Source organism: Ranitomeya imitator, chromosome 5, assembly GCF_032444005.1.
Source record: "Ranitomeya imitator isolate aRanImi1 chromosome 5, aRanImi1.pri, whole genome shotgun sequence".
In the NCBI taxonomy this organism is placed as follows: Eukaryota; Metazoa; Chordata; class Amphibia; order Anura; family Dendrobatidae; genus Ranitomeya; species Ranitomeya imitator.
In genome coordinates this window covers 563,480,566-563,768,923 of record NC_091286.1, presented here as the reverse complement: position 1 = coordinate 563,768,923, position 288,358 = coordinate 563,480,566, and the positions used below count along the sequence as shown (strand labels likewise).

The following is a 288,358-nucleotide window of genomic DNA, read 5'->3' as shown; positions in this document are numbered from 1 at the left end:
TCTGACCCATTTTGCCAAATGAAAGGAAGTTGCCTAATAATTAAGCACACCTTATATAGGGTTTTGATGTCATTAGACAACACCCTTCCTCATTAGAGATGCACATCACCTGATTTACTTAATTGGTAGTTGGCTCTCAAGCCTAAACAGCTTGGCGTAGGACAACATTTATAAAAAGTATCGTGATCAAAATACAACTTGCCTAATAATTCTGCGCACAGTGTAGTGTCCAGAGTCTGGATGTGCTACCATGAGACAGGCCAGTACACCAGGAGACATGGAGGGGGCTATAGGAGGGCAACAACCCAGCAGCAGGACCGCTACCTCAGCCTTTGTGCAAGGAGGAACAGGAGGAGCACTGCCAGAGCCCTGCAAAATGACCTCCAGCAAGCCACAAATGTGCATGTGTCTGCACAAACGGTTAGAAACCGACTCCATAAGGCTAGGTTCACACTGCGTTAACAGCAGCCCGTTCAACACATACGCTAACCGGCTGCTGTTAACGCAAGTGCCGACTTGTCACATCGCTAGCGCAGATAGAGCATCTGCAAGCTCTATCTGCGCTAGCAGTGACAGACAAGGAAACGCTGCAGCCCGCGTCTCAAGGTCCGTCACTCAATGACGGCACATGGCTAGCGCACGCCCATTGCTAGTGATGCCTCCGACATTGGAGTCAATGGCGACGTTAACAGACTACGTTACACCGCGTTATGCCGCGGTGTAACGTAGTCCATCTAACGGACAGGTTCAACGCAATGTGAACCCAGCCTAAGGATGGTCTGAGTGCCCAGCGTTCACAGATGGGGGTTATGGTTACAGCCCAACACCGTGCATGATGCTTGGCATTTGCCACAGAACACCAGGTTCGATAAATTCGCCACTGTCGGCCTGTGCTCTTCACAGATGAAAGCAGGTTCACACTGAGCATATGTGAAAGATGTCTGGAGACGCCATTGTCACGGATCCCTTCTCCGTGGTGTCACTTATTCGTCACGTGCCTGCTCTCACACGTGACTTGGGGTTGTGCCTGCAAGGGTTAATCTCCCCACTCTCAGTCCAGCATTCAACCTCTGTCCTATGCTGTAATGGGAGCATAAATCACACACCGACCCAGGCCACACACCCGTTCATACGCGCTGTCACAACTCATCGAATACACGGGCGATGAGTCCCGGACTAATAATATTAATAAAAATATGTCTATCACTCATAAGGCTCACACACCTTTAGGCTATGGATTTTTTGGAACATTTAAGGTTCAACTTGTTAAAGTTTTATACTTTAATAGCAAAAAGTTCAATGCTTACAATAAGAAAAAGGTATAAAAATATAATAAAAAGACATACAACTTATACAAAACTGTCAAAATAAACAGGACAAAACTTACAGAAAATCATCTAACTGGTAGTTGCTTCTACTCACTGGGGTAGGACGAATGTAGATTGGAACACATCAGCTTCTCAGGCTGCCCCCATCATGTGAACCAATTCTCTGCAGCCTAAATTTATAACTTTGGTCTGAGGTCAGGTTTCTAGACCAGCCCCTCAGGCCAATATCATAACTGCTGCCTGTTTGATTGGGCCACGGCCGCGCCCCCAATGAATATATTCTCTTGTGTTTAGCATCTCCCCTCCGCGACCTCAGAGGTGTCAAGTGTTCCTTTGCTCTTGGCCTTAGCCAGACCTGGTAAGATCTGGAGACAGAATTTCTGCTAGTTCCAAGGAAGTACCTATTAACACCTAGGTGCGACTTGCCTTCAGGACAGATGTTACACTATCACTAGTCACACATATAACCCTAGACATATGCCCCTACACACACACACACATATATATATATATACACATAGTTCACCACACCTCCCTCCTTATGAACGTTCATGGGGGTTGACTTACAGGTCAGCTCCCGAGCACGTATCTGGTTCTGCCCCATCTTGGCGAGACAGGCCATCGGCATTGCCATGATCAACTACCTTCTTGTGCTGAATTGTGAAATCATATTGCTGAAGTATCAAACTCCATCTAAGCAATTTCCCATTGTCACCAACTACTTGGTTGAGCCAACTCAGTGGGTTATGATCTGTGATCACGGTGAAGTTGCGCCCATAGAGGTATGGTTGCGGCTTCTGCAGAGCCCACACAATTGCCAAACATTCTTTTTCAATGGTGGCATAAGCCACTTCTGTGGGCAGGAGTTTCCTGCTTAGGTACAGAATTGGGTGCTCCTCTCCTTGTTGGTTCACCTGGCTGAGAACTGCACCTAGCCCATAGGTGCTGGCATCTGTCTGCACTACAAACCGACGAGTGAAATCTGGGGCCTGCAGGACAGGTGAACTAACCAATGCCGACTTTAGGGCAGAAAATGATTCCTCACACTGAGGACTCCAGGAGACAATTTTAGGAAGTCTCTTCCTGGTCAGATCAGTTAACGGTTTGGCCAGAGCACTGTAGTTTGGTACAAACCTCCTATAGTAGCCAGCTGTACCCAGGAAGGACAGTACCTGCTTCTTGGTTCGTGGGGTGGCCCAGGCTGTAATGGCTTCTACCTTCCCTGGCTCAGGTTTTAGCAGTCCTCCCCCCCACCCGGTGTCCTAAGTATTGTACTTCCCACATGGCTACCTGACACTTCCCTGGCTTAACGGTAAGACCTGCGGTTTTAAGCTTTTGCAACACCTGAGACAGATGTACGAGGTGTTCCTCCCAAGAATCACTAAAGATGGCTATATCATCAAGATAAGCGACGGCAAAACCATTACATCCTTCCAATAAGTGATTGACCAACCTCTGGAAGGTCGCAGAGGCATTCTTCATACCAAAGGGCATCACCAGAAACTCAAAACAGCCCGAATGGCGTTATAAAGGCAGACCTCTCCTGAGCTTCTCTGGTCAGGGGTATCTGCCAGTATCCCCTACTCAGGTCCATGATGGTAAGGTACGATGCTTTAGCTAGCTGCTCTAACAGCTCATCTATCCTCGGCATGGGGTAGACCTCACATGTAGTCAGTACATTTAATTTCCTGTAGTCTACACAGAACCGGGTAGTACGGCCCTTTTTTGGGACAAGAACCACAGGCGAGGCCCAGGCACTCTGGGATTTTTGTATCACCTTGAGTTTTAGCATCTCCTCTACCTGTTCCCTCATGTGTGCCTTCACCTCTGCTGACACACGATATGCAGACCGCCGTACTGGGGGATTAGTACCAGTGTCCACATGGTGAACTGCTAAGTGTGTCCTTCCAGGCTCCCCTGTGAAGACTTCGGTGAACTCGCTGAGCGCCCCCATCAGCTCAGACCTCTGACTGTGGGATAGCTCAGGGTTAAACTCTGCTGACTCCAGGGACTCCACGTACTGCGTCCCGGCCACCACATCCAGTAACAGATCAGCCTCCCCCTCTTCAGGCAGGCTACAGACAGGTAAGACACAGGCCTCCCTGGCATGATGTGCCTTCAACATATTTACATGAAACACTTTCTGATGCTTTGCATGCTCATCTAGTGTCACCACATAATTAACATCATTCAGCCGCTTATATACAGTATATGGTCCCTCCCATGCGGCCTGCAATTTATTCTGTAACATAGGGACCAACACCCAAACCTTCTGTCCCTCCTCATAGGCCATCAGTCTGGCATTACGGTCGTACCAGACCTTCTGGTTGATTTGGGCCTGGGTTACGTTCTCATGGGCCAGGTTGCTCAGTTTTTGCATTCTCTCTCTGAGCCGCAGTACATATTCGACCACTGAGACTCCAGTAGTTCTGGGGTCGTCCTCCCAACAGTCCTTAATCAAATCAAGTGGCCCCCTGACCCTCCTCCCATAAACAAGGTCAAAGGGGAGAATCCAGTAGACGCCTGGGGTACCTCTCTGTAGGCAAACAACAGATGGGGGAGGTACCGCTCCCAGTCTCTCCCTTCAGTCTCCACCAGCATTTTGAGCATTTGCTTTAATGTTCCATTAAAACGCTCGCAGAGTCCGTTGGTTTGGGGATGATAGGCGCTGGCCACAAAATGCTGTACTTGTATTCTTTCACAGAGGCTTTCCATCAGATCAGACATGAACTGGGTTCCCTGATCGGTCAACATTTCCCTGGGGAAACCCACACGAGAGAACACAGTCAGTAAAGCATCCGCCACTTTGTCTGCTCGGATGGAGGACAGTGCCACAGCTTCCAGGTATTGTGTAGCATGGTCCACCACTGTGAGAATGGACTTTTTGCCAGAGCTGCTAGGGATTGCAAGTGGCCCTATGATATCCACAGCCACCCGCTGGAAAGGTTCATCGATCACAGGCAGTGGTATCAATAGAGCTTTCTGTATATTCCCAGAGTTTCCAACTCTCTGACAAACTACGCACGATCGACAGTAATTGGCAATATCTGTCCCCATCTTGGGCCAATAGAGGTTATGTGTCAGGCGAGCTTTAGTCTTTTGTATTCCAAGGTGTCCAGCCAAAGGAATTTCATTGGCAATTCTCAATAATTGTTCCCTAAATGGATAAAGGACGATCAGCCGCCGTTCATAGTCCCAAGATTCTGTAGTATCCGTGGGGATAGTCTGTGTATACAGTCTGCCCTGGTCCCAGTATACTCTCTCTTTGCCAGAAGCAGCAGGGGGTTGGTCTGCAAGACATCTGAGCTCCTCCAGACTGACATCTGTCAGCAGGGCCTCCTAGAAGCTCTGACAGTCAGCCTGCAGGCCCTGGCCTAGTGTGACTGCCAGGCCCTGGTCTGAAGCTGAGTTTTCAGTGTCTGTTATAAGGAACCTTGGTGGGTCTGCCATGTATGGAGGCTCCGGGACCACAGTATGGGCCTCCTGTCCTGGCAGTTCTGTCTGAGACTCATCCTCTAATCTCTAGGCCTGAGTCTGAGCTGCAGCCTGACTCCAGGTCACAGCTGCCACATATGTACAGTCCTATGCATTGGGACATTTTCCCTCCTCGCATGGGATCTCCGGTGGGTCTCTTTCTTCCACCTTCTCTGCATCATTTACTTGCAAGGGAGGAACATAGTGGGACACCATCCTCCCCAGGTTTGTGCCTAGCAACACATTGGTGGGAATAGCCTCTGATACTCCCACTTCTCTCAGTCCTTTCCCTGCTCCCAGTCCAGGTACACACGGGCCATGGGCACGGCAGGGCTGACCCCTCCAATCCTGGTTATAGACATAGTCTTTCCTGGTATGATATCGGCAGGGGTTATCATGGCTGGATGCACCAGGGTCACCTCTGCCCCAGTGTCTCTGAGACCAATGGTGACTTTATTGCCAACAGTGACAGATTGAAAGTTCTCATATGCCCTCGCATCAGAGCCGGCTACAAAGAGGACAGATGGTGGGGGCACAGACAGCTTTGTGGTGGTAGTTGGGCGTTTCTCCCTATCAGGGCAGACAGCGCTAACACATCCCACTTTGTTGCAGGAGAAGCACCGGCGTGCATCACCTAGAGAATGTCTATTTCCCGGGGCCCCATAGAAGGTGGGCTTGGACAGCACCGGTAATCGGCCGGCAGAGGGAGAAGGGTCCCCGTTTGGCTTACCTCCCCTCCAGCTGAATCCCGATGGCTTCTGCACCTCAGGCATCCTGTTAGCGACATAGCAGTCCGCAATTCTTGCAGCCTGATCCGCAGTTTGTGGCTCCCGATCACACACAAATTGTCGTACATCCGTGTGGCACATGTGAAGAAATTGATCCTTGACCATAAGATCTGTTAAGTCCTCAAAACTGTTAGCAGAAAGTCCCTTAATCCATTGGTGGAACGTGGTCCTCAAGGTGCTCACAACATCCTCATAGCTGTCAGTTGATCCACGTTGTAGGTTCCGGAACTTTCTACGATACACTTCTAGTGTCAGGTTGTATTTCCAGATCAGGGCCTCTTTTATGGCCTCATAGTTCGCATCTAGCTCTGGTGGGAGGCCAGCAAAAACTTCCAGGGCTTTGCCTCTCAACCCTGGGGTTAGATACTGCGCCCACTGCTCACGTGGCAGATGGTACTGCCTGCAGGTTTTTTCAAATCCCTGCAGGAAAGTATCTAAGTCCGTATCCTTCTCCATCACAGGGAAGTTTTCAAGACGTGGCCTCCTTGGATTTATGTCCTGGGAGGGGGTTATCTGAGGAATGATACCCCGCTCTAGTTGAGCCATCTGAAGCTGGAAAGCTCTCTCCTCCTGGCGTTCTGCAGCCTTTCTCTCAGCCTGTCGGTACTGTAGAATCAGCTGCATGCGCAGATTGGGATCACTTGTTCCCAGCCGTTGTAAGTTCATTTGCAAAGTACAGTCCATAGGCTCCTCAGCACTGGCATTGCTAACATTTCCATCAGGCATCTCCGGTGCAAGAGCTGGCATTGCTGGGTCACTCTGAGGTGGGTTCTCTCCTTGCCCAGATGTTCCAGCACTTTGCTCTATGTCCTGCTCGACCAGGGCGCGTATCAGCAGCTCCCTGGATCTGTCGGCTGTCTCTATTCCTCTCTGCTCACAGAGGTCGGTCAGGGCTTCTTTGCTCTGCTTCTTGTACTGGACTGCCATATCGATGAACAGCCTTTGCCAAATAAAAGATAGAAAAGAAAAACGGGGAGGGGAAATTGTTTGCAAGTATGTCTAAGTAAGGACTGAGTTGAACCTTGAAGAACTGGTGCACTCCTCGCAAGCATACCAATTCTTTAGTACAGGGAATAATTGCTTAAACCATGCACTAATGCTCTAATAGAAATAATTCTATCCCACCGCTCGCCACCAATTGTCACGGATCCCTTCTCCGTGGTGTCACTTATTTGTCACGTGCCTGCTCTCACACGTGACTTGGGGTTGTGCCTGCAAGGGCTAATCTATCTCCCCACTCTCAGTCCAGCATTCAGACTCTGTCCTATGCTGTAATGGGAGCATAAATCACACACCGACCCAGGCCACACACCCGCTCATACGCGCTGCCACCACTCATCAAATACACGGGCGATTAGTCCCGGACTAATAATAATATTAATAAAAATATGTCTATCACTCATAAGGCTCACACACCTTTAGGCTATGGATTCTTTAGAACATTCAAGGTTCAACTTGTTAAAGTTTTATACTTTATGAATATATTATTCTCTTGTGTTTAGCATCTCCCCTCTGAGACCTCAGAGGTGTCAAGTGTTCCTTTGTACTTGGCTTTAGCCAGACCTCCTGGTAAGTTCCAAGGAAGTACCTATTAACACCTAGGTGCGACTTGCCTTCAGGACAGATGTTACATTATCACTAGTCACACATATAACCCTAGACATATGCCCCTACACACACACACATATATATATATATATATATATACACATATTTCACCACAGCCATGGAGAGTGATCTGCTGCCTGCAACATCCTTTAGCATGACCAGTTTGGCAGTGGGTCAGTAATGGTGTTGGGTGGCATTTCTTTGGAGGACTGCACAGCCCTCCATGTTCTCGCCAGAGGTAGCCTGACTGCCATTAGGTACCGAGATGAGATCCTCAGACCCCTTGTGAGACCATATGCTGGTGCCGTTGGCCCTGGGTTCCTCCTAATGCAGGACAATGCTGGAGTGTGTCAGCAGTTCCTGCAAGATGAAGGCATTGAAGCTATGGACTGTCCGCCCGTTTCCCAGACCTGAATCTGATTGAACACATCTGGGACATCATGTCTTGCACCATCCACCAACGTCACGTTGCACCACAGACTGTAAAGTAGTTGGCGGTTGCTTTATTCAAGGTCTGGGAGGAGATCCTGCAGGAGACCATCTGCCGCCTCATCAGGAGCATGCCCAGGTGTTATAGGGAGGTCATATAGGCACGTGGAGGCCACACACACTACTGAGAATCTTTTCCTTGTCTTGAGGCATTTCCACTGAAGTTGGATCAGCCTGTAACTTAATTTTCCACTTTGACTTTGAGCATCATTCCAACTCCAGACCTCCGTGGGATATTAGTTGTGATTTAAGTTGATCATTTTTAGGTTTTAATATTCTCAACACATTCTACTATGTAATGAATAAAGATTTACAACTGGAATATTTCATTCAGTGTTATCTAGGATGTGGGATTTTAGTGTTCCCTTTATTATTTAGAGCAGTGTATATATATATATATAAAGGAGACTGTAATATATACGTGTATGTGGCGCTATATATATATATATATATATATAATATATATATATATATATATATATATACATACATACATACATAAAAGGAGGGGGGTCCCAGACACATTTCTTGCACAGGACCACAAGCTCTCAGCGTCCGCTCCTGAGGAGAGATAACCACTTCTCATCTATTGTACCAGGCTCCTGCCATCACCAATCTTCAAGATACGATTTGATACACTTTATTAATCCTGAGGGAAATTATGGTATTACAGCAGCGTTACAAACACCATTACAACATTACAAACAGCATTACATAAAGTAATTCCTAAACACATGATAATTCCTAAAGATGAAGTTCACTTAACAATAGCACAGATTGTGTCGTCCATGTTCTGTCCCTAGATGTAAAGGAACGTCTCATTAGACAACTGACTGATTCTATTATTTTCTTAGTGCCTCATGCCAATTAACTGTGAAGCTCAGAAGAAATATCTACCATATCCTTTGGATGAAAAAAAAAACTTGTGTTGACATCAATGACGTCAGAGGAGCTGAAAAAAGTGGAAATGAAGATGTCCAAGTAGGCAATGAAGTATAGGGAGGTAAAAGCTTGAAGAAGATGAGGCAGTAAAGGCCAGTCTAAAGAAATGCGTTTTTAGGTTATTCTTAAAACTGTGGGTATTGGGGATTAATCGAGGTGTCCTGGGTAGTGCATTCCAAAGAATTTGCGCAGCTCGTGAGAAGTCTTGGAGACGGGAGTGGGAGGTTCAGATTATTGAGGATGTTAATCTTAGGTCAACCAGTGCTCCTGTATTAAGAAGCAGTAAAATCCTTGAAGAGCCTTTGCAAGATGTGCCATTAATGAGGAAAGACTGCAATCTGCTGGCGAAATCAAACAAAACCAAATTGTGCTGGAAGATTTGCGGGAGGAGCAACTTCGTGTGCTGGACCTGATCAGGTGACCTACAGGAAGGACTTCCTTGATATAACCCTGGGTGCCAAACCGCAGGCAGATTTGGTGCCAGAGAAGAGAGTGGAGCAGATGCACTCCAGGGATGTCGCTGAGGCGTGTACATGGCTCCCCAGCTGTTTACGCCTGTAGACACCATTGTGCTCTTGTGGCACCACAGAGATTAACACCGTTTCCACTACTTGGTTCCTAAGTTAAAAGCATGTCAGTAGAAGTTAAAGGAGTTGTCTCATGATTGACAATAATGACATATCCTCAGACTATGCCTTAAAGAAGCCCTGCCATTGCGTTTTTTATTAATTAAATCTGTGTACATGTGCATGTTATATAGTGTGAGTGTATTGATTAAGTCACCTACAGCTGATGACTCCAGTGTTCTCCACTTGTCAGTGACGTCACCTCTCTGTAGACCAGTGTTCCCCAACTCCGGTCCTCAAGAGCCACCAACAGGTCATTTTTTCAGTATTTTCTTAGTATTGCACAGGTGATAATTGCATCACCTGCACAGGCAATAATTCATAGAGTGAGCCGGCTAGTCTCCATTGTGATGACGTGACGTCACTGAGAAGAGAAGAACGGCACTGGACACTGGAGAGTGTGGTGGTGAGTATATTAATACACTCACACTACATTATATGCATATATACACACATTAAACAAATAAAAAGCGTAATAGGAGCGCTTATTTAAATGTTTAGTGGATGATTATATCCAACTCTGGGACCTGTCAACTGTCTCTATCTCTGGACTGGGGTTCCCCAGTAATGAGTTTCGATTGTTGCCTCAGCAGCAGTGACAGGAGACACAAGAATGTCTCCCCATTCACTCCTATGAACATTTTCAATGACATGGACCAAAAATAAGTATGCCATGTGTGCCATGTGTAACCGTCGTTTACAACATAATTCAATGTCCAATAAACAATTATATTGTGGTACCACGTTAACAAAAAGGAGATATTTTTATGCCAAAAAAGACTAAATTCTTAAAGGAACGATACCTTTTATTAGCTAACCAGGAAAATGATAATTGCAGCTTTAAGTATGTTTCCACGTTCAGGAAACGCTGCATTTCTGACGCAGCATTGAGCCGCAGCGCCAAAAACGCAGCGTCCAGATGTTACAGCATAGTGGAGGGGATTTCATGAAATCCCGTCTCCACTATGCATTAAAAGATGCATGCGGCATACCCGCGAAAATGCACATGCGGCGCGTCTTTTAAGAACACAGCATGTCCTTACATTGCAGAAACGACGCAGGTGACCTGCCAGTGACCTCAGGTGCAGATTTGGTCAGGATTTTACCTGCATAAAATCCTGACCAAATCCTGATGCAATCCTGAACGTGGACACATACCCTTAGAGCACAGAGGCTCCTTCATCAGGCAGGTTTACAAATGAATGAAGAAGAGCCCAGCATTTAGAAAATGTTTCAAAATGAAATTTGTACAGGGGATGGATGTGTTGATGCCTCCTAAAGATAGGTCAAGTGATAAAATTAAGGTTTTTGTACCAGATGGATAGGTGGTAGGGATGATCACTTAGGAATTTAGTCAGTCTCGTAGAGGTGTGAACTGCGTTCAAGCAGTGAGTCATAAATCCAAGTGTTGGATTGAGTTATTTTGTCAAAGACTGGAACATCGCCATCAGCTTGAATCTCCAGATACTGTGTCCTGGTCCAGAGAAGTGTTTTCCCTAGATGTGTCCAGCTCTTTCCTTTAATGTGTCTGTGTAGATTTGTCTTTGTCAACCACAAACAGCCACTAAGCTAAGTGCCAGAGGCGTAACTATACTAGCCGGGCCCTGAGAGCTAGAGGGGCCCCAAAGATCCCTTTTCCCCCATAGGAAAAGACTTGCTTTTATAGACCAGTGATAGTTGGGGCCCTGTTGGGAATTTTGCATTGGAGCCCACAAGCTTCAAGTTATGCCCCTGCCAAGTGCCTCATGTTTTTAACGTGTACTGAGAAAGTGGTGTTCATGTACTCATTCATTGCAGTGTGCTGACCCATAGTGTGCACTGATCCCATAATATCCGGCTCCTGTGCACACAAGTAATATTTCAGACGGTTTGTGTAACATAGTAACATAGTAACATAGTTAGTAAGGCCGAAAAAAGACATTTGTCCATCCAGTTCAGCCTATATTCCATCATAATAAATCCCCAGATCTACGTCCTTCTACAGAACCTAATTGTATGATACAATATTGTTCTGCTCCAGGAAGACATCCAGGCCTCTCTTGAACCCCTCGACTGAGTTCGCCATCACCACCTCCTCAGGCAAGCAATTCCAGATTCTCACTGCCCTAACAGTAAAGAATCATCTTCTATGTTGGTGGAAAAACCTTCTCTCCTCCAGACGCAAAGAATGCCCTCTTGTGCCCGTCACCTTCCTTGGTATAAACAGATCCTCAGCGAGATATTTGTATTGTCCCCTTATATACTTATACATGGTTATTAGATCGCCCCTCAGTCGTCTTTTTTCTAGACTAAATAATCCTAATTTCGCTAATCTATCTGGGTATTGTAGTTCTCCCATCCCCTTTATTAATTTTGTTGCCCTCCTTTGTACTCTCTCTAGTTCCATTATATCCTTCCTGAGCACCGGTGCCCAAAACTGGACACAGTACTCCATGTGCGGTCTAACTAGGGATTTGTACAGAGGCAGTATAATGCTCTCATCATGTGTATCCAGACCTCTTTTAATGCACCCCATGATCCTGTTTGCCTTGGCAGCTGCTGCCTGGCACTGGCTGCTCCAGGTAAGTTTATCATTAACTAGGATCCCCAAGTCCTTCTCCCTGTCAGATTCACCCAGTGGTTTCCCATTCAGTGTGTAATGGTGATATTGATTCCTTCTTCCCATGTGTATAACCTTACATTTATCATTGTTAAACCTCATCTGCCACCTTTCAGCCCAAGTTTCCAACTTATCCAGATCCATCTGTAGCAGAATACTATCTTCTCTTGTATTAACTGCTTTACATAGTTTTGTATCATCTGCAAATATTGATATTTTACTGTGTAAACCTTCTACCAGATCATTAATGAATATGTTGAAGAGAACAGGTCCCAATACTGACCCCTGCGGTACCCCACTGGTCACAGCGACCCAGTTAGAGACTATACCATTTATAACCACCCTCTGCTTTCTATCACTAAGCCAGTTACTAACCCATTTACACACAATTTCCCCCAGACCAAGCATTCTCATTTTGTGTACCAACCTCTTGTGCGGCACGGTATCAAACGCTTTGGAAAAATCGAGATATACCACGTCCAATGACTCACCGTGGTCCAGCCTATAGCTTACCTCTTCATAAAAACTGATTAGATTGGTTTGACAGGAGCGATTTCTCATAAACCCATGCTGATATGGAGTTAAACAGTTATTCTCATTGAGATAATCCAGAATAACATCCCTCAGAAACCCTTCAAATATTTTACCAACAATAGAGGTTAGACTTACTGGCCTATAATTTCAAGGTTCACTTTTAGAGCCCTTTTTGAATATTGGCACCACATTTGCTATGCGCCAATCCTGCGGAACAGACCCTGTCGCTATAGAGTCCCTAAAAATAAGAAATAATGGTTTATCTATTACATTACTTAGTTCTCTTAGTACTCGTGGGTGTATGCCATCCGGACCCGGAGATTTATCTATTTTAATCTTATTTAGCCGGTTTCGCACCTCTTCTTGGGTTAGATTGGTGACCCTTAATATAGGGTTTTCATTGTTTCTTGGGATTTCACATAGCATTTCATTTTCAACCGTGAAAGAAGAAGGAGAAGAAGGTGTTTAATATGTTAGCTTTTTCCTCGTCATCTACAACCATTCTTTCCTCACTATTTTTTAAGGGGCCTACAGTGTGAACAAGAATTTCAGCCGACACAAGTCACGTTCATTTTACAGAGCAGCCTGGGTAGCTCCTGTCCGCTATGCGAATGGGCATGTTACCCTCATGTCTACAATTTGCAGATGTGCCAGTTTTAGACCCCATGCACACCTTGAGTTTTTTTTTTAAATTTTTACCACAGTATTTGTAAGCCAAAACCAGGAGTGGGACAATCAGAGGAAGAGTATATTAGAAACATATGCACCACTTCTGCATTTATCACCCACTCCTGGTTTTAGCTTACAAATCCTGAGGTAAAAAACTGACCAAATGCTCAACGTGTGCACGTGGCCTCAGTATGGTCATGTTAACCCGTCCTAACGATAGGTCCTCAGCTGTAAAAACTTGAAAAATGCCTTTATGACGTTTTAAAAATGTAGCACATTTCAAAGTGATTTTTTTTGTATGGCAGAGTGCCTTTTTTTCTTGGAATTATAATATAAAAAAATCAAAGTAGACAACAATTTTCTACTTTGCCCTTAACAAAGATGGCCACCTCCGTAATTATCAATGTTATCCATCTTGTCAACAGCAGGGGGAGCAGGATTACATCGCTGACAGGAAGGCGGAGAGAGCCAGCACAGTTAGTGGAGGCAGAGAGCAGGTATATGCTAGGCCTGACTGGCCTCTAATGGTTTCATTGTTTCTGCCTTAGTTATATGGAGCTGTGATCAGCCTCACATGTGCTGTGCAGGACATCATGGAAGTTGAGCTGATAGTAGCAGCACAGAAGGTGGCTGTTACATAGGACTGCTGATCCTCAGAAGCTGTCTGCAGTGTTTTTATCTGGTCTAATGATTAGTGAATGGCTGAGAGTACGCAAACTTTGTCCTGGGTGCGTTCACAAGCAGAGAATCAAAGAAAAAAGTAGTCGCCACATCAGAAGGGAATATGTTATGGATTATGATACAATATTCTGGATTAGAGAATTAAGGTCTATTCACACTTACATTTTTTTGCTGCTGATTTTGCTGTGTTGTGTTACATGCTGATTTAACTCCAAGAATGCCTCTACATACAGGCCATTTTACTGCGAGATTTACCTGAAAAGGCAGATAAAATTTGGTGGTAAAGGTATGGCAGCCCCGAGGCGGTGCAAAGGCGAGTTTATAATACTTCATATGCTGCGAAACAAGGTATAAAACATAAAGCCATGCTAGGATTATTTACAATGCTAGAGATGATAAGCAGAGCAAAATCTACATGTTTATCAGATGGACATGATAATGACGTGTTAAGGTAAATGAGAACATTTCCATTCACTTACATGCACAAGAGATCTTTAAAATTGCGCGGACCTTATGCACAAAGTAAATTAGTTGCACATTTATTTTTTTACAATTTACCTACACTAAAACTGGAAAAGGCGCTTTTAATCTGTGATTCTGTTTTTTTTTTTTTTCTTGTGTTCCAGTACTTATAGTTCCGACGAGATGACCAGTGTGTGTTACCATCTTTATAGATGAGCGGTATTGGATAGTGCTGGTAAGATCATGCACTTTTGCAATTTACTGCTTAATTAAAATTTGCAGCTGCTCTTGATATGTTAATGTTTTTTACTTTTAGGCTATGTGCACACGTTCAGGAATTCATGCAGAAAATTCCTGAGAATTCCGGACATTTTCTGCATGAAATCCGCAAGAAAACCGCATGTGTTTTTGCCGCGGTTTTGACGCATATTTGCCGCGGTTTTGCCGCGTTTTTTCCGCGTTTTTTTCCGGACACTTCCCAATGCATTGAGTGGGAAATCCGCAAAAAACACGCAAAAAGATAGAGCATGTCCGGATTTTGTGCGGTATGCGTTTTTTTTGCGGAAAAAAACGCATCATGTGCACAAAACATCCGGAATTCATTCTAAATGATGGGATGCTTATTGTATGCGTTTTTTTTGCGGTTTTATAGCGTTTTTATCGGGAAAAACCGCGAAAAAAACGCGAAAAAACCCGCAACGTGTGAACACAGCCTTACAGTTCGTTGCCTAAGAGACCGACCACCACCGCTGTCTAGTTTGTAAGAATTAAGCTACAACTGCCAGGGAGTAGGAGGTAACGTGCACTCCTGTAATCTTGGACAGCTTCAAAACAGTGTTCCAAAAGCGCCATAGAAAAGAGCTTGTAAACGCTGTACATATTCTGCTGTTTTTCAGCGGTGGTTGGTCTCCAAGACAACATGCGGTAAAGAAAACAAGTGTTAATATCTCAAGAACGGCTGAAAATTTTAATAAGCAGTAAATTGCAAAATTGCTTGTATTTAGAAGCACTATCCGGCGATACCCATTTTTGTGAAGATGGGAAAACCCCTTTTATGATGGTAATGCAAATATTATGTGCGTGACGTAACAGCTGATGTGCATTTATTACAGGTTAAACATGAGCTATTTCAGCCTCAAGGTGGGTTCAAGAAAATTGTGGCATGCAAGGAGGATCCTGGGTGAGCCACGATGGGGGCAAATCCCCTTAATGTTGATCTATAGATTTATGAGTCAAGCAAAGGACCCACCACTCACAGCGGAAAGGTACAAAGTGTCCCGCCTGCCCTTCACAGAAGTCTCTGTAGCAGATGTCCGGTACTTTCAGGAAATAATTCCTGGTAGAGTTTTCACAGATGAAGGCGACTTGAAAACTCATAACATTGACTGGTTACGAACAGTGAGAGGTAAGGGTTAAATATGGGGCAGCAATTGGGTGAAATATCTAATGTCCACAAGTTGTCTGTAGAACGCCATCCTGCTGCTCAGTAACAAGGTCATCACAGAATTCCCCCAATCATAGCCCTGGCCCAATGATGGACGCTACTCGCTTGGCAAGTATCCAACAAATGTATTAGACCGCACCCAATACTGACACGGTCTCCATGGACATCAGGGCGCTCGTCCACACCAGGGGGTCTGTCCCAGCAAAAGAGTCCACAATCGAAGTATAAAAAGGACAGCGCCACACCAGGAAGTGACAGACAGTAACTTTCTTTATTCTGCCGCCTCCGGCGACGTTTCGGTCCGTAGACCTTTTTCAAGCACAGTACAATCCCAATTCAACCACCATTTTATACCATTAGACACACCCACATGGTTAACCCACAACCAATGGGAGTGCCCTGACATCATAGAAAAAACAACAATATTACAAACATTATACAAAACAATAAAAACAGTATACAATGCGAAACAACCCGTAACCAACCTCCCCATACACAGGAAAATCCCCCTTGATCGCTCTCCATATCATTAAAAACTCCATAGATCACATATAAACACTCCCGGCTACATAGATGTAAACATACCACCCCATCCAATAGAAGACATGCATCGGTTGGTGCCATGGCTCCATAGGTGTGCCCAGGGTAAGCTCTGCTCAATCAGAAAACAGCGCCGGCCACATGTGACCGCACCGTACCTGACATGCAGCGCCCATCCCCGCACAGACTCACGGGCCCCCGCCACCATTGCGCATGTCCTAACGGCAGATCCGCCCACCAACATCCCACTCCAGGGCTTCTGTGTGCATCATCGGAGTCCACTTATAAGCGCTATATTCCCAACGCCCAGTACTGCGCAGGTCCGGGTAACCTCCCCCACTGTTGTGAATTCTGTTGTTAAGCTCCCTCCTGTGGTCATGAATGGTACTTCGCCTGGTTCTGTCCATGGGCTTCCTCTGGTGGTTGTGAGTGGGGCGGCGGCTTCTGAGGTTCCTTCCACAGGTGACGAGGTTAATTCGTTAGCTGGCTGCTCTATTTAACTCCACCTAGATCATTGCTCCATGCCACCTGTCAATGTTCCAGTATTGGTCTAGTTCGCTCCTGGATCGTTCTTGTGACCTGTCTTCCCAGCAGAAGCTAAGTTCCTGCTTGTTTTTCTCTGTTTGCTATTTTTCTGTCCAGCTTGCTATTTTGATTTTTTGTCTTGCTTGCTGGAAGCTCTGGGACGCAGAGGGAGCGCCTCTGCACCGTGACTCGGTGCGGAGGGATTTTTTGGGCCCTCTGCGTGGTCTTTTTGTAGTATTTTGTGCTGACCGCAAAGTTACCTTTCCTATCCTCTGTCTGTTCAGTAAGTCGGGCCTCACTTTGCTAAATCAATTTCATCTCTGTGTTTGTAATTTTCATCTTTTTTTTTTTTAATTTAAATAGATTTTTATTAACAATATAAAAAAAGGAGAACAACAGAATGCCATTTACATTGCATTATATCAGATACACATTTTCTTACTTTAATAAACCCCAACATTACCCCAACTACCCCCCTCCCCCATAAGACAGCTCAGTCTCAATCTCCACCCCACCGAGGCATTATCTGCCTCTTGTAATTTATCCTCTTCCAGGTCTTAGGAAACACGACGCCTATACTCCTCAATCCAAATCAAGCCAAGGAGACCATATTTTATTAAAGAGTTCTATTTTCCCCCTTTTACTGTACACCCCCTTTTCCAATTTTAGACCATGTTGAACATATTGGAGAAATTCCCTTCTCACAGGTGGTTCCGCGTTTATCCAGTTTCGTGCTATTACTTTCCTGGCCATGTAGAGTAGCCTAGCAATTGCAATCTTCCAAGTATTGTCAACTCCAATTTCTTCCACATATCCCAGCACACATACTATCGGGTCTCTAACAACTCTGCACTTATACGCTGCTTCAACTCGGCTCAAAACCACCACCCAAAAGGCAGCCAGTCTCGGACACGTCCACATCATGTGATATATTCCTGCCTTCTCACTCGCACACCTCGGACACCCAGAATTGGCACGCAATCCCGCTTTGTATAACACTTCCGGAGATTTATATACCCTATGCAAAATGTATAGCTGCGAGAGCCTATATGGTTCACTCAAGGATAGTCGCGGAACCCACTCCATCACCGATTCCCAGGTTTCATTTTCCATCGGCCCCACTTCTCTCTCCCACTTAGCTCTCGCCTTTATAGGGAAATCTAGCAGAAATGTGTGCATAAGGTCCTTATACAGAGTGGAAATAACTCCCCTTGTAGTACCCTCACCACACACATACTCCAACACTATATCATCTTGAACCCTGATATCAGCCTTCTTATTCTGAGCTCTAAAGGCATGTCTCATCTGCGCATACTGATATTCCCCTGTGGATCGCAAACCAAATTCTTCCTGCAATTGGGAAAAGGACTTCAGCTCCTGCTGCTGGATTATCTGGTGAACAAAGCAAATTCCCTTATTCTGCCATTCCATCAATCCTCCCAGGGCCTCAAAATCCTTTAAGTTGTGGTTAGACCATATCGGTGTGAATTTAGTCAACCCTGTAACCCCACGAATCTGCCTTAATCTATTCCATAATTTACGAATCAGGAACAGGGTTGGGTATATTTTCCCCAGCGCGCCCAATGAGCCATCCTCCAAACACCTGGCCATCGGTCGTCGGTCCGTCACCTCTTCCAATAGCTGTTGTACTGCACTGGATGACGCCCCTCGCACCCAGCCCTTCAAATGCTGGCTCTGGGCCGCAAGGAAGTATATTTCCGGGTTGGGCAAAGCCAAACCACCATCTTCCTTGGGTCGTTGAAGCGTCTCCAAGCTAATACGTGGATATTGTCTACCCCATATCAAACTTCTAAAGAGGGCATTAATCTGCCTGAACTTCCCCCGAGGGATCCAAATTGGTGCGTTATGCAGAACATAAAGAATTTTGGGCATAAGGACCATTTTAATAAGGTTTACCCTACCGACGACCGATAGATGTAGCTTATTCCAGGCGTCTACCTTTGCCTTGAGTACCCCCATAACAGGAGTCAAATTTCTTTGCAGAAACTCCGCCACCGGCACCGAAATCCATATTCCAAGATATTTAAATTGGGAAACCACCTTCAGCCTCTCATCCCCAACATCCTCACTCACATTCTCTCCTACGTCATCCACTCTAAAAAGAACCGTCTTATCCCAATTAATTGTTAGTCCCGACACAGTACCAAATCTCTCAACAATTTCAACGGCCCCTCTTAGTGAATTGTCTGGATCCTCCAGGAACAGCAAAACATCATCCGCATATAACGCTATTTTTTCCTCTACTTTGCCATACCTAAACCCAGGGACCCCATCCGACTGCCGAATCTTAGCAGCAAGAGGTTCTACAGCCAACGCGAACAGGAGGGGTGAAAGCGGGCATCCCTGCCTAGTACCCCTAGCCAGCCCTATAGGACGAGATAGCTCCCCATTTACTCTAATTCTGGCGGATGGTAATGAGTACAACAGCTGTATCCAGGCCACAAACTGCGGGCCAAACCCCATACATTCCAGCACCTGCCAGAGGTACCCCCATTCGACGCTGTCAAACGCCTTGTGTGCATCTAGCGATACAATCACTCTTCGACCACAGTTATCAGACTCTACCTGCAAATTTACATATAACCTCCGCAAATTGATCGCCGTTGATCTATCCGGCATAAAGCCAGATTGGTCCGGATGCACCAGACTCGCAATAACACTAGAGAGGCGGAGAGCCAACACCTTGGCCAGAAGCTTGACATCAATTGTTAGTAAAGAAATTGGGCGGTACGACTCCGGTTTCCCCAAGTCCTTATCCTCCTTTGGAATGACCACTATTATGGCCTCTCTCATAGAGGCTGGTAAGCGCCCACAAGACCTAGCTTCCTCCAATACCATTTTTAATCTAGGAATCAACACTTCTGCCAACCCTTTATAGATCTCAGCGGGTAACCCATCGACCCCAGGCGCCTTCCCATTGGCCATAGACATCAATGCCCGACTCAATTCCTCCTCAGTGATAGGGGCCTCAAGGCTCTCCCTATCTGCCTCACTCAGTCTCGGCAAATCCAGACCTTCCAAGAAAGTCAGTGCATCCTCGACCGATTCACCAACCCGAGAGGAATACAAATCTGCATAGAAGTCCGCAAAGGCTCTCAAAATTTCAGGTGTTTCCGTTATTTTACCTCCACTAGCAGAATCCAAAGAGTGTATATATGAAGAACCTCTCTGAGCAGCAGCCACTACCGACAGCATATGTCCCACTGTTTCTCCCTCCTGATAGAACAATACCCTTTGGAAATCTCGTTTCCTCTCAGCTTTGCCTAGCAGAATTTTTTCCAAATGATTTTGTGCGTTTTTCATTCTTCTCTCTGCCTCAGGGGTTCCCAGTGTGGCCATCCCATCCTCTGCTTCCTTCAACTCCTCAACTGCCGCTTTTTCTACCTCTCTCGTCCTCCGCTTACACCTACTAATGTCCCTAAACAGTAGTCCCCTCAGGTATGCCTTCATTGCATCCCAAATTGTAAGAGCGTCGGCGCTTCCATCATTTAAGAGAAAGAATTCCGCCACCTCCCGTCCTATACTTTCCAACTCAATACTCTGTAACCAATTAGGATGAATCTTCCATTCTCTCCCACTTAGCGAGCGAGCCCCCTCCAATCTAACCTCTACTTCAATTGGACTATGGTCCGACAAGGCCCTTGGCAGATATCTCACCTCCCCAACCAATGTGTCCAAAATCCTGTTACCCAGAGCCATATCAATCCTAGAGAGTGTGGCATGTGCCGGTGAATAACATGAGTACCCTCTCTCCCCCACATGTCTAACCCTCCACAGATCAATCAAACCTATCTCCTGTATATAGGTGCCAAATGTTGTTATGTGTCCCTCCGACCTATTCTGAGTATTTTTATTTTTATCCCAATATTCATCACAGATGTTATTTAGATCTCCGATAATTATTAACGGTGTCGGTCCCCATTTTTCCACTCGCTCCATTACTTCTCTAATCTTCCTGCTAGAGTAGGGAGGCGGAATATACATCGCGGCAACACACAGCATCACTCCATACAGTATACACCGTAATAGTACATACTGTCCCTCCACGTCCACATATACCTTCACCTCCTCATACTGAACTCCCGCTGGAACCAAGATTGAGACTCCTCTTGCATACGTGGAGAAGGTAGAATGATATCCCCTCTGGATCCATCGTCTATTCAAAACATCCACTTTTTCCCTTACCAAATGCGTCTCCAGCAAGCATATCATTGAGGCCCTTTGGTCTCTTGCATATTGCAAACACGCAGCACGTCTAGATTTCTCCCCTAGGCCTCTCACATTCCAGCACAAAATCTTAAAACGGGTCCCCATCACTTGGCTCATCTTCACTATAAGTATCATCAATTTTGAGCTCAGGCTGTCTAACTACCCTCCCGCCCCCTCCCCCCTCACATCTAACCATTCCACCTCTTTCCAAGAGTGGGGCATCATCGCCCATAGCGAACACTCCGTTTGGCATTACCTTCCCAACCCTCCTCCCACCACTGTACATAACAGGATTTCAGACATTTTGAAAAATAACGTTCTCAAAACATTTTAACTTAGAATTATTTGCACACACAAGAAGCCTGCATAAACTTAAAATATGTCGCAAACCCTTCCTCCCCCTTTCCCAGCAGCCATTACACCATCCCTTTAACTTTAACTGGATATAATCCAGCTCCCTTCTTCCCCCCCCATACCCCTTGGCTTGTCAATCACATGACTCTTTTCCAACTGACAGATAAGTAAACAACTTCAGACTCTTCCCACAGTTTCAGTCTCCTTTTCCTTTAAGCTTTTTAGCATTAATATCGATCCACTGGGTAGCGTCCTCCGGCTTCTGGAAAAAATGAATTTTATCAAACGCCACCACCCTCAGTCTTGCTGGGAACATCATGGAATACTGCACACCCAATTCCCTCAGCCGTCTCTTGATACCCGTGAACATCATCCGTTGTTTCTGCACCAGAGTAGAATAGTCTGGGTATATAGCAATCTTTTGACCTTCAACTGTCAGATCCGTCATGTCTCTGGCCTTCCTCAGGATAATGTCTCTGTCTCTATAGTTTAGAATTTTGGCGAGCATGGTACGGGGATTCGCTCCAGGGACAGGTGGTTTCGGCGGGACCCTATGCGCTCTTTCTACCGCGAACACTTTTGTTAGCGCCATATCTCCAAATGTCTCTAACAGCCATTTTTCAATATATTCCGTTGGATTCCTCCCTTCAGCTTTTTCAGGGATGCCCACTATGCGAATATTATTTCTTCTGGACCTGTTCTCAAGGTCCTCATTTTTCGCAGCCAATTCAGCTATTGCTTGAGTGAACTTTTTCTCTGCTTTTTGCAGCTGCACTATATGGTCTTCTGCAGTGCTCACTCTCTCCTCTACCTCCCCCACACGTTTGTCAATCTTCTGCATGGCTGCGTTTATCTGGGCTGTGTCCCCCTTAACCTCCTGTATCTGTATGGTCAGAGATTGTTTACATGAAGAGACTAGCGCAAAAACGTCTCTTAGGGTAGGCTCAGCTTCTGGCGCCATTTCCTCGGGTCCCCCTTCTGCCACCGCCATTTTACTCTCCTTTCTCCCCTGTTGTACCTCATGTTCTCCTGCTGGGCTCTCCTCCTCCTCCTCCTCCTCTTCGGTATCAGCTCCGGCTCCCTCCTCTGCGGCCTCCGCTCTCGCAAACTGCTGGAGCTTTGCCGCTACCTCCATGCGCTTTCTGCATGCGGCGTTCTCCTTGTCTGCCTTTTCCCTCAAGTCGGCGCCATCTTGGATTGCGCCTGCATCCCCGGCTCCCGCGTCCTTCTGCCGTCTCCTGGTCATGTTCGTCGGTTCCAGCGCTACCGAACAGCACCGCCGGCCTCTTCAAGTCTCCCCGCAGCCAGTAAGCCCCCGCAGGGACCAAACAGCAGCGGCTCTGCAGGATTTTACAATATACAGCGGCGGGAGCTCACAGCCGCACGTCCGCTCACATGGACTCTCAGGCCACGCCCCCCTGTAATTTTCATCTTTACTCACAGTCATTATATGTGGGGGGCTGCCTGTTCCTTTGGGGAATTTCTCTGAGGCAAGGTAGGCTTTATTTTTCTATCTTTAGGGCTAGCTAGTTCCTTAGGCTGTGACGAGGCGCCTAGGGAGCGTCAGGAGCGCTCCACGGCTATTTCTAGTGTGTGATAGGATTAGGGATTGCGGTCAGCAGAGTTCCCACATCTCAGAGCTTGTCCTGTATTATTAGTAACTATCAGGTCATTCCGTGTGCTCTTAACCACCAGGTCCATTATTGTCCTCACCACCAGGTCATAACAGTACAGGTGGCCCAAAGTACTAATGCATCTCAATAGAGGGATAAGAGAAGTTCTGAGACCATTTTTTTTTCTTTGCAGTGTGTTTTGTCTCTCTTTTCCCCCTTTACCTCTGGGTGGTTCAGGATACAGGTGTAGATATGGACATTCAAGGTCTGTTCTCTTGTATGGATAATCTCACTGCAAGGGTACAAAACATTTAAGATTTTGTGGTTCAGAATCCGATGTTAGAGCCTAGGATTCCAATTCCTGATTTGTTTTTTTGGGGATAGATCTAAATTTCTGAATTTCAAAAATAATTGTAAATTGTTTCTTGCTTTGAAACCTCGCTCCTCAGTTGACCCTGTTCAACAAGTGAAAATCATTATTTCTTTGTTACGTGGCGACCCTCAAGACTGGGCATTTTCCCTTGCGCCAGGAGATCCGGCATTGCGTGATGTTGATGCATTTTTTCTGGCGCTTGGATTGCTTTATGATGAACCAAATTCAGTGGATCAGGCAGAGAAAATCTTGCTGGCTCTGTGTCAGGGTCAGGATGAGGTAGAGATATATTGTCAGAAGTTTAGGAAGTGGTCTGTACTCACTCAGTGGAATGAATGTGCGCTGGCAGCAATTTTCAGAAAGGGTCTCTCTGAAGCCCTTAAGGATGTCATGGTGGGATTTCCCATGCCTGCTGGTTTGAATGAGTCTATGTCTTTGGCCATTCAGATCGATCGACGCTTGCGTGAGCGTAAAGTTGTGCACCATTTGGCGGTATTATCTGAGCATAGACCTGAGCCTATGCAATGTGATAGGACTTTGACCAGAGCTGAACGGCAAGAACACAGACGTCGGAATGGGCTGTGTTTTTACTGTGGTGATTCCACTCATGCCATCTCCGATTGTCCTAAGCGCACTAAGCGTTTCGCTAGGTCTGCCACCATTGGTACGGTACAGTCGAAATTTCTTTTGTCCGTTACTCTGATTTGCTCTATGTCATCCTATTCTGTTATGGCATTTGTGGATTCAGGCGCTGCCCTGAATTTGATGGACTTGGAGTTTGCTAGGCGCTGTGGTTTTTTTCTTGGAGCCCTTGCAGTATCCTATTCCATTGAGAGGAATTGATGCTACGCCTTTGGCCAAGAATAAGCCTCAGTAATGGACCCAATTGACCATGTGCATGGCTCCTGCACACCAGGAGGATATTTGCTTTTTGGTGTTGCATAATCTGCATGATGTGGTCGTTTTGGGTTTGCCATGGCTACAGGTCCATAATCCAGTATTGGATTGGAAATCTATGTCTGTGTCCAGCTGGGGTTGTCAGGGGGTACATGGTGATGTTCCATTTTTGTCTATTTCGTCATCCACCCCTTCTGAAGTCCCGGAGTTTTTGTCGGATTACCGGGATGTATTTGATGAGCCCAAATCCAGTGCCCTACCTCCTCATAGGGATTGCGATTGTGCTATCAATTTGATTCCTGGTAGTAAGTTTCCTAAGGGCCGACTGTTCAATTTATCTGTGCCAGAACACGCCGCTATGCGGAGTTATATAAAGGAATCCTTGGAGAAGGGTCATATTCGCCCGTCGTCGTCACCATTGGGAGCAGGGTTCTTTTTTGTGGCCAAGAAGGATGGTTCTTTGAGACCTTGTATTGATTACCGCCTTCTTAATAAGATCACAGTCAAATTTCAGTACCCTTTGCCGCTGCTGTCTGATTTATTTGCTCGGATTAAGGGGGCTAGTTGGTTCACCAAGATAGATCTTCGTGGTGCGTATAATCTTGTGCGTATTAAACAGGGCGATGAATGGAAAACAGCATTTAATACGCCCGAGGGCCATTTTGAGTACCTGGTTATGCCATTCGGGCTTTCCAATGCTCCATCAGTATTTCAGTCCTTTATGCATGACATCTTCCGAGAGTACCTGGATAAATTCCTGATTGTATATTTGGATGATATTTTGGTCTTCTCGGATGATTGGGAGTCTCACGTGAAGCAGGTCAGAATGGTGTTTTAGGTCCTTCGTGCTAATTCTTTGTTTGTGAAGGGGTCTAAGTGTCTCTTTGGAGTTCAGAAAGTTTCATTTTTGGGTTTCATTTTTTCCCCTTCTACTATCGAGATGGACCCTGTTAAAGTCCAGGCCATTCATGATTGGACTCAGCCGACATCTGTGAAGAGTCTGCAAAAGTTCCTGGGCTTTGCTAATTTTTATCGTCGCTTCATCAGTAATTTTTCTAGTGTTGCTAAACCGTTGACTGATTTGACCAAGAAGGGTGCTGATGTGGTCAATTGGTCTCCTGCGGCTGTGGAAGCTTTTCAGGAGTTGGAGCGTCGTTTTTCTTCTGCCCCTGTGTTGTGCCAGCCAGATGTTTCGCTCCCGTTTCAGGTCGAGGTTGATGCTTCTGAGATTGGAGCAGGAGCTGTTTTGTTGCAAAGAAGTTCTGATGGCTCGGTGATGAAACCATGTGCCTTCTTTTCTAGAAAGTTTTCGCCTCCTGAGCGCAATTATGATGTTGGCAATCGAGAGTTGTTGGCCATGAAGTGGGCATTCGAGGAGTGGCGTCATTGGCTTGAAGGAGCCAAGCATCGCGTGGTGGTCTTGACGGATCACAAGAATTTGACTTATCTCGAGTCTGCTAAACGGTTGAATCCTAGACAGGCTCGTTGGTCGCTATTTTTCTCCCGTTTTGATTTTGTGGTTTCGTACCTTCCGGGCTCTAAGAATGTGAAGGCTGATGCCCTGTCAAGGAGTTTTGTGCCCAACTCTCCGGGTGTTCCTGAGCCGGCGGGTATTCTCAAAGAGGGGGTAATTTTGTCTGCCATCTCCCCTGATTTGCGGCGGGTGCTGCAAAAATTTCAGTCTGATAGACCTGACCGTTGCCCAGCGGAGAAACTGTTTGTCCCTGATAAATGGACTAGTAGAGTTATCTCTGAGGTTCATTGTTCGGTGTTGGCTGGTCATCCTGGAATCTTTGGTACCAGAGATTTGGTGGCTAGATCCTTTTGGTGGCCGTCTTTGTCACGGGATGTGCGTTCTTTTGTGCAGTCCTGTGGGACTTGTGCTCGGGCTAAGCCCTGCTGTTCTCGTGCCAGTTGGTTGCTTTTGCCCTTGCCAGTCCCGAAGAGGCCCTGGACGCATATTTCTATGGATTTTGTTTCGGATCTCCCTGTCTCTCAAAAGATGTCGGTCATTTGGGTGGTTTGTGACCGCTTCTCTAAGATGGTCCATTTGGTACCCTTGTCTAAATTGCCTTCCTCCTCTGATTTGGTGCCGTTGTTTTTCCAGCATGTGGTTCGTTTACATGGCATTCCGGAGAACATCGTTTCTGACAGAGGTTCCCAGTTTGTTTCGAGGTTTTGGCGATCCTTTTGTGCTAGGATGGGCATTGATTTGTCTTTTTCCTCGGCTTTCCATCCTCAGACAAATGGCCAAACCGAACGTACTAATCAGACTTTGGAAACATATCTGAAATGCTTTGTTTCTGCTGATCAGGATGATTGGGTGTCCTTTTTGCCTTTGGCTGAGTTCGCCCTTAATAATCGGGCCAGCTCGGCTACTTTGGTTTCGCCGTTTTTCTGCAATTCTGGTTTCCATCCTCGTTTCTCTTCAGGGCAGGTTGAGTCTTCGGACTGTCCTGGTGTAGATACTGTGTTGGATAGGTTGCAGCAGATTTGGACTCATGTGGTGGACAATTTGACATTGTCCCAGGAGAAGGCTCAACGTTTCGCTAACCGCCGGCGCTATGTGGGTCCCCGACTTCGTGTTGGGGATTTGGTTTGGTTGTCGTCTCGTTATGTTCCTATGAAGGTTTCCTCTCCTAAGTTTAAGCCTCGTTTCATTGGTCCGTATAAGATTTCTGAGGTTCTCAATCCTGTGTCATTTCGTTTGGCCCTTCCAGCTTCTTTTGCCATCCATAATGTATTCCATAGGTCGTTGTTGCGGAGATACGTGGCGCCTGTGGTTCCATCCGTTGATCCTCCTGCCCCGGTGTTGGTTGAGGGGGAGTTGGAGTATGTGGTGGAGAAGATTTTGGATTCTCGTATTTCGAGACGGAAACTCCAGTACCTGGTCAAGTGGAAGGGTTATGGTCAGGAAGATAATTCCTGGGTCTTTGCCTCTGTGTTCATGCTGCCGATCTGGTTTGTGCTTTTCATTTGGCTCGTCCTGGTCGGCCTGGGGGCTCTGGTGAGGGTTCGGTGACCCCTCCTCAGGGGGGGGTACTGTTGTGAATTCTGTTGTTAAGCTCCCTCCTGTGGTCATGAATGGTACTTCGCCTGGTTCTGTCCATGGGCTTCCTCTGGTGGCTGTGAGTGGGGCGGCGGCTTCTGAGGTTCCTTCCACAGGTGACGAGGTTAATTCGTTAGCTGGCTGCTTTATTTAACTCCACCTAGATCATTGCTCCATGCCACCTGTCAATGTTCCAGTATTGGTCTAGTTCGCTCTTGGATCGTTCTTGTGACCTGTCTTCCCAGCAGAAGCTAAGTTCATGCTTGTTTTTCTCTGTTTGCTATTTTTCTGTCCAGCTTGCTATTTTGATTTTTGTCTTGCTTGCTGGAAGCTCTGGGACGCAGAGGGAGCGCCTCCGCACCGTGAGTCGGCGCGGAGGGTCTTTTTGCGCCCTCTGCGTGGTCTTTTTGTAGTTTTTTGTGCTGACCACAAAGTTACCTTTCCTATCCTCTGTCTGTTCAGTAAGTCGGGCCTCACTTTGCTAAATCTATTTCATCTCTGTGTTTGTAATTTTCATCTTTACTCACAGTCATTATATGTGGGGGGCTGCCTGTTCCTTTGGGGAATTTCTCTGAGGCAAGGTAGGCTTTATTTTTCTATCTTTAGGGCTAGCTAGTTCCTTAGGCTGTGACGAGGCGCCTAGGGAGCGTCAGGAGCGCTCCACGGCTATTTCTAGTGTGTGTGATAGGATTAGGGATTGCGGTCAGCAGAGTTCCCACATCTCAGAGCTTGTCCTGTGTGCTCTTAACCACCAGGTCCATTATTGTCCTCACCACCAGGTCATAACACCCCTCTGCGCATGACCGTACATGGCAGCCGCACAGCATAGTGTCCAATAGGCACTTCAGTGCGCATGTCCGCAGCGTAACCGCTATAGTCCAGCTGTATATATATATATATATATAAAAAAAAAAAATTCCTCTCCATGTCTCTTCAGGATATAGTAGTGCACATATCATAGCGCGTCCATGTAAGGTCCATAATCCATGTGCAATTGCAGAGGAGTAACGCCACCAGGACCATATGTAAATGCCGACCATAAATGACATTGATATGTGCACTACTATATTCTGAAGAGACATGGAGAGGATTTTTTTTTTTTTTATATATATATACAGCTGGACTATAGCGGTTACGCCGCGGACATGCGCACTGAAGTGCCTATTGGAGACTATGCTGTGCGGCTGCCATGTACGGTCATGCGCAGTGGGGGAGGTTACCCGGACCTGCGCAGTACTGGGCGTTGGGAATATAGCGCTCATAAGTGGACTCCGTTGATGCACACAGAAGCCCTGGAGTGGGATGTTGGTGGGCGGATCTGCCGTTAGGACATGCGCAATGGTGGCGGGGGCCCGTGAGTCTGTGCGGGGATGGGCGCTGCATGTCAGGTACGGTGCGGTCACATGTGGCCGGCGCTGTTTTCTGATTGAGCAGAGCTTACCCTGGGCACACCTATGGAGCCATGGCAACCACCGATGCATGTCTTCTATTGGATGGGGTGGTATGTTTACATCTATGTAGCCGGGAGTGTTTATATGTGATCTATGGAGTGTTTAATGATATGGAGAGCGATCAAAGGGGATTTTGGTTGGGGAGGTTGGTTACAGGTTGTTTCGCATTGTATACTGTTTTTATTGTTTTGTATAATGTTTGTAATATTGTTGTTTCTATGATGTCAGGGCACTCCCATTGGTTGTGGGTTAACCATGTGGGTGTGTCTAATGGTATAAAATGGTGGTTGAATTGGGATTGTACTGTGCTTGAAAAAGGTCTACGGACTGAAACGTCGCCGCAGGAGGCAGAATAAAGAAAGTTACTGTCTGTCACTTCCTGGTGTGGCGCTGTCCTTTTTATACTTCGATTGTGGCTACTTGCTTGGCAGTCGGGTACAGGAGTTCCTTACTATTGGCAGGACTTAGGAACCTTTTAGCATTTGTAAAGATGTAGAAGAACGTCTATACAGCACATACATGTAAGGTTTTTCTATTTTTTTATAATACTGTGCGTGTGCATTTTTCAGGTCATGGCAAAGTACTGGTAAAGCCTCGGACTACAGAAGAGGTTTCTATGATCCTGAAGTAAGTGTTTCTATTTTAGAATTTTAGATATAGATATGTTATAAATGCTCATTTGGCCTATTGTTTTACTCAAGTACAAGAAAAGCGGACTGACTTGAGTGTGGTGGTGGTCAGAGTGTAAAGTTTCTCCACCTTCTCCTTTTTGACAGTCCTTGAACATTTGGAGCCAAAGACTTACACTGCCGATTTTCATCACACCCTTGGATGAAAATTGGATATGCCTCCGCAGACCGAAAAATCGCAGACATGTTAATTGCCCCATAAACTATCTGTGAAAACCACGGATAACACTCATACAGTGATACTGGAGGTCGGAATGCGCTCTAATAATGTATATAGACCCCCCACTAATATTATACCACTGGTGTACTAAATGTGATGTGATGAGACAGGCGTGGGGAACCTCAGGCCCGCTGGCGTTTTACGGCTCTCAATGACCTTTTATCCAGCCTCTGGGCAGATTCCCGGTGACTGCAGTGCTTGGGCAGGCAGCTGTATTTTTCCGGCTGCCGGCCCATTAATTTCTTCTTGCTCTGTTAGCACACGCACGCAGCGTTCGCTTCTGAGCACTGAAGCGCATGCAGTGAAAGATTATGTCCTGACCCCAGAGCAGTTAGCACACAATTTGTACGGCCCCCGAAGGATGGTATAAATATCCACATAGAGCTTGGCAGAAGAAAGATAGTATGGCTATAACTCTGTATGTAACCCCTTTCTCATGTACAGCACCATGGAATTAATGGTGCTATATAAATAAATAATAATAATAATGAATTGGTATAAGATGTCATATACCTGTGTATGTATTGATGGACTGACCTACTCTGGTATGAAGTTCATGGTGATGTTTCAATTTTAGGCTTTACACGTGGAGATAACTGCTACTAAATATTATTGGTTGTAAGTCTTAAAGGAAATGTGTCATGAGATAATGACCTATTGGTAAATGTATTATATTTTCCATAACAAAGTGCTATATCAGTATCAAACTTTTTGAAATTTTGCAAATTTCACACTGATCACAAGGCCTTTAATTAGATTCACATTTCTAGAGTGTAAAGATGACTTTCCAGCAGTCTCATTATCATCACAAACAGGATTACCATGAAAGACAACACTTCTATATACAGTATATAACACAGGATCCCCCATTCATAACAGAGGAAATCGCAGCTCATCTGCCCTCCCTCACTTCACAATGACTTATGCTCAGATTGGAGCATGCTCAGATAATGCTTCTATTTAATGGCTCAGCTTTTAATGTCCTTGTCCACTGAAAAGTACAAGATTAGGACTAGTGGCTAGTGTTATGTGGCAATTGCAATGTTCTCTCTTGGGTTTATATGGAAGAACGCTGGTTCTGGAATAGATTTCATAGTCCTAGAATGTTAGAGTTGGATGGGACCTCCAGGGTCATCGTGTCCAACCCCCTGCTCAATGCAGGAGTCACTAAACCATCCCAGACAGATGTCTGTCCAGCCTCTGTTTGGAGACTTCCATTGAAGAAGTCGCCACCTGACGTGACAGCTTGTTCCACTCATTGATCACCCTCACTGTCAAAGTTTTTTCTAATATCTAATCTGTATGGCTACGTTCACACTAGCGTTGTGCGCCGCTGCGTCGGCGACGCAACGCACCGAAAAACGCGTGCAAACGCACGCAAAAACGCTGCGTTTTTCGACACGTGCGTCGTTTTTTGACGAAAATCGGACGCAAGAAAAATGCAACTTGTTGCGTTTTCTCGGTCCGACACTAGCGTCAAAAAAGGCGCACGTGTCGGAAAACGCAACAAGCAAAAACGCATGCGTCCCCCATGTTAAACATAGGGGCGCATGACGCGTGCGTCGCCGCTGCGTCGCCCGACGCTAGCGCGACGCACACTAGCCGAACGCTAGTGTGAACGTAGCCTATCTTCTCCCTTTCAGTGTCATTCCATTGATTCTCATGTTTCTATGTGCAAATGAGAATAAGGATGATCCCTCTACATTGTGACAGCCCTTCAGACATTTGTAGACAGCTATTAAGTCTCCTCTTAGCCTTCTTTTTTGCTAGCTGAACATTCCCAGATCCTTTAACTGTTCCTCGTAGGACATGCTTTGCGGTCCGCTAACCATCCTTGTCGCTCTTCTCTGAACTTGCTCTAGTTTTTCAATGTCTTTTTTTAAATGTGGTGACCAGAACTAGGCACAGTATTCCAGATAAGGCCTGGCCAAGGAGGAGTAGAGGGCAATAATGACTTCACATGATCTAGACTCTATGCTTCTCTTAATACATCCTAGAAATGTTTATCTTTTTACTCTGTCGCTTCATTGGGGGACACAGGACCATGGGTGTTATGCTGCTGTCCACTAGGAGGCGACACTATGCATAATCTGAAAAAGATTAACCGTGGCTCCTCCTCTGCAGTATACACCCCTGGACGGCATCAGCCTTCTCCAGTTTTTGCTTCGTGTCGCATAGGAGGCACACCTAAAAAAAAAATTTTACTCCATTTTTTCCGACGGGATTACAGATGAAGAAAAGTGGGTCTCTTGCGAGACTCCCGACATGGCTCCTTCCTTGGCCCCCGATTATGGGGTGCCCGGTTGAAGTCGAGATGGCTATTCCCCAGCCCCTCGGGTGCTGGTTCGAAGTCGAGACCCCCCTCCTTCCCCAATTCCTTTTGGTTTCTGGGTTGAGGTCGAGGCGAGGATAAAGCCCCCTGATGGTGACAGCAGCACCCTCCCTAATGGGGGCATTAGGTTGAGATGCCTCAGGTAGGGCCTGTACAGGCAGCACTCTGCAGCTCCCAGCAGCATGGGCCAGCACACTGTGGCTGCATCCAGGAACCCCAGCCCAGCTGCGGGCTCCTATCGGGACCGGGGGGAGAGCAGGCAGGCATGGCACAATAGAGACACAGGGCTCCCTGCACCCCTGTCTCTGCGGCAGCACTAGCTCTATAGTACCTCAGGGGGACCCCTCACAGGGCCCCCTTTCTGCTTATAGCCCCACCGCTATCCTGCCTTTAAATCCGGGGGGGCCAGTTCAGATCCGACCCCACCCGGACTTTCTCGCCGGCCTGGAGCCTTTCTGGGCATCAGGCATCTAATTTAGGCCGTGGCTTCGGCCTAGCTGAAGCCACCGCCTCCTCTCTGCCCCCCAGTTTGCCCCCCCGGATGACAAATATGACACTCTACAGTGTCATAGAGGGGGCGGATCGAGACAGATGGGCGCGTTTTTTCGCAAGCTCTGCCGCCCTTTTTCATCTCTCTGCCCCCTTCTCCCCCTTCCTCTTCTTCTCGGCGGCCATTTCTGCTGCAGGACAAGGATTAACCCTGCAACTCCTGGTCAGCAGGACCAGGACTAGGCCAGCCAGTCTCCTGGGGGCACAGGACTGTGGATCTTCGGTGCTGGACGTAGGGGCAAACTGGTGGGGTAAGATCACAGCTGGGTTTTTTACTCGGCTGTGAATCCATATTCCCTATAAGGCTCCCCTATAGGTTCCTCTGCATAGCTACCCCTGTAGGGTCTTCTGCATAGCCAGCCCTTCTGCACTCTGTGCACTGTGCCAGGCTCAAGGTCCAAGAGAACCAGGCAAGACTGCTATTATGCATTCTGCACAGCCTGCAGGACCGCTCTCCCCAGTGGCAGCACGTACCCGGACTGCCAGGACTGCATCCAGACTACTGTGTCAGAGCCCCAAGAAGCCCCTGCCAATGCTTCGTTGTCTAATGCCACGCCGGAATGGGTCACTCAGATGTCGCAATCTATGACGCAGTCTATAGATAACCTAACCTCCACATTGCTTCAGGCTCTGCAGAGTCATGCCTCGGCTATGACCGCTACCCAGCAAAGGGAGAGCTTGACTCAGGGACAGGACGACCCTGGCACATCCACGTCTAGGTCAGGATGCAAGCGGACCCATAGGTCAAGTCCATCTGCGTCATCCCATAGCACACGGTCATCCCCTTCTAGGGAGAGACACCGTAGTTCCAGGTCATCTAGACCGTCCCCATCCAGGGGCAGACAATGCAAATATCCGCAATCCCCGACCAGAGAAGGCCTCCGCCCCAGCTCACCCAGCAGGGGATGCCTCAGTGATTCACAGGATTCGGAAGGCATCTGTGACTCCGACTCAGACAAGGAAACGGAGGGGTCCCTGATCCCAATCCCCCCTAGCAATACAGCGCTAGTTGAGGACATAATCACTTCCATCCATCGGGTGCTGGACATTTCTGATCCGCCACCAGAGGCCCCAGAACACAAGATTTCCTTTGAAGGAGCTCTGAACCCGCCTAAAGTTTTCTCTAACCACCCAGAGTTTAAGGCAATCCTTAAAAAGCAGCTCTCACAGCCTGAGAAAAAATTCGCTAATCGCAAATATCTGGAGGCAAGGTACCCCTTCCCACAGAAGGACACCAAGGAATGGACAGATCCACCCGAAGTGGACCCCCAGTCTCTAGGCTAGCAGCACAGTCCCTCCTTTCACTGCCAGATAGCTCAACCCTCAGGGACGCAGCAGACCGGCAGGTAGAATGCATGGCTCGTTCAATTTTCGAGGCTGTAGGGGCATCCCTGGCTCCTGCGTTCGCTTCAGTTTGGGCTGCCAAGGCCATTCTGGCCTGGGCCAAAAATGTACAAGCTGGCATCCAAGTATCCACTCCTGAGCTGTCGGACCAAGCGGTTCAAATATCAGTCGTAGCAGATTACATGCTTCATGCAGCTCTGGATTCAGCAAGGGGTGTAGCGGGGATGGCATCAAACGCCATCACAATTCGGCGTATCCTCTGGATGCGGGAATGGAAAGCGGATGCAGCCTCAAAGAAGTCCCTCACGCATCTCCCCTACCTCTCTTCCCCAACTGAAACGCACTTACAAGAAGCGTAACCAAACTCGATTCCGATCCTTTCGGAACTCCTCGGGCTGGTCCATCTCGCGTCCAGCACAAAATCGTAACCGCTCCCCACGCAGGGACAACTCACGTTTGACGCAAAGGTTGGACAACACCTGGCAGTCAAAAGCAGGCCAGTCTAAGCCCACAGGAGGAAAATCTCAGACTTTCTCCTCATCATGACTCACGGACTCCGGAAGACACCACACCCGTAGGCGGCCGACTTTTGCTCTTTCATCAAGTCTGGCTGCCTATTACAGAGGAGTCTGGCTGCCTATTACAGAAGACAGGTGGGTCAGGGAACTAGTGTCTTCCGGATACAAGATAGTTCACCTCCAACCCACTGGACAGATTCTTCTTCTCTGTCCCCCCAAAACCACCAGCCAAGGCTCGTGCCTTCCACCAAGCGGTCTCCTCGCTTTTTTAAGCATGAGTCATAGTACTGGTCCCCACGGTCGAGGGTTCTACTCCAATCTATTCATAGTTCCCAAGAAAGGAGGCAGCATACGGCCCATACTGGACCTAAAACAGCTCAACAAATATGTACGGGTCTGTCACTTGCGTCCATGGAGAAGGAGACTATCTCGCCTCCATAGACATACAAGACGCATACCTGCATATACCTATTGCACCCGCCCATCAGAGATTTCTCAGGTTCGCAATCGACCAGGACCACTACCAATGTTCTTACCTCCCATCTGAGTATGTTTTCCTGGGTCTTCTTTGTTCAAGTCTAATGTTTTTCTTCCCGTCCCCTCTTCTTCTAGTTTAACGCCCTCCTGATGAGTGTAGCGAGTCTTCTGGCGAATGTGTGTTTCCCAGGTTTGTTGAGGTGTAGTCCGTCTCTGGCGAGGAGTCCATCGTACCAGTAATTTACACCGTGGTCCAGGAATCCGAATCCTTGTTGTCTGCACCATCATCTTAGCCAGTTGTTTGCATCAAGGATCCTGTTCCATCTCCTGGTGCCATGCCCGTCTACTGGAAGGATAGAAGAAAAAACTACCTGTGCATCCAGTTCCTTTACTTTCTTCCCCAACTCTTCAAAGTCTTTGCAGATTGTCGGTAGGTCCTTCCTTGCTGTGTCATTGGTGCCAACATGTATCAGAAGAAATGGGTGGACGTCCTTGGAGCTGAAGAGCTTTGGTATCCTATCGGTCACATCCTTGATCATCGCACCTGGAAGGCAGCATACTTCTCTTGCAGTTATGTCCGGTCTGCAGATGGCTGCTTCTGTGCCTCTCAGTAGTGAGTCTCCCACCACCACCACTCTTCGTTGCTTCTTGGCTGTACTTTTTGCTGTCATTTGTTGCTGTGTGCCCTTTTCTTTTTTGCTTGCTGGTATTGCTTCATCCTTTTTCTTTAATTCAAATAAATTTTTATTAAGAATAACAAGGCAATTAACATGTTACATTTACATTTTCAATATAGAGTATTTCCCCCCCACTCCCCCTTCAAACAGCCCCCTTCGATCCCAAAGCCCCCCACCCCCACCCCACAAAGCAGCTCATCTTGTTAATTACTACCATCATTAAAACAATAGAGTATCTAATCCCTCAACCATTCGTATAAGCCACACTTCACATTACTATCCCATAGCAATCCATGGAGACCACATTTTATTGAACATTTCAGTTTTCCCTTTCTTCTTATAAATCCCTTTTTCTAGTGTCAGGCCCTGTTTCACATACTGGAGGAACTCTCCTCTTGACGGCGGCTCTTCCCTAATCCAGTTTCTAGCTATCACCTTCCTAGCCATATACAACAATCTGGCTATAGCTATCTTTAGGTGTTTATCCACTCCAATCTCATCCACGCATCCCAACAAACAGACAACTGGATCCCTTGGCACCGTGCATCCATACGCACCTTCCATACGACTCAAAACTACCACCCAGAAGGCAGCCAACCTCGGACATGTCCACATCATATGGAAAATGTCTGCATCCGTAGACCTACACCTCGGACATTCAGAGTCATTACGCAATCCTGCCTTATATAGCACCATCGGAGACCTATAAACTCTGTGTATGACATAAAGCTGTGACAGTCTATACGGTTCACTCAGCGACAGTCTTGGGATCCATTCCAACACCGACTCCCAAGTCTCGTTATCTATTGGGCCCAAATCCCTTTCCCATTTAGCTCTTGCCATTATTGGAAACCCCAATAGAAAAGTGTGCAACAGATCCCTGTACAGAGTGGATATGACTCCTCCAGTCGTCCCATCATTACACACATACTCCAGTACTATATCCCTTTGAATCCTAATACCTCCGTTCCTACCCTGAGCTCCAAAGGCATGCCTCATCCGCAAATATTGATACTCCCCTGCAGACCCAAGACCAAATTCCACCTGCAATTGGGAAAATGATTTCAGTTCACCTTGTTCAATTATTTGATACACATACTGAATCCCTTTGCCCAACCACTCTATCAGTACCCCCAATGCCTCAAATTCTTTCAGATTGTTATTATGCCATAGCGGCGAGTATCTAGTCAAGTCCGTGATCCCACGTATGTGCCTCAATCTACTCCACAGCTTGCGTATCAACAGCAAAGTCGGATATAGCTTCCCCAAACTCTCCAAGGATCCATCCTCCAAACATTGCACCACTGGCCTTCTTTTTGTCACCACCTCCATCAACCGCTGTACTGCCCCAGATGACCCCTCATGCGCCCAGCCCCTTAAATGCTGACTCTGGGCTGCAAGAAAGTACAACTCAGGGTTAGGCAATGCCAGACCCCCATCATCCTTGGGTCGCTGAAGTGTCTCCAGTTTGATACGTGGATACTGCCTCCCCCAAATCAGATTCCTAAACAGAGAGTTGATCTGTCTAAATTTCCCACGTGGTATCCAAACCGGCGCATTGTGAAGAATATACAGTATTTTCGGCATCAGAATCATTTTGATAAGATTCACCCTGCCTACCACAGACAAATGTAGCTTAAGCCATGCATCCGCTTTTGCCTTGAGGGCACCCAAGATTGGAGTCAGATTCTCACGTATATAGTCAGTGACCGGCATAGATACCCATATTCCCAGGTACTTAAATTTACTCGTCACCTCCAGTCGCCCGTCCTCCAATGGCTCCCCATCCACATCGTCCACCTTAAACAAGATAGACTTACTCCAATTTATCCTAAGTCCCGACACTGATCCGAATCGTTCAATAATCCCAATGGCTCCCTCCAAGGATGCAACCGGGTCAGCCAGAAACAACAAAATATCATCCGCATACAACGCCACCCTTTCTTCAATCACCCCATATTTAAACCCCGTCATCTCATCAGACTGTCGAAGCGTAGCGGCCAGTGGTTCCACCGCCAGAGCAAGCAAAAGGGGGGAAAGCGGACACCCCTGTCTCGTCCCTCTAGCCAATTGTATGGTCCGTGACATCTCCCCGTTTACCCTAACCCTGGCCATCGGCATCGAGTACATTAATTGAATCCATGATATGAACTGCGGTCCAAACCCCATTCTTCGCAACACCTGCCAGAGATACCCCCACTCCACACTATCGAACGCCTTGTGAGCGTCTAAAGATGCAATAACTCTCTGGCCACAGTTATCGGCTTTGAGTTGCAAGTTCATATACAGCCTTCGTAGATTAATCGCAGTTGACCTATCAGGCATAAAGCCAGACTGGTCTGAGTGTATCAGGCCAGAAATAACACTTGTCAACCTCATCGCCAACACCTTAGCCAGGAGTTTAACGTCGATAGTAAGCAAAGAAATTGGCCGATATGAATCCGGCTGTGTCGGGTCTTTCCCCTCCTTTGGAATCACCACTATTGTGGCCTCCCGCATAGATGCCGGTAGCCTTCCACCATTCGTAACCTCTTCCAAGACCGCCTTCAATTTAGGGATCAACACTTCCCCCAAAGCTTTTATAAATTTCGGCAGGAAATCCGTCTACGCCAAGCGCCTTCCCATTAGCCATCGACTGCAATGCCCGTCCCAGTTCCTCCTCCGTAATGGGAGCCTCCAAATCCTCCCTAGCTGTGTCCTTGCTTCATCCTTAGGTGTGCCATCTTCATCCTCTACAAAGATTTGATATCGGTTCTTCAGTTGTGTGGTTGGTGATTTCTCCATGGTCTTCTTGCTTCTTTTGGTCACATGCTTCCACTCATCTGCTTTTGGAGGTTCTCTGACACTTTTTTCACCTTCTGTGACCAGTAGAGATGCTTCTGTTCTGTCTAGAAAGTCTTCATTCTCTTTGATGAGTTTCAAAGTTGCTATTCTTTCTTCCAGACCCCGCACCTTTTCTTCTAAAAGGGCCACTAGTCTACACTTCTGACAGGTGAAATTTGATTCTTCTTCTGGTCGATCTGTGAACATGTAGCACATGCTGCAGCTCACCATGTAGGTTGTCACATCTGCCATGTTGCTCCTAGATCCTGCTGACTTGCTGTGTGTTTTCCTTCTTGTGTAATCTACTCAGCCAAGCTCTCTTGCAATAATATCCTACAGGCAAAAATTGGTGATGCTTTCCAAGCAGCTGGTCCCGGCTGTACCCAACGATCTTCTAGCTTAGGGAGACTTCGCTTTTCACAGAAGGCACCTGGAATATGCAAATTAGCCTCTTCAAGCTTGAATCCCTGGTTTGGTGATGCTTTCCAAGCAGCTGGTCCCGGCTGTACCCAACGATCTTCTAGCTTAGGGAGACTTCGCTTTTCCCAGAAGGCACCTGGAATATGCAAATTAGCCTCTTCAAGCTTGAATCCCTGGTTTGGTGATGCTTTCCAAGCAGCTGGTCCCGGCTGTACCCAACGATCTTCTAGCTTAGGGAGACTTCGCTTTCCCCAGAATAGATCTGCCATCGCCAGATCTGCCATCGCTGGGGGACCCCGGATGTGGACCTAATGGCATCCCACTTCAATGCCAAGGTCTCCAACTTCATGGCCAGAGCACATGATCTGCGGTCGCTCGGAGCAGATGCTCTGGTTCAGGACTGGACTCAGTTCCAGCTTCTGTACATTTTTCCATCTCCCTCCCTGATATCCAGATTGGTGAGGAAGATCAAGCAAGAGGGAGTTCCAACCATTCTAATCGCACCAGTCTGGCCCAGACGTACATGGTACGCCGACATTGTACAACTTACAATAGACTCCCCCTGGCGCCTCCCCGACCGCCCGGATCTTCTATCACAAGGCCCGTTCTACCACCAGAACTCAGGGGCCCTCAATTTGACGGCGTGGCCCTTGAAACCTGGGTTCTAACCCAGGCAGGGCTCTCGCCGGACGTCATTAGGACCATGATCATGGCACAGAAGCTAGCCTCTGCCAAGATTTATTACCGTACCTGGAAAGCTTTCTTTACCAGGTGCGAATCTCGTGGCCAGACCCCATTCCCTTATTCCCACTCCAAACTATTTGGCTTTCTCCAATCGGGTCTGGAGGCCAGGCTGTCCCTGGGCTCGCTTAAGAGCCAGGTGTCAGCCCTCTCAGTGCTTTTTCAAAGGCGCATTGCTACCAAGCCGCAAGTAAGGACATTTCTTCAGGGGGTTTCCCGATTGGTTCCCCCTACAGACGACCACTTGAAACGTGGGACCTCAACCTGGTCCTGACAGCATTGCAGGAACCACCCTTCGAACCCCTTAAGGAGGTCCCGCTCCGTCTTCTATCCCAGAAGGTGGTTTTTCCTGGTGGCAATCACCTCGCTACGCAGGGTGTCTGAACTGACAGCACTCTCCTGCAGACGGCCCTTTCTGGCTTTTCACCAGGACAAGGTAGTCCTCCGTACAGTCCCATCCTTCCTTCCGAAGGTTGTGTCCAACTTCCACCTTAATGAGGAAATTTCTCTGCCTTCCCTTTGTCTGGTCCCGGTTCATAGAGTGGAGAGGGCTCTGCATACGCTTGACCTTGTCAGGGCATTGCGTATATATGTGTCTAGGACTGCGTCCTTCCGGAAGTCTGATTCTCTTTTCCTTCTTCCGGAAGGTGGCCGCAAGGGTCTGCCAGCTTCCAAAGCTACCCTTGCCAGGTGGATCAAATCCACCATACAAGAGACCTACCGCTTTAAGAATTCTCCTCTTCCAGCCGGTATTATGGCACACTCTACACGGGCGATAAGGGCCTCCTGGGCCATTCGGCACCAGGCTTCGGCACAACAAGTGTGTAAGGCGGCCACTTGGACTAGCCTACACACGTTTACTAAACACTACAGAGTTCATTCCCAGTCATCAGCGAACGAGAGCCTGGGTAGATGTGTTCTGCAGGCGGCGGTGCCCCAAGTGTAGGGGCCTGTCTGCACAATATTCGTCCATTGCTTCCAACCCAGGGACTGCTTTGGGACGTCCCATGGTCCTGTGTCCCCCAATGAGGCCACAGAGTAAAAGATTTTTTTGTACTCACCGTAAAATCTTTCTCTTAGCCTCTAATTGGGGGACACAGCTCCCACCGTGTTGCCCTTTTCGGGCCGTTATTACTGTTGAGTTCTCATATTGTTTTCTTGAGCTCGTACATATAGTTGCCTTCTTATAGGCATGGTTATTTTGTTCATGTTACGTTCCTCCTAATGCTTTTTCACAAAACTGGAGAAGGCTGATGCCGTCCAGGGGTGTATACGGCAGAGGAGGAGCCACGGTTAATCTTTTTCAGATTATGCATAGTGTCGCCTCCTAGTGGACAGCAGCATAATACCCATGGTCCTGTGTCCCCCAATTAGAGGCTAAGAGAAAGAGATTTTACGGTGAGTACACAAAAATCTCCTTTTTACTGCTGCATCACACTGGTGACTCATTTTCAGTCTGTGATCTATTAGTATACCCAAATCGTTTTCACACGTGCTGTTGCTTAGCACTATTCCTCCCATTCTGTTGATGTCATTTTCATTTTTCTTGCCCAGATGTAGAATCTTGCATTTCTCCCTGTTAAATACCATTCTATCAGTCGTTGCCCATTGTTAAAGCTTATCTTGATCCTTCTGAATACTTTCTCCATCTTCTCTAGTGTTAGCTATCCCTCCTAGCTTTGCATCGTCTGCAAATTTCATCAGTTTACCTTCAGTTCCCTTATCTAGATTATTTGTAAAATTGTTGAATAACACTGGGGCTAGGTACCCCACTTGAAACACTCTTCAACTTGGATATGCAACCATTTATTTCCACTCTTTGAGTACGATCACTGAGCCATTTATAAATCCACCTTAACCATAGCCTTGTCAATCCCTTACTTGGTCATTTTTTTCAATAAGGATAATATGAGATAATTTATCAAATGCATTGCTGGTCGAGATATACTATATCTACCGCATTTACTTGATCCAGCCAGTCAGTGATTCCATCACAGAAGGAAATTAGATTTAGTCTGGTTGACTTGTTTGCTACAAACCTATGCTGGCTCTGGTTAATTACTGTGTTCTTATCCAAGTACTTACATACGTGCTGTTTAAAAATATGTTCAAACATCTTTTCTTGTATTGAAATAAAGCTCACTGGCCTTTGATTTTCTGGCTCCATCGTCTTTCCTTTTTTGAAAATGGGGACGACATTTGCCCTTCTCCAATTTTCTGGGATTTCTGTTCTTCAGGATTTTTCAAAGTTTCTGGCTATTGGTAATGCAATTTACTCTGCTAACTCAGTATCCTAAGATACAGTACATAAACACGGCACTCAGTCAATAGGTGAGAGGCTGGTGCTCAAGTAGGGTGTCCAACCCACGAATCAATATATAACAAAGACTTGGCACTCAAACAAATTATGTAGTGATCATTTGTTGATTTTTATTGTACGTCCAGACACAGATTCAACAGATGCTGTTAAACGTTTTCGGTCCCAATGGACCTTCCTCAGAACAATTCCATTTTATCTGGTCTTGCAGAGTAAAAAAAGTGGGAGGCTAAAAGCCACTTTACTGGAGTAATGCCGTGGGGCGGTACAATATGCTGGTGCGAGGGCTCCTAGGCAAACTCGGTTTGCTCTGGAAGGCTGTGGCCCAAATTCGGTCTGAAGAGAAGCAGCGGGAACGGCGGTACTCCACCAGAGAGATAGACGCACTGACCATGGCCATCCGTCACAATCCGTCGCTAATACAAGTCTATGGGAAAAACTTTTTGCAGGATCCTGCATTCTCAAAAAACGACGGATTGTGATGGAAGCTGAAAAACGCAAGTGTTAAGAGTAGCCTAACATGGTCATCATACAGTGATTTCCACACAGAACTTTAAGAAAAAATGTGTCTTATGTTTGTCTGTGTTCGATAGTCACAGCCCGAGAACGGACATTAATGTCTGGGTTGCTGGTCTCCTGACCTAAACTCAACAGCTTCATACACATATTTGAAGCTGTAGAGTTTGAGTCTGGACACATGGGCCGGTCCGGATGTTGCAAAGTGTGCTCAGACTGTGAATTTCGGATATGTGAAACCGGCTTTACCCAGCAATCCTTTTTTTTTTTTTTTTTTTTAAATCCAGTTAAAGGAATCCTTATATGTTGAAACTAGTATGTGATCTGCAGCGAGCTGTTGTACAGCAGGAGGAGCTGATCAAATTTACATTCATTTTTATGGGAAAATTTTCAGTAAAACTTGCGTGTTTATTAATTCAAATCCCTGATGTTTGTATGTGTGAGTCCATTGGGCGGTCTTACTAGTGATTGACCGTCTTCCCTGTATGACTGTGTGTGCAGAGATAGCTGTCAATCACTAGTAGGACCGCCCACTGGACTCAAATACGTACAAACACCAGGAATTTCACTGAATAAAATGCAAATTATGCAGAATCTTTTCCAGCAATCCTACATATGCTTCTGCTCAGCTTCTCCTTCCCTATGTCATGCTGTCCTGAATAAAACTGTATGTTATGTAGGTTGGAGCTTTGCATTGATCACATTGAATCAAAGACTTTTCCCAACTTATGTGCTGAGGATAAAGAAATTACGAGTTTAGAAGTGAGAAACAAATCCTGATGTCTACCCATGACCTTCATTATTATTATATATTATCGTTATTCCTTTCCTTGTACCTGCAGGTATTGTAATGAAAGGGGCCTTGCTGTAACTCCTCAGGGAGGAAATACAAGCTTAGTAGGAGGCAGTGTCCCTGTGTTTGATGAGATCCTCATCTCTACTGCTCTCATGGATCAAGTGATCAGCTTCGATGATGTTTCCGGTAAGTGATTCCTCTCTGTACAAGCAGCTTGATCATCCCGAAAATGGTTTCCTAGTTCATCTGTCATAGATTTTGTACCAAGTGGTTGTTACCTGTGTAGTCTAATTGAATTAACCCCTTCACACTGCAAGATATTTATCACGTCAGGGACTTTGGAGCAGCCTCAGAAGCAAGGCCCACTACGCATGGGACAGGTGGTGGCTGTCAGTCAGTGCCGCAGCTGGGATATATCCGCCTCTCTGTGCTGTGAGCGATGACTGACAGCTCGCGGCTCCCGGGAGAAATAAAGTTCACCTTTTGAATGCTATTAACCTGCAGATTAACCCTATACATGCTGGTCAATAGCAGTATCTAACCTGACATGTTCCCTAAAAATATATACAGGGAAATGCCTAGAGAAATGTAAAAAAAAAAATACATATTTGGTATCTCTGTATTCAGAAAAGTCTGATCTGTCAAATTAGAAAATTGAGGCAATTGGTAAAGAAGGAAAAGATGAAAACGGAACAATTGTTTTTTGTTTTTTTTTTCGTCATCACAATAATGCACAAAAAATGCAATCAAAACCTAGTATGCGCCCAAAATTGTATATGTAAAACACCAGCTCGCCACACAAAAACAAGCCTTGATGGTAATCTAAAACCGCTACAAAGTTAAGGTACCGTCACATTAAGCGACGCTGCATCGATATAGACAACGATGCCGATCGCTGCAGCGTCGCTGTTTAGTCGTTGTGTGGTCGCTGGAGAGCTGTCACACAGACAGCTCTCCAGCGACCAACGATGCCGAAGTCCCCGGGTAACCAGGGTAAACATCGGGTTACTAAGCGCAGGGCTGCGCTTAGTAACCCGATGTTTACCCTGGTTACCATAGTAAATGTAAAAAAAAACAAAAAAAAAAAAAAACACTACATACTTACATTCCGGTGTCTGTCGCGTCCCCCGGCGTCAGCTTCCCTGCACTGTGTCAGCGCCGGCCGTAAAGCAGAGCGGTGACGTCACCGCTGTGCTCTGCTTTACAGCCGGACGGCGCTGACACAGTGCAGGGAAGCTGACGCTGGGGGACGCGACAGACACCGGAATGTAAGTATGTAGTGTTTTTTTTTTTTTTTTACATTTACAATGGTAACCAGGGTAAATATCGGGTTACTAAGCACGGCTCTGCGCTTAGTAACCCGATGTTTACCCTGGTTACAAGTGAAGACATCGCTGGATCGGCGTCACACACAGCGATGTCAGTGGGTGATCCAGCGACGAAATAAAGTTCTGGCCTTCTAGCTCCGACCAGCGATGTCACAGCAGGATCCTGATCGCTGCTGCGTGTCAAACGCAACGATATCGCTATCCAGGACTCTGCAACGTCACGGATCGCTATCGTTATCGTTCTAAAGTTGCTCAGTTTGAAGGTACCTTTAGTTTCAGAAAATGGTGATACAAATCATAAAATATATATATAGATAGATAGATATAGATAAAAAAAAGGAAAACAGCACAAAAAATAAAAACGGGTTTTAATGCCTGAACGGCGTGGCAAAATATATATATATTTTTTTAATGAAAAATGCTGAAATTTTTGTAAAACCAATTTCAAGGTAACACCCCTGTCCCGTAAAAAAAACCTTAGTCTTCATTTGTCTGTCAGTATAAAAATAAAATAAAGTTATAATAAGGAGAGGGAGAAACTTTTAAAAGTCAAAAATTTAAATTGGCTGCAGAGGGAAGGGGTTAATCTATGGGGAGAGTAGAGCAATCTGGAGCAGGGGTAGCAGTCACACCCAGATTCTAGTCTCTGAAGGGGCTTTAAGACTCTTTGGTCACTTAGGAAAAGGCAGGAGTGTAAATAAGTTGGTTTTGTTACGGGAAGCTTTATTGTACATTTGTGTTGTGTATTTATATTTTAGGTGCCCTCGTGTGCCAGGCAGGCTGTGTTTTAGAGTCGCTGAACCAATATCTAGGAGAACGGGGTTACACCATGCCGTTAGATCTAGGAGCAAAGGGAAGCTGTCACATAGGGGGCAACTTGGCAACAAATGCTGGTGGTCTCAGACTTCTGCGATATGGATCCTTACGAGGGACAGTCTTGGGACTAGAAGCCGTAAGAGATTTTAAGAGGAGTTTCGTACAGTAGGAACCTTCTTCTTTTCCTTTTTATAGTTTTTCTTTGTCCTTTTTATCAGGTCCTTCCTGATGGCTCTGTCCTGGACTGTCTCAACTCTCTGCGCAAGGATAACACGGGCTATGATCTGAAGCAGCTGTTCATTGGCTCCGAAGGAACATTAGGCATCATAACCGCTTTATCCATTTTGTGCCCACGCAAACCCAGCGCGGTAAACGTGGCCCTGTTAGGTAAGGTGTTTTATTCCGTCACTTTACTTATGCTGTTTTATATATTTTTGATTACTTTGGTTTATGTAAAGTGGAATTGCCGCAAAACACTTATCACTAATCAGCTTATCAGTGATATCGCCATGTCAAAGGAACATGACTCTACATAACAAATCTAGGTAAGAAGCCATATGCAAATCCAACTGAAAGTGTACTGAGGGCGTGTCCATATATGGGAAGAAACCCTCAAAGTGCACTGACACGCCCACGCTGCACTTCCTATCTGATTTGCACTTGACTTCTACGCTAGACTTCTCATAACTGGGACGTCGGATCTCTACAAAAAAGTATCAGCTTTACAGACACTTGACCCCTAATAAAACTATCTCACTATATCCATATGTTAACACATCTTGACCAGGTCCCTTTAAGAAAAGACCAATGTAATGTGGAGCAGTCATATTAAGAGAACTTAAAACAAAAAAAAAAGTTTTGATATTCCTTATTAAGGATTTCTGAACATTAGAGGCTGCCCCTCCTCTAATGAACCTCTATTCTAAACTAAAATTGTACGTTCTCCTTTTAGGACCTCATGTTTATTTGGAATTTTTTGAACGAATCTGCTACAAATTCCTCTTTAATAAAACAAAAAAAAAATGCTTGGGAAAACTAAATGGGATTAGTGAAAATGGACAATGTCGTCTTACCATTTTAGCTAAATCTCACCTCTCGTATCTTTTTTATAAGGGGCCAGGTAGTGTTGGACCCGTGCTTTCTGCCAGGTTCTTATATGGCCTCATTCACACATCAGTTCTTTCCACGTATGAAAAAAATATACATATCATCAGTTTGGTCCAATTTTGTTTTAGAAGTTGAAGTTTCTCCACCCCATCTTACATATCTATCAGTCCCTGAATATTGCACCGCTCTCGGATGGTATTCGAGCGCTGTCTGATTTTTTTTTTTTTTTCCGCGCGTTTTTTTCCACAGCATGTGCACTGCGGATTTCATTTCCCATAGGTTAATATGGTACTGTAAACTCATGGGAAACCGCTACGGATCCGCAGCTGCGGAAACGCTGCGGATCCGCAGCAAAATCTGCAGCGTGTGCACATACCCTAAGACTATTTCTTATAAGTTGACTGAGCAATTAACAAAAGTTTACCACCTTGTTGTATGCTATTTTTTTTTCCATTGGGTTTAAGCCATTATTCGGCTGTTTAACGAATATTGGTTATTACACTTTTCTCCAGGATGCGAACATTTCAGTAAAGTTCTGCAGGTGTTTACACTGTGCAGAGATCAACTTGGAGAGATTCTGTCTGCTTGTGAGTTCATGGATTCCGAGTCTATGAGGATGGTGCAAACTCATCTGAAACTTATTAATCCTTTACCAGGTCGGTAATGGTAACTCATTCACCGGTGGCGATATTGGGTGTAAATGACATTGGATTCATGTGGGTATGTTTTGACTGCAGACAATGCATTCTACGTATTGGTAGAGACTTCTGGATCCTGTGGAAAGCACGATGAAGAGAAACTCAATATATTTCTGGAGAAGGCAATAGACTCCGGATTTGTGACTTCAGGAACAGTAGCAACCAACCAGGGTAAAATAATGGTATGGTCATAATCTGTAGCATTGAAGGCGAATGTATATAATATATATGTCATTGTTTTTTTTATATGCACAAGTCGTGGTTTATCCATGTTTGCCCTTAAATTAGCTCAATTAATATATGAATATAGTAATATGTAGTGTATATAGAAGGTCCCTATATTGCGCTGTATGGACTAGAGTATACAAATTGGCTACAGTCCGTGTCCTTCAGATCTCATTATAAGGACTAAAGTTTAACTTGGTAAAGTTATGAGAAGAATCTTGTCCCACATGTGTGTTTGCTGGAGTATGGGGCTATCAAGCCTGTGTTCTGGGTTCTAGGGTTGTGTCACATTAATATTGTTTGCAACTTATTTTGGAGAAAAGCAGGGTCATGTAGGCAGCTATAGGGATTTTATGTATGACTCTGTAGATGGGGGGCACCAAATGTGCACAAATCATAAAATGAGTCACACGTATGGGGCTGTAAACTTCTAACGATAATGGTAAATTAGCATAATGGTTTCCATGTGAAAAAGCCGGCACCCTAAAGGGGTTGTCCACTACTTTGATATTGATTACCCATCTGTAGTATGGGTCCTCAGTATCCGACTGATGGGGGTCTTACACCTGGCACCCCTGCTGATCAGATGCTATCGGCTCCACTGGCCGGGTGTACATCATGTATGTAGAGCAACAGCAGAGCTCAGCTCAATACGTAGTGGCCATTGCCAAGTGCATGGTGATGTGCTGTTCAGCTCCATTCAGCGCTTACATCCGACCACCTCAGGAACAGACAACAGATAATAGATGCTGGTGTTGGAGCCCCCAACCAATGTTATATTGATGACCCAAGTAATGGACAACACCTTTATCTAAGGCGTCACAGATAAACAGGACTATATGTAATAGACAGGTGAAACATAAAGGTTTATCTTAAAGGAGGTGCGGTCACAAAGTTACATATGTCAGGGTGATATATTCTGATATATGTTGGTGGATTTTGGCTGCCTCCACTGTATGCACACTGCAAAAAAATTGATAGTGCTTATCTAGCATTTATAAAAATGGTGCATCTTCGTACTCTGTTAACCTTGCAGCACTGTGTTCCATTATACCAAGGGCAACATGGCGTTTGTGCGCTCTCCTTGTGTTTGCTTGAGTTTTCTCTGGGTTCTTTGGTTTAAATAAGCAAACATGTTCAAAATTGTTTAATAGGTTTATTCAGTTCTATAAAATTGACTTTAGTCAAGCCACCACCCTTAGCTGCTTTATTACCACAGTCCATAGACCTCTAGCTAAGACCGCAACTCCCCCTCCATATGTAAGGAAAAATACTTTCTGTACTTCTGGTATATGGTGCGGTCCAGTCTGAAGGGTGTCTTTGTCCTTTTCTCGGCACTTCCTCAATCCCTCCACCAACCGTCCCTCCGGCATGATTGATATGGATGACACATCCTATGTTATCCACAGATTGATGCAGATCTTGTACTTGTGGAGATGAAGCACAGGCCGGTGTAGGCATTCAATGCTCTGCACAACCGAGGGCAGAGCAAAGTCCTGTACTGAGCGTGTGTCGGCACCAATTTCACTTCTGGGTTAATGGCTGCTGGTGCATCATATGACTTTATTCTGCCCTTGGTAGGACAAAGCATTGAGCACTAGCGCAGGCCTGAGCTTTGGCTGCGTAGGTACAAGATTCGCGGTGATCTGTGGAAGACATAGGACTAGTCATCAATCAAGCCAGGAAGATAGCAGCTACAAGGATTGAGGAGGCGAGGAGAAAAGGTCAAAGGCGCCCTTTGGACTGACAGCACCCTATGCCAGAAGTATAGAAGATATTTTTTGGCATATGAAGGGGAAGTTGGGGGCTTAGATGGACTGCAGGAATAGAGCAGCTGGGGTGGTGGCTTTAGTTTAAATTGGTAAAACCTGGTGACAGGTTCTATTTAAATTACTTTTTGTTTGTTCTTGGTTTTTTCCTCAGTATTTCACTTTTTTCTCTTCACACAGTCCCTCTGGGCCTTACGGGAACGTATCACGGAGGCTCTAGCCCTTGATGGTTACGTCTTCAAATATGACCTATCGATGCCTGTGGAGAAACTGTATGCACTTGTTGAAGAAACAAGGGCTCGTGTTGGGTCCTCTGCTCTGGGTGTAGTTGGTTATGGACATTTAGGTGAGATAACTCGCTGCAGTAATTTTTGGGGTGACAGATTTTTTACGTGTACTTAAAAATTTGTCTAGTCATTTAATTTGAGACATGAAAGGATCCTCTGTATGGGTAATTATTTTGGACATGGCTACATCACTTCTTATAGAACAGGGAAATATGACATTGATGGCGCGTCGTCCACTACACATGGATCAGCCAGTGGCCATACTGGGTCTTTGTATGTTAGATGATTCACCATCTGTTGTTTTTGGTGGGAACTTTACCTGCCTATTGTAACCATGGGGCCTTGACAAAAAAAACCCTGACTTGCAGTCAGGTCCGGCGTTAGCGACTGGCAGACTAGGCAGCTGCCTAGGGCCCCTGCTCCCCCAGGGGCCTCCAGCCAGTGGCATGTCACTAATGGCAAAATACGAAAATGGTTGCACTCAATTGATAATGTGAAATACATGAAATGGGAATACCAAAATGCCTTTTGAAATTTAGAAAAAAATACACGAGACGTTTAGCACAAACTTCGGCCAAATAGTGTGAGCCCATCAACCATCATCAAGGTAATCTCTTGAATCTGATGGGTCCCTGACCTAACTTCCGAGTGTGAACACTTACATATGGCTAATATTATTATGCCAATACAGTTGAAAGCAATGATGGAGGAGAGCGTGTCAGATAAGCCTCCTTCCCCCATCATTCCCCTCTGCCTCTGATGCTGCGGGTGTGCAATGACGTCATTTCATCGCGCATCCACTGTGTGCCGGGCAGTGCAGCCCCTGAGACCAGAGCCAAGCCGGGAGCAGCGCGGGGAACGAGGAGGAGAGGTGAAGATTGTGTTGCTTTTTTTTTTTGTTTGTTTTTAATTATATATCAGTGAGTGAGTACTGGACTGTGGGGCTGTATTATATTCTGAGGGAGGTTGCATCATACTCTGAGGGGGCTACGTTATATTTTATGGGGAGGTGGACTGTATTATATTCTGTGGGGGCTACATTATATTCTATTGTGGGACTGTATTATATTCTATGAGAGGGGTTGCATGATACTCTGAGGGGGCTACATTGTATTGTATGGGGGCTGCATTATATTCTATTAGGGGGCTACATTATAATTTAAGGGGTGGCTTCATTATACTCTGAGGGGCCTACATTGTATTCTATGGGGGGCTGCATTATACTATATGAGGGGGGGCTGCATTTTATTCTGTTGGGGTCTGGATTATATTCTGTAGGGGTCTGCATCATACTCTGAGGGTGCTACATTATATTATATGGGGGTCTGCATTATACCTTATGAGGGGTCTGCATTATATTCTATGGGGGGGCTGCATTATACTATATGAGGGGGTCTGCATTATATTCTATGGGGGGCTGCATTATATTCTATAGCGGGGCTGCATTATACTCTGATGGGGCTACATTATATTCTGTGGAGTGGCTGCATTATGCTCTATGGGGAGGCTGCATTATACTATATGGGGGCTGCATTATACTGTATCGAGGCCTATGGGGAATATATTATACTATATGAAGAACTATGGGGAGCATTATACTATTTCGAGCACTATGAGGAGTGTATTATACAATATGAAGGACTGAGGAGTGTGTTTTAATATATGGAGGACTGAGGAGTGTATTATACTATATGAAGGACTACAGCGAGTATATAATACTATATGGAGGACTATGAGGAGTGTATTATACTATATGGAGGACTGAGGAGTGTATTGTACTATAAGGAGGACTATGGGGAGTATATTATACTATATGGAGGACTATAGGGAGTGTATTATACTATATGGAGGACTATGGGGCATATTATATGGAGGACTATAGGGTGTGCATTATACAATATGGAGGACTGTGATGCACATTATACTATATGGAGGACTATGGGGTGTATTATACTAGACAAGCAAAATGCTGCATATTCATTGAGTGATTGGATTGTTTATGCTGGAAAAAAAATCAGTTTTCGACAGCACATGGCCTGGTGAAAACTGCAGATGTGCTGCTGATAACATGATACTGTATGGGGACGGATTGATCTATTAGTGATTGTTCTATCCCATTAATTTTTCCTCAACTGGTGGAAAGAGGCTGGGAAACAAGTGTAGAACGACCTCAATATTGTCGATCACACTCGATTAGCTGCCTGAACTCAGCGTACGTTAATACAGCCAAAATATTTCTGTGTGATGTGCAATATGTTAGCATTTGGGGCCCCATTTTAAAATTTTGCCTGGGCCCCACTTTGCCTAAAACCGGCCCTGCTTATAGTATACCTGATGTAATGGAAATTACATCACTTTTCAAGTTATCAGTTTTTAATTTTTAGTATAATTAGCCATCAACAAAGATCTGATAGATTTTTTTTACATATTTGTTCTACAGGTGATGGAAACTTGCATTTAAACATCACAGCAAAGTCGCACACTGACACCTTACTGTCAGCCCTGGAGCCTTTTGTGTATGAATGGACCTCTAAGCACCATGGCAGTATCAGTGCTGAGCATGGACTGGGATTCAAAAAGAGGGACCACATTTATTACAGCAAGTCCAGAGGAGCGGTACACATCATGCAGCAGCTTAAACAAATGCTGGACCCTAAAGGCATTATGAACCCATACAAGACAATCCCCCCAGCTGACTGATCAAACCACCAGCATTTACATTAGCACTGAACGTGTTAGCGGATTCAATGAAATTAGATGACGGTTTCCTGATCTTTCAATATATTTTTATAATGTATACACAGATTTATTGTACATAATGTGTATAGAAAGCTTAAATAACAATTTTTCCAGGGTTAGGTTATTATTGACCATAGACCCTAGACACTGTTATTAACTTAAAGGGATTTTCCCACAAAGTACATTTTAAGTAATACATCATGGAAAATTAATAATTCCCACAATTTGATGTGTTAAAAAATGTTCTTATGCTGAGATAATCTTACAAGTGTGCCCCTGCTGTGTACTGTGTCATGTCTGTGTCTGACCGTACAGGAACATGGTCTGATCATACCACAGCTCCTGGGCAGGGGAGGAAGCAAAAGAGAGAATACAGACAGGACAGCATGGGATCACAGATGATTCTTTTTGTGAGGTTAAACATTTCCCAGCCTGTTTTTAAGCAAGATTTTACCTCACAGATAGAATCCGCTGCGAACCCATGCTATGCTATCTGTATACTCTTTTGTGTACTCTCCTGCCCAGGAGCTGTGGTATGATCAGACCATGTTCCTGCACGGTCAGACACGGCCATAACACAGTACACAGCTGGGGCACATTTATAAGATTATCTCCGCACAGGAACATTTTATTTAACCACATCCAATTGTGGAAATTATTATTATTCAAAGATACTTTGATTAAAATTAACGTTGTTTGTGGAAAAACCCCTTTAAGGGGAATATGGTATGATATTGATGCTGCCTTAACCACATGCAGAATAAAATACCAAAAACTTTGCAAATTACTACAAATTGTGATCACGGTTTTAATTAAAGCTCCGCTTGGGGGTCCTTTGTGCCCTAATAGCCCCCGTCACAAACAAACCAAGTTAGCTTGGTTGACTATCCATTGATTTTTAATAAGATTTTTTTTAAAGACTGCTATTTTATTCAATCAAGCAATAAAAAAAAAATTAGATTCCACTAAACCCTTTGTGCAAATGGATGTACCGGCATGTCCACGGAAGGTTCAGCATGTGTGGAGGAGGCTCGGGAGCTGAGCTTGGTTCACACGGGTGGAGGAGGCTCGGGATCTGGGCTTGGTCCACACGGGTGGAGGAGGCTCGGGATCTGAGCTTGGTTCACAGGGGTGGAAGAGGCTTGGGAGCAGAGCTTGGTCCACACTGGTGGAGGGGGCTTGGGATCTGAGCTTGGTTCACATGGGTGGAGGAGGCTCGGGATCTGAGCTTGGTTCACACGGGTGGAGGAGGCTCGGGATCTGAGCTTGGTTCACACGGGTGGAGGAGGCTCGGGATCTGAGCTTGGTTCACACAGGTGGAGGAGGCTCGGGATCTGAGCTTGGTTCACACGGGTGGAGGAGGCTCGGGAGCTGAGCTTGGTTCATACGGGTGGAGGAGGCTTAGAAGCGGAGCTTGGTCCACATGGGTGGAGGAGGCTCGGGAGCTGAGCGTGGTCCACACGGGTGGAGGAGGCTTAAGAATTGAGCGTGGTCAACACGGGTGGAGGAGGCTCGGGAGCTGAGTGTGATCCACATGGGTGGAGGAGACTCGGGAGCTGAGCGTGGTCCACACGTGTGGAGGAGGCTCAGGAGCTGAGCGTGGTCCACACTGGTGGAGTAGGCTCGGGAGCTCAGCATGGTCCACACAGATGGAGGAGGCTCGGGAGCTGAGTGTGGTCCACATGTAGAAAATTCCAGCTGTATTATAAAGCAGTCATCTGCCTTTAACTGCAGGGATGAAAGCATGCTTTGATCCATGCTGTTTAACCATTTAGATGTCACTGTATATATTTGACTGTGGCATTGAAACCACGTGGTCATTGGAGCATACATGCATGCACATACATCGAGGGGAACTGATGGTTTACCATGGCAGCTGGGCACCTACAGAAGCCACTTGCTGCTGATTTACACTATGTTCTGCAATGCTGTGGGATTGCAGTACATAGAACAAGTGATGAAAGGATCCCAGTTTAAAGTCACCAAAGAGGACTAAAAAGTACATGAAAAAAAAAGTAAAAATATAAAAAGAAATAAAATATATAAAAATTTCAATTACTCCTTTTTACCCTGTACAAATAATGAAAAATGTAAAACACATTGCTGCGCCTCCCATACTATCCAATAAAAAGTGATCAAACGCCATCTGTTCCCAAATTGTTATTAATAAAACCATCCTTGCCACACAAAAAACACAAACTAAAAAATTTAATTACAAACTTTTCCAGATTATTTTTTACAATTCAACGAATGCCATAAAAGACAATGGCAGAATTCCTTTTTTTACCATTTTATCTCTTAGAATTTTTTTTTTCAGTACATTATGTGGTCAAATGAATGTGGTCATACAAAACTACCACTTGTCCACAAAAAAACAAGTCCTCGTATGGCTGTCAAAAGAACATTAATGAAAGTTGCCTTAGATTTTGGGGGAGGGGTGATGGGCATGGGGCCTATATACCTTAACCCCTTAAGCCCCGAGGGTGGTTTGCACGTTAATGACCGGGCCAATTTTTACAATTCTGACCACTGTCCCTTTATGAGGTTATAACTCTGGAACGCTTCAACGGATCTTGGCGATTCTGACATTGTTTTCTTGTGACATATTGTACTTCATTTTAGTAGTAACATTTATTCGATATAACTTGCGTTTATTTGTGAAAAAAACGGAAATTTGGCGAAAATTTTGAAAATTTCGCAATTTTCCAACTTTAAATTTTTATGCCCTTAAATCACAGAGATATGTCACGCAAAATACTTAATAAGTAACATTTCCCACATGTCTCCTTTACATCAGCACAATTTTGGAACCAAAATTTTTTTTTGTTAGGGAGTTATAAGGGTTCAAAGTTGACCAGCAATTTCTCATTTTTACAACACCATTTTTTTTTAGGGACCACATCTCATTTGATGTCATTTTGAGGGGTCTATATGATAGAAAATACCCAAGTGTGACACCATTCTAAAAACTGCACCCCTCAAGGTGCTCAAAACCACATTCAAGAAGTTTATTAACCCTTCAGGGGTTTCACAGGAATTTTTGGAATGTTTAAATAAAAATGAATATTTAACTTTTTTTCACACAAAATTTATTTCAGCTCCAATTTGTTTTATTTTACCAAGGGTAACAGGATAAAATGGATGCCAAACATTGTTGTACAATCTGTACTGAGTACGCTGATACCCCATATGTGGGGGTAAACCACTGTTTGGGCGCATGGCAGAGCTCGGAAGGGAAGGAGCGCCATTTGACTTTTAAATGCAAAATTGACAGGAATTGAGATGGGACACCATGTTGCGTTTGGAGAGCCACTGATGTGCCTAAACATTGAAACCCCCCACAAGTGACACCATTTTGGAAAGTAGACACCCTAAGGAACTTATCTAGATGTGTGGTGACCACTTTGACCCACCAATTGCTTCACAGAAGTTTATAATGCAGAGCCGTAAAAATAAAAAATCATATTTTTTCACAAAAATGATCTTTTCGCCCCCAATTTTTTATTTTCCCAAGAGTAAGAGAAGAAATTGAACCTCAAAAATTGTTGGCCAATTTGTCCTGAGTACGCTGATACCCCGTATATGGGTGTAAACCATTGTTTGGGCGTATGGCAGAGCTCGGAAGGGAAGGAGCGCCATTTTACTTTTCAATGCAAAATTGACTGGAATTGAGATGGGATACCATGTTGCGTTTGGAGAGCCCCTGATGTGCCTAAACATTGAAATCCCCACAAGTGACACCATTTTGGAAAGTAGACCCCTTAAGGAACTTATCTAAAGGTGTGGTGAGCACTTTGACCCAACAAGTGCTTCACAGAAGTTTATAATGCAGAGCCGTAAAAATAAAAAATCATATTTTTTCACAAAAATAATCTTTTCGCCACCAATTTTTTATTTTCCCAAGGGTAAGAGAAGAAATTAGACCACAAAAGTTGTTGTGCAATTTGTCCTGAGTGCGACGATACCCCATATGTGGGGGTAAACCACTGTTTGGGCGCATGGCAGAGCTCGGAAGGAAAGGAGCGCCATTTGACTTTTCAATGCAAAATTGACTGGAATTGAGATGGGACGCCATGTTGCGTTTGGAGAGCCCCTGATGTGCCTAAACATTGGAACCCCTCACAAGTGACACCATTTTGAAAAGTAGACCCCTTAAGGAACTTATCTAGATGTGTGGTGAGCACTTTGACCCAACAAGTGCTTCACAGAAGTTTATAATGCAGAGCCGTGAAAATAAAAATTCTTTTTTTTTTTACAAAAATGATTTTTTAGCCCCCAGCTTTGTATTTTTACAAGGGTAACAGAATAAATTGGACCCCAAAAGTTGTTGTTCAATTTGTCCTGAGTACGCTGATACCCCATATGTGGGGGGGAACCACTGTTTGGGCTCATGGCAGAGCTCGGAAGGGAAGGAGCGCCATTTGGAATGCAGACTTAGATGGATTGGTCTGCAGGCGTCACGTTGCATTTGCAGAGCCCCTGATGTACCCAAACAGTAGAAACCACCCACAAGTGACCCCATATTGGAAACTAGACCTCCCATGGAACTTATCTAGATGTGTTGTGAAAACTTTGAACCCCCAAGTGTTTCACTACAGTTTACAACGCAGAGCCGTGAAAATAAAAATCCTTTTTTTTCCCACAAAAATGATTTTTAGCCCCCCAAATTTTTATTTTCCCAAGGATAACAAGAGAACTTGGACCCAAAAAGTTGTTGTCCAATTTGTCTCGAGTACGCTGATACCCCATATGTTGGGGTAAACCCCTGTTTGGGCGCACGGGAGAGCTCGGAAGTGAAGGAGCACGGTTTTAATTTTTCAATGCAGAATTGGCTGGAATTGAGATCGGACGCCATGTCGCGTTTGGAGAGCCCCTGATGTGTCTAAACAGTGGAAACCCCCCAATTATAAATGAAACCCTAATCCAAACGCACCACTAACCCTAATCCCAACTGTAACCCTAACCACACACCTAACCCAGACACACCCCTAATTCTAATCCCAACCCTAATCCCAACCGTAAATGTAATCCAAACCCTAACCCTAGCCCCAACCCTAGCCCTAACCCTAACCCTAACCCTAACCGGAAAATGGAAATAAATACATTTTTTTTAATTTTATTATTTTTCCCTAAGGCTAGGTTCACATTGCGTTAGGGAAATCCGTTTAGCACTAGCGGATTGCGCTAACACAATGTCTTTTTAGGTGTCGTGTTTAGTGGTCGCGTTAACGTCCCCGCTCTGGAAGATCGGGGATCGGACCTCGGGCGCGCCGCGGATGCTGCAAGCAGCGTCTGAGGCGCGCCACAAAAGAATGGCACCTTGCTAGCGCGAGCCGAAAATGGCACGCTCTAGCGATGCGCTACACCTGAAAATCACATTGCTGTCAATGGTTGTGCTAACGGACCCGTTGCACGGCGTTAATTGTGACATTTTCGCCGTGCAACGCTGTCCGTTAGCGTTAACCCATTAACGCAATGTGAACCTAGCCTAACTAAGGGGGTGATGAAGGGGGGTTTGATTTACTTTTATAGCGAGTTTTTTAGCGGATTTTTATGATTGGCAGCCGTCACACACTAAAAGACGCTTTTTATAGCAAAAAAGTTTTTGCGTCTCCACATTTTGAGACCTATAATTTTTCCATATTTTGGTCCACAGAGTCATGTGAGGTCTTGTTTTTTGCGGGACGAGTTGACGTTTTTATCGGTTACATTTTCGGACACGTGACAGTTTTTGATCGCTTTTTATTCCGATTTTTTTGTGAGGCAGAATGACCAAAAACCAGCTATTCATGAATTTCTTTTGGGGGAGGCGTTTATACCGTTCCGCGTTTGGTAAAATTGATGAAGCAGTTTTATTCTTCGGGTCAGTACGATTACAGCGACACCTCATTTATATCATTTTTTTTATGTTTTGGCGCTTTTATACGATAAAAGCTATTTTATAGAAAAAATAATTATTTTGCCATCGCTTTATTCAGAGGACTATAACTTTTTTATTTTTTTGGTTATGATGCTATATGGCGGCTCGTTTTTTGCGGGACAAGATGACGTTTTCAGAGGTAACATGGTTATTTATATCCGTCTTTTTGATCGCGTGTTATTCCACTCTTTGTTCAGCGTTATGATAATAAAGCGTTGTTTTTTGGCTCGTTTTTTTTTTTTTTTTCTTACGGTGTTCACTGAAGGGGTTAACTAGTGGGCCAGTTTTATAGGTCGGGTCGTTACGGACGCGGCGATACTAAATATGTGTACTTTTATTGTTTTTTTGTTTTTTTTTTATGTAAAGAAATGTATTTATGGGAATAATATTTTTTTTTTCTGCTTTATTTAGGAATTTTTTTTTTATTTTTTTTTTTTACAAGTGTGGAAATTTTTTTTTTTTACTTTTTCACTTTGTCCCAGGGGGGGACATCACAGATCACCGATCTGACAGTGTGCACAGCACTCTATCAGATCGGTGATCTGACATACAGCCGGGCAGGATTAGAGCTGCAGCTGCAGCCTGATCCTGACCCGGAAGTGCTCCCTGCAGGACCCGGATGCAGCCCGGCGGCCATTTTGGATCCGGGGACTGCAGGGAGAAGACGCTCGGTACACGGTGAGCACATCACCGTGTACCGATCGTCTCAGGGAAGCCCGCAGGGAGCCCCCTCCCTGCGCGATGCTTCCCTGCACCGCCGGCACACCGCGATCATCTTTGATCGCGGTGTGCCGGGGGTTAATGTGCCGGGAGCGGTCCGTGACCGCTCCTGGCACATAGTGCCGGATGTCAGCTGCGATAGGCAGCTGACACCCGGCCGCGATCGGCCGCGCTCCCCCCGTGAGCGCGGCCGATCGCATATGACGTACTATCCCGTCCATGGGAATTAAGTCCCAGGTCACCTGGACGGGATAGTACGTCATATGGGATTAAGGGGTTAATTAGGTGTTGTGCATAAGGTTGTATATATTGAGAGTGCGGATATGATTCTTTAGTTGCTGTTAATTCGTTCTATGCAACTACATTATATTAAAGGGAACCTGTCATCTGAATTTGGCGGGACAGGTTTGCGGTCATATGGGCGGGGTTATCGGGTGTTTGATTCACCCTTTCCTTACCCGCTGGCTGCATGCTGGCCGCAATATTGGGTTGAAGTTCATGCTGTGTTCTCCGAAGTACACACCTGCGCAAGGCCTTCTTCAGTATTTAATGGCTACAAAGATTTGGAGGAAGGATTTGGCTCTATTCATCTCCTTTCAGGGCCCTAGGAAAGGAACAAGAGTCTCAAAAGGTACTCTATCAAGGTGGATAAGAGTGGCCAATGGTCTATGTGGGGACAGGCAGAGCAGCTCCTGACAACCTGAAAACCCACTCTGAAAGCCAAACAAACCTGTAAGGCAGAAACTTGGTCATCACCCTCTACCTTTTATATCCACTATAGACTAGATCTATCTGCCTCCTCTGATCTCACGTTTGGGAAAAGGGTTCCACAGGCTGTGGCCCTCTATAATCTTAATATATACTTACCTTGTAATACCTTCACATCCTGTTCCGTCCAGATGTGTCCGGATCCCAGAATTCCAAGCCGCAGAAGTTCACCAACCTCCATATTGGGACACCGAAGAGATGGGAGTCTCAATATGGAAACTGCTGGTGGTACCAGCCTCTTGTGTGGTACCACCAGCAGAACACCGTCGCCACACACATACATACATATATATATACATACACACACACACACACACACACACACACACACACACACACACACACACACAATGGGTACACATGGTATCCGTGAAATAAAAAAAAGAATAGAACACATGCGTAAAAGGCGAATTGGCATATAGGTTGTTAATTACTAGTGATGAGTGAGTGTACTTGTTGCTCGGGTTTTCCCGAGCACGCTCGAGTGACCTCCGAGTATTTATGACTGCTCGGAGATTTCGTTTTCATAGCGGCAGCTGAATGATTTACAGCTACTAGCCAGGCTGAGTACATGTGGGGGTTGCCTGGTTGCTAGGGAATCCCCACATGTAACCAAGCAGGCTAGTAGCTGGAGTGAGCTGTTGCTATCTCTCAATCAGTTTCTGACCTAACCAAGGCGTCACAGTCCTTTGGGCAGGCCTTGGAAAGCTTACCTAACTTATCTGCTGCCACCAGTGCTCCAAATGTTTCTCAGGACGATTTGCAAGCACCTCAACACCACCCTCAGAAGGGCAGATCAAGGACTAGATCCAAGAAGTAAGCGCACTTTAGCTCCTCATCCAGCTCCCCATCTCCGTCTACTTCCTCCAGGATTCCCTCGGTATCCCATGCCTCCTCCCATGAGGTCGCATTGGGGTCCGAACCAGAGTCCCAATCAGACTCTGACCCCGACGCGGATCAGACCTTCAAGCTTCAGCATATGGTCAACAGCCTCATATCGGCCGTTAACCAAACCCTTAATAATGAGGACGAGGATCCCTCAGGACCACTCCATCTCACTGAAAAGGGTAAAATTTCCTTCCCGGTCATTTAACAATCATAAGAAGCTTGAAGGGAATCTTCACTAAACATTGGGATTATGTGGAAAAGCACTTCCTTGCTAGAAAACAATTGGATATCCTATATCCCTTTGTACAGGACCTCATTAATAAGCGGACAGAATCGTCAGTCTCCCGCCTGCCCATCAAAAGGGTTCTGTCTCTGCCGGATGGTCCCTCTCTTAAGGACTCCACTGACGGATAGATAGAGTTAGTAGCCAAATCAGCCTTTGAGGCTGCTGGCTCATTCTTCTGTCTTGCTTTTGCTTCCATGTGGCTAGCCGAGTCTGTTTCCGCATGGGCAAAACTCCTCCGGCAGGACATATTATCAGCTGGCTGACCTTGCGGATCAGATCGCCCATGCAGGAAAATATTTACTAACTGCGTCCCTGGATGCCGCCGATTGTTCAGCCCGTGTCACCAGCTTTATCGTTGTAATACGAAGTATTCTCTGGCTTAAGGTCTGGAATGCAGACCAGGCTTCAGAGAAGTCACTTACTAATCTTTCCTCCCACGGGTCAAGACTCGTTTGGGTCTAAGCTGGATCAGATAATTTCAGACACTACCAACGGTAAGCGCACCTCCCTTCCTCGGCCTAAGCCTACATGCCCTTTCACCAGGAGATTTTCTCTTCAGTTTCATTCCTTTCGTCCCTTCTCCTCCCCTGGGACCTACTTCCAACAGGACCATTTTCCCACTCACAACAGAGAAGTAAGCTGTCATTCAGGCCCACCCCCCACTTGCGCACAAGGGGTTGCTGTTCAAAGCCCTCAGGGTCCAACTCCAATAGATTCTCTTATGCATGACAGGTCACTCCCTCCTGCGAATCTTCCCAGGGTGGGTGGCCATCTTTTACTCTTCCGGGACATGTGGCTATCCGTGGTCAATGACGCCTGGGTCAGAGAGATTGTGACCTCCGGATACAAGATCAAATTTTTTCCCCAAAAGAAGGCGTATTTTCAGGTCCCATCCCCCAAGATTCCCCATTCAGTCCCAGGTGTCATTCAAGTCATCTCGTCTCTTCTACAGACAGGAGTGATAGCATCAGTTCTTTCTCAGGAACACTTTTCAGGTTTTTATTCCTACTGTTTTGTGATACCAAAGAAGGGCAGTTCTCTCTGTCCAATTCTGGACCTCAAATGGCTAAACCATCTGTCTGCCTCTGTCACTTCGAGATGGAATCTCTTCATTCAGTAATCACCTCTATGGAACCCGAGTAGTTCCTCTTCTTGGTGTACATTCAGGATGCCTACCTTCACATTCTGATTTATGTCCCACATCAGAGATTTCTCTGATTCGCGATTCAAGAGGAACACTACCGGTTCACTGCTCTCCCCTACAGCCTAGCCTCTGCTCCCAGGGTGTTTACGAAGGAGATGGCAACTGTTATGGCCATTCTTTGATCCAAGGGGATAGTAATTATCCCATATCTCGTTGACCTCTTGATCAAGGGTCTGTCCTTCTGAGACTGTTGCAAAGTCTTCAGATCACCTTGGACACACTGACAGTTTCTGTTGGATAGTCAACACTGCAAAATCCAACGCCTGGTATTCTTGGGCATGTTTGATACTGCTCGCGCAAATGTCCTTCTAATAGAAAAGATCTCATCTCTCCATCTGGGGATTCGCTCTCTGAGGCGCCCATCTCTGCATCCTCTTCGGCTCTGCATGAGTGTACTGGGAAAGATGATTGCCACCATGGCAGCCATGCCCTTTGCCAAGTTCCATACTTGCCCCCTTCAATCTCCTTTGATGGGGCGTGGACTTCCTTCATCACACAGTCCAGGGTCGCTGGAATTCTCAGGGGGCCTCTCTTCCCATCATTTTGCGCAGGATCTCCTACCAGGTCATCCAATTCGCATTCAATCAGACAACGCCATGGCCGTGGGATACATGAACCACCAGTGCAAAACTTGCAGGAAGTCCGTTATGAAGGTGGTCTCAAGGATTCTGTTTTGGGCCCAGCGCCGTTTGCGCACATTCTAGGAGTGGACAAATGGTCTGCCAGCTATCTAAGTAATCAGGGTCTCACCTCTGGCGAGTGGTTCCTCAATCCTGTCGTGTTTAATCAGATCTGTCAGAGATGGGGCACCCCCATTGTCGACCTAATGTCATCTTGGATGACTCACAAGGTGCCTCGCTTCATGGCCGGGTCTCGCAACCCCCTGGCAATCTGTTTTGATGCCCTGGTCATCCCATGGTCTCATTTTCATCTTCCTTAACTCTTTCCTCCTCTGCCGCTGAACCCGAGAGTTGTCAAGAAAATCAAGGCAGAGAGAGTTACAGTTATCCTGGTGGCTTCAGACTGGCCCAGAAGGGCCCGGTACGTAGAGTTAGTCAATCTGCTTGCAAACGTTCCCTGGAAACTTCGACTGTCCAGACCTACTCTCACAGGGTCCCCTCTTCCACCAGAATTCTTGGTCTCTGAATTTAATGACATGACCGTTGAGGTCGCCGTTTTGAGGGAAGCCGGTTTTTTAACCCAGGTCATACAGACCATGATAAATGCAAGAAAGCCCGCATCCTCACACATTTATCATCAGTCTTGGAAGGCCGTTTTTTGTTGTTGTGAAGAGAATCACTGAGCTCCTAGGTCTTTTTCCCTTCCATCCATCCTGGCTTGCCTCCAGTCAGGCCTTGACTTTTGGCTTTCTCTTAGTACTCTCAAGGGTCAGTTCTCCGTGCTTTCAATTCTTTTTCATTTAAATTTGTCTTATCATCCTCAGGTCAGCCTTAAGGGTCGTCATAAGAGCTTCCAAATCTACTATCAGCCGCTGGATTCACTCGGTATACTAGAGACATATTGTGTTAAAGGGGTTGTCCACTACTTTCAATTAACCCCCCAATGTATCCCCTCGGGGCCCCTAATGAATTGTGCAAATACCTTCCGTTGCCATTTTCGCCTGTGAGTGGCGCTATTCCGACGGCTGAGTCCGGGTCACGTGACCCTCAGGCTGCAGCCGCCGCTTATTTCCGCCGACGTCACGTCAATTTCCAGACTCTGGAAATTGACGTGACGTCAGGAGCAGGCGTGACCCAGCCTCACAGACAGCGGTCACTCATCAAGAGTGACTGGGCTGTGGGCGGGTCTGGGGGCTGCCTGCGGGGCTGTGTGCTGGGGGTGGGCGGGGCTGTGCTGGCTCTGCTGGGATGATTGTGCGGACGCCGGGGGCCTGCGTGCCGGCGCCGGTATGTGCGTGCTGGCGCTGGTATGTGCACTCTGGCGCCGATATGTGTGTGCCGGCGCCGGGTATGTGCGGTCCGGCGCCGGTATGTGCGTGTCGGCGCTGGGGGTCTGCGTGCCGTTGTCATTGGGTGGGTGTGTGTGTGTGTGTGTGTGTGTGTGCAGGCATCATCCGATGGGACTACAAGTCCCATCGGGCTCTGCCTGCTTCACTGACAGTGAGTGACACATTAGCCAGTGATGGGACAGTAGTAGTCCCATCATCCGGCTAATGTGTTGAATGTAAAAAAAAAACAAAACACATACACAGTACATACATAAATACAACACACACACACACGTGACATCATGCAACACATGCGACAACATGCAACACATGTGACGACATGCACCATGCGACGGCATGCACCATGTGACGACATGCACCAATGCGACGACAAGCACCATGCGACACCATGCGACGACATGCAACATGCACCATGTGACGACATGCACCATGTGACGACATGCACCATGCGACGACATGCGGCGGCATGCACCATGCGACGACATGCACCATGCGGCGGCATGCACCATGCGACGACATGCACCATGCGACTACATGCGACATGCATCATGCGACTACATGCGAAATGCACCATGCGGCAACATGCAACATGCACCATGCAACAACATGCGACCTGCACCATGCGACGACATGCATCATGCGACAACATGCACCATGCGACGACATGCACCATGCGATGACTGGCGCGACGGACAAAAAAACTTTCACTTGAACGTTTTTTCGTGCCGACGGTCCGCCAAAACACGACGGATCCGTTGCACAACGGACGCGACGTGTGGCCAGCCGTCGCGATCTGTCGCTAATACAAGTCTATGGGTACAAAACGCATCCTGCGAGCACATTTGCAGGATCCGTTTTTTTTTTCGCCGGATGGTTTTTTTCCACCGGATCCGTTTTTTTCCGCTGGATCCGTTTTTTTCCACCGGATCCTTTTTTTCCCCCCCAGATCTGTTTTTCCTCATAGAGTTGTATTAGCGCCGGATTGCGCCTGATGGCCACACGTTTCATCCGTTTTTTGCAGGATCCGTCAAAAAAAGCTGTTTCCGCCGGACAGAAAACACATAGAGAGGAACGGTTTTTCGGTCCGTCGAAAAAACGCACAGCGACGGATCTAGCAAAAAACGATCCGGTGGAAAAAAACGGATCCAGCTGGGAAAAAAAAAGAGCCGGTGAAAAAAAACGGATCCTGTAAATGTGCTCGCAGGATGCGTTTTGTACCCATAGACTTGTATTAGCGACGGATCGCGACGGATGGCCACACGTCGCGTCCGTCGTGCAACGGATCCGTCGTGTTTTGGCGGACGCGACACACAAAAAAAGTTCAATGTAACTTTTTTGTGCGACGTGTGTCTGCCATTTCCGACTGCGCATGCGTGGCTGGAACTCCGCCCCCTCCTCCACGCTCATCACAATGGGCAGCGGATGCGTTGTAAAACTGCATCCGCTGCCCATGTTGTGATAAATTTAGCATAACGTCCGTCGGTACGTCGGGCCGACGGTTTGCGACGGCCCCGTACCGACGCAAGTGTGAAAGTAGCCTTACATCTGAATTAAGGTACCTTCACACATAACGATATCGTTAACGATATCGTTGCTATTTGTGAGGTAGCAACGATATCGTTAATGAAATCGTTATGTGTGACAGTGACCAACGATCAGGCCCCTGCTGGGAGATCGTTGGTCGCTGAACAAAGTCCAGAACTTTATTTCGTCGCTGGACTCCTGCTGACATCGCTGGATCGGCGTGTGTGACACCGATCCAGCGATGTCTTCACTGGTAACCAGGGTAAACATCGGGTAACTAAGCGCAGGGCCGCGCTTAGTAACCCGATGTTTACCCTGGTTACCATGCTAAAAGTAAAAAAAAACAAACACTACATACTTACCTACCGCTGTCTGTCCTCCAGCGCTGTGCTCTGCTCTCCTCCTGTACTGTCTGTGAGCCGGAAAGGAGAGCGGTGACGTCACCGCTCTGCTTTCCGGCTCCCAGACAGTACAGGAGGAGAGCAGAGAAGCAGAGCGCAGCGCTGGAGGACAGACGGCTGTAGGTAAGTATGTAGTGTTTGTTTTTTTTTACTTTTAGCATGGTAACCAGGGTAAACATCGGGTTACTAAGCGCGGCCCTGCGCTTAGTTACCCGATGTTTACCCTGGTTACCGGCATCGTTGGTCGCTGGAGAGCGGTCTGTGTGACAGCTCTCCAGGGACCAAACAGCGACGCTGCAGCGATCCGGATCGTTGTCGGTATCGCTGCAGCGTCGCTTAATGTGAAGGGGCCTTTAGCTGCAGATTGGATGCTGCGTATTTGTAGTCCCATTGGATGATGCCTTCACACACACCCCAAAAGACCCCACACACACCCGAACAGTCCCGCACACACCCGAAAAGACCGCACACCCCGCCCGCACACACATACACACACAGTCACCACCAAGGCCGGACTGGGACTAAAATTCAACCCTGGCATTTGAAGTTACACAGGCCCACTTGTCACATGGTGACTGTATAATATCTTTGTACACTTGTAGGCAGGGCCGGTTTTAGGCAAAGTGGGGCCCTAGGCAAAGTTTAAAATGGGGCCCCAAATGCTAACATATTGCACATCACACAAAAGCATTTCGGTTGTATTTACAAGCGCTGAGTTCAGGCCGCTAAATGAGTTTGATCAAAAATACTGAAGTTGTTCAACACTTGTTTCCCGGCCTCTTTCCACCAGCTGAGGAATAATGATGGGACAGAACCATCACTAACAGATCACCATGCAGTATCATGTTATCAGCAGCACATCTACAGTTTATGCTGGCGATGTGCTGCTGAAAACAAGTGTTTTTGCCGGAACAAAAATCATCTGAATATGCAGCATTTTACTTGTTTAGTAAAATACACCCCATAGTCCTCCATATATTATAATGTGCACCACAGTCCTCCATATAGTATAATACACTCCCTATAGTCCTCCATATATTAAAATACACTGCTCAGTCCTCCACATAGTATATTACACTCCTCATAGTCCTTCATACAGCATAATACACTCCTCATAGTGCTCCATATAGTATAATGCTCCGCCATAGTCATCCATGTAGTACAATTCACTTCCCATAGTATAATGCACCCCTTTGTTCTTCATATAGTATTACGTATTCCCCATAGTCCTCAATACAGTATAATGCAGCCCATATACAGTATAATGCAGCCACCACCCTACAGAGTATAATGCAGCCACCCCAGAGTATAAAGCAGCCACCACCCCAGAGTATAATGTAACCCCCCAAAATATATAATGCAGCCCCCCATAGAGTATGATGCAATCACCCCTCATAGAATATAAATATAAGACAGCCCCCCCATAGAATATAATGTAGCCCCGAATAGAATAGAATAGAATGCAGCCCACCTCCCCATAGAATATAATGCAGCCCCATCAAAGAGTATGATGCAATCATCCCTCATAAAATCTAATACAGCCCCCCATAGAATATAATGCAGCCCACCTCCCCATAATATATAATGTAGCCCCCCATAGAATATAATGCTGCCCCCATAGTATATAAGACAGCCTCCCCCATAGAATATAATATACCCCCATAGTATATAACACAGCCTCCCCCATGGAATAGAATATACCCCCGCAATAGTATATAACACAGCCACATAGTATACAACACGGCCTCCCCCATAGAATATAATATACCTCCCATAGTATATATCAAAGCCCGCATATAATATAGCACATCTTGCATAGTATATAGCACAGCCTGCATAATATAGCACAGCCCGCGTAGTAGTATACAGCACAGCTCGGGTCGTAGTATATACAGCACAGCCCGCGTAGTAGTATACACAGCACAGCCCACACAGTGGTATATACACAGCACAGCCCACACAGTGGTGTATACACAGCACAGCCCACACAGTGGTGTATACACAGCACAGCCCACACAGTGGTGTATACACAGCACAGCCCACACAGTGGTATATACACAGCACAGCCCACACAGTGGTATATACACAGCACAGCCCACACAGTGGTATATACACAGCACAGCCCACACAGTGTTATATACACAGCACAGCCCACACAGTGGTATATACACAGCACAGCCCACACAGTGGTATATACACAGCACAGCCCACACAGTGGTATATACACAGCACAGCCCACACAGTGGTATATACACAGCACAGCCCACACAGTGGTATATACAGCACAACACACATCTCATCCCCCCGATAATGGCTCCACAGTCCAGTTAAAAAAAACAAAACACTCTCCTCACCATTCCTCTTGCCCGCGCTGCTCCTGTCTCGGTGGCTGCAGTCTGCCCCGGACACAGCAGGTGTGCGATGATATGACGTCATCGCGCACCCGCAGTGTCAGAGGCAGAGCGGGGAATGATGGGAGAGGGAGCGTCAGCGGACGCTCTCTCCTCACCATTGCATTGAACTATACCGGCGTCATAGACGCTGGTGTAGTTGAATGCGGCGGCGGCACTGGCGGGGGGAGGGGGAAAAGAGTGCAGCGGCCCACTACTGGCACCGGCCCTTCTGGCATTTGCCAGAAGTGCCCGATGGCTAGTCCGGCCCTCGTCACTACCCACACACTTCCCTCCTCCTGAACTGCAGCGTTTCTCGGACCCACATCCGCAGCAAAACTGCAGATCTTTTTTACATCTCAATGAAAGTCTAAGGCCGGAGTCACACTACAGCGAGATACGGCCGAGTCTCGCAGGTTAAAACCAAGCTCTGGCACCGGCACTCCGGAGCGGAGCGTGCAGCTCCATGTATTGGTATGCGGCCGCTCGCTCCGCTCCAGAGTGCCGGTGCCAGAGTTTGGTTTTAACCTGCGAGACTCGGCCGTATCTCGCTGTAGTGTGATCCCGGCCTAAGGGTGCAGAAATGCTGCAGTTCGGCACAAAAGAAGTGACATGCTGCGGGAAAAAAAAGGTGCGTTTCAGTGCGGCCTTTTCCGCAGCATGTGCACAACAAGTCTGTGGCTCCCATAGACTTGCATTGGTTGTGCACTACACTGCGGATTTGATGCAATTCCGTACGGCAAAAAACGCTGTGGATCTGCAATCAAATCCGCAACGTGTGCACACAGCCTTAGCATTTAGTGAACCTAGCAAAAAACAAGTGTGGGATTGCACTTTTTTTTGCAATTTCATCGCACTTTGAATTTTTTTCACATTTTCTGTTACACAACATGGTAAAACCAATGGTGTCGTTCAAAAGTAGAACTTGTCCTGCAAAATATAAGCCCCCACATGGCCATATTGACGGAAAAATTATGGCTCTGGCAAGAAGGGGAGTGATAAACGAAAAAAGCTCCGGATATGGACATATCTATGGAAATAGATATATAGATATATCTGTATGTATCTATCTATCCATCCCATATCTATCTATCTATCTATCTATCTATCTATCTATCTATCTATCTATCTATCTATCTATCTATCTATCTTCTATCTATCCCACATCTATCTATCCCACATCTATCTATCTGTGTGTCTATCTATCTAATATCTATCTAATATCTATCTATCTAATATCTATCTATCTAATATCTATCTATCTAATATCTATCTATCTAATATCTATCTATCTAATATCTATCTATCTAATATCTATCTATCTAATATCTATCTATCTAATATCTATCTATCTAATATCTATCTATCTATCTATCTATCTAATATCTCTATCTATCTAATATCTATCTATCTAATATCTATCTATCTAATATCTATCTATCTAATATCTATCTATCTAATATCTATCTATCTAAGATCTATCTACCCAAAATATTAGGACCATCCATAATTTGCATAGTTTTAGGCGCTCGCTCAAAACACATTTGTTCAGAGCGGCCTATCACATTCACTAATCAAAGTCATTTTATGTTTGTGTGTGTGTAGCCCATTCACTATCTCCATCTATCCCCCACCCCCTGAAGATGGCTGGACCATCATTGTAAATACATCATTGTAAATACACACTTGTACTTTGTATCTCCCCCACCTCATTGTAGATTGTAAGCTCTCACGAGCAGGGTTGTCTTATTTTGCTTTAATTATTGTATTGTTAACGTTGTTACTTATGACTTTTGTGTTTGAAACTGTTAAACTGTAAAGCGCTGCGGAATATGTTGGTGCTATATAAATAAAGATTATTATTATTATCTAATATCTATCTAATATCTATCTAATATCTATCTAATATCTATCTATCTAATATCCATCTATCTAATATCCATCTATCTAATATCTATCTGATATCCGTCTATCTGATATCCATCTATCTGATATCCATCTATCTGATATCTATCTATCTATCTAATATCTATCTATCTATCTAATATCTATCTATCTGATATCTATCTGATATCTATCTGATATCTATCTGATATCTATCTGATATCTATCTGATATCTATCTATGTGTAATGGAGTGTAGGTTGGACAAATGTAAAAGAGGAGTTGGACAAAAATGACACCACAAATCTTTTTGAAGCTAGAGGAGGGAGGGGTGTGGGTGTGTTTTTGGAGTGGGTGTGGTAGGTTCGGGCTTAGTGGCAGTGCAAAGCATCATGGAACTTGTAGTATTAGAGCACAATAACTAAGGAGAAAGGAAGTTGTCGATTAACCCCATGAGAGCTGGATCCAGCACTGAAGATGTGCTCCTACAGCATGATAACAGGTAATATTGCTAAAATAAACACAGTAGATGTTTTCAGTGGCACATAATAGCAAGATTTATGAAAAAAAAACAAAAAACCTTTATAGTAGTGGACAACTTTATAAAGATAGACCTCCCCCTCCAGGTGTGAGCGCTCGCTCCACATGGGCATTGGAGAGCTTCCTGGGCCATTCCTCATCAAGCCTCTGCATCTCAGATTTGCAAGGCTGCTACCTGGTGGTTGTCTCTGCAGACATTCGCGATTGCAGCCTGGGACGAAAGGTTCTGCAATCAGCGGTCGCTCACCGTCCGACTTTTTTTGTCCGAGTTATTCTGTTCCCTCCCTGGGGACTGCTTAAGGAGGTCCCATGGTTACATGTGTCCCCCAATGAAGCGATGCACCCAGATCAGATAGAAGAGGAAGAAAACAACTAATAAGCAAAGGCCGAAAATAAGGAGAGGATGAAAAGAAAAGCACGGAGGAGAAGAATAGCTACCAATTCAGCAGTGGTCTCAAATCTGATCCAGCCCATCAAGTTCAGAAGCAAACATTGAGAAGAAACCGGACTAGGCACTTTCCTACAACACATCACGAACACATGAAGCAAAAAGAATATCCTGTGAATGATCCAAAGACCATCCTTAACATAGTAACATAGTTGGCAAGGCCGAAAAAAAGACATTTGTCCATCCAGTTCAGCCTATATTCCATCAGAATAAATCCCCAGATTTGCGTCCTTCTAAAGATCCTAATCACTGTATGTGACAAAATTGTTTCGCTCTTGGAAGACATCGAGGCCTCTCTTGAACCCCTCGACTAAGTTCGCCTCCTCAGGCAAGGAATTCCAGATTCTCACTGCCCTAACAGTAAAGAATCCTCTTCTATGTTGGTGGAAAAACCTTCTCTCCTCCAGACACAGAGAATGCGCCCTTGTGACAGTCACCTTCCTTGGTATATTTGTATTGTCCCTTTATATACTTATACATGGTTATTAGATCGCCCCTCAGTCATTTTTTTTCTAGACTATATAATCCTAATTTTGCTAATCTCTCTGGGTATTGTAGTTCCCCCTTCCCCTTTATTAATTTTGTTGCCCTCCTTTGTACTGGCTCTAGTTCCATTATATCCTTCCAAAGCACTGCTGCCCAAAACTGTACACAGTACTCCATGTGCGGTCTAACCAGGGATTTGTACAGAGGCAGTATAATGCTCTCATCATGTGTATCCAGACCTCTTTTAATGCACCCCATGATCCTGTTTGCCTTGTCAGCCGCTGCCTGGCACTGGCTGCTCCAGGTAAGTTTATCATTAACTAGGATCTCCAAGTCCTTCTCTATGTACTTCTCCATGTCTGATGTACCCAGTGGTTTCCCGTTCACTGTGTTATGGTGATATTAATTCCTTCCTCCCATGTGTATAACCTTACATTTATCATTGTTAAACCGCATCTGCCACCTTTCGGCCCAAGTTTCCAACTTATCCAGATCCATCTGTAGCAGAATACTATCTTCTCTTGTATTAACTGCTTTACATAGTTTTGTATCGTCTGCAAATATTGATATTTTACTGTGTAAACCTTCTACCAGATTGTTAATGAATATGTTGAAGAGAACAGGTCCCAATACCGACCCCTGCGGTACCCCACTGGTCACAGCGACCCAGTTAGAGACTATACCATTTATAACCACCCTCTGCTTTCTATCACTAAGCCAGTTACTAACCCATTTACACACATTTTCCCCCAGACCAAGCATTCTCATTTTGTGTACCAACCTCTTGTGTAGCACGGTATCAAACACTTTTGGAAAAATCGAGATATACCATGTCCAATAACTCACCTTGATCCAGTCTATAGCTTACCTCTTCATAAAAACTGATTAGATTGGTTTGATAGGAGCGATTTCTCATAAACCCATGCTGATATGGAGTTAAACAGTTAGTCAAATTGAGATAATCCAGAATAACATCCCTCAGAAACCCTTCAAATATTTTACCAACAATAGAGGTTAGACTTACTGGCCTATAATTTCCAGGTTCACTTTTAGAGCCCTTTTTTGAATATTGGTACATTTGCTATGCGCCAGTCCTGTGGAACAGATCATGTCGCTATAGAGTCCCTAAACATAAGAAATAATGGTTTATCTATTACTTTACTTAGTTCTCTTAGTACTCGTGGGTGTATGCCATCCGGACCTGGAGATTTATCTATTTTAATCTTATTTAGATGGTTTTGTACCTCTTCTTGGGTTAGATTGGTGACCCTTAACCCCTTCATGACCTTGGGATTTTTCATTTTTCCGTGTTCGTTTTTCACTCCCCTCCTTCCCAGAGCCATAACTTTTTTATTTTTCCGTCAATTTGGCCATGTGAGGGCTTATTTTTTGCGGGACGAGTTGTACTTTTGAACGACATCATTGGTTTTAGCATGTCGTGTACTAGAAAACGGGAAAAAAATTCCAAGTGCGGTGAAATTGCAAAAAAAGTGCAATCCCACACTTGTTTTTTGTTTGGCTTTTTTGCTAGGTTCACTAAATGCTAAAACTGACCTGCCATTATGATTCTCCAGGTCAGTACGAGTTCATAGACACCTAACATGACTAGGTTATTTTTTATCTAAGTGGTGAAAAAAAAATTCCAAACTTTGCTAAAAAAAAATAAAAATGGCGCCATTTTCCGATACCCGTAGCGTCTCCATTTTTCGTGATCTGGGGTCGGTTGAGGGCTTATTTTTTTGTGTGCCGAGATGACGTTTTTAATGATAGCAATTCGGTACAGATACGTTCTTTTGATCGCCCGTTATTGCATTTTAATGCAATGTCGCGGCGACCAAAAAAACGTAATTCTGGCGTTTTGAATTTTTTTCCCGCTACGCTGTTTAGCGATCAGGTTAATGCTTTTTTTTAGTTGATAGATCGGGCGATTCTGAGCGCGGCGATACCAAATATGCATAGATTTTATATTTTTTTTATTGATTTATTTTGATTGGGGCGAAAGGGGGGTGATTTAAACTTTTATATATTTTTTATTTTTTTTACATTTTTTTCAACTTTTTTTTTTAACTTTTGCCATGCTTCAATAGCCTCCATGGGAGGCTAGAAGCAGGCACAGCATGATCGCCTCTGCTACATAGCAGCGATCTGCTGATCGCTGCTATGTAGCAGAAATGGAGGTGTGCTGTGAGCGCCGACCACAGGGTGGCGCTCACAGCCACCGGCGATCAGTAACCATAGAGGTCTCTAGGACCTCTATGGTTACCATACTGACGCATCGCCGACCCCCGATCATGTGACGGGGGTCGGCGATGACGTCATTTCCAGCTGCCCGGCCGGAAGCGGTAGTTAAATGCCGCTGTCTGCGTTTGACAGCGGCATTTAACTAGTTAATAGGTGCGGGCAGATCGCGATTCTGCCCGCGCCTATTACGGGCACATGTCAGCTGTTCAAAACAGCTGACATGTCCCGGCTTTGATGCGGGCTCACCGCCGGAGCCCTGCATCAAAGCAGGGGATCTGACCTCGGACGTACTATCCCATCCGAGGTCAGATAGGGGTTAATATAGGCTTTTCTTTGTCTCCCGGCATTTCACCTAGCATTTCATTTTACACTAAGAAGATGTTTAATATATTAGCTTTATCCTCGTCATCTACAACCATTCTTTCCTCACAATTTTTTAAGGGGCCTACACTTTCCCTTATGATTCTTTTACTATTGATATAGTTGAAGAAATGTTTGGGATTAGTTTTACTCTCCTTAGCAATGTGCTTCTCTGTTTCCTTTTTGGCAGCTTTAATTAGTTTTTTAGATAAAGTATTTTTCTCCCTATAGTTTTTTAGAGCTTCAATGGTGCCATCCTGCTTTAGTAGTTTAAATTCTTTCTTTTTACTGTTAATTGCCCCTCTTACTTCTTAGTTTATCCACATTGTGTTTTTCCTATTTCTTGTCCTTTTATTCCCACATGGTATAAACTGCTTACAGTGCCTATTTAGGATGTTCTTAAACATTTCCCATTTATTATCTGTATTCCTATTTCTGAGGACATTGTCCCAGTCAACCAGATTAAGGGCATCTCTAAACTGGTCAAAATTTGCCTTCCTAAAGTTGTGTTTTTGTGACTCCCTGACAAGTCCTCCTTGCGAAAGACAAGTGAAACTGTACAATATTCCGGTCGCTATTTCCTAGATGCTCGATGACCTGCAGATTTGTTATCCTGTCAGGTCTATTAGATAGTATTAGGTCTAAAACTGCTGCAGCTTCATCTTATCTGCCTTAGTAGTAGACTTTCCATGATTTCTGTTATATTTGGGGGTTTGTAACAGACCCCAATGAGAATTTTGTTACTATTTTTCCCTCCATGTATTTCGACCCATACGGACTCCACATCCTCATTCCCTTCGCTAATATCCTCCCTTAAATTGGACTTTAGACAAGACTTTACATAGAGACAAACCCCTCCTCCTCTCCGATTTTTTACGATCCTTTCTAAACAGACTGTAACCCTGTAAGTTAACTGCCCAGTTATAGCTTTCATCTACGTATGTCTCGGTTATTCACACTAAGTCATAGTTACCTGTAGATATTTCTGCTTCTAGTTCTTCCATCTTGTTTGTCAGGCTTCTGGCATTTGCGAGCATGCAGTTTAGAGGATTTTGTTTTGTTCCAATCTCCTTCCTGTGGATTGTTTTAGAAATTTTCTTACCTCCCTTCCGAGAATGTTGTCTTGGGTCTTCTTTGCCGCACCTCATATCCTTTATCAGTTTATTTTCTGGCTTCATGTTCGTGTCTAACGTTTTTCTTCCCGTCCCATCTTCTTTTAGTTAAACGCCATCCTGATGAGTGAAGCGAGTCTTCTGGCGAATGTGTCTTTCCCAGGTTTGTTGAGGTGTAGTCCATCTATGGCGAGGAGTCCGTCATACAGGTAATTCACACCGTGAAATATTGCTGAATATCGGCAATGATAAAATTCTAAAATAAAATTTTCTAGAAATAGGACTATAGTGTCAAAATAGAAAATAATCTGAATAATAGTAGTAGAGAAAACTATAACAGTTTGGGAATATAGGGAGCCAAGATTAAAAAAGTACAATCAATTGTACTACAAAAACGTATTAACCCCTTTCTGACATCTGACCTACTATCCCGTCGAGGTGGGGTGGGCCCGTAAGACCACCGACGGGATAGTACGTCCTATGCGATCGGCCGTGCTTACGGGGGGAGCGCGGCCGATCGCAGCCGGGTGTCAGCTGACTATCGCAGCCTACATCTGGCACTATGTGCCAGGAGCGGTCATGGACCGCCCCCGGCACATTAACCCTCGGCACAATGCGATCAAACATGATCGCAGTGTTCCGGCGATATAGGGAAGCATTGCGCAGGGAGGGGGCTCCCTGCGTGCTTCCCTGAGACCCCCGGAGCAACGCGATGTGATCAGGGGGTCTCAGGGAAGGAGAGCCAAATGTCACGATTCCCCTGACCGCTGTCACCAATTGGTCAGGATTCACACCGTGACCGTCACCCCTACGTCACGGATTGAGGTGACTTTAGGCCAACAGATGGCTATCACATGTGCAGGGGGGCTTATCTTAGTTATCCCTCCACTCCACGATGTGATGAAAAACCACACACAAGGCTATTGACCTCTTAGCTTACAGCAGGGGCTTATTCTAGGTATTCCACTGCTTTTCTATATACCACGAACTGCAGGGATTTATGTATATCCCACTTACAGTACCACTTAACACTTGCAGCTCTCTGGCGCCCCCTTACTCTCAGGTCAGATTAGGTACTGCACCCTGGGTAATTAGTCGCCAGACAGACTGCCTGCTATGTACTGGCTATTGGGCACGCTGCAGCGACGCGATAACTACTCCCACTCAGGCAGGAACAATAATTATTAACGCCGCAGCTGCTACAACATAACCCAAAAGCCTGCACACTATCGGTATCACTGCCACCAGCTTCGATTAAACGGGTCCGAAGCTAACCCAACACAGTAGCGTATTTCCCTTCAGAAGACAGGGTAAGTTTAGAGCAGGATGAACGAACTAATATTAAATATTATATCCCATAAAAATAATTAGGCAGTGCTTTATCAAAAATATTTTATAAAGAAGTTACAAATGAGACAATTGCAAATATGTACAAGGGTAATTATAACATAAAGGGAATAAAGGAGAAAAGATAACACTTACATGTTCACAGAATGGCAGGCAACCATACGTCCCAGCTCATTTGGACGTGCTGCTGGCTTCAGGAGCAGACAAGAAGTCAGGAAGCAATCCCAGCTGGGGAAGCCTGCCACAAACTCAGCAGGGTCTCCTACCTCCTTCCTCCCTGCAGCAGGCCCAGATCCAAAATGGCCACGGCATCCGGGTCCTGCAGGGAGGTGGCTTCACAGCGCCTGCTCAGAGTAGGCGCCGGGAAGCCTCCATATCACTGATCTGACACAGTGCACAGCAAAGATCTTACACTATAACATGATGCCCCCCTACCTCCCGGGGCAATGTTATAGTGTAAAAAAAATATTCACATGTTTAAAAAAATTTTTTTAATTCCTAAAAAAAAATAAAAATATTGTTCCTATAAATACATTTCTTTATCTAAATAAAAAATCCAAACAATAAAAGTACACATATTTAGTATCGCCGCGTCTGTAACGACCCGGCCTATGAAACTGTCCCACTAGTTAACCCCTTCAATGAACACCGTAAAAAAAAAAAAAAAAAAAAGAGGCAAAAAACAACGCTTTATTATCATACCGCCAAACAAAAAGTGGAATAACACGCGATCAAAAAGACGCATATAAATAACCATGGTACCGCTGAAAACGTCATCTTGTCCCGCAAACAACGAGCTGCCATACAGCATCATCAGCAAAAAAAAAAGATATAGTCCTCAGAATAAAGCGATGCGAAAATAATTATTTTTTCTATAAAATAGTTTTTATCGTATAAAAGCACCAAAACATAAAAAAATGATATAAATGAGGTATCGCTGTAATCGTACTGACCCGAAGAATAAAACTGCTTTATCCATTTTACCAAACGTGGAACGGTATAAACGTCTCCCCCAAAAGAAATTCATGAATAGCTGGTTTTTGGTCATTCTGCCTCACAAAAATCGGAATAAAAAGCGATCAAAAAATGTCACGTGCCCGAAAATGTTACCAATAAAAACGTCAACTCGTCCTGCAAAAAACAAGACCTCACATGACTCTGTGGACCAAAATATGGAAAAATTATAGCTCTTAACATGTGGTAACGCAAAAAATATTTTTTTCAATAAAAAGCGTCTTTCAGTGTGTGACGGCTGCCAATCATAAAAATCCGCTAAAAAGTAAATCAAACCCCCCTTCATCACCCCCTTAGTTAGGGAAAAATTAAAAAAATGTATTTATTTCCATTTTCCCATTAGGGTTGGGGGCTAGGGTTGGGGCCAGGGTTAAGGCTACAGTTATAGTTGGGGCTAAATTTAGGGTTAGGGTTGGGGCTAAAGTTAGGGTTTGGATTACATTTACGGTTGGGAATAGGGTTGGGATTAGGGTTAGGGGTGTGTCAAGTTTAGGGGTGTGGTTAGGGTTACAGTTGGGATTAGGGTTAGGGATGTGTTTGGATTATGGTTTCAGTTATAATTGGGGAGTTTCCACTGTTTAGGCACATCAGGGGCTCTCCAAACGCGGCATGGCGTCCGATCTCAATTCCAGCCAATTCTGCGTTGAAAAAGTAAAACAGTGCTCCTTCCCTTCCGAGCTCTTCGTGCGCCCAAACAGGGGTTTACCCCAACATATGGGGTATCAGCGTACTCGGGACACATTGGACAGCAACTTTTGGGGACCATTTTCTCCGGTTACCCTTGGGAAAATACAAAACTGGGGGCTAAAAAATAATGTTAGTGGAAAAAAAAGATTTTTTATTTTCATGGCTCTGCGTTATAAACTGTAGTGAAACGCTTGAGGGTTCAAAGTTCTCACAACACATCTAGATAAGTTCCTTGGGGGGGTCTAGTTTCCAATATGGGGTCACTTGTGGGGGTTTCTACGGTTTAGGTACATTAGGGGCTCTGCAAACGCAATGTGACGCCTGCAGACCAATCCATCTAAGTCTGCATTCCAAATGACCCTCCTTCCCTTCCGAGCTCTGCCATGCGCTCAAACGGTGGTTCCCCCCATATATGGAGTATCAGCGTACTCAGGACACATTGGACGACAACTTTTGGGGTCCAATTTCTCCTGTTTCCCTTGAGAAAATACATAACTGGGGTTAAAAAATAATTTTTGTGGGAAAAAAAAAAATATTTATTTTCACGGCTGTGTGTTATAAACTGTAGTGAAACACTTGGGGGTTCAAAGCTCTCACAACACAGCTAGATGAGTTCCTTAGGGGGTCTACTTTCCAAAATGGTGTGACTTGTGGGGGGTTTCAATGTTTAGGCACATCAGTGGCTCTCTAAACGCAACATGGCGTCCCATCTCAATTCCAGTCAATTTTGCATTGAAAAGTCAAATGGCGCTCCTTCCCTTCCGAGCTCTCCCATGCAGCCAAACAGTGCTTTACTCCCACATATGGGGTATCAGCATACTCAGGACAAATTGTACAACAACTTTTGGGGTCCAATTTCTTTTCTTACCCTTGGGAAAATAAAAAATTGGGGGCGAAAAGATCATTTTTGTGAAAAAATATGATTTTTTATTTTTACGGCTCTGCATTATAAACGTCTGTGAATCACTTAATGGGTCAAAGTCCTCACCACACATCTAGATAAGTTCCGTAGGGGGTCTACTTTCCAAAATGGTGTCACTTGTGGGGGGTTTCAATGTTTAGGCACATTAGGGGCTCTCCAAACGCAGCATGGCGTCCCATCTCAATTCCAGTCAATTTTGCATTGAAAAGTCAAATGGCACTCCTTCGCTTCCGAGCTCTGCCATGCGCCCAAACAGTGGTTTACCCCCACATATGGGGTATCCGCGTACTCAGGACAAATTGTGCAACAACATTTGGGGTCCATTTTCTCCTGTTACCCTTGGTAAAATAAAACAAATTGGAGCTGAATTAAATTTTTTGTGAGAAAAAGTTAAATGTTCATTTTTATTTAAACATTCTAAAAATTCCTGTGAAACACCTGAAGGGTTAATAAACTTCTTGAATGTGGTTTTGAGCACCTTGAGAGGTGCAGTTTTTAGAATGGTGTCACATTTGGTTATTTTCTCAAAATGACTTCAAATGAGATGTGGTCTCTAAAAAAAAAATGGTGTTGTAAAAATGGGAAATTGCTGGTCAACTTTTAACCCTTCTAACTCCCTAACAAAAAAAAATTTTTGGTTCCAAAATTGTGCTGATGTAAAGTAGACATGTGGGAAATGTTACTTATTAAGTATTTTTTGTGACATATCTCTGTGATTTAATTGCATAAAAATTCAAAGTTGGAAAATTGCGAAATTTTCAAAATTTTTGCCAAATTTCCGTTTTTTTCACAAATAAGCGCAGGTAATATTAAAGATATTTTACCACTATCATGAAGTACAATATGTCAGGAGAAAACATTGTCAGAATCACTGGGATTCATTGAAGCGTTCCAGAGTTATAACCTCATAAATGGACAGTGGTCAGAATTGTAAAAGTTGGCCCGGTCATTAACTTGAGTAATCAGAACAATAGCAAGCACTGCACAAATATGCAAATAATGCTCAGTGTTGGATGATGATCAGAAAGTGCCCATAAAGCATGGCGAGGGGAATTAATGTGTAAATTACCTCTGCAATGGCATGATGCAATGTCTCTGACGTGGGTTTCGGCAGCTGTGACTGGGGGAGTTAGAAGAAGGCACGGCTGCCGAAACGCGCGCTGGGGACCTCTGTGTGGTGAGGTGCCATCTACATGCGGACTCATTTTTTAAACTTGTCTTCGCATGTTTCCAAATGAAATGCAAAATTTACTTTAATCTCAAACACCTTGTAGCACTGAGGAACAGTCTAGTTCTTTTTCTCCTTGGCCAAGGTAAGACGCTTCTGGCATTGTCTATTGGTCATAGCTTAACACAAGGAATAGTAGCCCATGTAGACGTATCCAGGACTTGTGTTATGATCAGGTGGCCTTGGAGCAGCATGAAAAGACCTTCGCTGGAGCAGTGGTAACTTTACTGACCGCAAACACTGATCCTATCACCGCAACTAGAAGCAGCCGTGGAGTGTGCCTAACCAGACCTAGACACCTCGACACAGCCTAAGGACTAAATATCCCCAAAGATGGAAATAGGAAAACTCTCTTGCCTCAGAGTAGATTCCCAAAGGATAGGTAGCCCCCCACAAATAATGACTGTGAGTAGGAGAGGAAAAGACACACGCAGACAGAAAACAGGGATAAGCAAAGGAGGCCACTTCTACCTAGATAGGAAAGGATAGTACAGGATACTATGTTGTCAGCATAAAACACTACAAAATATCCACAGCAGAAAAATACAAAAACTCCACCACCTAACTAAAGATGTGAAGAGTATATCTGCGACTCCAGCGAGTCCAACTAGACTGAGAAAAACATCAGGCACAGTCTAGCAGGAACAAAATAGAAACAAGATAAGCACAGAAAATAAACACACAGCAGTGTGTCTAGAAAATGAAGCAAACACTTATCTTAGCTGAATTGGCAGCAAGCAGGAGAGGCCAGGTAGAGGACCAACACTTCCAAAGGAACATTGACTACTGGCAAGGACTAATGAGTCCTGCACAGCTAAATACCCCAGTCAGAATTGCAATTAGCAGAAACACCTGTCCAAGACTGCTGCTCAGGAATAACTGCATTACCATCAACAACCACCGGAGGGAGCCCAAGAGCAGAATTCACAACAGACTTGTAGCCCATGTCCTGGATACATCTGTGTGTGATGGCTTTTGAAGCAATGACTCCAGCAGCAGTCCGCTCCTTGTGAATCTCCCCCAAATTTTTGAATGGCATTTTCTTAACAATCCTTTCAAGGCTGTGGTTATTCTAGTTGCTTGTGCACCTTTTTCTGCCGCACTTTTTCCTTCCACTCAACTTTCCATTAATATGCTTGGATACAGCAATGTGTGAACAGCCAGCTTCTTTATCAATGATCTTTTGTGGCTTACGCTCTTTGTGGAGTGTGTCAGTGACTGCCTTTTTGACTTCTGTCAAGTCAGCAGTCTTCCCCATGATTGTGGAGTCTACTTAAACAGACTAAGGGACCTTTTTAAATGCTTTAAATGCCAGCATCGGAGGTGAGTATAGGTGTTATTCTTTTACAAGGGGGAACCTAAAGATTTAGAAGGAGTTGTCCGAGTAGTGGACAACCCCTTTAGACCTTAGTTCACAATAACGTATAAAAAAAAGTCATCCATTTTTTTTTTTATCCAGATAAATGATTATTTCTCATTTTGTCATCCATCAATAATTTTTATTTTAAAATGAACTAGGCCAAATACTGTTTCCTATAATAACTGCAATGAATTTGTTATACAGGAAGACATAATATAATAAATAATAAAGACATTTTACAAGGTGTCCTTTTTTTTGCACACCCAATTGTCTGCATGTTACATTCAACTTTTTGGGCTAAATGGTGTATGCGATTTATTGGGGTACTGTGATTGAATCATTTGTTTTGTTTCTCTTGGTCCCGCTTTTTCAAGTATATTTGTGTTTGCTTATGGCCACATGTGTCTCTTCTATTGGAGTTACCATGAAATACAATTTTTTACAAGTTATACTTCTTAAGCTGATGAATAATAATATATTTTTTTTATTTCTATAGCGCTAACATTTTCCATGGATTCAGATCAATAAACATCTCAAATGTAACCTGTCATGTGAAAAAAACCCATTATTAACCTGCAAATTAATAGTGATCTAAAGTTGTGCGGCTCATGCACTGAAAGCCCGGCTATCGGCAGGAAATGAACTCTTAGCAGCTGTAGGAATGATCAAAACTCAAAATCTGTAGTGTGGTGAAGGGGTTAATAGATGAGTAATGGCTTTTCCCCCTCTACGTGTATTCTATTTTCTGATTCTGCAGCTCTCCTGTATAGCTAGCCAGTTGCCAGTGTTCTCCATAGGGGCCACTTGTATTGGTGCTTTGGCTACTTCGCCTACATGCCCCTGTTCTATGAGACCGAGATAAGTGACCTCTGTGTTGGTGCCACTCCACGCATGCGCAGACATTCAGCTTCGAGGACTTTCAATATACATTTGCGGCTATTACCAAGGTGTATACAAAGCGTTCTTTTCAATAAACTTTATTTACAAAGGACAGAGCTGCGGCAGGACATGGAAGATACCCACAGCCGCGCAGAGCATCATGGGAGCGTTGATTCTTTCGCTCTTTCTTGCTTACACCGAGCGGGCCGGCAGGTGTCGCTGTTGCCGAGCTGCAGCTGCCGCCAGATGTCGCTGCTTCCCATAGTGATCCCGGTCCCCTGGAGCTGCTGTCCCTGTGTCCATGTCCCCGGCTTTTGGCAGTGATGGCGGCCTCCCTGGCTGCGACGGCTCCCGAGGTCCCGGCAGAGGATTCATCGGATAGCGAGCCGGAGGCCGAGCCACAGAAACTGCGCAGGAAAGTGTCTACATCGGGCCAGATCAGGAGGAAGGTAAGAGGCGGCGGCGGGGACGAGACAGCAGTGGCTGGCTGCAGAAATCAGAGGGGACACGGGCAGCACAGAGGCCATGGAGAGAGGTGCGGGCGGGGAGGCGGCCACAGGGGCCTCTGCACAGGCACTACTACTCCCAGCATGCTCTGACAGCTGCATCCTAGCCGGGCACACTGGGAGTTGTAGTTGCACAGGTGGCATATGTGTGCTGCCAGTGACAGCTGTGTGCCAGGCTGAGGCTTGTGCCCTGTGTGGTCACACACAGCTGTCAGTAAGGGTTCCTGCACTGATAACCATTTATAGACCTGATCCTCGGACAGCAGTCATTAATATGGTATATTCTACAGCACCGTCGTGTACCATGGCGCAGTACGCTACAATGAAAGAATATGCCCAGTGATGTGTGCGCACATAATAAGGCGACTTCAGGAGAGCTGCGTACTCTGCGGCCGTGCATGCAACGTCACCACCATGACAGCCATATAACTTATTCCTATTATTTCCCTGTGTGTTTGTGGGAAGTAGCTCATCCTGAGCTCCTAGTTCACGGTTACAATAAGTTAATTCAGAAAAAAACAGACAATGTTTCATTGGTATGATGATCTGTATGGCACCTGTATGGTATGTGTATGGCACCTGTATGGTATGTGTATGGCATCTGTATGGTATGCGTATGGCATCTGTATGGTATGCGTATGGCATCTGTATGGTATGCGTATGGCACCTGTATGGTATGCGTATGGCACCTGTATGGTATGCGTATGGCATCTGTATGGTATGTGTATGGCACCTGTATGGTATGTGTATGGGCACCTGTATGGTATGCGTATGGCATCTGTATGGTATGCGTATGGCATCTGTATGGTATGTGTATGGGCACCTGTATGGTATGTGTATGGCATCTGTATGGTATGTGTATGGGCACCTGTATGGTATGTGTATGGCATCTGTATGGTATGTGTATGGCATCTGTATGGTATGCGTATGGGCACCTGTATGGTATGTGTATGGCATCTGTATGGTATGTGTCTCATCTAACTTGTTGTACGACAATCTACAATCTGGTTTCCGCCCCCATCACTCAACTGAGACTGCCCTGACCAAAATCACTAACGACCTACTTACCGCCAAAGCTACTGGACAATACTCTGTACTCCTCCTTCTAGACCTGTCCTCTGCTTTCGACACAGTTGACCACTGCCTCCTACTACAGATCCTCTCCTCCTTTGGCATCAAAGACCTCGCCCTATCCTGGATCGCCTCGTACCTTTCCAACCGCACATTCAGCGTCTCCCACTCCCATACTACCTCCTCACCCCACCCTCTCTCTGTTGGAGTCCCCCAAGGCTCTGTTCTAGGACCCCTACTCTTCTCAATCTATACACTTGGCTTGGGACAACTCATAAAGTCCCATGGATTCCAGTACCACCTCTATGCTGACGACACTCAGATCTACCTCTCTGGCCCAGACGTCACCGCTCTGCTGTCCAGAATCCCAGAGTGCCTATCAGCCATATCCTCTTTCTTCTCCTCTCGCTTCCTCAAACTCAATGTGGACAAATCTGAACTCCTCATCTTTCCTCCATCCCACAAATCTTCCTTACTTGACCTATCTATCGCAGTCAATGACATCATGCTTTCCCCTGTACCCGAAGTCCGCTGCCTCGGAGTAACCTTCGACTCTGCCCTGTCCTTCAAACCACACGTCCAAGCGCTTTCCACCTCCTGTCGCCTCCAGCTCAAAAATATCTCCAGGATCCGTCCTTTCCTCAACCCCCAATCTACTAAAATGCTTGTGCACGCCCTCATCATTTCCCGCCTTGACTACTGCAACATCCTTTTCTGTGGCCTCCCTGCTAACACCCTTGCACCTCTCCAGTCCATCCTTAACTCTGCTGCCCGACTAATCCATCTCTCTCCTCGCTACTCCTCCGCTTCCCCCCTCTGCAAATCTCTTCACTGGCTCCCATTCCCTCAGCGTATCCAGTTCAAATTACTAATACTGACCTACAAAGCCATCCACAACCTGTCTCCTCCATATATCTCTGAACTAATCTCTCGATATCTTCCCTCACGTGACCTCCGGTCCTCCCAAGACCTCCTTCTCTCCTCCACACTTATTCGCTCCTCATCCAATCGCCTCCAAGACTTCTCCCGAATATCCCCCATCCTCTGGAACTCTCTGCCCCAACACGTCCGACTATCAACCACAGTCGGATCCTTCAGACGGAACCTGAAAACTCATCTCTTCAGGAAAGCCTACAGCCTGCACTGACACCGCTGCTGCCTCATCACCAACGAAGCTACCGCCTCACCAACACCGGAGCTACCGCCTCACCAACACCGGAGCTACCGCCTCACCAACACCGGAGCTCCTGCAACCCTCAACCTACTGTCTCCTTCCCCATAATCCTGTAGAATGTAAGCCCGCAAGGGCAGGGTCCTCGCCCCTCTGTATCAGTCCGTCATTGTTAGTTTGTTTACTGTATGTGATATTTGTAACTTGTATGTAACCCCTTCTCATGTACAGCACCATGGAATCAATGGTGCTATATAAATAAATAATAATAATAATAATAATGTGTATGGCACCTGTATGGTATGTGTATGGCATCTGTATGGTATGTGTATGGGCACCTGTATGGTATGTGTATGGCACCTGTATGGTATGTGTATGGCATCTGTATGGTATGTGTATGGCATCTGTATGGTATGCGTATGGGCACCTGTATGGTACGCGTATGGGCACCTGTATGGTACGCGTATGGGCTCCTGTATGGTACGCGTATGGGCTCCTGGCTGTATGGCACCTGTATGGGCTCCTGTATGGTACCTGTATGGTATGCGTATGGCTCCTGTATGGTACGCGTATGGGCACCTGTATGGTATGCGTTTGGGCTCCTGTATGGTATGCGTATGGGCTCCTGGCTGTATGGGCCTCCTGTATGGTACCTGTATGGTATGCGTATGGCTCCTGTATGGTACGCGTATGGGCACCTGTATGGTATGCGTTTGGGCTCCTGTATGGTATGCGTATGGGCTCCTGGCTGTATGGCACCTGTATGGGCTCCTGTATGGTACCTGTATGGTATGCGTATGGCTCCTGTATGGTACGCGTATGGCACCTGTATGGTATGCGTTTGGGCTCCTGTATTGTATGCGTATGGGCTCCTAGCTGTATGGCACCTGTATGGGCCTCCTGTATGGTACCTGTATGGTATGCGTATGGCACCTGTATGGGCTCCTGTATGGTACCTGTATGGTATGCGTATGGCACCTGTATGGTATGCGTATGGCTCCTGTATGGTACGCGTATGGGCACCTGTATGGTACGCGTAAGGGCTCCTGGCTGTATGGCACCTGTATGTATGGTATGTGTATGGTACCTGTATGGCACCTGTATGGTATGCATATGGTACCTGTATGGGCTCCTGTATGGTCTGTGTATGGCACCTGTATGGTACTTGTATGGTACCTGTATGGCACCTGTATGGTATGCGTATGGTACCTGTATGGGCTCCTGTATGGTCTGTGTATGGCACCTGTATGGTACTTGTATGGTATGTGTATGGTACCTGTATGGCACCTGTATGGTATGTGTATGGTACCTGTATGGCACCTGTATGGTATGCGTATGGTACCTGTATGGGCTCCTGTATGGTCTGTGTATGGCACCTGTATGGTACTTGTATGGTACCTGTATGGCACCTGTATGGTATGCGTATGGTACCTGTATGGGCTCCTGTATGGTCTGTGTATGGCACCTGTATGGTACCTGTATGGTATGTGTATGGTACCTGTATGGCACCTGTATGGTATGCGTATGGTACCTGTATGGGCTCCTGTATGGTCTGTGTATGGCACCTGTATGGTATGCGTATGGTACCTGTATGGGCTCCTGTATGGTCTGTGTATGGCACCTGTATGGGCTCCTGTATGGTATGTGTATGGTACCTGTATGGCACCTGTATGGTATGCGTATGGTCTGTGTATGGCACCTGTATGGTATGCGTATGGTACCTGTATGGGCTCCTGTATGGTCTGTGTATGGTACCTGTATGGCACCTGTAAGTGTATGGTATGTGTTTGTTCATCCATATAGTTTGTGTGTACGCAAAAAAAAAAAAAAATCTCCGTGTGCCATCAGTGCTTGACCGACGCACTGGCGACCCACTGACCGGATACTGACCCTTGTGTTGTCATTGTTTCATCAGTGTTTTTCACCTATGAATAAATAAATGACAAAGCGTCTCCTCTCCTTTGCACGGACCTATAGATTTGTAATGGTAGTTTTTATCAATGATGCCGTTAAAAAGGATCTTGTCTCCATTTCTTCTGCACAAACACACAAAAAAACCCGTGGACCTGTGAACGGCCCCGTAAACTATAATGGGTGAAAACCATTATCCATGTATGTCCAGCATGGCCGCCTGAACGAGGCCTTATGCTGTGCCGACACGCGACGTGTTCCACGTGACAGTAAATATCAGACAGGTCGTATGGACAAAAACATTACGTGCGACTTTCTGTCTATTTTAAAGCTGTGATTTTGCTTTAATAATATTGAAGTCTGTAAAGTGCTGTGGAATTCATGGTGCTATATGAGTAAAATAGAGTCAGATTGTAGACATGTTGGGCTTCTTTCACACTTGCGTCGGTACGGGGCCCTCACAATGCGTTGGTGCGACGTACCGACGGACGTTGTGAAAATTCAGCACAACGTGGGCAGCGGACGCAGTATTTCAACGCATCTGCTGCCCATTGTAAAGTCCCGGGGAGGAGGGGGCGGCGTTCCGCCCGGGCATGCGCGGTAGGAAACGCAGGATCCGACGTACGAAAAAACATTCCCTTGAACGTTTTTTCGATACGACGGTCCGCCAAAACACGACGCATCAAGTGCACGACAGACGCGACATATGGCCATACGTCGCGATCCGTCAGCAATACAAGTCTATGGGGAAAAAAACGCATCCTGCGGGCACATTTGCAGGATGCGTTTTTTTCCCAAAACGACGCATTGCGACGGAGGCCACATGACGCAAGTGTGAAAGTAGCCTTACTTGCAGATTGCAGTTGTACACAACTAGCATTGAACCCTATGGTCAGTCGGTTACAACCAGTGGCAGAAAATTGAACACTTTGGGTAAGGGGAGACCTTGAGATTGCATCTAATGATTTCTTCAGTTCAAGTTGCATGTTGGAACCAGTTAGATATTTTTGCTGGTCACAGATGCTCACCTTGTAGGTTACAGTGCAACTCCATTTACTTCCATTATGCTGCAATGTAGCAGTGGCGTAGAGAAATCTTTGGCCAAAGTGACCGTGTAGCCGCAGCCCAGGATGCTCAGTGGTTAGCTAGTGATGAGCAAACGTGCTTCGTTAAGGTGTTATCTGAGCACGCTCTGGTGCTAACCGCGTGTCTACAGCGTGCTCGAACATTATGTTCTGGTCCCCACGGCTGCATGTCTCACTGCTGTTTGACAGCTGCAACACATGCAGGGATTACCTAACAGCCGCAAGACATGCAGCCGCAGGGACTAGAACATGTTATTCGAGCAGCGATGGGGTCCTGGGTTCAAATCCCACCAAGGACAACATCTGCAAGGAGTTTGTATGTTATCCCCGTGTTTGTGTGGGTTTCCTCCAGGTTCTCTGGCTTCCTCCCACATTCCAAAGACATACTGATAGGGAATGTCGATTGTGAGCCCCTATGGGGACAGTGATGATAATGTGTGTAATTTGCTGAGGAATATGATGCCGCTATATACAGTAAGTGAGTAAAATAAATAAGTTGTATTACATGCTGGATGAATGGCTCATTTCAAGCTAAGCCTGCCCCTACTTTATCATGGCTGGTGCATTCGCTCAGGCTACTCTGCCCTTTTAGATCATTCATGTAATGATTCCATATGGTGTTGCATTGTAATCTATCATGACTGGACATACAGTGGGTACAGAAAGTATTCAGTCACCTTTAAATTTTTCACTCTTTGTTTCTTTGCAGCCATTTGGTAAATTCAAAAAGGTTCATTTGTTTTTCTCATTAACCCCTTAATCCCATATGACATACTATCCCGTCGAGGTGACCTGGGACTTAATTGCCAGTGATGGGATAGTACGTCATATGCAATCGGCCGCGCTCACGGGGGGAGCATGGCCGATCGCGGCCGGGTGTCAGCTGACTATCGCAGCTGACATCCGGCACTATGTGCACATTAACTCCCGGAACACTGAAATCAAACATGATCGCAGCGTTCCGGGGGCATAGGGAAGCATCGCGCAGGGAGGGGGCTCCCTGCGGGCTTCCCTGAGTCCCTCGGTACAAGGCGATGTGCTCATCTTGTACCGAGCGTCTCCTCCCTGCAGGCCTCGGTTCCAAAATGGCCGCGGGGCTACTTCCGGGTCCTGCAGGGAGGTGGCTTACAAGCGCCTGCTCAGAGCAGGCGCCTGTAAGCCTGGAGCAGTGCACGTCAGATCAGCGATCTGTCACTATATAGTGATGTCCCCCCCTGGGAAAACGTGATAATGTAAAAAATATATATTTAAATGTGTAAAAAAATAATAATAATAATAAAGAAAAAAAATATTGTTCCCATAAATACATTTCTTTATCTAAATAATATAAAAAAACAATAGAGGTACACATATTTAGTATCGCCACGTCCGTAACGACCCAACCTATAAAGCTGTCTCACTAGTTAACCCCTTCAGTGAACACCATAAAAAAAAACAAAACAAAAAAAAACGAGGCAAAAAAAAGGCTTTATTATCATACCGCCGAACAAAAAGTGAAATAACACGCGATCAAAAAGATGGATATAAATAACCATGGTACCGCTGAAAATGTCATCTTGCCCCGCAAAAAACGAGCCGCCATACAGCAACATCAGCAAAAAAATAAATTTATAGTCCTCAGAATAAAGCGATGCAAATATAATTATTTTTTCTATAAAATAGTTTTTATCGTATAAAAGCGCCAAAACCTAAAAAAGATATAAATGAGGTATCGCTGTAATCGTGCTGACCCGAAGAATAAAACTGCTTTATCATTTTTACCAAACATGGAACGGTATAAACGACCCCACAAAAGAAATTCATGAATAGCTGGTTTTTGGTCATTCTGTCTCACAAAAATCGGAATAAAAAGTGATCAAAAAATGTCACGTGCCCAACAATGTTAACAATAAAAACGTCAACTCGTCCCGCAAAAAACAAGACCTCACATGACTTTGTGGACCAAGATATGGAAAAATTATAGCTCTCAAAATGTGGAGACGCAAAAACTATTTTTTGCAATAAAAAGCGTCTTTTAGTGTGTGACAGTTGCCAAACATAAAAATCCGCTAAAAAACCTGCTATAAAAGTAAATCAAACCCCCCTTCATGACCCCCTTAGTTAGGGAAAAATAATGAAATTAAAAAAATGTATTTATTTCCATTTTCCGGTTAGGGTTGGGGCTAGGATTGGGGCTGGGGTTGGGGCTACAGTTAGGCTGCCGTAACACTAGCAGTATTTGGTCAGTATTTTACATCAGTATTTGTAAGCCAAAACCAGGAGTGGAACAATCAGAGGAAAAGTATAATAGAAACATATGCACCACTTCTGTATTTATCACCCACTCCTGGTTTTGACTTAAAAATACTGATGTAAAATACTGACCAAATACTGATAGTGTGAAGGCAGCCTTAGGGTTGGGGCTAAAGTTAGGGTTAGGGCTGGGGATAAAGTTAGGGTTAGGGTTGGGGCTAAAGTTAGGACTGGGGCTACAGTTAGGGTCAGGGCTACAGTTAGGGTTGGGGCTAAAGTTAGGGTTTGGATTACATTTACGGTTGGGATTAGAGTTAGGGGTGTGTCAGGGTTAGGGGTGTGGTTAGGGTTATGGTTGGGATTAGGGTTAGGGGTGTGTTGGAGTTAGGGGTGTGGTTAGGGTTGAGATTGGGGTTAGGTGTGTATTGTGGTTAGGGGTGTGTTTGGATTAGGGTTTCAGTTACAATTGGGGTTTTGCACTGTTTAGGCACATCCGGGCTCTCCAAACGCGACATGGCGTCCGATCTCAATTCCAGCCAATTTCCAATTCTGCGTTGAAAAAGTAAAACAGTGCTCCTTCCCTTCTGAGCTATCCCGTGCGCCCAAACAGGGGTTTACCCCAGCATATGGGCATCAGCGTACTCAGGACAAATTGGACAACAACTTTTGGGGTCCAATTTCTCTTGTTACCCTTGGGAAAATAAAAATTTGGGGGGCTAAAAAAACATTTTTGTGGGAAAATTTTTTTTTATTTTCACGGCTCTGCGTTATAAACTGTAGTGAAACACTTGGGGGTTCAAAGTTCTCACAACACATCTAGATAAGTTCCTTGGGGGGTCTAGTTTTCAATATGGGGTCACTTGTGGGGGGGTTCTACTGTTTAGGTACATCAGGGGCTCTGCAAATGCAACGTGACACCTGCTGACCAATCCATCTTAAGTCTGCATTCCAAATGGCCCTCCTTCCTCTCTGAGCCCTCCCATGCGCCCAAATGGTGGTTCCCCCCACATATGGGGTATCAGCGTACTCAGGATAAATTGGACAACAACTTTTGTGGTCCAATTTCTCCTGTTGCCCTTGGAAAAATGCAAAACTGGGGGCTAAAGAATAATTTTTGTGGAAAAAAATGATTTTTTATTTTCACGGCTCTGCGTTATAAACTGTAGTGAAACACTTGGGGGTTCAAAGCTCTCACAACACATCTAGATAAGTTCCTTAGGGGGTCTACTTTCCAAAATGGTGTCACTTCTGGGGGGTTTCAATGTTTAGGCACATCAGAGGCTCTCCAAACGCAACATGGTGTACCATCTCAATTCCAGTCAATTTTGCATTGAAAAGTCAAATAGCGCTCCTTCCCTTCCGAGCTCTGCTATGCGCCCAAACAGTGGTTTACCCCCACATATGGGGTATCAGCGTACTCAGGACAAATTGCACAACAACTTTTGGGGTACAATTTCTTCTCTTACCCTTGGGAAAATAAAAAATTGGGGGCGAAAAGATCATTTTTGTGAAAAAATATGATTTTTTATTTTTACGGCTATGCATTATAAACTTCTGTGAAGCACTTGGTGGGTCAAAGTGCTCACCACACATCTAGATAAGTTCCTTAGGGGGTTTACTTTCCAAATGGTGTCACTTGTGGGGGGTTTCAATGTTTAGGCACATCAGGGGCTCTCCAGACGCAACATGGCGTCCCATCTCAATTCCAGTCAATTTTGCATTGAAAAGTCAAATAGCGCTCCTTCCCTTCCGAGCTCTGCCATGCGCCCAAACAGTGGTTTACCCCCACATATTGGGTATCGGCGTACTCAGGACAAATTGTACAACAACTTTTGGAGTCCATTTTCTACTGTTACCCTTGGTAAAATAAACAAATTGGAGCTGAAGTAAATTTTTTGTGAAAAAAAGGTAAATATTAATTTTTTTGTAAACATTCCAAAAATTCCTGTGAAACATCTGAAGGGTTAATACACTTCTTCAATGTGGTTTTGAGCACCTTGAGGGGTGCAGTTTTTAGAATGGTGTCACACTTGGTTATTTTCTATCATATAGACCCCTCAAAATGACTTCATATGTGATGTGGTCCCTAAAAAAAATGGTGTTGTAAAAATGAGAAATTGCTGGTCAACTTTTAACCCTTATAACTCCCTAACAAAAAACATTTGGTTTCAAAATTGCGTTGATGTAAAGTAGACATGTGGGAAATGTTACTTATTAAGTATTTTGTGTGACATATCTCTGTGATTTAAGGGCATAAAAATTAAAAGTTGGAAAATTGCGAAATTTTCACCAAATTTCCATTTTTTTCACAAATTAACGCAGGTAATATCAAAGAAATTTTACCACAATAAAAACACAAGAAAACATTGTCAGAATCACAGAGATCCGTTGAAGCTTTCCAGAGTTATAACCTCATAAAGGGACAGTGGTCAGAATTGTAAAAATTGGCCCGGTTATTACCTTTTAAAACACCCTTGGGGCTTAAGGAGTTAATGTACACTCTGCACCCTATGTTGACTGAAAAAAAAAACAGAAATGTCGAAATTTTTGCAAATTTATTAAAAAAGAAAAATGAAATATCACATGGTCATAAGTATTCAGACCCTTTGCTCAGACCCTCATATTTAAGTCCCACGCTGTCCATTTCCTTGTGATCCTCCTTGAGATGGTTCTACTCCTTCATTGGAGTCCAGCTGTGCTTAATTAAACTGATAGGACTTGATTTGGAAAGGCACACACCTGTCTATATAAGACCTCACAGCTCACAGTGCATGTCAGACCAAATGAGAATCATGAAGTCAAAAGAACTGGCCAAGGAGCTCACCGGCTGATAATACGGTCATCTGCTCAAACCCTCCGGCCTCTTTCACACTTCCGTTTTTTTACAATCGGTCACAATCCGTCAAAATGTTGAAAAGATGGATCCTGTGCAGATTGTAAAAACCTGATAGAGAGATTTTCCCCTGAATGGAAATCCTTCCAGGCATGCTCACTTTCAAAAAACGTAGTCTGTTGCTGGGTTCCGTTTTTTGACGGTCAGCGATGGACCCTGCTGATTTTACGACGTACACAAAAAATGTTTCTATGTGCTTTGTCACCGCCCGACATACACAGAATTTACGACGGATCCGTCGTACGATGGATGAAACTGAAGGCAATCCATCACAATCCGTTGCTAATACTAGTCTATGAGAAAAAAACGGATCCAGCAGCACCATTTGCTGGATCCGTTTTTTTCAGAAAACGAAGGATTTGGACGGAAACAAAAAGACTGAAGTGTGAAAGAGGCCTAAGTTGAATGTATGTATACAGTAACAAAAACTGAAGATGATATTGATTTTTGCTGGCTAACACCTTTAACGTCTTGGTACAAGTACGGCGCTCGTCGTGAGCTGGTTTATAGTACGGTCTCAGGAGATGAGCCCGCCCCATTCCCAGAAGATGATGGCTGCGTTATTCAGCCATCTTCAGCCTCTGAACAGCTGCAGCTGATGTTGAGCTCTGCCCGCTTCTGTTAACCTGGTAATTGTCACTGTCAATCTTCGACAGTGGCATTTAAAGCATACAGACCAGGGGACGCATCATTCTAAGTGTCCATTGCCACTCCGTGCGATGCGAGTGCGAGGAGCTGATGGGCTGCCATAGCTGGCGTTCATAGGAGTCCGTTGTTTTTTCTTCAGTACTGTTGTATTGTAGCATTTTGTATAGTTGACCGAATGATCACAAATTCAAGTCCCCTAGGGAAACTAGAAAATAAAGTTAAAAAAAAAAGTTTAAATAAACATTCAAATCAGCCCCTTTTCAACCATTACAATTAAAGATATCAAATATTTTACTTTTTTTTTTAATATCACCGTGAACAAAGTCTGTTCTATCAAAATATTATATTAATTGACTCATCAGTAAACACCATAAAGACAAAAATCGGTAAGGCCAGAATTGTGCCTTTTTGGTTGCTGCAACATTGCAAAAAAAAATGGAGGCAATCAAAATGTTATATCTTGCCCAAAATTGGATCAATAAAAATATCAGCTTGGAGCGCAAAAACAAGCCCTCACACAGCTCTATTGAGCAAAAAATGAAAGTATTACAGGTCTCCAAACATGGGGACAAAAGCAAACTTTTTTTTATGTTACAGATTTCTTTTTTGCTACTTCAATAAAAAATGCATGTTTGGTGTCTTTAATCTTACTGACCTGAAGAATCATGATGCCAGGTCATTTTTTCCAAACCACGAACGCCGTAAAAACAAACCAAAAAAACAATGTGAGTATTGTTCGGATTTTTTTCATAGTTTTACCTCAATAATTTTGTTCTTGTTTTCAAGTCCCCTGTAGGGTACAATGAATGGTGTATTTCTAATCTACAACTCGTCCTGCAAAAAGCAAGCTCTTATTTGGATATGTCGATTTCCAGTATTCGATTATATACACGGGGTGGACAGCAGTGTGAACAGACTCTTCTTATCTTAGCATTCTTGGTATCGCCAGTATTCGATCATATAGACAGTGTGGACAACAGTGTGAGCAGACTCTTCTTACCTCAGCACCTCTGGTATCTCCAGTATTAGATCAAATAGACAGGGTGGACAGCAGTGAGATCAGCCTCTTACCTCAGTGTTCTTGGTATCTCCAGTATTCGATCATTTAGAAAGTGTGGACAGCAGTGTGAGCAGACTCTTCTTACCTCAGCATTCTTGGTATCTCCAGTATTACATCATATACACTGGGTAGACAACAGTGTGAGCAGCCTCTTCTTACCTCAGCATTCTTGGTATCTCCAGTATTACATCATATAGACCGTGTGGACAGCAGTGTGAGCAGCCTCTTCTTACCTTAGCATTCTTGGTATCTCCAGTATTAGATCAGATAGGCAGGGTAGACAGCAGTGTGAGCAGCCTCTTCTTACCTCAGCATTCTTGGTATCTACAGTATTAGATCAGATAGACAGGGTGGACAGCAGTGTGATCAGCCTCTTCTAACCTCAGCGTTCTTGGTATCTCCAGTATTCGGTCATATAGACAGTGTGGCTCGCAGTGTGAGCAGACTCTTCTTACCTAAGCATTCTTGGTATCTCCAGTATTAGATCAGATAGGCAGGGTAGGTAGCGGTATGAGCAGACTCTTCTTACCTCAGCGTTCTTGGTATCTCCAGTATTAGATCAGATAGACAGGGTAGACAGCAGTGTGAGCAGACTCTTCTTACCTCAGCGTTCTTGGTATCTCCAGTGTGAGCAAACTCTTCTTATCTCAGCAGCTCTGGCATCTCCAATGTTAGATCAGATAGCCTGCAGTGTGGGCAGCCTCTTCTTCACCTCAGCATGCTACTAATTTCCACCAATTCTGCACGCAAAAAAATATGGAATGGCTATATATGAATAAGCCCCATTGAATACTCATGTGAATCTCATCTGCAAGAGAATTTCACTTTTGGTTCCTGTAGTAAATGGACCAGGTTTGCTAAAAGCATGTGTGAAAACCCCGTGGTACTACAGGCATAGCATAGCCGGCTGAATGTTCACCCTGCAGAATCAGCTGCTGCATATTCACATATAATATATTTATCAGGTCAGACCTTTATAGCCAAGTATGGGTAACCTCAGTAATTATTGCAGCGAATACTTGTCTATGTCCCACACAATGCCCACCGTCACTGACCTGTACTAAATGTGAATATTTTAGGTCACCTTCCATGTTTTATAGCTATTAAGTAATTTTGTAGATTAGGTCTTAGGTCTGCGTGCGGTGACACCCCTCATCAGTCACTCCAGATCTACAATACAGGATTAATTAATTTACAGCACAGATTGACGAACCCGTCGTCTGTGTTCTATTCTATTCATAGTCTACACTGCTGAAAGAGAAGGGGGTGTCTTATATAATGTGCAGATATGTAAGGGAACTGCAGATTGTTACATATATAGGATAATATACCCCTTCTGTAAATAATAAGTCACCATATAAAGACACAAGGTCACATCTAATTTTCTTTAATTACTGTGTTCCAACTTCCTTTATAATATATGCTGCAAGAAACTCTGTATAAACAATAAGGAGAAATCTTGATAGATGATCTATAAACATCCTTAAAAAAGAAAAAAAGTTCTGTAGCATCCAAGGTGTGTGCAGTTTGTTTTTTTTGCAGCAGAGATACAGATAGAGCTTAGTAATACTACAGCTGCTGCAGATCCTCTTTAAGAGAGGGTGCACTACACGGGGGTCAGTCAGTAGATAACACAGGAGAGGGAGCCTCCTGCAAAAGCGATAAGCAATAGTCTGATCCTCCGGGAAGAGAAGACGTATGTAACGTTGCACGTCTCTGTATATGGCAGGTTTATGTAAGTATTATTTGCACACCTTCTAATATTTTTACAAGTATGAGAAATGAAGTTATAAAGTGAAAATAAGTTAAAGAGAAATCAAATTCCCCATGAATATTTCTCTCAAAACATTGTCAGATAATTTGATTTCCCAATGCCTGCACTCTCTTACAGGTTTTCCAGGTTATAATGTTGATCATTTATCCATTGTATAGGTCATTAATATAAAATGAGTGGGGTCTGATCCAACGTTTGTTATCACCTCTGGTACGCCTCTCACTGTAGGAGCTGATAAAGGCTGATCGGTGGCCGCACCAGGTGTCAGACCTGATATGGATGACCTATCCACTGGGATGGGTCAGCGATGCCTTAAAGCGGTTGTCCACTGCTTGGACAACACCTTCTCAATGACTGTTTCCCTCTTATAAAATAATAACATGTATATTCGCCTATGGTGCCAGCGCCATTTCAGCTGTGTCGGCAGTGGCTCTCCCAGGGCTCACTTGACATTGGTATGTTACACAATCCCTGCGGCCAATCAGCTGCCATTTCACTGTATCATCCTTAAGATGTAACTGACATCCGGAGGAAGTCTGAGCGATAGCTGCATTCTTATATCACGAGAGACTCGGCAAAGCCAGTTCTGACACCACTGGAATGGTGCCAGCATCGGAGGTGAGTATAAGGGTTATTATTTTATAAGCGGGAACATAGTGACTGAGAAGTGGTTGTCCAAGAGGTAGCCAACCCCATTAAGCCTGGCTAATTCATTAATGCCAGCCATCATTTGCTGATTTTGATTCCTTAAAAATGATTGTTGATCACAGCATCCCTCATGTGAACAGGGATGACGTGAGGAGAATATGTGAGCTATATGTAGATGATTTCCACATGTAAATGGAAGCTTGCGGAGTGCTGATTGACACATGTTTTTGGCAGACTATGCGCTAATGTAAAAGGACTGTTAAGGTTTTTGACACCATGTGTTTGTCATCAGGTTTTCTCATGTGCCTCCCAAAAAACTCACGGAGTCCAAAGAATCCAGGTAAGTGGCACTCACTATCCATAAAAAACCTTTATTAAGAAAAAAAGTAAAAAATACAATGCTGTTGGGCAAGCAGGGTGCGAGCAGATGGCGACTGTTTTGCGCTTTTCAAAGTGCTTCTACAGGAGTCCCCATAGCATTGTATTTTTAACGGTGTTTTGAAATAAAGGTTTGTTATGGATGGTGAGTGCCACTTTCCTGGATTCTTCGGATTTATGCATTTCTCATGTTGAAGTTGAGCACCGCCACATCTATCAGTCGGAGGGCGAGTCCGATCACAGTCCTGTATTTTTTTACAGTGCCAAGCCTCTTTTTCTACTAAGAATTTAAAAAAAAACTGATGGAGGTTTCTCAAGCTTTTACTGACAAGAAGAGGTCCATGAAAATCTGGAATTTGGATTACATCCTTGTTCCCTCTGTCTTTTCCACTGACTCCTTTTCTTGACTGGGGGACTTTAGTCCGCAAATTAGTTTAAAATGGGGGCACGTCTCTCTTTTATAATGTAGACCAGTGTTTCCCAAACTCCAGTCCTCACGGACCCCAAGAGGTCGTGTTTTCAGGATTTCCTTAGTATTGCACAGGTGATGGAAGTATCAGGAGTTCTCTCACTTGTGCAGCACTATGGAAATCCTGAAAACATGACCTGTTGGGGTTTTGAGGACTGGAGTTTGGGAAAAACTAATGTAGACCATCGATAAGTAAATAAAATGCCTGACGTGAATAGCCCCATAGATGATAATGCTAGCCCACCCACCCAAATATATAAGAAAATAAGGTGGGGTCTCATGGCTACATAAACCCGGAATAGCCTTCGTGTTACTCTATGGGTTTTTTACTTTAGCTGTTTTTGTTTCTGAAAGGTCAAACAAAGGTCAGTGAGTCAGCTCTGATTACCTCAGGAGCAGTTCAGACCGGTTCTGACTGGCTATATTGGCGCCTTTTTAACGGTTTGCTATTGGTGGAATATTATTTTGGCGGTCTTTTTTTAAAGTATAAAAAGCCCTGCTTGGTGGTTCTTTCCCCATTCCGCTGGATATGTGAAGAAAAGATGATCCCACCCTCCCTCCCTTTATTTATTATTCCTACTGTCGTGATGGTTTATTTGTGGGAAAATCGCCCATTCTATGGGTGGATTGGTTTGTTGGTGTTTGGACAATTTTATCTTAGTAATTTATTGATTTATTATATTATTGAGTCTTAATGTAACCCAAAATAAACTTCACATCCATTTTATTCCAACAATGTGAATTGTCTTTTTATTATTGGTATGAATGGGTTTTGTGTGGCCATGTGCAAAACACAGCACATGTGTGTGAGAAACTGATGTGTGAATGAGGCTATAGGGGACTGTATGTAAATAATAATGGGAGTCCTTAGAGATACGGTAGTCCAGTATAAAGACGGAAACATAATGGGGCCGATTCATCAAAACTGGCCATGTCTTGCTGGACTAGAAGGCACCAAAGTCATTGAGTTGTCACCATGCACCGAGTCTGAAATGCGCCGGGCAAGAAACTTCTTTCTCATTTCTGGTGTATAAAAGGCCGGCACATTTGATAAATTTGGATGGGCGCGGTCACGTCCCGGCCCAGATCTTCCTTAACTCCATTCATTTTGTCAGAGCTGATTAAAACCGGTGTCAAAGTCACAACATTTTTGCCCCACTGCCTATGCTACTTTTCAGCGCTTCCACCTGATGAAACCAATAGATGATTTATCTGGTTTCCGACACAGTGTTTGTCCAGGCTCAATGTTTGTCCATGCTGACATATTCTGTCCAGTACTTTTCCCTGTGTCTACAGCAGACATGCATTGATATATAAAGGTTATTTAGAATAAGGGTCTTTACATTGTGGATCTGTAGTAACATACTGTCACAATTCTGTTTATTTAAATGAAAAAAGTGGTTTGGTACCATGTTAGCCAGTAGAAAAAAAAGATATAGCGTGCTCTCAGTGGGAGAAACAAAATTCTGTTTATTACATGGAGTTCTTTACTTATTACCATTGTTTTCTTTTTCTTCTTTTGAAGTCAATGGAGATAAAACTGTGATAGATTAAGGCTATGTGCACACGTTCCGGAAAGTGTGCAGAATTTTCCTGAGAAAATCCTGACTACTTTCGCATGCACGTGTATTTTTCGCACAGGTTTTTTGGTGTTTTTTTTTTCCGGAGCTTCCCAATGCAATAAATAGCGGGAAATCCGCAAAAAAATCTGCAAAATTAATGAACATGCTGCGTTTTTTTCCGCGATGCGTTTTTATCGCAGAAAAAGACGCAACATGTGCACAAAAATTTCGGAATGCATTAAAAATGATGAGATGCTTAATGTATGCCTTTTTTTAAGGGTTTTTGTAGCGGAAAACTGCCGAAAAAGCGCGCAAAGAATCCGGAACGTGTGCACATAGCCTAATGGTTGTCAGCCTCTTTGTGCGAGCTGGCTGTCTTGCTCCCTTTTATAGCAGATCTTGCAGTTAGATGCTTCTTTCGTCAAAGCAAAAACATCTTTGGTACATGTGAACGTACGCAGTTTTGATTTTTTCTTTTAAATTGTAATATAAATAGGAATTTACATCCAAGGATCTTGTCTTGGATTTTGCAATAGATAACAACAAAAGTGGTGTAAAAATATGGTGAATCACACATTTTTTTTTTATGCTGTGCTGCTCAAAAAATATAACTTTTGCCATTTTTATGCCACTTTGGATCAAATCTGCCAAAGCAGGAGGACATGATACAGGTCTTCTCTGTTTGACTTACGAAAAGTGGCTATTTTTTATGCCAGAAATGCTACTCCAGTCTCTGGCCGGAGTAGCAGTTTTAGTGCTGCGAATACCACTAATTATGTTGTGAGCCTCTTAATGAATTTGGTGCTTCGTCTACTCCATCAAGTCTAGCGTAGCGTGAGCGTGCTCTTTGCCAGTCTATATGTATCAGCCCAAAAAGAGTTTGCAAATGGGAAAACTAATGAGAAATATAGTATAACTAGATGGTGGCCCAATTCTAACGCATCGGTTATTCTAGAATATGCATGTCCATGTAGTATATTGCCCAGCCACGTAGTATATTGCCCAGCCACGTAGTATATTGAACAGCCCACGTAGTATATTGCCCAGCCACATAGTATATTGCCCAGCCACGTAGTATATTGCCCAACCACGTAGTATATTGCCCAGCCACGTAGTATATTGCCCAGCCACGTAGTATATTGCCCAGCCACGTAGTATATTGCCCAGCCACGTAATATATTGCACAGCCCACGTAGTATATTGCCCAGTCATGTAGTATATTGCCCAGCCACGTAGTATATTGCCCAGCCACGTAGTATATTGCCCAGCACAGAGCTACGTAGTATATTGCCCAGCCACGTAGTATATTGCCCAGCCACGTAATATATTGCACAGCCCACGTAGTATATTGCCCAGTCATGTAGTATATTGCCCAGCCACGTAGTATATTGCCCAGCCACGTAGTATATTGCCCAGCACAGAGCTACGTAGTATATTGCCCAGCCACGTATGTCACAGGTTAAAAAATAAAAAATAAACATATACTCACCTTCCGATCCGAGGGCCCCTTGTAGTTCTGTCGCCTGTGCGCGGTGCACGCGGCAGCTTCCGGTCCCAGGGTGTGATGACGTCGCGGTCACATGACCGTGATGTCATGGCAGGTCCTTCTCGCGCAGGCGCGCAGGACCTGTGATGACGTTGCGGTCACATGACCGTGACGTCATGGCAGGTCCTTCTCGCACAGGCGCGCAGGACCTGTGATGACGTTGCGGTCACATGACCGTGACGTCATGGCAGGTCCTTCTCGCACAGGCGCGCAGGACCTGTGATGACGTCGCGGTTACATGACCGTGACGTCATGGCAGGTCCTTGTCGCGGTCACCGGAGCATCGCGAAAGGTGAGTATATAATGATTTTTTATTTTTTTCATTATTATTAACATTAGATCATTGATACTGCATAGGCAGCATCAATAGTAAAAACTTGGTCACACAGGGTTAATAGCGGCGGTAACGGAGTGAGTTACCCGCGGCATAAAGCGGTCTGTTACCGCTGGCATTAACCCTGTGTGAGCGGTGACTGCGGGGAGTATGGAGCGGGCGCCAGGCACTGACTGCAGGGGAGTAGGGAGGGACTAATCGGACTGTGGCCGTCACTAATTGGTCGCGGCAGCCATGACAGGCAGCTGGCGAGACCAATCAGCGACTTGGATTCCATGACAGACAGAGGCCGAGACCAATGAATATCCGTGACAGACAGAAGGACAGAAAGACTGAAGTGACCCTTAGACAATTATATAGTAGATAATTGGCAGAAGTAGTATTATTCCTTGTGCACAAACACAGTAATCCTGGAAGTGAGTGTGTGAATTTCACAAAGAATATAGTGCTCACTGCAGGATCTTGAAACAGTCAGTATTGTAGAAATCCTGCAGAAAGCACAAGGGTTGTCCTGCTGATGAGTTCCATCTTCAGCTGCTGTCTGACTTATAGGGAACCTGTCATGCTGTCCATCAGTCTGATCTGTGGACGTCACGGTATAGAGAAGGAGAAGATGAGCAGAATCATATATATGTGTATTGTTAGAAAAGTTTCAGCATAACTTGTATGTTATTGATTGAAAACCCCGGTGTTTGTATGTATACGAGTCCAGTGGGCGGTGCTGCTCAGTGATTGACAGATATCTTTGCATGCAGTCATACAGCAAAGACTGTCAATCATGAAGTAGGACCGCCTACTGGACTCATACACATACAAAACTGGGGATTTCAATTAATTAAAGTTTTAGGAAATCATTTCCCACAATAAATGTCTATCAATTTCATTTATCTCTTTCGGCTCTATAATATCCTGCCCTTAGATCAGACCCCATTTTTAACATGACAGGTTCCCTTTAAGCCCTGCCCCCTTAGGCAAGAGGCGGGGCTTATCAATCTTTACATTGAGCAGAGGGGGGAGGCTCCTGCTGCAGCCAGTTGTATTACAGCCACACAGAGACAGTGAGAAGGAGGATGGGGACATGACTGATCTTTTGAAACAAAGACAGAAGATTTCTTTATCTAATTTTAATTGATAAAAGAAAAGGAATCGATGAAGGGAAGAAGTTGTTGGATATTTGTTTTCGCATGTTCTATGTTCAATGTTCCTTTTAATGGTGTTTTTGGCCTTCGTTTTGTATCAGTTGGGTCTGGGAGTGTGCAGTGTGGGGGTTGATGGACTGGAGTAACCCCAGTAACTATGAAACTGGCCATTGTGTCCATACATTGGTGCCGGAGTGTAAAATGCAGAACTCTTATGTGTGAACTCCCAGACTTGTCTAAATAGAGGAAGGAACATCGAGGATAACTCAGGCCGCCATCAATGTCATTTGTTTACTTCATTAGTTTACAATATATCCTGGGAAATGTACCGCGGGATGTGCATTGCTTCTTGTCATATCAAGATGGAATACAGAGGGGGAGGGGAGGACATGACAGGGAACATAGGGGAGCACTTGTAAGACATGTGAGAATAGGGAGGCTTGTGACAGCTCTGTGACAGGCGCTGCTAGTATCAGCCAGGTGGATGGGGACGCTGAGCGTGGCGCGGGGATCGGCAGTGACAGACCGTCAGTGGGTGTTGTCAGGAACAGACCGAGAATGAATTCTTACAGGAAAAGCTATGCAGAAAGGGTTGTCAGGAACAGGCAGTGAGTGGGTGTTGTCAGGCAGAGGATGTTTGCTGTTGGTACATTTGGGACATGATTGTTTTCTGTCATTGTCATCGCGGCGACCATGTTTGTTGTTATAGCCGGACAGATGACAGCGTTTATTGCTGGGGACACACGGGCAGAGCTGCCGCCTTGGATCGCCAAGTGACGAGCCGGCTAATATCCGTCTGTGCTAGATGGCACACATACAAGGATCACGCAGAAAATAAAAAGTTCTCTTCATGTTTTTTTGTCTTAAATAAATGTCAGGAGCAAAATCACATGTAACTCATTTATTGTACTTATATAGCGCCATTAATTCCACAGGACTTCACAGACATTATCGGCACTGTCCACATTGGGGATCACAATCTATATTCCCTATCGGCATGTCTTTGGTTTTTGGGAAGAAACCGGAATATCAGGAGGAAACCCACCCAACACGGCGAGAACATAATAATAAGTCAAGACCTGGTTACAATTGTTCAGTTACTTGAAACCCTCATATAACACATTACTCATTATGTGCTCATTTTCATTTCACCGGGTTTGTGATTAGTCGAATGAGCGTCCATTGATCAAACGTGCAAAAAACGACTGACCGGTCATTCACACATATTGCCAAGCCAGGAAATGGAAGCAAACGAGCACCGATCGAGCGCCTTACTATATGACGGTAACCGACCTTTAAGGGAACCTGACCACACATACATGAGAAAACATACAGTAATTTAATAGCTGCCCGTGACCGATTGGTATGGAAGACAAGTCGCATAGGTGGGTCGGGGTCTCTCTATACATGCATGCTGGGAGAGACCTGTCAATCCTTGTGAGCAGTGCGGGGAGAAGCCATCAGAGACTCGCCGGTCCATCTGGTCCCCGGCAGCTATTAATCTGTTTTTCTCTGAAACACCGCAGTGCTTTAGAATTAAAGATATTTGGCTGAAATCAAATAGCCAGTGCCTGATACATACTGCCCATGGTTATTATTATTTATAAATGTACTTTGTTCATAGGAAAACCCCTTTAAGCCTCTGTTCTTACTGCATTTGGCATGTTTGGACATACATGCCAGGAGAATTTCCCATAGGGTTACATATAGCTGCCATTAACTCCTTGTATTTTTCTGGCATGGCCAAGCATTGAAAGATCAGCACTTGGCAGGTAAGCGTCCTGAAGTCTTATTCTGGACAGAATTGTGCCATACAGACTCTCTTCTACCATTTATCTGACCTGATTATGGACTGTGGACATGTTTTTTGGATATGCAGGATACTCATTGGCATGATGTTGGAGGTAAGCAGCAGAAACTGTGTGAACGGAATCTTGCTGGGACTGAGCCAGCCTATAGTTAACCAGAAGTTGCCATGATCTGCTGAATTCTCTGCTGTCTAATTGATTACGCGCTGGATAAAAGAACTTTTCAAGTGCTAGATTCATGTACGGGAACTGGCTCAAATGTGGAACCTCATGTGAGATTAAAGGGGGCTTATCATCTGCAAAATTTCTGGCATGTCCACAGGAAGTCTAATAGGTGACCTATGTGGAGAGCGGAGGTCACATCTAGGTGACTGCACAAGTGCTACATGCCTAACACTGACGTCTGTGCAGCTGATCTGCTGGGCATCCCACTAGGTGGTCCCCGCACCACCCCTGCAAAATAAAAGCAAGCTTTTATACTTACTAACTGGTTATACAGGTTTATAAGTCTACACTGGATATTGAATTATCGGTAAGAAATTAATACCAGGAATTGTTTCAGTTTTTATTTAATTAATCAATACTATACATGGATATAAGCAAAGTTGTAATTTATCGTATCAGAGAAATCAGCTTTTTTTCTCCGTCAGGACTGATCATTCACTGTGTTCACTGAGCAGATGTTCCCATTACTGACATAGAAGTTGACAGTTGGAGCTTTTAAAATTCTATGGAGGATAAAGGGAGGAGCTGCAGACATTCTGCTGCAAGTTCTCATGAAACTACAGTTCTCCATAGAACTTTATCAGCACCAACTGTTGTCTCCTATCCCCGTAATGGGAAAATCTTTATTAAGTGGGGACAGATTTTGCCTGTAAATAGAGAATTTTGAGAATGATTCCTTAGTCAAGGATGAGAAAGAAGCAGATTGCTCTAATAAGATATACACTGCTCAAAAACATAAAGGGAACACTCAATATAACACATCCTAGATTTGAATGAATGAAATATTCTCATTGAATACTTTGTTTTGTACAAAGTTGAATGTGCTGACAATAAAATCACAGAAAAATTATCAATGGAAATCAAATTTATTAACCAATGGAGGCCTGGATTTGGAACGATACTCAAAATCAAAGTGGAAAATCAAATTACAGGCTAATCTAACTTCAGTGGAAATGCCTCAAAACAAGGAAATAATGCTCAGTAGTGTGTGTGGCCTCCACGTGCCTGTATGACCTTCCTACAATGCCTTGGCATGCTCCTGATTAGGCGACGGATGGACTCCTGAGGGATCTCCTCCCAGACCTGGACTAAAGCATCTGCCAACTTCTGAACAGTCTGTGGTGCAATGTGACGTTGGTGGATTTTGCGAGGCATGATGTCCCATATGTGTTCAATTGGATTCAGGTCTGGGGAACGGGCGGGCCAGTCCATAGCTTCAATGCCTTCATTTTGCAGGAACTGCTGACACACTCCAGCCACATGAGGTCTGGCATTGTTCTGCATTAGGAGGAACCCAGGGCCAACCGCACCAGCATATGGTCTCATAAGGGGTCCAAGGATCTCATCTCGGTACCTAATGGCAGTCAGGCTACCTCTGCCAAGCACATGGAGGGCTGTGCGGTCCTCCAAAGAAATGCCACCCCACACCATTACTGATCCACTGCCAAACCGGTCATGCTGAAGGATGTTGCAGGCAGCAGATCGCTCTCCACAGCGTCTCCAGACTCAGTCACATCTGTCACATGTTCTCAGTGTGAACCTGCTTTCATCTGTGAAGAGCACAGGGCACCAGTGGCAAATTTTCCAACCCTGGTGTTCTATGGCGAATGCTAAGCTTCCTGCATGGTGTTGGGCTATGAGCACAACCCCCATCTGTGGACGTCGGGCACTCAGACCATCCTCATGGAGTCGGTCTCTAACTGTTTGTGCAGACACATGCACATTTGTGGCCTGCTGGAGGTCATTTTGCAGGGCTCTGGCAGTGCTCCTCCTTTTCCTCCTCGCACAAAGGCTGAGGTAGCGGTCCTGCTGCTGGGTTGTTGCCCTCCTACGGCCCCCTCCACGTCTCCTGGTGTACTGGCCTGTCTCCTGGTAGCGCCTCCAGCCTCTGGACACTATGCTGACACAGCAAACCTTCTTGCCACAGCTCGCATAGATGTGCCATCCTGGATGAGCTGCACTACCTGAGCCACTTGTGTGGGTTGCAGAGTCCATCTCATGCTACCACGAGTGTGAAAGCACAACCAACATTCAAAAGTGACCAAAACATCAGTCAGAAAGCATTGATACTGAGATGTGGTCTGTGGTCCCCACCTGCAGAACCACTCCTTTATTGAGGGTGTCTTGATAATTGCCAATAATTTCCATCTGTTATCTATTCCATTTGCACAACAGCATGTGAAATTGATTGTCAAAGAGTGTTGCTTCCTAAGTGGACAGTTTGATTTCACAGAAGTTTGATTTACTTTGAGTTATATTCTGTTGTTTAAGTGTTACCTCTGCTATTAATTTACCAACCGACGGTTACCTTATAATACCAGATACCAGCCGAGAAAATATAAAAAAAAAGATATAGGAGCATATATATCAAACTATAAATGCACCATAATTTGCATAAAAACAGTCTTTTATTACTTGAAAATGGGCATGGTTTGCAAGAATTGGGCGTGACTTTGGGCCAAAAATGTGCCAAAATTTTGGCACAACGTTTTAGCACAAATTAAGCCAACTAATAGTTTGTGTAAACTTAGACTAGACTTAGTCTTAAACACGTCCAATTTATTAAAGGCAACCTGACAGCTGCTACACACTGGCTGATTCACGAGCAGCATGTATGAGACACTGACTGTATGATCTAAGCCAGATATGTTTAACTCTGAAACGCTGCGGTGTATCCCCGAAAAACATGGTGTAATAGCAGGTGTCGACTGAGACGCACAGGAGACCGGACAGACAGGCGGTTCCATGGTGGCTACTCCCCGCCGCAGCGTTTAAGGGTTAAGCATACCTGGCTGAAATCATGCAGCTGCAGTCTGATACATGCTGCCTGTAGGATCGGGAAGCATGTGTCAGCAGTCAGGTTCCCTTTAAACAGATTGGGCCATTATGATAAATCTGGCACATTATAGGACTATCTAGCCTAAAGGTACCGTCACATTTAGCGACGCTGCAGCGATCTAGACAACGATGCCGATCGCTGCAGTGTCGCTGGAGAGCTGTCACACAGACAGCTCTCCAGCGACCAACGATCCCGAAGTCCCCGGGTAACCAGGGTAAACATCGGGTTACTAAGCGCAGGGCCGCGCTTAGTAACCCGATGTTTACCCTGGTTACCATTGTAAATGTAAAAAAACAAACACTACATACTTACATTCCCGGTGTCTTGTCAGGTCCCTCGCCTTCAGCTTTCCGCACTGACTGAGTGCCGGCCGTAAAGCACAGCGGTGACGTCACCGCTGTGCTCTGCTTTACGGTCGGCCGGCGCTCACAGTCAGTGCGGGAAGCTGAAGGCGAGGGACGTGACAAGACACCGGAATGTAAGTATGTAGTGTTTGTTTTTTTACATTTACAATGGTAACCAGGGTAAACATCGGGTTACTAAGCGCGGCCCTGCGCTTAGTAACCCGATATTTACCCTGGTTACCAGTGAAGACATCGCTGAATCGGCGTCACACACGCTGATTTAGCGATGTCAGCTGATGATCCAGCGACTAAATAAAGTCCTGGACTTTCCCCAGCGACCAACGATCTCCCAGCAGGAGCCTGATCGTTGGTCGCTGTCACACATAACGATTTCGGTAACGATATCGTTGCTACGTCACAAAAAGCAACGATATCGTAAACGATATCGTTATGTGTGACGGTACCTTATGTGAGCTCGGCCTAAGAATTAGTCAGCATTGATAAAGCTGCCTCGTTGTTCTTACCATGTCTCCTTGACTTTTATAGGCTATTGTGAAAGAAGGTCACCTACAAAAGCAGACAAGCTCCTTTCAGCGATGGAGAAGGCGCTACTTCAAATTGCGAGGCCGGACCCTATACTATGCCAAGACTGCAAAGGTGAGAAATGGAGAGGGTGTAGGCAGAAAGGCGCAAATACATTGCTGATGTATCGACTTTTGTAGCATGAAAACCATTACAGCCTTAACAGACAGAGCCAATTTGGTACTTAATGATCAGGCCAATTTTTATAATTCTGACCACTGTCACTTTATGAGGTTATAACTCTGGAACGCTTCACCGGATCCCGCTGATTCTGAGACTGTTTTTTCGTGACATATTGTTCTTCATGTTAGTAGTAAAATTTCAATATGACTTGAGTTTATTTATGGAAAAAAATGGAAATTTGGCCAAAATTTTGAAAATTTAGCAATTTTCAAACTTTCAAATTTTGTGCCCTTAATTTAGAGTGTGGTGTCGCACAAAATAGTTAATAGATAACATTTCCCACATGTCTACTTTACATCAGCACAATTTTGGTAACATTTTTTTTTTGTTAGGACGTTATAAGGGTTAAAAGTTAATCAGCGATTCCTCATTTTTCCCAAAAAATTTACAAAACCATTTTTGTTAGGGACCACCTCACATTTGAAGTGAGTTTTGAAGGGTCAATATAACAGAATATACCCACAAGTGACACCATTCTAAAAACTGCACCCCTCAAGATGCGCAAAACCACATTCAAGAAGTTTATTAACCCTTCAGGTGCTTCACGAGAACTAAAGCAATGTGGAATGAAAAAATGAACATTTTTACTTCTTTCACAAAAAGTTTACTTTGGAACCAAATTTTTTTATTTTCACAAGGGTATCAAGAGAAAATGGACCACAAAATTTGTTGTGCAATTTCTCTTGAGTATGCCAATACCCTGTATGTGGGGGAAAGCCACTGTTTGGGCACATGGCAGGGCTCAGAAGGGAGGGAGCACAGTTTGACTTTTTGAATGCAAAATTGGCTGGAATCAATGGTGGAGCCATGTCGCATTTGGAGACCCTCTGATGTACCGAAACAGTGGAAACTCCCCTCCCCAATTCTAACTCCAACACACCCCTAACCCTAATCCCAACCATAGCCCTAACCCTAATCCCAACCCTAACCATGCTAATATGGGTGGAGCATGGAGGACATAGCTAAGCCTACAAATCCATGAGAAAGTGGCTTAACTTGCGCCAGAAATGTACTCGACTCCCTGACTGGAGTAACTTTTCTGCCGAAGTCACCTAAATTAATTAAGTTGTGCGTAGTTCTTATTGACTTAAGGCTCATCTTACTCCAGCAGCCCTGTTCATTAAGACAGGTGAGCACAATAATAATAATAATTTTTATTTATATAGCACCAACATATTCCGCAGCGCTTTACAGTTTAACAGCTTCAAACACAACAGTCATAAGTAACAACGTTAACAATAAAATAATTAATGCAAAATAAGACGACCCTGCTCGTGAGAGCTTACAATCTACAATGAGGTGGGGGAGATACAAAGTACAGGTGTGTATGTACAATGATGTATTTACAATGATGGTCCAGCCATCTTCAGGGGGTGGGGGATAGATGGAGAGAGTGAATGGGCTACACACACACACAAGCATAAAATGACTTTGATTAGTGAACGTGGTAGGCCGCTCTGAACAAATATGTTTTGAGCGAGCGCCTAAAACTATGCAAATTGTGGATTGTCCTAATATCTAGGGGTAGAGCATTCCAGAGGATTGGCGCAGCACGGGAGAAGTCTTGGAGTCGGGAGTAGGAGGTACGGATTAGTGCAGAGGTTAGTCGAAAGTGATTTGCAGAGCGCAGCGGTCTGTTAGACCGATAGAAATGAGGGAGGAGATGTAAGGGAATGCCGCACTGTGGAGAGCTTTGACTCGTCCGAGTAATGATTAGCTACATGGACAACCCTGGCGGCTGCATAAAGGATGGACTGGAGAGGGGAAAGTCGAGTGAGGGGGAGGCCAATTAATAGAGCATTACAGTAGTCCAGGCGGGAGTGCATCAGGGCGAGAGTGAGGGTTGTTTTCATGGTGAGAAAAGGTGGATTCTAGAGATGTTCTTTAGGTGTAAGCGGCACGAGCGGGCAAGAGATTGTATATGTGATGCGAAGGAGAGATCGGAGTCTAACATAACACCCAGACAGCGCGCCTGCTGCCGGGGTGTTATTATGGTTCCACCCACGGAGTGGGAAATGTCAGATTTAGTGAGGTTAGTAGATGGCGGGAGCAGAAGAAGTTCAGTTTTGGAGAGGTTGAGTTTCAGATAGAGATCGTATAGTGATAAACTCTGCACACACCAATTAGTTGCAGTGAGATAAAGGGGGGTTTATTAAATGAGGTTGAGTACATACAGTAGACGTTTCGGTCTAATCAATAGACCTTCATCAATGTACCTCACTCAGTTTGTAAATAGGGTGCCCCAATGCATGTGGTGGACAGACCGCAAAGTGGGAGGAGACCAGTGTCTGCAGACCATGGACGCAGTATCCACCGCTTGTCCAGTGACAAGGTCCGCAGTGAGTGGAGAGGTAACGGGTAAGGCGGGAGTAGACCAGGCGCTCCAAGAGTTTAGAGATGAAGGGGAGATTGGAGACTGGTCTGTAGTTGTTTATGCAGGATGGGTCGAGAGCGAGTTTCTTTAGTAATGGAGTAATGATAGTGTTTGAAGGAGGAGGGGAAAATGCCAGAGGAGAGGGAGAGATTAAAGATTGTAGTTAGGTGAGTAGTGATGACTGGAGAGAGAGAGACTGGAGGAGATGTGAGGGAATGGGGTCGGTGGTGCATGTAGTCGGACGAGAAGAGGAGAGGAGCCTGGAGACTTCTTCTGTGATGTGATCGAATGTGGAGAGTGAGCCAGGGGAAATGCAGCGACGGATTGGAGTCACTGAACTTGGTGATTGGGAGGGGTTTTTCTGATGGATATTGTCTATTTTCTCTATAAAGTGGGAGGCCAGGTCATTAGCACAAATGTCTGTGATAGGGGTTTGTGTTTTTGGCCTGAGGAAGGACTGAAAGGTGTCAAAAAGTTTCTTGGGGTTGTTGGATAGTGAGGAGATCAGGGTGGTGGAGTAGGTCTGTTTGGCGAGGTGAAGGGCAGAGTTATAGGTCCTTAACATAAATTTGAAGTGTAAGAAGCACAATGCCAGTCTTAAAGAATAACCAGGCCTTTATGTGCGGTGTCCATTAAGGCATGTGGTCTCACTGAAAAGTGGCATGGCTTGGCTGAAATGGGCATGACCTCATGGGCTACGTCATGCTCCAAAAATGTGCCAAAATTTTCTGGCGTGACCTTCATACTTGTTTGACTTGAACCCACAATGATCCTTGAAGATTAGTGAACTGGAGGCCATTAGCCATGAGGATTGGGCTTGGACTCCTCAGGAGCCAGGACACTGCCAGAAGCTGGTGTTCAACCATGAGTCATGTTTGCAGCAGGTCATAACAGCCAGAGTTGTACTACTAAGTGCAGAAGACACTTGTTATGAATGCGATAATACTCCTGAGGCTGCAGGTGTCATTAACAGTGACATTTTATGTTTAGTTTGGAGAAACCACTTGTTACATTAGATTGTTACATTAGATTGTTATGAATGCGATAATACTCCTGAGGCTGCAGGTGTCATTAACAGTGACATTTTATGTTTAGTTTGGAGAAACCACTTGTTACATTAGATGTTGAGCTATATAACTTATTCTTGTTGGATCAATTTATTACAAACAGCGGACATTTAGAAACATTTGCTAATAACCGAATTTACAACTAATAATTTTAGTTACTATTGTACAAATATTGGAAAAAACGGTGACAAACTTCTGATTGGGGCTGCAGATGTCTTGTAGTTTATTGCTTTTAACCCGTTCCTGTCTTGCGCTGTAAAAGCCTGCCATGGTTCGCAGGTGACTCTTGTAAAACTTCTATACAAATAATCTCGTGTCAATAAAGACTGCAGCACCTAAGGCGATTAACAGGGGAAGGAAGTTCCCTCTGTCAGCCCATCCGCCCCCCTGCAATGCGGTTGCAGGGTGCTGTTGGTTTACCATGGCAGTCGGAGACCTAACACAGCTTTGTGTATACCCATGGCCTAATAAATGATGTGTATTTATAAGACTAAGGAGACAATAGACCAATTAAAATCTCAGCTCCCAAAAATAAAGAAATTAACCCCTTTATGCATGCTTTAGACACTTGTGATTTTTCAGGCACCCAAGTTGTTGACATCTAGGAAGAATAACGACAGCATAAAATCTGCCCTCATACACATGAACAATCCTGTGCGCCAGTGCATGGGCAGAATTGTAACTGGGTAATAGTTGTCCTAAATAAGGGCAAAACACTGAAAAATTGGCAGCTAAACCCATCAAAGAAGCAAAGTGCATTTCATAGAAAGGTCAACAAGGACATGTGAAGGCTCATCACATCAGAGAGTGAATGATGAAGGCATCGTGTGCAGTAAGTAATCTAATGAGGACGGAGCGCAGAGCTGCAGATGTAGAGTCTGGAGCCACTTTATGTACCCGCTGGTCGGCTGTGTTTTACCTCCATGTGCGTGGGTGTTATGATTTGCAAAGCAACCATTTCTTTGTTCTGCGTGATGGATGGATGAGGGCAGGCTACGTGTTTATTGCTTTACGTATTTTCTGGAAATCCTGCTCCCTGTCTGTGCTGGATACAGGCGCACCCATTACACTATGTTTATATGGAACTGTAGGGACTTTAAGGTCTCTTTTTTTCCCTATTTTGATAGAAAAACTATTATAATTCCATTAAGAAGGACCAAATGGGCACAATCCCATAGTAAGCCTAATTTTTAACAGGTTGATAACCGGGAACAATAGATTGCATTAAACAGTATTACACAACCATACTTTATTGCTTATTCCTATTGAAGATATTGTTTATATAAATGTATGAAGGACCAGTATTGCAGGTAAGTGTCAATCAGTGCATCTTTGCTGCAGCTTGCTTAGATGAGGCTTGACTTATTGCTTCCTCAGGTTCCTGATGCCTCGGGCTCTTTTTACATACATGTACGTGGCAGATTCTCACTAGGCAGTAACTAAGGTCAGAAGACTGTGAAATAATCCCTGATATGGGTAGAAGCTAGTTTTTGTAACACACCGATCACTCCTTTCAGCAAGAAGCCTGTTTTCGAATCTGAGAAGTCAGTTTTTAGAACTTCCATCCATGTCAGTAGGTGAGGACTTCACATATGTGGCCACTTTACTCAGGCTCAGGTCTTACCTGCATGGTCATGGGGAGTCTGACACCTCCAAAAGTCAAATTAAGCCACTTATACTTTTCACTTGTACTGTAGATTTTACTTATTTTGTTTTAAGTTAAACATTTTTTATTATTTAAGTGAGGTCACTTCAGTGCACCCTTGGTGTGGCCAAGAGCTCAGTGCACTGAACCATCTTCCAAACCTCCTATTATGTTGATTGACAGCTCTCTGTAGCACTACCTGAATTAATTTCTCAGCCCTGTACACACTGACACTGTAGGAGCCGAGTGCATACACAGTGCACTCTGCACACAGGACCTTACAGTGCGGGTGGACGATGCTGATGGGAGGGAGATGAGAGCGCACTTGCACTGACCCTGCAAGAAACCCAACAAATACAGGCACATACTGTGTCGGAGCTCGCTCTCAGCCCCCCGGTCTTGTCAGCATCAACCACCTGATATTGTGTGATCCTATGTGCAGTGAGCGGCCGCTGCAAACAGGTGAGCGGCCTGAGAATGCACCTGCACACTGACACTGTGTGTGCTTGCAGCTCCTGCAGTGTTAGTGCGTGCAGGGCTGACAATTCATTTTGGGCAGTGCTGTCAATTAACATAATGGGGAGGTGTGGAAGATTCAATATTTACAGTATTGATCCTTATTTTTCTTGACTTCTGCCCTTCTGCTTGGCAACTGGATATCGGCTTCTGGGCCAAATCCTGACTGATAACAGCCCTTTTTTGCCTAATCAGTGTTTGAAGTTTATCATAAGTTCTATGTTTGTATTTGTCCACGTGCTTTTTTAAGTATTGGCCACAGATTCTCAAGGCGATTGAGATTTTATGGAGTTTCTTAGCCATGGACCCAAAATTTCAATGTTTTGTTCACCGAACCAATTAGTTATCATATTTGCCTTGTGACGTGGTATCTGTCATGCATTGGTCATCATCTAAGGGCTCCTGGATAATTGGAGAAGTTCAAGAGGAGATTAAGATGCCATTCTTCATTCATGGCAATCTTATTTCTAAGGCCTCATTCATATTTCCTTTGTTTTTCATGTACGAAAGAATCGGATCAATTATTCTGTTCAGACTCTGAGTCAGTGTTTGATCAGAGTTCAGTACCAGTGTCATCGGATTTTCTTGTACGTAAGAAATTAAAAATAATTTTTCCACCTTTTACATTCTTAAGTCTTCCAAAATCGGACCAAACTTTGATGGCGTCCAAGTGCTGTCCGATTTTTTTTTTTTTCACAGACAAATTGATTTGCATTGTCGATTTTGATCCAAAGCTCAGATTTAGATCAGACGTGTCTCCAATATTTGCTGCGGACTACTCCAGCTGAGGAAAATATCGGACATGTGAGTGGTCCTATAGAATATCATGAAAAACACGAATAGCACTCGTGCGCAAAAAATCCGACATCTGAATGAGGTCTATTTGTGAGTGAGCCCACTGAGAACCTGTTGCCAGTCTTCAAAAAGTGCGGGTTTCAGACACATCCGACCACAGCTTGTGAACCCAGTCTGAAAATGCAGAATAGAAACCTCTGATTTTATAGATCCGAGCAGCCTCAGTCCTCCACCTCTGACTGGCGTACATAGATGAGAAGTAGGATGCATATTTGTCATGCACTTGACTAGAGAGCTGCTATTGTATGGAGAGACGTTTGCTTGGCCTACCTGTAAGAAAAGTCTGCTATAGAGCGACGTATAAAATAAAGATGGCTGACATTACAGTGTTTAGGAATCAGAAATGACATGACTTCTAATCTTTTTATCTCCTCTATTACAGTCCATCATATTCGAGGAGATTGACATTACAGATGCCAGTGTGGCCGAGTCCAGCACCAAAAACCTCAACAACAGTTTCACAGTAAGTGTCTCCTTCTGTAATACATCACCTTTTTTTTTCCTTCAAATATTTATTTATTTTTAAATTGTAATTTTTATTGAAATCATTTAAATTTTGCAGGACAATAAAAAATAATTGGGCATTTTAGTGAGGAGTTGGACTATAACCCAAAACGGTTTAATCAGTGGACAGTCCCAAAAAATGCGAATTATAGAACCTCTAGACAGGACGCAATACCAGCAAAGGGGGAAGAATAGATGGGTCGATTTCATGTAAAATTTGGGCTTTAACGACATTGATCTGAAAACAGAACATTCCAATTACGTTCAGTAATAATAAAAAAGTTGACGCTTGCTAATAAGTTATCGTTAAACATTAGAGTGTAAGTATAACCAGCTTGGTGAGGTATTAATATAATCTCTTACATAAACAAAATAATTATGTGTGCTAGAGGAACGTAAAGATAAAAGGAGGATGGAAAGAGAAAGAATGGGATGGAAAAAGAGGTGGAGTGGACAAAAAAACCCCAAAACCACAACTTAATTAACCCAGCACTTCAGAGGAGGACACATCTACCACAACTTTTAATTTTAAGTATTATTTTGTAACATCAAGATTGCCAGGTCATTCCCCTCACTGAATAATATCCAACATGTCAATTGGCCATGAAAAACTTTGAGGCAATTGTTATCATGTGCAATCGTGTTTTCCATTTTCATAATACTGTTAACCTCTTCCACCCATTCACCCAAAGTGGGAGTTTTTGTGGATTTCCAGTGGGGTGAGAATAATTGACTTAGCAGCTGTTAGAAAGTGCCTAAGGATCTTTCTTTGCCTTTTAGATTGAATTCAGAGTATTGGGAAGTAGGCCTATTTGGGGTGGGGGGTGACTCTCCTACCAGTGAGGCTATTGTGTTGAGAGAAAATTAAATTCTATAACCCACAAACCAACGGACATTGCCATGATATATGTAACATAGACCCGGCTGCACCACCACACCGCCAGCACAAGTCTGACACAGAGGGGTAGATCCTATGTAGCATAGTGGGACAATGGTACCATCTACATATCATTTTATAGTTTTCTCCTGAGCACGGCAAATAATAGGTAATTTGTGGGAGAGTATGGATGCTTTTTGACAATTCTCCTCTGAAATTTGACTACCCAATTTGTTCTCACAAGCCCCAGTAAAAGTAGAGGGTCATTGCAGGTTTCCGTTTCTGTTCCTTTAATGCATCACTTTTTAGCATAGGGGTAATTGCATCTTGGACCTCACATTTTAGGGTTACATATCTTTTGAATATCCACAACATCTGGGAATCCCTCCAATTCTGATGATGGAGGAAATGCAGTCAGGATTTAGAACATCGACCCCTTCACAGCCTTCCCCATGCGTTGTTCGGCACCTCCCCGAGTCACGTAAATTAGGTCTCTACACCTCGCTGGCCGAGAACTCGGCTGTGCAGTAATAACAGTAAAGAGGCCACAGCACTGGATCAGAACAGCCGCATCTACCGTCACCCAAAGCTTGGACCCCACTCATCAAAAAGTTAAGGCATTTCCTAGTTAATTATTTTGGTAGGAAGGTCACTTATGTTTCTGCTGGTTGGTTTCATGGTGAAATACAAACAAAGCCTCTAAAATTCGACATGCCGTCCGGAGAGGTATAGTCATATATATCCTAAAATAGCACATGAACTGAGAATAACATTATATAACCGGAATGATTGTACTTTTTCTGTATTAGTAGTGGTGAAGGAACTTAAGGGAGCGGCTTTATTGCTATTTTTAACGCTCTTCAGTACACACCTTCAGTATATCACTCGGCGTGTGGTTAGCAGAGCGATGCTCTGGAGGGCAGGATGTGGGTTAATAGGACTGCATAGCAGGGCATTCTTCACAATCCTGCTGCCTATAAATTTTACAGTAATTGCAGAACTTTTTACAAGCTCTGCAGCAATTAAACTTAAATACATTTTATATATTTAACATATATTATCTTTGGAAATGTATCTTGCTGAAGTATTAGGACAATGAGGCCGTGTGTCACATAGTTACATACATTTGAAAAAAAAGACAAATGCCCATTAAGTTCAACTGGGAGATAGGAAAGGATGAAGGGAAGGGGTATATGAAGAACCAGTTCATGATCCAGTTTCCCCAAAAGAGCTAAACTTTCTTTTGTGATCCCAATTGTTCATCCAGTGGACCAAAGATTCGGAAATTTTTTTTTTTTTACATAATTATTTGTTATTTTGCCCATGTCCCCATTAGACGTCTCTTCTTAAATAAGTGTAATTCTTTAAATGAGTTGCCCAGGTTTGGAGCACAAGTCTGCAGGCACTCTGTGACTGTAGGCTTGTGAATCCTCTCTGCATGCACAATGTGCTCTGTCAGGATTCTCAGGCACTAGGAGAAGATGATCACTAGGGGGACTTGTCAGGGAGTCACAAAAACACTGAACTTTAGGAAGGCAAAGTTTGACCAGCTTAGAGATGCCCTTAATCTGGTAGACTGGGACAATATCCTCAGAAATAAGAATACAGATAATAAATGGGAAATGTTTAAGAACATCCTAAATAGGCACTGTAAGCGGTTTATACCTTGTGGGAATAAAAGGACTAGAAATAGGAAAAACCCAATGTGGCTAAACAAAGAAGTAAGACAGGCAATTAACAGTAAAAAGAAAGCATTTGCACTACTAAAGCAGGATGGCACCATTGAAGCTCTAAAAAACTATAGGGAGAAAAATACTTTATCTAAAAAACTAATTAAAGCTGCCAAAAAGGAAACAGAGAAGCACATTTCTAAGGAGAGTAAAACTAATCCCAAATTGTTCTTCAACTATATCAATAGTAAAAGAATAAAAACTGAAAATGTAGGCCCCTTAAAAAATAGTGAGGAAAGAATGGTTGTAGATGACGAGGAAAAAGCGAACATATTAAACACCTTCTTCTCCACGGTATTCACAGTGGAAAATGAAATGCTAGGTGTAATCCCAAGAAACAATGAAAACCCTATATTAAGGGTCACCAATCTAACCCAAGAAGAGGTGCGAAACCGGCTAAATAAGATTAAAATAGATAAATCTCCGGGTCCGGATGGCATACACCCACGAGTACTAAGAGAACTAAGTAATGTAATAGATAAACCATTATTTCTTATTTTTAGCGACTCTATAGCGACAGGGTCTGTTCCGCAGGACTGGCGCATAGCAAATGTGGTGCCAATATTCAAAAAGGGCTCTAAAAGTGAACCTGGGAATTATAGGCCAGTAAGTCTAACCTCTATTGTTGGTAAAATATTTGAAGGGTTTCTGAGGGATGTTATTCTGGATTATCTCAATGAGAATAACTGTTTAACTCAATATCAGCATGGGTTTATGAGAAATCGCTCCTGTCAAACCAATCTAATCAGTTTTTATGAAGAGGTAAGCTATAGGCTGGACCACGGTGAGTCATTGGACGTGGTATATCTCGATTTTTCCAAAGCGTTTGATACCGTGCCGCACAAGAGGTTGGTACACAAAATGAGAATGCTTGGTCTGGGGGAAAATGTGTGTAAATGGGTTAGTAACTGGCTTAGTGATAGAAAGCAGAGGGTGGTTATAAATGGTATAGTCTCTAACTGGGTCGCTGTGACCAGTGGGGTACCGCAGGGGTCGGTATTGGGACCTGTTCTCTTCAACATATTCATTAATGATCTGGTAGAAGGTTTACACAGTAAAATATCGATATTTGCAGATGATACAAAACTATGTAAAGCAGTTAATACAAGAGAAGATAGTATTCTGCTACAGATGGATCTGGATAAGTTGGAAACTTGGGCTGAAAGGTGGCAGATGAGGTTTAACAATGATAAATGTAAGGTTATACACATGGGAAGAAGGAATCAATATCACCATTACACACTGAACGGGAAACCACTGGGTAAATCTGACAGGGAGAAGGACTTGGGGATCCTAGTTAATGATAAACTTATCTGGAGCAGCCAGTGCCAGGCAGCAGCTGCCAAGGCAAACAGGAAGTTTTGGGGTGCATTAAAAGAGGTCTGGATACACATGATGAGAGCATTATACTGCCTCTGTACAAATCCCTAGTTAGACAGCACATGGAGTACTGTGTCCAGTTTTGGGCACCGGTGCTCAGGAAGGATATAATGGAACTAGAGAGAGTACAAAGGAGGGCAACAAAATTAATAAAGGGGATGGGAGAACTACAATACCCAGATAGATTTGCGAAATTAGGATTATTTAGTCTAGAAAAAAGACGACTGAGGGGCGATCTAATAACGATGTATAAGTATATAAGGGGACAATACAAAGATCGCTGAGGATCTGTTTATACCAAGGAAGGTGACGGGCACAAGGGGGCATTCTTTGCGTCTGGAGGAGAGAAGGTTTTTCCACCAACATAGAAGAGGATTCTTTACTGTTAGGGCAGTGAGAATCTGGAATTGCTTGCCTGAGGAGGTGGTGATGGCGAACTCAGTCGAGGGGTTCAAGAGAGGCCTGGATGTCTTCCTGGAGCAGAACAATATTGTATCATACAATTATTAGGTTCTGTAGAAGGACGTAGATCTGGGGATTTATTATGATGGAATATAGGCTGAACTGGATGGACAAATGTCTTTTTTCGGCCTTACTAACTATGTTACTATGTGACCCCAAGTATGAGATTTGCATACCCCCGACTGCATTCCGACTAGACATGTATTGGGCAAGGCTGTGCATGACTAGTCGGCACATGACCACATCTATGCAAATCACATTCTTGTGGTCACACGACAGCAGCTCCCACTGCCACCACTAGAGAATCCTGACAATGCGCACTGTGCTTGTTGTGGAGATTAACAGGTCTGCAGACACAGAGAGACTGCAGATTTGTACTCCAAGCCTGTTCGACCCCTTTAATCTTCCCTTGTAACTGTGCTGTGCTCTGTGTCGCTGTGCTCTGCTTTACGGCCGGCGCTGACACAGTCAGTGCAGGGAAGCTGACGCCGGGGGACGCGACAGACACCGAAATGTAAATATGTAGTGCTTTTTTTTTTTCTACATTTACGATGGTAACCAGGGTAAACTGGACCCTGCGCTTAGTAACCCGATGTTTACCCTGGTTACCCTGGTTACCCGGGGACTTCGGCATCGTGACAGCTCCCCAGCGACCACACAACGACTAAACAGCGACGCTGCAGCGATCGGCATAGTTGTCTATATCGCTGCAGCGTCGCTTAATGTGACGGTACCTTTAGATCCTCCATGCCTCTTATCAGTTTTCCGGCTCTTCTTTGTACCTTATCTAGCTTCAGGGCATCTTTCCTATAAACTGGTGCTAGAACTGAACAGTATACAATTAGCAAGTAAAATGCTGTACTGTCTGGTGACCAGTCCATCCACCAGCAGGTAATAAGGGGACTAATTATTCACATAGTGGTACAATTGCCCATTAGTAGTGGAGGAGAGGTGCACTGGGGTCCTCTATTAGAGAGATTTGTAGCTTATGTGACCTATTGGCAGAATAGTTATGTTATGTTAAGCATGTGTGCACATAATGCTTTGTGATGGAGCGCCGTCGTCCGAACCTCCATGTTGTCCCATATGGGAGTGACGTGACAGCTGCTCGGAAAACACTTCTCGCCTACAGCAGTGATGGCCACATTTCCAGCATGCCTAAAGAACCAGTGAAGAAAAGTTCCAGGGAGCTGTTAGATGGATGAATGCCGTTTGTGTCTCCTTTTTTGAGACCTGTGACATTTCCAGTTTTACGTGGATAGAGCAGTGCGAGGGCTTGTTTTTTGCATGTTGAGGTGACTTATCGATACCACCGAGGCACAAGGCCCAATTCAATATATAACAATATATAACGTGATATCTAAAATAAAAGACACCAACAAATTATTTGGACAAAATAGGTCGCGATATTTATTAGGTGTTACCAATATCAAATAATTTAATAATAACCAATTAAAACCAAATAATTAAAACCATTAAGAATTCATCAATAAATAAATAATAATCAAATAATTTATGTGACCGAACCAAGTCCACCCAGCATTAGCTGGGCGACTATACCTACTAACAAATTTCGCAACAGAATTTTTTTTAGGGAGGGAGGGTCACTTTTCTTTCTTGCTGTACACGGACTGTCTGGATTGCGCACATGAAGGGCCTTATAAACCTTTGATCTTCCTGTACTTTTTAATCCTGCTGCAATCAGATGAAAGGTACATTCCCCTCAAACCAACGGCCCCTTCTTCTGACAGATTCCAGTGACATGTAGATGACCTCAAAGATGGGTAAGTACCATTCAAATTAAAACCGTAATAGACAAGTTGGGCAGACCAATATGGAGAAAAATGGGGAAAACGGGTACAAGAATCATAGCAGTAATTAAAATAAAATGACTGAGCCTATGCCCCCTAGCTAAGTGCTTCGGGGGTCCTTTCTATTTTATGGTAAATGTGACTTTTTGATCACTTCTCATTGCATTTACAGTGGAGTGCAGTGGCCGAAAAAAACGCAGAATTGGCATTTCGGTTTTTTGTTTTTTTTTTGCTCAGTTTATCGATCAGGTTACTTCTTTTTTCTCTAGTCACCTTCCACGACGGCATACGGAGGTTGCCTCTTTGCCCTGATAGGGGACAGGAAACACAGAGAGGATAGAAGGCCCTCCCACCTCCCACTTGCCAGTGTCTTTCCTGTTCCCCATGGGGCAGGGAGAGGTCTCCGTGTTCTGTGGTGGCTGGTGACTGCAGTTACCTTGTTTTGACAGGCAGAGTCTGTATTGCCAGGCAGCAAGTTGTCGCTCCTCGCCTCCTCCAGGCTGCTACCGTCATCCCCCGTTAGGTGACCTCAAGACCCCCTCCTGGCCTTCCCGCGCCCCCAAGAGGGCAAAGCAGGTCAGAGATCCTGACCAGGGGCCTCCTGGAGTTTCCTGGTCTTCTCCCCCTCCGTACGCACGGCTCGGCATCCCAGAGGTGGTGTCAGTGCGCGTCATTTCCAGGACTTTGCGTTCCAGTGGAACGCATCTGGACTTCCGGATTCCGGGAACAGCAGATGCCGCACCTCCTGCACATGGACCCAGGAGGGGGAGGGGAAAACTATCCACGCTGGGGGGCAGGGGCTGGCTACCGACCGCCATAAAACCTGCCCGAAGTCGCCACAGAGGTAAGACTCTCCTTCAGCATGGAAGGCAATTCATGCCCTGCGTCTGCAGAGCCCAGCGCTGCCCCTGCCACAGTAAGTATATGCAGGGATGGGATCCACAGATGGATAATTTAGGGGGTCCTTCTTGTCTGACACCTCTTTCCTTCTTGTTCCAGGGAGACAAGTCTACCCCCAAAGCCACTATTAGGAAAACGTGTGCCATTTGTAATGCAAAGCTACCCTCACTATGGGATAAAAAGCTCTGCCAGTCATTCATCGACAAAATAGTCAGAGCAGAGCAACTCACCTTTTTGGAAGAGATTCGCTCGCTGGTCAAGCAGGAGGTGCAGTCTTCCCTGGCAGCTTTTACCCCTCCACCCCCACCACCCCCTTCTCCAGGGAAGAAAAGGAAAATACAAATTGAGGACTCTGAGTCTGATTCAGACCTATCCTACGCATTGTCCTCTGGTAGACGGGAGGGGCCCGTGTCACCCAAGGCCTCTGAAACCAGAAAATATCTCTTTTCCTCTGAGTGGATTGAGGACCTGGTGTCTGCAGTATGCAACACTATGGGGCTGGAAGAGGAATCAGAGCCTCAGTCCATTTAGGACCAGATGTTTGGTGGGCTAAAATTGGAAAAATGCGTAGGGTTCCCGGTGCATGCTACTTGACATGATTTCTCAGGAGTGGGAACTGCCAGAGAAACGCCTTAGCACCCCCTCAGAGATGAAACACAGATTCCCCCTAGAAGGTGATTCTGTTAGATGGGACATTCCCAAAGTCGATGTACAGGTGGCAGGGTTGTGAAAAGAACCGCACTCCTATTTGAAGATTCTTCGCAATTGAAGGATCCAATGAACAGAAAAATAGAGAGTCTCTTGAAGAAGTCCTGGGAGACATCTACGGTTGCCTTAAAGACTAACATTGCTTCCACCTGTGTAGCTAGAGCCCTCTCCCGCTGGTTAGAGGAACTAGAAACTCATATCCCATGGTACTTCCAGGGGTGAACTGCTAGACTCACTGCCTGGCCTTCTCAGGGCTACTAGGTTTTTAGCGGACGCCTCCACGAAGTTGCCGCCAAGTCACTTGTGCAATCCAACTCGGCTAGGGGAGCTCTCTGGCTCAAGGTGTGGTCTTGTGACATCACTTCCAAAGCCAAGTTATGTACCATACCCTTTAAAGGAGAATATGTATTTGGGCCTTCCCTAGACGAGATCCTAGAAAAGGCCACCGATAAGGAAAAAGCTCTCCCGGAACAAAAACCCTCTAAAAAAACGTGTGTTTTTTTCGTCCCTCACAGCCTCAAACCTCCCAGAGGGCGGAAGGGCAAGACCGGTAGATGGAGCTATGCAAAAGGTGGGGGGAAGAATATTCTCATCCCCCAGCAACAGCAGTCCCAACAAGAGAAACGATGACTCCGACCCGGTGGGAGGGAAACTCTCAAGATATGTACATAAGTGGCAGAACATCACCACTTGTCATTGGATCCCCAATGTCATCAAGGAGGGCCTATTAATAGAGTTCATCTCCTCCCCTCCATGGGATCTGAAAGTCACCTCCCTTCCAACACAGAGAGATCAAACAGTGCTGCTAGTAGGTCTCAGAGACCTTGCAAGATCAAACGTGATCTCCCAGGTTCCAGAGTCGGAATGGGGTCTGGGCCACTACTCTCGACTGTTTCTGGCAGCCAAACCCTCAGGCGAGGCCCATATCATTATAAATCTGAAGGAACTGAACCAACATGTAAGATACCGCAGATTCAAGATGGAATCCGTAAGATCAGCCATTCCTTTGATCGAGCCTCACCTCTTTATGTCAACCATCGACTTGAAAGACGCCTACTTCCATATTCCAATCCACCCGACACACAGAAAGTATCTCATGTTTGCGGTACAGGGAGGTCAGCAGGTGGAACACGATCAGTTCAACGTCCTTCCGTTTGGCATCTCCTCAGCGTCAAGAATCTTCTCCAAGGTAATGGCAGAAGTAGTGTGCTTTATCCAGAGTCAAGGCGTTTGCATAATGCCTTACTTGGACGACTTGCTGATGATAGCCTCCACCAAGATGGCCCTGGAATTTCATGTATCAAAGACCCTCGATATTTTAACATCTCTGGGGTGGATCCCGAACCTGGAAAAGTCTCAGCTACGGCCCTCCAAAACGAGGAAATTCCTGGGAGAACTCCTGAACTCTGCAAAACAGATGTCTTTCCTTCCAGAAGACCACCGTCTGACCTTAATAACAAAGGTCAAGAGATTCAGAGACATGAAGTCCCCAACACACCGAGAAGGCATGTCGGTCTTGGGCTCCATGACAGCCTGCATCCAATCGGTAGCCTAGGCTCAGGCCCACTCCAGAGTCCTTCAAGCTCATATTTTAGGGAACTGGAACGGCCATCCCAGTACTCTAAACAGAAGGCTACACATGTCGGGTCAAGTAAGAGCCTCCCTGGCATGGTGGATAAATTCCAAAAACCTCCACAGAGGTGTAAGCTGGACTCAGGTCCCGCTAACTACAATTACATCAGATGCCAGCAGGAGGGGCTGGGGAGCCATGATAAACAATATCCCATTCCAAGGACTCTGGAGCGGGAAGTCGTCCAATTTCAGAGAGTTAAAAGCTGTAGAGGAAGCCCTTCTGGCAGCCGGTTGCCAGGTCACTGGACAACACATCCATATATATTAGGACAACATGACTTCAGTTGCTCATATCAAACATCAAGGCAGTACAAGGTTCAACAACCTAAAAAGTATTTCCGCTCGAATATTCTGCTGGGCCGAAAAACACCTACTGTTGCTGACAGCAGTTCATTTTAAAGACTCTTCCAACACCCAAGCAGACTATCTGAGTCGCCAAGACATCCAGCCGGGGGAATGGAGCTTGAACAGTCGGAGCTTCAAAATACTGGTAGACAGGTGGGGCCTACCAGAAATAGATCTTTTTGCATCTCGCCAAAACACGCAGGTCGAAGCCTTCTCCCTAAACCCCAGGGACAATTCCAGGGGAGTAGATGCTTTGGCCCAGAATCGGGACTTTCACTTGGCCTATGCGTTCCCACTTACTTACAAAACGGTTTTCTTGGTGGCTATAACCACGGCTAGGAGGGTAGGGGAACAACAAGCCCTATCAACGAGGGAGCCCTATTTCTCGACCCTTCTTTTCTTCCAAAGGTAGTCTCTGAATGTCACCGTTCCCAGGAAATCGTCCTACCATCTTTTTGCCAAAATCCAGTGAACTCGAAGGAGGAAAAATTCCACACTTTCGATGTCCGACGTATTGTTCTACATTACTTAGAACAAACCAGCTGTTGCAAAATTGATCAGAATCTGTCTGGTCAAAACAAGGGGAAAAAAGTGGCAAAAAGCACTATCTCTAATTGGATAAAAATTCTGAGCAGAAGCATATCTAGCTCAGAATAAATCATTCAATCAAAATAAGTCATGGCCCACTCAACCAGGTCCACATCAGTCTCCTGGGCAGAAAGAGCAGGCGCATCTGCAGACCAGATCTGCAGGGCAGCGCATGGTCGTCTCTACATACTTTCTCCAAGCATTATAGATTGAACGTATTGTCCAATAAGGATCTAGTCTTTGGCCGGAAAGTACTCGAGCCCGTTGTCCCACCCTAGCGCCAAATTAGTTGGTATTCCTCCGTATGCCGTCGTGGAATGTGACTAGAGAAAATAGAATTAGACTTACCGGTAATTCAGTTTCTAGGAACCTTCCACGATGGCGCTAATTCCCTCCCTATATTCCTGGATAAAAATCTGGGATTCAGAAGGTAAACCGGTGCTATGGTTTTCAGTTATAAGTCACTGGCAAGTGGGAGGGCCTTTTTACCTCTCTGTGTTTCATGTCCCCCATCAGGGCAAAGAGGCATCCTCTGTATGCAGTCGTGGAAGGTTCCTAGAAACCAAATTACTGGTCAGTCTAATTCTATTTTTTTTATTTGGTATATTGGACTTTAATGAACACATCCATTGCTTTTTTTCATTTATTTTTAATGGGAGAAAAAGGGGATGATTCAAATTTTTATATTTTTAAGAAAAATATATTTTTTAACTTTAGTCCTTTTAGGAGACTTGAGCTTGTGACTCTATATAACAAGCAGTTGTAATGGTAATTGGGGGAGACTAATAGTTATGTGCCCATTTTAGTGGATTATGCTAAAAGATGTGCTCTGATCTCTCCCCTTATCCGGACTTTAGCTGGAACTGGCGCCTTTTTTATATGTATTTTTAGGTGATTACTACTCCGATCCTGATACTTGTGTTTCTATCTTGAAGAAGGGTCCAGTCCGGTCACACAACTCACAGATTTTCTACCCTGCTTATGTTTTAATAAAACTGAATTTGTTCACATATGGGAGGTTACGTGTCTCTTGTAACTGAGGACCTATAATCTTCACTTGGAAATCTTTTGCTGGTAATGCACTTGTGGAAGACACTTCTCTTCCTCAGACCACAAAAATAGACATGTAAAACCAGACTTTAGTAGAAGTAAGCGACCAACATGTGTTTCATAATTCATGTGTTTAGTTTTTGGGTCAAGGGTTGAACATTCTTAAAGGGAACTTGTGACCACGAAAATGCCATCCACTCTGTAGGCCCCATGTTACAGAGCATGGGGAGCTAAGCAGATTGGTCTTTAGTTTTGTGAGAAAAGATTCAGTATAATCAGTGTTTCTATCATTTAATCCTCTGCTCTTCCTGGGATTATCAGTCCAGGGGCCGGTCCTATCAGTGACTGACAGCCATCTGTACACACACATATACAAATAAAGCTGTCAGTAGCATATAGGACCTCCCACTGGACCCAAAATGGCAGATTGGACTGCATTTTTATAATGACCGGTTCCCTTTAAATACATAAAAAAAAAAAAAATGGAAATATACTGCTCCTAAAATAAATCCAGTTAAAGGTGAAGCCACACTCTCTACCACTGGGATAACTTCCCCATATATGATTAATAAATAATAATAAAATGGTCTGTCCTTTCAAATTTGATCTTGTTTGATGCATAATATGATAACTAGACATTTTGCAAACCACTTAATTTAACAATGATGTCTTACTCCTGAATAATAACATTAAAGTGCCGAACAGTAGGTGTTTCTGTATAACTTGCTGTCCACTGCCTGTTGTCAAGTGCAATCTGTCTCTACAGGAAGTGGGAGTGAGACTTTGTCTTTCTGCTCTTGCTCTCCTGTCTGTCACATGTCATACCGGCTACAGAGACAGCCTTGTAGATTGAGGTATTCAAACCATTGTGCAATGTAAGAGCTACACATGTTGAAAAATGAGTGAAAGGAATTCCAGTTCCTACAGTGCTGGTAGAATGCTGATAAAGAGGAACCTCCACTCAAAAAGAGTAGATGGCAAGTTAAAGAGCATGAGAATTGCCTTATAACTGGGTGCACGATGGTCCTGTTGAGATTGTTTCTGCTTTGCTGTCAGGAGCGGCAGATCCGTCGGGGTGTAGGACCTGGGTGATTTTGAAGTGTTCACCCTGTATGCTGCGGACACAAAGTTGAGCTGCCTTTTCTATTCTTGTAAGTGACAATTACTGGGAAAGGTTCCCACTGGGCATAGTGTCTCCTTTGTGTAATAAGACATGAGTAAATACTTCTTGTAAATCCTGTGTGTTTGGTGCTATATTTAGAGATTGGGGAAGCAAGGATCTCATTGTTATAACTACAAGGATTACAGTCTTGCTGGATTTAAATATATTTTTCCCTACCCTTTTACAGTAATATGATTTTAATACATAAAAAAAGTATTTTTTTTCTCATTCTTTTCTCTTAGGTCTTACTGTCCATAAATTCTTCCATATGTTGTACCAATTTAAAGGGAAACTGTCAGCAGGATTTCACCCCTCAAAATATTTATATGTGCATGTAGCTCTTTCAAAGACAAGCCCAGCAATACCTTTACATGACCAATCCGTTAAACCATTACAGAGAAATCAGTGTTTGTATTGATATGTAAAATGAGGCTGAAGAACTATTTGTAGATCTGAAGCCTCTGTCACTCCATCTCTATTTCCTGCCCAGTGCCACCTTCTCCTGCTGACTGTCAGCCTCTATGCTGTATGACTTCAGGAAAAGAAGCAGTCAGTCAAGCTGGAGGAGGCGGTGCTGGACGTGGAATAGAGCTGGAGTGACCGAGGCTTCAGATCTACAAATAGTTCATTTGCAAATCAATACTAACATTGATTTCTCAGTAATGGAGGAACAGAACGGCCATGTTAAGGTACTGCTGGAATTGTCTTTATAAGATCTTCATGGACAGACAAATAGTTTTGGGAATGACCTTTTTATACTCCACACCCTCTACAACACCCTGAAAATGTCAAAGAAACTAGCACATCTACAGCGCCCATACACATTAGACTAAAGTTGTCCGATCCTGCTGATTTCAGAAGGAACTGAAGACATTGTGTATGGGATCGCAAACAAAAGCAGAAAGTGCAAAACTGGCCAAATCCTTAAAGAGTTACCATTCATAAAGGTGATATGGTGCATTACTAACAAATGATCAGGTGACCCCCCTTTACAATTTTCCTTACTATTTTTATGTGCATTTTTGTGACTAAAAAGTTGCAGGAGTCAAATGCAGAAAGCACAACAAGTAACATGGGAAGTAATGAGAGTTTGTAGCAGTAAACCAGCACACTGGTGCTGACACACACACACAGGCGCACACTCACTCCGCATTTAAGGTTTATGGGCAAGCCCTTGTTTGTATTTCCAGCACCACTATGCACATTGGGCTTCCATGCCCTTAGCAAACAGCGGCTTCAAATGAAATCTCTTCTTGATGTCTCCTCCTTCCTTACTTTGCGCTTTTCACCTTTGCATTTGCCTGACTTCAGTCTGTTATCCTCCGTTTTCTTCTATTTCTTAGGTATTCACTCCCTTTCGCAAGCTGATACTGAGCGCAGACAACAGAAAAGACATGGAGGAATGGATGGCGGCGCTGAAGTCTGTGCAAAACCGGGAACTGTTTGAGGTATTGCTATGTCTGCAGCTTTCCTAAGGCTGGAGCTATACGGCGATTTTAGCCACTACACCTGTCACGTGACCAAAGTTGCGTAGTTGTCACTGCGACATCTCGGTCGCACAGCAATACAAGCGAATGGCGCTGCACTGCGATCCCAAGTATACCACAACGAGAGTTGCAAGAATTCCAGCCTTGTCCGGTTTTTGTCCACTACTTGGCTCGGTTGCCATACCCTCGAGTTCAACATACGACCCCAATCACTTGTATTGCTCTGCAATGTAGCAGCGACACCTAGCGAACTTTGCTCGCAGGACAGGTGTCACCGCCAAAGTCGAAGTTAAAGCGTAGCCTAGCTTAAGACCGCGTGCACACATTGAGTATTTGGTGAGTTTTTTACCTCAGTATTTGTAAGCCAAAACCAGGAGTGGGTGATAAATACAGAAGTGATGACGTGTTTCTATTATACTTTTCCTCTGATTGCTCCACTCCTGGTTTTGGCTTATAAATACTGAGGTAAAATTATGACCAAATAATGAACGTGTGATCATGGTCTAAGAGATTTGTATGCTGCAGGAATATTTCACATGGCACTGGGTCATTCACCTGCCCAGGACACTTTCATTAATGCAGTAGTGATCATAAACAGATAAGCTACAAATCATCCCAACCTTTGTTACACTAGTGCCGTTTTCTCTTCTGTCAGTTTGTCATATATTCTCCTCAGGCCATGTTACACGCAGCTTTTTTGCAGTATTTTTTTTTGCTGCCTTTTTCATTAAAATAAGAAGCTGCGTTGTAGAAAACCTTCAAAGCAATTTCCGATTTCAGAAGTCTCCTGCATACACGTAGGCTATATTCACACACCGCAAAAATCAGCTATTATGCCAGTAAAAACGCTGCCTTCAAAATATCTAGTTTTTTTTGTTTTCGCTTTGTTTTTGAAGCGTATTTTGCAAGGCTTTATGGATGCGGATTACACATGCTCTGTCTACAGTACGTGATTAATAAAGTTAGATTTACTCACCAAAAAATGTTTGTTTTTGTGGCATTTTTTAATTGCTTTCTATGGTTCAAAAACGCTGAAAGAATTGACATGCTGCAGATTTAAAAAGCGCCGCAGTTCACAACCTCAGTAAGAAAAAAACAAGCGTGTGCATGAGATTTCTGAAATCTCATAGTTTTTGCTGGTCCGGAAAAAAACATATTTTAATTTGCATAAAAAGCTGCAAAAACGCTACATATGAACATAGCTTTAGTTTGAATTTGAGATCTGTAGCGTTTTTTAAATCTGTAGCCTGTCCATTCTTTCATAATAATAATAATAATAATAATAATCTTTATTTATATAGCGCCAACATATTCCACAGCGGTTTACAGTTTAACAGTTTCAAACACAAAAGTCATAAGTAACAACGTTAACAATACAATAATTAAAGCAAAACATTTCAACATTTTTGCAGCCATAGAAAGTGCAGAAATGCTGCAACAAAATACAGTAGGCTGGTTTTGCAGTGTTTTTTTGCTGCGTTTTTTGGTGAATAAAACTTAACTTTATTAAACATACTGTAGACAAAACACACGTTAAAAAAAACACACAAAATAATTTGAAAACAGCATTTTTAATGTCAAAAGAGCTGTTTTTGACTACGGAGAAAACCATTGTGTGTGAACATAGCCAGACAGTTTTTAGTTACACTTGTTTCTGGGAAACCTGAAGGAGAACTAATATTGCTGCTCTGATAACTGGCACAGAGATAGATGGTCACCCATTATTATTAGCTCCTAGATCTGAAAAGTTTTCAATATGTTCATGTCTTTCCCATATTTCCTAATACCTGAACCAATTTAGGCGTTTGAGAAAGTTAGGAACAAAATCCAGTGTTGGCCATACATCATAGACAAATGTGGGCTGAACCCGCCGAATTTGGCAGGTGTCAATGACCTCTGATGTATATGGTGGTGTCCTAGGTTCCCCCCTACAAGATATCTTCAAGAAAGAAAGAAAAGAAGATTCCGAAATGCCCAAATCTTTGATCTCAAAGGAGATAATCTGCCGCCAGAGGTGTTTGGCAGAGGATTATTCCCCTCTCCCTATTGAGAAGACAAGCCGACATGAGCGTGCACATGGGAGCATACATCTATGTGCAGCTCGGATGAGCTTTGGTCCTTTAAGTGGGGAAATGGTGGTAACCGCTGTCACACACCTCAGGTGGCCGCTTATCTCCCGGTACAATAAAAGGACATTTCAGCTGCCTAGTATTCCTCTCATTATCTATTTGGAGTCAGGAGGTCCTTATATATATCAGATGTTTGTCAGGTTCTTTATCTTTCTGTATGGGGACCTTCAAAGGGTTGACCAATTTGTCTTAACACATGTTGTAGACATGATTTTGTGGCACTTAGGCTTCTTTCACACTTGCGTCGGTATGCGTCCGTCGCTAAGCGTCGGCGCTACGTACCGACGCACGTTGTGAAAATTTGGCACAACGTGGGCAGTGTATGCAGTTTTTCAACGCATCCGTTGCCCATTGTAAAGTCCCGGGGAGGAGGGGCGGAGTTCTGGCCGCACATGCGCGGTAGGAAATGGCGGATCCGACGTACGAAAAAACGTTACATTGAACGTTTTTCATGCCGACGGTCCGCCAAAACACGACACATCCAGTGCACGATGGACGCGACGGATGACCATCCTTCACAATCCGTCGCTAATACAAGTCTATGGGAAAATGCAAATTTTTTTGCATTATCCTGCATTCTCAAAAAATGACGGATTGTGACGGAAGCTGAAAAACGCGAGTGTGAAAGTAGCCTTAATAAGTATTCCAGGTTCTCCTCTTGTTTATTAATCCAGCCTTCTTCAGTGTGCGCAGCTTTCAGGTACTTAGAATGACCACCGACCGGACCGGTCCCTCAGCCCCCTCCAATTAGAAAACGCTGCATGGAGAAGCTGTTTTCCAATTGGAGGGGGCTGATGGACAGGCCTGGTCACGTGATCCTTCATCGGTGGTCATTCTAGGTACAGGAGAGCTGTGCAGTCTGCGAGGAAGGCTGAGAGAAAAATACATATGGAGCGGGCACCACCTGTGTATTGATGAAGCGCTAACCAAAATTCTTAGAATACAAACTAAAAAAAAAAAATGGAAGGACTCAAACAAGAGATCAGTCACGCTACCTACATTTTAACAATATGGTTCTTTATTATGTCAAATCTAAAACAAAAGAATTCTAGGTGCCCACTTTGTGAACCCGTTTCTTAGGCCAAAATCTGCCCCTAAAGTGATGTCAAGTAGTATTCAATAATGAAGAGGTACAATGCACGTGCACAGAGAATAGATAATGCAGCTCCAAAAGAAGTAATCGGTGACACTGCAGTAATGTTCCCTCTGCATAGTCACCAGCATGAACTGGCTCGTATAAAAAGCATCCTATGGGAAAGAAGACCAATGTGTATCGCCACAGGAGTTTGTCTGGAAGGCTGCCTTAACAAATAAAGAAAGAGAACCTGTACTATATATTAGTATGTGCTACCAAATCATGTTAAAATAAAGTGGACACTGTCCACCATGTTTTGCGTCCAAATCTTTTGAGCAGCATAATGTAGAGACAGATCCTGATTCCAGTGATGTATAACTTACTAGGCTGCTTGCTGCCGTTTTATAATCGCCTGCTTATAAAAGTGATTTTATCACTAGAACTAGTAAGCCCTACACATTAATGAGCTCTGTGATTGGCAGCTTTCTGCCTATGCACAGTATATACAGAAAGCTGCCAATCAGTGCTGTGGACTGGGCTACACAGAATTCAGAGATCTGATCTGCAGCAGAGAAAACAGATATTTTACAAAAACTGTGCCAAGCCGCCCACTAAGGGTAAGTTCACACAGGACGTTTTTGTTCCTTTTTTTTTTATGCAGCAAAACCTGATCTTCTTGGCAGGAAAGAAGCTGCGTCAAAAACGCAGGTTTAGGTGCGTTTTTTGTTGTTGCGTATTTGGTGCGTTTTTTTTTTCTCTTTGTCCATGCTCATGTGTTTGGATTTTCAGCAGCAAAAACACAGCAAATAATGATACCTGCGTTTTTGCTGCCTTTTTTTCAACACCCATTCAAGTCAATGGGTGAAAAAACACAGCAAAAACGCTGAAAGAAGTGACATGCTCTATGTCCAAAAAAGCACAAAATACTGATCAAACAAAAAACCAATGTGTGCATGAGATTTCTGAAATCTCATAGGCTTTGCTGGTATTGTAAAAAGAAGCTGAAAATTAGCATAAAAAAGCAGCAAAAAACGCAGCAAAAGCGCCCTGTGTGAACTTACCCTAAGTGATACATTGCTGAAATCAGTGTCTCTGCCCCTACATTATGCTGCTCTCAGATGGGTTAGCGAAAACCTGGTGACAGAGTTATTTGAAGGAGACTTTAGCTGTCATTAGGATTTTTTAGAAACATATCTAATTAGCAAATATATGAAATGTAATAACCTGACAGAGGACGGCATCTCAGGAATTTATATGTACTGTGACTGTTGATTACGGGGATCTCATTCGTCAGACTCATGCCCGTCAGTCTTAGGTCTGTCCTTCTACATTTTTCTTCTGCAAAAATCAGGAAACGTCTTTCCCTCTAGGTAGTATTACCTGTAATTTGCATAACAATCCTGGTGGGCAGGACTGCCCCGGGCACTGATCTGACCCGCTGTGCCTGCGCGCGCACACTGCCTGCAGGATCAACTGCTCATTGTGTTTCATGCTTCCAGTCTGCCCAGTACAGCATGGACCATTTCTCCGGAATGCACAACTGGTACGCTTGTTCCCATGCCCGCCCCACGTACTGCAACGTGTGCCGCGAAGCCCTCTCCGGGGTCACGTCCCATGGACTCTCCTGTGAAGGTATGTCAGCCTTAATCCCTTCTGTCATGTTGATTTGTCTTGTCACTATACGGTTTTGAAGTGTCAGCTCTTCGGTGTCAGATGGGAGGTGTCTCTGGCTGTCAAATTAACTTTCTACAACGTCTTGGTAATTATCATTGATGATTATGCAGTTCTAACGAGCCGTGTTTATCTAGCATTGTGTAATTAGCTGAGGTTACTGTGTCTATACGTGGTGTAGTCACTGCCACAGGCCAGGGATGGGAGAACGCAGCAGTAATGGGACATTACAGAGACTGCTGCAACAATATGTTAATTATAAGCTGGCAAGTGTCCTGGGGACACACCATAATCCACGCTGGTAATTGCCACAACATGCCACATAGCAAAATAATAACCCACATAAGAAAGTACTAAAATTAGCAATAGACTTCACATAGCTGTCAACAGAGCAAACACTACTACTCGTCGTAACACACTCGGCTCAGCCTAATGTGCTTGATATCTCAGTACGGGTATGGCTACGTTCACATTTGCGTTGTGCGCCGCTGCGTCGGCGACGCAACGCACAACGCAAATAAAAATGCACCAAAACGCACGCAAAAACGCTGCATTTTGCGACGCATGCGTCGTTTTTTGCCGAAATTTGGACGCAAGAAAAATGCAACTTGTTGCGTTTTCTGCGCCCGACGCTTGCGGCAAAAAAAACGCATACGCAGCACAACGCATGTCCATGCGTCCCCCATGTTAAATATAGGGGCGCATGACGCATGCGTCGCCGCTGCGTCGCCCGACGCAACCACGCAAAACGCTAATGTGAACGTAGCCTAAGGAGACAAGGGACTGCCAGACACATGGCGCCGCTTATCACTGGGGAAAACAACCACTCGAATTCCAGTACACCTTGTTTAGGTGCCCATATTCACAAGTCTAAAGTTCAACAAAATGGTTGATTTTACCCAAAACGATTGTTCTTTGGGTGACATTTCACAGTCTTGAAGACAACCGTTGACAGACTCTCATAATTCGGGAAGAAGTCAGCCATATTTAAAACTTCAATCAGATAGTTGCACGTACACAAAAGTTCTTTGTGAGAGGCAGAAATTGTTCGCTCTTCAATTATTGAACATGTCTGACCAGTTTGGCCAAGTGTAGTGACCAGCGTGGTTAACATGGCTATGTCTGCTTCTGCAGAACGATCATTCAGCCATTATTCAACAGTCGACCTACTAATTGCCAATGTGTCGGGGTGCCCTTATATATGGCTATAAGGCGTATGGGCTCCACAAGACTCGCGCTGTGGAGAATAGTGGCAGGCAGCACGGGCTGAACGATCTATCGCAGATGTGTGAAGCGCGCTCTGCCTGTGTGTACAAGCTATTAAGCAGCCACCGGTTGGTAAATGTTTACCGATTGGCAGTCATTTAACATCGGAAATCGGGTGGTGTAACCACCCCTTTAATAGATTGGTCTTCATCCAGCTGCTAATCTGATCAGTGTTATCGTAGAGGTGTTCTGCAACAATTGTCTATTATATTACAAATCTGAATGACTCACAGAGAGAGGAACTGATTTCACTGGTTTGTGTCTGTAGCGCCAGAGGTAAGGCTCAGCCGGCAATAAAAGTTGCCCTTTAGGGTATGTGCACACGATGCAGATTTAGTGCAGAACTGCAGCAGAAACGCTGCAGAACTGCACTGTGATTTACAGTACAATGTAAATCAATGTGAAAAAAAAAAAAGCAGTGCACATGGTGCAGAAAAATCTGCGCAGAAACGCTGCAGATTTCAAAGAAGTGCATGTCACTTCTTTTGTGCAGTTCTGCAGCGTTTCTGCACCCCTCCATAATAGAAATCCATTGGTAAAATCTGCACAAAAAACGCATTAAAAAAACGCATCAAAAACCGCACAAAAAACACATCAAAAACGCACCTGCGGATTCTGCCAGGAGATGCAGATTTAGTGCAGATTTTATGCAGAAAATTCTGCACCAAATCTGCATCGTGTGCACACAGCCTTATTCTCCTCATAAGCTTGCAGGACAATGGCGTGGTATGTTATTTCCCGGAGAATTATCAGATCACTATGAATTTCTGAAGGTGAGGTTTTCCAGTATAAGGATAAGTTCACACAGGGCGTTTTTGCTGCGTGTTTTTTTATTCTAATTTTCAGCTGCTTTTTACAGTACCAGCAAAGTTTATGAGATTTCAGAAATCTCATGCACACACATTGGTTTTTTGTTTGATCAGTATTTTGTGCTTTGCTGCGTTTTTTGGACATGGAGCATGTCACTTCTTTCAGCGTTTTTCCAGCTTTATTTCACCCATTGATTTTAATGGGTGTTGAAAAAAACGCAGTAAGAATGCAGGTATCATTATTTGCTGCGTTTTTGCTGCTGAAAATCCAAGGACATTAGCATGGACAAAGAGAAAAAAAACAACGCACCATACATGCAACAAAAAACGTACCAAAAACGCATCTAAACCTGCGTTTTTGACGCAGCTTCTTTCCTGCCAAGAGGATCAGGTTTTGCTTCAGAAAAAACCCCCAGCAAAAACGCCCTGTGTGAACTTACCCTAAGACCAGGACTACACGGACAATTCTTGTAGCACTACTGATTGATTCCTCTAATTATTGAGCTACTCCGTCAGTCCATAGGAATACACAGTATAAAGGGAACCCTGTATAGAGAGGCTCACCAGGGCCAGTAGGTATGGAGCATTGTGAGGTAGACCGATGACCCCAGGTATCGCCATGCAGATTAGTTTCCTCAGTGGCCTGTGCCATCATCATCTGTCAGGGCTTCCATAAATCCCATCAATATCAACTGGTCTGGCTGACATTAGTCTAATGTCTGTGGGGACCTTAAGTGTTTAGATGTGGATTGAGGTGTGGGGAGCATTGGGTTTTTCATTACCTGATGCATGATCTTTTGTGAGGCCCTGATACACATGCGGTAGTCATTCAGTTATAATAATAATCTTTATTTTTATATAGCGCTAACCTATTCCACAGCGCTTTACAGTTTGCACACATTATCATCGCTGTCCCCGATGGGGCTCACAATCTAAATTCCCTATCAGTATGTCTTTAGAGTGTTGGAGGAAACCGGAGAACCTGGAGGAAACCCACACAAACTCGGAGAGAACATACAAACTCTTTGCAGATGTTGTCCTTGGTGGGATTAGAACCCAGGACCCCAGCGCTACAAGGCTGCTGTGCTAACCACTGCGCCACCGTGCTGCCCTTGCTGAATCCAGTGAACGTGGGCGTCTTTGTGGTATTGAGTATGGGAATTTCACATATAATGGGACTGATCGCTCATAGTTGTAGAGCTCAGGTTACATTGTAAAATACAATAATCCCCACTACCATGGCAGCCGTATGGATTTGTATCTAGCTGCTATCAATACGGATGTTGATTGCCCGCCGTTGCTAAGATAAGCTCTCGCTTTCACAGCTATTTGAGGTGTGTCTGTCATAAAAGACTATGTACTTTAAGTCAATGACTTTGTGCAGCATGGGCCATTTACACTGCAAGACTATAACCAACATGCGTTCCTAGAAACCTTTGTTTCCTGGCAGCCATGCCCTCTAAATCTGGCTTCCCAGAACAATGGCAGCTTGTGAACACAGAATATAATCAGTCAGTGCGCATCATTAAAGGGAATCAGTCACTAGGTTTTTGCTACCCCATCTAAATGCAGCATAATGTAGGGACAGAGACCCTGATTCCAGCAATGTGTCACTTATTGGGTTACTTGCTGTCATTTTGAGCACGGTTTATCTGCTGCAGGTCTAGCAGTGCTCTGAATGTTTAGCTGTGTATAGCCCCGCCCACACCACTGATTGGCTGCTTTCTGCCCTTGTGCAGTGTAGACAGGAAGCTGCCAATCAGTGGTGGGGGCGGGGTTACACAGCTCACGAATATGGAGGACTACCTGGCAGCAGGTTTTCTATATTGACAGCATTCTTACTATGCAGCATTTTTTTCTAAAACTTCTGCACAGTACTGTATATACATTGAAGCAGACGGTGGTAATGCGCCAGTTAATAGTGTTTGCATGCCGTACTATTCATCTGTGTAATCATTTTCTTTTTCTTTAAAAGAAAACCTGTTTTCTCCATGATTAGGGGGCGGCTGTCTGACCTACCACATACTTACACACTGTCTGAGAAAAATACAGGCAGAAATTACATTTTGGAGATCAAATAACTAAAAGCTGACAGGTGCAAGCAGTTCCCTTCACCAGAGGAAACCATCTAACTGGAAGGAGCTGGAGCAGTTTTGCCCTGAGGAATGGGCAAACATCCCAGTGGCAAGATGTGGGAAGCTCATAGAGACTTATCCAAAGCGACTTGCAGCTACAATTGCCGCAAAAGGAGGCTCTACAAAGCGCTGACTTTAGGGGGGTGAATAGTTATGCACACTGAAGTTTTCAGTTATTTTGTCTTGTTTGTTCCTTGTGTCACAGTGAAAAGAAAACCAAAAAATTCACAGCTATAGGCATGTTGTCTACAGGAACTGGTGCAAACCCTCAAAAAATCTGTGAAATTCCAGGTTGTGAGATAGCAAAACACGAAAAATGCCAAGTGTGTGTGCGTGAGTGTGTGTGTGTGTGTGTGTGTGTGTGTGAGTGTGTGTGTGTGTGCGTGAGTGTGTGTGTATGGGGGGGGTGAGAATACTTGTGCAAGTCACTGTCTATATACACATATACTATAGAGCTTGTGAACTGTTGGTTTTATTGCTTATTATGTGTTTTTGTTTTTTGTTTTCTCCATGTGAGCAGTCTGCAAGTTTAAGTCTCACCGACGCTGCGCAGTGAGGGCCACAAATAACTGTAAATGGACCACCTTGGCTTCTATCGGAAAGGACATTATCGAGGATGAGGATGGGGTGAGTATGTGCGGTCAGTAGAAGCCATGTTTGCCCAGTTATTTCCAAACTCCCACAGAAGTGAAGGCGGAGAGCTGTGCCTGCACGGTCACCTCTCCATTCACAAGGGGTGATAGATCGTGTCCCAGAAGGGACCTGATATCTCCTCTACACAGGACAGCCATCAGCAGACCATAAAGGATTGTTCCCATCATTGCACAGTGTAAATAGGCGCAGCGATCAATCAGCAAAGTGCTGGTTTGGCAACGATCACATTTTTTATGTGAGCCTAAAAAATATTGCTGGTCAGGTCAGCCATGGCTCCCATCCCCACTGCTCTCTTGTTTACAGGGCGTTTGTTACCAAGATTATTGAAAACCGCATGGAACAAACAATCGCTCATTCCAAACTCACCTAGTATTGTGCTAAGCACTTATTATTGGTAGTTTATCTGCTTGTGAAGAAGGACCCATATACGCTTCTTTAAAGGGAATCTTTCTTCAGATCTTTGAGACCTCATCTGGAAGGAGCATAATGTAGGAAAAGAGACCCTGATTCCAGCGATTTATCTCTTCGTTTACTGGGTGCAGCAATTTTGATACAGCCAGACATTTTAGATGCAGCATGAAGAAGAGCTCAGAAATCTAATCCTGCCCCCACTACAGCTTTCTGTATATCTGATCTATTGACAGTGAGTTGCTAATCAGAGCTGGTGGTGGAGCTGGACTATAGGTACCGTCACATTAAGCGACGCTGCAGCGATCCAGACAACGATCCCGATCGCTGCAGCGTCGCTGTGTGGTCGCTGGAGAGCTGTCACACAGACAGCTCTCCAGCGACCAACGATGCCGAAGTCCCCTGGTAACCAGGGTAAACATCGGGTTACTAAGCGCGGCCCTGCGCTTAGTAACCCGATGTTTACCCCGGTTACCAGTGAAGACATCGCTGAATCGGCGTCACACACGCCGATTCAGCGATGTCTGCGGGAGATCCAGCGACGAAATAAAGTGCTGGACTTTCCCCAGCGACCAACGATGGCACAGCAGGATCCTGATCGCTGCTGCCTGTCAAACTGAACGATATCGGTAGCCAGGACGCTGCAACGTCACGGATCGCTAGCGATATCGTTCAGTGTGACGGTACCTTTAGGCTCATGAGCTGTAGTCTGGCAGTGATAATCTTCTGCTGATAAAACACTCATTATATTGAAACAACTGCACAAATCACTGAAATCAGTATCTCAGCCCCTACCTCATGCTTCTCTCAGATTATATAGCAAAAACCTTCTGACAGATTCCTTTTATGACTGACAGGAGTTCCAGATTATAGGGTAGTGAAGCATTATACTGTGTAAGAAATGACACCTTCATTTTTACACTAGAAAACTACAGGCCTCTTAGTAAAGGATTAATAGTTGTACATCTTCAGGTTTCTTCTATCAGCTTGGCACATTATGTCCACACTTGGCATACTTCATAGTTCTACTCCTTCTTTTCAGAATGCAGAGTATATAGTACATGGACAGAATGGTTGTTGTATTGTCTTGTACATTATTAATGACCATGCTGCTCTCATTCCCGTAGGTATCCATGCCACACCAATGGCTGGAAGGCAATTTACCGGTTAGTGCAAAATGCACTGTGTGTGAGAAGACGTGTGGCAGTGTGCTCCGTCTGCAAGACTGGCAATGCCTGTGGTGCAAGGCAGCGGTAAGTCTTCCTCTATCTTTATTTGCACTGTTGTGAGTTTCTATGGGATAAAACCCCAGTACAAGGAAGGATTGCGCTATCTTGTGTCCTGTGCTTGAGTATACCGCTCCCCTTACACATTGGACTAATATCGTCCGACGCGCTAATATGTACAGGGGCATCAGCCAACTGATTGTCGGGGAAGATGTCGATTGGGCACTTCCAATTTCGGACTGCCGATTGCTTTGTCCTCCCGGAGATAAGTCGCCGGAAGAGATGTTTGCCAGCAGTTTTCTCATAGAGAACATAGGAGCACTTGGCCAAATGAGCGCTCCCGTGTATCGGAGACACAGTCAAGATGGCTGTTATCTGAATGATCGGCCCAAAGCATACTTCATGTGACCGCCATCTAGTGTGTATGGGGACCTTACCTCTAATGTCTCTCTTTAAAGCCCCAGCGGTTAGGCCATATTTGATGATGTCACAGATGATGGTTTGGTGGGCAGTGACATCACAGGGGTTCCAATCCTATAAATTTATCACTGGAATCCACAGCTACACAGGCAAAGTGGCTCTGGGGTTAAGGATGGCCGGTGCTGGAGCTGTGGTGCATCCTCTGAGTGGTGATGCTGCCAGCTTGGCTTCAGGAAGAGCATCATTGTGGCTCTGCTCATGAGGTGACTAAGGCGGGCGTCTAGGATATAGGCCAGTTGTTCCCATGTTAATTCCGAAATCCTAGATGCGGTGACCGCATAAGGGGCACTGTTAATAACTCGCCTGATGTGTCCCCTTTCCAGCTCTATAACTGTGGGTGGTGTCACAGTTAGGAGCATGATGGGTGGTGGGATCACAGGGGTACCAGCCCTATAAATTTAGCTCATAGACAGCAGTCAGAAACCAGCTGAATCTGTATTATATCTGGGAGTCGTTTTTTGTGTAAGCGAAGTAAAATAAAGGTACATATTCCACAGCTAGCTGCCGTCTTTTCTACATACCTTCTCAGGTGACCAGATTAATTTTTGTTCGTGTTTGCATTGCATTACACCATCATTTGCTTACATTTTAACCCACTGTTTCACCTTATAACTCTTCGTAGTCAGTAGATTTGGTTCTTATTTGATCTCTTTTGTAATTTGATAAAGACAAATTAATTGAAATCATGGGCTTGTTTTCTTCAGGGGCTTTTGAGAAGCTAAGTAAATGGAACGTTCAAACAGAACAGAAGACAGTCAGACATGTGGATCACAAGCTTATAATTGCTTAAATAAATTGTATTCCCAGGTCCCCAATGGCTCATTGATCATTGGGGGGTCCCGCTTATGAACCCCTGAACTTGGTTGATAATATCAAAGTGCTCATTGCCTGCTGTGCATAGACTGTTGACATGCCCCTTTAGCCACATATAAAGAGGACGTTTCGCTAGTCTGAGCATGATAAATTGGCCACATTATGGAATAGTGGCTGCAGAGCTGAATTAAACATAGTTTTTTGTTTTTTTTTCTCTCTGATGTGGAAATTAACTTGTAAAGTTTGGGTTATAATTTATAAGTCCAATGGGAATTTACTAGAGATTTCTCACTGGGTGCATGTAATTTTTCCCCTGCATGAGGCTAACCAATCATAAGCAGTCAGCCACTTGCTGGGGAAAAAAACATGCCCCCACAATAGCTTTGAACAGGCTTACTTCTGTACGAGACATGCAATAACAAACAGTCTTCTCTAACTGACCTGGCTGAAGAGCTGTGTGTGATTACAATATGCTAGGAGCGGGGCAGAGGGATTAATAACACTTCTTCGCTTTTGTCTCATGGCAGCCAGTGTGTGGGGATGAGAATAAAGCATAGCTTACACTAACAGTGGTGTGAGAGGAGAGCTGCTAGAAGTGTCTGAATGAGGCAGAGCTGTCCTGTACTGCCCCTCCCCCACATTTCACTGATGTGAGATGAAAACTGAAAGGTGTTAAGAATCACACTTATCTTTGCTCCTGACACTTTGTAATCACACACAGCTCTGCATTCAGATCAGTGCAGAGATCAGTCTGTCTGTCATTACAAGTCTCACACTGAGACTAACTCACGCTCTAACCTATTATGGCAGTGAGCACTTTTTCCCCTCAGTAAGCTGCAGAGTGCTTATGATTGGTCAACCTCTTGCAGGTGAAGAAGTACACGCCCCCAGAGAAGAATCTCTGGTAACGCCCCATGGAATTAAAATGACTTATAACCTAAACGTTACAAGCTGATATTTCCTCAACAGGGAGGAGAAATTAAAAAATGAAAACATTTTACCCAGCTCTGCAGCCACTGTTCCATGAGGTGGCCAATTTAACATGCTCAAATTTGTGAAAGACCCACTTTTATAAGAAGTTGTCCTACAAATACCACATTGATATCTGAAATTACATGTAAGATGATTAAACTGAAAACTTCAGTATATAGAAAACGTGGCAGAGACAGTGTGCAGGTGCAAAGTCTGGTGTTGGCTGTGGTGCCAAATGCATGTTCTATCCAGGCCCAGGAGCACAGTAACGTTGTGTACACCGCTAATCCTCTACATGGCCAGCCTGTGCATTGCAAAGGAACACTCCTGACTGCAGTGAAGCAAGATTATGAAAAATAAATTGCTCTCAAACTTATTAATGTTGTAACTAAAGCAACATTATATACAAGTTAAAAACTGTTTGCACAGCTCCTAAAGGTTTGTGTCTCACGTTATTAAATGGGTTAAATTGCAACTTGACTTGTGTTAAAATTCTCCCCGTGCTCAAGAATGGCGAGGTTTTTAATTTTATAGTGTTGGGCTCATTGCCTAGGCTACCAGCCACCCTGTAGTGTGAGAGTGGCCAGTTACCTAGGCAAGGAGCATGCAGTGTGAGCAGGTTGTATACTTTACAGCCTGCATTCCCCACTCAAAGCTTGCGGGATCTCTGTATCCAACGCACCTCCAATGCACTGCCAGCAACCGGGGAGAGTGCACACTCCGGACCAGCGGCGTAACCTTGTCACTCCACCAAACTGTCAATCTCCCGGAGTGCACCGCCCTACAGAAAAGCAAGAATCCGGGAGGCAGAAGATCGGTGCGCTCCAGAATACAGAACAATAGAACAGTCCTTTAATAGAGAAACAGTCTAAAGGCCCCTTCACATTAAGCGACGCTGCAGCGATACTGACAACGATCCGGATCGCTGCAGCGTCGCTGTTTGGTCGCTGGAGAGCTGTCACACAGACCGCTCTCCAGCGACCAACGATGCCGGTAACCAGGGTAAACATCGGGTAACTAAGCGCAGGGCCGCGCTTAGTAACCCGATGTTTACCCTGGTTACCATCCTAAAAGTAAAAAAAACAAACAGTACATATTTACCTACCGCTGTCTGTCCCCGGCGCTCTGCTTCTCTGCACTCCTCCTGTACTGGCTGTGAGCACAGCGGCCGGAAAGCAGAGCAGTGACGTCACCGCTCTGCTTTCCGGCTGACCGACGCTCACAGCCAGTACAGGAGGAGTGCAGAGCACAGCGCCGGGGACAGACAGCGTTAGGTAAGTATGTAGTGTTAGAAATGGTCACCCTTCTGACCTCTGTTTGCTGTATGAGGGCATGTGGCTACATTCAGTGTGTGCACTGCATATCCCAACACATACACCAATGAGGCTGGAACTTGTGAACAGAGCCTAGACGAGTAGGATCTCCTTTCATGGCTTGTGCTCTTTGCTAGATGTGTATAATGCATGGTGCTGTGTGAGATTGTTTGCAATAGTAGATTATTCTCGACTGTGTCATCAGGGAAATTTCAGATAGTTTAAAGGGGCTGTCCATTTTTTGGGGAAGAAAAAAAAATATTTATATATATATCATAATAAAATGCATGTATTCAGGGCTAAAAATAATTGGTGCAATTGTGTTTCATTAAAAATGTTGCACCGTTTGGATTGTACAGGCTCTTTGCTGCCCTGCATGTTACTGACATGGTGTGTGATCATGAATCAACTGAGAGGAGCTTAGAAAAAGCCAGATAAGAGTTCGAGCAAAATCACTGTCAGTCCATCATATTGGGCTGACTGACGGACTCTCAGATAAGTCATTCTGCAGCCAGCCATACACAGTGTAAAGGTACCGTCACACTCAGCGACGCTGCAGCGATATAGACAACGAGCCGATCGCTGGAGCGTCGCTGTTTAGGTCGCTGTAGAGACGTCAAACACAGCAGCTCCAGAACGATGCAGGAGCGATCCAGTGACATAACGGCGACTCACTTATCGTTGTAGCTGGTTGTTAGCTCCATGTAAAACATTGCTGGCATCGTTGCTTTTGCTGTCAAACACGACGATACATGCCGACCTGACAACCAAATAAAGTTCGGGACTTCTAGCTCCGACCAGCGATATCACAGCAGGATCCAGATCGCTGCTGTGTGTCAAACACAATGAGATCGCTATCCAGGACGCTGCAACGTCACAGATCGTTGTCGTTCTCGTTGTAAAGTTGCTGAGTGTGAAGGTACCTTAAGGCCAGGGTCACACAAGCAACATAATCAGGCCAATTATGCTACTTACACTCTGATCAAGCTCTTATCACAGTTTGATCCAAGTGTCACCTTAAGCCTCTTTCACACTTCCGTCTTTCAGCTCCCGATTTTTGCGAATGCAGGTTCCTGCAAAAAAATTCTGCATTTTCTCATAGACTTGTATTAGCGACGGATTGTGACGGATGGCCATCAGTTTCATCCATCGTGCACAGGATCTTGCGTAAAAACCGGAAAACCGCTGCAAAGACTGCCGCATACACAACAGGTGCACATAGCCTCGAAGGGTCCGTCAGAAAGACGGGCCCAGTGCACACGTTTTCCACAATCTGCACAGGATCCATCATTTCAACATTTTGACGGATCCTGTGCAGATTGTAAAAGCGGAAGTGTGATAGAAGCCTTAATGAGATTAGATTCTCTCACATGAGAGAATCGCAGCACAGGTGCTGGGAAGATGGATAACAAAATTTCTCCATGTTCTCCATTGACTGTATGCGAGTACATTTTCCACTCGCATCCATAGACTTGAATGGGTGAGTACGATCCGATCATCAGAGGCACTCTGTCACGTAGTGACAAGAGATTGTTGGCACCTACCCGATCCCTCAAACTCGTGGCGCCCTACACCATTCCTGTCCCTGGGGTTATCCCAGATGGTGGAGATGCTGGGGTCTGGTACCTTGCTATGCTCCTATCTTACCCATATCTGTTCCCTCCCCCACCAAGGGAGGTGTGAGGCCGAAATGTAAAGGCAAACACAAACCATGCAGAGATGAGCGGAAACTACAATTATAGAAATACACTCACAAAACAACAGAGTAGGAAACGGTAGGAATAGGAAGGAAGAAACCAAATGGAAGACTATAAGGATTAACGTGCAAACCAGCTCCACTCAGCAATCTTCTGAAAAACTCTCCAACTCTCCTTACTCCAAACACTGAACTCTCTCCTTCAACTCCAAACCAGGTAGTGGTAACTATCACTGGCAAGATCAGAAGCAAGGAAGAAGGTTCTTATACCTGCTGGGAGTAAGGAACTCAGAACAGGGATACAAGCAAGGACAGAGAACTCCAGGAGTACAACTAAGCAGTTTAACCCTTGCAGCACCAGAACAAAGAAAGCCAGAACTGCTAATAGTATGGTGACATCGTTCTACCTACTGCAGGTGTATGTGTCACCAGATGCTGCCATCGTCTGACCCCACTTTGTTGCGGTATCCCAGCGACACACTCGCATCATGCTGCATTTGTTTTCTCATGCCGAATCGCCGTGAGAAAATAAATCGCAGATCTGCTCTGCCTCACTGTATAACATTGCTACAAATTTAGATTGCACTCATCCGATTATTTGCTTGTGTGAGCGAGCCCTAACACAGGGGCTACATAAGGCAAACTGTGCTCAATTTTGCAACAAAACCCAGATGCAAAAATTGTTTTTAACCCCAATTACATGTATTTAAGCTAAAAGAAAAGAATATATCTATTGTTCCTAACAGTGGACTACCTTTTCTTGCACTGGACAGATTCCCACATCTGTGCTGTACACTATAAGGTTCTAGCAACAGGGTACAAACACGTAAGATGTCTCCACAGATGTCAGTGAGTCCACACTAATTACGGTCATGCAGCAGAGTTGTGTCCTATCTATTGACCTGATGTTTTGCTGTTATTTTCATGTACTGTAGGTACACTCCTCTTGTAAAGAATTTCTGCCCAAAAAGTGTCCGCTTGGACAATGCAAAGTGTCAGTAATTCCACCAACGGCCCTCAACAGCATCGACTCCGATGGTACGTGTGGTACACCTTGTAGATTGGATTGGAGATTGCATCTGACGTATCACTGTAACGCATGCTCTTCGATATTTTCATCTCCAGGGTTCTGGAAGGCCACGTGTCCCCCGTCCTGCACTAGCCCGCTGCTTGTTTTTGTAAATTCAAAGAGTGGAGATAACCAAGGAGTGAAATTCCTGCGACGGTTCAAACAGCTGCTCAACCCGGCTCAAGTGTTTGACCTGATGAATGGAGGGCCTCATCTAGGGTGAGACTGAAGCCCCCGTACACTTTAGATAGCTGTCAGTCGCACGATAGTTCAACCTATCATTCGGCTGAGAGCTATCACCCCTGACTCTCCCATACACAGGACCAAGGGCTTGCTGTGCCGTAAGAGAGCCTCTGCCAGAAATTTCTGGCAGTGGCTTATCTTTTAGAGGATTAAAGCGTTGCCTCTGAAATCAGATGTGCCCCATGCTTCTGTCCTCTGACACCATCATTTGGGGGGAGAGTCGGGGGGCCTCCGAACACATTAGACTGCTGCAGAAACCTATTGGTATCAGTGTGGTTGACCGACATTAGTCTAATAAGTAACTTTTTAACACTTTTCTCATGCTTTTTTTCTACTTTAGATTTTTTTAAATATATTTAATGTCTTAATTTTTTTCCCCTTTAGTTTACGCTTGTTTCAAAAGTTTGACACCTTCAGAATATTGGTGTGTGGCGGTGATGGTAGCGTTGGCTGGGTCCTTTCTGAAATAGATACCCTTAATCTTCATAAACAGGTATACAAAGATGATAATGATTAAAGAGGTTTTCTGAGTCATGAAAAAAATGCATACATCCAGGAATAGTGACAGAAGAAGCTGTTGTGAGCGTTTTATTCCCCTGACTCTCTGGTCCTCTTGATGATCCTGTGTTCACCTGGCTGCAGTAATTTCTTCCCGTGTAGCCCATGTTGGCACTGAGGCCAGTGATTGGCTGCAGCAGTCTGCAGTATACAAATGATGAGGGGGCCATGATGACATAGTCCTTATTGTTGACGCAGCACTAGTTGCACATAGTGTAAGTGTGATGACATATTTTTGTCCTTATTTTATTTTTTTATTTTCTAGTGCCAGTTAGGAGTCTTGCCGTTAGGCACTGGGAATGACTTGGCCCGTGTCCTTGGCTGGGGCTCTGCGTGCGATGATGACACTCAACTCCCCCAGATTCTGGAGAAACTTGAAAGAGCTGGCACTAAAATGCTGGATAGGTGAGTTTCAGGAATGTGTTGTTTTGCGTGTTTTTTTGCTTTTCTCTTTTGGTTTTCCTTTACAGATTCTCGATTTGTAAGACATTGATGAGTTTGAACTTTGCAGGTGGAGCATCATGGTGTATGAGACCAAACTTCCAGCTCGGGCCCCCGATCCTTGTACATCCCCAGAGTCCAGTGAGGACTGTGAAGTGAGTGCTCACTGTCGGATTGTGGTGCTTCTCTGTAGTCTGGATTATTCGATCTCTCTTTCATTTACGCTATCCAGGTGCAGCAAATCTTGGGCTATGAAGACTCTGTAGCTGCTCATTTATCACAGATTCTCAGCTCAGACCAGCATTCGGTGGTGATTTCATCAGCCAAGTAAGCGTCACTAAAGAATTGTGATGCCAAAAAGTGTCATGTTTTACAGCTGATAAACTAAGACAGCATTTAAGACAGCATTAAAGCTGGCTATACCACCTGAGTTAACTGACAGGCAAATGTTCTTTCAGCAGATGACAATCTTCCTCTCAATTCCCTCATACACATGAGCGCTTTGGTCGGCCAAGAATTTATATGATTTCAACAGGAAAAAAGGAGTGAGTTGCTGCCAGATGAGTCTGGCAGCAGCTTTATCTGTCCTGAAAAAAAAAAAAAAAGATCAGCCATTGAAATTCTTATGATCCGATTCTTCTCTTTCCCTATATTATCTGTCGATGAGAGGGGGAGCATTGGGAGGACCCCATACACATCAGATAGTCTGACTGTGGCACCGAAATTGGCGGGGTTTACCAACTTTCATCTAATCTGTATGGAAGTCTTAAATTTGGCCAGATTTACACAGTGATTTAAAGTGCATGGAGCCAATTCAGCAAAGCTTTTCTGCCAGTAAACTGGCGTTAAAACTTTGAAAACCAACACAATGTTTGTGCGAAAATGTTATCACTTTTAGTGGGGTTTTTTTTTTACGCCAGTTTGAATAAACTGTGTTGAAATAGGCAGAACTGGACAGGACGCAAATCAGTCCGTACCACTATATTCCCTCTGCCTAGGGAAAGTGAACAGAAAAAGCACATTTCTCCGAAATCGCTAAAAAATATTGTTATTATTACAAATTTCTAAAATTAATACAACAATTAAAATACAAATCAAGACCTCAGATGTGAGAGACACCTGGCTAATGAATCCTTTAACCACAATTATGAAAATCTCCTATTGCAATCTAATAATCAACAATTGATTTTATTAGAGGAGTATTACCACACAATCCCGATCTCTGTGTGTGATAATATAGGGACATGGATTGTCCTGGGTTAAGTGGCTAACATCAGAGCCACATATGAATGCACTGGCGTCCCCTGAAGAAGTGCTGATGAAACGCGCATCGGGGTGGAGGAACACGGCATCGAATTCACACATTTAGTAAGTATTTATACAGAGAACGCTTTAGCCCTTACAGGCATTGTTAGCTTTATCACGCAGTCACTTCAAGTGATTAATAGCAGTGACACACGGTGCATTATAGTAGGCCAAGATGGCTATTGTGCATTCATATTTGGCTCCGGTGGTAGCCACTTAACCCAGGACAATCCATGTCCCTATATTATCACACTAAAGGTACCGTCACATTAAGCGTCGCTGCAGCGATATAGACAACGAGCCGATCGCTGCAGCGTCGCTGTTTAGGTCGCTAGGAGACGTCAAACACCGGCAACAGCAGAACGATGCAGGAGCGATCCAGTGACGTAACGGCGACTCACTTATCGTTCTCGCTGGTTGTTGCGCCATGAAAAAACATTGCAGGCATCGTTGCTTTTGCTGTCAAACAGGACGAATCACGCCGACCTGACGACCAAATAAAGTTCCGGACTTTCAGCGACGACCAGCGATGTCACAGCGGGATCCTGATCGCTGCTGCATGTCAAACACAACGAGATCGCTATCCAGGACGCTGCAACGTCACGGATCATTGTCGTTCTCGTTGGAAAGTTGTTCAGTGTGAAGGTACCTTAAGAGATCGGGATTGTGTGGTAATCTCCTCTAATAGAACCAATTGTTGATTGTTAGATTGCAATAGGAGATTTTCGTAATTGTGGTTAAAGGATTCATTAGCCAGGTGTCTCTCACATCTGAGGTCTTGATTTGTATTTTAATTGTTGTATTAATTTTAGACATTTGTAATAAAAACAATATTTTTTATCGATTTCGGAGAAATGTGCTTTTCTCCTTCGCCTCATTGGGGGACACAGCCCGTGGGTGTATGCTGCTGCCAATAGGAGGCTGACACTAAGTGATACAAAAAAAGTTAGCTCCTCCCCTGCAGTATACACCCTCCTGCTGGCTCTCAGCTAACCAGTTCTTGCTTAGTGTCTGTAGGAGGCACATGGGTCTGTTTCAGACCCCAACGTTTTTATTTTATTGTTTACTTTTCTGTAAATTTTTATTTTTTAATTAACGGAGTGAAGGGGGCGACGGTTCCTTTCAAGGTTCCGATCTCCCCCGAACCATCAACAGGCGAGCACGGCGAGTATTCCTCCCCGTACCCTTTCCTGCGACGTGGGAAGCCATGCCTGAGCTCACTTCAGGGGCGACGGTTCCTTTCATGGTCCCGATCTCCCCACACCAGCAACAGGCGACCACATGGAGTGTCGCCTCCATGTATCCTCTCCTGGAGCCAGGCCTAATGCCGGACAACTGGCCCTGTCCACCCGGACTGAACTCCGTGGCTGTACAGAGGCCCCTCTCTATGGCGTCCGAGCAGCCCCCACTGTCCCACCACTGTGAAAGCGGATGGCACAAGGAGGCGGACGGTTCCTCTCCACCTCTCTAACAAACGGATGATGGATTGAGGCTTATCCCTGCACCGTCCACGCTGCACAGAACAGCGCTGAAACCCACATCCGCGGCGGCTCCATGCCGGGACGCGCACCAATGGTGAGTGGATCCATCTTCAGTGGGATATCCACATGCTGACAGGCAGCCTCAGCCACTTCCCTGTGGCCCACCTCTCTGAGGTAAAGCTCTGGATGGCTGCAAAAATTTAGTCCCCGGCTTCGGCCGATTTGTAGGCCGCATCCTGGAAGCCTTGCCTGGAACGACCCACTGGTATCGTCCGCCAGCTACAGAAATTTAGGCCCTGGCTTGGGCCTATTCAACATCGTGTCTGTGGCTCCGCCCCCGGAATTGGCGCTTCTCGCTCTCTGCGAGATTTTATCAACTCTGCAGCTCCCGGTGGCCATCTTGGTCCACCCGGCCAGCTCACACTGGGGTGACAGTATTTTTGCATTAAAGGGGCACATCGACTCTACCAGTATCCCTACCTGATGGGTCATCAATTAAAAATACCACGGACTGTCAGATAGCAAATCTGGTTCGTTCCGTCTTGCGGCTTCGGGTCCAGCGCTCTATCCTCCCTAGCGGCCGCATGGATTGCTAGAGCAATGGTCTCCTGGCTGGAGACCTTAACTACCTTGATTCACACCAGCAACAACTGGCCAATCAAATCCTTTGAGCGGGAGTCTGACAAAGGATTGTATAAGGATTGTCCAGCACAGTCTAGATCTAAGGGATCTTGGTTCCAAACAGGGGAACGAAAAGGAAGATCGACCCTGGACCTCAAACTTCTAACAACCTTTGACATGGTCCTCCTTCTTTGGATGGAGTTCCTCCGCTCAGCCATTACTTCAACAGAAAAAGGTGCAGTTTCCGGCATCCATCGACATTCGGGTTGCTTGCCCTCTGCAAAAATTCCTTCGCCTTTCCATTCGTCAACAGCATTTTCAAGTCACAACCTTGTCCTTCGGCCTTGCTTCCGCACCCAGAGTGTTCGCTCGGGTCATGGCGGATGTCATGTTTCTCTTGCACTCTAGAGGCGTGCTCGTCCTGCCCTGTTTGGTCCGTCTAGCCGCCCTTCCAGGACTACGCTGAGTCGTCTATATCTCTTGCGATACCTTCTCTCCTGGGCTGGCAGCTACACTTAGACAAGTTCTCCTCATTTCCAGCCCAGCAGATATCCTTTTTGAGGATGATCCTGCACACTTCTAGAAGGATGGTAATTCTTCCTCGAGACAAGGTCATGACCCTTCAACAGGGAGCTCGCGCAAGGAGAGTTCTGAGGACTTGATTACTCACCCCCTCATTTCATTCGATTTGCTAAGAGAGTTCTGAGGAAAAATGGTGACAATGGAAGCGGTTTCCTTCGCTCCGCTCGTTTTCAGCAAGTCAAACAGACTTTCAGACAATAGTGTCTGAGTTTCTTCTTCATCCAGGGCCTTTCTCCCGGTTCAATGGTTATTAGTAACTACCAATGCCAGTCTTCTTCTCCCCATCATTGTTCTGGAGATCCGAACGGTAGTCTTACAGCAGGTCCACTGCCTTCTGGCGGGTCATCCTATCCGAATTCAATTGGATAATGCCACGGCGGTGCCTTACGTCAGTCATCTAGCAGGTACCCACGGTCAGGCGCCATGACCGAGGTACCTCACTTTCTCTGATGGGCCGAAGTCTATTATTCGGTGATCTCGGCAGTATATATCCCAGAAGTAGAACTCTGAACGGCAAACAAATTCAGCCATCAGGGTTCCGCCTCAAGTCAGTGGGAATTTCACCCCGAAGTCTTCCATCAGATCTGTCCTTACTGGAGCTCTCCAGTTGTAGGTGGGATGACATCCAGACTGAAGGCCAATGTACTCGAGTTCGTGGTTCGGCCTCGAGATCCAAGAGCCATCGCTCTCCATGCTCTGGTTCTGCCGTGGTACCAGTTTCCATAACTCCCCTTCCACTGCTTCCGAAAGCCTTTCGGAAGCAGAAAGGGGCCCAGTGATCCTCAGAGATCCGCACTGACCATGTCCATTTTTTGTTTGCGGAGCTAGTATCTTCTCGCCTTATCGCAGCACAACTGCAAGTAGGGACTTTCTCACAGGGAGTATTCACACGTAGTTTTTCCCTATCGCATACCGTTAGATCATTGGGACCTTATTATTCCTAGGAGCCTTACAGTAGGCTCCTTTTTCATCCAGGCAGACTTTACTATCAGGGAAAGTCGTCCCGTTCTCCTCTGCGATATTCTCACTCTGACGAGTCTTCGGAGCTAGCTTCTCTGGTCTTTCAGACTTTTTTCCCTTATTACCTTCGAGGCAAGGTTGTCCTCAGGCCATCTCCATCCCTTGTTACCAAAGTGGTACTGTATTACCACTGTTATGAGGGCATAGTTCTTCCCTCATCTCTTTTGGCTCCAGTCCACAAAATGGAATAAGATCCCCCATATTCTGGACGAAGTGAGTGCTCTGAGTAGGTACGTCTTGAGGACGGCGTCCTTCTGAAAGTTGGACGTTTTATTTGGGCTTCCTGACGGTAGAGGAAGGCTTCCTGACATTTTCAGGAAGGGTTTAGCCGTTTCATCGACCATGATAACATGGTGAATTCTTTTCACCATCCAGGAGTCCTTCCGTGCTAGAGATCAACCTATCTCCCTGTCTATCAAGGGTTCTACGCACCAGGCATCAGCAAGGCACGCCTGCAAGCTTGCGGATTCGTCCAGTCCGCATGCATTCTTGAAGCACTATAATTCCCACACTTTCACAGATGTGAGTCTGGGCAGGCGGACTCTGCAGGCCGCGGTGGCGCACTTGTAAGTAGCGGTTACACAGGGCCTGATCTATTGTTGTCCCCACCCAGGGACTGCTTTGGGACGTCCCACGGTCTGTGTCCCCCAATGAGGCGAAGGAGAAATAGGGATTTTTGTGTACTCACCGTAAAATCCTTTTCTCCGAGCCATTCATTGGGGGACACAGCTCCCACCCTGTTATTAGCTTATGCTTGTTTTTTAGAATATGACATGCTATACGCTCATATATTGTTATTGATCTGCTACTGCTTTTGCACCGAACTGGTTAGCTGAGAGCCAGCAGGAGGGTGTATACTGCAGGGGAGGAGCTAACTTTTTTTGTATCACTTAGTGTCAGCCTCCTATTGGCAACAGCATACACCACGGTCTGTGTCCCCCAATGAATGGCTCGGAGAAAAGGATTTTACGGTGAGTACACAAAAATCCCTATTTTCTGTTCACTTTCCCTAGGCAGAGGGAATATAGTGATATGGACTGATTTGTGATATATGTGTTTGGCACATGTTTTTTGTTGGATCATTAATTGATGTCAGAGCTGGACAGGAGTCAGCACAGGGTGTGGCCGTGCCAGCTCATCCAATTCATGAAAAATGCCGGTGTTTGGACTCCAAAAATGTTTCTGCAGTCACTAACTAGAGTAACATTTCAAGCGAGGCGCAAGAAGGAGTACACCACTGAGAAGATGAGCCAAATTCATTAATTGACGTGCTCCTCTTAATGAATTTGAAACTTCCACCTCCAGGGAGCTCTTCATTAAGACTGGTGTGTGCTATGTCAGGCTTAATGAGTCTGCCCTCACAATGTCACATTCCGCTTGTCCACAACTGGCCCACATTTGCACCTCCACCAATGCTGTAATAAAGGTTCCCGTAACTGACAGCTCATTTGGCTGACACCTATTTCTTTTGACTTCACCTTATACATGAACGGTTGGTTCAGCTGAGCTTTCATATGTTCTCTATAGGGAGATCTGGCAGGGGCACAAAGGGACCGTGAAAAAAGAAGTCAAACCTCTCTTTAATAAAATTCTTATCTAAAGGTGGGAGACTTCACATGCACAGTAGAAGTTGGCAATTTGGATGGCTTTTATCTATTGTGTGTGGGCTCTTAAAGGTGTCAGAAAGTCTGAGTTCACTCTGTGACTGTAAACTGCTGAATCATGACAGTGTGCGATTCCCCTGTATTCACAGTGCCAGTGCACATGTCACAGCATGTCCGCTATGTGCATACTTGTGGTTATGTGCTGATTCGATTCTCCTGTGCTTCCCTCACTGTTCTATTGAGACAAATCAGCATGGAAGTCAGGTATGTAAATCGTGCACATACAGTGTCGTGACCACACATTCGCACTGTGTGAGTACATCTGAATCGTGACAATGTGATCATTACACACTGTCAAGATTCAGCAGTCTACAGTCACATAGACTGCAAACGGTTTTTTTTTTTTTTTGAGGCCAAAGACCCCTTTAACACATGCAGCTTCCACTTTAACCTGCTGTAACTTGGACTAGATCGCTGATATATTCTTGGCCAAAGACGTATCATGTATCTTGACAAGGAAATCTCAGATTTTTATTTGGTATAAAGTTCACAAGAAAAGCTTTAGATAGTTCTTTCATAGAAATGGCAGCCGTGTTGGCGGACCCGGATGAAGCCTTGAATGGGGCTATCGAGATCATTGGGAAATTTGGAGCCTTGTCGGGATTGAGGATAAATTGGGATAAATCGGTCCTCTTCGAGGTGGATGGGGTGGAGGAGAGCAGAAGTGAGCCATTGGGAGAGGGACGGCTTAAGGTGGCATCCCTTTTCAAATACCTGGGAATATGGATCTCGATGCCAGTTACAGAGTTTTTGTATAGGAATTTGACTCCTCTCATGGGCGCCCTTGGAGCAAAAGTGGATGCGTGGAATAAATTACACCTATCGGTGGTGGGTAGGGTTAATCTCATTAAAATGGTTCTGATGCCCAAATTACTTTACGTCCTACATAATGCGCCAGTTTGGATTCCACGTGGGAAATTCCGGCAGATTAATGCTCTTTTTAGAAGCCTGATATGGGGGAGGCGGTACCCACGTATTCGCCTGGAGACGCTTCAGCGACCCAAGGAAGGTGGAGGATTGGCTTTACCCAATCCTGAGTTATATTTTCTTGCAGCCCAGAGCCAGCATTTGAAGGGCTGGGCGCGGGGAGCGTCTACCAGTGCGGTACAACACTTGATGGAGAGGGTGACAAACCGAAGACCGGTGGCGCAGTGTCTGGAGGATGGCTCCTTGGGAGTATTGGGGAAATTATACCCAACTATGTTTTTGATACATAAATTATGGACCAGACTGCGACATATTCGGGGGGTTACGGGGCTGACTAAATTTACACCGATATGGCTTAATAATAATTTGGTTGAGTTTGCGGCTCTTGGAGTGCTGGCGGAGTGGCAGGCCAAAGGAATCCACTTGGTGGCTCAGATAATTCAACAACAAGGATTAAAGTCCTTTTCGCAGCTGCAGGGGGAGTTTGGATTGAGACCGACTGGGGAGTATCAATATGCTCAGATGAAACATGCCTTTAAAGCGCAAAACAAGGGCGGTGGTATTGAGATCCAGGAGGACATAGTTCTGGAATACGTATGTGGGGAAGGGTCCACAAGGGGAGTCATTACCACCCTTTATAAGGACCTTCTACATGCATATTTACTAGACTTCCCTCTAAAAGCGAGAGCGAAATGGGAAAGAGATTTAGGCCCAATGGAGGATGAAACCTGGGAGTCGGTGTTGGAGTGGGTTCCACGAGTGTCACTGAGCGAGCCGTATAGACTATCGCAGCTGTACATCTTGCACAGAGTCTATAAATCACCGGAAGTGTTGCACAGAGCGGGGTTGCGTGCTGACTCTGAATGCCCGAGATGTAAGACTGAGAATGCAGGAATATACCACATGATGTGGACATGTCCAAGACTGGTTGCTTTCTGGTTGGTGGTAATGAGCCGTGTGGAAGGGGCGTATAAATGCAGAGTGCCGAGAGATCCGATAGTGTGTATACTGGGACATGTAGAGGAAATTAGAGTGGATAACACCTGGAAGATAGCAATAGCTAGGCTATTATATATGGCAAGGAAGGTAATAGCAAGGAACTGGATCAAGGATGAGCCGCCTACAAGGGGTGAATTCCTGAAATATGTTAAACATGGTCTCAATTTGGAAAAGGGGGTCTATAAAAGACGTGGGAAAATAGAAACGTTTGATAAAATGTGGTCTCCGTGGCTCGAGCTGGGATAGTAGGTATGGGAAATGGGAGGATGAGGGCCTCTGAAAGGAAGAGAGTGCTAAAGAACAAGCGGACATAAGTGATTCAAATGGCTCAAAGAGCCATCAATACTGGTAACAAAGTATAAATGGGTATGAGCTGTCAGGGGAGGGGGAGGTTTGGGTTTTGTTGGGATTGTTGGGGGTTTGGAAAATGTAAAAATTTTGTAATATACTGGAAAATGCATAAATTGTATTGTTCATATTCGCTTTCAATAAAAATCTATTTAAAAAAAAAAAAAAAAAAGAAATGGCAGCCGTGTTATTTATTAACGACGTTATTGTGCTCAATTTTATTTGTTCTTTTAGAGTCTTGTGTGAAACGGTAAAAGATTTTGTTGCACGTGTCGGGAAAGCCTATGAGAGAATGACCGAGAGCTGTGAAGAATCGGAAACCATGGCGGGAAAGGTACGTCGTTGTTCCACCATAAGACCTCGTCATCCTGTAATGTTACTGATTAGAGAAAGTCGAGTTTGGTAATGAACCCACATGGAAAAGGAAACGTCTTATTTTATTGGTAAAGATGTCTTTTTTTTCTGCAGTGCAATCTTCTGAGGGAAAAGCTAGACTCTCTCCTGAACACCTTAAATGAGGAATCGCAGGCTACATCAGTTCTTTCTCAGCCCCCGCCTACAATTAGTGAGGAAGGAGAGGAGTCCTCCGAAACCGTGGCCTGTCTGACCGCGATCACTCCTTCCCCTGGACGACAACTGACTTTTCGACCGCGGGAGCAGCTTATGCTAAGGGCCAACAGCCTTAAGAAAGCGATCAGACAGATAATAGAGCAGGCAGAGAAAGGTAAGTTAGAAATATCCAGAAAAGCAAAGGGTGGGATTCTGGTACATAGAAATAATATATCCGTTCTATGCGGTCGAGTAGATCTGTTTATCTATGGTGTCGGCAGATAGGAAGTTTATCATTGTGCATTCAGATCCCTTGTGCTATTTATTTTCGGAGGTGGTCTTGTTCATGGTGTTGGATTCTTTCCTTTCAGCTGTTGATGAACAGAATGCGCAGACTCCAAGTAGTGAAGATTTTCTTTTGCCTTTTGCTACTGAGGACGGCAAGGAACACATCATTACAAGTACTGTGATTGTGCATAGTGGGAACGCGTTGCCAAGGATAAGAGGCTCGAGTAGAGGTATTTCCTGTACTTCATGGTTAATGTTTTTTGCACTGGCATTTTTAGGGTAATTGAAGCACCACTCCAGTGTTTCTTTTTTTGAAATCACCCCCGGAGTGGTAATGTGTGTTCCCCGACTGTAGAAAAATACTTACCAGTCTCCGTCTTCATTGTCTCAGTGCCGCTTCAGTCCTGTTCTGCAAGTTGCAACCTCTTGGATCGCTTTAGTGTTTGCTGGGTCGACCGGAAGTCACTTCTCAATGTAAGAGCCAGAATGAGACTCTCATAGACTTACACTGGGGGCTTGTGACTGTTTAGCGCTAACTCCCGGTCATTCAGGATCTGCGATCACAGGATGGCGGAGCGGTGCCGGGAAGATCAGAAGATGGTGTTTATTTTTTTTACTACAGACAGGGAACAGACATTAAAGGTACCACTCCGAGGGTTAAATAAATAAAAAAGCCAAAGTGATGCTTTAAAGGGAATCAGTCAGAAGGATCAATATTCCTAAGCCGTCTATATGGGCATGTAGGTAATAGGAAGCTGAATAGAATGATACCTTGATATCTGTGATCCGATGTCTTACTCCAAAGTAATCCACTTTTTAAAAAAAGATGTAAATGAACTGTTAATAATATATATAGGCCGGACAATGAGAATCTGCCTCCAGAGCTTATAATAAATGATAGGGGACGTTACCAGTGTGAGACATGTAGATCAGGAGAGCAGACTGTCAGTCATTACGTGTTTCACACTGGTAACAACCCTTTCATTTAATATTATCTCTGGAGGCAGATTCTTAGTGAGATCTTTATCTGGCCAATAGATCTTACCAGCTCATTTGCATGTAAGAGAAAAAGTGGATTTCTCTTGAATAAGACATCAGATCGCAGATATCAAGGTATCATTTTACGATTTCCTGTGACCTATATGCTCATGTAGACCGGTTAGGAGGGTTCATCCTACTTACAGATTTTCTCTAAAGAGCAGATAAAATTGCAGATGCCAAGTGATGTTTTAGTGTTCCCAAACATATCTTATTTTGCACACGTTTACATCATCATCATTGAAGCAAGTACACTATTGATGGCCAGAAAACGTACTCTCAAAGATTGCTGTTAAAGTCCCACCTTATTCGGAATTCGGAATTTATTGATAACATTAATTACGGTAGCTTCTTTCTATTGCAAGGCAAATATTGTTATAACAGGAGCTAGGAAAAAAATGGTCTGTACAAGTACAAGTGTTGATGGTGTGAAAATAAAGTATGATTCTAATTCTTTTGCTGATGCAATATTTTGGCTGTAATTTCAGGTTCCAAGCCAGAAAAAAATTCCAGCAAAGTCAGTCTGTCCGCGGGAGCCACTGCTTCGCTTCCTAATGCCAACTCTCAAGGGGACTACATGTACCCCAGTAAGACATTAATAGAAATGTATTTTGTGTCTTATATGGCCAGAGAGTTTACCCGTAGTCACACGGCTTCTTTTATTATGTGCAGGTGTCAGACCAGGAATGACGACATCTTTACCAGTGAACGCTCTCATGAATCGTCTCCTGATTAACGCGGATTCCTTTGGCTCCGAACCTGATAACTTGTAAGTGCAGCTGATAAGAATATCAGAAGGATGATTACTAAGTTTACTGTCCTGATCCACTCACAAGCTCTTGCCACAATATCAGTCTTCAGGGGAGGTCATGACACCGAGCCGCCAGAGATTAGATAAATTACTGCAGATAAATCAGATAAATCCAGACATTAAGCTGAAGTGTTTTGTCTTTCACTCCTCGTTATCTTTGAACTGTCATTTTTGATAATTTCTCGCTTCATAACGTTAGTAAACTCCACATGGTCCGAGACGTTAGATAATGGTAGGCTGCTGGATAGGATCAATGTTCCAGTCTGTCTTTTGTTGTTGTAGTTTTATGCAATCTTGCATCAATTTTACATCTTCATTACAAATATCAGTTCATGAAGATGTTATTCAATTGCTTCAGATCCCACTTAAAGCTACTGATAATTATAGAATTTTTTTTTTACAACTGGGAACATATCAGCAAGTTTTTACATATGAAAGTAGTGTTGTGCTTTTTCATCCAATAAAAATTATACTTTTTTTTTTTTGTACAAATCTGATATGCTATTAATATGCAAATCAGGCTGGAAATGCACTAGGGGCGTCTCAGTGCTCTTGTAAAAAGCCATTCTAGTGCATTGACATGCCTTTAGTGCACTTCCAGCATGATTTTTATATGGATTCTAGACTAGATTTCTCATGACTGGCACATAGGATCAAAATTTAAAAAAAAAGGGGGACAAAGAGGGACAAGCTCCTAAACAGCCATACCAATACTTCCTTTTATTAAAATGTGCTGACTGGTCTCCTTATAGGGGTTGTCTGGCCATTGTGGTGCTAGTTTATAGTCACTGTATGTGACTTCAGGCTTGTGAATCCTCACATCACACACGAGTTGCATACTTCAGGCCACATTACGACTAGATGTGTTTGGCCTCGCTCCATACACTTGTATTGGGCAAGCCCGCATACGTCTAGTCAGCATGTGGCCGCATATATGCAAATCACTTACTTGCGGCCATGCACCCACAGATCCGAGCACTGTCACGAGAGAATCTTCACAGCCTGATCACAGATCCTAGAGTGACTGTAGACTTGTAACCTAAGGCCGGACAGCTCCTTTAAGTGACTAAACCTTTACAAATTGCCTCTTTAGAGAGGAAGAGGACTTAAACTCTATAGCGCCATCTCTTGGAAGCAGCATTCCTGCAAGTCTCTATCGACTATTACAGGGTTGATTGTGACTTGTAGGATTGCTGCTTCTAACATGTGGCTCTATAGAGTTCAAGACCTCTTACTCTCTGAAGAGGCAATTTGCATATTTAATTTCCCAGAGAAGCATTGCACGGCGAATAAGCCTCCTTACCTGGACATGCCAGAGCATAGAGAAACCTTACCCCTTAAGGTACCTTCACACATAACGATATCGTTAACGATATCGTTGCTTTTTGTGACGTAGCAACGATATCGTTAAGGAAATCGTTATGTGTGACAGCGACCTACGATCAGGCCCCTGCTGGGAGATCGTTGGTCGCTGAGGAAAGTCCAGAACTTTATTTCGTCGCTGGATCTCCCGCTGACATCGCCGGATCGGCGTGTGTGACACCGATCCAGCGATGTCTTCACTGGTAACCAGGGTAAACATCGGGTTACTAAGCGCAGGGCCGCGCTTAGTAACCCGATGTTTACCCTGGTTACCAGCGTAAACGTTAAAAAAACAAACACTACATACTTACCTTCAGCTGTCTGTCCCCGGCGCTCTGCTTCTCTGCACTCCTCCTGCATTTTGTGTCAGCGCCGGCCAGCCGGAAAGCACAGCGGTGACGTCACCGCTCTGCTTTCTGGCTGACCAGCGCTGACAGTGCAGAGGAAAGCAGAGCGCCGGAGGACAGACAGCTGAAGGTAAGTATGTACTGTTTGTTTTTTTAACGTTTACGCTGGTAACCATGGTAAACATCGGGTTACTAAGCGCGGCCCTGCGCTTAGTAACCCGATGTTTACCCTGGTTACCGGGGACTTCGGGATCGTTGGTCGCTGGAGAGCTGTCTGTGTGACAGCTCTCCAGCGACCAAACAGCGACGCTGCAGCGATCGACATCGTTGTCGGTATCGCTGCAGCGTCGCTGAGTGTGAAGGTACCTTTAGACCTAAATCTTTACATCCATTTAGAAAAATGATTGATCGTAAAAATCCCTGTTATCTGCACCATGTGGCGACAGTTACATTTCCTCTGGGACTTTCTCAATGGTTTGTGGGACTGTAATAAGTTAGGACTATTCAGGCAACAAGAAATCAGTAAATTAAATGATGTGGGTCATGTTCCATGCTTTTATGTTGTTCTTCAGGGATTGTTTCACAGAAAAGTGCGTGATGAATAATTACTTTGGGATTGGTCTGGATGCAAAAATCTCCCTGGATTTTAACAATAAAAGGGATGAGCACCCGAAGAAGTGTAGGTGAGAAATGGCTGTAAGGCGATATTGCCGTCCAGCAGAGACCCTTGAAACGGATTTTGTGTTGTATTTTTTCTAATGTGTTTCATCATTGACAGAAGTCGCACAAAGAACATGATGTGGTATGGAGTGCTTGGGACTAAGGAGTTATTACAGAGGACGTATAAGAACCTGGAGCAGAGAGTTCTTCTGGAGGTTCGTATGTGGGAGCCCGTCCTCACCTGTCCTCCTCTTCTCACTGTCCCTATTGTCTTTCTGATCCTGTAACCTTTGCACTATTGAGTTGTTTGTATGAGATGTCTCCAAAACTTAGAGGGTCTATCCCAATTTTTTTCTCTATTAATGATTTTTCAGTATGTTAATTTGTATATTTTAAGCTGTAAAAAATTACTGGTGTGATTTTTTTATTTTTTTTATTTTTAATCTGACACAGCAAATATGGCAGACACAAAGCTATAGGTGTGTAGGGTAATAATTTCTCAAATGCTGTGTCTGCATTAGCCATAGACTGCGCACTCCCCCTGTCATACACAGATCATAGCTGTGGGGGGAGCTAGGTGCCATTGTGCTGTATCCCAGCGCTATGCGCTGAGCTGTAATTTCCCTCTCACTGCTACATACATTGTTCAGTGGTGAACGGTGAGAGCAGGTCCAGGCCTTAGGACAGCGGCAGTGAGAACAGGTCAGGAAGCCTGGCTACTATTTGCAGTATGCTGACCTGGAAGAAGTAACCGCCGCAGCGCTGATACAGGGAGCTATTCTAACCTCTCACCCCTTAGGACAGTATTCAGACCACAGCAGTCAAATAATTGGTGGCAACTGTGCTCTGATAGTAAGTAGCGATGTGCTGCAGGAGGGGGCTGTGGAGTGATATGCTGCAGGAGGGGTCTGTGGAGTGATGTGCTGCAGGAGGGGGCTGTGGAATGATGTGCTGCAGGAGGGGGCTGTGGAGTGATGTGCTGCAGGAGGGGGCTGTGGAATGATGTGCTGCAGGAGGGGGCTGTGGAGTGATGTGCTGCAGGAGGGGGCTGTGGAATGATGTGCTGCAGGAGGGGGCTGTGTAGTGATGTGCTGCAGGAGGGGCCTGTGGAGTGATGTGCTGCAGGAGGGGGCTGTGGAGTGATGTGCCTCAGGAGGGGGCTGTGGAGTGATGTGCTGCAGGAGGGGGCTGTGGAATGATGTGCTGCAATGGGGGGCTGTGGAGTGATGTGCCTCAGGAGGGGGCTGTGGAGTGATGTGCTGCAGGAGGGGGCTGTGGAATGATGTGCTGCAGTGGGGGGCTGTGGAGTGATGTGCCTCAGGAGGGGGCTGTGGAGTGATGTACCTCAGGAGGGGGCTGTGGAGTGATGTGCCTCAGGAGGGGGCTGTGGAGTGATGTGCCTCAGGAGGGGGCTGTGGAGTGATGTGCCTCAGGAGGGGGCTGTGGAGTGATGTGCCTCAGGAGGGGGCTGTAGAGTGATGTGCCTCAGGAGGGGGCTGTGGAGTGATGTTATGCAGGAGGGGGCTGTGGAGTGATGTGCCTCAGGAGGGGGCTGTGGAGTGATGTGCTGCAGGAGGGGGCTGTGGAGTGATGTGCCTCAGGAGGGGGCTGTGGAGTGATGTGCCTCAGGAGGGGGCTGTGGAGTGATGTGCTGCAGGAGGGGGCTGTGGAGTGATGTGCCTCAGGAGGGGGCTGTGGAGTGATCTGCCTCAGGAGGGGGCTGTGGAGTGATGTGCTGCAGGAGGGGGCTGTGGAGTGATGTGCCTCAGGACGGGGCTGTGGAGTGATGTACTCCAGAAGGGGGCTGTGCAGTGGCGCACTGCAGGAGGGTGGCTGAGGAGGATTGTACTGTAGGAGGGGTCTGTGCAGTGATGTGATGTACTGCAGGAGGGGCTGCGGAGTGATGTGCTGCAGAAAGGGGCTGTGTGGGGTTGTACTGTAGGAGGGGGCTATGCAGTGATGTGGCGTACTGCAGGAGGGGGCTGCGGGGTCATGTACTGCAGGAGGGATGTGTGATCAATGTACTGCTTTTTTGGGGTGGCTGATGAGCAATGTACTGCAGGAAAGGGCTGATGAGTGATGTACTACAGGAGGGGGTTGTGGAGAGATACAGTTCCTTGCAAAAGTATTCGGCTCCCTGGAACTTATCAACCTTTTCCCACATATCATGCTTCAAACATAAAGATACCAAATGTAAATTTTTGGTGAAGAATCAACAAGTGGAACACAATTGTGAAATTAAACGAAATTTATTGGTTATTTTAAATTTTTGTGGAAATTCAAAAACTGAAAAGTGGGGTGTGCAATATTATTCGGCCCCTTTAACTTAATACTTTGTTGAGCCACCTTTTGCTGCGCTTACAGCTGCAAGTCGCTTGGGGTATGTCTCTATCAGTTTTGTACATCGAGAGACTGAAATTCTTGCCCAATCTTCCTTGGCAAACAGCTCGAGCTCAGTGAGGTTTGATGGAGATCGTTTGTGAACAGCAGTTTTCAGCTCTTTCCACAGATTCTCGATTGGATTGAGGTCTGGACTTTGACTTGGCAAGTCTAACACCTGGATACGTTTATTTGTGAACCATTCCATTGTAGATTTTGCTTTATGTTTGGGATCATTGTCTTGTTGGAAGACAAGTCTCACTCTCAGATATTTTGCAGACTCGCAACAGGTTTTCTTCAAGAATGGTCCTGTATTTGGCTCCATCCATCTTCCCACTAATTTTAACCATCTTCCCTGTCCCTGCTGAAGAAAAGCAGGCCCAAACCATGATGCTGCCACCACCATGTTTGACAGTGGGCATGGTGTATTCAGGGTGATGAGCTGTGTTGCCTTTACGCCAAACATATCGTTTGGCATTGTTGCCAAAAAGTTCGATTTTGGTTTCATCTGACCAGATCACCTTCTTCCACATGTTTGGTGTGTCTCCCAGGTGGCTTGTTGCAAACTTTAAATGACACTTTTTATGTATATCTTTGAGAAATGGCTTTCTTCTTGCCACTCTTCCATAAAGGCCAGATTTGTGCAGTGTACGACTGATTATTTTCCTATGGACAGACTGTCCCAACTTAGCTGTAGATCTCTGCAGTTCATCCAGAGTGATCAGGGGCCTCTTGGCTGCATCTCTGATCAGTCTTCTACTTGTTTGAGTTGAAAGTTTAGAGGGACGACCGGGTCTTGGTAGATTTGCAGTGGTATGATACTCCTTCCATTTCAATATGATCGCTTGCACAGTGCTCCTTGGGATGTTTAAAGTTTTGGAAATCATTTTGTATCCAAATCCGGCTTTAAACTTCTCCACAACAGTATCACGGACCTGCCTGTTGTGTTGCTTTGTCTTCATGAGGCACAGAGTGCTTCAAACAGAACCCTGAGACTATCACAGAGCAGGTGCATTTATACGGAGACTTGATTACACACAGGTAGATTATATTTATCATCATTAGGCATTTAGGACAACATTGGATCATTCAGAGATCCACAATGAACTTTTGAAGTGAGTTTGCTGCACTGAAAGTAAAGGGGCTGAATAATATTGCACGCCCCACTTTTCAGTTTTTGATTTTCCACAAAAATGTAAAATAACCAATAAATTTCGTTCAACTTCACAATTGTGGTCCACTTGTTGTTGATTCTTCACCAAAAATTTACATTTGGTATCTTTATGTTTGAAGCATGATATGTGGGAAAAGGTTGAAAAGTTCCAGGGGTCCGAATACTTTCCCAAGGCATTGTAGATTGATTTTTAGCATGGCTGATGAGCGATGTAGTACTTTGCCTCACTTCTTCCCAATTAAAAATAAATACATTTAAAAAATTAAAAAATGAGTATATTTAGTATCGCCGCATCCATAAAAGTGAAACCGTGAACACATTGGCATCACATTGCAGACACCACCAAAAAGGCTCTGCACTCTGATCCTAAACTTTATCCCCCACACCCTCTTCCTTTTGCAAACACTCAGAAATGGATGGGAGGAGTGACATCAGGCACGTCATCACATCCTGTCCACATTTACTGCAGTCGTAATGCGAGCTGGCACTTCGATTAGTTTTTATATCTTTTTTTTTGTTCAAATAGATTTTTATTAAGAATAACAAAGCAATTAACATGTTACATTCACATTTTCAATACAAAGTCCCCCCCCCCTCCCCCTTCAAACAACCCCCTTCTAACAACCCCCTTCTATCCCAAGGCCCCCCGCCCCCACCCCACAAAGCAGCTCACCTTGCTAATTACTTCCATCATTAAGACAATAAAATATTTAATCCCTCAACCGATCGTATAAGCCACACTTTACATTACTATCCCATAGCAATCCATGAAGACCACAATTTATTGAACGTTTCAATTTTCCCTCTCTTCTTATAAATCCCCTTTTCCAGTGTCAGGCCCTGTTTCACATAGTGGAGGAACTTTCCTCTTGACGGCGGCTCTTCCCTAATCCAGTTTCGAGCTATTACCTTCCTAGCCATATACAACAATCTGGCTATAGCTATCTTTAGGTGTTTATGTACTCCAATCTCATCCACGCATCCCAACAAACAGACAACTGGATCCCTTGGCACCGTGCATCCATACGCACCTTCCATACGTCTCAAAACTACCACCCAGAAGGCAGCCAACCTCGGACATGTCCACATCATATGAAAAATATCAGCATCCGTAGATTTACACCTCGGACATTCAGAGTCATTACGCAATCCTGCCTTATATAGCACCATTGGGGACTTATAAACTCTGTGTATCACATAAAGCTGTGACAGTCTATACGGTTCACTCAGCGACAGTCTCGGGACCCATTAGTTTTTATATCTTATGTGGGCAACTGCTCCCCCAAGTGTTTAAAAGTTGAAAACATCAAAACTTTTAAAATCATTTTTCTTATTTTATAGTCGTGCCGCCATGTGGATGACACTGCCGTTTTTCATTCTATGGATATATGCGGCATTGAGGATGGGACCACCCTTTTTCATTCTATAGATATATGCGGCATTGTGGATCTCCCCACCCTTTTTCATTCTATAGATAGATGTAAAACCAGAACACATGAGCTGCGCGCACAGTAAACAAGCCCATAGAGACATGTTCACACCACCAAGAGACTTGAAAACACAAAAACGCACAGTAAAACCAAAAACACTCTGTTGCAAAAAAAATCACAGTGGACAGCAAGTGCTGTTTTTTCCATCTTTTTACCAGCACTTGCTGTCCACTGAGTGTTTTTGGTTTTACTGTGCTTTTTTGTGTTTTCAATTCTATAGATATATGCGGCGTGGATCTCACCACCCTTTTTCATTCTATAGATATATGCAGCATTGTGGATCTCACCATCCTTTTTCATTCTATAGATATATGCAGCATTGTGGATCTCACCATCCTTTTTCATTCTATAGATATATGCGGCGTGGATCTCACCACCCTTTTTCATTCTATAGATATATGCAGCATTGTGGATCTCACCACCCTTTTTCATTCTATAGATATATGCAGCATTGTGGATCTCACCACCCTTTTTCATTCTATAGATATATGCAGCATTGTGGATCTCACCATCCTTTTTCATTCTATAGATATATGCAGCATTGTGGATCTCACCACCCTTTTTCATTCTATAGATATATGCAGCATTGTGGATCTCACCACCCTTTTTCATTCTATAGATATATGCAGCATTGTGGATCTCACCACCCTTTTTCATTCTATAGATATATGCAGCATTGTGGATCTCACCATCCTTTTTCATTCTATAGATATATGCAGCATTGTGGATCTCACCATCCTTTTTCATTCTATAGATATATGCAGCATTGTGGATCTCACCACCCTTTTTCATTCTATAGATATATGCAGCATTGTGGATCTCACCACCCTTTTTCATTCTATAGATATATGCAGCATTGTGGATCTCACCATCCTTTTTCATTCTATAGATATATGCAGCATTGTGGATCTCACCATCCTTTTTCATTCTATAGATATATGCAGCATTGTGGATCTCACCATCCTTTTTCATTCTATAGATATATGCAGCATTGTGGATCTCACCACCCTTTTTCATTCTATAGATATATGCAGCATTGTGGATCTCACCACCCTTTTTCATTCTATAGATATATGCAGCATTGTGGATCTCACCACCCTTTTTCATTCTATAGATATATGCAGCATTGTGGATCTCACCACCCTTTTTCATTCTATAGATATATGCGGCATTGTGGATCTCACCATCCTTTTTCATTCTATAGATATATGCGGCATTGTGGATCTCACCATCCTTTTTCATTCTATAGATATATGCAGCATTGTGGATCTCACCACCCTTTTTCATTCTATAGATATATGCGGCATTGTGGATCTCACCACCCTTTTTCATTCTATAGATATATGCGGCATTGTGGATCTCACCATCCTTTTTCATTCTATAGATATATGCGGCATTGTGGATCTCACCACCCTTTTTCATTCTATAGATATATGCAGCATTGTGGATCTCACCATCCTTTTTCATTCTATAGATATATGCAGCATTGTGGATCTCACCATCCTTTTTCATTCTATAGATATATGCAGCATTGTGGATCTCACCATCCTTTTTCATTCTATAGATATATGCGGCATTGTGGATCTCACCACCCTTTTTCATTCTATAGATATATGCAGCATTGTGGATCTCACCATCCTTTTTCATTCTATAGATATGTGCGTCATTGTGGATCTCACCACCCTTTTTCATTCTATAGATATATGCAGCATTGTGGATCTCACCATCCTTTTTCATTCTATAGATATATGCAGCATTGTGGATCTCACCATCCTTTTTCATTCTATAGATATATGCAGCATTGTGGATCTCACCATCCTTTTTCATTCTATAGATATATGCAGCATTGTGGATCTCACCATCCTTTTTCATTCTATAGATATATGCAACATTGTGGATCTCGCCATCCTTTTTCATTCTATAGATATATGCAGCATTGTGGATCTCACCATCCTTTTTCATTCTATAGATATATGCGGCATTGAGGATGGGACCACCCTTTTTCATTCTATAGATATATGCGGCATTGTGGATCTCACCATCCTTTTTCATTCTATAGATATATGCAGCATTGTGGATCTCACCATCCTTTTTCATTCTATAGATATATGCGGCATTGTGGATCTCACCATCCTTTTTCATTCTATAGATATATGCAGCATTGTGGATCTCACCATCCTTTTTCATTCTATACATATATGCAGCTTTGTGGATCTCACCACCCTTTTTCATTCTATAGATATATGCAGCATTGTGGATCTCACCACCCTTTTTCATTCTATAGATATATGCAGCATTGTGGATCTCACCACCCTTTTTCATTCTATAGATATATGCAGCATTGTGGATCTCACCACCCTTTTTCATTCTATAGATATATGCAGCATTGTGGATCTCACCACCCTTTTTCATTCTATAGATATTTGCAGCATTGTGGATCTCACCACCCTTTTTCATTCTATAGATATATGCAGCATTGTGGATCTCACCACCCTTTTTCATTCTATAGATATATGCGGCATTGTGGATCTCACCATCCTTTTTCATTCTATAGATATATGCAGCATTGTGGATCTCGCCATCCTTTTTCATTCTATAGATATGTGCGGCATTGTGGATCTCACCACCCTTTTTCATTCTATAGATATATGCAGCATTGTGGATCTCACCATCCTTTTTCATTCTATAGATATATGCAACATTGTGGATCTCACCATCCTTTTTCATTCTATAGATATATGCAGCATTGTGGATCTCACCATCCTTTTTCATTCTATAGATATATGCGGCATTGTGGATCTCACCATCCTTTTTCATTCTATAGATATATGCAGCATTGTGGATCTCACCATCCTTTTTCATTCTATAGATATATGCAGCATTGTGGATCTCACCACCCTTTTTCATTCTATAGATATATGCAGCATTGTGGATCTCACCACCCTTTTTCATTCTATAGATATATGCAGCATTGTGGATCTCACCACCCTTTTTCATTCTATAGATATATGCAGCATTGTGGATCTCACCACCCTTTTTCATTCTATAGATATATGCGGCATTGTGGATCTCACCATCCTTTTTCATTCTATAGATATATGCAGCATTGTGGATCTCACCATCCTTTTTCATTCTATAGATATATGCGGCATTGTGGATCTCACCATCCTTTTTCATTCTATAGATATATGCGGCATTGTGGATCTCACCATCCTTTTTCATTCTATAGATATATGCGGCATTGTGGATCTCACCATCCTTTTTCATTCTATAGATATATGCGGCATTGTGGATCTCACCACCCTTTTTCATTCTATAGATATATGCAGCATTGTGGATCTCACCACCCTTTTTCATTCTATAGATATATGCGGCATTGTGGATCTCACCACCCTTTTTCATTCTATAGATATATGCAGCATTGTGGATCTCACCACCCTTTTTCATTCTATAGATATATGCAACATTGTGGATCTCACCATCCTTTTTCATTCTATAGATATATGCAGCATTGTGGATCTCACCATCCTTTTTCATTCTATAGATATGTGCGGCATTGTGGATCTCACCACCCTTTTTCATTCTATAGATATATGCAGCATTGTGGATCTCACCACCCTTTTTCATTCTATAGATATATGCAACATTGTGGATCTCACCATCCTTTTTCATTCTATAGATATATGCGGCATTGTGGATCTCACCACCCTTTTTCATTCTATAGATATATGCGGCATTGTGGTTCTCACCACCCTTTTTCATTCTATAGATATATGCGGCATTGTGGATCTTACCACCCTTTTTCATTCTATAGATATATGCAGCATTGTGGATCTCACCATCCTTTTTCATTCTATAGATATATGCAGCATTGTGGATCTCACCACCCTTTTTCATTCTATAGATATATGCAGCATTGTGGCTCTCACCACCCTTTTTCATTCTATAGATATATGCGGCGTGGATCTCACCACCCTTTTTCATTCTATAGATATATGCAGCATTGTGGATCTCACCACCCTTTTTCATTCTATAGATATATGCAGCATTGTGGATCTCACCATCCTTTTTCATTCTATAGATATATGCAGCATTGTAAATCTCACCACCCTTTTTCATTCTATAGATATATGCAGCATTGTGGATCTCACCACCCTTTTTCATTCTATAGATATATGCAACATTGTGGATCTCACCACCCTTTTTCATTCTATAGATATATGCGGCATTGTGGATCTCACCATCCTTTTTCATTCTATAGATATATGCAGCATTGTGGATCTCACCACCCTTTTTCATTCTATAGATATATGCAGCATTGTGGATCTCACCACCCTTTTTCATTCTATAGATATATGCAACATTGTGGATCTCACCACCCTTTTTCATTCTATAGATATATGCGGCATTGTGGATCTCACCATCCTTTTTCATTCTATAGATATATGCAGCATTGTGGATCTCACCATCCTTTTTCATTCTATAGATATGTGCGGCATTGTGGATCTCACCACCCTTTTTCATTCTATAGATATGTGCGGCATTGTGGATCTCACCATCCTTTTTCATTCTATAGATATATGCGGCATTGTGGATCTCACCACCCTTTTTCATTCTATAGATATATGCGGCATTGTGGATCTCACCATCCTTTTTCATTCTATAGATATGTGCGGCATTGTGGATCTCACCACCCTTTTTCATTCTATAGATATATGCGGCATTGTGGATCTCACCACCCTTTTTCATTCTATAGATATATGCAGCATTGTGGATCTCACCACCCTTTTTCATTCTATAGATATACGCAACATTGTGGATCTCACCATCCTTTTTCATTCTATAGATATATGCAGCATTGTGGATCTCACCATCCTTTTTCATTCTATAGATATATGCGGCATTGTGGATCTCACCATCCTTTTTCATTCTATAGATATATGCAGCATTGTGGATCTCACCACCCTTTTTCATTCTATAGATATATGCAGCATTGTGGATCTCACCACCCTTTTTCATTCTATAGATATATGCGGCATTGTGGATCTCACCATCCTTTTTCATTCTATAGATATGTGCGGCATTGTGGATCTCACCACCCTTTTTCATTCTATAGATATATGCAACATTGTGGATCTCACCATCCTTTTTCATTCTATAGATATATGCAGCATTGTGGATCTCACCATCCTTTTTCATTCTATAGATATATGCGGCATTGTGGATCTCACCATCCTTTTTCATTCTATAGATATATGCAGCATTGTGGATCTCACCACCCTTTTTCATTCTATAGATATATGCAGCATTGTGGATCTCACCACCCTTTTTCATTCTATAGATATATGCGGCATTGTGGATCTCACCACCCTTTTTCATTCTATAGATATATGCGGCATTGTGGATCTCACCATCCTTTTTCATTCTATAGATATGTGCGGCATTGTGGATCTCACCACCCTTTTTCATTCTATAGATATATGCAGCATTGTGGATCTCACCACCCTTTTTCATTCTATAGATATATGCAACATTGTGGATCTCACCATCCTTTTTCATTCTATAGATATATGCAGCATTGTGGATCTCACCACCCTTTTTCATTCTATAGATATGTGCGGCATTGTGGATCTCACCATCCTTTTTCATTCTATAGATATGTGCGGCATTGTGGATCTCACCACCCTTTTTCATTCTATAGATATATGCAGCATTGTGGATCTCACCACCCTTTTTCATTCTATAGATATGTGCGGCATTGTGGATCTCACCACCCTTTTTCATTCTATAGATATATGCAACATTGTGGATCTCACCATCCTTTTTCATTCTATAGATATATGCAGCATTGTGGATCTCACCATCCTTTTTCATTCTATAGATATATGCGGCATTGTGGATCTCACCATCCTTTTTCATTCTATAGATATATGCAGCATTGTGGATCTCACCACCCTTTTTCATTCTATAGATATATGCGGCATTGTGGATCTCACCATCCTTTTTCATTCTATAGATATATGCGGCATTGTGGATCTCACCACCCTTTTTCATTCTATAGATATATGCGGCATTGTGGATCTCACCACCCTTTTTCATTCTATAGATATATGCGGCATTGAGGATGGGACCACCCTTTTTCATTCTATAGATATATGCGGCATTGAGGATGGGACCACCCTTTTTCAAAGCATGACATACCCACACTTTTGTATACACTTACTACCATATGAAAATGGATTTGTCACCAGATTTCTTAATCTATGGTAATCTGTATACATTATTAAACAGAACTCTTAGTCCTGGTGAGACTGGTATACTTATTTTGAAAATCCATATCACAACGGCTGTGTATAATCCTGATCTTAAGATGAGCATGTTATAAGCCCGGCTATAATATGAAACTCATGAGTCCAAGTGTATTCAGCCTCTGCCAACTTACCCAGCCTGAAAGCTGCAGCTTGCACTAATCTGTATGAGATCTCTGCAGCAGGGAGGAGGACCGCTGAGGAGCTGTCATTCAGGCTAGTTGGGCAGAAAATGAGATAGACAGGCTGACATTAATTATCAAAGTAAATTACAGCAGCCTTATTGGATTGAAGAGATGTATGTAGTAAAGCCTGCAGCTTGGATTGAGAATCTGGTGACAGATGAATGACGGGCAGCATGAATGAGGCTCTGGCTATGAGGTTGCCGCTACATATGTTTTATTCTGAAATGCTGCAGCATTTCAGAGAAAATGTACTTCTCTCTTCCCCATCCCTTTAACTCATAGGTCTTTCCCTTGCTTTAAAGGGGTCCACCCTTATGCGCGGCTTTGTTAAAATGTAGCTCAGTGCTGTTAACTCAAGTAAATGCTCTACTGATTTTTCACCCCTTCAAGCACCCTTGAGATCTTCTCCCAGCGATGAAAGACCTTATAACAATTCTCATTTATCATCACTCCGCTGTACTGTGAATTTCCCACACACAATATTCCTGACTGTGTGGCAGCGAGCTGGTGGGCAGGGTTATCACCTGTCCACGTCTTGTATACGCTGCATGTCTGTGTTTGCTCCTTGGTTTATGTTGTTTGGCTCCTTGTTAGCAATGTGTATCTTCATCTTGCATGTCTCTGTCTGTCCCTAACACTGGTTGTGTCTGTCTCTCTTCTTTTAGATGTCTGTCTCTTTCTTTCTCAGTGGATGTGCGTGTCTACCTCCACTTACCCCAATGTCCCCCGCAGTGTGATGGGGTCCCCATTCCCCTGCCCAGCTTGCAAGGCGTTGCCGTCCTGAACATTCCCAGTTATGCTGGAGGCACCAACTTCTGGGGAGGCAACAAGGAAGATGATGTAAGTTTGATGTGTGAGTCCGAGTCGTCAAGATCATGACTTGGTAGTTTCAGTCATTCAATATATATTCTTTGTTTTTAGACCTTTGCTGCTCCTTCTTTTGATGACAAGATCCTGGAGGTTGTGGCTGTGTTTGGCAGTATGCAGATGGCGGTGTCCAGGGTTATCAAACTGCAGCATCATCGCATTGCACAGGTAACACGGCATGGAACATTGCTTCTAGCAGAAACAGAAAAAATGCAGAAATTCTACCTCGTGTCATTCTTAAATAGTGTGGGCATCTACAGTTCCGAAGTGTTTTCATTTTAGCAGTCAGTAGGGGATTTCTCTTGAGACTTTTTTCTGATGTCCTTTTAAGGGGACCTGTCATATCCAGAAATCTTATATACCTGCAGATATAGGGCTAATCTGCAGGAAAGTGGCATTAAAATCCTGTCTTCTGCCTTATTGGAGCAGGGGCTACAGGGAGAAATTGAAGTGATATCCTCCCTGCAGCTGCTCGCTTCCAGTCATCAGGGCGGGGCAGGAAGCGGTTACAGTCACCACTCGCAATACAGTGAGCGCACTGTAATCACTCCCCAGCACTTTAATTGACAGACCCACTGCACACAGGCTGTCAGGCAAAGTGCTGGGGAGTGATTACAGTGCGCTTACTGTGAATGGTGACTGTAACCACTTCCTGCCCCGCCCTGATGACTGGAAGTGAGCGGTGCAGGGAGGATATCACTTCAATTTCTACCTGTAGCTGCTGTTCCAGTAAGACAGGATTTTAACGCTATTTTTTACCTGCACATTAGCCATATATCTGAAGGTAAATAACATTTCTGGACTTGTCAAGTTTTCTTTAAATAATATCTCCTGTAGTATATAGGATGCCACCTTAGTAAGTCTTTATTTAATTGTAACTTTTATTCTTTGTCATATAGCCTATGCCTCCATATTTGATATACTGTTTGGGCATAATTTACTGTATATGAAATCTGATCTTATGCTTTTTGGCATTTGTGTTATATTTTTTATGTAAGTAACGAGTTAATTTATTTACTTCTTGGAGTGCTGTGGTCGTCTTTATACTTTTATGCCATATTACCGTATTAAATGGGCATTGCCATCTCAATAAATGAATTTTGGGACCCCCACTGATCCTGAAAATGAAGAGGCCACAGCACTGCTTTCCCATCATTGTTCTTTCCTGCACATCCAGAGGGCCTAGAGCATCACCATGCTGAAGAACACGGTGTATTTACTGAGATGGAAACAGCCTTCTCGGTACTCGAGTAGTAAGGGCCAGGGTAAATCTGTCAGTGTATGGATGTGTAAAACAACTTGGCTAAGGAAGAAAATAAAGAAGCTGTTTTTCCTTGAGTACTGTCCAGCCCATTACTGCCAATAGATGGATCATAATTAAAAGATTCTCACCTAACCACCGGAAAGGTGATAATGTACCAATTGCCGGGACCCCATCAATCCCTACAACAGTGCTGCTAAGAATTGTACTTGAGTGTGGACCATTGGCCATGCTTAACGTGACCCCGCTCCATTCATTGTCTGTGAGACTGCTGGAGATGGCCAAGTGCTGTAGTCTGCTACGGCAGTCCCACAGACAATGAATGGAGAGGTGGTGCACATGCTTGGCCATCTCTCTGTTCATGCAAGGTGGTACTGAGGAGCACCATTCCTTGGATCGGCGGGGGTCCTAGCAGTGAGACCCTCAGTAATAAGCATGTGATGACCTATACTATGAACAGGCGAGGACTTCCCAAGTTGGAAATAACCTTCACTGGCTTACAGTCAGTCTGTTTCACAGTCTGCAGATGTTGAAGTTTACCAGATTGCTCAAATTTTTCTCAATGATTTTGATGTGAAGAATTTTTGTCTAAAAAATAAACCATGTACCAATGTTCTGTGGACTCATTTTGTCATGTTGTCCACTAGTGTCGGACAGTGAAAATCACAGTTCTCGGAGATGAAGGCATTCCTGTACAAGTGGATGGAGAGGCGTGGATCCAGCCCCCTGGTTATATCCGTATAGCACATAAGAACAGAGCACAGACCCTCACCAGGGACAGGGTAAAGTCTCCGTGTATATTACCATGTGGTTTTTTATGTTTTTATTTGGTCATTAAAGGAGTTACAGCAAATGTAGTATTATGGCCTACATGTTGCGCTGTGATTAATTTCTCCCAAACCGCAAAAAAAAAAAAAGTTTGATTTTTCTTTCTTTGTCGAATAAAGTCTTGGCCCAGCCTATCTTAAAGAGGAATTCAACTTTGGTTTTGCTCAAAGATAAGGAGGGAGGAATTTTTTGTGTCCAGCGATAAAGGATACTTTTACGAGTGCATGCTGCCTGAATATATAATGTTGTTTTTTTATTATTTATTTCATCCATAACCCTCAGGTCTTTTTCCTGCCAGGCTTTTGAAAGTACATTAAAATCTTGGGAAGATAAGCAGAAATGTGAACTTTTGCGTCAGACGTCCACTGCTCTGTCTCCAACCTCTCTACGCCCTGAAGCTCTGTCGGAAGAGGAGGTTGCCCAGGTCTCACGGTTCGGCCAGGCTGCTGGTGCCCTTATTCACAGGTAATGGTGCCTACTACTAAGACTTATTACAGCAGAATAGCACTGGGTGACATTTGGTGGATAACGCAAAGTTGCACTTGTTTCTCCACTATAAATCTCAGGCTACACTGAGACTCTATGGCAATCATAGTGACATAATATAGTGAATATGGTAGCTTTAGAACCACCATATGAGTGTATGAAGTGTAAGTTAGGGTCGGGAGACTCAAGGCCAGTCTGGGCTCTGCGCTTCATATACAGAAATGCACTCACAGCCTAATGAATGAGCAAAACGCTTGTTCTTCATCTTCAGATGGTTGGATCATCTCATTTGGGATTTGCTGGCGATAACATGATGCTCCATGAGGTCAGGACGATTTTATTAATGATCGTTCTGTTCCCATCAGTACTGTGCAGTCAGGCCAGTAAATGGGTGCCATATGACTTGCATGTAGGAGATCAGCGCTCACTAGCAGGCCAGCATTAACCCATCTGGTTGCACTTTAACTCTGAGTTCTCAGCTCTGATGCACTCCATTAGCAGAGAACTACGTTTTCTGGGACATCAGACCAGGATAACTTGGATAGGTAAGAACCATTGAGACATCCATGATCTTCATGCACACAGTGAATATTATCATTAATATATATGACCAGAGTGCGGCTCTAACTGGAGTAAAACCAGGTTTAGAATTGGAGAAGTTCTCCTCTAAACTGAGAAACTGCTCCAGCTTGCCCGCCACCTTTGTAGACCTATCCACTGGGTATTGGGCTGTGGCGTCTTATTCAAAAGGCCGATCTTCCAACATTTCTGGAGTGTCATGCTGGAAACACTAGTCAGCGATGGAGTCTCACCTGTATGTAAGGCATCAGTCAGTTTATGCTCACTGTTCGGCGGCAAAGGATATATTTAGCAGGATGGCTAGCAGAAGCTAACTAAGGCATGTCCTCTCACATACTTTACAGTCAATCAGAACTTTTACACATGATTTACAAAGTGCTTTATCATAATGTTAGAAGAAGAAACATACTTGCCTCTGTTTTTGCAGCATTAAAGAAATAGCTGTTTCTCATGAAAGCATGGAGCAGGAGCTGGCCCACGCAGTGAATGCAAGCTCCAAGGCCATGGAAAAGGTCTACAGCAAGAACCCTGAGGTAAACTGTTCATCAGCTATATGTTCTCATTCACAGCCCAATACTTGTTTCTGAATCATAGGCTATTCCTGCTATATTGTCCAGGTTAGTTGGGTCTCTTGGCCAAAAATCATGTGTTGACATATAATGCAATCTTCTGATCGGCCATATTAAATGCACTTGTCCATGTCCCTAAATTCCTGCATGTATAATATTTGGAGTTGAAAAATTACTTTCTCTATCGCCTCTCATTGGGCATGTATAATATTTGGAGTTGAAAAAATACTTTTTTTTAAAGTCTATTAAAAAGGATGTATTTTATCAAACTTGGATTTAAGGAAATATTTCAAAAGAGTTTTCTGCCATAAACCATCTTTAGGGCTCATTAAGAAGAGTTTATAATCAGTCCGCATTTTGTCTGTATTCATACAGATAGCTCGCTGACCAATGCAAGTCAATCATAAGTCAGTGGGTTAGTAGCTCCAGCGGCCACTGAGCTTATATGCCACTGACTTGATTTATGGTGAGCTCACAGGACTGGAGACGTGGCAGAAACACTCGCTCCTGTGATAAAACAAGGAAATTTGGGGCCTCACAAAGCAGCAGCTGCAAGTCTCTGCTGTCTCATCTGTATACTCACTTATCATAAGTGAATTTTGTATCCTCCCCTGCCCCAGGAGATGTGATATGATCAGACCATGTTCCTGCACGGTCAGACACGACCATTACACAATACACAGCAGCAGCACATTTATATGATTATCTCAGCACAGGAACATTTTTTTTACACATTCAATTATAGAAATTATTATCATTCAAAGATCTATTCATGAAAATGTACTTTGTGCGAAAACCCATTTAAGTCAATGTCCGATCCATTCTAGAACCTCGAAACATGACTAGAGATATAGGCCAAACTAGAACTTTAACCCCTAAGTATGTTTCTAGGCACTATAGATAGATCTGTATGCCCACTTTTCTGGAAAAGACCTTATTTTGTATTCTTTTTTCCAGGGTACATTGTCTGTAAAACTCCCTACACCAGCTCAATCTCAAAACTGTACCTTCCAAAATGGTCCAATGCAGAAATTCTCTTTGAAGCCAGATTTCATTCATTATAGCAGTAGAGGCTTCTTGAAGGGAAACCACCCTTTATTACTCCTATTTTCCTCGTAGGGTATCTGGAGGTGGGTTTTCTTAGCCACACAGCATGATGCTGGCTCTCACTATAGTTACTTGTTCCTGTGTAACTATGGCCATGAGCTGTTAGAGTCAGATATCAGAACTCAACAGAAATACCGCAATGATGTTAAAAGGCCCTGCAAAAAATTCTGCTTCTTTTGGGCTTTGTCTTTGGGGTCAGTGCAGCCACCTTGTGGTACCTTTTGTGTACTACTGGCGATCGCATAGACGGCCTGTGATTGAAGTTACAGCCATGTTTCTCATGGGCAGACGGCTCTTTATAATAGCTTTGCCTACATCGCCTCCAGACTGCTGAATGAGGGGGCTATAATGTCTTCTCTACGCAACTTTATCTTCAAAACATAAAAGAGGACATGGATATTCCATCCCAATCAGGGGACATGGGCCTTTAGTGTAATTTTTTTGCGTTGAGGGGACCTTATAACACATCTAGGGGACAATTCATCAGAGGTTTTACAACAGAATACTGGCATAAAATGCTTTGAAGAGTCACAACGTTTTTGTGTAACCCAGGGTTGCACAAAAATACTCATACTGTGATCTGCAGCTGGCTCGTGGTTTTCTTAGTAAATGACCTGCGGTGTCAGTACTTCCTATGTAGGGAGGTACAAGTAAAGCTTAAAAAAAGCCCCCATTCTCTCCTGATGGTATTGTACAAAAACAATGATGAATAAAATGCAGAAAATGATTAGCAGTAGTGTTCATCTACTTCCCAGTAGCTTCATGTACTATCTTGTTTCAGGGTCTAAGTTGCACGCATGTTATGGAAATGGTCACTAATGTACGAGCTTTACTGAACGAGACTGATCTGCTGCTTACTGGGAAGATGGCTCTGGTGAGTAGGGGACTGAAATGTCCACTTTTTGTTCTTGTGACTAATTTGATTTTTTTCATCTAGAGTTCAAACTCTAACCTGATTTTAGGGCACTTCTTGCAGTTATGGGCTACTTCCCATAAGGCTAGGGCTACCTGTGACATGTACTGCACAACATTAAGATCACAATGTCGTATTGTGACATGGCATCTAATGATAGCTGGTGGGGTCACAGTGCATCCCGTGCAAAAAAATAGAATAAAATGAATCTGTTGCAGGTTGCAAAATACATATGACCTAACTTCTCTAGACTTCAGTTTAAGTCGTCGGCTTCTCTGACTTGCATGCTACCTGTCTTCAGTTTGGTTGTTTGAGGGGTTTTTTGCAACCAAATCACCACTCTAAATTAGCCACAGGACAGTACAAATATTTTTTTGGGGGTGCATGAATTGTCTGAGACTTGCTGTTATGCCACATGTTACTTTTTAGCCCTAGTTTAAAATAGTCTTCAACAAACAGCAATGTTGGTTGCTTTGTCTCTTGAAGTTGTTGGATCCCCCTCAGAAGGAGCAGCTGATGACGTCCCTCAGTACCATGGAGCAGGAGCTGCAGAAACTTGCTGACATCCCATGGCTGAGCCAGAACACAGAGGCGGGAGATGAAGAAGTGGGTATTGTCATTTTGCACTTTGTGATCTTTCTTTCATAAGGAACGGTCATTGTAGGTGTCTTGTTAAAACAAGTTATAACCTACCCATAGGATCGAACCGCTGCCCCCCGCACCTATCGGCAGAACGGGATTTTTATCCCAGTAGTATGGAGCGGTAGTGACATGCTCAACCTTTGCTCCCTTCATTCTCTATGGAGCTGCCGAGCGCTGCTCTCAGCTTTTTCTGGCAGCCCCATTGAAAATAAATGAATTTGCAGTCGATGCATCTGACTTCCATGCCATTTTGTCACGGGGATAAAACTTCCCCGATCTGCTGACTGGTGCCGGTCTTCGCAGTGGAGCCCCGACGATAAATCCATTATCACCTATCCAGTTGATAGATGATAACTTGTTTCAGCCAGACAATCCCTTTAGTTTATTAGTTGCAGTATATTCTTCTTCTTTCTTGCAGTCATTTGTGCATTGATGGCATTTCACTTTGCTGCTTTGTTTTGTTTGTAGCTGATGGTTGTGATTTCTCCTTAGGGTGCTCTCGATTACTCCAAATTAAGACGTAGCAGTCGGTTTAGATTGGTGAATAAGTTCAAGAAGGAGAAAAACACTAGGAACAAGGAGACCCGGAGCAGCACAGTGCCAGCTGGTAAATGTGTAGTTTCCATGGGATATAAATGTCTACAGATGGCGGCGTGCACAGGAAAGGGAGCCACACTGAGATATTATATCAGGACAGGCCGGCAACTGTCTTATTAATAAATTACATATTGTAAAAACTCGCTAGAAATGATCACACTTTCTCTAAAATTTAGTGCTCTGCCACCCTTCTGCATTTTCTTTCTTCATATATTTTTTAAAAGAATTTCAGCAGAAATAAATGCAGGAAGCCTTGTGTGAGGATCTCAGAAGCATCTTACACAACTTTATGCTCTAGTATGAAAAAGCTTCAAATTTTTTCTCTGATTTTTTAATCCACGTTGTTCTATATGTTCTTTTTTTAGGTCCATTTTTAAATACACAATGAGAAATATAAAGACCAAATTCAGTGTCTACCTTTGAAGTGAACCTGTCAGCAGGATTTTGCTAAGTAAACTACAGGCATTGTCGCGTTGCCTCTAGTTTATTTGGCAAAATCCTGCTGACAGGTTCCCTTTAAACGTTACATATACGGTGCTTGTCTGGAGCACTTGTATGGAGCAGCCTCAAGTCCTGAGCCAGCATCTTTCTCAGCATCTTATACAGAACAGACCTAAAGTTTGGACACACCTCATTTAAAGATTTTTCTGTGTTTTCATGACTATGAAAATTGTACATTCACACTGAAGGCATCAAAGCTATGAGTTAACACATGTGGAATTATATACTTAACAAAAAAGTGTGAAAGAACTGAAATTAAGTCTTATATTCTAGGTTCTTCAAAGTAGCCACCTTTTGCTTTGATGACTGCTTTGCACACTCTTGGCATTCTCTTGATGAGCTTCAAGAGGTAGTCACCGGGAATGGTCTTCAACAATCTTGAAGGAGTTCCCAGAGATGCTTAGCACTTGTTGGCCCTTTTGCCTTCACTCTGCTGTCCAGCTCATCAGTTTTGATGCCTTCAGTGTGAATGTACAATTTTCCTAGTCATGAAAGTACAGAAAAATCTTTGAATGACAAGGTGTGTCCAAACTTTTGGTCTGTACTGTATATATATTCAATCTGTCAAGTCCTGGACACCATACACTCCATACACTCTATATAGTAGACCAATCATTAACTTGTGTAGCATTATTGGCTGGTGATCCATATTGTTGGTGTTTCACCTAATCATAAAACGACTTTACTGTTACTAATAATTATATTCCAAAATATACAGTTATCTTTAAATAAAGCAATCTTTGTTTGCCCTTACACTGCAACTCTTAAAAGAGGATCTGTCACCTGGTGAAGAGAGTGCAGTTTTTACTCTTATTTTATTCCTGCTGCTCTCCTGAATATTCTGTTGTTCTTTTTTTTTAAATCCGCCATACGGTTCTAGAGATATGGGCCTTTTTATTTAGTGCTAAGTTTCTGGTCTTTACCACGGTGGGTGTGGCTCACAGGATCCTTTGGGGCGTGTCTTTAGGGTTCTCAGGATAATTATCCTGTGAGCCACGCCCCTAGTAAAAACTATAACAAATTATTACTAAATAAAGGCTCATATCTCTGGTAGATGTTTAAAAAACAAAAGTATTCATGGAGAAGCAGGAATAAAATAAAGGTAAAAACTGACCTTTTTTGACCTGTTGACAGATCATTTTTAATACTTATTATTGAATCAAAACCGGATGGCTCTATGAGTGTAATTGCCAAACGTTAATGGCAAAAGAACTGGTTATGTGCCAGCGGGGACTCGCTGCATTATTTTCCACCATGATCTATAGCCCATGTACAATCAGGAATTACGCATGACTATAGAAGCTGTGTAAGAGACAGTGGTGTGATGTGCGCTCCTCAGTGATCATTGTACCTTGCCCTTAGATTGCTCTGCTCTGAACTGTGGGTTGTTTGTATCTTGGGATGTGGTTTTCTTTGCTTTGGGATGTGGTGTCTTACTAAGGGACTCTTTCTGACAGCTTATCTTTGGGGGACGGAGGAGGTGTCTCTTTGGTTGGAGCGTCTAAGTCTGTCTGAGTACAAGGAGGTCTTTACTCGCCATGACGTCCGAGGCTGTGAGCTCCTACACCTGGAGCGCCGAGACCTCAAGGTATCTCTCACAGATGTCAGACCCGAAGTGGAGTCCGTACCTCTCGCCATCTTTGTCTGTGTCGATTGCCCTCCTTTCAACCATCCCCTGCATGTTCTTCCTGAGTGCTGCTCCTTCTCCTGGCTCCTTGTGTCTTGACTTTAACCTCAGCTTGTTCCATATGTCCATTCATTTCACATTCTGCTGCTCCCCTACCTCCCAATGCTTTGCCTGTCCATGCACATCTCTTGACTGCTAGGCCTATGCGACCTTTGTCCTTTTGTCATTCCTGTTGGTCGTTGCTCTTCATTTAGTTCATGATATCAAATGTTAACATGTCTTTACACCTCCGCTATGGCATGTCTAATATTATCACGTCCTGTATGTTAATGACATTACGTTACCAGTTTTCTGCACCCTCTCGCTCATGGCTGCACTGCATGCACACAGTCACGTGTATGGCACCAGGCAGGTGGTTATTGACTGCCTGCCCGGTGTTACTACCAGTGAGTGCACTTATATTCCCGCTAACGTAGTAGTATTTCTAAGTGATTGCCTTCAATTTGTTGCAAATGCAGAACATTTTGAGCAGTAAAACTTTCAAGTTACATCTGGTTACATATAGTCTTGGCTGCCATGTTTGGGAGCGAGCGTCGCATCCAATTACCCTCATGGCATTTAGTAAAGAGGTTGTCCACTTTTGGGGATTTTTTTGTTACTTAAATGTATACAATAGGGGCTAAAAGTACTTTCTCCTTCGCCTCATTGGGGGACACAGGACCATGGGTTATGCTGCTGTCACTAGGAGCTTGACACTAAGCTGAGACAAAAAAAAAGGTTAGCTCCTCCCCTGCAGTATACACCCTCGTACTGGCTTCCAGATACCCAGTTTAAGCTTAGTGTCCGTAGGAGGCACACTGATTTTTATTTTCACGAATTTTTTCCTTTTAATCTATTCCGGACGAAGGGGGCGACGGGTCCTTTCTAGGTCCGATCTCCCCCGAACCAACAACAGGCGAGCACGGGAGTTTTACCTCTCCGTATCCTCTCCTGCGACGTGGGAGCCACTGCCTGAGCTGACATTTTTTGGGCGACGGTTTCTCCCCTAATAGGGCCCCGATCTCCCCTTTTTTATACAGACGAGCACTGGGTTTTCCTCCAGTATCCTCCTCTGCAGCCAGGCCTTTTTTATGCCGGACATATGCCCTGTCCACCAGGTTCTACCCTCGGCTGTACAGTGGCCCTATCCCCGTGGCGTCCGTGCAGACCACACTGCATCACCAATGTTCTGTGTGACTCAGGTGGTGGACGGTTCCTCTCCACCCCTCTCTCTCAGGGGCTGGTGGATTGAGGCTTCCCATTCCCTGCACCGTCCCAGCCATCCTAAGGTTCCTCTCACCTCCATAGGGTAAGTGTTCCGTGGGGGATGGGGGGGTCACAGCGGTCGGAGGGCTCCTCCTCATCTGGCACATTGGCGGGCTGCAGCGCAGTATGGTGGGCCGAGATGTCGGCCTTTTGCGGCCGCGCGCCGGCCCGGGGCCGCAAATTTAGCCCCCGGCTTCGGCCTGGCCGCTGGTCGCTGCCGATAGGCTCCGCCCACTCCTGCGCGTCATCGGCGGCGCCGCCCCCCGGTCCCTGGCGCTTCTCGCAGCCGCCGAGATCTCTCCTCTGATCTCGGCGGCCATCTTGGTCCACACATACACGCCGCAGCTCCAGCTCTGCCGCATCACGGAGGCACAGCGCTCACGTGCAGCTCTAGCTCGGCAGCTCAGTTCTCTGGATTCACAGCTCGGCTCCCCCGGACAGCGGGACACAGGACCGGGGTAAGGAGACATCGTCAGCTTCTCCTCTGCAGCGCCGCCCTCTGCTTCCCAGGCCAGATTATAGCCCCTGTGGTTTTTGTGCATTAGAGTCATGTCGCAGACTAGATCTAAAAAATCCTCTAAGGTGCATACGACCTTTTTATTCGGACTCCCATGACAGCACTACGAGAGGGGATCCGCCCTTCAGGAACAGGAAACCTACAGATACAAAAGGGCGGCACCTCTCCCCATGCATCAGTTGGTTTCCTGTTCCTGGAGGGACAGGATCCTACAGATTTCATCTCGTAAGGAGCCCAGGCCGGCCGGTCGAATCTGGTAGCGGGGGGGTCTCCTACCTCGACCGGTGCGGAAAGTCCTGGAGACGCCACGGTGGTCCAGGCTGGACTGCACGTCAGTGGCGTTGGCAGCAGGGAGCAGGGTCCGGAGGATTCCTTGTCTCCGGAAGCCGGCGTTGGTATGTTTCATTTCCCCCCCCTGGGTCAGGCGGCGGCGGTGAGGTGCGGTGGTACAGTTGCGGCGTCGGAAGTGGAGCGCCGTCCGGAGCACTGCTGGGCATTCCCGGCGTCCTGCATCGCTCACTGAGCGTTTCCGGAACGCTGGGGCGCCGGGGGGTGGAGCCGGCAGGCGCTTCCGGTTTGCGGGGGGCTGCGCATGCGCGGTCTTTTCCAAAATGGCGGCGCCCATGGTCCGGTCGCCGGTTTCTTCTGCATTACCACCGCTAACATCCCAGCTGCAGCCTGATCATCAGGAACCAATGGGGAACACGCCAGGTGGCCTGCTGACCGGAATACAGGGGATATAAGCAGGTGTTGGCGATAGAACCCTGCTTTTGGCCACAGTCTCATCATGGCAGATGATGGTGAGCAGCAGCCTCAGCTTCTGGATAAAGTGCGGCAGGAAGCCGTGGGAAAGGAGCATATCAGAAGTGACCAGTCCAGCCGTAAAAGCTCGTCCAGGCAAGGATCTAGAGCTTCGACTGGCAAGGAGCCCCCTCGTGTTCCGGTACCTTTTTCTTTGGCGTACACTGGTAAGTGATCTACGTGAATGTTCACTCAGTGACGCGGGCCCCTTATACTTTGTGATTCTAGGGGAAGAGAAGTGCAAAGTCGAAACATAAGGAGTGTGCCCTATGTGAAGTTCCTTTACCAGATTCCTACCCTAAAAAATTGTGTGCCTCCTGTATACAACAGACGGTGAGGTCTACAGGAGTGGAGGGGTTGAGTGACATCAGGCTAGATAGATGGTATCTCCCTTATTGTCCTCCCCTAGGTAGCGGAAGAATCTGCTTCTACGGCTAGTCTAAAGGAGATGATCCGTATGGAAGTTAAGGAATCCCTGCGGTCTTTGTCCCAGGCGGGAAGTTCAAAACAAAGAGCTTCGGTGATCTCAGACTCTTCGGAGGAAGATAAAGAGGAGGGTTCTTATGGCTCGATTCTCTCTTCCTCATCATCAGAAGAGGACTCTGGCCGATTCTGTCTGCCTCTAGACCGGGTGGATAAACTAGTCAAGTCGGTCAGAGGCACGATGGGCCTAGAAGAGCCTAAGACTCAGCCTTCCCGTCAGGAGCTAATGTTCAGCGGCTTGGAACACAAGAAACGCAGATCTTTCCCGGTGAATGATAAAATTCAAGACCTGATTCTCCGGGAATGGAAAAAACCGGAGAAGAAAGGTTCTTTGCCACCGGCTTTAAAGCGCAGGTATCCCTTTGAGGATGCGGCTGTGGATACCTGGGACAAGGCCCCTAAATTAGATGCTGCGGTGGCGAAAGCATCTAAGAAAGCAGCATTACCTTTCGAGGACATGGGTTCCCTTAAAGACCCCCTTGACAGGAAGGCGGATACCTTCCTTAAAGGTACCTGGGAGATGGCAGCCGGATCTTTGAGGCCAGCAGTGGCTGCGACTTGTACAGCCAGATCCCTGATGGTCTGGCTGGAACAGTTGGAATCCCAGCTTAAAGAAGGCGCTTCCAGGAATTCTATTCTAGGTGCGCTTCCAGTGATTCAGGATGCGGCGGCTTTCCTGTCGGATGCATCGGTGGACTCGGTCAGAATGGCAGCCAGAGCAGCAGGACTCTCCAACGCGGCTCGTAGAGCCTTATGGTTGAAGTGTTGGTCGGGGGATATCCAGTCAAGATCCAAGTTATGCGCTATTCCATGTAAAGGGGAATATCTCTTTGGGCCAACTTTGGATGAGCTGCTCGAAAAGGCTGGGGATGATAAGAAAAAATTCCCTAATTTGTCATCAGCTTCTTACCGGCGTCCATTCAACAGGAGGAGATTTGGTCGTGGAAGGAAGCGCGCGTCCTCACCCTCTAGAGAAAATTTTAGATGGGAGGATAGACGCAGGAAAGGTACGGGTTACATGTTTCGCCGTTCCTCAAAAGAACGTAAGAAACCAGACCAATGACTAGCAATCCCTGTGGGAGGGAGATTGTCAACCTTCTCTTCTGCATGGACTAACATCACGGATAGTGACTGGGTCCGAGGTATTATATCGGAAGGCCTAAAATTGGAATTTGTTCACTGGCCTCGGGATAAATTTATGCTAACCCCCTTGCGTTCCTCCACTATTGAGCAGACGGCCCTAGAGTCAGAGGTCATGACTTTATGCCGTAAAAATGTACTGATTGAGGTTCCGGAGTCAGAAAGAGGAAGAGGATTCTACTCCTCTTTTTCTGATTCAAAAACCAGACAAGTCGTTCAGGACTATTATCAATCTCAAATCCCTTAATGAATACCTGGTTAATACCACGTTTAAAATGGAGTCAATCAGTTCTGCAATAAAGATGTTGTTTAAACACTGCTTCATGGTAGTTGTGGACTTAAAGGATGCATACTATCATGTTCCTATCCACGAAAACTTTCAGAAGTTTCTACGTGTGGCGGTGTCTATGGGAGGTATTGTTCGCCATTTTCAATTTAGAGCCCTTCCCTTCGGCCTCTCAGCGTCTCCCCGGGTATTTACTAAAATAGTTGCGGAGGTTATGGCGCACTTACGTGAATCCGATATCCTCATTGTCCCGTATCTGGATGATTTCCTAATAGTGGGGAACTCAGTAGACCATTGCCTGGCTCAGGTTAAAACAGCTATATTTAAACTGGAAAATCTGGGCTGGATCGTAAATTACGATAAGTCCCGTTTGCAACCCCTAAAGACCCAGAGGTTCCTAGGGCTGCTGTTAAATTCCGAGTCTCAACAATGCTGTCTTCCACCTGATAAATTACTTCATATCCAACAACAGGTGTTAAAAGCAATTAATAAACCATCCATGACCCTTAGACAGGCTATGTCTTTGTTAGGTTCCCTAACTTCCTGTATCCCCGCCGTCAGTTGGGCCCAATTCCACTCCAGGCCTTTACAGTTTGACGTACTACATTATGATAGAGTCTTACAGGGTTCCTTGCAGGGTCAGATGACATTGAGTTCAGGGGTTCTTGCATCTCTTAGATGGTGGCTAGAGGAAGACAATCTGTCAGCAGGAGTTCCCTGGGTGACTCAGGTGACTCGGGTAATCACAACAGACGCCAGCCCCACGGGGTGGGGGGCACACATGGGTGACGTTGTAGTCCAGGGTCTATGGGACTCCCAGACATCGGCCTCTTCCAATCAGAAGGAGTTGATGGCAATTGAATTCTCAATTAAGGAACTCCTCGTATATCTACAGGGTCACCATGTCAAAATCCTCTCCGACAATCAGGTGGCAGTTGCCTACGTGAATCACCAAGGTGGAACACGCTCCGAGTCCCTGATGGAAATAGCGGACCGCCTGCTCCAGATAGCGGAAAACCATTTTCTATCTTTAACAGCAGTACATATAAAAGGGAAGGAAAATATAAGGGCGGACTTTCTAAGTCGAAACACCTTAAGACAAGGAGAATGGTCTCTGAACACAAAGATCTTCAACCAGATTGTTCGCAGGTGGGGTCATCCAGAGGTGGACTTATTTGCCAACAAGGACAACAGGAAAGTGAAAAAATTCTGTTCCTTAAATCCCAGGGAATATCCACTGGCAGTGGATGCCTTCCTGATCAGATGGGATTTCCGGTTGGCTTATGCGTTTCCCCCGCTAAACCTGTTGCCTCTGGTGGTCAGAAAGATAAGGGAGGATCAAGCGAGAATCATACTGATCGCTCCGTTCTGGCCCCGAAGGGCTTGGTTCTCCTGGCTCAGGACCATGTCGGTGGAAGACCCCTGGGTACTGCCGGACATTCCGGACTTACTTCATCAAGGTTCGATCAACCATCCACAAGTGAAGGGTCTCCATTTGACGGCATGGTCTTTGAGAGGTCACTGTTAAAAAACAGTATTTTCTCCAAATCTCATTGATACCCTTATGAAGAGTAGAAAACTCATAACAACTAAAATCTACTCTAGAACTTGGAGGAAGTTTCTGGCCTCTTCAAATTTTAATATCGAAGAGGGTTTACCAATTAACCAGATTCTAGAATTCCTGCAGAGGGGGCTAGAGCTAAATCTATCCACAAGTACTCTAAAAGTACAAGTCTCAGCCCTGGGGGCTCTATTTTCTTGTAACATTGCTGGTAATTATTGGGTATCAAGGTTCATCAAAGCAGCTAGTAGATCCAGACCTATACACAGGAATAGGTCAATGCCTTGGGATCTCAACCTAGTCCTCTCAGCCTTGACTAAAGAACCGTTTGAGCCTTTACATTCAGCCTCACTTAAATTACTATCCCTCAAAACAGCGTTTTTGGTGGCAATTACATCTGCTCGTAGGGTAGGAGACATACAGGCTCTTTCTAGGCTCTCCCCCTATACAGAGTTTCTACAGGACAGAGTAGTCCTCAGACCAGATCCAGCTTATTTACCAAAAGTGGCCTCAGATTTTCATAGATCTCAGGAGATAGTTCTACCATCATTTCTCCCTAATCCTTCTAATTCCAAAGAGGAGTTACTCCATACGTTAGATGTTAGGAGATGTCTCTTAGAATATATATCAGTCACTGATGCTTGGAAGAGAGAGGATGCGTTGTTTCTATCCTTCCAAGGTCCCAGGAAAGGTCTTAGAGTGTCAAAGTGCACGTTAGCAAAGTGGATTAGGGAGGCTATCTCTCTGGCTTATACTGCAGGTGGAGGTCCTGTTCCGCAGAATCTGAGGGCACATTCCACTCGGGTCATGGCTGCATCCTGGGCTGAGAGATCTGGAGTCTCCATCGACCAGATATGTAAGGCGGCTACGTGGTCATCCCCTTCCACCTTTTTCAAACACTATAGGTTGGACTGGGGGTTCTCTTCTGATCTCACCTTCGGGTTAAGGGTGCTGCAGGCTATAGTCCCTCCCTAAGGTAGTTTACATCTCTGTAATTCTCTCGTAGTGCTGTCATGGGAGTCCGAATAAAGCATTAAGCTACTTACTGGTAGCGGCATTTTTCGGAGGCCCATGACAGCACCCTTAGTTCCCTCCCTATTCACGTGGGGGTTGCACTTCCTATAGTATATATAATGAGATAGATAGATCTCACGTGTAGTATATAGTTCAATATGATGGATTATTTTTGTACATAAACGGTATATAATGTATATTTGTGTGCTACTAACCGCGGTAGTCCTCTCAGGCTCTGAAATACAACTGATGCATGGGGAGAGGTGCCGCCCTTTTGTATCTGTAGGTTTCCTGTTCCTGAAGGGCGGATCCCCTCTCGTAGTGCTGTCATGGGCCTCCGAAAAATGCCGCTACCAGTAAGTAGCTTAATGCTTTTTCTGCGTGTACCACCTGTCAGGCCCCTCTTCCTAGGCCTCAAAGTTCCCCTCTCTGTTCTGCCTGCGATGCCCCATGTGCCCAGGAGCCCTCCACCGCCACCGACTCTGGCGTACCTAGTCCCCCCCCGTGGGTCGCTTCTCTCTCTCAATCCGTGGATTTTTTAGCCAACGTCATCAAATCCATTCAAAATCCTCCCGGGGAACGAGGCAACCCGTTACAGGCGTTAAGAGATCCCTCCATAGCAGGGGAATCGTCGGTCAGCAGGGGCCGCTCTCTCCATAAAGAGGCTCGGTCATCCCGAAAGCGGATCCGCCCTACCTCTCCTGAACGCTCTCCTCGCCGTTCAGAATCTGGCAGCTCCCCCTCTCGCTCACCCTCTTTGGGGGCTCACAGCGTTCCCGACTCTGAACATGAGTCCGAGGTATCATTGGACCCGGAGGCTCCGGAGTTCAGAGCTACGGTCGACTCCCTCATTGTAGCAGTCAATCACTCTCTTAAAGTGGAGGATGACGCTAATTCCGCTCCGGAACACGCGGTCTCTTTTACCAGATCCAAACGTTCCCACAAATCCTTTGCCTCTCATCCAGCCTTTCTGGATATAGTCAGGCGTCACAGGGAGCATCCAGATAAGCAGTTTACGGGTAAGAAGAATCTGCTATCAAAGTACCCCTTCTCAGCGCATCTCGTGAAAGACTGGACGGATCCTCCCTTAGTAGATCCGCCGGTCTCGCGCCTAGCTTCTAAAACACTTCTCTCAGTTCCGGAAGGCGCGTCAATTAAGAGCCCCACCGAACGCCAGATAGACTCGCTAGCTCGTTCGGTGTATGAAGCCTCTGGCTCTTCCCTGTCCCCCTCCTTCGCAGCGGCTTGGGTGTCCAAGGCTATGGTTTCCTGGGCGGATGCTCTAGCGAAATCCATTAACGAACAGGACCTCCCGTCTGATATGGCAGACCTAGCCAAGCAGTTAGCCATGGCTAGCGATTATGTGATGTTCGCATCCCTCGACGCGGCGAATTGCGCAGCTTCTGCGGCTTCCAACGCCATCGCTATCAGAAGGGCTCTTTGGCTCAGAGATTGGCGCGCAGATTCCTCCTCTAAGAAATCTCTGATCTCCCTCCCTTTTCAAAGCGGGCGTCTTTTCGGCGAAAAGCTTGACCAGCTTATTTCCGACGCCACAGGGGGAAAGAGCAAGTTCCTTCCCCAACAGAGGCCCAAGGCGGCCTTCCAACGCCAGCCTTACTTTCGCTTTCGGCCCTTTCGTACCAGCCCAGCCTGGTCCAATCCTACCGGTCTTCCAAGATCGGACCGAGCCGCTCGCACAGACAGAGACGCTCGTCCCTCCTTCAGGCCTATTCCTTCCTGGCGCGGGAAACCGAGACAACCCAGATCCCGAGGGTCCAGACCTCCCAGATTCCTGTCTCAATGACTCGGGAACGACGCCAGTCGATACCTTCAGAGTAGGCGGACGCCTGCTCCTTTTTCAGCAAGCCTGGCTCTCCGTCGTGCACGACGAATGGGTCAGGGATCTGGTATCGTCAGACTACAAGATAGAGTTCTCTCCTCCCCCAACTCGGTTTTTCCCCTCTCGTCTTCCCAGCTCGGCAGCTCAGTCTCGCGCCCTTCTTTGCGCCATTCACACCCTCCGCCAGAGCGGGGTCATTGTCCCGGTCCCGGAACACGAGAGGTTCAAAGGTTTCTACTCAAACCTCTTCGTCGTGCCAAAGAAGGACGGAAAAGTGCGGTCCATTTTGGATCTGAAGCTCCTGAACAAGTGCGTAAGAGTCCGGCATTTCAGGATGGAATCGCTCAGATCGGTCATCTCTTCGATGGAAAGAGGGGAATTTCTGGCCTCGATAGACATCAAGGATGCCTATCTTCACATCCCGATTTTCCCGCCTCATCAAAGGTTCCTCCGCTTTGCCATTCGGGAGGACCACTTCCAGTTCACGGCCTTACCCTTCGGTCTCGCCACTGCGCCCAGGGTATTTACCAAGGTCATGGCGGCTGTCATGGCCATTCTTCATTCTCGAGGAGTCGTCGTGTTACCTTACTTAGACGATATCCTCATAAAGGGCCCGTCTTTTCAAGCCTGCGAGTCAAGCGTCCACATTACCCTGGATTCTCTTTCGCGCCTAGGTTGGTTGATCAACTGGGACAAATCCGCTCCCGTTCCGGCCCGTCGGATCTCCTTTCTGGGAATGATCCTGGACACTTCAAGGGGACTGGTCTTGCTTCCTCGGTCCAAGGCCCTAGCACTTCAGAAGGGAGCCCGAACGCTCTGTCATCCCCGCCCGCGAACCATTCGGTTCGCCATGAAGATTCTGGGAAAGATGGTTGCCACAATCGAAGCAGTTTCTTTTGCTCAACTCCATCTCCGTCCCTTGCAACAGGCTTTGCTGGACAGCTGGGACAGGAGTATCTCATCTCTCGACCGCCCTTGTCCCCTGTCCCCGCGGGTCAGACAATCTCTCGTATGGTGGACCCTGGGCCCATCTCTTCTCCAGGGGAAGTCCTTCCTCCCGATCCGCTGGTTAGTGGTAACTACCGACGCCAGTCTTCTTGGCTGGGGGGCGGTGTTCCACCACCACTCTGCCCAGGGCCGCTGGACAGTTCGGGAATCCAAACTCCCCATCAACATCCTGGAGATTCGTGCTATCAGACTTGCTCTGAGTCGCTTTCACGCCCTGCTCGCGGGTCACCCAGTACGTGTCCAATCGGACAACGTCACGGCGGTGGCTTACATCAACCACCAGGGGGGTACCCGCAGCAGGGCGGCGATGCAGGAGTCTCCCTCATCCTTCGTTGGGCCGAAACCAACCATTCCATCATCTCTGCGGTGCACATTCCGGGAGTCGAGAACTGGGCGGCGGACTTCTTGAGCCGCCAGGGCCTTGCCTCGGGGGAGTGTGAACTCCACCCAGAGGTTTTTCACCAGATCTGTCTTCGCTGGGGGACCCCGGACGTGGATCTGATGGCGTCCAGATTGAACGCCAAAGTCCACAACTTCATTGCTCGATCTCGGGATCCCCAGGCCATTGGAGTGGACGCGCTGATCTCTCCGTGGCATCAATTTCAGCTCCCATATGTGTTCCCTCCCCTTCCCTTACTGCCGAAGGTGATCCGAAAGATCAAGACGGAGGGAGTTCCAGTCATCCTGGTCGCCCCAGACTGGCCTCGTCGCGCTTGGTACGCGGAGCTCGTTCAGCTCGTAGCCGACGTTCCCTTGCGGTTGCCAGACCGCCCAGACCTGCTTCGCCAAGGACCGATCTACCATCAGAGCTCAGGGGCCCTACGTTTAACGGCGTGGCTGTTGAAACCTGGATTCTAACTCGTGCCGGTTTCTCTCAGCAGGTCATCCCCACCATGTTAAGTGCTCGCAAGGCGTCTTCCGCCTCCATTTACCACCGCGTATGGAAAACTTTTTTCTCATGGTGCAGGCTCCGGGGTCACCCTCCGCTCGTTTTCTCTATCCCTTGCATCTTGAATTTCCTTCAGTCGGGTCTGGACTCCGGTTTGGCCCTGAGTTCCCTCAAAGGTCAGATCTCAGCGTTATCCGTGCTTTTCCAGCGTAGGATCGCCACCAACCTTCAAGTCAGGACTTTCATCCAGGGAGTCTCCCATGTGGTTCCTCCCTACAGGATGCCGCTAGAGACCTGGGATCTCAACTTGGTCCTCGGGGTTCTTCAGGAACCTCCGTTCGAACCCCTTCAAGCCGTTCCGCTCTCTGTCCTCTCTTGGAAGGTTTCCTTCCTGGTAGCGGTGACGTCCATCAGAAGGGTTTCAGAGCTCGCCGCTTTATCCTGCCGGGCTCCTTTCCTTGCCTTTCATCAGGACAAGGTAGTCCTACGTCCTTCTCCGGCATTTCTCCCGAAGGTGGTCTCATCTTTCCACCTCAATGAGGACATCATTCTTCCCTCCTTTTGCCCGCAGCCCAAACATAGGGTCGAGAAGGCCCTCCATACCCTGGACGTGGTAAGGGCCCTCAGGAGGTACATTTCCAGAACGGCTCATTTCAGAAAATCGGACGCCCTTTTCGTGCTCCCGGAAGGTCACAGAAAGGGTTTGGCTGCGTCTAAATCCACGATAGCCAGATGGATCCGATCTGCTATCCAGGAATCCTATCGGGTCAGGGGCAGTCCTATCCCGGCGGGGATTAGAGCTCACTCCACTCGGTCGATGGGTGCTTCCTGGGCCATCCGGCACCAGGCAACAGCGGAGCAGGTTTGCAAGGCCGCAACGTGGTCCAGCCTGCATACTTTCACAAAGCATTACAATGTTCACATTCACTCCTCTGCGGACGCGGCCCTTGGCAGGCGTATCCTGCAGGCGGCCGTTGCGCATTTGTAGTCAGATGGTACACGGAGTTATTTGGTTGTATTGTTTCCCTCCCAGGGACTGCTTTGGGACATCCCATGGTCCTGTGTCCCCCAATGAGGCGAAGGAGAAATAGGGATTTTTGTGTGTACTCACCGTAAAATCCTTTTCTCCGAGCCACTCATTGGGGGACACAGCACCCACCCTGGTAGCCTTTCGGCTCGTGACCTTGTTTTTTGATCTTGACTGTTTGTTTGACATGTTATATTCTAATGTTACTTGTTATATTGTTAATATCCTACTGCTTTTGCACTAAACTGGGTATCTGGAAGCCAGTACGAGGGTGTATACTGCAGGGGAGGAGCTAACCTTTTTTTGTCTCAGCTTAGTGTCAGCCTCCTAGTGACAGCAGCATAACCCATGGTCCTGTGTCCCCCAATGAGTGGCTCGGAGAAAAGGATTTTACGGTGAGTACACACAAAAATCCCTATTTTAGTAATTGAGTTTCATTATAAATGTTGCACAGTTTGCCTGTTATCTGACAATCTGTCAGTCCTCCCGCTATAGCAGTCTGAGAAGGAAATCTGTAAGGCCGGGGTCACCTGGTCGTATATTTTACCCGCGAGAGAATCAGGCTGATTATATTAATAACTCTGCTCAAATTCTGATCCGAGCGTCAGTTTGTTGTGATCCCATTCTCTTGCAAGTGAAGATCGTATCACAGGTGCGGAGAACATCTGTGACATAACCTTATAACCTCAGGCCCATAGACATTAGTATACCTTTATTTTTAGATCTTTCCATACAGAGGTTTACAGTGGAAAAAAGCATATCATGTAGTTGTTTAGAGGTTTTTGTTTTTACTTGGGAACCTGTGGGTTACGTATTCTTCTGTATACGGTGGGATACGTCCCAGCCTTTTAACGAGAGTATTCATTGGAAGCTACAAAATTCTTACTGTACTTTGCAGCTAGTTGAAAGGTGTGCGCTTCTCTGATTCCATAATGTTGTTTTAGCATTGGGCCATCACCTAACATTATATCTCAGATAATATCTGTGGGTGTTTTTTTTGCAGGAGTTGGGTGTGACAAAAGTGGGCCACATGAAGAGAATCCTCCATGCCATCCGAGAGCTGAACCCCCCTCCTGTCAGTGTGGACTAGGATCTGTCTTCTCGGCCTGTGTGGCCCAGTCGGGGTGACCTTTGGTTACCTTGTTGCACAGGTTCTTAGGGTTACTGGAGCACAGTGCTCTGTGATAGCAGCTAGCCTCAGAAGTCATCTGAGCTTCGTGGCCAACTATGAAGCTTGTTATCCCTTCCACCGGTCAAGTATCCCACCATCCAGTTGTAAAATGAGCCCTGGAAATTACTGCTGCAAGTCATAGACCAGGTATATCAATGTCTTGAATGAGCCAAGGGCTTGAATCTTATTTTCTTACTGGATGCTTTTGAAGCCAGATGTTTTTCTAGCTGCTGCAAAAGCCAATTGTGACTGTAGAAGTCCTACTCAGTGACGTGCTACCTCGTGTGGATTGGGACAGGCACTATGTGGCTGCCAGACAGTGAGCGCAGTAGATACCTTCAGAGAGGCTCACCTACTCTCCATTGCCTAAAGACTTTAAACTTTTGGTCATTGATTTGGGGCTCAACCTGTTCCTTCCACACAGTTATTGAACATGTCAGACTGTGTTGTTTTGTAATATGTGTTAATATAAGCTTTTTTTTTTTCCTCAGGCTCAGCTTGTACATTTTTAGTTGTGTAGAGAGCATTTTTGATGTAGCGTAGAGCTGTTGTAATCGGTGGTTTTATTGGACTGTTTGTAAAATCCAGAGGTGCGGTGAGACCGTTGCGACCTCCCATTCTGGCCTAGGATCAAACAATTGTTTACATTTCTATAGGTACATTAAGAAACCGGGAAGCGGCCTCTGCCCTGTCATATGTTTCCCGTGAGGAGCACAAGAAGCCACTCTCTGTCCATGTGAGATGAAGCATTGAAGTACTGTTTGGGTTGTGTTGTGATTTGAGTTGTCCACATTTATTTCTCCATCTGTCCAACCTCCTACAATTCTTTCTCCTGGGCAGGTCCCCTGTTTCTTGCTTTCTATTATTTATGAGGGATAAATGAAAGCCTTGGAACTCTCATACGAAGCCTGGCTTTCCCACCCCTTGCGTATTTATTGTCTCGTGCCTTATTGCAGACCCAGCTTCTTTTCCAAAGTGATGTTAATGCCTGTAAATAGCAGTATTGTAAAATAATTGCTTGGTTCGAACAGTAAAAAATCTCTTAATGATATTGCCTTTTTCAATGTCATTTTCTTTATTAATTTATCTATTGGGTTTTCATATGTGTCGACTCACACCGGTGACCATACACATTGAATAGTTTTTGAACTAATGCTTTTGAATGCACATGCACACTCAGTTCCTCTGAACATGCATTTATTCTGAGTGGAGAGAGGGGAGGCAATCAGCTACAGTGTGGAATAACCAAACTGTTACTGCACCCTCAGGATTATCAATGTAATGTAGCTTGGAGAGTCTCCCAATGAGTTAAAATATAACTTGTAATCACAATATTAAAAATGGACAAACATAGCACACCTAGAAAACATGAATAAAGTGCTTGTGCCGAAACAGTGCTCAAGAATAAAAAAATTGGCTTGATCTCACCAAATATAAACGGACGGATACCTACAGTCGTTCATAGGAATCCAAAGGAGGTCAATACGGCAGGGTGAAGTAGGGGATATAGGGTCCGTTTCCTAAACCCCTGTCATGTCTCTGTAGTGCTCCTGTCCTAACAAGGATAGGCTCCCAAGTGAGCCCTGCTATGGACACCCACCTAACAAAGATAAAGGTCAAACGCCTCCCTACACGTTTCCTCCCCAGTCCTGGGGATTCATCAGGGGAGTTCTAAGCAGCCAATAGGCCATAGAGTATTATATCTTGAATTAAATGTCCATCAATACTGGATAACAGCAGTGGCTGGATATCCCTGAGAAAATGTACTTATGTGTGACCGTGTGTCACTGCCTATCGCGAGTCCTCTGTATTCAACGTTTGGAATCCCCTTAAATCCATTCCCGGGGTTATGCTCCGCCCCCAGCGTGTGACGTCATAAATCAATACTGACCCCATTGGCAGTGCTACCTTCCAATCACCATCTGGAGTACTGTATCATCCTCCAATTACCTGGGGCAGCCCACCATCGTCCCGGTATAGTCCCTGGTTCCATGACTGCAATTGAGGATTCCAGACCATCATTTCTCTTTATTTAGTTGAGTTCTTGCTGTATTCTGGCTTAGAGCAGTTGTGAAATAGGGCTCAGCACTCTATGGAGCTATGTACCAACACTGTCTGCAAAACACACCTGTTTGTCACAAAAACCTTCTGAAGTCTAGTGATTCCACAAATGAACTTTTGAAGAGACATACCTGTCTATTTGGAAGCCATTCTAGGCGACTATCCCATGAAGCTGCTAGAGAAATGCCAAGGAGATTTAAACCGGTCATCAGATAGATATGTGCAGAGGGCCGAGCAAAGTGCGGCTGCACGAGCCGGCAATGCTCTGGCACATGCGCTAGATTTAGTTGAGCTATGTGCAGGGCTGTGGAGTCAGGGTCAGTGTCCATTTTCGTGGAGTGGGAGCCAGTGTAAAATGGACAGACTCCAGCTCCTAAAATATATAATAAATCAGGTTCAGTAGTGCAATGCAGGATGTGTTGTATAATAATTTGGGAAAGTTATGAAATGTCGTATAAATGTCTGTTCTGTTCCTGACCTAAGGACCACGGCTTTTAGTTGAGATGAATCTGTACTGCACTTTATGTACATGCTAAGTAGTGACCAGTGCTGTGGAGTCGGAGTTGAGATGAATCTGTGCTGCACTTTATGTACATGCTCAGTAGTGACCAGTGCTGTGGAGACAGGGAAATTGAGTCAGAGGTTTGGCGTACTGACTCCACAGCCCTGGCTATGTGGGTGATTCAGGACTCTTCATCTACATTAACTCCTTAATGACGGTCAATATGTCTTTTTTCTGACCTGAGGTATAAGAGAATAGCATCCCCATACAGGTGACAATCCAGCAGCTGTCGGCTTTCCACTATAAGTGACAACTTGCTGCATCAGCCACGATCAATGTTGGCACCGTCCAAATCTGTTTAATTTAATTTACCATTATCATAAAGTATAATGTGCCATGAGAAAACAATCTCAAAATCACTGGGATTTGTTGAAGCGTTCCAGAGTTATTACTACATAAAGTGACACTGGTCAGAGTTTAAAAATTTGGCCCTGTCACTAAGGGGTTAATCAAAGTCAGAGTATGGCAATTAGCAACAGAGCGGAAGAATGGACGCCGCAGCAATGATGGCCATCGGACAGAACCGTCTGGATTTACTTACACCGCAGGAGCGATTCAAAAGAGGGTACACAAGGGGAGTCAATATATAGTATACAAGTTTGTGGAATGCAGTACAGGTGCTGATAAACCCACTTGGATTGGGATGTTAAAACAACACTGAACCTACAGATACTCACCTCCTGCAGCGGCACCACTCCAATGATGATGGCGGTGGGTTTCCTAGAGCTCACGTGACATTATAGCATGTGAACCCTGCAGCCAATTATTGGCCGCTAATAGGCTGCTTTGCTCGAAATTTGATCGTCTGATGCAGGGACGGACTGAAATTCAGCCCTGGCATTTGACATCACACAGGCCCATGGTGTCCGCGCACCTGAGCACCAGGTGAAATGTATTACAAATATTACCCTGGATGGAGGAAATCAAGATTTACTACAAGACCAATATTTTTAATAATATCAATATTATTGTTATATAAGATTAAATAATTATAATATCAAAATCATAATATTGCAACATGACAGACAAATACCAGCAAACCATAACCAAATATTACTAGCTTATGCAATGTTAATAATACCACCATACTGATCGTTAAAGGGGTTGAGGTTAAAGTCTATGTAATTTCAGACTTCTGAATCCTCATAGCATGCACTGTGAGGATTCTCAGATTCCGGTGGGAGCGACCGTCATGTGACCGCAAGTACTAAGAATGATATTATCCACCATACAGTGGCTATATGATGGTGATATAAGTTTGACACCAGGACTCTGTAGACCAGGGGTGTCAAACTGCATTCATCGAGGGCTGCAAACAAGTCATGTTTTCAGGATTTCCTTGTACTGCGCAGGTGATAATTTAATCACCAACTCATTATTTGTGTAGGTGATTAAATTATCACCTGTGCAGTACAAGGAAATCCTGAAAACATGACCTGTTTGCAGCCCTCGAGGAATGCAGTTTGACACCCCTGCTGTAGACCATATACAAGTTCATCTAACTAAATTAGAATATCATCAAAAAGTTGCCATCAAAGCAACCTGGGCTTCCATAACACCTCAGCAGTGCCACAGGCTGATCGCCTCCATGCCACGCCGCATTGATGCAGTAATTGATGCAAAAGGAGCCCCGACCAAGTATTAAGTGCATTTACTGAACATACATTTCAGGAGGCCAACATTTCAGATGTTAAAATCATTTTTTGAAGCTGATGTTATAAAGTATTCTAATTTACTGAGATAATGACTTTTGGGATTTGATTGGCTGTAAGCCATAATAATCAACATTAACATAAATAAACACTTGAAATAGATCACTCTGTAATGACTCTATATAATATATGAGTTTCACTTTTTGTATTGAAGAACTGAAATAAATTCACTTTTTGATGATATTCTAATTTAGTGAGAAGCATTTGTATGTGTATATTGTGCAGGTTCTCACCAGTGACATCTTGATAATTGTTGTCATACATGTTCCGTTTCCCTTTGCATTCGGTCCAGACCGCCATGACCTCTTCTTCCATCCATTATGATTTTCCAGGACCCTCCTCACATTCTACCACCTCTACCCAAACTACAAATTGTGATAACTTATAATAATTCTCCTGTGCCTTCCTTAATAATGCTCCCTTTGACCTCTTATAATAATGACCCTGTACCTCCTAATAATAATAAAAATATCCCCTGTACTTTCCTATATTTATAATAATAATGCCACCTTGCTTCCCCTAAAATGATAACAATCCCCCCATTGTGCCTCCTTATAATAATGACCCTCAGTGCCTCTATTGTAATACTACTCCATAGCAGGGGCGTACATAGAAATAACAGGTGTAAGATATAAAAAGTCCTATCACGTTTCAGTCAAAGAAGAGAATATCACCCAACATTTTAAAAAACTGGGAAGGAAAATTATTGCAGCACTTAAAGAGTTAATTTGCCCCTACTGAAGTGTCTGAGTGGTAGCACTCACTATGATACTCTTTTTATGACCCCGTAGAGTATTATGCCCCCACGAAGTATGATTGCCCCACTAACCTTGAACAAAGTATGATGCCCCACAGCACCCACACAGTAAGATTGTCTTCACAGCCTCCCATACCGTATGGTATCCACCACAGCTCCAAATATACAGTACGAGAGGCACTACAGACCCCCACAGAGTATGATGTCCACCACAGCTCCCTACATAAAGTCTGATGTCCACCAAAGCCCCTTGTACAGTATGAGGACCCCACCGACTCCATACAGTATGATGTCCCCCATAACCATTCCATACAGTATGATGGTCACCACAGGCCCCTACAGAGTATAATGTACCCCATAGACCTCCAGACAATATAATGTCCACCACAGCCACCCCACACAGGATGATGTCGACCACAACCACGCTACACAGTAAGATGGTCCCTCCACCCCCACCCCACACAGGATAATAGATCCCCCATACACTATGAAGATCCCCTACACTCCAATACTGTATTATGGTCCCCCACAGCTCCCTATATAGTATGATGGTCCCTCCAACAGACCACACCATATAGTACGATGGTACACCTCACAGCTGCTTCTATATTATGGTACACCTCACAGCTTCTATATAGTATGATGGTATCCTCAACAACCCCCCTGTTATGATCTGGTAATTCAGTACCACAATGGACATAGAAGTCAGAGCACATACAGTGACCTGACAATAACCCAAAAACATAGAACGAGCTCTGAGACGTGGGAACTCTGCTGACCGCAATCCCTAATCCTCTCCAACCACACTAGAGGCAGCCGTGGATTGCGCCTAACGCTCCCTATGCAACTCGGCACAGCCTGAGAAACTAGCTAGCCTGAAGATAGAAAATAAGCCTACCTTGCCTCAGAGAAATACCCCAAAGGAAAAGGCAGCCCCCACATATAATGACTGTGAGTTAAGATGAAAAGACAAACGTAGAGATGAAATAGATTTAGCAAAGTGAGGCCCGACTTTCTGAACAGAGCGAGGATAGGAAAGGTAACTTTGCGGTCAACACAAAACCCTACAAACAACCACGCAAAGGGGGCAAAAAGACCCTCCGTACCGAACTAACGGCACGGAGGTACACCCTCTGCGTCCCAGAGCTTCCAGCAAGCACGAGAAAACGAATAAGCAAGCTGGACAGAAAAAAAACAGCAAACAAAAAGCAAAAGCGGAACGTAGCTATGCAGAGCAGCAGGCCACAAGAACGATCCAGGAGGAAACAGGTCCAATACTAGAACATTGACTGGAGGCCAGGATCAAAGCACTAGGTGGAGTTAAATAGAGCAGCACCTAACGACTTCACCACATCACCTGAGGAAGGAAACTCAGAAGCCACAGTGTTATGAAGGCAATCCAGTAACACAGTGTGCCAGTAATCAGAGCACATACAGTGATCTGACAAAAACCCAAAAACAATAGAACGAGCTCTGAGACGTGGAATCTCTGTAGACCGCAATACCTGAACCTATCCTAAACACAACTAAAGGCAGCTGTGGATTGCGCCTAACACTACCTATGCAACTCGGCACAGCCTGAGGAACTGGCTAGCCTGAAGATAGAAATACAAGCCTGACTTGCCTCAGAGAAATACCCCAAAGGAAAAGGCAGCCCCCCACATATAATGACTGTTAGCAAGATGAAAAGACAAAACGTAGGGATGAAATAGATTCAGCAAAGTGAGGCCCGATATTCTAGATAGAGCGAGGATAGCAAAGAGAACTTTGCAGTCTACAAAAAACCCTAAAGCAAAAAACCACGCAAAGGGGGCAAAAAGACCCACCGTGCCGAACTAACGGCATGGCGGTACACCCTTTGCGTCTCAGAGCTTCCAGCAAAAACGAATAGACAAGCTGGACAGAAAAAACAGCAACAAAAGCAAAGAAGCACTTATCTAAGCAGAGCAGCAGGCCACAGGAAAGATCCAGAAGCTCAAATCCAACACTGGAACATTGACAAGGAGCAAGGAAGACAGAATCAGGTGGAGTTAAATAACAAGGCAGCCAACGAGCTCACCAGAACACCTGAGGGAGGAAGCCCAGAAGCTGCAGTACCACTTGTGACCACAGGAGTGAATTCATCCACAGAATTCACAACAGTACCCCCCCCTTGAGGAGGGGTCACCGAACCCTCACCAGAGCCCCGAGGCCGACCAGGATGAGCCACATGAAAGGCACGAACAAGATCTGGAGCATGGACATCAGAGGCAAAAACCCAGGAATTATCTTCCTGAGCATAACCCTTCCATTTAACCAGATACTGGAGTTTCCGTCTAGAGACACGAGAATCCAAAATTTTCTCCACAATATACTCCAATTCCCCCTCCACCAAAACAGGGGCAGGAGGCTCAACAGATGGAACCATAGGTGCCACGTATCTCCGCAACAACGAACTATGGAATACATTATGTATGGAAAAGGAGTCCGGGAGGGTCAGACGAAAGGACACAGGATTGAGAATCTCAGAAATCCTATACGGACCAATAAAACGAGGTTTAAATTTAGGAGAGGAAACCTTCATAGGAATATGACGAGAAGATAACCAAACCAGATCCCCAACACGAAATCGGGGACCCACACGGCGTCTGCGATTAGCGAAAAGTTGAGCCTTCTCCTGGGACAAGGTCAAATTGTCCACTACCTGAGTCCAGATCTGCTGCAACCTGTCCACCACAGAATCCACACCAGGACAGTCCGAAGACTCAACCTGTCCTGAAGAGAAACGAGGATGGAACCCAGAATTGCAGAAAAATGGAGAGACCAAGGTAGCCGAGCTGGCCCGATTATTAAGGGCGAACTCAGCCAACGGCAAAAAGGACACCCAATCATCCTGGTCTGCAGAAACAAAACATCTCAGATATGTTTCCAAGGTCTGATTGGTTTGTTCGGTCTGGCCATTAGTCTGAGGATGGAAAGCCGAGGAAAAAGATAGGTCAATGCCCATCCTACCACAAAAGGCTCGCCAGAACCTTGAAACAAACTGGGAACCTCTGTCAGAAACAATATTCTCAGGAATGCCATGCAAACGAACCACATGCTGGAAGAACAAAGGCACCAAATCAGAGGAGGAAGGCAATTTAACCAAGGGCACCAGATGGACCATTTTAGAAAAGCGATCACAGACCACCCAAATGACTGACATCTTTTGAGAAACGGGAAGGTCAGAAATGAAATCCATCGAAATATGTGTCCAAGGCCTCTTCGGGACCGGCAAGGGCAAAAGCAACCCACTGGCACGTGAACAGCAGGGCTTAGCCCTAGCACAAATCCCACAGGACTGCACAAAAGTACGTACATCCCGTGACAGAGATGGCCACCAGAAGGATCTAGCCACTAACTCTGTGGTACCAAAGATTCCTGGATGACCAGCCAACACCGAACAATGAAGTTCAGAGATAACTTTACTAGTCCACCTATCAGGGACGAACAGTTTCTCGGCCGTACAACGATCAGGTTTATTAGCCTGAAATTTTTGCAACACTCGCCGCAAATCAGAGGAGATGGCAGACACAATGACTCCTTCCTTGAGGATACTCGCCGGCTCAGATAAACCCGGAGAGTCGGGCACAAAACTCCTAGACAGAGCATCCGCCTTCACATTTTTAGAGCCCGGAAGGTACGAAATCACAAAATCGAAGCGAGCAAAAAATAACGACCAACGGGCCTGTCTAGGATTCAAGCGCTTGGCAGACTCGAGATAAGTAAGGTTCTTATGATCAGTCAATACCACCACGCGATGCTTAGCTCCTTCAAGCCAATGACGCCACTCCTCGAATGCCCACTTCATGGCCAGCAACTCTCGGTTGCCCACATCATAATTACGCTCAGCAGCAGAAAACTTCCTGGAAAGGAACGCACATGGTTTCAACACTGAGCAACCAGAACCTCTCTGTGACAAAACCGTCCCTGCTCCAATCTCAGAAGCATCAACCTCGACCTGGAACGGAAGAGAAACATCTGGTTGACACAACACAGGGGCAGAACAAAAACGACGCTTCAATTCCTGAAAAGCTTCCACAGCAGCAGAAGACCAATTAACCAAATCAGCACCCTTCTTGGTCAAATCGGTCAATGGTTTGGCAATGCTAGAAAAATTACAGATGAAGCGACGATAAAAATTAGCAAAGCCCAGGAACTTTTGCAGACTTTTCAGAGATGTCGGCTGAGTCCAATCCTGGATGGCTTGGACCTTAACCGGATCCATCTCGATAGTAGAAGGGGAAAAGATGAACCCCAAAAATGAAACTTTCTGCACACCGAAGAGACACTTTGATCCCTTCACGAACAAAGAATTAGCACGCAGGACCTGGAAAACCATTCTGACCTGCTTCACATGAGACTCCCAATCATCTGAGAAGATCAAAATGTCATCCAAGTAAACAATCAGGAATTTATCCAGATACTCACGGAAGATGTCATGCATAAAAGACTGAAAAACAGATGGAGCATTGGCAAGTCCGAACGGCATCACTAGATACTCAAAATGACCCTCCGGCATATTAAATGCCGTTTTCCATTCATCTCCTTGCCTGATTCTCACCAGATTATATGCACCACGAAGATCTATCTTAGTGAACCAACTAGCCCCCTTAATCCGAGCAAACAAGTCAGATAACAATGGCAAGGGATACTGAAACTTAACAGTGATCTTATTAAGAAGGCGGTAATCAATACACGGTCTCAGCGAACCATTCTTCTTGGCTACAAAAAAGAACCCTGCTCCCAGTGGTGATGACGATGGGCGAATATGTCCCTTCTCCAGGGATTCCTTCACATAACTGCGCATAGCGGTGTGTTCAGGCACGGATAAATTAAATAAACGACCTTTAGGGAATTTACTACCAGGAATCAAATTGATAGCACAATCACAATCCCTATGCGGAGGTAGGGCATCGGACTTGGGCTCTTCAAATACATCCTGATAATCAGACAAGAACTCTGGGACCTCAGAAGGCGTGGATGACGAAATAGACAAAAATGGAACATCACCATGTACCCCCTGACAACCCCAGCTGGATACCGACATAGAGTTCCAATCCAATACTGGATTATGGGTTTGTAGCCATGGCAACCCCAACACGACCACATCATGCAGATTATGTAGCACCAGAAAGCGAATAACTTCCTGATGTGCAGGAGCCATGCACATGGTCAGCTGGGCCCAGTACTGAGGTTTATTCTTGGCCAAAGGTGTAGCATCAATTCCTCTCAACGGAATAGGACACCGCAAAGGCTCCAAGAAAAACCCACAACGTTTAGCATAATCCAAATCCATCAGATTCAGGGCAGCGCCTGAATCCACAAACGCCATGACAGAATACGATGACAAAGAGCATATCAAGGTAATGGACAGAAGGAATTTGGATTGTACAGTACCAATGACGGCAGACCTATCGAACCGCTTAGTGCGCTTAGGACAATCAGAAATAGCATGAGTGGAATCACCACAGTAGAAACACAGACCATTCAGACGTCTGTGTTCTTGCCGTTCAACTCTGGTCATAGTCCTATCGCACTGCATAGGCTCAGGTTTAATCTCAGACAATACCGCCAGATGGTGCACAGATTTACGCTCGCGCAAGCGACGACCGATCTGAATGGCCAAAGACATAGACTCATTCAAACCAGCAGTCATAGGAAAACCCACCATGACATCCTTAAGAGCCTCAGAGAGACCCTTTCTGAACAAAGCTGCCAGCGCAGATTCATTCCACAGAGTGAGTACTGACCACTTCCTAAATTTCTGACAATATACTTCTATATCATCCTGACCCTGGCACAAAGCCAGCAAATTTTTCTCAGCCTGATCCACTGAATTAGGCTCATCGTACAGCAATCCGAGCGCCAGGAAAAACGCATCGACACCACTCAATGCAGGGTCTCCTGGCGCAAGAGAAAATGCCCAGTCCTGAGGGTCGCCGCGCAAAAAAGAAATAATAATCAAAACCTGTTGAACTGAATTACCAGAAGAATGAGGTTTCAAGGCCAGAAATAGCTTACAATTATTTTTGAAGCTCAGAAACTTAGTTCTATCACCAAAAAACAAATCAGGAATAGGAATTCTTGGTTCTAGCATAGATTTCTGATCAATTGTATCTTGAATCTTTTGTACATTTATAACGAGATTATCCATTGAAGAGCACAGAGCCTGAATATCCATGTCCACAGCTGTGTCCTGAAGCACCCTAATGTCTAGGGGAAAAAAAAGACTGAATACAGAGCTGAGAAAAAAAAATGATGTCAGAACTTCTTTTTTCCCTCTATTGAGAATCATTAGTTTTGGGCTCCTTGTACTGCTATGAAGGCAATCCAGTAACACAGTGTGCCAGTAATCAGAGCACATACAGTGATCTGACAAAAACCCAAAAACAATAGAACGAGCTCTGAGACGTGGAATCTCTGTAGACCGCAATACCTGAACCTATCCTAAACACAACTAAAGGCAGCTGTGGATTGCGCCTGACACTACCTATGCAACTCGGCACAGCCTGAGGAACTGGCTAGCCTGAAGATAGAAATACAAGCCTGACTTGCCTCAGAGAAATACCCCAAAGGAAAAGGCAGCCCCCCACATATAATGACTGTTAGCAAGATGAAAAGACAAAACGTAGGGATGAAATAGATTCAGCAAAGTGAGGCCCGATATTCTAGATAGAGCGAGGATAGCAAAGAGAACTTTGCAGTCTACAAAAAACCCTAAAGCAAAAAACCACGCAAAGGGGGCAAAAAGACCCACCGTGCCGAACTAACGGCACGGCGGTACACCCTTTGCGTCTCAGAGCTTCCAGCAAAAACGAATAGACAAGCTGGACAGAAAAAACAGCAACAAAAGCAAAGAAGCACTTATCTAAGCAAAGCATCAGGCCACAGGAAAGATCCAGAAGCTCAGATCCAACACTGGAACATTGACAAGGAGCAAGGAAGACAGAATCAGGTGGAGTTAAATAACAAGGCAGCCAACGAGCTCACCAGAACACCTGAGGGAGGAAGCCCAGAAGCTGCAGTACCACTTGTGACCACAGGAGTGAATTCATCCACAGAATTCACAACACCGCAGTACCACTCTCCTCCACCAACGGAAGCTCACAGAGAGAATTAGCCGAAGTACCACTTGTGACCACAGGAGGGAGCTCTGCCACAGAATTCACAACAGTACCCCCCCCTTGAGGAGGGGTCACCGAACCCTCACCAGAGCCCCCAGGATGACCAGGATGAGCCATATGAAAGGCACGAACAAGATCGGGAGCATGGACATCAGAGGCAAAGACCCAGGAATTATCTTCCTGAGCATAACCCTTCCACTTAACCAGATACTGGAGTTTCCGTCTTGAAACACGAGAATCCAAAATCTTCTCCACAATATACTCCAACTCCCCCTCCACCAAAACCGGGGCAGGAGGATCAACAGATGGAACCATAGGCGCCACGTATCTCCGCAACAATGACCTATGGAATACGTTATGAATGGCATTAGAATCTGGAAGGGTCAGACGAAAAGACACAGGATTAAGAACCTCAGAAATCCTATACGGACCAATGAAACGAGGTTTAAACTTAGGAGAGGAAACCTTCATAGGAATATGACGAGAAGATAACCAAACCAAATCCCCAACACGAAGTCGGGGACCCACACAGCGTCTGTGATTAGCGAAACGTTGAGCCTTCTCCTGGGACAAAGTCAAATTGTCCACTACATGAGTCCAAATCTGCTGCAACCTGTCCACCACAGTATCCACACCAGGACAGTCTGAAGACTCAACCTGCCCTGAAGAGAAACGAGGATGGAACCCAGAGTTGCAGAAAAACGGCGAAACCAAGGTAGCCGAGCTGGCCCGATTATTAAGGGCGAACTCAGCCAAAGGCAAAAAGGACACCCAGTCATCCTGATCAGCAGAAACAAAGCATCTCAGATATGTTTCCAAGATCTGATTGGTTCGTTCGGTCTGGCCATTAGTCTGAGGATGGAAAGCCGAGGAAAAAGACAAGTCAATGCCCATCCTAGCACAAAAGGCTCACCAAAACCTCGAAACAAACTGGGAACCTCTGTCAGAAACGATATTCTCTGGAATGCCATGTAAACGAACCACATGCTGGAAGAACAATGGCACCAAATCAGAGGAGGAAGGTAATTTAGACAAGGGTACCAAATGGACCATCTTATAGAAGCGATCACAAACCACCCAAATGACTGACATTTTTTGAGAGACGGGAAGATCTGAAATAAAATCCATAGAGATATGTGTCCAAGGCCTCTTCGGGACCGGCAAGGGCAAAAGCAACCCACTGGCACGAGAACAGCAAGGCTTAGCCCGAGCACAAATCCCACAGGACTGCACAAAAGAACGCACATCCCGCGACAGAGATGGCCACCAAAAGGATCTAGCCACTAACTCTCTGGTACCAAAGATTCCAGGATGACCAGCCAACACCGAACAATGAACCTCAGAGATAACTTTATTCGTCCACCTATCAGGGACAAACAGTTTCTCCGCTGGGCAACGATCAGGTTTATTAGCCTGAAATTTTTGCAGCACCCGCCGCAAATCAAGGGAGATGGCAGACACAATTACTCCCTCTTTGAGAATACCCGCCGGCTCAGATAAACCCGGAGGGCCGGGCACAAAACTCCTAGACAGAGCATCCGCCTTCACATTTTTAGAGCCCGGAAGGTACGAAATCACAAAGTCAAAACGGGCAAAAAACAGCGACCAACGGGGGCGTGGCCTGAATCTCAAACAGAGAGGACGCAGCTCGCTGTAGCTCCTGTTAACAGCCTGCAAAAGACCTCATTTATTGCCCCTACAGACGGGATAAAAGACTTTCCCAGCGTCCCTACACTGCTGGGGTCACACCGAGACGGTTGAGGGGCATAAAGAAGAACCAGGTGGCCGTTCGGGAGCGGAGAGTGTCCGGGAGGATTTGGCGCCATTACCTGGTCGGCGCCATCTTGCTGTGTAGCCCCCTGGTCGTTCCTCGCCGGCACCGCCGGCTCTCTCCGCGCCGGAACCAAGCAAGAGGATCCACCGGGAGAAATCCACACCGCAGCAACAGAGAGAGCCCCGTGCAGAGCAGGAAGCCCCGCCGGACCTTCTTCACTCCGGAACTGCCGGGATCCAGAGAGGACAGACGCAACAGTAAGCGTCCCCTCCCCCTCCTCCACAGCACCCCGGCGCGGGAGTAAAGAGCCTCCCTGCCTGCGCTGAGACCTGGCGCGGCTGGGCGACTGACCAGGGGGGACACCTGCGGTGAGGGGTAAAGATCCCAGAAGGCGACCTGAACCTTCTGACCGCCTGGTGATACCTAGCTGGCTGGGCGCTGAGCCGCGGCGCCTGGGCGGGAGGGAGCGCCTACACCTCCGGGATCGCCGCCAGAGGCGACAAGAAGTCGAGGAGGACGCTGTGACCGCAGGAGGAATCCCTGGCATGAGCTCCTGCCGCCGCGCGGGTCCCGCGATCGCTTGGAACGAAGTCCCTTCTGTGCTGCGGCCGACACGGAGAGTCGGCAGGCACCCGCTCCGGAGCCTTACGAGAGAGGTCGCTGGGTCCGGGTGTGCGGGGCTGCTGACGCCGGGAGGCCGCGGACGGAGGTGGAGATCCCGGAGGTGGGCCGCTCTGCTGCGGAGCCCGGCGCGGCCTGCTGGCGCTCGGCCGCTGCGTCGAGACACAGACCTACAGCGACCGCTCCGGACCTCTAAGACTGGAGCACCGCTTCTGACCCTGCAGCGACGAGGACCTCAACCGGGGACGCTGCTTCTTACCGCCGACGCTAAAGACCAGACCTAGACAGCCCCAGCGTTATTCCTACACAGGAGGGCGCAAGGTAAGCCCGACTACGGGAACTCCTACCAGGCACCAACGCTGCTCACACAGCCACTGTATTAGTGTTTTACCCCGTCGAGGGGGAGGGCTGGATCGGGATATAATCACACAGGTGGGATAAGAGACCTCTGAAGCACCCACTATTGTGTTTACTGCCTTGACTGTTTTCCCGCCACTGGGAGGTGGTTGCCATCTTGGGGACAGTTCCCCTCATGAAGAAGCACCCACGTGACTCAGCACATTTGAAACCTCTGGTGCGTCTATTTGTTGGTGTGCTCTTCCTCTCCTTTTTTGCTGTAGAAGTGGTGCAGTTTGCCTGTCATTGTATTACATCAGACTTTATTTTATTAATATAGGAAAATAATTTACCAGCATTCTACCTAACAAAACCAAGGCATACAAATTTAGATCTCTGGCGACACCTAGTGCTGGATCCGATATTAACAGCAAAAGGTCCTTCCCCTTCTCGTCAGAAACACTGTACATGCTCCTCTCAACACTTAAAATATAAACTCACCTCAGAGGGGGCTTACTGATGGGGGGCCACGGCTAATGTGGTGATGGCTGCACCCCCATGTTCCCCTAAACATTTATTTGGGATATAATTGATAGCAGCAGACATCTATGGGCAAAAACAAAAAGATCTCTGGAAATCCCACAAGCCTTCATAAGGAACCTCTTCCGGAGGATATGAAACGGTTTCTAAATCAACCGCCCCAAACAAGGAACACGAGATCAACAATGTCGCAAGCCTCACATAAAAACAACTCTTCTTTGGGAGAGTCACAGGCTCCATATGTTTCTCCCAAAAAATCAGCAGATATCAATAAGGGAGACAAAGACTTGCCTGAAGACATGAATATAGCTGATCTAAGCAAATATATTAAAGCTCTACCAACAAAAATGGACCTGGAAGGCTTTGCATGCAGGCTTGAGAACTCGTACAAAAAGGAGATACATAACCTACAGAAGGAGTTTACATCATGGATAGAGGATGTAGAAAAGACGCAGGAGGATATCTCACAGGAACTTCAGGCACATAGAGAAATTTTAATGGACCATACTATAAGACTGGAGGAAATGTCTTCTGGCCTCGAGGATCTGGAAAACCGTAACAGGCGTAACAATATTCGCATACGGGGCCTCCCAGAGTCCGTCAGTCCTCAGGACCTAGATCGCACAGTTCAGAAAATATTTCTAGACATTCTGGGTGATTGCGAGGACAGCACCATTGAATTTGATAGGATCCATAGATCTCTTGGTCCCAAACCCACCTCTGATTTACGCCCTAGAGATGTCATTTGTAGGGTGCATTACTTCAGAACCAAGGAGTCCATCATGATGGCCTCTAGGAAAAAGGGACCTCTCCAGTTTGAAGGCCAACCAATCTTACTCCTATCAGACCTATCCAGGCGTACCTTGTTTTTGCGCAAAGCCCTGAAACCCCTGTTAGCAGTTCTTAAGGAAAGAGACATCCCTTATAGATGGGGGTTCCCATTTCAACTAACAGCATTCAAAAATGGGAAAAGCGCATACTTCCGCCGAATTGGGGACCTGGCCAACTTCCTAGGAACATTTGAACTGCCGTTAATAGATCTCCCAGAATGGCCTTCAACCCCAACACTTCTGGACGCTCCTCCAAGGTGGCTCAAGGTCCCTCAGTCCAAGAAAAGGCTCTCCAATGAGGTCCCTTCTGATCCTCCATGAAGTCCTTTTTTCCCCTTTTTGTTTTCTACATTTTTCTTTTCACTTGTTTCAATAAGTTCCTGGTTATTATTGTGTTATGTCCAGATGCTCTGCTGCAGTTAAATAGGTCCTATGTTAGTATACTGTTATTAGGCTGATCCCCCTGGCCGGGTAGGCGGACATACTGGCGGCCTGCCATGGGGGTCTGGCTCAAGTTCTAAACCTTTAAACTTATGGTGTCGCGAATGTTATTAATGTTTTACAATTCTCTGTCAATAAGCGAGACACCTCGACCTTATTAGATATGCCATTAATATCACTATTATTCTGTTTTGCTTGGATATCATATGCCTGTAGACTCTTGATCGTAGGACCTATCAAGTTCACGGGGAGGTGGGGGGTCGGTGTTCTCCTCGGCTTCCTTTTTCCATTTGAGGTGCACGGTTCGGGGGCAGGAGGGGAGCTATCTCTTCCCCTTCTTGTTGCCCCAGCCATACTGATGCGAGACCAGACTCGGTGCGTCAATCTCAACGCACCTTTTCCTATGTTCTTCACATATTTCTGCCTTTTTCCTACTCTGTCTTTCTTCCCTCTTTCCCATTGTTTTTCCCCTACCACACTTGGCTGTCCCGTGTCCTGGCGGGTGGGGCGCACGATGTCGCGAGAAGCTGTCAAAATTTTAGATTATGGATAAAATAAAACTCTGCTCCTTTAACGTAAAGGGGCTAAATATTCCAGAGAAAAGGAGGCGGGTCCTGTTCGATAGTCATAAACAACGGGTCTCTGTGTTATTGCTCCAGGAGACTCACTTCAAAACTGGAGTGGTGCCACATTGTGTCACGAAAAATTATCCCAAATGGTATCACAGCTCTAACCCGTATTCCAAATCAAAAGGTGTTTCAATAGCTTTCCACAAATCCTTCATACCTGAAATCCTAGATTCTTTAATCGACAAAAATGGCAGATATATCTTCCTACTCATCTCATGGGCAACGTATAAACTTGTAATAGCCAATGTTTATTTTCCAAACCAAGGGCAACAGACTTTTGGAGCTGACTGCAAAAGGCGTCTTGGGGAGTTTGCTGGCTCCTCTCCTGTGATACTTGGAGGCGAATTTAACATCCCAATGAACCGTGCGGTGGATGTCTCTTCAGGTAAGTCCTCCTATTCTTCATCTTCTATCAACAAAATTAGATCCCAACTACGCAGCTTGAGACTAGTAGATGTCTGGAGAGTTCTGAATCCTACAGTCAGGGATTATAGCTTCTTCTCGAAAATCCATAACACATACAGCAGAATAGACTACTTCTTTGTTTCACATAGGTTACTGGACCTACAGATAGAGGCGGACGTGGGGTCGATACTGTGGTCGGACCATGCACCTATTTACTTATCACTTTCACTTCATTCCGCCTTGAGATCTGGATTCTCCTGGCGGTTGAATGAAAATCTGCTCCTGGATCCATTATGTAAATCCGAGATTGAACAAACAATCGCGAATTTCGTGGCCGACCATGGTGGGGACACCACGTCTCCCACTGTGAGATGGGAGGCTTTGAAATGTGTAGTGAGAGGTGTTCTCATTTCCCATGGCGCCCGGCTGAAAAAAGAGAGAGCGGCGGAAATAATTACCCTAACAGATCAAATCCATCAATTAGAAAATCAGCATAAACGAGATCTCGACGCCAGTACATTTGCTCGGCTTCAGTTAGGCAGAAATTATTGACTATCATAGATCAAAAATCCAAGTGTCTTAGGGAGAGACTCAGAAGCCGCTTTTACCAACTCGGCAACAAAAGTGGTAAACTTTTAGCCAGAGCCCTTAACAAACACAACCCTAATACCTACATTCCCTTTATCAAAAGCAAAGAAGGGAATAAAGTGTTCAATACTAAAGACATCCTTTCCAACTTTAGTAGATATTACGAATCTCTGTACAATATAGCAGGACACTATAAAGATGTGCCCCCACAATTTCTCCATAATAAAATTAAATCATACTTACAGGAACACAAATTGCCTATATTGCCTGAAGGCGACTTAGCCGATCTCGAAAGGGAATTCTCTACGGAAGAGGTATCCGAAACCATTAGCGCCCTAAAACAAGGGAAAAGCCCGGGCCCTGATGGGTTCTCAGCGGGCTTCTATAAATCATTTAATGCACCACTATGCCCATTGTTTCTGGAGGCCTGTAATTTTGTCTCTTCGGGAGGTTCTTTCCCTGCACAATCACTCGCCGCCCACAAACCTGGTAAAGATCTTTCTACATGTAATAATTATCGGCCGATTTCTTTGATAAACGTTGATATTAAAATATATGCTAAAATGTTAGCAAATAGATTATGCCCCCTCTTACCTAAACTAATAAATCAAGACCAGGTAGGATTCGTCTCAGGGCGAGAGGCGAGAGACAACACAATCAGAACTATTTCTCTACTCGACAGAGCGGGCAGGGAGGGGGATCCCCTGTGTATCATGTCAATTGACGCTGAAAAAGCTTTTGACCGGGTTCATTGGGAATTCATCTTCCAAACCCTGGAGGAAATTGGCTTAAAAGAAAATATGATGCGCAGGATTTCTGCTCTATATACCTCTCCTAGTGCCCAGGTCAAGGTCAACGGCGCACTTTCAAATGTGTTTCCGGTCAGAAATGGTACAAGGCAGGGGTGCCCACTCTCTCCCCTCTTATATATACTAACAATGGAGCATTTGGCCGTGGCATTGAGAAATAACCCCTCAATCAAAGGGATAAAACTGCGCTCCGAAGAACACAAGATAGCACTTTTTGCAGACGATATTCTGCTATATATCACGTCTCCATCTACGAGCCTACCAAGCATTATCTCGGAACTGCACAAATTCGGCCTCCTAAGTAATTTTAAAATTAACTCCCACAAATCCGAAATCTTAAACATCTCATTACAACTCCCCTTGGTCGAACAACTAAAGACCACCTTTCCATTTAAATGGCGCTTTGACTCCATCACCTACTTAGGCGTTAAGATTACCAGCCAGACATCCAAATTGTTTGAGACCAATTTTACAACAGCCCTACAAAAGGTTAACCTAGATTTAGAAAAATGGCATAGGCTCCAGCTGTCTTGGCTAGGCAGGATCAACGCAGTTAAAATGGACCTCTTACCGCGCCTTTTATACCTTTTCCAAACAATACCTCTATACTTGCCAGCTTCCTTCTTTTCTCGCCTTAAACAAATAATCACCCGGTTCATATGGTCTCATAATCGGGCACGCATTTCCTACACGTTACTAAGCAGATCAAAGCTGACAGGTGGTCTGGGCCTCCCAGATCTTGCGGTCTATAGTTACGCCTCATTAGGAACATGTATACTGGACCTCTATCACAACATAAATAGTAAAAAATGGGTAAAGCTAGAAAATGATCTGAATGGCTGTGACTCTCAGGTTATTCTCTGGTCCGGGGGTAGATCGGGGTCAGGCGCCTATCTACCCTTCCTTACACGAAACTTATCGCTTCTCATTAAAAATAAAAACTCAGACCTTAACCCCTTCATGACCCAGCCTATTTTGACCTTAAAGACCTTGCCGTTTTTTTGCAATTCTAACCAGTGTCCCTTTATGAGGTAATAACTCAGGAACGCTTCAACGGATCCTAGCGGTTCTGAGATTGTTTTTTCGTGACATATTGGGCTTCATGTTAGTGGTAAATTTAGGTCAATAAATTCTGCGTTTATTTGTGATAAAAACGGAAATTTGGCGAAAATTTTGAAAATTTCGCAATTTTCACATTTTGAATTTTTATTCTGTTAAACCAGAGAGATATGTGACACAAAATAGTTAATAAATAACATTTCCCACATGTTTACTTTACATCAGCACAATTTTGGAAACAAAATTTTTTTTTGTTAGGAAGTTATAAGGGTTAAAATTTGACCAGCGATTTGTCATTTTTACAACAAAATTTACAAAACCATTTTTTTAGGGACCACCTCACATTTGAAGTCAGTTTGAGGGGTCTATATGGCTGAAAATACCCAAAAGTGACACCATTCTAAAAACTGCACCCCTCAAGGTGCTCAAAACCACATTCAAGAAGTTTATTAACCCTTCAGGTGCTTCACAGCAGCAGAAGCAACATGGAAGGAAAAAATGAACATTTAACTTTTCAGTCACAAAAATTATCTTTTAGCAACAATTTTTTTATTTTCCCAATGGTAAAAGGAGAAACTGAACCACGAAAGTTGTTGTCCAATTTGTCCTGAGTACGCTGATACCTCATATGTGGGGGTAAACCACTGTTTGGGCGCACGGCAGGGCTTGGAAGGGAAGGAGCGCCATTTGACTTTTTGAATCAAAAATTGGCTCCACTCTTTAGCGGACACCATGTCACGTTTGGAGAGCACCCGTGTGCCTAAAAATTGGAGCTCCCCCACAAGTGACCCCATTTTGGAAACTAGACGCCCCAAGGAACTTATCTAGATGCATAGTGAGCACTTTGAACCCCCAGGTGCTTCACAAATTGATCCGTAAAAATGAAAAAGTACTTTTTTTTCACAAAAAAATTCTTTTAGCCTCAATTTTTTCATTTTCACATGGGCAACAGGATAAAATGGATCCTAAAATGTGTTGGGCAATTTCTCCTGAGTACACCAATACCTCACATGTGGGGGTAAACCACTGTTTGGGCACATGGTAAGGCTCGGAAGGGAAGGAGCGCCATTTGACTTTTTGAATGAAAAATTATTTCCATCGTTAGCGGACACCATGTCGCGTTTGGATAGCTCCTGTGTGCCTAAACATTGGCGCACCCCCACAAGTGACCCCATTTTGGAAACTAGACCCCCCAAGGAACTTATTTAGATGCCTAGTGAGCACTTTAAACCCTCAGGTGCTTCACAAATTGATCTGTAAAAATGAAAAAGTACTTTTTTTTCACAAAAAAATTCTTTTCGCCTCAATTTTTTCATTTTCACATGGGCAGTAGGATAAAATGGATCATAAATTTGTTGGGCAATTTCTCCCGAGTACGCCGATACCTCATATGTGGGGGTAAACCACTGTTTGGGCACTCGGCAGGGCTCGGAAGGGAAGGCGCGCCATTTGACTTTTTGAATGGAAAATTAGCTCCAATTGTTAGCGGACACCATGTCGCGTTTGGAGAGCCCCTGTGTGCCTAAACATTGGAGCTCCCCCACAAGTGACCCCATTTTGGAAACTAGACCCCCCAAGGAACTTATCTAGATGCATATTGAGCACTTTAAACCCCCAGGTGCTTCACAGAAGTTTATAACGCAGAGCCATGAAAATAAAAAATAATTTTTCTTTCCTCAAAAATGATTTTTTAGCCTGGAATTTCCTATTTTGCCAAGGATAATAGGAGAAATTGGACCCCAAATATTGTTGTCCAGTTTGTCCTGAGTACGCTGATACCCCATATGTGGGGGTAAACCACTGTTTGGGCGCTCGGAAGGGATGGCATGCCATTTGGCTTTTTAAATGGAAAATTAGCTCCAATCATTAGCGGACACCATGTCACGTTTGGAGAGCCCCTATTTACTTATCACTTTCACTTCATTCCGCCTTGAGATCTGGATTCTCCTGGCGGTTGAATGAAAATCTGCTCCTGGATCCATTATGTAAATCCGAGATTGAACAAACAATCGCGAATTTCGTGGCCGACCATGGTGGGGACACCACGTCTCCCACTGTGAGATGGGAGGCTTTGAAATGTGTAGTGAGAGGTGTTCTCATTTCCCATGGCGCCCGGCTGAAAAAAGAGAGAGCGGCGGAAATAATTACCCTAACAGATCAAATCCATCAATTAGAAAATCAGCATAAACGAGATCTCGACGCCAGTACATTTGCTCGGCTTCAGTTAGGCAGAAATTATTGACTATCATAGATCAAAAATCCAAGTGTCTTAGGGAGAGACTCAGAAGCCGCTTTTACCAACTCGGCAACAAAAGTGGTAAACTTTTAGCCAGAGCCCTTAACAAACACAACCCTAATACCTACATTCCCTTTATCAAAAGCAAAGAAGGGAATAAAGTGTTCAATACTAAAGACATCCTTTCCAACTTTAGTAGATATTACGAATCTCTGTACAATATAGCAGGACACTATAAAGATGTGCCCCCACAATTTCTCCATAATAAAATTAAATCATACTTACAGGAACACAAATTGCCTATATTGCCTGAAGGCGACTTAGCCGATCTCGAAAGGGAATTCTCTACGGAAGAGGTATCCGAAACCATTAGCGCCCTAAAACAAGGGAAAAGCCCGGGCCCTGATGGGTTCTCAGCGGGCTTCTATAAATCATTTAATGCACCACTATGCCCATTGTTTCTGGAGGCCTGTAATTTTGTCTCTTCGGGAGGTTCTTTCCCTGCACAATCACTCGCCGCCCACAAACCTGGTAAAGATCTTTCTACATGTAATAATTATCGGCCGATTTCTTTGATAAACGTTGATATTAAAATATATGCTAAAATGTTAGCAAATAGATTATGCCCCCTCTTACCTAAACTAATAAATCAAGACCAGGTAGGATTCGTCCCAGGGCGAGAGGCGAGAGACAACACAATCAGAACTATTTCTCTACTCGACAGAGCGGGCAGGGAGGGGGATCCCCTGTGTATCATGTCAATTGACGCTGAAAAAGCTTTTGACCGGGTTCATTGGGAATTCATCTTCCAAACCCTGGAGGAAATTGGCTTAAAAGAAAATATGATGCGCAGGATTTCTGCTCTATATACCTCTCCTAGTGCCCAGGTCAAGGTCAACGGCGCACTTTCAAATGTGTTTCCGGTCAGAAATGGTACAAGGCAGGGGTGCCCACTCTCTCCCCTCTTATATATACTAACAATGGAGCATTTGGCCGTGGCATTGAGAAATAACCCCTCAATCAAAGGGATAAAACTGCGCTCCGAAGAACACAAGATAGCACTTTTTGCAGACGATATTCTGCTATATATCACGTCTCCATCTACGAGCCTACCAAGCATTATCTCGGAACTGCACAAATTCGGCCTCCTAAGTAATTTTAAAATTAACTCCCACAAATCCGAAATCTTAAACATCTCATTACAACTCCCCTTGGTCGAACAACTAAAGACCACCTTTCCATTTAAATGGCGCTTTGACTCCATCACCTACTTAGGCGTTAAGATTACCAGCCAGACATCCAAATTGTTTGAGACCAATTTTACAACAGCCCTACAAAAGGTTAACCTAGATTTAGAAAAATGGCATAGGCTCCAGCTGTCTTGGCTAGGCAGGATCAACGCAGTTAAAATGGACCTCTTACCGCGCCTTTTATACCTTTTCCAAGCAATACCTCTATACTTGCCAGCTTCCTTCTTTTCTCGCCTTAAACAAATAATCACCCGGTTCATATGGTCTCATAATCGGGCACGCATTTCCTACACGTTACTAAGCAGATCAAAGCTGACAGGTGGTCTGGGCCTCCCAGATCTTGCGGTCTATAGTTACGCCTCATTAGGAACATGTATACTGGACCTCTATCACAACATAAATAGTAAAAAATGGGTAAAGCTAGAAAATGATCTGAATGGCTGTGACTCTCAGGTTATTCTCTGGTCCGGGGGTAGATCGGGGTCAGGCGCCTATCTACCCTTCCTTACACGAAACTTATCGCTTCTCATTAAAAATAAAAACTCAGACCTTAACCCCTTCATGACCCAGCCTATTTTGACCTTAAAGACCTTGCCGTTTTTTTGCAATTCTAACCAGTGTCCCTTTATGAGGTAATAACTCAGGAACGCTTCAACGGATCCTAGCGGTTCTGAGATTGTTTTTTCGTGACATATTGGGCTTCATGTTAGTGGTAAATTTAGGTCAATAAATTCTGCGTTTATTTGTGATAAAAACGGAAATTTGGCGAAAATTTTGAAAATTTCGCAATTTTCACATTTTGAATTTTTATTCTGTTAAACCAGAGAGATATGTGACACAAAATAGTTAATAAATAACATTTCCCACATGTTTACTTTACATCAGCACAATTTTGGAAACAAAATTTTTTTTTGTTAGGAAGTTATAAGGGTTAAAATTTGACCAGCGATTTGTCATTTTTACAACAAAATTTACAAAACCATTTTTTTAGGGACCACCTCACATTTGAAGTCAGTTTGAGGGGTCTATATGGCTGAAAATACCCAAAAGTGACACCATTCTAAAAACTGCACCCCTCAAGGTGCTCAAAACCACATTCAAGAAGTTTATTAACCCTTCAGGTGCTTCACAGCAGCAGAAGCAACATGGAAGGAAAAAATGAACATTTAACTTTTCAGTCACAAAAATTATCTTTTAGCAACAATTTTTTTATTTTCCCAATGGTAAAAGGAGAAACTGAACCACGAAAGTTGTTGTCCAATTTGTCCTGAGTACGCTGATACCTCATATGTGGGGGTAAACCACTGTTTGGGCGCACGGCAGGGCTTGGAAGGGAAGGAGCGCCATTTGACTTTTTGAATCAAAAATTGGCTCCACTCTTTAGCGGACACCATGTCACGTTTGGAGAGCACCCGTGTGCCTAAAAATTGGAGCTCCCCCACAAGTGACCCCATTTTGGAAACTAGACGCCCCAAGGAACTTATCTAGATGCATAGTGAGCACTTTGAACCCCCAGGTGCTTCACAAATTGATCCGTAAAAATGAAAAAGTACTTTTTTTTCACAAAAAAATTCTTTTAGCCTCAATTTTTTCATTTTCACATGGGCAACAGGATAAAATGGATCCTAAAATGTGTTGGGCAATTTCTCCTGAGTACACCAATACCTCACATGTGGGGGTAAACCACTGTTTGGGCACATGGTAAGGCTCGGAAGGGAAGGAGCGCCATTTGACTTTTTGAATGAAAAATTATTTCCATCGTTAGCGGACACCATGTCGCGTTTGGATAGCTCCTGTGTGCCTAAACATTGGCGCACCCCCACAAGTGACCCCATTTTGGAAACTAGACCCCCCAAGGAACTTATTTAGATGCCTAGTGAGCACTTTAAACCCTCAGGTGCTTCACAAATTGATCTGTAAAAATGAAAAAGTACTTTTTTTTCACAAAAAAATTCTTTTCGCCTCAATTTTTTCATTTTCACATGGGCAGTAGGATAAAATGGATCATAAATTTGTTGGGCAATTTCTCCCGAGTACGCCGATACCTCATATGTGGGGGTAAACCACTGTTTGGGCACTCGGCAGGGCTCGGAAGGGAAGGCGCGCCATTTGACTTTTTGAATGGAAAATTAGCTCCAATTGTTAGCGGACACCATGTCGCGTTTGGAGAGCCCCTGTGTGCCTAAACATTGGAGCTCCCCCACAAGTGACCCCATTTTGGAAACTAGACCCCCCAAGGAACTTATCTAGATGCATATTGAGCACTTTAAACCCCCAGGTGCTTCACAGAAGTTTATAACGCAGAGCCATGAAAATAAAAAATAATTTTTCTTTCCTCAAAAATGATTTTTTAGCCTGGAATTTCCTATTTTGCCAAGGATAATAGGAGAAATTGGACCCCAAATATTGTTGTCCAGTTTGTCCTGAGTACGCTGATACCCCATATGTGGGGGTAAACCACTGTTTGGGCGCTCGGAAGGGATGGCACGCCATTTGGCTTTTTAAATGGAAAATTAGCTCCAATCATTAGCGGACACCATGTCACGTTTGGAGAGCCCCTGTGTGCCTAAACATTGGAGATCCCCCAGAAATGACCCCATTTTGGAAACTAGACCCCCAAAGGAACTAATCTAGATGTGTGGTGAGGACTTTGAACCCCCAAGTGCTTCACAGAAGTTTATAACGCAGAGCCATGAAAAAAAAAAAAAATTATTTTCTCAAAAATGATCTTTTAGCCTGCAATTTTTTATTTTCCCAAGGATAACAGGAGAAATTTGACCCCAAAAGTTGTCCAGTTTCTCCTGAGTACGCTGATACCCCATATGTGGGGGTAAATCACTGTTTGGGCACATGCCGGGGCTCAGAAGTGAAGTAGTGACGTTTTGAAATGCAGACTTTGATGGAATGCTCTGTGGGCGTCACGTTGCGTTTGCAGAGCCCCTGATGTGGCTTAACAGTAGAAACCCCCCACAAGTGACCCCATTTTGGAAACTAGACCCCCAAAGGAACTTATCTAGATGTGTGGTGAGCACTTTGAACCCCCAAGTGCTTCATAGAAGTTTATAATGCAGAGCCGTGAAAATAATAAATACGTTTTCTTTCCTCAAAAATAAATATTTAGCCCAGAATTTTTTATTTTCCCAAGGGTTACAGGAGAAATTGGACCCCATAAGTTGTTGTCCAGTTTCTCCTGAGTACGCTGATACCCCATATGTGGGGGTAAACCACTGTTTGGGCACACGTTGGGGTTTGGAAGTGAAGTAGTGACTTTTGAAATGCAGACTTTGATGGAATGGTCTGCGGGCGTCACATTGCGTTTGCAGAGCCCCTGGTGTGCCTAAACAGTAGAAACCCCCCACAAGTGACCACATTTTAGAAACTAGACCCCCCAAGGAACTTATCTAGATATGTGGTGAGCACTTTGAACCCCCAAGTGCTTCACAGACGTTTACAACGCAGAGCCGTGAAAATAAAAAATAATTTTTCTTTCCTCAAAAATGTTGTTTTAGCAAGCATTTTTTTTAGATTCACAAGGGTAACAGGAGAAATTGGACCCCAATAATTGTTGCGCAGTTTATCCTGAGTACACTGATACCCCATATGTGGGGGTAAACCACTGTTTGGGCACACGTCAGGGCTCGGAAGTGAGGGAGCACCATTTGACTTTTTGAATACGAGATTGGCTGGAATCAATGGTGGCGCCATGTTGCGTTTGGAGACCCCTGATGTGCCTAAACAGTGGTAACCCCTCAATTCTACCTCCAACACTAACCCCAACACACCCCTAACCCTAATCCCAACTGTAGCCATAACCCTAATCACAACCCTAACCACAACCCTAATTCCAACCCTAACCCTAAGGCTATGTGCCCACGTTGCGGATTCGTGTGAGATATTTCCGCACCATTTTTGAAAAATCCGCGGGTAAAAGGCACTGCGTTTTACCTGCGGATTTTCCGCGGATTTCCAGTGTTTTTTGTGCGGATTTCACCTGCAGATTCCTATTGAGGAACAGGTGTAAAACGCCGCGGAATCCGCAAAAAGAATTGACATGCTGCGGAAAATACAACGCAGCGTTTCCGCGCGGTATTTTCTGCACCATGGGCACAGCGGATTTGGTTTTTCATATGTTTACATGGTACTGTAAACCTGATGGAATACTGCTGCGAATCCGCAGCGGCCAATCCGCAGTGTGGGCACATGGCCTAATTCTAAAGGTATGTGCACACGCTGCGGTAAACACTGCGGATCCGCAGCAGTTTCCCATGAGTTTACAGTTCAATGTAAACCTTCTTTTCGGAGCACGGGGGGGGGGGAATCGGAGCGCGGCAGGCGTGGAACGGAGCACGGGGGGCGTGGAACGGAGCACGGGGGGCTGGAACGGAGCACGTGGGGTGGAACGGAGCACGGGGGGGGTGGATCGGAATGCAGGGGGGTGATTGGAGCACGGGGGGGTGATTGGAGCACGGGGGGAGCGGACAAGAACACGGGGGGGAGCGGAGCACTGGATGGAGGGGAGCCGGAGCAGTGTACCGGCCAGATCGGGGGGCTGGGGGGGCGATCGGTGGGGTGGGGGCACATTAGTATTTCCATCCATGGCCGATGATATTGCAGCATCGGCCATGGCTGGATTGTAATATTTCACCCGTTATAATAGGTGAAATATTACAAATCGCTCTGATTGGCAGTTTCACTTTCAACAGCCAATCAGAGCGAATGTAGCCACGAGGGGGTGAAGCCACCCCACCTGGGCTAAACTACCACTCCCCCTGTCCCTGCAGATCGGGTGAAATGGGAGTTAACCCTTTCACCGGATCTGCAGGGACGCGATCTTTCCATGACGCCACATAGGCGTCATGGGTCGGATTGGCACCGACTTTCATGACGCCTACGTGGTGTCATGGGTCGGGAAGGGGTTAAGATCACAACTCTCCCAGGACCTTTGATCCCAATCTACGACAACCCTGCCTTTCCTGCGGGGCTAAAAAGAGAGATGTATTTAAACAAGAGAAAAGATTTCAAACCCATTCTCCATGACTATCTAAATGAGACTAGGATGAAATCCCTCCAGGAATTATTTCCGGAGGAGGAAGCACCCTCTGCTGATTGGTTTTTCTATGAACAACTCAAAAGTTTTATTTACGCTATCTCTAAACAAACCAATATTGGCAGACCGCTAACTCCTTTTGAGACGCTTTGCACATCAACAAGCCCTCCAGATCATACTGTCTCGCTGCTATATAAAATCTTCCAGGGGGGAAGGGCTCCACTGCAGGGATCACCAGTATTCTTCTCGAAGTGGGAGGGTGACCTGGGAAGGCCATTACCACCTGAGGATAGAGAAAAAATTCTTCTCTTCACGCTTAGATCGTCATTATGCGCGGTATCACAGGAGAGGAGCTACAAGATCTTGACAAGATGGTATAGATGTCCTTCTATGGTACATACTGTGTTCCCCACTACTCCTGACACTTGTTGGAGATGCTTAAAGGAGACTGGCTCTTATATGCACATTTGGTGGGATTGCTCCCCCATAAAAGCCCTTTGGTTGGCTGTATTTGAGCTCCATAACAAGATGTCTATCACTCAGATCCAACCCTCTCCATACATAGCATTACTATCCCTATGTGATTTGTCGATTTCTCGATCTAAAAAGAGCATCCTCAGACACTTTCTTACCGCGGTTAGGAACTTGATTCCACGCTTTTGGAAACAAGAAAAATTTCCCTCACGTGCTGAGTTTGTGGCGGAACTCAATGACATCTATAGGATGGAGCAGTTAATAAATCAATCTCTAGGCAATGTAGATAAAACTTATATCACATGGGCCCCCTGGATAGCTTTCAGAGAAACCCCTGACCTGGATCTCTGGATTTCTGAAGCCTGATGTAGTGCATGACTCGCTCTTGTTTACCACTAGATCATCCATTAGTCCGCGTCCTGACCGCTAGGATGGGATGATAGCCACACCTTTCCCCAACCTACCCCATTACCCTACCCAATCCTCTCCTCTTCTTTCTACCCCCCATTCTCTTCTCTATCCTAATCTCTTTGTTTGTCTCCCACCCCTCCTTTAGTTTGAATACGCATTATGATTATTGAATAATCACAATGAGAATTAATATAGGTTATTAATCACTTCAATTGTTCCTTATTGTCAACATATTATAATACCAATCAGTAGTATTATTTTTCAGAATGTTAAGTGCAAGATACATGATGTTGTTGTAATGCATTTCTTGACTAACATGTAATTTTACCTGGTATCCTGCTGATATACTAGATTGTATCGTTTACTTTTATTCTTCTTGCTTCACTCAATAAACATGATTTAAACAAAAAACAGCGACCAACGAGCCTGTCTAGGATTCAACCGCTTGGCAGTCTCGAGATAAGTCAAGTTCTTATGATCAGTCAAGACCACCACGCGATGCTTAGCTCCTTCAAGCCAATGACGCCACTCCTCGAATGCCCACTGTTATGATAGGCAATTCAGTAACACAATGTACATAGCGATCAGAGCACAAGCAGTGATCTGACAATAACCCAAAATAATAGAACGAGCTCTGAGACGTGGAAACTCTGTAGACCGCAATTCCTGATCTTCTCCAAACACAACTAGAGGCAGCTGTGGATTGCGCCTAACGCTCCCTATGCAACTCGGCACAGCCTGAGAAACTAACTAGCCTGAAGATAGAAAAATAAGCCTACCTTGCCTCAGAGAAATACCCCAAAGGAAAAGGCAGCCCCCCACATATAATGACTGTGAGTAAGGTGAAAAGACAAACGTAGGGATGAAATAGATTCAGCAAAGTGAGGCCCGATATACTAGACAGAACGAGGATAGGAAAGATAACTTTGCGGTCTACACAAAACCCTAAAGAAAACCACACAAAGGGGGCAAAAAGATCCTCCGTACCGAACTAACGGCACGGAGGTACACCCTTTGCGTCCCAGAGCTTCCAGCAAAACAAATAGACAAGCTGGACAGAAAAAATAGCAACAAATAGCAAAGAAGCACTTAGCTATGCAGAGCAGCAGGCCACAGGAATGATCCAGAGAAACACAAGTCCAACACTGGAACATTGACAGGAAGCATGGATCAAAGCATCAGGTGGAGTTAAGTAGAGAAGCAGCTAACGACCTCACCAGATCACCTGAGGGAGGAAACTCAGAAGCTGCAGTACCACTTTCCTCCACAAACGGAAGCTCCCAGAGAGAATCAGCCGAAGTACCACTTGTGACCACAGGAGTGAACTCTGCCACAGAATTCACAACAGTACCCCCCCCTTTAGGAGGGGTCACCGAACCCTCACCAGAGCCCCCAGGCCGACCAGGATGAGCCACATGAAAGGCATGAACAAGATCGGGAGCATGGACATCAGAGGCAAAAACCCAGGAATTATCTTCCTGAGCATAACCCTTCCATTTAACCAGATACTGGAGTTTCCGTCTTGAAGCACGAGAATCCAAAATCTTCTCCACAATATACTCCAATTCCCCCTCCACCAAAACCGGGGCAGGAGGCTCAACAGATGGGACCATAGGTGCCACGTATCTCCGCAACAATGACCTATGGAATACGTTATGTATGGAAAAAGAATCTGGAAGGGTCAGACGAAAAGACACAGGATTAAGAACCTCAGAAATCCTATACGGACCAATAAAACGAGGTTTAAACTTAGGAGAGGAAACCTTCATAGGAATATGACGAGAAGATAACCAAACCAGATCCCCAACACGAAGTCGGGGACCCACACGGGGTCTGCGATTAGCGAAAAGTTGAGCCTTCTCCTGGGACAAGGTCAAATTGTCCACTACCTGAGTCCAAATCTGCTGCAACCTGTCCACCACAGTATCCACACCAGGACAGTCCGAAGACTCAACCTGTCCTGAAGAGAAACGAGGATGGAACCCAGAATTGCAGAAAAACGGCGAAACCAAGGTAGCCGAGCTGGCCCGATTATTAAGGGCGAACTCAGCCAAAGGCAAAAAGGACACCCAGTCATCCTGATCAGCAGAAACAAAGCATCTCAGATATGTTTCCAAGGTCTGATTGGTTCGTTCGGTCTGGCCATTAGTCTGAGGATGGAAAGCCGAGGAAAAAGACAAGTCAATGCCCATCCTACCACAAAAGGCTCGCCAAAACCTCGAAACAAACTGGGAACCTCTGTCAGAAACAATATTCTCTGGAATGCCATGCAAACGAACCACATGCTGGAAGAACAAAGGCACCAAATCAGAGGAGGAAGGCAATTTAGACAAGGGTACCAGATGGACCATCTTAGAAAAGCGATCACAGACCACCCAAATGACTGACATCTTTTGAGAAACGGGAAGGTCAGAAATAAAATCCATAGAGATATGTGTCCAAGGCCTCTTCGGGACCGGCAAGGGCAAAAGCAACCCACTGGCACGAGAACAGCAGGGCTTAGCCCGAGCACAAATCCCACAGGACTGCACAAAAGTACGCACATCCCGCGACAGAGAGGGCCACCAAAAGGATCTAGCCACTAACTCTCTGGTACCAAAGATTCCAGGATGACCAGCCAACACCGAACAATGAAGTTCAGAGATAACTTTATTCGTCCACCTATCAGGGACAAACAGTTTCTCCGCTGGGCAACGATCAGGTTTATTAGCCTGAAATTTTTGCAGCACCCGCCGCAAATCAGGGGAGATGGCAGACACAATTACTCCTTCCTTGAGGATACCCGCCGGCTCAGATAAACCCAGAGAGTCGGGCACAAAACTCCTAGACAGAGCATCCGCCTTCACATTTTTAGAGCCCGGAAGGTACGAAATCACAAAGTCAAAACGGGCAAAAAACAACGACCAACGAGCTTGTCTAGGATTCAAGCGCTTGGCAGACTCGAGATATGTCAAGTTCTTATGATCAGTCAATACCACCACGCGATGCTTAGCTCCTTCAAGCCAATGATGCCACTCCTCGAATGCCCACTTCATGGCCAGCAACTCTCGGTTGCCCACATCATAATTTCGCTCAGCAGGCGAAAACTTCCTGGAAAAGAAAGCGCATGGTTTCATCACTGAGCAACCAGAACCTCTCTGTGACAAAACAGCCCCTGCTCCAATCTCAGAAGCATCAACCTCGACCTGGAACGGAAGAGAAACATCTGGTTGACACAACACAGGGGCAGAAGAAAAACGACGCTTCAACTCTTGAAAAGCTTCCACAGCAGCAGAAGACCAATTGACCAAATCAGCACCCTTCTTGGTCAAATCGGTCAATGGTTTGGCAACACTAGAAAAATTGCAGATGAAGCGACGATAAAAATTAGCAAAGCCCAGGAACTTTTGCAGACTTTTCAGAGATGTCGGCTGAGTCCAATCATGGATGGCTTGGACCTTAACCGGATCCATCTCGATAGTAGAAGGGGAAAAGATGAACCCCAAAAATGAAACCTTCTGCACACCAAAGAGACACTTTGATCCCTTCACAAACAAAGAATTAGCACGCAGGACCTGAAACACCGTTCTGACCTGCTTCACATGAGACTCCCAATCATCCGAGAAGATCAAAATGTCATCCAAGTACACAATCAGGAATTTATCCAGGTACTCACGGAAGATGTCATGCATAAAGGATTGAAACACTGATGGAGCATTGGCAAGTCCGAACGGCATCACTAGATACTCAAAATGACCCTCGGGCGTATTAAATGCAGTTTTCCATTCATCGCCTTGCCTGATTCTCACCAGATTATACGCACCACGAAGATCTATCTTAGTGAACCAACTAGCCCCCTTAATCCGAGCAAACAAATCAGATAACAATGGCAAGGGGTACTGAAATTTAACAGTGATCTTATTAAGAAGGTGGTAATCTATACACGGTATCAGCGAACCATCCTTCTTGGCTACAAAAAAGAACCCTGCTCCTAATGGCGACGATGACGGGCGAATATGCCCCTTCTCCAGGGATTCCTTCACATAACTGCGCATAGCGGTGTGCTCAGGCACGGATAAATTAAACAGTCGACCTTTTGGGAATTTACTACCAGGAATCAAATCGATAGCACAATCACAATCCCTATGCGGAGGTAGGGCATCGGACTTAGGCTCATCAAATACATCCCGGTAATCAGACAAGAACTCTGGAACCTCAGAAGGGGTGGATGACGAAATTGACAGAAATGGAACATCACCATGTACCCCCTGACAACCCCAGCTGGACACCAACATGGAATTCCAATCCAATACTGGATTATGGGCTTGTAGCCATGGCAACCCCAACACGACCATATCATGCAGATTATGCAACACCAGAAAGCGAATAACCTCCTGATGTGCAGGAGCCATGCACATGGTCAGCTGGGTCCAGTATTGAGGCTTATTCTTGGCCAAAGGTGTAGAATCAATTCCTCTCAATGGAATAGGACACTGCAAGGGCTCCAATAAAAACCCACAACGTTTATCATAATCCAAGTCCATCAAATTCAGGGCAGCGCCTGAATCCACAAACGCCATGACAGAATACGACGACAAGGAGCATATCAAGGTAACGGACAGAAGAAATTTTGACTGTACAGTACCAATGGCGGCAGACCTAGCGAACCGCTTAGTGCGCTTAGGACAATCAGAGATAGCATGAGTGGAATCACCACAGTAGAAACACAGCCCATTCCGACGTCTGTGTTCTTGCCGTTCAACTCTGGTCATAGTCCTATCGCACTGCATAGGCTCATTTTTAATCTCAGGTAATACCGCCAAATGGTACACAGATTTACGCTCACGCAAGCGTCGACCGATCTGAATGGCCAAAGACATAGACTCATTCAAACCAGCGGGCATAGGAAATCCCACCATGACATCCTTAATGGCTTCAGAGAGACCCTTTCTGAAAATGGCTGCAAGCGCAGATTCATTCCATTGAGTGAGCACGGACCATTTTCTAAATTTCTGGCAATATAGCTCTATCTCATCCTGAGCCTGACAAAGAGCCAGCAAATTTTTTTCTGCCTGATCTACTGAATTAGGCTCATCGTACAGCAATCCAAGCGCCAGGAAAAACGCATCGATATCACTCAATGCAGGATCTCCTGACGCAAGAGAAAATGCCCAGTCCTGAGGGTCGCCACGCAAAAAAGAAATGACGATCCTAACCTGTTGCACTGGGTCACCAGAGGAGCGAGGTTTCAAAGCCAGAAACAGTTTACAATTATTCTTGAAACTCAGAAATTTAGTTCTATCTCCAAAAAACAAATCTGGAATAGGAATTCTCGGTTCTAACAAAGAATTCTGAACCACAAAATTTTGAATATCTTGAACTCTTGCCGTGAGCTGATCTACACATGAAGACAGACCTTTAATGTCCATTGTAACACCTGTGTCCTGAACCACCCAAATGTCTAGGGGAAAAAACAGACAAATTACAGTGCAAAGGAAAAAAAATGGTCTCAGAACTTCTTTTTTCCCTCTATTGAGAATCATTAGTACTTTTGGCTTCCTGTAATGTTATGATAGGCAATTCAGTAACACAATGTACATAGCGATCAGAGCACATGCAGTGATCTGACAATAACCCAAAATAATAGAACGAGCTCTGAGACGTGGAAACTCTGTAGACCGCAATTCCTGATCCTCTCCAAACACAACTAGAGGCAGCTGTGGATTGCGCCTAACGCTCCCTATGCAACTCGGCACAGCCTGAGAAACTAACTAGCCTGAAGATAGAAAAATAAGCCTACCTCGCCTCAGAGAAATACCCCAAAGGAAAAGGCAGCCCCCCACATATAATGACTGTGAGTAAGATGAAAAGACAAACGTAGGGATGAAATAGATTCAGCAAAGTGAGGCCCGATATACTAGACAGAACGAGGATAGGAAAGATAACTTTGCGGTCTACACAAAACCCTAAAGAAAACCACGCAAAGGGGGCAAAAAGACCCTCCGTACCGAACTAACGGCACGGAGGTACACCCTTTGCGTCCCAGAGTTTCCAGCAAAACAAATAGACAAGCTGGACAGAAAAAATAGCAACAAATAGCAAAGAAGCACTTAGCTATGCAGAGCAGCAGGCCACAGGAATGATCCAGAGAAACACAAGTCCAACACTGGAACATTGACAGGAAGCATGGATCAAAGCATCAGGTGGAGTTAAGTAGAGAAGCAGCTAACGACCTCACCAGATCACCTGAGGGAGGAAACTCAAGCTGCAGTACCACTTTCCTCCACAAACGGAAGCTCCCAGAGAGAATCAGCCGAAGTACCACTTGTGACCACAGGAGTGAACTCTGCCACAGAATTCTCAACAGCCCACTTCATGGCCAGCAACTCTCGATTGCCAACATCATAATTTCGCTCAGCAGGCGAAAACTTCCTGGAAAAGAAGGCGCATGGTTTCATCACCGAGCAATCAGAACTTCTCTGCGACAAAACAGCCCCTGCTCCAATCTCAGAAGCATCAACCTCGACCTGGAATGGAAGCGAAACATCTGGTTGACACAACACAGGGGCAGAAGAAAAACGACGCTTCAACTCTTGAAAAGCTTCCACAGCAGCAGAAGACCAATTGACCACATCAGCACCCTTCTTGGTCAAATCGGTCAATGGTTTAGCAATACTAGAAAAATTGCAGATGAAGCGACGATAAAAATTAGCAAAGCCCAGGAACTTTTGCAGACTTTTCAGAGATGTCGGCTGAGTCCAATCATGGATGGCTTGGACCTTAACAGGATCCATCTCGACAGTAGAAGGGGAAAAGATGAACCCCAAAAATGAAACCTTCTGAACACCAAAGAGACACTTTGATCCCTTCACAAACAAAGAATTAGCACGCAGAACCTGAAACACCGTTCTGACCTGCTTCACATGAGACTCCCAATCATCCGAGAAGATCAAAATGTCATCCAAGTACACAATCAGGAATTTATCCAGGTACTCTCGGAAGATGTCATGCATAAAGGATTGAAACACTGATGGAGCATTGGCAAGTCCGAATGGCATTACTAGATACTCAAAATGGCCCTCGGGCGTATTAAATGCAGTTTTCCATTCATCTCGCTTAATACGCACAAGATTATACGCACCACGAAGATCTATCTTGGTGAACCAACTAGCCCCCTTAATTCGAGCAAACAAATCAGATAACAACGGTAAGGGGTACTGAAATTTAACCATGATCTTATTTAGAAGGCGGTAATCTATACAAGGTCTCATCGAACCATCCTTCTTGGCCACAAAAAAGAACCCTGCTCCTAATGGCGACGATGACGGGCGAATATGCCCCTTCTCCAAGGACTCCTTCACGTAACTCCGCATAGCGGCGTGCTCAGGCACAGATAAATTAAACAGTCGACCCTTTGGGAATTTACTACCAGGAATCAAATCGATAGCACAATCACAATCCCTATGCGGAGGTAGGGCATCGGACTTAGGCTCATCAAATACATCCCGGTAATCAGACAAGAACTCTGGAACCTCAGAAGGGGTGGATGACGAAATAGACAGAAATGGGACATCACCATGTACCCCCTGACAACCCCAGCTGGACACCGACATGGATTTCCAATCTAATACTGGATTATGGACTTGTAGCCATGGCAACCCCAACACGACCACATCATGCAAATTATGCAACACCAGAAAGCGAATAACCTCCTGATGTGCAGGAGCCATGCACATGGTCAGCTGGGTCCAGTACTGAGGCTTATTCTTGGCCAAAGGCGTAGCATCAATTCCTCTCAATGGAATAGGACACTGCAAGGGCTCCAAGAAAAACCCACAACGCCTAGCATACTCCAAGTCCATCAAATTCAGGGCAGCGCCTGAATCCACAAATGCCATGACAGAATAAGATGACAAAGAGCAGATCAAGGTAACGGACAAAAAAATTTTTGACTGTACCGTACCAATGGTGGCAGACCTAGCGAACCACTTAGTGCGCTTAGGACAATCAGAGATAGCATGAGTGGAATCACCACAGTAGAAACACAGCCCATTCAGACGTCTGTGTTCTTGCCGTTCAACTCTGGTCATAGTCCTATCGCACTGCATAGGCTCAGGTTTATGCTCAGATAATACCGCCAAATGGTGCACAGATTTACGCTCACGCAAGCGTCGACCGATCTGAATGGCCAAAGACATAGACTCATTCAGACCAGCAGGCATAGGAAATCCCACCATGACATCTTTAAGGGCTTCAGAGAGACCCTTTCTGAAAATAGCTGCGAGCGCACCTTCATTCCATTGAGTGAGTACGGACCACTTTCTAAATTTCTGACAATATACCTCTATCTCATCCTGACCCTGACACAGAGCCAGCAAATTTTTCTCTGCCTGATCCACTGAATTAGGCTCATCGTACAGCAATCCGAGCGCCAGGAAAAACGCATTAATATTACTTAATGCAGGATCTCCTGGCGCAAGGGAAAATGCCCAATCTTGAGGGTCGCCACGCAATAAAGAAATAATAATTCTCACTTGTTGAACTGGGTCACCAGAGGAGCGAGGTTTCAAGGCCAGAAACAGTTTGCAATTATTTTTGAAATTCACAAGCTTGGCTCTATCACCATAAAACAAATCAGGAATAGGAATTCTTGGTTCTAACATAGGCTTCTGAACCACCAAATCTTGAATCTTTTTTACATTTATAACGAGATTATCCATTGAAGAGCACAGACCCTGAATGTCCATGTCCACACCTGTGTCCTGAACCACCCAAATGTCTAGGGGAAAAAAAAGGCAAAACACAGTGCAAAGAAAAAAAAATGGTCTCAGAACTTCTTTTTTCCCTCTATTGGGAATAATAATAATAATAATAATAATAATAATAATAATAATTTTATTTATATAGCGCCAACATATTCCGCAGCGCTTTACAAATTATAGAGGGGACTTGTACAGACAATAAACATTACATCATAACAGAAATACAGTTCAAAACAGATACCAGGAGGAGTGAGGGCCCTGCTCGCAAGCTTACAAACTATGGGGAAAAGGGGAGACACGAGAGGTGGATGGTAACAATTGCTTTAGTTATTCGGACCAGCTATAGTGTAAGGCTCAGGTGTTCATGTAAAGCTGCATGAACCAGTTACCTGCCTAAGTATGTAGCAGTACAGACACAGAGGGCTAATACTGCATAAAGTGTATGAGAACATGATGCGAGGAACCTTTTTTTTTTTTTTTTTTTTTTTTTATTATAAATAGGCCACACAGGGATCGTTAGGTTAATGCATTGAGGCGGTAGGCCAGTCTGAACAAGGGAATCATTAGTACTTTAGGCCTCCAGTACTGTTATGATCTGGTAATTCAGTACCACAATGGACATAGAAATCAGAGCACATACAGTGACCTGACAATAACCCAAAAACATAGAACGAGCTCTGAGACGTGGGAACTCTGCTGACCGCAATCCCTAATCCTCTCCAACCACAATAGAGGCAGCCGTGGATTGCGCCTAACGCTCCCTATGCAACTCGGCACAGCCTGAGAAACTAGCTAGCCTGAAGATAGAAAATAAGCATACCTTGCCTCAGAGAAATACCCCAAAGGAAAAGGCAGCCCCCACATATAATGACTGTGAGTTAAGATGAAAAGACAAACGTAGAGATGAAATAGATTTAGCAAAGTGAGGCCCGACTTTCTGAACAGAGCGAGGATAGGAAAGGTAACTTTGCGGTCAACACAAAACCCTACAAACAACCACGCAAAGGGGGCAAAAAGACCCTCCGTACCGAACTAACGGCACGGAGGTACACCCTCTGCGTCCCAGAGCTTCCAGCAAGCACGAGAAAACGAATAAGCAAGCTGGACAGAAAAAAACAGCAAGCAAAAAGCAAAAGCGGAACTTAGCTATGCAGAGCAGCAGGCCACAGGAACGATCCAGGAGGAAACAGGTCCAATGCTAGAACATTGACTGGAGGCCAGGATCAAAGCACTAGGTGGAGTTAAATAGAGCAGCACCTAACGACTTCACCACATCACCTGAGGAAGGAAACTGAGAAGCCGCAGTACCACTCTCCTCCACCAACGGAAGCTCACAGAGAGAATCAGCCGAAGTACCACTTGTGACCACAGGAGGGAGCTCTGCCACAGAATTCACAACACCCCCCACATAGCATGATGATCCTCCCAACAGCCATCTATGTATTTATATGTTTTGCAATACCCTCCTTAACGGGAACCAAATACCACCCGAATTTTATGTTGCACATGTAACAATAATCCCTAAACCTAAGAAAGATCATCTCTACCCCAAGAATTACAGGCCCATTTCATTGTTGAATGTAGACCTAAAAATATTTACATCTATCGTGACAGCCAGACTCAATTCAGTCCTACCCTCATTGGTTCATCGTGATCAAGTGGGGTTTATACCTAAGAGACAGGGCCCAGATAATATTAGAAGGAACCTGAATCTCATACACTCAGCAAATTACCTTAGACGGCCTTTATTGATGCTGGCTCTTGACATAGAAAAAGCCTTCGACTCGGTCTCATGGACTTACCTATTTGAAGTCCTAGCAAAATTTGGTATCCCGGCAGGTATTATAACAAGCCTTAAACTATTATATGATAGCCCTACGGCCTATTTAAAGTTACCCTCCAATCAACCCGTCCCTATCAAAATTCAACGAGGCACAAGACAAGGCTGCCCGTTTTCACCAGCATTGTTCGCCCTGGCTATGGAGCCCCTGGCGGAGGCCATTCGAACTAACCCTAATATCCACGGACCCCGGGATCTAGGTGACCAGTACAAGACAAGTCTCTTTGCAGACGATCTACTCCTGACCATCGCCAACCCAGTTACCTCACTATTCACCGTCCTGCGCGAATTCGAACTCATATCAGGCCTTAAGATTAATGTTGACAAGTCTGAGGCCCTGTTTATCAATACTCCAAAAGATGCTCAAACCAACATAGTCTCTCAATTTAAATTCACTAAAAAAGAACATTATCTGACCTATCTGGGAGTTAACTTGACCTCCCATAAGTCGACCTTATTCAGATGGAACTACCTCCCAATGCTAAAAAGCCTACAGTCGGATCTCGCCAGATGGTCCTCTATGCAACTGTCCTGGCTCGGTAGATTGCATGCCATTAAGATGGTTACCCTCCCAAAATTTCTCTACCTCTTCCGAACTTTACCTATCCCACTACCACCCAGGACATTACATGAAATCCATACCTTGATTTCGAGGTTTCTATGGCAAGGCAAGAGACCCCGGATACGGCTAAAAACCCTATTCATACACAGAAGATTGGGAGGTTTATCCCTACCTAATTTTATACTATACTATAAGTCGGCCCAAGTAGCCCAACTAATTAGTGTTTGTACTAGCAGGGACAACCAGCCCAGATGGATTGGCCTGGAATCATCCTTCATGGCACCTTATTCCCTACCAGGCCTACTCTGGTCTATGCAGAAACTTCCAAAGGGAATTCATATAACGGCCCCATTCTCTTTTCACTCCCTGATCATGTGGCGGAAGGAGAGGTTTAAACATGATCTACAATCCAGATCCTCCCTATTGACCAACCTCTTTCATAACCCTGATTTTATTCCAGGACTAGATCCCCGTCCCTTCTCCTGGTGGATCCTTAATGGCATAACTAACCTGAGGCATCTTTGCACGCCTTTCCATACTCTACTTACCCAACAGGATTTCATTCAAAAACTCACACCTCCAGTCGAGGAGACACTGCGCATATGCCAAATTTTCCACTTTGCCAAACAGATCCTACAATACAAAGTCCCTCCACGCCCTACAAGTTACGAACAGAGATGTCTAAATGACCCCTTGGGCGGGGGAACTATTTCCTTTATCTACGCATCCCTACATAACACCCAGGGTGACGAAAAACTTAAATTCATGGAGCAGTGGGAGGCGGATCTAAATATATCAATATCCCTAGAGGACTGAAGGAAAATCTGTACTACACTCTCTAGGGGTAGCTATCAGTCCTCGCTGGTTGAGACGTCCATTAAACTCTTGCATAGGACATACCAGGTTCCGAGTAAATTGCACACCATTTACCCAAATGTATCAGACCGTTGTTTCAGAGGGTGCAGGGCCCAGGGAAACCTAAAACATATTTGGTGGGAATGCCCGATAGTTTCAGCCCTTTGGCGGAAGGTACAGTCCACTGTGGTAAAAATGTATGGTAAAGCGGTCCCTCTGGACCCGGCCGTGTTCCTTTTGGGTGCTAGGATACCTGGCTTTTCTAAAAAAAAACTCCACAACCTAGTCAGCCAACTTTGCATGGCTGCAAAGTTACATATTGCATCAATGTGGAGAACTACTTCTTTATCAATGTCGCTTGTGATGGACAGGATGAATACCATTCTACTCTACGAAAGTATCCAAGCTACGAGGAATGACGCATGGGACAATTTCTATCAGACTTGGCGACCCTGGATGGAACTGGACGCTAATGTAAATCTAGGACAGACCCTAATATTGTCCTTGTGATGGCTATGTAAATTGTTCGTGATCACTCTTGTATTCAGTATGAGATATCCTATTGACCCCCCCCCATGTACTTCTCCCCCTTGTCTATGTCTTGTCATTTATAAAAGTTATTTCGAGTAATTTAGTCGTTGATCGACTTGTTTATTTCCCATGACTCAAATTGTGTATTACCCCTGTAAGACTCATGCTGGTGTGGTAGATGGAGGCAGGTATATCTCGCCCAGGTGTTTGTCCTATGTGAATTAGGCCACTCAGTATCTTCAGGGTGCTAATGGGTTAATGATTGCAGGAATAAAAGATGACCAGCTGGGTGGTTCCAGTGTCTGCCTGGGGCACACAGATTGCCTGCCTATGTGAGACAAACGTGAGTGAAGAGCTCTGCTCAAGATCTGTATGATGTTAGCTGGGTGGGAGAAGCCCCCCCAGTTGTTGAGATAGCAACGTATTTGTTTAGTTAGTGCCGGACAGGCTAGGGTTTATTTTTATGTTTTGTTTTTTGTGTTGCTTTCACGTTAATAAATCTGACCTGAGGTCAGCCTGCTCAGAAACCTGCTGTACGCCTCAGATTCAATGCACAAACCACGTGTCCTTTGACCCCAGCAAAGGCGATCCCAGAGTGTTTTGTCACATTGTGGTGGAGAACGCGGGCATACCGTGGCACAGGCGACAGCATGGAAGACGTGGTGAAAGCCTTAGTACAGTCCACTGCCGTACAGCAGCAGGCCACTGCCGCACAGCACGAAGCTAATCGCTTGATGGCCGCACAGCTGAAGGAGTTACTGGACATGACGGTTGCAGACCGCCAACTTCTCCAACAGGTGGCGCAGCGCCTGGTGAGCATGCCTGACGCTGACCCGGAAGCAGAGTCCAGAAGGATCCATGTGAGTCGATACTGGCAAAAGCTGACTGCAGAAGATGACGTCGAGGCATATCTGACAACTTTTGAGCGGACGGCATTGAGAGAGAAGTGGCCGAAGGCACGATGGGCCGATTTGATTGCCCCGTTTCTCTCCGGCAAGGCCCAAAAAGCTTACCATGATTTGGACCTGGAGGTCGCTCAGGACTTTGAGAAGCTGAAAGCTGAGATCCTGGCCCGGCTGGGTGTGACGACGGCTGTCCGTGCACAGAGGGTACATCAGTGGACATACCAGCAAGATAAACCAGCGCGGTCTCAGATGTTCGACCTGATCTACTTGACAAAGAAATGGCTGCAACCCGAGGTACTGACAATACCCGAAATAATCCAGCGGGTTGTCCTGGACAAGTACCTGAGAGTACTACCCCCAGCGCTGAAAAGGTGGGTAAGCCAAGGAAATCCCACGACAGCGGATCAACTTGTGGAGTTGGTCGAGCGTTATTCCGTGGCAGAAGGACTTCCCGACGACACCGCCAAACCCCGGACTGTGCCTCCTCCTCGTGGAACCGGTAAGACTGTTCCAGGGACCACGGGTGAAGGAAAATCGCTTAAAACTGTGGGGGAGGAGTCCGGGACTGCTCGCACTCCGAGACCAAGAGTATTGGACGGTGGTCTCAGTAGGGGACCTGTTAGGTGTTTCCGCTGCCATGAGAAGGGTCATGTTTCTGCGAACTGTCCTGTTACCGCTGAACCCATGCAGTGCGACGTTATAGACTCTAGAAAACGCATGTCTTTGGTTACACAGCTAGTGAGTGTGAATGCGGGTCAAAATGATACAGTGAAACACCTGTGTGAATTATCTGTTGATGGGAAAAATGTTATGGCATTACTAGACTCTGGAAGTGTGGTGACTCTGGTGAAAGCTAGTCTGGTGGCACTTCCGTCTGGTCCGTCTGACAAGTTTTCTGTGACGTGTGTGCATGGTGACACCCGCTCGTACTTAACAGCGGTCATATGGATTTCTACTCCCTATGGGTCAGTGCAGCACAAAGTGGGACTCGTTCCCGCATTGTTACATGATGTAATCCTGAGCAGGGATTTTCCCTATTTCTGGCAGTTGTGGGAGAATCAGTTACTCCTTCACGGTAGCTGTACCCGTGAATCTTCTCCCATGCCATCTGGAGGTCCCGAGTCCCTAGAGGAGACCCCACAGGAAGATGTTGCTGGGGAGGTTAGTGAATCTAACCTTCAGTACCCCTTCTCCGTCATGGCGGGGGAAACAGAGGAAACTGAGGAACCTCAGCGAGAGGCGGAGGCAGACAGCCATCCGGCACCCTGCCTGCCAGATTTGGGAGTCCAGGTGGATGACTTCCACAGCGAGCAAATGAAAGATCCTACCCTGACTCCGGCTAGGAAAAATGTAAAAATGATAGATGGGGTACCCGTAGAACCTGACACTAGGCTAGCGTACCCGTATATGGTTCTTGAAAATGATTTGCTCTACCAGGTAGAAAAAAAAGGGGAAGACACAGTGCAACGGTTAGTGGTACCCAAACCTTATCGGCGGAAGGTACTGGATTTGGCCCACGGACATATAATGGGGGGACATCTGGGGGTACAGAAAACCACAGAAAGGATATTGCATTGTTTTGTGTGGCCTGGAATACATTGTGATGTGCGTAACTATTGTGAGTCCTGTCCAGAGTGCCAAATCGCGGCCCCTAAATCTCAGTTCCGTAGCCCTTTGGTACCCCTTCCTATCATCGGGGTCCCTTTTGAGAGAATTGGGATGGATTTGGTTGGGCCCCTTCCCCGATCCGCACGTGGGCACCAACATATCCTCGTCATCGTGGACTATGCCACTCGTTACCCGGAAGCCGTCCCTTTGCGTAACACAGCTACCAAGACGATCGCCAAGGAATTGGTACAAGTGTTTAGTCGGGTGGGAATTCCAAAACAGATACTCACCGACCAGGGGACTCCCTTTATGTCGAGGGTAATGAAGGAGCTCTGCAGGCTCTTACAAATAGACCCGTTGCGTACGTCTGTCTATCACCCTCAAACAGATGGCCTGGTTGAGCGCTTCAACAAAACCTTAAAACAGATGCTCCGGAAGGCGATAGACAAAGATGGAAAGAACTGGGATTACTTGTTACCCTATTTGCTGTTTGCCATTAGGGAAGTTCCCCAGTCTTCCACAGGATTTTCGCCTTTCGAACTGTTGTACGCCCGTCGTCCCCGGGGACTGCTGGACGTCGCAAAAGAAACCTGGGAAGGTCAAGTCACTCCCTTTAAAACGGTGATCGACCATGTAACACAAATGCAGGATCGTATTGCCGCTGTCATGCCCATTGTTAGGGACCATATGTTACAGGCCCAGGGAGCCCAGAGGCAAAGTTATGATAGAGGCGCTAAGGTCCGTACATTTGTACCCGGCGATAGGGTGTTGGTCCTAATCCCTACGGTGGATAGTAAATTCCTGGCGAAATGGCAGGGCCCATTTTAGGTCCGAGAAAGAGTTGGTGAAGTGAACTATAAAGTGTACCAGCCGGGTAAGAGAAAACCGGAACAGATTTATCATGTGAATCTGATAAAATCCTGGAAAGACCGCTCTGCCCTAACGGCGGATCTGCCCCGTCCGGTTTGTTCACCTACTGTACCAGAGGTGCAGGTTGCTGAGACTCTCTCAGAACGACAAAAATCTGAGGTTAAGCAATTTTTGTTACAGAACCAACAGTTTTTCTCCGAAAAACCTGGCCGGACGAAGTTGGTGAAACATGAGATTGTCACAGAGCCTGGCGTCACTGTTCATGTGAAGCCCTACCGGATTCCGGAAGCCCGCCGTGAAGCCATCTCCCGGGAAGTGATGGCAATGTTGGACTTAGGAGTCATTGAGGAGTCACACAGCGCCTGGTCCAGTCCAATTGTGTTGATACCTAAACCGGATGGCTCCATCCGGTTTTGTAATGACTTTAGGAAACTGAATGCAGTTTCTAAATTTGATGCGTACCCTATGCCCCGGGTCGATGAGTTGATCGACCGGCTTGGTAAAGCCCGATACATTACGACCCTGGATTTAACAAAGGGGTACTGGCAGATTCCTCTGGCCGAGGCGGCCAGAGAGAAGACGGCATTTGCTACACCGGAAGGTCTGTTCCAGTATGTCTATATGCCGTTTGGACTTCACGGAGCTCCCGCAACATTCCAGAGATTGATGGATCGAGTCTTGAGGCCTCACAGACAGTACGCTTCTGCCTACCTGGATGACATCGTAATTTACAGCATGGACTGGGAAACTCATCTCCAGAAGGTACAAGCCGTGATTGATGACCTGCGAGATGCAGGTTTAACGGCAAACCCCAAGAAATGCCACATCGGGCTTGAAGAAGCCCGATACTTGGGCTACGTGATTGGCCGAGGAGTGGTTAAACCCCAGATCGACAAAATACAGGCAATTCAGGGCTAGCCACAACCAGTGAACAAGAAACAAGTGCAGGCTTTCCTGGGGATTGCCGGCTATTATCGCCGGTTCATACCCAATTTTGCAGCCATGGCTACTCCCTTGACGGATCTTACCAAGGGGAAGGGTTCCGTCATGGTAAAATGGACCTCAGCTGCTGAAGAGGCCTTCCACAGCCTGAAACGGGCTTTGTGCTCTCAGCCCGTACTAGTGACTCCTGATTTCAGCAGCGAGTTTGTGGTACAAACTGATGCCTCTGATACTGGTGTCGGAGCTGTACTTTCCCAGGTGAGGGACGGAGTCGAACACCCGGTCCTCTATCTCAGTCGGAAACTGAATATACATGAGCAGAGGTATGCCGTGGTTGAAAAAGAGTGCCTAGCCATTAAATGGGCTCTCGACTCCCTCAAGTATTACCTGGCTGGTAGGAAGTTTAGGCTGGTCACAGACCATGCCCCTCTCAAGTGGATGCACCTCCACAAGGACCGTAATAGTCGGGTAACCAGGTGGTTCCTTGCCCTGCAGGCTTACTCTTTTACGGTGGAGCACCGACCTGGGGTGCAGATGGGGAACGCCGATGCCCTATCCCGAGTGCACTGTTTCAAAAGTGTTCTTGCTCGACCGGAGTGGTCTGAGCAAGGGGGGGGATGTGTAAGACTCATGCTGGTGTGGTAGATGGAGGCAGGTATATCTCGCCCAGGTGTTTGTCCTATGTGAATTAGGCCACTCAGTATCTTCAGGGTGCTAATGGGTTAATGATTGCAGGAATAAAAGATGACCAGCTGGGTGGTTCCAGTGTCTGCCTGGGGCACACAGATTGCCTGCCTGTGTGAGACAAACGTGAGTGAAGAGCTCTGCTCAAGATCTGTATGATGTTAGCTGGGTGGGAGAAGCCCCCCCAGTTGTTGAGATAGCAACGTATTTGTTTAGTTAGTGCCGGACAGGCTAGGGTTTATTTTTATGTTTTGTTTTTTGTGTTGCTTTCACGTTAATAAATCTGACCTGAGGTCAGCCTGCTAAGAAACCTGCTGTACGCCTCAGATTCAATGCACAAACCACGTGTCCTTTGACCCCAGCAAAGGCGATCCCAGAGTGTTTTGTCACACCCCCTTGTACGGGAAATCTGCTGTTAATATTTTCTTGTTCGGAAAAATAAAACTTATTGAAACTAAAAATCCCTATACTCACCTAATCCAAACACCTCATCCTTCGTAGCGCCTGACTCCTATCCATTCTCGCAGTAGATGCTGGTGGTGCAATACAGTGGCGCCATTGCACCGCCATTGTCCCCGTTTGGTGCTGGTCTCTGACAGGTCGCAGACGGGAGGGACGACCGCGGCCTGCTCGGGTAAGTGACACGCATAGCGTCTTTGTGGTCCATCACTATTGTTAACAGTATGGGCGTCTTGAGGATGCAGATTCTGATAACAATGTAGCAGACAAGGCAGCCCACAACCAGACAGGCCCTTCTGGCATTTGCCAGATGGCCAGTCCAGCCCTGGTCAGATGGAAGTGTGAGAACTGCAGCCCATTAGCGACTGCTGATTGGCTGCAGCGCTCATTGTTTGGAAGGAATTTGTTATTTTTATTTTACATCGGGGAATACAGTATTTAAGAAGGGGTTATCGGAGTAGTGGACATCCCCTTTAAACAGTTTGACGATATGAAGAGATACAGGGACTCATATCATGCTGATCTCACCCACTGTTACTGGGGAACGACGAATGGAGCCGAGCTTAGCAAAGAGAACTAAAAACTTTTTTTTTGTCCTGCAGAGAGGTCATAGAAGCTCCTGCTGCAGTCAGTTGTCTTACAACCAGACACCGGATAGTGAGGAGGAGGGACATGGCTGAGGTTGGGCACATTATATACAGTTAGGGCCAGAAATATTTGGACAGTGACACAATTTTCGCGAGTTGGGCTCTGCATGCCACCACATTGGATTTGAAATGAAACCTCTACAACAGAATTCAAGTGCAGATTGTAACGTTTAATTTGAAGGGTTGAACAAAAATATCTGATAGAAAATGTAGGAATTGTACACATTTCTTTACAAACACTCCACATTTTAGGAGGTCAAAAGTAATTGGACAAATAAACATAACCCAAACAAAATATTTTTATTTTCAATATTTTGTTGCAAATCCTTTGGAGGCAATCACTGCCTTAAGTCTGGAACCCATGGACATCACCAAACGCTGGGTTTTCTCCTTCTTAATGCTTTGCCAGGCCTTTACAGCCGCAGCCTTCAGGTCTTGCTTGTTTGTGGGTCTTTCCATCTTAAGTCTGGATTTGAGCAAGTGAAATGCATGCTCAATTGGGTTTAGATCTGGAGATTGACTTGGCCATTGCAGAATGTTCCACTTTTTGGCACTCATGAACTCCTGGGTAGCTTTGGCTGTATGCTTGGGGTCATTGTCCATCTGTACTATGAAGCGCCGTCCAATCAACTTTGCAGCATTTGGCTGAATCTGGGCTGAAAGTATATCCCGGTACACTTCAGAATTCATCCGGCTACTCTTGTCTGCTCTTATGTCATCAATAAACACAAGTGACCCAGTGCCATTGAAAGCCATGCATGCCCATGCCATCACGTTGCCTCCACCATGTTTTACAGAGGATGTGGTGTGCCTTGGATCATGTGCCGTTCCCTTTCTTCTCCAAACTTTTTTCTTCCCATCATTCTGGTACAGGTTGATCTTTGTCTCATCTGTCCATAGAATACTTTTCCAGAACTGAGCTGGCTTCTTGAGGTGTTTTTCTGCAAATTTAACTCTGGCCTGTCTATTTTTGGTATTGATGAATGGTTTGCATCTAGATGTGAACCCTTTGTATTTACTGTCATGGAGTCTTCTCTTTACTGTTGACTTAGAGACAGATACACCTACTTCACTGAGAGTGTTCTGGACTTCAGTTGATGTTGTGAACGGGTTCTTCTTCACCAAATTAAGTATGCGGCGATCATCCACCACTGTTGTCATCCGTGGACGCCCAGGCCTTTTTGAGTTCCCAAGCTCACCAGTCAATTCCTTTTTTCTCAGAATGTACCCAACTGTTGATTTTGCTACTCCAAGCATGTCTGCTATCTCTCTGATGGATTTTTTCTTTTTTTTCAGCCTCAGGATGTTCTGCTTCACCTCAATTGAGAGTTCCTTTGACCGCATGTTGTCTGCTCACAGCAACAGCTTCCAAATGCAAAACCACACACCTGGAATCCACCCCTGACCTTTTAACTACTTCATTGATTACAGGTTAACGAGGGAGACGCCTTCAGAGTTAATTGCAGCCCTTAGAGTCCATTGTCCAATTACTTTTGGTCCCTTGAAAAAGAGGACGCTATGCATTACAGAGCTATGATTCCTAAACCCTTTCTCCGATTTGGATGTGGAAACTATCATATTGCAGCTGGGAGTGTGCACTTTCAGCCCATATTATATATATAATTGTACTTCTGAACATGTTTTTGTAAACAGCTAAAATAACAAAACTTGTGTCACTGTCCAAATATTTCTGGCCCTAACTGTATTTCTCCATTTATCTGTAGTAAGAAACTAAATTGGATCAAAGTATAAAAAGGGTTTAACCCCTTAGCGACCGCCGATACGCCTTTTAACGGCGGCCGCTAAGGGTACTTAAACCACAGCGCCGTTAATGGCGCTGTGGAAAAAGTAAATAGCGCCCCCCAGAGTCGGATTTTCTCCGGGGTCTCGGCTGCCAGGGGTAGCCGAGACCCCAGAGAACATGATTCGGGGGGTTTTGTACCGACCCCCGCAAAAAAAAAAGCGATTTCTTTTTAATTTCTCTGTCCTCCGATGTGATCGCACATCAGAGTACAGAGAAAAGGGGTCCCCGATCGCCCCCCGATACTCGCCTGTCTCCCCCGGTGCTCCTCGTGGCTCCCGATGGGCGCCGCCATCTTCAAAATGGTGGGCGCAGTGCGCCCGCTGGCCGGCCCCGGGAGCATCTTTGGCGTCTTGGCTACCGGGGGTAGCCGAGACCCCAAAGAGCATGATGGGGGTCGGTTTTACCGACCCCTGTTTTGCGATCGCCGGTAATTAACTGTTTACCGGCGACCGCAAAAAAGAAAAAAAAAAGCAAAGTGTAATTCTCTGTCCTCTGATGTGATCGCACATCAGAGGACAGAGAAATAGGGGGATTCGGGGACCCTATCATACTCACGGTGTCCCTGGGTCCTCCTGCTGCTCCTCCTGGCCGCCGGGGAAAAGAAAATGGCGGGCGCATGCGCAGTGCGCCCGCCATCTGTCTCCATCTGCCGGCCGGCAGGAGAAGAGCAGTTGGGGCTAAAATTAGGGTTATGGCTAGGATTAGCGTTAGGGCTAAATTTAGGGTTAGGGTTGGGGCTAAATTTAGGGTTAGGGTTGGCGCTAAATTTAGGGTTAGGGTTGGCGCTAAATTTAGGGTTAGGCTTCTTTCACACTTACGTCGGTACGGGGCCGTCGCAATGCATCGGCCCGACATACCGACGCGCGTTGTGAAAATTGTGCACAACGTGGGCAGCGGATGTAGTTTTTCAACACATCCGCTGCCCAATCTATGTCCTGGGGAGGAGGGGGCGGAGTTACGGCCACGCATGCGCGGTCAGAAATGGCGGATGCGATGTACAAAAAAACGTTACATTGAACTTTTTTTGTGCTGATGGTCCGCCAAAACACTGATCCAGTGCACGAGGGACGCGACGTGTGGCCATCCGTCACGATCCGTCGGCAATACAAGTCTATGGGCAAAAAACGCATCCTGCGGGTACATTTGCAGGATCCGTTTCTTGTCCAAAACGACGGATTGCGACGGATGCCAAATGATGCAAGTGTGGAAGTAGCCTTAGGGTTAGGGTTGGGGCTAAAGTTAGGGCTAGGGTTAGGGCTAAAGTTAGGGTTAGAGTTGGGATTAGGGTTAGGGTTTGGATTAGGGTTAGGGTTGGCATTAGGGTTACGCTTGGGATTAGGGTTATGTTTGGGATTAGGGTTAAGGTTAGGGTTGTGATTAGGGGTGTATTGGGATTAGGGTTAGGTTTGAGGTTAGGGTTGAGATTAGGATTAGAGGTGTGTTGGATTTAGGGTTTTGATTAGGGTTATGGTTAGGGTTGACATTAGGGTTGTTTTGGGGTAAGGGTTGTGATTATCGTTAGGGTTAGTGATTAGGATTATGGATCGGGTTGGGATTACGGTTAGGGGTGTGTTGGGGTTAGGGTTGGAGCTAGAATTGGGGGGTTTCCACTGTTTAGGTACATCAGGGGGTCTCCAAACACGACAGCCAATTTTGCGCTCAAAAAGTCAAATGGTGCTCCCTCCCTTCTGAGCTCTGCCCTGCGCCCAAACAGTGGGTTACCCCCACATATGGGGCATCAGCGTACTCGGGATAAATTGGACAACAACTTTTGGGGTCCAATTTCTCCTATTACCCTTGTGAAAATAAAAACTTGGGGGCTACAAAATCTTTTTTGTGGAAAAAAAAATATTTTTTATTTTTATGACTCTGCATTATAAACTTCTGTGAAGCACTTGGGCATTCAAAGTTCTCACCACACATTTATATAAGTTCCTTGGGGGGTCTAGTTTCCAAAACGGGGTCACTTGTGAGGGGTTACTACTGTTTAGGTACATCAGGGGCTCTGCAAACGCAACATAACGCCCACAGGCCATTCTATCTAAGTCTGCATTCCAAAACGGCGCTCCTTCCCTTCCGAGCTCTGCCGTGCGCCCAAACAGTGGTTTACCCCACATATGGGGCATCAGCGTACTCAGGATAAATTGAACAACAACTTTAGTGGTCCAATTGCTCCTGTTACCCTTGTGAAAATAAAAACTTGGGGGCTACAATATCTTTTTTGTGGAAAAAAAAATATTTTTTATTTTCACGACTCTGCATTCTAAACTTCTGTGAAGCACATGGGCATTCAAAGTTCTCACCACACATCTAGATAAGTTCCATGAGGGGTCTAGTTTCCAAAATGGTGTCACTTGTGGGGGGTTTCCACTGTTTAGGCACATCAGGGGCTCTCCAAACGCGACATGGCGTCCGATCTCAATTCCAGACAATTCTACATTGAAAAAGTAAAACGGCACTCCTTCTCTTCCAAGCTCTGCGGTGCGCCCAAACAGTGGTTTACCCCCACATATTGGGTATCGACGTACTCAGGAGAAATTGCACTACAACTTTTGTTGTCTAATTTCTCCTGTTACCCTTGTGAAAATAAAAATTTGGGGGCAAAAAGATCATTTTTGTAGAAAAAATGCGATTTTTTTATTTTCACGGCTCAACGTTATAAACTTCTGTGAAGCACATGGGGGTTAAAAGTGCTCACCACACATCTAGATAAGTTCCTTAAGGGGTCTAGTTTCCAAAATGGTGTCACTTGTGGGGGTTTCCACTGTTTAGGCACATCAGGGGCTCTCCAAACGCAACATGGCGTCCAATCTCAATTCTAGCCAATTCTACATTGAAAAAGTAAAACGGCACTCCTTCTCTTCCAAGCTCTGCGGTGCGCCCAAACAGTGGTTTACCCCCACATATTGGGTATCGACGTATTCAGGAGAAATCGCACAACAACTTTTGTGGTCTAATTTCTCCTGTTACCCTTGTGAAAATAAGAATTTGTGGGCGAAAAGATCATTTTTGTGTAAACAAATGCGATTTTTTATTTTCACGGCTCTACGTTATAAACTTCTGTGAAGCTCTTGGGGGTTCAAAGTGCTCACCACACATCTAGATAAGTTCCTTAAGGGGTCTAGTTTACAAAATGGTGTCACTTGTGGGGGGTTTCCACTGTTTAGGCACATCAGCGGCTCTCTAAAAGTGACATGGCGTCCAATCTCAATTCCAGCCAATTCTGCATTGAAAAAGTCAAACGGCGCTCCTTCACTTCCAAGTTCTGCGGTGCGCCCAAACAGTGGTTTACCCCCACATATGGGGTATTGGCGTATTCAGGAGAAATTGCATAACAAAATTTATGGTTACATTTCTGTTTTTACACTTGTGAAAATAAAAAAAATGGTTCTGAATTAAAATGTTTGCAAAAAAAAGTTAAATGTTCATTTTTTCCTTCCACATTGTTTCAGTTCCTGTGAAGCACGTAAAGGGTTAATAAACTTCTTTAATGTGGTTTTGAGAACCTTGAGGGGTGTAGTTTTTAGAATGGTGTCACACTTCGTTATTTTCTATCATATAGACCCCTCAAAATGAATTCAAATGTGATGTGGTCCCTAAAAAAAAAAGGTGTTGTAAAAATGAGAAATTGCTGGTCAACTTTTAACCCTTATAACTCCCTAACAAAAAAAAATTTTGTTTCCAAAATTGTGCTGATGTAAAGTAGACATGTGGGAAATGTTATTTATTAACTATTTTTTGTGACATATCTCTCTGATTTAAGGGCACAAAAATTTTAAAAATTTTCGCCATATTTCCATTTTTTTTCATAAATAATCGCAAGTAATATCGAAGAAATGTTACCACTAACATGAAGTACAATATGTCACAAAAAAAAATCTCAGAATCAGCGGGATCCGTTGAAGCGTTCCAGAGTTATAACCTCATAAAGTGACAGTGGTCAGAATTGCAAAAATTGGCCCGGTCATTAAGTACCAAATTGGCTCTGTCACTAAGGGGTTTAAGGAAGAAATGATTAGATATTTCCTAATTTTTTGTATACTTTCTGTTAGTGTTTCTTTAATGGTAAATGCTTACAGTTATTCCATTTTCTGGCCTAGTTATCCTCTGACCAGCCTTAAATGTAGCAGAAACACAATACCACATCACTTTGTAGACCTATTAGAACCAATATCTGTCAGATTTTCATAGGTAGAGGTCATTAGTATATTTATTGGGTTTGTATTTCAGGTTTATTCTCCTCAATCTCATTTTTCTACCTTCATTACAACTATTTTGCTAAATACAAATCATTCTGGAAGTTTGTTTTTGATGAATACAGAATATTTTGCCGCCTGTCTCCATTCTCTCCCACTCAGGCGAGCATTATTTGGACGTTAGCATTTTGTTTGCACAGAGAGGGACAGGACACTGGATCAATATTTCAGGTTACGGATTAACCAGAATATCATCCACCATTTATGGCTGAAAGCGAAGTCCTGAAACAAACTGAAGAAAACCTGTAAATACCAAGAAGTCTTTTTACCTTTAGGCTAATAAGACGGCTTCTGGATTGATGTGGAGATGAAACGTAAGTTATACAGTGTGTGCGGCGTGCGGATTAGTGTGAAAGTGAGAAATGTACACTGTGTAGTCTGGTGTGTTTGCTACTAGCCAAATACTGTTACGCCAGTTACATGTGCAACAGCGATACCGTGGATAAAATAATACATTTATCTCCAAATTCAATTCACATTTGGTACGTTAGATGATATATTATATGATAAGATTGGTTTTCTAATTGTGAGGACACATAGGAAGAATGAAAGCAAGATATAAAGTATCAATAAATATAAATAGACATGGTCCCCATAACACTTTAAACATATATATTGATTTAGTTACTGTACTTTGGATGATTACCATAATTTCCTTTAACTTCTTTTCTGTTTTTTTGGGAAGAGGCAGGAGATTAGGGGTAAGGGAGTGAAACAAAAGGCACCCAATAAAAAAATGAAAAAGAAAAAAGGTAGGCTACAAAAACTTAACAATGAAGCAAAAATGTAGGGAGCCAAAATCGATACAGTCCTGTTCTTCATGGCAGCACAAAGTATTGTTTTCTAGTCTACTGTACACAATACTTTGTCTCAGATGCTGTTTATAACGGCAGATGGTTTTCTGATGCCAAAGTCATACCTTCACTTTGTTTAGAAGGATAATGCATATATAACAATTCTCTAATTCTCTTAGGCCGGCGTCACACAAGGCGTATGAAAATACGGTCCGTTTTTTACGGCCGTAATACACAGAAATGTTCCCAAAATAGTGATCCGTATGTCATCCGTAGGCAGGGTGGTGCAGCATATTTTGCGCATGTCATCCTCTGTATGTAATCCGTATGGCATCCGTACAGCGGGATTTTCTCGCTCGCTTGCAAAACGGACATACAATGGATCCATGGGCTCAAATATTCGTTAAAACATATATACAGTCTATATATATATATATATCTCAGTGAGACATATATATATCTATAATATAACGCTGGGAGCGTCACTCTGTCCGAAGCCTTTATAGTCTGCGCAAGCGCCGACGCAGTCGGGACCCCACAGAGTGACGCTCCCAGGAGATCGCGGTATGCATAAACACTGAACGCACACCGCGATCTCCACCGGAGAGGCAGGGACGTGCCAGGAGGATAAGTATATTCACTTGTCCCCCGTTCCAGCGCTGCGTGCGGCTCCGCCTCCCGGGTCCTCTGCCTGTGACGTTCAGAGGGCGCGATGACGCGCTTAATGCGCGCCGCCCTCTGACTGAACCGTCACAGCCAGAGGACCCGGAACACGGAGCGGTATGCAGCGCTGGATCAGGGCCAGGTGAATATAGCAAGTGTCGGGGGCCTGAGCTAGCGGCGACTCCGGCACCTGACCCTCACAGCATCTTATGGGGCCATCAACCATAATGGAGCAGTGTACGAGGGCATATAATACCATGGAGCATCTTATGGGACCATCAACCATAATGGAGCAGTGTACGGGGCATATAATACCATGGAGCATCTTATGGGGCCATCAACCATAATGGAGCAGTGTATGGGGGCATATAATACCATGGAGCATCTTATGGGGCCATCAACCATTATGGAGCAGTGTGTACGGGGGCATATAATACCATGGAGCATCTTATGGGGCCATCAACCATAATGGAGCAGTGTATGTGGCATATAATACCATGGAGCATGTTATGGGGGCCATAAACCTTTATGGAGCAGTGTACGGGGCATATAATACTATGGAGCATGTTATGGGGGTCATAAACCTTTATGGAGCAGTGTACGGGGCATATACTATGGAGCATCTTATGGGGGCCATAAACCTTTATGGAGCAGTGTACAGGGCATATACTATGGAGCATCTTATGGGGGCCATAAACCTTTATGGAGCAGTGTACGGGGAATATACTATGGAGCATCTTATGGGGGCCATAAACCTTTATGGAGCAGTGTACGGGGCATATACTATGGAGCATCTTATGGGGGCCATAAACCTTTATGGAGCAGCGTATGGAGCATATGGATGGGAGCAGCAAATTAAAGAACGGGGGCGCAGGATGGGAGCAGCACATGACAGAACGGGGGCGCAGGATGGGAGCAGCACATGACAGAACGGGGGCGCAGGATGGGAGCAGCACATGACAGAACGGGGGCGCAGGATGGGAGCAGCACATGTCAGAATGGAGGCGCAGGATGGGTGCAGCACATGTCAGAATGGAGGCACAGGATGGGTGCAGCACATGTCAGAATGGGGGCGCAGGATGGGAGCAGCACATGTCAGAATGGGGGCGCAGGATGGAGCAGCACATGACAGGATGGGGACGCAGGATGGAGCAGCACATGACAGGATGGGGACGCAGGATGGAGCAGCACATGACAGGATGGAGACCATATACCAATATAAATGCTCGCCACCCGGGCGTAGAACGGGTTCAATAGCTAATATATATATATTTCATACAGCGCTAGATAGCAGAAAAGCCGGTAATTCAATTGTCGGCTTTTGCTATCTCCTTCCCAAACCCGACAGGATATGAAACATGATTACATACAGTAAACCATCTCATATCCTTTTTTTTGCATATTCCTCACTACTAATGTTCCAAGTGTGTGTGTGTGTGCAAAATTTGGGGGCTCTAGCTGTTAAACCAAAGGGTTAAATCGCGGAAAAAACTGGTGTGGGCTCCCGCGCAATTTTCTCCACCAGAGTGGGAAAGCCAGTGACTGAGGGCAGATATTAATAGCCTAGGGGGGTACCATGGTTATAAAACCCCCCCTGGCTAAAAAAATCTGCCCCCAGCCACCCCAGAAAAGGCACATCTGGAAGACGCACCTATTCTGGCACTTAGCCTCTCTCTTCCCACTCCCGTGTAGCGGTGGGATATGGGGTAATAAAAGGTTAATGTCACCTTGCTATTGTAAGGTGACATTAAGCCAGGTTAATAATGGAGAGGCGTCAATAAGACACCCATCCTTTATTAATCCAATAGTAGTAAATGGTTAATAAAACACACACATTATGAAAAAAGTATTTTATTTAAACAAAGACACATGGTGTTTTAATAGTTTATTATACTCTCAATCCAATTGAAGACCCTTGTCACCTGAAACAAAGTTAAAATAAAAAAACAACAATATCTCATACCTTCCGTCGTTCAGTCTTGTCCCACGTTGTAAATCCATCTGAAGGGGTTAAATAATTTTACAAGCAGGAGCTCTGCTAATGCAGCTGTGCTCCTGACTGTAAAATCTGGAGAATGAATGGAAAGCAGGGGAACATAGCTACCTAGACTTGCGGTGCACTGCGCCCCCTGCTGGCATAACCTCAGATGAACTCGAGCGTGAGAAAATATTCAGAAAAATTCCCACGCTCGAGTTCATCGAGTTTCTACGGCCGTACAAAACCGTATAATACAGATGCGTAAAATACGCCAGATAGGAGCTGGGCCATAGAGAATCATTGTACCGTGTGCAATGCATATTTTCTGCGCCTCTCATACGTCCGTAAAACACGCTAGTGTGACGCCGGCCTTACAGTCATCATTCTCTTTCATGAACAGCTAAAGATCAAATAATAAGACTTATAAGCTTTAGGAAGACAAATACTCCACTGTTTCCCTACATGTCACGGCAAACACTGTCTGCTGGCTCAATAGGCAAGATACATTCTGACCGCTATCTGTATACTGCAGACTTGAGGGGCCATGATGGGAAATTTTATCTGCTGCTGTACTCCTATGTCATTAGATTTATAACCATTCAACAAACAATTTGCAAAACATAAAATTATTTCCATCTCGTAAATCAATCAGACACCACGTTCCAAATTATGTACATGCTATTTATTCTCTGATTTTCTTAAATGGTCAATGCAAATGATTCAGAGTAATGTTCAATTCATCAGCTGTTAGAGTAATCATCACAATTTATTGGACAAACTTCCCAATGGCTACATTTTTTTTTTCAAAAGTAAAAAAACTCAAAATGTTCCAAATTATTATGCACAACACAGTTTCCAAACATTTTATAGGTTATAAAGAACTGAAAATGGTCATTTGTTGAATTTGCAGCATTTAGAGGTCACTTTTTACAGAAATCAAAAGCTTTTTCAATCAAAAACATCTTAACAGGCCAAGTGACATGTTAACATAGAATCCTTCTTTAATGTCACCTTTACATTTCTTGCAACCATTGATCTTGTGAGATTTTAGATTAGTTTCTGCTTGAATTTCTTTGAAGGATATCAGAATAGCCTCCCAGGGCTGCTGTTCTGATGTGAACTGTCTCATAGATACGGTACTTTGTTTCAGGATACTCCAAAGGTTCTCAATGGGGTTGAGGGCAGGGGAGGATGGTGGCTACACAGTTTCTCTCCTTTTGTGCCTATAGCAGCCAATGAGGTATTCTTTGCAGCATGAGATGGTGCATTGTCATGCATAAAGATGATTTTGCTATGGATGGCACGTAGGAAAGTATGTCAGTCAGAAACTCTGCACTTTGCCGCTCTATATATGTTTCATTTTCCTCACTGTACAGGGTGGATATTAGCACTGTGTACCTGCCGCTGTCAAAGATGGAGCAGCTATCCTCCCCTCCAACTGTGCTGCTCGGCAGTGTGATAGGAAAAGCAGAGCAAGTAACAACCACTAAACCAATAATTCTTTTTCTCATTAACCCCTATCTGACATTAGACATAATAATATGTCCCTGGGGGGTGTGCGGGCGATCGCTGACAGGTGTCAGTTGATTCTGACAGCTGACACCCGGCACTAAGTGCCAGGAGCAGTCACAGACCGTACATGATCACAGCATTCCGGAAGCCGACAGATTGAAACCCCAAAGTAAGTGCTCAGCGTAGAGCGCTGGATAAATGTGATACAAAACGTTATGTAAATGTTCCCAATAAAAGCTTCAACTCAATCCACAAAAAAAGCAAGCCGTCACACAGGTCTGTAATCTGTTAATGGAAATATAGGGGACTTCCAAGTTACTGGTAGCACAAAGGCTCTGGAAAAGTGAAATGCCTCTTCACCTGCCAAAATTCAGCAAATTCTGCTCTCCCAAATCCAAATGCCCCCTCCCTTCTGAGCCCCACAGTGTAACTTAACCACATATTGCGTTCACATTTGGCATTTCTGAAGTGACGAGAGTCCGCCTAACGTTCGGGTGCATGCCTCCAGAATCATGGGTTAGGCATAACATACTGGTGACTACAACGTACTGGTCACTACAACGGCAGTTTGCAATTTTCACTCGGCAACATTCATTGTTGCTTGTTTCTGGAAAATACCCACAGAGTCAAAATCATCACTACACCTGTATATAAATTCTCCAAGGGGTATAGTTTCCCAAATGGGGTCAAGAGGGGATTCTGCTCTTCTAGCAATTAGGGGCTCTGTATATGGAGTCCGCAAACTGTTCTAGGAAAATCTGTGCACCAGGAGGCAAATAGCGCTCCGTCCATCCAGAGTCTCTCCGTATGGCTAAGTTTTACAGTACAGCCACATATGGGGTATTGCCACGTTAAGTAGAAATTGTGGGACAAATTTTGGTGCCATTTTACCCACTTATGTGAAAATGTAAAATCTGGTGCTAAAACAAAATTTTGGTGGTAAAAATGTAGTTACGTTTTCACTGCCCAATGGTCTAAAATTCTGTGACATACCCATGGTGTCAATATGATCACTGCACCCCTAGATGATTTCATTGAGAGGTGTAGTTTGTAAAATTGGGTCACTTATGGGGGGGTTCTGCTGTTCTGGCACCTCATGGGTTCTCACAGTGTGTTATGGCACCTGCAAACCATAACAGTAAAATCTGGCGCTCCTTGCCTTCTGAGCTAGCTTTGCACTGTGTCTGAATTTTTTTCCCAGATTACATGTAGGATATTGGCACACTCTGTAAAAAATGGACCCAGTTTGTTGCAAAAAACAAAAATTCCTATTGGTCCTTAGAACAATTTAAAAACTTGGGGCTTAAACAATATTTTAGTGGTAAAAATGTAATTTATTATTTCTTCACCGCTCAGTGGTATAAAACTCTGTGAGGCACATGTGGTGTCAATATGATCACTGCACCCCTAGATGAATTCATTGGGGAGTGCAGTTTGTAAAAGGAGTTCAGATATAGGGGTTTCTGTTGTTCTGACACCTCAGGGGCTCTGCCAATGTGACATGGCACCCTAAAACCATTCCAGCAAAATCTGAACTCCAATATGGCTCCTCTTCCCTTCCGAGCTTTGTACTGTGCCTCAAAAGTAGTATCCCCCCATGTATGGAGTATCGGCATACTCGGGAGAAATTGCAAAACAAATTGTATGGTATAATTTCTTTTGTTACCCTTATGAAAATGCAAAATTTGGGGCTAAGATAACATTTTTGTGAGGAAAATGTGATTTTATTATTTTCACGGCTCAACGTTATAAACTTCGGTGAAGCACCTGGAGGTTCAAGGTGCTCACCATGCATCAAAATACATTCCTTGAGGGGTCTGGTTTCCAAAATTAGGGTCACTTGTGGGGGATTTCCACTGTTTAGGCACATCAGGGGCTTTCCAAATGAGACATGACGTCCGATAATTATTCCAGGAGATTTTACATTCAAAAAGTCAAATGACGCTCCTTCCCTTCCAAGCCCTGCCGTGCACCCAAACCATAGTTTTCTCCCTCATATTGAGTATCGACATGCTCAGGAGAAATTGCACAACAAATTGTATGGTGAAATTTCTACTGTTACCCTTATGAAGATGCAATATTTTGTGCTAAAATCATATTTGTGGTGAAAATTTTTTTTTTTTTAATTTTTACGGCTCAACTTTATAAACTTCTGTGAAGCACTTTAGGGTTCACTGTGCTCGCCAAACATCTACATCAGTTCCCTGAGGGGTCTAGTTTCCAAAATTATGTCACTTGTGGGGGATTTTCACTGTTTAGGCACATCAGAGGCCCTGCAAACGCACATGGCGTTCGCCTATTGTTCCAGCAAATTTTGCATTCAAAAAGTCAAATGGCGCTCCTTCCCTTTTGAGCTCTGCCGTGCACCCACACCGTGGTTTTCTCCCTCATGGGATATCTGCATGCTTAGGAGAAATTACACAACACATTTTGGGGTCCATTTTTTTCTGTTACCCTTGCCAAAATAAAAAAATTGGATCTGAAGTACATTTTTTTGTGAAAAAAAAGATAAATGTTCATTTTTTTTTCCACTTTCCAAAAATTCCTGTGAAGCACTTGAAGGGTTGATAAACTTCTTGAATGTGGTTTTGAGCACCTTGAGGGGTGCAGTTTTTAGAATTGTGTCACTTTTAAGTATCTTTTATCAGATAGACCCCTCAAAGTCACTTCAAATGTGATGCTGTCCCTCAAAAAAATAGTTTTGTAAATTTTGTTTTAAAAATGAGAAATCGCTGGTCAAATTTTAACCCTTATAGCTTCCTAACAAAAGATAATTTTGATTCCAAAATTGTACTGATGTAAAGTAGATATGTGGGAAATGTTAATCATTAAAGGGAACCTGTCACCCCGAAAATTGCGGGTGAGGTAACCCCACCGGCATCAGGGGCTTATCTACAGCATTCTGTAATGCTGTAGATAAGCCCCCGATGTAACCTGAAAGAGGAGAAAAAGACGTTAGATTATACTCACCCAGGGGCAGTCCCGCTGCTGGTCCGGTCGGATGGGCGTCTCTGGTCCGCTGCGGCACCAAAACAAAGTACTGCAGTGCGCAGGCGCCGGAAAGGTCAGAGAGGCCCGGCGCCTGCGCACTGCAGTACTGTGTTCTGCCCTCAACAGGGCAGACAAAGTACGCCTGCACCGGAGCCATGGCTGAAGATCAGAAGAGGACATCATGGAATGAAGATGGGAGGCGCCGCAGCGGACCAGAGACGCCCATCCGACCGGACCGCCCCTGGGTGAGTATAATCTAACGTCTTTTTCTTCTCTTTCAGGTAACATCGGGGGCTTATCTACAGCATTACAGAATGCTGTAGATAAGCCCCTGATGCCGGTGGGCTTAGCTCACCCGCGATTTTCGGGGTGACAGGTTCCCTTTAAGTATTTTGTGTGACATATCTCTGCGATTTAAGGGCATGAAAATTCAAAGTTGGAAAATTGCAAAATGTTAAAAATTTTCACCAAATTTCAGTTGTTTTTTTTCACAAACAAACGCAAGTCATATCAAAGAAATTTTACCACTAACATGAAGTACAATATGTCACAAAAAACTGTCTCAGAATCACCGGGATTCGTTGAAGTGTTCCAGAGCTATTACCTCATAAAGGGACAGTGGTCAGAATTGTAAAAATTGACCTGGTCATTAACGTTCAAACCACCCTTGGGGTTAAAGGGGTTTTCCCCACAAATAAAGTACATTTTAATTAAAAGATCTTGGAATAGTAAGAACTTCCACAACTGGTTGTGTTAAATAAAATGTTCATATGTTGAGATAATCTTATAGCTGTGTCCCTGCTGTGTACTGTGTAATGGCTGTGTCTGACCATGCAGGAATATGGTCTGATCATGCCACAGCTCCTGGGCAGGGGAGGAAGCGAAAAAGTATACAGACATTACAGCACAGGATCACAGCTGATTCTTTCTGAAAGGTAAAACATTTGCTGCTTGTTTTTAAGCAAATTTTACCTCACCGAAAGAATCAGCTGTGATCCCATGCTGTAATATCTGTGTATTTTCCTTTGCTTCCTTCCGTGCCTAGGAGGTGTGGTTTGTTCAGATCATGTTCCTTCACAGTCATACTCTTTTAGTTGTACTTTTTTAATGTATATTAAAGTGACAAAACGCTATTATCCTGTATATATTGGATTAAAGAAGCACTCCTACTCCTCCCATCAACATTTTTTTCCTCTTAATATATTGCAGTCATCATATACAGCACTGTGTACGTACAATTTCTCATTTTGCCTTTCTATCCGGTTAGTTTTTTTTTCCCATTAGGACTATGACATCATGTGATTAAAAACTGACTACTGTAGCTGAATCATTCTAAGCTCTATGTAGAAACAGGAGGTATATTTTCCCTGTATGAGTCATCAGTCACTGCGAAAGCCCTGTATAATAAGAGGGTAAAAACTTTGATGGGAAGAGTGCTTTTTTAATGTGCATGTTAATAGCGTTCTGAACCTGCCTGGTGCCCGCACTTGGAGTCCCGCTGCCAGGAAGAAATTAGCTTTATTCTTCCTGGTAGCGTTCAGGTTTCGGTCATGGGGGTGGCACTGGTGAGGGTTCAGTCACCACTCTGTGTATAGAGAGCGTCAGGTGTAACCGTGCCCCCCACACTGACTGACAGCAGCTTGGCAGGAGCTGACGTCATTTCTAGCTACGTGAGAACTTTTCCCACTCTATTTTTTTCTTTAATTTATTTATGTCTTAAATACATGTACAGTAAGCTACACACCCAACGCAATGAGAGACAAAACGGAGTTAATGTCCATAAAAAATAACACATTTTATTGGTAAATAACAACCGTAGCCATAAATATACATATCATATATCGTAATACATAGAATTACCGTATTTTTCGGACTAAAAGACGCACTTTTTCCCCCCCAAAAAAGGGGGGGAAATGGGGGGTGCGTCTAATAGTCGCAATGCAGGCTTACCTAGGTGGCAGAGGTGCGGTGGCAGAGGTCCGGTGGCAGAGGTGCGGTTGCGGGGGTGTGGCGGCAGAGGAGGCGCAGTAAGCGGGGTCCCTTTCCCCGGTATGGTGATGCAGCAGGCCCGGTATGCAGCAGAGCCGGGTGAATCCTCTTATCGGTGGTGGCGGCCATTTTCCGGAGGCCGCGCGTGCGCAGATGGAGCGCTCTGCTTCCCGGGGCTTCAGGAAAATGGCCGCCGCGATCTCCATCTGCGCACGCGCGGCCTCCCGCGGCCATTTTCCTGAAGCCCCGGGAGCAGAGCGCTTCATCTGCACACGCGCGGCCTCAGGAAGATGGCCGCGCCCACCGATAACAAGAGGATTCACCCGGCTCTGCTGCATACCGGGCCTGCTGCATCACCATACCGGGGAAAGGGACCCCGCTTCCTGCGCCTCCTCTGCTGCCACACCCCCGCCACCGCACCTCTGCCACCGGACCTCTGCCACCGCACCTCTGCCACCTAGGTAAGCCTGCATGGTACGCCAGGGACCCCTCTCACGCCATACCTCTCACTGCACCTCCTGATCCCAGCACCTCCTGATCCCAGCACCTTCTCATCCCAGCACCTCCTGATCCCAGCACCTCCTGATCCCAGCACCTCCTGATCCCAGCACCTTCTCATCCCAGCACCTTCTCATCCCAGCACCTTCTCATCCCAGCACCTCCTCATCCCAGCATCACCCCACCTTGCCTCCTGTGACCCTGCTCTGCCACCGCCATAAGATACTGTAAATTCGGACAATAAGACGGACCCCCATGTTATAAAAAATCTTTTTTTCTGCAATTTTCACCCCAAATTTGGGGTGCGTCTTATGGTCCGGTGCGTCTTATAGTCCGAAAAATACGGTGCATACAGAAAAAAGAGGGGTGGAGGTAGCAGAGATGGAAAAAACACAGCCTGGATCCTCCTGAATGCCATATATTTCTATTTAAAGTGCATAGTGCTGTTCAAAATTAGGCCTAGGACTAGTTGTTTACATATTGTCAAGAGGTAATATGTCAGTCACTCATAAAGTGAAAGGAGCCCTGTGCACAGGCTCAACTACTGGCATTAAAGTCAATAATAGAGACAAAAATCAAAAAATCAGGGGAAATAGAGAACCCACACTAGTCCTTACCCAAGTGCTGGCAGACAGGATGTTCCACGCTGCGGCCCCAACGCGCGTTTCGCGTCAGCTTCGTCAGGGGGCACTTTAATAATATTAGAGACTTTAATGCCAGTCTCTATTATTGACTTTAATGCCAGTAGTTGAGCCTGTGCGCAGGGCTCCTTTCACTTTATGAGTGACTGACATATTACCTCTTGACAATATGTAAACAACTAGTCCTAGGCCTAATTTTGAATAGCACTATGCACTTTAAATAGAAATATATGGCATTCAGGAGGATCCAGGCTGTGTGTTTTTTCCATCTCTGCTACCTCCACCCCTCTTTTTTCTGTATGTAATTCTATGTATTACGATCTATGATATGTATATTTATGGCTACGGTTGTTATTTACCAATAAAATTTGTTATTTTTTATGGACATTAACTCTGTTTTGTCTCTCTATGCTGCCAATTATTTGGAGTGTCCTTTTGGTACTAGTAAGTTGTTATCTCCTTGGGAAGCTCCCCCACTGGGGCGTGAGCATGGTGGAGAAACTTGATAAAATATCTTTCAAATTGGGCTTTTTGTGTTATACACCCAACGCAATGATTGGATTGTATCTCACATATTTCTACCTATCTGTAAATGACATCGCGAATTCCTCTGTAAAACTAATGTTAAAATAACATTGCAGTCGGATCGCATATGCATGTCATAAGGATGTCATATGGATGGTAAGTGGTAAAAATCACATTGTACTCCCATGACACATGTCCAACTTTTCAGGAACAACATCGGACAGATTTTATTAACGCCAATGGATATGAGTCTTCACATGTATGGTGTTTTGAAGGGATAAATGGACTGCAAAAAAAACTTGCCCTACTCTGGTGCAATTTATGGAACAATCTTGCTGATTCAAGTAAATGGGTCCACAAAAAAACTGGACTACATCCAGGTTGCATCTATGTTGTATCCGTGTACTGTCCGGTTTTATTGACTGGCTGCTGCTAGTAGAGTAGTTTGGGAATTATCCATGATTTTTTTTTTCAGATTAAAAATAAGCTAAAGACTTGCAGATGGTGAAACAGACCAAAAAACAGATCCAGCACACTGATGAAAGATGGTCTATTTTTGTGAATTAACACCAACACATGAATCAGACTTTGGAGTGGCTGAGTTATAGTTCTGGCTTCAATCAAATTGGTCATGATTTAAGTGTTCAGTTTAGGATCCAAAACTCTCCAATGTAATCAAAGTAAAACCATTCTGCCCCCCAAAAAAAGTGATCCAAAATTTCCTTAGGCTGTGTGCTCATGATGCATTTTTGACCCTGCGTATTTTCACTGCATCAAACGCAGCGTCTTCCAGCTTTAGCAAAGTGGATGGAATTTATAAACCTCTCATTCCTACTGTTCTTTTTCACTCAGTGTAAATTGACCTGTGTTGCTCATGTTTCAAGCTCACAACATGTCCATTTCTCTTGCGATTACACCGAATTTTATGTGCGGAATTTCCTCATAGAGTTGCTTTAGATGCGGAAAATCCACAGGCAAAAAACGCACATGTGTTTCTAGTGCTTTTCCACTGCAGAAACGCATCAAAAATGCATGTAATCCACATCTAAGTATATCAATAAAGTTTTGTCAAAGCCAAATACCAGGAAGTATCAAAAGCAAAGCAACTTTATTTATAACATGACACACCAAGAAGAGACAAAAACTGCAGCATCAAAAACGCTTTTTAAAAAAGGCATTCAAAAACGTAATGAAAATATGCAACTAAACTATAATTTATAATGGATAATAGGTATAGAAATGGTGCAAAAAATCTGAGACGTCAAAAGCTCACCAAAATCTTGTTGTGAGAAAGTAGTCTTACAGCGATGTACAATGCACATTCCAACTTATTGCAGTTGTTAGAATTCAGTTGTTACTGGTAGAATGGCATTAATTAGAATTAGGAGCTAATTATTTTCTCACATGGGCTATACCTTTAGCCCTTTCTCGATTGGGTGACTTTCTATTTTTGTGCTTTTAATTTTTCCTCCCTTTCTTCTAAGAGCCAAAACTTTATTTTTTCTTTCCATCCACATAACTAGAGCAGTGATATTACACGGGGGGAAAAAAACGCGGTCATTTTTTTCAGTTATTTAATTGGTGAAAAAAATTAAAGTTCTGTAACACAAGAAATTGTACATGATTAATATCTGCTGCTGTAAAAAAAAAAGGATTGTATACGGATAACAAGTGAGAAACAAAATCATCTGTGTTTTCTAGATTAAATTTGGAGCAAATTTTTTTATACGTTTGTGTGAGCCTAGTCTCCTAGGTGTGATGCTGGTATAGCATCGTTACTCCACACTCGGAACATACTGTACTATGCATGCCAGGACAAATGGAGCATTTGCAGGCTATAATTTACTACTGTATTTTTTATTTTGCAGATTCTTTGTGTATATAGTAATGTTTGAAATTTGTGTCTAAATGATCAGTAAAAGGTATGCAGGTTACCCATTGCCTGTGATGCAACGGGACATTGTATGTTTGCTTTATGTCTCAGTAGGAAATTGTTTATCTAGGGCTAAGAACAAACGGGGGGGTTATCACAAGTAGAATTTTTACATCAGTTTTTCTTATGACTGCAGGTATCATTATTTGCAACAAATTTATCAAAATGTTGCACTTTGTTGAATAAATATGGCACATTTTTAACCCCTTCAACCCCTAAAGGTACCGTCACATTTAGCGACGCTGCAGCGATCTAGACAACGATCCCGATCGCTGCAGCGTCGCTGTGTGGTCGCTGGGGAGCTGTCACAGCTGGGGAGCTGTGGTGTGCCTTGGATCATGTGCCGTTCCCTTTCTTCTCCAAACTTTTTTCTTCCCATCATTCTGGTACAGGTTGATCTTTGTCTCATCTGTCCATAGAATACTTTTCCAGAACTGAGCTGGCTTCTTGAGGTGTTTTTCTGCAAATTTAACTCTGGCCTGTCTATTTTTGGTATTGATGAATGGTTTGCATCTAGATGTGAATCCTTTGTATTTACTGTCATGGAGTCTTCTCTTTACTGTTGACTTAGAGACAGATACACCTACTTCACTGAGAGTGTTCTGGACTTCAGTTGATGTTGTGAACGGGTTCTTCTTCACCAAATTAAGTATGCGGCGATCATCCACCACTGTTGTCATCCGTGGACGCCCAGGCCTTTTTGAGTTCCCAAGCTCACCAGTCAATTCCTTTTTTCTCAGAATGTACCCAACTGTTGATTTTGCTACTCCAAGCATGTCTGCTATCTCTCTGATGGATTTTTTCTTTTTTTTCAGCCTCAGGATGTTCTGCTTCACCTCAATTGAGAGTTCCTTTGACCGCATGTTGTCTGCTCACAGCAACAGCTTCCAAATGCAAAACCACACACCTGGAATCCACCCCTGACCTTTTAACTACTTCATTGATTACAGGTTAACGAGGGAGACGCCTTCAGAGTTAATTGCAGCCCTTAGAGTCCATTGTCCAATTACTTTTGGTCCCTTGAAAAAGAGGACGCTATGCATTACAGAGCTATGATTCCTAAACCCTTTCTCCGATTTGGATGTGGAAACTATCATATTGCAGCTGGGAGTGTGCACTTTCAGCCCATATTATATATATAATTGTACTTCTGAACATGTTTTTGTAAACAGCTAAAATAACAAAACTTGTGTCACTGTCCAAATATTTCTGGCCCTAACTGTATTTCTCCATTTATCTGTAGTAAGAAACTAAATTGGATCAAAGTATAAAAAGGGTTTAACCCCTTAGCGACCGCCGATACGCCTTTTAACGGCGGCCGCTAAGGGTACTTAAACCACAGCGCCGTTAATGGCGCTGTGGAAAAAGTAAATAGCGCCCCCCAGAGTCGGATTTTCTCCGGTGTCTCGGCTGCCAGGGGTAGCCGAGACCCCAGAGAACATGATTCGGGGGGTTTTGTACCGACCCCCGCAAAAAAAAAGCGATTTCTTTTTAATTTCTCTGTCCTCCGATGTGATCGCACATCAGAGTACAGAGAAAAGGGGTCCCCGATCGCCCCCCGATACTCGCCTGTCTCCCCCGGTGCTCCTTGTGGCTCCCGATGGGCGCCACCATCTTCAAAATGGTGGGCGCAGTGCGCCCGCCGGCCGGCCCCGGGAGCATCTTTGGCGTCTTGGCTACCGGGGGTAGCCGAGACCCCAAAGAGCATGATGGGGGTCGGTTTTACCGACCCCTGTTTTGCGATCGCCGGTAATTAACTGTTTACCGGCGACCGCAAAAAAGAAAAAAAAAAGCAAAGTGTAATTCTCTGTCCTCTGATGTGATCGCACATCAGAGGACAGAGAAATAGGGGGATTCGGGGACCCTATCATACTCACGGTGTCCCTGGGTCCTCCTGCTGCTCCTCCTGGCCGCCGGGGAAAAGAAAATGGCGGGCGCATGCGCAGTGCGCCCGCCATCTGTCTCCATCTGCCGGCCGGCAGGAGAAGAGCAGTTGGGGCTAAAATTAGGGTTATGGCTAGGATTAGCGTTAGGGCTAAATTTAGGGTTAGGGTTGGGGCTAAATTTAGGGTTAGGGTTGGCGCTAAATTTAGGGTTAGGGTTGGCGCTAAATTTAGGGTTAGGCTTCTTTCACACTTACGTCGGTACGGGGCCGTCGCAATGCATCGGCCCGACATACCGACGCGCGTTGTGAAAATTGTGCACAACGTGGGCAGCGGATGTAGTTTTTCAACACATCCGCTGCCCAATCTATGTCCTGGGGAGGAGGGGGCGGAGTTACGGCCACGCATGCGCGGTCAGAAATGGCGGATGCGATGTACAAAAAAACGTTACATTGAACTTTTTTTGTGCTGATGGTCCGCCAAAACACTGATCCAGTGCACGAGGGACGCGACGTGTGGCCATCCGTCACGATCCGTCGGCAATACAAGTCTATGGGCAAAAAACGCATCCTGCGGGTACATTTGCAGGATCCGTTTCTTGTCCAAAACGACGGATTGCGACGGATGCCAAATGATGCAAGTGTGGAAGTAGCCTTAGGGTTAGGGTTGGGGCTAAAGTTAGGGCTAGGGTTGGGGCTAAAGTTAGGGTTAGAGTTGGGATTAGGGTTAGGGTTTGGATTAGGGTTAGGGTTGGCATTAGGGTTACGCTTGGGATTAGGGTTATGTTTGGGATTAGGGTTAAGGTTAGGGTTGTGATTAGGGGTGTATTGGGATTAGGGTTAGGTTTGAGGTTAGGGTTGAGATTAGGATTAGAGGTGTGTTGGATTTAGGGTTTTGATTAGGGTTATGGTTAGGGTTGACATTAGGGTTGTTTTGGGGTAAGGGTTGTGATTATCGTTAGGGTTAGTGATTAGGATTATGGATCGGGTTGGGATTACGGTTAGGGGTGTGTTGGGGTTAGGGTTGGAGCTAGAATTGGGGGGTTTCCACTGTTTAGGTACATCAGGGGGTCTCCAAACACGACAGCCAATTTTGCGCTCAAAAAGTCAAATGGTGCTCCCTCCCTTCTGAGCTCTGCCCTGCGCCCAAACAGTGGGTTACCCCCACATATGGGGCATCAGCGTACTCGGGATAAATTGGACAACAACTTTTGGGGTCCAATTTCTCCTATTACCCTTGTGAAAATAAAAACTTGGGGGCTACAAAATCTTTTTTGTGGAAAAAAAAAATATTTTTTATTTTTATGACTCTGCATTATAAACTTCTGTGAAGCACTTGGGCATTCAAAGTTCTCACCACACATCTATATAAGTTCCTTGGGGGGTCTAGTTTCCAAAACGGGGTCACTTGTGAGGGGTTACTACTGTTTAGGTACATCAGGGGCTCTGCAAACGCAACATAACGCCCACAGGCCATTCTATCTAAGTCTGCATTCCAAAACGGCGCTCCTTCCCTTCCGAGCTCTGCCGTGCGCCCAAACAGTGGTTTACCCCACATATGGGGCATCAGCGTACTCAGGATAAATTGAACAACAACTTTAGTGGTCCAATTGCTCCTGTTACCCTTGTGAAAATAAAAACTTGGGGGCTACAATATCTTTTTTGTGGAAAAAAAAATATTTTTTATTTTCACGACTCTGCATTCTAAACTTCTGTGAAGCACATGGGCATTCAAAGTTCTCACCACACATCTAGATAAGTTCCATGAGGGGTCTAGTTTCCAAAATGGTGTCACTTGTGGGGGGTTTCCACTGTTTAGGCACATCAGGGGCTCTCCAAACGCGACATGGCGTCCGATCTCAATTCCAGACAATTCTACATTGAAAAAGTAAAACGGCACTCCTTCTCTTCCAAGCTCTGCGGTGCGCCCAAACAGTGGTTTACCCCCACATATTGGGTATCGACGTACTCAGGAGAAATTGCACTCCAACTTTTGTGGTCTAATTTCTCCTGTTACCCTTGTGAAAATAAAAATTTGGGGGCAAAAAGATCCTTTTTGTAGAAAAAATGCGATTTTTTTATTTTCACGGCTCAACGTTATAAACTTCTGTGAAGCACATGGGGGTTAAAAGTGCTCACCACACATCTAGATAAGTTCCTTAAGGGGTCTAGTTTCCAAAATGGTGTCACTTGTGGGGGTTTCCACTGTTTAGGCACATCAGGGGCTCTCCAAACGCAACATGGCGTCCAATCTCAATTCTAGCCAATTCTACATTGAAAAAGTAAAACGGCACTCCTTCTCTTCCAAGCTCTGCGGTGCGCCCAAACAGTGGTTTACCCCCACATATTGGGTATCGACGTATTCAGGAGAAATCGCACAACAACTTTTGTGGTCTAATTTCTCCTGTTACCCTTGTGAAAATAAGAATTTGTGGGCGAAAAGATCATTTTTGTGTAAACAAATGCGATTTTTTATTTTCACGGCTCTACGTTATAAACTTCTGTGAAGCTCTTGGGGGTTCAAAGTGCTCACCACACATCTAGATAAGTTCCTTAAGGGGTCTAGTTTACAAAATGGTGTCACTTGTGGGGGATTTCCACTGTTTAGGCACATCAGCGGCTCTCTAAAAGTGACATGGCGTCCAATCTCAATTCCAGCCAATTCTGCATTGAAAAAGTCAAACGGCGCTCCTTCACTTCCAAGTTCTGCGGTGCGCCCAAACAGTGGTTTACCCCCACATATGGGGTATTGGCGTATTCAGGAGAAATTGCATAACAAAATTTATGGTTACATTTCTGTTTTTACACTTGTGAAAATAAAAAAAATGGTTCTGAATTAAAATGTTTGCAAAAAAAAGTTAAATGTTCATTTTTTCCTTCCACATTGTTTCAGTTCCTGTGAAGCACGTAAAGGGTTAATAAACTTCTTTAATGTGGTTTTGAGAACCTTGAGGGGTGTAGTTTTTAGAATGGTGTCACACTTCGTTATTTTCTATCATATAGACCCCTCAAAATGAATTCAAATGTGATGTGGTCCCTAAAAAAAAAAAGGTGTTGTAAAAATGAGAAATTGCTGGTCAACTTTTAACCCTTATAACTCCCTAACAAAAAAAAATTTTGTTTCCAAAATTGTGCTGATGTAAAGTAGACATGTGGGAAATGTTATTTATTAACTATTTTTTGTGACATATCTCTCTGATTTAAGGGCACAAAAATTTTAAAAATTTTCGCCATATTTCCATTTTTTTTCATAAATAATCGCAAGTAATATCGAAGAAATGTTACCACTAACATGAAGTACAATATGTCACAAAAAAAAATCTCAGAATCAGCGGGATCCGTTGAAGCGTTCCAGAGTTATAACCTCATAAAGTGACAGTAGTCAGAATTGCAAAAATTGGCCCGGTCATTAAGTACCAAATTGGCTCTGTCACTAAGGGGTTTAAGGAAGAAATGATTAGATATTTCCTAATTTTTTGTATACTTTCTGTTAGTGTTTCTTTAATGGTAAATGCTTACAGTTATTCCATTTTCTGGCCTAGTTATCCTCTGACCAGCCTTAAATGTAGCAGAAACACAATACCACATCACTTTGTAGACCTATTAGAACCAATATCTGTCAGATTTTCATAGGTAGAGGTCATTAGTATATTTATTGGGTTTGTATTTCAGGTTTATTCTCCTCAATCTCATTTTTCTACCTTCATTACAACTATTTTGCTAAATACAAATCATTCTGGAAGTTTGTTTTTGATGAATACAGAATATTTTGCCGCCTGTCTCCATTCTCTCCCACTCAGGCGAGCATTATTTGGACGTTAGCATTTTGTTTGCACAGAGAGGGACAGGACACTGGATCAATATTTCAGGTTACGGATTAACCAGAATATCATCCACCATTTATGGCTGAAAGCGAAGTCCTGAAACAAACTGAAGAAAACCTGTAAATACCAAGAAGTCTTTTTACCTTTAGGCTAATAAGACGGCTTCTGGATTGATGTGGAGATGAAACGTAAGTTATACAGTGTGTGCGGCGTGCGGATTAGTGTGAAAGTGAGAAATGTACACTGTGTAGTCTGGTGTGTTTGCTACTAGCCAAATACTGTTACGCCAGTTACATGTGCAACAGCGATACCGTGGATAAAATAATACATTTATCTCCAAATTCAATTCACATTTGGTACGTTAGATGATATATTATATGAGAAGATTGGTTTTCTAATTGTGAGGACACATAGGAAGAATGAAAGCAAGATATAAAGTATCAATAAATATAAATAGACATGGTCCCCATAACACTTTAAACATATATATTGATTTAGTTACTGTACTTTGGATGATTACCATAATTTCCTTTAACTTCTTTTCTGTTTTTTTGGGAAGAGGCAGGAGATTAGGGGTAAGGGAGTGAAACAAAAGGCACCCAATAAAAAAATGAAAAAGAAAAAAGGTAGGCTACAAAAACTTAACAATGAAGCAAAAATGTAGGGAGCCAAAATCGATACAGTCCTGTTCTTCATGGCAGCACAAAGTATTGTTTTCTAGTCTACTGTACACAATACTTTGTCTCAGATGCTGTTTATAACGGCAGATGGTTTTCTGATGCCAAAGTCATACCTTCACTTTGTTTAGAAGGAAAATTCATATATAACAATTCTCTAATTCTCTTAGGCCGGCGTCACACAAGGCGTATGAAAATACGGTCCGTTTTTTACGGCCGTAATACACAGAAATGTTCCCAAAATAGTGATCCGTATGTCATCCGTAGGCAGGGTGGTGCAGCATATTTTGCGCATGTCATCCTCTGTATGTAATCCGTATGGCATCCGTACAGCGGGATTTTCTCGCTCGCTTGCAAAACGGACATACAATGGATCCATGGGCTCAAATATTCGTTAAAACATATATACAGTCTATATATATATATATATATCTCAGTGAGACATATATATATCTATAATATAACGCTGGGAGCGTCACTCTGTCCGAAGCCTTTATAGTCTGCGCAAGCGCCGACGCAGTCGGGACCCCACAGAGTGACGCTCCCAGGAGATCGCGGTATGCATAAACACTGAACGCACACCGCGATCTCCACCGGAGAGGCAGGGACGTGCCAGGAGGATAAGTATATTCACTTGTCCCCCGTTCCAGCGCTGCGTGCGGCTCCGCCTCCCGGGTCCTCTGCCTGTGACGTTCAGAGGGCGCGATGACGCGCTTAATGCGCGCCGCCCTCTGACTGAACCGTCACAGCCAGAGGACCCGGAACACGGAGTGGTATGCAGCGCTGGATCAGGGCCAGGTGAATATAGCAAGTGTCGGGGGCCTGAGCTAGCGGCGACTCCGGCACCTGACCCTCACAGCATCTTATGGGGCCATCAACCATAATGGAGCAGTGTACGAGGGCATATAATACCATGGAGCATCTTATGGGGCCATCAACCATAATGGAGCAGTGTACGGGGCATATAATACCATGGAGCATCTTATGGGGCCATCAACCATAATGGAGCAGTGTATGGGGGCATATAATACCATGGAGCATCTTATGGGGCCATCAACCATTATGGAGCAGTGTACGGGGGCATATAATACCATGGAGCATCTTATGGGGCCATCAACCATAATGGAGCAGTGTATGTGGCATATAATACCATGGAGCATGTTATGGGGGCCATAAACCTTTATGGAGCAGTGTACGGGGCATATAATACTATGGAGCATGTTATGGGGGTCATAAACCTTTATGGAGCAGTGTACGGGGCATATACTATGGAGCATCTTATGGGGGCCATAAACCTTTATGGAGCAGTGTACAGGGCATATACTATGGAGCATCTTATGGGGGCCATAAACCTTTATGGAGCAGTGTACGGGGAATATACTATGGAGCATCTTATGGGGGCCATAAACCTTTATGGAGCAGTGTACGGGGCATATACTATGGAGCATCTTATGGGGGCCATAAACCTTTATGGAGCAGCGTATGGAGCATATGGATGGGAGCAGCAAATTAAAGAACGGGGGCGCAGGATGGGAGCAGCACATGACAGAACGGGGGCGCAGGGTGGGAGCAGCACATGACAGAACGGGGGCGCAGGATGGGAGCAGCACATGACAGAACGGGGGCGCAGGATGGGAGCAGCACATGTCAGAATGGAGGCGCAGGATGGGTGCAGCACATGTCAGAATGGAGGCACAGGATGGGTGCAGCACATGTCAGAATGGAGGCGCAGGATGGGAGCAGCACATGTCAGAATGGGGGCGCAGGATGGAGCAGCACATGACAGGATGGGGACGCAGGATGGAGCAGCACATGACAGGATGGGGACGCAGGATGGAGCAGCACATGACAGGATGGAGACCATATACCAATATAAATGCTCGCCACCCGGGCGTAGAACGGGTTCAATAGCTAATATATATATATATATTTCATACAGCGCTAGATAGCAGAAAAGCCGGTAATTCAATTGTCGGCTTTTGCTATCTCCTTCCCAAACCCGACAGGATATGAAACATGATTACATACAGTAAACCATCTCATATCCTTTTTTTTGCAGATTCCTCACTACTAATGTTCCAAGTGTGTGTGTGTGTGCAAAATTTGGGGGCTCTAGCTGTTAAACCAAAGGGTTAAATCGCGGAAAAAACTGGTGTGGGCTCCCGCGCAATTTTCTCCACCAGAGTGGGAAAGCCAGTGACTGAGGGCAGATATTAATAGCCTAGGGGGGTACCATGGTTATAAAACCCCCCCTGGCTAAAAAAATCTGCCCCCAGCCACCCCAGAAAAGGCACATCTGGAAGACGCACCTATTCTGGCACTTAGCCTCTCTCTTCCCACTCCCGTGTAGCGATGGGATATGGGGTAATAAAAGGTTAATGTCACCTTGCTATTGTAAGGTGACATTAAGCCAGGTTAATAATGGAGAGGCGTCAATAAGACACCCATCCTTTATTAATCCAATAGTAGTAAATGGTTAATAAAACACACACATTATGAAAAAAGTATTTTATTTAAACAAAGACACATGGTGTTTTAATAGTTTATTATACTCTCAATCCAATTGAAGACCCTTGTCACCTGAAACAAAGTTAAAATAAAAAAACAACAATATCTCATACCTTCCGTCGTTCAGTCTTGTCCCACGTTGTAAATCCATCTGAAGGGGTTAAATAATTTTACAAGCAGGAGCTCTGCTAATGCAGCTGTGCTCCTGACTGTAAAATCTGGAGAATGAATGGAAAGCAGGGGAACATAGCTACCTAGACTTGCGGTGCACTGCGCCCCCTGCTGGCATAACCTCAGATGAACTCGAGCGTGAGAAAATATTCAGAAAAATTCCCACGCTCGAGTTCATCGAGTTTCTACGGCCGTACAAAACCGTATAATACAGATGCGTAAAATACGCCAGATAGGAGCTGGGCCATAGAGAATCATTGTACCGTGTGCAATGCATATTTTCTGCGCCTCTCATACGTCCGTAAAACACGCTAGTGTGACGCCGGCCTTACAGTCATCATTCTCTTTCATGAACAGCTAAAGATCAAATAATAAGACTTATAAGCTTTAGGACGACAAATACTCCACTGTTTCCCTACATGTCACGGCAAACACTGTCTGCTGGCTCAATAGGCAAGATACATTCTGACCGCTATCTGTATACTGCAGACTTGAGGGGCCATGATGGGAAATTTTATCTGCTGCTGTACTCCTATGTCATTAGATTTATAACCATTCAACAAACAATTTGCAAAACATAAAATTATTTCCATCTCGTAAATCAATCAGACACCACGTTCCAAATTATGTACATGCTATTTATTCTCTGATTTTCTTAAATGGTCAATGCAAATGATTCAGAGTAATGTTCAATTCATCAGCTGTTAGAGTAATCATCACAATTTATTGGACAAACTTCCCAATGGCTACATTTTTTTTTTCAAAAGTAAAAAAACTCAAAATGTTCCAAATTATTATGCACAACACAGTTTCCAAACATTTTATAGGTTATAAAGAACTGAAAATGGTCATTTGTTGAATTTGCAGCATTTAGAGGTCACTTTTTACAGAAATCAAAAGCTTTTTCAATCAAAAACATCTTAACAGGCCAAGTGACATGTTAACATAGAATCCTTCTTTAATGTCACCTTTACATTTCTTGCAACCATTGATCTTGTGAGATTTTAGATTAGTTTCTGCTTGAATTTCTTTGAAGGATATCAGAATAGCCTCCCAGGGCTGCTGTTCTGATGTGAACTGTCTCATAGATACGGTACTTTGTTTCAGGATACTCCAAAGGTTCTCAATGGGGTTGAGGGCAGGGGAGGATGGTGGCTACACAGTTTCTCTCCTTTTGTGCCTATAGCAGCCAATGAGGTATTCTTTGCAGCATGAGATGGTGCATTGTCATGCATAAAGATGATTTTGCTATGGATGGCACGTAGGAAAGTATGTCAGTCAGAAACTCTGCACTTTGCCGCTCTATATATGTTTCATTTTCCTCACTGTACAGGGTGGATATTAGCACTGTGTACCTGCCGCTGTCAAAGATGGAGCAGCTATCCTCCCCTCCAACTGTGCTGCTCGGCAGTGTGATAGGAAAAGCAGAGCAAGTAACAACCACTAAACCAATAATTCTTTTTCTCATTAACCCCTATCTGACATTAGACATAATAATATGTCCCTGGGGGGTGTGCGGGCGATCGCTGCCAGGTGTCAGTTGATTCTGACAGCTGACACCCGGCACTAAGTGCCAGGAGCAGTCACAGACCGTACATGATCACAGCATTCCGGAAGCCGACAGATTGAAACCCCAAAGTAAGTGCTCAGCGTAGAGCGCTGGATAAATGTGATACAAAACGTTATGTAAATGTTCCCAATAAAAGCTTCAACTCAATCCACAAAAAAAGCAAGCCGTCACACAGGTCTGTAATCTGTTAATGGAAATATAGGGGACTTCCAAGTTACTGGTAGCACAAAGGCTCTGGAAAAGTGAAATGCCTCTTCACCTGCCAAAATTCAGCAAATTCTGCTCTCCCAAATCCAAATGCCCCCTCCCTTCTGAGCCCCACAGTGTAACTTAACCACATATTGCGTTCACATTTGGCATTTCTGAAGTGACGAGAGTCCGCCTAACGTTCGGGTGCATGCCTCCAGAATCATGGGTTAGGCATAACATACTGGTGACTACAGCGTACTGGTCACTACAACGGCAGTTTGCAATTTTCACTCGGCAACATTCATTGTTGCTTGTTTCTGGAAAATACCCACAGAGTCAAAATCATCACTACACCTGTATATAAATTCTCCAAGGGGTATAGTTTCCCAAATGGGGTCAAGAGGGGATTCTGCTCTTCTAGCAATTAGGGGCTCTGTATATGGAGTCCGCAAACTGTTCTAGGAAAATCTGTGCACCAGGAGGCAAATAGCGCTCCGTCCATCCAGAGTCTCTCCGTATGGCTAAGTTTTACAGTACAGCCACATATGGGGTATTGCCACGTTAAGTAGAAATTGTGGGACAAATTTTGGTGCCATTTTTACCCACTTATGTGAAAATGTAAAATCTGGGGCTAAAACAAAATTTTGGTGGTAAAAATGTAGTTACGTTTTCACTGCCCAATGGTCTAAAATTCTGTGACATACCCATGGTGTCAATATGATCACTGCACCCCTAGATGATTTCATTGAGAGGTGTAGTTTGTAAAATTGGGTCACTTATGGGGGGGGTTCTGCTGTTCTGGCACCTCATGGGTTCTCACAGTGTGTTATGGCACCTGCAAACCATAACAGTAAAATCTGGCGCTCCTTGCCTTCTGAGCTAGCTTTGCACTGTGTCTGAATTTTTTTTCCCAGATTACATGTAGGATATTGGCACACTCTGTAAAAAATGGACCCAGTTTGTTGCAAAAAACAAAAATTCCTATTGGTCCTTAGAACAATTTAAAAACTTGGGGCTTAAACAATATTTTAGTGGTAAAAATGTAATTTATTATTTCTTCACCGCTCAGTGGTATAAAACTCTGTGAGGCACATGTGGTGTCAATATGATCACTGCACCCCTAGATGAATTCATTGGGGAGTGCAGTTTGTAAAAGGAGTTCAGATATAGGGGTTTCTGTTGTTCTGACACCTCAGGGGCTCTGCCAATGTGACATGGCACCCTAAAACCATTCCAGCAAAATCTGAACTCCAATATGGCTCCTCTTCCCTTCCGAGCTTTGTACTGTGCCTCAAAAGTAGTATCCCCCCATGTATGGAGTATCGGCATACTCGGGAGAAATTGCAAAACAAATTGTATGGTATAATTTCTTTTGTTACCCTTATGAAAATGCAAAATTTGGGGCTAAGATAACATTTTTGTGAGGAAAATGTGATTTTATTATTTTCACGGCTCAACGTTATAAACTTCGGTGAAGCACCTGGAGGTTCAAGGTGCTCACCATGCATCAAAATACATTCCTTGAGGGGTCTGGTTTCCAAAATTAGGGTCACTTGTGGGGGATTTCCACTGTTTAGGCACATCAGGGGCTTTCCAAATGAGACATGACGTCCGATAATTATTCCAGGAGATTTTACATTCAAAAAGTCAAATGACGCTCCTTCCCTTCCAAGCCCTGCCGTGCACCCAAACCATAGTTTTCTCCCTCATATTGAGTATCGACATGCTCACAACAAATTGTATGGTGAAATTTCTACTGTTACCCTTATGAAGATGCAATATTTTGTGCTAAAATCATATTTGTGGTGAAAATTTGATTTTTTTTTATTTTTACGGCTCAACTTTATAAACTTCTGTGAAGCACTTTAGGGTTCACTGTGCTCGCCAAACATCTATATCAGTTCCCTGAGGGGTCTAGTTTCCAAAATTATGTCACTTGTGGGGGATTTTCACTGTTTAGGCACATCAGAAGCCCTGCAAACGCACATGGCGTTCGCCTATTGTTCCAGCAAATTTTGCATTCAAAAAGTCAAATGGCGCTCCTTCCCTTCCGAGCTCTGCCGTGCACCCACACCGTGGTTTTCTCCCTCATGGGATATCTGCATGCTTAGGAGAAATTACACAACACATTTTGGGGTCCATTTTTTTTCTGTTACCCTTGCCAAAATAAAAAAATTGGATCTGAAGTACATTTTTTTGTGAAAAAAAAGATAAATGTTCATTTTTTTTTCCACTTTCCAAAAATTCCTGTGAAGCACTTGAAGGGTTGATAAACTTCTTGAATGTGGTTTTGAGCACCTTGAGGGGTGCAGTTTTTAGAATTGTGTCACTTTTAAGTATCTTTTATCAGATAGACCCCTCAAAGTCACTTCAAATGTGATGCTGTCCCTCAAAAAAATAGTTTTGTAAATTTTGTTTTAAAAATGAGGAATCGCTGGTCAAATTTTAACCCTTATAGCTTCCTAACAAAAGATAATTTTGATTCCAAAATTGTACTGATGTAAAGTAGATATGTGGGAAATGTTAATCATTAAAGGGAACCTGTCACCCCGAAAATTGCGGGTGAGGTAAGCCCACCGGCATCAGGGGCTTATCTACAGCATTCTGTAATGCTGTAGATAAGCCCCCGATGTAACCTGAAAGAGGAGAAAAAGACGTTAGATTATACTCACCCAGGGGCAGTCCCGCTGCTGGTCCGGTCGGATGGGCGTCTCTGGTCCGCTGCGGCACCAAAACAAAGTACTGCAGTGCGCAGGCGCCGGAAAGGTCAGAGAGGCCCGGCGCCTGCGCACTGCAGTACTGTGTTCTGCCCTCAACAGGGCAGACAAAGTACGCCTGCACCGGAGCCATGGCTGAAGATCAGAAGAGGACATCATGGAATGAAGATGGGAGGCGCCGCAGCGGACCAGAGACGCCCATCCGACCGGACCGCCCCTGGGTGAGTATAATCTAACGTCTTTTTCTTCTCTTTCAGGTAACATCGGGGGCTTATCTACAGCATTACAGAATGCTGTAGATAAGCCCCTGATGCCGGTGGGCTTAGCTCACCCGCGATTTTCGGGGTGACAGGTTCCCTTTAAGTATTTTGTGTGACATATCTCTGCGATTTAAGGGCATGAAAATTCAAAGTTGGAAAATTGCAAAATGTTAAAAATTTTCACCAAATTTCAGTTGTTTTTTTTCACAAACAAACGCAAGTCATATCAAAGAAATTTTACCACTAACATGAAGTACAATATGTCACAAAAAACTGTCTCAGAATCACCGGGATTCGTTGAAGTGTTCCAGAGCTATTACCTCATAAAGGGACAGTGGTCAGAATTGTAAAAATTGACCTGGTCATTAACGTTCAAACCACCCTTGGGGTTAAAGGGGTTTTCCCCACAAATAAAGTACATTTTAATTAAAAGATCTTGGAATAGTAAGAACTTCCACAACTGGTTGTGTTAAATAAAATGTTCATATGTTGAGATAATCTTATAGCTGTGTCCCTGCTGTGTACTGTGTAATGGCTGTGTCTGACCATGCAGGAATATGGTCTGATCATGCCACAGCTCCTGGGCAGGGGAGGAAGCGAAAAAGTATACAGACATTACAGCACAGGATCACAGCTGATTCTTTCTGAAAGGTAAAACATTTGCTGCTTGTTTTTAAGCAAATTTTACCTCACCGAAAGAATCAGCTGTGATCCCATGCTGTAATATCTGTGTATTTTCCTTTGCTTCCTTCCGTGCCTAGGAGGTGTGGTTTGTTCAGATCATGTTCCTTCACAGTCATACTCTTTTAGTTGTACTTTTTTAATGTATATTAAAGTGACAAAACGCTATTATCCTGTATATATTGGATTAAAGAAGCACTCCTACTCCTCCCATCAACATTTTTTTCCTCTTAATATATTGCAGTCATCATATACAGCACTGTGTACGTACAATTTCTCATTTTGCCTTTCTATCCGGTTAGTTTTTTTTTCCCATTAGGACTATGACATCATGTGATTAAAAACTGACTACTGTAGCTGAATCATTCTAAGCTCTATGTAGAAACAGGAGGTATATTTTCCCTGTATGAGTCATCAGTCACTGCGAAAGCCCTGTATAATAAGAGGGTAAAAACTTTGATGGGAAGAGTGCTTTTTTAATGTGCATGTTAATAGCGTTCTGAACCTGCCTGGTGCCCGCACTTGGAGTCCCGCTGCCAGGAAGAAATTAGCTTTATTCTTCCTGGTAGCGTTCAGGTTTCGGTCATGGGGGTGGCACTGGTGAGGGTTCAGTCACCACTCTGTGTATAGAGAGCGTCAGGTGTAACCGTGCCCCCCACACTGACTGACAGCAGCTTGGCAGGAGCTGACGTCATTTCTAGCTACGTGAGAACTTTTCCCACTCTATTTTTTTCTTTAATTTATTTATGTCTTAAATACATGTACAGTAAGCTACACACCCAACGCAATGAGAGACAAAACGGAGTTAATGTCCATAAAAAATAACAAATTTTATTGGTAAATAACAACCGTAGCCATAAATATACATATCATATATCGTAATACATAGAATTACCGTATTTTTCGGACTAAAAGACGCACTTTTTCCCCCCCAAAAAAGGGGGGAAAATGGGGGGTGCGTCTAATAGTCGCAATGCAGGCTTACCTAGGTGGCAGAGGTCCGGTGGCAGAGGTGCGGTTGCGGGGGTGTGGCGGCAGAGGAGGCGCAGTAAGCGGGGTCCCTTTCCCCGGTATGGTGATGCAGCAGGCCCGGTATGCAGCAGAGCCGGGTGAATCCTCTTATCGGTGGTGGCGGCCATTTTCCGGAGGCCGCGCGTGCGCAGATGGAGCGCTCTGCTTCCCGGGGCTTCAGGAAAATGGCCGCCGCGATCTCCATCTGCGCACGCGCGGCCTCCCGCGGCCATTTTCCTGAAGCCCCGGGAGCAGAGCGCTTCATCTGCACACGCGCGGCCTCAGGAAGATGGCCGCGCCCACCGATAACAAGAGGATTCACCCGGCTCTGCTGCATACCGGGCCTGCTGCATCACCATACCGGGGAAAGGGACCCCGCTTCCTGCGCCTCCTCTGCTGCCACACCCCCGCCACCGCACCTCTGCCACCGGACCTCTGCCACCGCACCTCTGCCACCTAGGTAAGCCTGCATGGTACGCCAGGGACCCCTCTCACGCCATACCTCTCACTGCACCTCCTGATCCCAGCACCTCCTGATCCCAGCACCTTCTCATCCCAGCACCTCCTGATCCCAGCACCTCCTGATCCCAGCACCTCCTGATCCCAGCACCTCCTGATCCCAGCACCTTCTCATCCCAGCACCTTCTCATCCCAGCACCTTCTCATCCCAGCACCTCCTCATCCCAGCATCACCCCACCTTGCCTCCTGTGACCCTGCTCTGCCACCGCCATAAGATACTGTAAATTCGGACAATAAGACGGACCCCCATGTTATAAAAAATCTTTTTTTCTGCAATTTTCACCCCAAATTTGGGGTGCGTCTTATGGTCCGGTGCGTCTTATAGTCCGAAAAATACGGTACATACAGAAAAAAGAGGGGTGGAGGTAGCAGAGATGGAAAAAACACAGCCTGGATCCTCCTGAATGCCATATATTTCTATTTAAAGTGCATAGTGCTGTTCAAAATTAGGCCTAGGACTAGTTGTTTACATATTGTCAAGAGGTAATATGTCAGTCACTCATAAAGTGAAAGGAGCCCTGTGCACAGGCTCAACTACTGGCATTAAAGTCAATAATAGAGACAAAAATCAAAAAATCAGGGGAAATAGAGAACCCACACTAGTCCTTACCCAAGTGCTGGCAGACAGGATGTTCCACGCTGCGGCCCCAACGCGCGTTTCGCGTCAGCTTCGTCAGGGGGCACTTTAATAATATTAGAGACTTTAATGCCAGTCTCTATTATTGACTTTAATGCCAGTAGTTGAGCCTGTGCGCAGGGCTCCTTTCACTTTATGAGTGACTGACATATTACCTCTTGACAATATGTAAACAACTAGTCCTAGGCCTAATTTTGAATAGCACTATGCACTTTAAATAGAAATATATGGCATTCAGGAGGATCCAGGCTGTGTGTTTTTTCCATCTCTGCTACCTCCACCCCTCTTTTTTCTGTATGTAATTCTATGTATTACGATCTATGATATGTATATTTATGGCTACGGTTGTTATTTACCAATAAAATTTGTTATTTTTTATGGACATTAACTCTGTTTTGTCTCTCTATGCTGCCAATTATTTGGAGTGTCCTTTTGGTACTAGTAAGTTGTTATCTCCTTGGGAAGCTCCCCCACTGGGGCGTGAGCATGGTGGAGAAACTTGATAAAATATCTTTCAAATTGGGCTTTTTGTGTTATACACCCAACGCAATGATTGGATTGTATCTCACATATTTCTACCTATCTGTAAATGACATCGCGAATTCCTCTGTAAAACTAATGTTAAAATAACATTGCAGTCGGATCGCATATGCATGTCATAAGGATGTCATATGGATGGTAAGTGGTAAAAATCACATTGTACTCCCATGACACATGTCCAACTTTTCAGGAACAACATCGGACAGATTTTATTAACGCCAATGGATATGAGTCTTCACATGTATGGTGTTTTGAAGGGATAAATGGACTGCAAAAAAAACTTGCCCTACTCTGGTGCAATTTATGGAACAATCTTGCTGATTCAAGTAAATGGGTCCACAAAAAAACTGGACTACATCCAGGTTGCATCTATGTTGTATCCGTGTACTGTCCGGTTTTATTGACTGGCTGCTGCTAGTAGAGTAGTTTGGGAATTATCCATGATTTTTTTTTTCAGATTAAAAATAAGCTAAAGACTTGCAGATGGTGAAACAGACCAAAAAACAGATCCAGCACACTGATGAAAGATGGTCTATTTTTGTGAATTAACACCAACACATGAATCAGACTTTGGAGTGGCTGAGTTATAGTTCTGGCTTCAATCAAATTGGTCATGATTTAAGTGTTCAGTTTAGGATCCAAAACTCTCCAATGTAATCAAAGTAAAACCATTCTGCCCCCCAAAAAAAGTGATCCAAAATTTCCTTAGGCTGTGTGCTCATGATGCATTTTTGACCCTGCGTATTTTCACTGCATCAAACGCAGCGTCTTCCAGCTTTAGCAAAGTGGATGGAATTTATAAACCTCTCATTCCTACTGTTCTTTTTCACTCAGTGTAAATTGACCTGTGTTGCTCATGTTTCAAGCTCACAACATGTCCATTTCTCTTGCGATTACACCGAATTTTATGTGCGGAATTTCCTCATAGACTTGCTTTAGATGCGGAAAATCCACAGGCAAAAAACGCACATGTGTTTCTAGTGCTTTTCCACTGCAGAAACGCATCAAAAATGCATGTAATCCACATCTAAGTATATCAATAAAGTTTTGTCAAAGCCAAATACCAGGAAGTATCAAAAGCAAAGCAACTTTATTTATAACATGACACACCAAGAAGAGACAAAAACTGCAGCATCAAAAACGCTTTTTAAAAAAGGCATTCAAAAACGTAATGAAAATATGCAACTAAACTATAATTTATAATGGATAATAGGTATAGAAATGGTGCAAAAAATCTGAGACGTCAAAAGCTCACCAAAATCTTGTTGTGAGAAAGTAGTCTTACAGCGATGTACAATGCACATTCCAACTTATTGCAGTTGTTAGAATTCAGTTGTTACTGGTAGAATGGCATTAATTAGAATTAGGAGCTAATTATTTTCTCACATGGGCTATACCTTTAGCCCTTTCTCGATTGGGTGACTTTCTATTTTTGTGCTTTTAATTTTTCCTCCCTTTCTTCTAAGAGCCAAAACTTTATTTTTTCTTTCCATCCACATAACTAGAGCAGTGATATTACACGGGGGGAAAAAAACGCGGTCATTTTTTTCAGTTATTTAATTGGTGAAAAAAATTAAAGTTCTGTAACACAAGAAATTGTACATGATTAATATCTGCTGCTGTAAAAAAAAAAGGATTGTATACGGATAACAAGTGAGAAACAAAATCATCTGTGTTTTCTAGATTAAATTTGGAGCAAATTTTTTTATACGTTTGTGTGAGCCTAGTCTCCTAGGTGTGATGCTGGTATAGCATCGTTACTCCACACTCGGAACATACTGTACTATGCATGCCAGGACAAATGGAGCATTTGCAGGCTATAATTTACTACTGTATTTTTTATTTTGCAGATTCTTTGTGTATATAGTAATGTTTGAAATTTGTGTCTAAATGATCAGTAAAAGGTATGCAGGTTACCCATTGCCTGTGATGCAACGGGACATTGTATGTTTGCTTTATGTCTCAGTAGGAAATTGTTTATCTAGGGCTAAGAACAAACGGGGGGGTTATCACAAGTAGAATTTTTACATCAGTTTTTCTTATGACTGCAGGTATCATTATTTGCAACAAATTTATCAAAATGTTGCACTTTGTTGAATAAATATGGCACATTTTTAACCCCTTCAACCCCTAAAGGTACCGTCACATTTAGCGACGCTGCAGCGATCTAGACAACGATCCCGATCGCTGCAGCGTCGCTGTGTGGTCGCTGGGGAGCTGTCACAGCTGGGGAGCTGTGGTGTGCCTTGGATCATGTGCCGTTCCCTTTCTTCTCCAAACTTTTTTCTTCCCATGATTCTGGTACAGGTTGATCTTTGTCTCATCTGTCCATAGAATACTTTTCCAGAACTGAGCTGGCTTCTTGAAGTGTTTTTCTGCAAATTTAACTCTGGCCTGTCTATTTTTGGTATTGATGAATGGTTTGCATCTAGATGTGAATCCTTTGTATTTACTGTCATGGAGTCTTCTCTTTACTGTTGACTTAGAGACAGATACACCTACTTCACTGAGAGTGTTCTGGACTTCAGTTGATGTTGTGAACGGGTTCTTCTTCACCAAATTAAGTATGCGGCGATCATCCACCACTGTTGTCATCCGTGGACGCCCAGGCCTTTTTGAGTTCCCAAGCTCACCAGTCAATTCCTTTTTTCTCAGAATGTACCCAACTGTTGATTTTGCTACTCCAAGCATGTCTGCTATCTCTCTGATGGATTTTTTCTTTTTTTTCAGCCTCAGGATGTTCTGCTTCACCTCAATTGAGAGTTCCTTTGACCGCATGTTGTCTGCTCACAGCAACAGCTTCCAAATGCAAAACCACACACCTGGAATCCACCCCTGACCTTTTAACTACTTCATTGATTACAGGTTAACGAGGGAGACGCCTTCAGAGTTAATTGCAGCCCTTAGAGTCCATTGTCCAATTACTTTTGGTCCCTTGAAAAAGAGGACGCTATGCATTACAGAGCTATGATTCCTAAACCCTTTCTCCGATTTGGATGTGGAAACTATCATATTGCAGCTGGGAGTGTGCACTTTCAGCCCATATTATATATATAATTGTACTTCTGAACATGTTTTTGTAAACAGCTAAAATAACAAAACTTGTGTCACTGTCCAAATATTTCTGGCCCTAACTGTATTTCTCCATTTATCTGTAGTAAGAAACTAAATTGGATCAAAGTATAAAAAGGGTTTAACCCCTTAGCGACCGCCGATACGCCTTTTAACGGCGGCCGCTAAGGGTACTTAAACCACAGCGCCGTTAATGGCGCTGTGGAAAAAGTAAATAGCGCCCCCCAGAGTCGGATTTTCTCCGGGGTCTCGGCTGCCAGGGGTAGCCGAGACCCCAGAGAACATGATTCGGGGGGTTTTGTACCGACCCCCGCAAAAAAAAAGCGATTTCTTTTTAATTTCTCTGTCCTCCGATGTGATCGCACATCAGAGTACAGAGAAAAGGGGTCCCCGATCGCCCCCCGATACTCGCCTGTCTCCCCCGGTGCTCCTCGTGGCTCCCGATGGGCGCCGCCATCTTCAAAATGGTGGGCGCAGTGCGCCCGCCGGCCGGCCCCGGGAGCATCTTTGGCGTCTTGGCTACCGGGGGTAGCCGAGACCCCAAAGAGCATGATGGGGGTCGGTTTTACCGACCCCTGTTTTGCGATCGCCGGTAATTAACTGTTTACCGGCGACCGCAAAAAAGAAAAAAAAAAGCAAAGTGTAATTCTCTGTCCTCTGATGTGATCGCACATCAGAGGACAGAGAAATAGGGGGATTCGGGGACCCTATCATACTCACGGTGTCCCTGGGTCCTCCTGCTGCTCCTCCTGGCCGCCGGGGAAAAGAAAATGGCGGGCGCATGCGCAGTGCGCCCGCCATCTGTCTCCATCTGCCGGCCGGCAGGAGAAGAGCAGTTGGGGCTAAAATTAGGGTTATGGCTAGGATTAGCGTTAGGGCTAAATTTAGGGTTAGGGTTGGGGCTAAATTTAGGGTTAGGGTTGGCGCTAAATTTAGGGTTAGGGTTGGCGCTAAATTTAGGGTTAGGCTTCTTTCACACTTACGTCGGTACGGGGCCGTCGCAATGCATCGGCCCGACATACCGACGCGCGTTGTGAAAATTGTGCACAACGTGGGCAGCGGATGTAGTTTTTCAACACATCCGCTGCCCAATCTATGTCCTGGGGAGGAGGGGGCGGAGTTACGGCCACGCATGCGCGGTCAGAAATGGCGGATGCGATGTACAAAAAAACGTTACATTGAACTTTTTTTGTGCTGATGGTCCGCCAAAACACTGATCCAGTGCACGAGGGACGCGACGTGTGGCCATCCGTCACGATCCGTCGGCAATACAAGTCTATGGGCAAAAAACGCATCCTGCGGGTACATTTGCAGGATCCGTTTCTTGTCCAAAACGACGGATTGCGACGGATGCCAAATGATGCAAGTGTGGAAGTAGCCTTAGGGTTAGGGTTGGGGCTAAAGTTAGGGCTAGGGTTGGGGCTAAAGTTAGGGTTAGAGTTGGGATTAGGGTTAGGGTTTGGATTAGGGTTAGGGTTTGGATTAGGGTTAGGGTTGGCATTAGGGTTACGCTTGGGATTAGGGTTATGTTTGGGATTAGGGTTAAGGTTAGGGTTGTGATTAGGGGTGTATTGGGATTAGGGTTAGGTTTGAGGTTAGGGTTGAGATTAGGATTAGAGGTGTGTTGGATTTAGGGTTTTGATTAGGGTTATGGTTAGGGTTGACATTAGGGTTGTTTTGGGGTAAGGGTTGTGATTATCGTTAGGGTTAGTGATTAGGATTATGGATCGGGTTGGGATTACGGTTAGGGGTGTGTTGGGGTTAGGGTTGGAGCTAGAATTGGGGGGTTTCCACTGTTTAGGTACATCAGGGGGTCTCCAAACACAACAGCCAATTTTGCGCTCAAAAAGTCAAATGGTGTTCCCTCCCTTCTGAGCTCTGCCCTGCGCCCAAACAGTGGGTTACCCCCACATATGGGGCATCAGCGTACTCGGGATAAATTGGACAACAACTTTTGGGGTCCAATTTCTCCTATTACCCTTGTGAAAATAAAAACTTGGGGGCTACAAAATCTTTTTTGTGGAAAAAAAAATATTTTTTATTTTTATGACTCTGCATTATAAACTTCTGTGAAGCACTTGGGCATTCAAAGTTCTCACCACACATCTATATAAGTTCCTTGGGGGGTCTAGTTTCCAAAACGGGGTCACTTGTGAGGGGTTACTACTGTTTAGGTACATCAGGGGCTCTGCAAACGCAACATAACGCCCACAGGCCATTCTATCTAAGTCTGCATTCCAAAACGGCGCTCCTTCCCTTCCGAGCTCTGCCGTGCGCCCAAACAGTGGTTTACCCCACATATGGGGCATCAGCGTACTCAGGATAAATTGAACAACAACTTTAGTGGTCCAATTGCTCCTGTTACCCTTGTGAAAATAAAAACTTGGGGGCTACAATATCTTTTTTGTGGAAAAAAAAATATTTTTTATTTTCACGACTCTGCATTCTAAACTTCTGTGAAGCACATGGGCATTCAAAGTTCTCACCACACATCTAGATAAGTTCCATGAGGGGTCTAGTTTCCAAA

At 44.8% G+C, this 288,358-nt stretch overlaps 2 protein-coding genes across 9 annotated transcripts; both read left to right on the top strand.

Annotated features, from left to right (window-relative positions):
* Positions 1 to 13,391: 13,391 nt before the first annotated feature.
* D2HGDH (D-2-hydroxyglutarate dehydrogenase) lies at positions 13,392 to 53,034 on the top strand. 5 transcript variants are annotated; one of them, XR_011312500.1, is made up of 11 exons: positions 13,392 to 13,554; positions 15,313 to 15,605; positions 29,246 to 29,303; positions 43,142 to 43,281; positions 45,182 to 45,375; positions 45,458 to 45,626; positions 46,859 to 47,002; positions 47,084 to 47,226; positions 49,219 to 49,384; positions 51,766 to 52,347; positions 52,590 to 53,034. XR_011312500.1 is itself a non-coding variant. In XM_069727702.1 (10 exons), the coding sequence occupies exons 1-10, from the start codon at positions 13,439 to 13,441 to the stop codon at positions 52,023 to 52,025; spliced, it is 1,683 nt and encodes a 560-aa protein (XP_069583803.1). In that variant the 5' UTR covers positions 13,392 to 13,438; the 3' UTR covers positions 52,026 to 53,034. The 5 variants fall into 5 exon arrangements, 3 of the variants coding, with proteins under 3 accessions (XP_069583803.1, XP_069583802.1, XP_069583804.1); XR_011312499.1 differs by having other exon boundaries at positions 51,766 to 52,363; XM_069727702.1 differs by having other exon boundaries at positions 51,766 to 53,034.
* A 29,726-nt stretch (positions 53,035 to 82,760) lies between these two features.
* On the top strand, positions 82,761 to 198,708 carry DGKD (diacylglycerol kinase delta). Of its 4 annotated transcripts, XR_011312498.1 has the most exons (31): positions 82,902 to 83,090; positions 108,831 to 108,941; positions 115,889 to 115,969; positions 129,999 to 130,103; positions 134,846 to 134,978; positions 139,748 to 139,854; positions 141,417 to 141,542; positions 147,725 to 147,827; positions 147,915 to 148,077; positions 148,486 to 148,594; positions 148,925 to 149,064; positions 149,171 to 149,255; positions 149,333 to 149,427; positions 158,282 to 158,381; positions 158,516 to 158,771; positions 158,968 to 159,114; positions 160,411 to 160,509; positions 160,595 to 160,691; positions 163,015 to 163,125; positions 163,221 to 163,317; positions 175,371 to 175,478; positions 175,560 to 175,673; positions 177,414 to 177,548; positions 177,893 to 178,059; positions 179,087 to 179,192; positions 181,117 to 181,209; positions 181,735 to 181,854; positions 182,383 to 182,497; positions 184,446 to 184,576; positions 197,490 to 197,804; positions 198,314 to 198,708. XR_011312498.1 is itself a non-coding variant. In XM_069727698.1 (30 exons), the coding sequence occupies exons 1-30, from the start codon at positions 82,965 to 82,967 to the stop codon at positions 197,574 to 197,576; spliced, it is 3,567 nt and encodes a 1,188-aa protein (XP_069583799.1). In that variant the 5' UTR covers positions 82,761 to 82,964; the 3' UTR covers positions 197,577 to 198,708. The 4 variants fall into 4 exon arrangements, 3 of the variants coding, with proteins under 3 accessions (XP_069583799.1, XP_069583800.1, XP_069583801.1); XM_069727698.1 differs by having other exon boundaries at positions 82,761 to 83,090; positions 197,490 to 198,708; XM_069727699.1 differs by having other exon boundaries at positions 149,339 to 149,427; positions 197,490 to 198,708.
* The last annotated feature ends 89,650 nt before the right edge of the window (positions 198,709 to 288,358 follow it).

Coding starts and splice junctions, on each gene's coding strand:
- D2HGDH (XM_069727701.1), top strand. CDS start 13,745: ATGATTAGTGAATGGCTGAGAGTACGCAAACTTTGTCCTGGGTGCGTT. Junction 29,304..43,141: donor GAGGTTTCTATGATCCTGAA/GTAAGTGTTTCT, acceptor TTGTACCTGCAG/GTATTGTAATGAAAGGGGCC. Junction 45,376..45,457: donor CAGTCTTGGGACTAGAAGCC/GTAAGAGATTTT, acceptor CCTTTTTATCAG/GTCCTTCCTGATGGCTCTGT.
- DGKD (XM_069727698.1), top strand. CDS start 82,965: ATGGCGGCCTCCCTGGCTGCGACGGCTCCCGAGGTCCCGGCAGAGGAT. Junction 158,772..158,967: donor AATAGAGCAGGCAGAGAAAG/GTAAGTTAGAAA, acceptor CTTTCCTTTCAG/CTGTTGATGAACAGAATGCG. Junction 179,193..181,116: donor TCTACAGCAAGAACCCTGAG/GTAAACTGTTCA, acceptor ATCTTGTTTCAG/GGTCTAAGTTGCACGCATGT.